Consider the following 220,083-nt stretch of genomic DNA (forward strand, 5'->3'; position numbering starts at 1 on the left):
TCACCACCCTTTGAGTGAAGAGGTTCCTCCTCAACTCCGTTCTAAACCACCCCCCCTTTATCTTGAGGCTGTGCCCTCTAGTCCTACTGTCCTTTCTGAGCGGGAAGAGCCTCTCCACCTCTATCCTATCCATCCTATTCATCATCTTATATGTCTCAATGAGATCCCCCCTCATTCTTCTAAACTCTAACGAGTATAAGCCTAGTTTATTCAGCCTCTCCTCATAGCTCAACCCCCTCAACTCCGGAATCAGCCTAGTAAACCTCCTCTGCACTCCCTCCAAGGCCAAAATATCCTTGCGTAAGTGTGGCGACCAAAACTGCACACAGTACTCCAGCTGCGGCCCCACCAGTGCCCTGTACAGTTGCAGTAAGACCTCCCTACTTTTATATTCAATCCCCCTTGCTATGAAGGCCAGCATCCCATTTGCCTTCCTGACCACCTGCTGCACCTGCAGGCTGGGTTTTTGCGACTCATGCACAAGGACCCCGAGGTCCCTCTGCACCGTTGCATCCTGCAGTATTTCGCCACGTAAGTAATAGTCCTTCCTACCATTATTCCTACCAAAGTGGACAACTTCACACTTGCTAACATTAAATTCCATTTGCCAGTTCCTGGCCCATTCGCCCAGCCTACCTAGATCCTTCTGCAGACTTTCCACACCCTCCGCACAATTTGCCGTTCCACCAATCTTGTGTCATCAGCAAATTTCGACACCATACACTCGGTTCCCTCCTCCAGATCATCTATATAAATGGTAAATAGCTGAGGCCCCAGCACCGATCATTAGTCACCAACCGCCAATCCGAATAGCACCCATTGACCCCCGCTCTCTGCCTCCTATTTGACAGCCAATCCCCTATCCACGCTAACACCCTACCCCCAACTCCATGCGTCCTGACCTTCTGTAATAACCTCTTGTGCGGCACCTTCTGAAAATCAAGAAACACCACATCCACCGGCTCTCTATCCACCACCCTAGACACATCCTCATAGAACTGCTCTATCAAACATTTCTCCTCAAGATGCCTCGCTATTTTCTCCTTGATCACGGATTCTAACATTTTACCTACAACAGACGTTAAACTAACCGGCCTATAATTCCCTGCCTTTTGCCTGCCACCCTTCTTAAACAACGGCGTAACATTAGCCGTTTTCCAATCTTCCGGCACTTCCCCGGAATCCAGCATATCAATCAATCAATCAATTCATAAAATCCCTACAGTGCAGAAAGAGGCTCTTCGGCCCATCAAGTCTGCACTGAGCACAATCCCACCCAGGCCCGAGCCCCATATCCCTCTAATCTACGCATCCCTAGACACTAAGGGGCAATTTCTTAGCATGGCCAATCAACCTAACCCACACATCTTTGGACTGTGGGAGGAAACAAGATTACCTACACAGACATGAGGGAAATGTGCAAACTCCACACAGACAGTGACCCAAGCCAGGATCCTGAAGCTGTGAAGCAGCAGTGCTAACCACTGTGCTACCATGCCGCCCCATTCATTTGCAATAAACGGACAGCAGAATTTTCAACTCCAGAGAGTGAAGAAAATAAGAGCCACTGCTTTCTGTCTTACATCCACACAGCATCTGAGAAAATGAAACTAAAACCTTGGACTTCTCTGTGGTAAGAACAAACTGTCTCCAGGCAGCTCCTGACCTGTCAATCATGCTCCACCCAGTAATTCCAGAAGGACCATAAAACCCCAGGACATTACATTAGGCCAGATTAAAAATCAACATGAGGTCCATTATATTGCCTCAGTAACAATTAGAGGAGACTGACTACAAACGTTGCAGCAACAATAAAATCTTGCAAAAGAACTGCTTGAAAAACCTGCAAAGAAATATGAGTAAAATATGTTTCTTAAAGGAAGAGTATCGTTACAAAAGGATGTGAATGGATTGAGGTGAGTGCAGGAGAGGTTTACAAGAATGGTTCCAAGGATGAGAAATGTCAGTTTTAAGGATAGATTGGAGAGGCTGGGACTGTTTTCCTTGGAGACAAGGAGGCTAAGAGGAGATTTGATAGAGATGTTCAAAATCATGAGGGGGCTGGACAGAGCAGATAGAGAGGAACTGTTCCTGCTCGGAAAAGGATCAGGAATGAGAGGGGCATGCATTTAAAGACGTAAATGTAGTTGTGGAGAACACTGGGTTACAGGGTTGTAAACTGGATAGTATTGCAGTAGATAAGGAGGATGTGCTAGATATTCTTGAGGGTTTGAAAATAGATAAGTCCCCTGGGCCGGACGGGATTTACCCTAGGATTCTCTGGGAGGCAAGAGAGGCGATTGCAGAGCCTCTGGCTCTGATCTTCAGGTCGTCGTTGGTCACAGGTATAGTGCCAGAAGACTGGAGGATAGCGAATGTTGTCCCATTGTTTAAGAAGGGGAATAGAGACTTCCCCGGGAATTATAGACCAGTGAGTCTTACTTCTGTTGTGGGCAAAGTATTAGAAAAAATTATTAGGGATAGGATTTATAGTTATTTAGAGAGTAATGAATTGATTGGAGATAGTCAGCACAGTTTTGTGAAGGGTAGGTCGTGCCTTACTAACCTTTGAGTTTTTTGAAAAAGTGACCAAAGAGGTGGATGGGGGTAAGGCAGTTGACGTGGTATATATGGACTTTAGTAAGGCGTTTGATAAGGTTCACCATGGAAGGCTCCTGCAGAAAATGCAGATGTATGGGATTGAGGGTGATTTAGTTAATTGGATCAGGAATTGGCTAGCTGATAGAAGACAGAGGGTGGTGGTTGATGGAAAGTATTCGTCATGGAGTTCGGTTACAAGTGGTGTGCCTCAGGGATCTGTTTTGGGGCCACTGCTGTTTGTAATTTTTATAAATGATCTGGATGAGGGTATAGAAGGATGGATTAGTAAATTTGCTGATGACACCAAAGTCGGAGGAGTGGTAGATAGTGAAGAGGGGTATCATCGTTTACAGAGAGACTTGGACAAGTTGCAGAGCTGGGCCGAGAGGTGGCAGATGGAGTTTAATGCGGAAAAGTGTGAGATAATTCACTTTGGCAGGAATAACAGATGTGTAGAGTATAGGGCTAACGGTAGGACTCTGAATAGTGTTGACGAACAGAGGGATCTAGGCGTATATGTGCATAGATCCCTGAAAGTTGGAAATCAAGTGGATAAGGTTGTTAGGAAGGCATACGGTGTCTTGGCGTTTATTGGTAGGGGGATAGAATTTAGGAGCCGCAACGTCATGTTACAACTGTACAAAACTCTGGTGCGGCTGCACTTGGAGTATTGTGTACAGTTCTGGTCCCCACATTATAGGAAGGATGTGGAGGCATTGGAGAGGGTGCAGAGGAGGTTTACCAGGATGTTGCCTGGTATGGAGGGAAGGTCCTATGAGGAGAGACTGAGGGATTTGAGGTTGTTTTCGTTGGAAAGAAGGCGGCTAAGAGGGGATCTTATTGAAACATACAAGATGATTAGAGGTTTAGATAGGGTGGACAGTGATAGCCTTTTTCCTCGGATGGAGAAAGCTAGCATGAGGGGACATAGCTTTAAATTAAGGGGTGGTAGTTATAGGACGGATGTCAGAGGTAGGTTCTTTACCCAGAGGGTGGTGGGGGAATGGAATGCCCTGCCTGCTGAGTTGTAAATGAGCCTAGTTTGGGGGCATTTAAGAGATCCGTGGATAGGTTTATGGATGGAAAGGGATTGGTTTAGGTTAGAGGGTCATTGCTTTTCTCTTAATTGGTCGGCGCAACATCGTGGGCCGAAGGGCCTGTTCTGCGCTGTAATGTTCTATGTTCTATGTAAAGTGATTTACAAAAGAAGCAAATGTGATATGAGAAAAAAGCATTTTCATACAGCAAATATGGAGGGTGGCACAGTGGTTAGCACTGCTGCCTCACAGTGCCAGGGACCCAGGTTCAATTCTGGCCTCGGGTCACTGTCTGTGTGGAGTTTGCACGTTCTCCCTGTGTCTGCGTGGGTTTCCTCCAGGTGCTCCGGTTTCCTCCCACACTCCAAAGATGTGCGGGTTAGGTTGATTGGCCATTGCTAGTGTCAAGGATTAGCAGGGTAAATAATGTTCACTAACGGGAATAGGGCCTGGGTGGGATTGCAGTCGGTGCAGACACGATGGATTGATGGCCTTTTTCTGCATTGTTGGGATTCTATAATAAGTGGTTGGGGTCTGCAATGTTCTGTCGGGAAGTATGGGAGACAGGTTCAATTGAGCTATTCAAGAGGGCAATAGATGTTTCTATTCAAATAATCAATGTGCAGTGAGTATGGGGAACAGCACTAAATCATCATGCTTGTGTGGAGAGATAGTGCAGCCAAGGTGGGCCAAATGGCCTCGTTCAGTGGGATTGTGTGTGTAATTCACACACGTCTGCAGAAGTTCGCCACACTCCTTGCTAACATCTGTTTATTGACCATGTGTTATTAAACTGACCTTGAAAGCCAGTCTTGCCTTAATCAAGCTTGTGTCTACACCATGTTAAATGATAAGTCATTAAGATATGCTTGTGTACTTGAGTAAACAAGATCAAACTTGGTGGTGTTGGATATAAATGTGAGGGGCTTGGATCCTGAGTGTGCGGATCTCTGAGAAATGGCTCGCTGGCAGATTCTGTGCTTTGTGCTCAGCTGTTGCATCCTCGGTGCTGCAGCTAGAGCTACGGTGAGACACCGCGCGCTGTCCGCTACCCGGTGATTTGGTCGGTAGGTCTGTTGGTATGTTGTCCATTCCCCAGCACGGTGGTTAGTACTGCTGCCTCACAGCACCAGGGACCCGAGTTCAATTCCGTCGCCAGGTGACTGTCTGTGTGGAGTTTGCATGTTCTCTTTGTAACTGCGTGGGATTTACAACCATAGAATAGAATCCCTACAGTGCAGAAGGAGGTCATTCAGCCCATCGCGTCTGTACCAATTTTGCAACAGATCATCCTACCCATGCCCTACCCCCGTAACCCCACGTATTTATGCAGCTAATCTCCCTGACATTAGTCATGGTCATAGAGGCTTACAGTATGGAAACAGACCCTTCAGTCCAACTTCTCTGTGCTGCCCCTTTTTTTTTAACCCCTAAGCTAGTCCCAATTGCCTGCTTTTGGCCAATATCCTCCTATACCCATCTTATCCATGTAACTGTCTAAATGCTTTTCAAAAGACAAAATTGTACCCACCTCTGCTACTATCTCTGGCAGCTTGTTCTAGACACTCACCACCCTCTGTGTGGAAAAAATTGCCCCTCTGGACACTTTTGTATCTCTCTCCTGTCACCTTAAAACTATGCCTTCTAGTTTTAGACTCCCCTACCTTTGGGAAAAGATATTGATATCTGGCTGATCTGTCCCTCATTATTTTATAGACCTCTATAAGATCACCCCTAAGCCTCCTAGGCTTCAGAGAAGATAGTCCTAGTCTATTCAGCCTCTCCTTATAACTCAAGCCATCAAGTCCTGGTAGCATCCTCGTAAATCTTTTATGCACTCTTTTTCTAATTTAATAATATTCTTTCTATAATAGGTTGACCAGAACTGTACACAGTATTCCAAATGTGGCCTTACCAATGTCTTGTACAACTTCAACAAGACGTCCCAACTCCTGTATTCAATGTTCTGGCCAATGAAACCAAGCATGCCAAATGCTGCCTTCACCACTGTCAATCTATGATTCCACTTTCAAGGAGCTATGAACCTGTACCCCTAGATCTCTTTGTTCTGTAACTCTCCCCAACGTCCTACCATTAACTGAGTAAGCCCTGCACTGGTTCAATCAACCAAAATGCATCACCTTGCATTTATCTAAATTAAACTCCATCTGCCATTCATCAGCCCACTGGCCCAATTGATCAAGATCCCATTGCAATCCGAGATAACCTTCTTCACTGTCTACTATGCCACCAATCTTGATGTCATCCGTAAACTTACTAACCATGCCTCCAAATTCTCATTCAAATCATTAATATAAATGACAAATAACAGTGGACCCAGCACTGATCCCTGAAGCACATCGTTGGTCACAGGCCTCCAGCTTGAGAAACAACCCTGTACAACCACCATCTGTCTCTGTCATCAAGCCAATTTTGTATTCATTTGGCTACCTCACCTTGGATCCCATGGGATTTAACCTTATGCAACAACCTATCATGCGGTATCTTGTCAAAGACCTTGCTAAAGTCCATGTAGATAACATCAACTGCACTGCCCTTATCTACCTTCTCGGTTACCCCTTCAATAAACTCAGTCAAATTTGTGAGACATGATTTTCCACTCACAAAGCCATGCTGACTGTCCCTTATCAGTCCTTGTGTCTCTAAATGCTTGTCTCTCAACATTCTTTCTAACAACTTTCCAACTACTGATATGAAGCTCACCGGCCTGTAGTTCCAGGCTTTTCCCTGCAGCCTTTCCTAAACTAAGATACAATATTTGCTACCCTCCACTCTTCAAAAGTCAATTTAGCATGGCCACTCAGTCTATCCCGCACATCTTTGGACTATGGGAGAAAACCAGAATACCCGGAGGAAAGCCACATAGACACAAGGAGAACGTGCAGACACCACAGTCACCCAAGGTCAGGACAGAACCCAAGTGCCTGGTGCTGAGAGGCAACAGAACTAACCGTTATGTCACTATGCCACTCCAATCTTGAAGAAAGGATAGTTTTCTTCCAGGTGCTCTGGTTTCCTCCAACAGTCCAAAGTTGTGCAGGTTGGGAGGATTAACAGGGAAGATACATAGGGTTAAGGGGATTGGGCGTGGGTGGGATGATCTGTTGAAGATCAGTGAGCTGGATGGCCTCCTTATGCACTGAAGGGGTTCTATGATTAGTTTCAACTCACAGATGTGTAAAAGTCCTGTAGTAGCTGGAAATGTTTTGTGTAACAGGATTGGGGTAGTGCAGACCGATTATGGATCTAGACATGTTATACACACCTAAAACAACCTGTCACTCAGCACAATGTAGCCTCCGAAAAAGCACAGGAACGGCTGGGAAATCTCGATACCTTATAGCAACCGTTGGAAATCTCCGATATTGTGTTAAGACACATCCGTCAGAGCTGGCTTCACCCTGTATCATGAGAATTCTTCCAGGGATGAGAAAGTTCAATTAGGTAGATTGGAGAAATTAGGGATGTTTTCCTTGGATAAGAGAAAGTTGAGGGGGGAATTGATAGAGGTATTCAAAATCAGGAAAGGTTCTAGACAGAATGGACAGGGAAAAACTGTGGAAGGATCTAGAATCAGAGGGCACAGCTTTAAGTTAATTAGTAAAAGAAGCAATGCTAACATGAGGAAAGACCTTTTTACATAGTGAATGGCTGGGGGCTGGAATACACGGCCTGAGAATGTGCTGGAGGTAGATTCAATCAAAAGGGAATTATTTCATTATTGAAAAAGAAAAAATGTGCAGGGTTACAGAAACAAGTCAGGGGAATGGTATTAGGTGAATTGCTTGTGCAAAGGTGCTGCACTAACACAACAGGCCTGAAAACCTCCATCTGTACTCTAACCTTTCTATTATTCTATTGCCATGCTGTACCTGTCCTGGGAGTGTTTGATGGGGGACAGTGTAGAGGGAGCTTTACTCCGTATCTAACCCCGTGCTGTACCTGTCCTGGGAGTGTTTGATGGGGGACAGTGTAGAGGGAGCTTTACTCCGTATCTAACCCCGTGCTGTACCTGTCCTGGGAGTGTTTGATGGGGACAGTGTAGAGGGAGCTTTACTCTGTATCTAACCCTGTGCTGTACCTGTCCTGGGAGTGTCTGATGGGGGACAGTGTAGACGGAGCTTTACTCTGTATCTAACCCCGTGCTGTACCTGTCCTGGGAGTGTTTGATGGGGGACAGTGTAGAGGGAGCTTTACTCTGTATCTAACCCTGTGCTGTACCTGTCCTGGGAGTGTCTGATGGGGGACGGTGTAGAGGGAGCTTTACTCTGTATCTAACCCCCTGCTGTACCTGTCCTGGGAGTGTTTGATGGGGGCAGTGTAGAGGGAGCTTTACTCTGTATCTAACCCTGTGCTGTACCTGTCCTGGGAGTGTTTGATGGGGGACAGTGTAGAGGGAGCTTTACTCTGTATCTAACCCTGTGCTGTACCTGTCCTGGGAGTGTTTGATGGGGACAGTGTAGAGGGAGCTTTACTCTGTATCTAACCCCATGCTGTACCTGTCCTGGGAGTGTTTGATGGGGACAGTGTAGAGGGAGCTTTACTCTGTATCTAACCCCATGCTGTACCTGTCCTGTTTCTGTCTTTGTTTTTTCAGTTTCGTTGATTTTCCTGCTGCTGAATTTCTCTTTCTTGCTCTGAATCTCTCTCTTCACTGATGATCTGTCTCCTTTTCTGATTCACTCTCTCTCTCCATTTCTCATTCTCTGCCTCTTCCTCCCTGTAGCTTGGTGTGGTGCAAACTGAAGGTGGTCTTGTGGAAGGAACTAATAAACGCGAAGGGCTTCTCGCCTCAGTGGATATTTTCAAAGGAATTCCTTTTGCCGCAACTCCAAGACGATTTGAGAAGGCTGACCCCCATCCTGGATGGTCTGGTAACTCATTTCTTTTTCCCTTTTTGCCTCTGTCTTCATTTAAAAATGGATAAAAATCACTACACCCTGTCCTCTGAAGTAGCTGTTTACAGCAGTGCAGAGAGGCACTGAGTAGAGGCCAAGGAAATTAGAAAATCAGAGTTATCCTGAATACTCCTAAACTCAATGTATTTCTCTTTATTCATTTATGGGACATGAGCGTCGTGTCTGGCCAGCACTTATTGCCCATCCCTAGCTGCCCTTGAACTGAATGGCTCAGAGGACAGTTGAGAGTCAACCACATTGCTGTGGCTCTGGAGTCACATGTAGGCCAAGCCAGGCAAGGAAGGTAGATTTCCTACGTTAAAGGACACTAGTGAACCAGATGGGTTTTTCCAACATTCGACAATGGTTTTATGGTCATCATTAGATTCTTAATTCCAAATATTTTTTACTGAATTTAAATTCCACCATCTGGCATGGTGGGATTCGAACCCAGAACATTAGCTGAGTTTCTGGACTAATAGTCTAGTGATAATACCACCAGGCCATCGCCTCCCCACTCAACTGGTTGGACTTTCACCTCTGAGTCGGACAATTGTCAGTTCAATTCTCACTCCAGAGACTCGAACATAAAATCCACCAAAGTCCACACTCTAGATCTCAGAGAACACAATCTCGGCTGATTGTCTTGGTACAGAATTGAGAGACTGCTACATTGTCAAAGGTGCCGTGAGTAAGTTTACATTCACACTGCAATGAAGTTACTGTGAAAATTCCCTAGTCGCCACACTCTGGCGCTTGTTCGGGTACACTGAGAGAGAATTCAGCACAGCCAATGCACCCCTAACCAGCACATCTTTCAGACTGTGGGAGGAAAGCAGGGCACCCAGAGGAAACCCACGCGGACACGGGGAGAATGTGCAGACTCCACACACACAGCAACCAAGCTGGGAATGGAACCTGTGTGCTATGAGACAGCAGTGCTAACCACTGTGCTGCCCACATTATTACTGCCCACCCCAAGTACCTTTCACCCACTTGTTAATCAAGAATCTATCTCGCTCTGTCTTAGAAATATTCGAAGACTCAGCTCCCACTGCCTCTTGGGGGAGAGGGTTCCAGAGACTCACCAATCCTCTGGGAAAAGAAATTTCCTCATTTCTGTTTTAAAAGGGCGACACCTTATTTTTAAACAGTGACGCCTTGTTCTAGATTCTTCCACAAGAGGAAATATCCTCTCCACATCCACCCTGTCACGACACCCTCAGGATCTTAAAGGTTTTGATCAAGTCACTTCTAATGATGATCATGGTTGTTGTAAAAACCCACCTGGTTCACTAATGTCCTTTCAGGAAGGAAATCTGCTGTCCTTACCCGGTCTGGCCTACATGTGACCCTAGGTCCACAGCAATGTGGCTGACTCTTAAATGCCCTCAGGGATGAGCAGTAAATGCTGCCCAGCCAGTGATGCCCATGTCCCTTGCACACTTAAGCTTTGGAAATCCCTCCCTAAACCTCTTGAAGTCCCCTTCTTCCTGCGTCACTGTGGCTCAGTTTCTAATGTTGTTTCATAATCGTTCCAGTGAAGCACTTGGTTTATTATGTCAGAAGTGCCATATAAATGTAAGTTGTTGTTGTAGTTGACCACATTCTGGTTAAAATATATTATGGATTCTGCTTCCACCATTGTTTCCTTGCTGGTTAGGGGGCATTGGCCATGCTATATTCTCTCTCTGTGTACCCGAACAGGCGCCAGAGTGTGATGACTAAGGGACTTTCACAGTAACTTCATTGCAGTGTTAATGTAAGCCTACCTGTGACACTAATAAATAAACTTTAACTTTAAAAATGTCATAACAACCCTCTGTCAATAAATCCGAGATATTTTCTAACCCTGTCCGGATAACAGATCGGTGAGCAACAGAATCGATGTCCAACTATTTGTATTTCTACTGCATCTTTCTTGCAGTTAAATGAACTAAAGTGCTTCACAGGAGTGTAAATGAGGTGAGCTTTCACTGTTTATATTTAAATAAGAAACATATTCTTACCAATGTCTGAAACCCCATCCCCACCCTCACTCAATCAGCCCTGCTCCAATCAAAGGCAATTTTCTGCAGTTGCAGGAAATCTGAAATAGAAACAGACATTGCTGGAGATACTCAGCAGGTCAGGCAGCATCTACGAAGAGAGGAACAACATTAATATTTCTGGTTAATGATCTTTTTGCTCAGATCACACTTGCTGTTGTGTGTACTCTATGGAGGGCATGGTGGCTCAGTGGTTAGCACTGCAGCCTCATAGCGCCAGGGATCTGGGTTTGATTACGGCCTGTGTGTGGAGTTTGCACGTTCTCCCCGTAACATAGAAACTCGAAGCAGGAATTGGCCCTTTGAACCTGCTCCGCCATTCATTTTGATCACGGCTGATCATCGAATTCAATATCCTGATCCCCCGCTTCTTCCCATTTCCCAAGAGCGATATCTAACTTCTTCTTGAAATCAGACAACGTTTTGGCCTCAACTGCATTCTGTGGTAGTGAATTCACCACCAGATCAGTGTGGGTTTCCTCCCACAGTCCAAAGATGTGCAACTTAAGTGGATTGGCCGTGCTAAGTTATTCTTTTGTGCCCAAGATGTGTAGGTTAGGGGGATTAGCAGGTTAAATGCATGGGTTTATGGGGTTAGGGTGGTGGGTGGGGCTTGGGAAAATACTCTATTATGAAGTCAGTACACTTGATGGGCCAAATGGCCTCCTTCTGCACTGTAGGGATTCTATGATTCCTGTGCTTGTTCTGGACTGGGTCTAACTAATGCTGTTTACTGTTACTCATTCCTATATTATAACAGTGACAAGACTTCAAAAGTACGTCATTGGCTGTAAACTGCTTTATCAATGGTGCTACGTAAATACAAGTTTTTTTCCTTCTACTAAGTCCTGGTGCTTGTGTTTATTTCCAGGTACTCTGAAAGCCAAAGAATTCAAACCCAGATGTTTGCAGACCACCTTGAAACAGGATAATGTCCTTGGGAGCGAAGATTGTCTCTACCTGAACATCTGGGTCCCTCACGGGACAAGAGGTACAAAACAGAAGCAGCAAAAAATAAAACCTCTTAAAACTGTAGCCAGTTGAGTGACATCTCTGGCGGTGGTGTGATACAGTTCACTCAGAGTCACAGTTACTGTGGCAAAATGCACTTTGACAAGCGCATTGCAATCCGGAGCTGTAGATAGTGATGGTAGAGGCTCCAACATTCCTTCCATTGCAGGGCCGACTGGGAACTACTCCCACCCTCACCACCTGCTACAATGTGTTTTGGAAAGATTTGCGTCCTGCTCAGCCACATTTTGAATGTACCTTCCTAGGCCCTGGGTGGGATTTGAAACCAGAGCTTCTGACTCGGAGTTAGGGATGCTACCCACTGCACAAGACCTCCTCAGTAATGTCCAACAATTTATAATCAAGAATCCCTACAGTGCAGAAAGAGGCCTTTTGGCCCATCGAGTCTGCACCGACAACAATCCCACCCTGGTCCTATCCCCGTAATCCAACAGTTACCCTACTAATCCTCCTGATATCCTCCTAACACTAAGGGGCAATACAGCATGGCCAATCAACCTAACCGGCACATCTTTCAGACTGTGGGAGGAAACCAGAGCACCCAGAGGAAACCCATGCAGACGCAGGGGAAAATGTGCAGACGCCACACAGGTAGTGACCCAAGGCGGGAATCGAACCCAGGTCCCTGGTGCTATGAGGCAGCAGTGCTAACCACTGTGCCACCATGACGCCCCAAACAGCTTCATCCTTCTTTAAGAAATACTTTGTTAAGTTTTTGTATTTGACAATACGAGGGATGTCAGTGTTGGGTTGTGTTTTTTAGCCTTCCTGCTGTTCGGGATGACACTGAGTTTTTCCTGAACCAGTACAGGACAGAATTGGCACAGCGTTGAGCATTTCCGACACTATTACAGTAATATGTCTTTCACCCAGTTGTAATTGTTCCACCTTGCACATCAGTCATTCTTCTCCCCGTTTGAAAAGAAGGCATGAGTTCATCACCTGAATTCCAATATACGCCACTGCTATAACCCAAATTCAAAAACCATATTGTGTTACAAGTCCTGTAGAACTTAAAGTTATGTCTAATCCAGTTTATAGCTGTACCTCCTGGGAGTGTTTGATGGGGAAAGTATAGAGGGAGCTTCACTCTGTATCTAACCCTGTGCTGTACCTGTCCTGGGAGTGTTTGATGGGGAGACAGTGTAGAAGGAGCTTTACTCTGTATCTAACCCCGTGCTGTACCTGTCCTGGGAGTGTTTGATGGGGGTCAGTGTAGAGGGAGCTTCACTCTGTATCTAACCCCGTGCTGTACCTGTCCTGGGAGTGTTTGATGGGGGACAGTGTAGAGGGAGCTTCACTCTGTATCTAACCCTGTGCTGTACCTGTCCTGGGAGTGTTTGATGGGGGGACAGTGTAGAGGGAGTTTTACTCTGTATCTAACCCTGTGCTGTACCTGCCCTGTGAGTGTTTGATGGGGGGACAGTTTTGAGGGAGCTTTACTCTGTATCTAACCCCATGCTGTACCTGTCCTGGGAGTGTTTGATGGGGGACAGTGTAGAGGGAGCTTTACTCTGTATCTAACCCCATGCTGTACCTGTCCTGGGAGTGTTTGATGGGGGACAGTGTAGAGGGAGCTTTACTCTGTATCTAACCCTGTGCTGTACCTGTCCTGGGAGTGTTTGATGGGGGACAGTGTAGAGGGAGCTTTACTCTGTATCTAACCCCGTGCTGTATCTGTACTGTATGTAACAATTAACATTTCTCTGAGAAGAAAACTCAGTGTAACCAAAATCAAACAGCTCAATTACAATCAGAGTGCAACTGAAGAGAGGCTAAAGGGAACCTTTGAGCTTATTTGTAAACATCAGTAGTTCCAATCATCAGTGGTCACACTGGTTTAACCTAATTGTTAAAAGGCAGTGAATAAACTAAAAGAACAGTAAAAGCTGGAGAGACTCAGCAGGTCTGGCAGCTTCTCTGGAGACAGATGCAGAGTTTGTTTCAAATTAGAATCCTACGGTGGAGAAGGAGGCCATTCGGCTCATTGAGTCTGCACCGACCATAATCCCACCCAAGCCCTATCCCCATAACCTCATGCATTTACCCTAGCTAGCCCCCCTAATATTAAGGGACAATTTCGCGTGGCCAATCCATCTAACCAGCACTTCTTTGGACCGATGACTTCTTTGAACAAAGAAAATTACAGCACAGGAACAGGCCCTTTGGCCCTCCAAGCCTGCACCGACCATGCTGCCTGTCTGAACTAAAGCCCCCTACCCTTCCAGGAACCATATCCCTCCATTTCCATGCTATGCATGTGTTTGTCGAGAGTCACCATTGTATCTGCTTCCACCCCCTCCCCTGGCAGCGAGTTCCAGGCGCTCACCACCCTCTTGGTGACCAGGTATCACCGACCTGGCCCATTTCTCTGCTTCTCTCTCTGCTGATGCTGCCTGACCTGCTGAGCTTCTTCAGTATTTCTGGCCTTGATTTCAGTTTTCCAGCGTGCTGTACTTTGCCTTTGTAACAATTACCTTTGCCTTTGTAAACTGCTTCTCCTGCTTCCTAGTGTCCGTTAACCTGCCCGTCATGGTCTGGATCTTTGGAGGAGGTTTCCTAGCAGGAGCGGGACACGGAGCCAATTTCCTGAATAACTATCTGTATGACGGCAGAGAAATCGCCACTCGCGGCAAGGTGATTGTTGTCACCTTCAACTATCGGGTCGGTCCATTGGGCTTCCTGAGCACCGGAGATGCCAATATACCAGGTTAGTATAAAATCCCTGAACTTAACTGAGCTCTTGGGGCAAAACAAGAAGGCAACAGACAATAATATCATTGCAACAAGTTCACAGGATTGACCCAGTAGATAAGTGAACAAAAATACTGAACACCAGGCAATGGGAGGCAAGCTGCTTTCAATCCTTGCTTTTGGGAGTTGCCCAGACATAGATAATATCTTCTCCATTCCACTCCTCCTCCTGTGCCAAGATCGCCAACGCCCCGGCAGAGTCACCAGACTTTCAAAAATCAACACTGGGACACATTGAAAATGCTGTGGAGACACCAGCATTGGACTGAGGTAAACACACCAAGAAGCCTCACAACACCAGTTTAGTGCCACTTAAAACCACTGCAACTGGAGCTGTGTCTGTGTGGAGCAAACATACAGATCCCCGAATGGGAAGGCTGCGAACCTGAAACAAAAACGAGAAGGTTGGAAGCGGGTTGGCCATCCTGTGAACTGGTTAATATTCCAGGAATTCCAGAATTCCCAGCTGCCAATCAGTAATCCATTGTCCTCACTGCTGAGAATGGAGAAGATGAGGAAAAAGCGAAATTCTTTCCAGCCAAATGCTGACGTGTTAACAGCGCATCCCAAAGTTAACGTGCAAGTTGGCCAGCAAGTTCAGGGGATTAAGAACAGAGCATGAATTCTGAATCTTCAGAAATTGCTGGTCGATTTACGCCATTCCACCGTGCGCTTTACACAGAGGCATCTGTGTAACACCATACCTTGCGCTATCCCGTGCTGTGCGCTATCCCGTGCTGTGCGCTATCCCAGGTTTCCTATGTTCTCTGTGTCATGCTATGTTATCTATCATTCTGTGTTCCCTGTCATGCTGTGCTCTCTCTGTCACTACGTAGTTTTTGTGTGTTGTATTGTTTATCAATTGCTTGTTGTGATAAACAGGGAACCAAGGTCTGTGGGACCAGCACATGGCCATCAGTTGGGTGAAGAGAAATATTGCTGCGTTTGGTGGGGACCCGAATAAAATCACCCTCTTCGGAGAATCAGCAGGAGGTGCCAGTGTCTCCCTCCAGGTAACTCCTTGTTAATGGTGAAATGGCAAATTGGGCAGGCCTGAGATTCAGTGGCGATCTCTGCTGTGGTGGAGCTGGAGGAATGTGGTTACATTTAAATTCAGTGACACTGGGTAAAGACAGGAATGAAATTAGTCAGGGTTATAATTACTCAGCAGTTTCCTTATTGGAATTGGATGACAGGATCAGGCTTGCCTGTAATGGTTTGGATATTCCAACAGCTGACACTCACTGCTAAGGATCAAAGCGAGTGACAAAGGAGCATGTTTTTTGTGGTGTTGACCGAGAGATACATATTGACCAAGATGCTAGGGAGGACTCCCCTGCTCTTTAATGTAGTGCCTTGGGAGTTTCTGGGTCTGTCTGAGAGGGCAGCTGAGGGCCTCTGTCCAACATTTCATCTGAAAGGTGGTCCCTCCTACAGTGCAGCATTCCTTACAGAACTGCCCAGGAGTGTCAGCCTTATGCTCACGTCCTGGTTTGGAACTTGAATGCGCCACCCTCTGGCTGAGATGTAAGGATGCTGCCAACTGAACCACCATAAAACTGGAGATTCCACACTCATGCTGTAGCACTTTCCAAGGCTGACAGACCTGAGGTGTACACGTTAATTAAACCATTATACTATCTCACAATTTAAACTCAAGCTTAAGTTATAAATTATAAACTTAAGCTTAATGTTGGTCTGACGTACACGTCACACAGACAAATGCCAAACTCTCCTACATTACAATAAAGTCTCAAAATAAAGTTAAAGTTTATTTATAAGTAGGCTTACATTGACAGTGAAATGAAGTTACTGTGAAAATCCCCTAGTCGCCACTTTCCAGTGCCTGTTCGGGTCAATGCACCCTAACCAACATGTCTTTCAGCCTCTGGGAAGAAACCGGAGCACCCGGAGGAAACCCACGCAGACACGGGGGGAACATGCAAACTCCACACAGACAGTGACCCAAGTCGGGATTCAAACCCAGGTCCCTGGCGCCAAGAGGCAGCAGTGCTAATCACTGTGCCACCCCAAGTCCTTTAATGAATGTATCAGTCAAGTTGAATCAATTTCTATTTTTCTGATGATGTTTCTCCTTTCTTTCGCAGACTTTATCACCATACAGTAAAGGATTAATAAAACGAGCAATTTCACAGAGTGGGGTCGCACCATGTGCCTGGGCAATTCAGAGAAACCCCATGCACTGGGCACAGGAGGTCAGTACAGCTACACAAGCAGCTACAGAACAGAGATTACACAAAATAAACACTCCATTCTTAACTTTGAAAGGAGAAGTGATAAATTGATGTGGACTGAATTGGAATTGGATGGAGCAGTGTTCAGAGTGGAAATATTGGGTTTATTATGTATGCTGAAGAACATTATTGTCCCAAAACATTGAGACAGAACATGGCCTCATGTCCATGAATTGCCAAGGATGATTGTTGATTTAGGCTGGATTTGGGGAAGAGAGACTGGGTTTGGGGATTCATGATGAGAGAGTGAGGATCCTGATAGAGTGACCCCAGGACTGTTCTTGCAAATTTGAGTATTCAGGTCTACAAAAAGAGATGCCAAACTGGCCAGGTAGATTTGAGTTGTGCTGTAAACTGGAAAGGTTTCCTGTTCATTGCTCAAACACAGGAACATAGGTGGAGAATTTGTCCAACTGGCCTTTTGAACCTGGTCCACAGTCCAATTATGTCATATAATCCCTACAGTGCAGAAGGAGGCCATTCAGCCCGACCAGAATCCCACCCAGATCCTATCTTCATAACCTCATGCATTTACCCCTAGCTCGTCCCCCTGACATTAAGGGGCAATTTAGCATGGCCAATGAACCTAACCCGCACATCTTCAGAATATGGGAGGAAACACATGCAGACATGGGGAGAATGTGCAGACTCCACACAGATATCGAACCAAGCTGGGAATTGAACCCAGGTTCCTGGCTGACATCATGCTGACCTTGTACCTCAGTGCTATCTTCCCTGCACTCTCCCATATTTTTAACAACTAGAAATTTGTCAATCTCAGTCTTAAATACAGAATAAAATCCCACCGTTTGTGGGGATTACACTCCTGCGAAACATCGCAAATGGCAAAATCACAAATAATAAACATATTATTCAATGGGACACAAAATTATCTTTTCCCCAAGAGATTACAACATCAGCGATTGGAGGAGTTTGTGCTTTTGTTAGTTACTTTTGTACATTAAGGTAAGTGTAACTGTTTATTTTTACCATTTGAAGTTGATGACAGTTCTATTAATATATAAATGATTAAACATTTTCTGTAACTCCTTATGAAATATTCAATATGTATTAAATGTGTTTAATTTTACTCATGGGTTAATGAACAAGCCTGATTTCAGTCTTCCTGCCCATGTGGGCTGCTCATGTGGCTCACTCACAAGGCTGGATTGCCCATCATCATCTCAATCTCTCCTCATCAGACAATCCTGCTAACACAGGGATTAGAACCCTCGCTGCACTCCAGTATATCCTTCCTTAGGTAAGGAGATTAAAAGCATACACAATAGTTCAGATGTGGTCTCACCATACAATTGCAGCAAGATATCTTTACTTCTGTACTCAAACCCTCAGTAACAGAGACCTACATAGCAATTGTCTCCCTAATTGCCTGTTTCACCCGCCTGCCAGCTTTCCCAGACCTGCACCTGGGTCTGGCTCTCGGACCTGGATTCAAACTCAGTCCAGATACTGGGGCCCAGACACCAGTTTCTCCTTGGCCATGAGGGGTGTTGTTGGCACAGAAGTGCTCTTTATCATGGAAATGTCCAGAATGTGACACAACCTCCAGGGTGGTTGATGCTAGAAAGGTAAGCCATTCGCAGTAGCCCAGAGTTTAGTTCCCAGATACATTCTCAGGCTGGAGAGTGTTTGATCTGGGTCTGTTTGGTCAAGGAGAGATTTGGCAAAAGATGAGGAACCACCGATGGGAATGATACTGATTGTATGTCTTTCCCTGATCTGGTATCTTTCAGCTTGCTCAGAAAGTCGGCTGTCCAATAGACGACCCTGCTGCCATGGTGGCCTGTCTGAAGATCACAGATCCCAAAGCTGTCACCCTGGCCATCCCCCTGAAGCTCTTTAACTTGAAACGTAAGATACACGAAGGATGATGTGAATGTTCCTGTTTGAGAACATTGTTTCTTGATTTTCAGAAGGTGTTTGACAAGATGCCTCACAAGAGGTTATTACAGAAGGTCAGGGGACATGGAGTTGGGGGTAGGGTGTTAGCGTGGATAGAGGATTGGCTGTCAAATAGGAGGCAGAGAGTGGGGGTCAATGGGTGCTATTCGGATTGGCGGTTGGTGACTAGTGGAGTGCCCCAGGGGTCGGTGCTGGGGCCTCAGCTATTTACCATTTATATAGATGATCTGGAGGAGGGAACCAAGTGTATGGTGTCGAAATTTGCTGATGACACCAAGATTGGTGGAATGGCAAATTGTGCACAGGGTGTGGAGAGTCTGCAGAAGGATCTAGATAGGCTGGGCGAATGGGCCAGGAACTGGCAAATGGAATTTAATGTTGGCAAGTGTGAGGTGGTCCACTTTGGTAGGAATAATGGTAGGAAGGACTATTCCTTACGTGGCGGAAAACTGCAGCAGGCGACGGTGCAGAGGGACCTCGGGGTCCTTGTGCATGAGTCGCAAAAACCCAGCCTACAGGTGCAGCAGGTGGTCAGGAAGGCAAATGGGATGCTGGCCTTCATAGCGAGGGGGATTGAATATAAAAGTAGGGAGGTCTTGCTGCAGCCGTATAGGGCACTGGTGAGGCTGTAGCTGGAGTACTGTGTGCAGTTTTGGTCGCCGCACTTACGCAAGGATATTTTGGCCTTGGAGGGAGTGCAGAGGAGGTTTACTAGGCTGATACCAGAGTTGAGGGGATTGAGCTATGAGGAGAGGCTGAATAAACTAGGCTTGTACTCGTTAGAGTTTAGAAGAATGAGGGGCGATCTCATTGAGACATATAAGACGATGAATGGGATGGATAGAATAGAGGTGGAGAGGCTCTTCCCGCTCAGATAGGACAGTAGGACTAGGGGGCACAGCCTCAAGATAAAGGGGGGGTGGTTTAGAACGGAGTTGAGGAGGAACTTCTTCACTCAAAGGGTGGTGAATCTCTGGAATTCTCTGCCCATTGAAGTGGTGGAGGCTGCCTTGCTAAATATTTTTAAGACGCGGGTTGATGGGTTTTTGATAGGCAATGGAATTAAGGGTTATGGGGAGAGGGCGGGAATGTGGAACTGAGGCACGACAGATCAGCCATGATCCTATTGAATGGCGGGACAGGCTCGAGGGGCTAGATGGCCTACTCCTGCTCCTATTTCTTATGTTCTTAAACATATTTTCATGGAAAAGATTTGGAAACCTGCTGCATTTTAAACCTTTGGGTCTTCCAATCAAAATGTATTCACTGAGTTCATAAAGAAAAGTATTTAAAATGAGAGGTGATTAAATGGGAAATGGTTGGGGATTGAAGTTGTTTCTCCCCAAGATTGAAAACTACAAGCGATTCATTAGCCTGTCTCAATAATTGATAAGTATTTGATGTCCATTGAGTGGGCATTGACCCTGGGCACTGGTTGGCTGGCGTAGGATCCCTTCATTAGGGAGATAGAAACCATCACAGTCACTTTCAGGCAGTGTTTTTTATAAACAAATGGTTGCCTGGGGGCCAATGGGGGAAAAGGAGGGAGTTTGAGGGGGTTGGGGGGGGTGAGGGGGAGCATTCACCAGACACAAGATTAGAATTCAGAACTTACTAGACCATCTCAAAGGGTGGTTGAGAGTCAGCCACTTTGCTGTTGGTTTGGATTCTCATGTAGACCAGACCAGGTAAGGATGGCAGATTTCCTTCCCAAAGGGTTAGGTTGATTGGCCATGCTAAATTGACCCTAGTGGCAAGGGATTAGGAGGGTGGGAGGGTGGGTGTGTGGGGTTGCGGAAATGGGGCCTGGGTGGGATTGTGCTCAGTGCAGACTCGATGGGCTGAGTAGCCTCCTTCTGCACTGTAGGAATTCTATGAAACACAAATGGAAGTTACTTTGTTTGAGTCTCGCAGGATAACCTTCAGACACTTCAGACTGTCCCAATCGGGGGCTGCAGGGCCTGTTACACAGATAGCCAGCTTGAGACAATAAAATGGACAATGAGGTTGACTAAATCTGCAAGTTTCTTGATGTGCGTGAAATAAACTGTGAACATGCTGACCTTAACTCTGCATGGAGCCCAGAGGAAATGGTCGTTCTTGTGAGACAATGAGAGTTTCTGATGGTCTAAATGGAGGGCTGCAAAAAAGCATTGTGGTTGGTCACTCAATTAGATCATCCCTTGACCAAACACAATCTACCTTTATATACTTGTCACAGCCGAGCAAAAAAAAACCCCTCAGAGTTTGTTAAAGAGAATGTGTTGCAATGGAAACCTTGCCTCTCCCCTCTGGAAATTTCTGTATGCTCCCCACTTCCACACTTTTCTCTGGGATACGCTCTACATCTCCCCCTGTCAGAATAACCTTTCTCATGCATGTATCTAGCTTGTTCTTAAATATGTTTTTGCTGCTAATCTCACTATGTGGTAGCAAGTTGTATATTTTCACAATCCTTTGGGTAAGGAAGTGCTTTGACCACCCCCCCACTCCACAATCCCTTTTATTCTGTCTAGCCATGTTTGCCAGTTGTTTCTAGTGTTCTATAAAATGCTTTGAGGTCACAAGACCAAAAGACTTAGGAACCGAATTAGGCCACTCAGCCCATCGAGTCTGCTCCATCATTCAATCATGGCTGATATATTTTCTCATCCCCGTTTTCCTGCCTTTTCCCCATCACCCCATATCCTCTTATTAATCAAGAACCTTCTGTGGAGGCCAGGTCATTGGGTGTTTTTAAGACAGAGATAGATAGGTTCTTGATCAATGTCAAGTCCTGTGTGGGAGAAGTCATGGAAAGGGCAAGATATTGCTGAGTTTCTCTAGCAACCATTGCCTCTTGGGGCAAATTATAAAGACAGGACTAATCTCCGGGAGGAGCCTTTCAGGCTGGGATTGAGTTCACTTCATTATTTTGCTGACTGATTCCTTTTCTTTTTATTTTGCAGAACCACTGGTTTTCTATCTGATATGGTCTCCAGTCATCGATGGAGATTTTATTCCACTCGAACCAAAGAAGCTCTACAACAACACAGCTAATATCGATTATATTGCCGGGGTTAACAACATGGATGGACATATTTTCGCTGGCTTGGATGTTCATTCAATCAATGCGCTAAGAAAGACCTACCCGTATGGACACAGCTTATTTAATTGAGTGTGTTACATTCTAATTATGTTCTAAAGGCATTTCTTTCCCCCCCCTGAGTATAGAGAATAGAATCCCGACAATGCAGAAGGAGGCCATTTGGCCCATCAAGTCTGTACCAACCACAATCCCACCCAGGCTCTATTCCCGTAACCCCACAAATTTACCCTGTTAATCGCCTGACACTAAGGTCAATTTATCATGGCCAATCAACCTGACCTTCACATTTTTGGTGTGTGGGAGGAAACTGGAGCAGCCAGAGGAAACCCACGTAGACACAGGGAGAATGTGCAAACTCCATACAGTCACCTGATGCCGGAATTGATCTCGGGTCCCTGGTGCTGTGAGGCAGCAGTGCTAACCACTGTTCCACCCCAAAGTATCTGCACCATAAACAATTCTTTCCTTGACTAGATGGTTGGTGAGCTGCAAGAATTTTCTAGAGGTGAGTCTACTGTCCTCCTTTCAAACTTCTTTGTGAGGAAGCAACTTGCTGGGTTTTTTTGCTATGGTTCCATGGTTGTCAATACAGACCTGTTAGCAAGCTAATTCAGTCTAAGGTGTGGGGAACTGCATGGACACCCTCCCACTCTGAGTGGTTTTCAGTAAGGAGACAAAATTGACACCTAATCTCCCAATGTGTCTTGGATGTCATTGTCTCTGGCTAAAATAGTTCACCAAGACAAAGGCAGGGGATAAAATATCAAATTGGTGAAAGTTAAAAATAAGTAAACACCATTCTGAGTGACGTCCCTAGAAAAATTATCTACTGCAACACTTTTGCTGGACACATCCATTACACAATGGAACCAAAGAGAGTAGTTGGACAGGAGGTTGTAGAAGATAGTGCCATTGATAACATACTCAATATTTTGACTTATTCTTGAGTAAAAACCTACCCTGATTGCAAATCCAATTCTTTATTGATTCATCTGTACACGGGAGGGGGGAGTGGGGAGTGCCATCATAACAACCTTGTGAACTTTGATCTTTGCTATCCACAGAAGCGACCTATATAACTTGATTCGAGAGCTGACCATACACAGAGGCGAGAAAGGTGCCAACGTGACTTATGCGCATTACACCAGCGACTGGCCTGCCAATCCAAGTCAGGAGACCATTAAAAAGACAGTGGTGAAGCTGGAGACAGATATCCTATTCTTGGTCCCCACACAACTGGCTCTAGATCTTCATTTTCAACATGCCCAGTAAGTTTCCTGACAAACATTTCCAGCTACTGTCACCTCCTGTGTGTCTGAATGGTGAGACATTGCTTAGACGTGGATATTATCAGACTGTGGATTCCGGGGAAGTGCCGGAGGATTGGAAAACGGCTAATGTTACGCCGTTGTTTAAGAAGGGTGCCAGGCAAAAGGCGGGGAATTACAGGCCGGTTAGTTTAACGTCTGTGGTAGGTAAAATGTTAGAATCAGTCATTAAGGAGGAAATTGCGAGGCATCTTGAAGGGAATTGCTTGATAGGGCAGACGCAACACGGTTTCATTAAAGGGAAGTCGTGTCTGACAAATTTACTGGAGTTCTATGAGGATGTGTCTAGGGCGGTGGATAGAGGAGAGCCGGTGGATGTGGTCTTTCTGGATTTTCAGAAGGCGTTTGATAAGGTACCTCACAAGAGGTTACTGCAGAAGGTCAGAGGACATGGAGTTGGGGGTAGGGTGTTAGCGTGGATAGAGGATTGGTTGTCAAAAAGGAGGCAGAGAGTGGGGGTCAATGGGTGCTATTCGGATTGGCGGTTGGTGACTAGTGGGGTGCCCCAGGGGTCGGTGCTGGGGCCTCAGCTATTTACAATTTATATAGATGATCTGGAGGAGGGAACCGAGTGTAGGGTGTCGAAATTTGCTGATGACACCAAGATTGGGGGAAAGGCAAATTGTGCGGAGGGTGTGGAGAGTCTGCAGAAGGATCTAGATAGGCTGGGCGAATGGGCCAGGAAATGGCAAATGGAATTTAATGTTGGCAAGTGTGAGGTGGTCCACTTTGGTAGGAAGAATGGTAGGAAGGACTATTACTTACGTGGCGAAAAACTGCAGCAGGCGACGGTGCAGAGGGACCTCGGGGTCCTTGTGCATGAGTCGCAAAAACCCAGCCTGCAGGTGCAGCAGGTGGTCAGGAAGGCGAATGGGATGCTGGCCTTCATAGCGAGGGGGATTGAATATAAAAGTAGGGAGGTCTTGCTGCAGCTGTATAGGGCATTGGTGAGGCCGCAGCTGGAGTACTGTGTGCAGTTTTGGGCGCCGCACCTGCGCAAGGATATTTTGGCCTTGGAGGGAGTGCAGAGGAGGTTTACTAGGCTGATACCGGAGTTGAGGGGGTTGAGCTATGAGGAGAGGCTGAATAAACTAGGCTTGTACTCGTTAGAGTTTAGAAGAATGAGGGGAGATCTCATTGAGACGTATAAGATGATGAATGGGATGGATAGGATAGAGGTGGAAAGACTCTTCCCGCTCAAAAAAGACAGTAGGACTAGGGGGCACAGCCTCAAGATAAAGGGGGGGCGGTTCAGAACGGAGTTGAGGAGGAACTTCTTCACTCAAAGGGTGGTGAATCTCTGGAATTCTCTGCCCGTTGAAGTGGTGGAGGCTGCCTCGCTAAATATTTTTAAGAAGCGGGTTGATGGGTTTTTGATAAGAGAAGGGATTAAGGGTTATGGGGAGAGGGCGGGAAAGTGGAACTGAGCCACGACAGATCAGCCATGATCTTATTGAATGGCGGGGCAGGCTCGAAGGGCCAGATGGCCTACTTCTGCTCCTATTTCTTATGTTCTTATGTTCTTACCACTATGTGAGACTAAGGAGAACTTACCATTAGGCATGACATCTACCCAGCACTGGTCTAGAATACTCTTGGGTCTATAACAACTTCCATGGGAAGACTGTGTTTCATGTGAAAGCCATTCTTCAGGTTCCTTTTGTTGTAGGTAAAAGACACCTGAGACTGTTAGTGAGTCAAAATACAGCAGGTTTTATTTCAAAAGCTTTTGGGAGAAACCTGGCTCTAACAATGGTTACCAGGCTTCTCGCTGAACACAAATAAATACATCATGATTCTCAGCACCAGTCACGACACAAACACCGGTAGCAGTTAGGACTCGCAACGATTCTGCTTCCAGCCAGGATGCAGCCCCTGACTTCAACCAGCATTTGCAGCCTGTCTGGCAGCTTCTATCACAATGCAGACATCGGTACCGTCACGATTCACAGCCTGTCCGGTGGCTTCAGCAGCTTCTCCATTGAAGTAAATTGTGCAGTTGTGGCTGTCCCCAGCAGGACTTCTCCTGTCAAAAAGCTGGTATCGCAATTTACCATCTGCAGCTGTTTAACGATGTTCGGTTAGCACAAACAGGTAAGGTTTGCAGTGTCTGCAAAACTACATTCACATTAGACTATGTGTCTTTATGGAAATGAAAGTTAAAGAATGAGAGACATGAACAAGTAAGGAAAACATGAATAAATAATCTATATTGATACCAGGAACAGTATAAGCTTGAGGAGATCAGCCACGAGGAAGGGTTATGTTTGTGATATATACTAGGTACAAAATGCATTAAATCCATTAACCCTTTCCCTTCTTCACTTTTAAGAAGGTTATTTTCTAATCTGGGTCTCTCAGTTGAATAGGTAAGTAGGGATGGACAATAACTGGGTCCCACCAATGAATAAAAAAGTGTCTTTTCTCCAATGAAAGTAAAAATACTACAGATATTGGAAATCTGAAATAAAAAGAGAATGCTGGTAAAACTCAGTAGGTCTAGCAGCATCTGTGGAGAGAGAAATGTTTTGAGTCTAATACTGCTCTTCCTTGGAACTGTTTTTATTCCTTTTCTTCTAATTCCTCAGCAGGACCACTCTGCCGTATGTACAGATGCAGCCAGGGACTGACCCTCTCTTTGATCTTTGCCCTCAGCGTGTGGCCATCACTGGTTGCCTCCCCTTAACTGGGATCAAGAAATAGAGGATGGGATTGGTTAGAACTTGTAAACTGTTCATCCAGCTTGGTGAAGTTTGATAAGGAATTGAAGGATGGGTTGAGATGAAATAAGGTCAGAGGAGACTCATGTAGAACATAGAAACCAGCACAGAGCAAACTGTTCCTGTGTAAATCACATGCAATACTGTTTTACAACCCAATGCTTAACAAGGTTTTATCTGAGAATTCCCTTCTGTTTTTGAAGTGTGTTTACATTTTTCTCACCTTATCATTTCTTCTTCCTTTCCACACTCCTTTCCTCGCAGGGGAGCCAAGACCTACAGCTACTTGTTTTCTTACCCCTCTCGGGCTCCCATATATCCCAAATGGATGGGAGCTGATCACGCTGATGACCTCCAGTATGTCTTTGGAAAACCGTTTGCCACTCCACTTGGATACCGGCCAAGGGATAGAGATGTCTCAAAATATTTTATCGCATACTGGACCAATTTTGCTCAAACTGGGTAAGGAAGCAGAATACCAAAAGATCTGTATTTCTACAGCACTTTTCCTAGCTTCATGAAACCCAAAAACTCTTTAGTCATAGAAATACCTTTGTAGTTATATTCGATGCTTTTTTTTAAGCTGAGCATAGTTAAGAACAAAAACAGCCCGGGAAACAGGCCCTTTGGCCCAATGAGCCCACGCCACCATTTTAACATTACCAGTCCCCCCTCCACCCATGACCCTTATCTATGCTTATGGCATTCCACATTGGAGGTAATAAATTGTCCCTAAATTAGTTTCCCTCAGTCAGCCTAATAGCACATCTTTGGGGTGAATCAAGGTTCAACACGAGTCAGTATGTGAAGCAAAAGCTGTTCTTCTGCTGAAGGCATAATATGTAAAACTGCTGCCCCTATGCCATAAGGTGAAACATTGCCTCATATAAATACAAGTAGCTTGGAGCGAATGTAACCAGCAATGACTAAGTCTTTTCTGTCTTTCAGTGATCCTAATAGGGGTGAATCTAGAGTACCCACCCCATGGGTCCCTTACACAGCAACGTACACCCAGTATCTGGAAATCAATAATAACATCAACATGAACTCTGTGAAGCAAAGGCTTGGATATGACTCTATCACCTTCTGGAATCAGACATATACTGCTATAGAGGTGGCATCTTAATCCTCCAGATAAATTCAACTAATGTGCAACTTTGAAATAAACCTTTAATTTTAAAAATAGCTGTTCACATTGATTTTTTTTTCATTCATTCATGGGACATGGGTGCTGCCAACTAGCCCAGTATGTATTGTCCATTCCTAATGGCCCTCAAGATAGTGGTGAACTGTCTTCCAGAACTGGTGAAGTCTAGATGGTGTAGGTTTACTTACAGTGCTATTAGGAAGGGAGTTCCTAACAGCACAAAACAGGGAAGGAACAATGATGTATTTCCAAGTCAGGATGGTAAGTGACTTGGTGGGGAACCTCCAGGTGGTGGTGTTCCTACATGCCACTTTTTGCCATTCTAGATGTTAGTGGGTTTGGAAATTGTTGTCAACATGAATGTTGGTGAATCTTGTAGATGGGACATAGGGCTGCTATTGTGCATCAATGTTGGAGGGAGTGGAATTTTTGTGGATGAGGTATCAATCAAGTTGTTTGCTTTTTTGAGTGTTGTTGGAGCTGCACATATCTATACCTTAGCCTTTTTGACAGGGATGAGCTGATCGCATTCACAATGGAATTGGTCTTGTAATTATGTGGAATTAGAGATTTCCTTCTTATCTCAACAACTCCAACCTCAAAAGGAGGACTAATACTCCAATGAATGTGCTACATGGGAAGAGTTTAACAATGTTTTTAAGTAGTTACTTACAGAGAGATGGGTATACCTGTTTCACATTGCAGATTGTGTCTACACTTGTACACCATTCCTGCTAGGTGGGGCAGGCAGGCAGCCAGCCTACTCTTGCTGCGTCCATTCCCCACACATCAGGCACGCTGTATGTAAAGCAGCTTTGCATTATGGCTCTAAAGACCAACAAGATTCACCCATTGTCTGAAGTTTCTGCACACTCTGAATTTACCTTGAATGGAGACAAGATTAGCCAAAGTGCTTTGGATTCAAGATTGGGATTTAGATCAATAGACCAGTTACTCTGAAAAGATCAATTTCAGAAAATTTGAGCCTAGCCCAGAAATGCTTGCTACCTCTATTAAATACAGAATTATAGCTTGCTACAGAACAGCCAATAGCCCACATCTGAACTGTGACAGTTCTCAAAAAGGTAAAATAATTGCAATTGAAAATACGATGAAACAAACGTTATAAAAAAATACTTTACTCAACATATAAATGGTGTGATTCAAACAATATTACATCAGAACAGTCTGTGCAGACTACAGGAATTTTGCACTGTTGTGTAGTGATCCCAAGAAAAATACCAAGAAATGATCTTGGCCAAATATGCAGAGATACAAACAGCAAAAATGTTTGCTGTGTTAGCCCATTCATTCCAGGACTGATAGAAAACCTTGTGTCAGATTAATTCCAGCAATATATTCAATCATCAATTGAGATCGAAGTAGTGGACTGTTTAAGGATGAAACACATCATGATTAAATACTTGGTACAGCTTTACTGACAGAAGGCATGCATTACAAATCATTTCCCAAACCTTCCTTAAAACAGGGAAAGTAAGAAGTCTCAAAACACCAGGTTAAAGTCCAACAGGTTTATCTGGAATCACGAGCTTTCAGAGCACTGCTCCATCATCACGTGAGACCATAAACCTGAAGGAGCAGTGCTCTGGAAGCTTGTGATTCCAGATAAACTTGTTGTACTTTAACCTGATGCTGTAAGACTTCTTACCGCGCCCACTCCAGTCCAATGCTGGAAACTCCATATCAAATCCGGGAAACGCATTACAGCATCTCAACAAACATCCTTTTCCATCATCACAAGCCGAGATTGGATCTCGCCCATCGAGTGATTGGGCTCCAGTGTCAATAAGGAGTGTAAGTAATGAGTAGCAAGCGTTGGTCCTCCACCTTGTGAACAGGTTTCAGAGCTGACACTCCACAAAACATTTACACTTTTCAACTTGAAGCAGGTTTTCTGACTGCTGTGTCAATCTTTGGTCGTAATATGGATAGGGTTATGAAAATAGCTTCCTAGAAGAGGACAAAAACACCAATCAATGTAAAATTCAACCTCCAAAATTAACACATATTTATAAATGTATTTTTCCATGCGATGTAGGCATCACTGGCGAGGCCAGTCTTGGTTGCCAAGCCCTAATTGCCTTTGAACAGAGTCTCTTGCTAAGCCAGAATCAACCACATCGTTGTGGGTCTCGAGTCACATGTCAGTCACACAGGTAGACAACAGATTTCCTTTCCTAAAGGACGGTAGTGAACCAGATGCATTTTTACAACACTTGATAGTTTTATTGGTCACAATTACTGAGACTAGTTTTTAATTCCAGATTTAAAAAATATTTTGAATTTAGATTCCACCAAGTGCTGTAATGGGATTTGAACCCAGATACCCAAAGCATTAGACTAGACCTCTGGATTATTTAGTCCAGTGGCATTAGCATCATCTGCCGTGACCAAGGGAGAATACTGGTCTGAGTGGAGGGGGTGAGTGGTATCCCAACTCCCAATTTAAGGGCAGTTGCTCGCTGCAAAAAGTAGGAGATTTTTCCAATTGAAAATTTATGGGAGAAATCGAATCATCAGTATTCAGAAAGTTTCCATTATCTGAAAATTAACAGAGGTTGAATGTCTTGGGTTACAGGAAGATATAGACGAGGTGGTCAAATGGACAGAATAGTGGCAGATGGAATTTAACCCTGAAAAGCGAGAGGTGATGCGCTTTGGAAGGTGTAATTTGATAAGGAGGTATACTATGAAAAGTCTTACACTGGGAAGTTCCAAAGAATAAAGGGACCGTGGTGTGTTTGTCCAAAGATCTCTAAAGGCTGAAAGTCAGGTAAATAGGGTGTTGAAAAATGCACACGGCACACCCACCTTTTGCAATCTATATCCCGACTGATAAAGCAGAGAAGTCATGATGGAGTTGTACTTGGTGAGGTCACAGCTGGAGCACTGTGCCCCGTTCTGGTCACCACATTATAGAAAGGATGTGAACGCACTGGAGGGGGTGCAGAGGAGATTCACCAGGATGCTGCCTGGGATGGAACATTTAAGTTGTAAAGAGGTTGGAGAGGCTTGGGAGCAGAAAAGACTGAGGGGCGACCTGATCGAGGTATTCAAGATCGAGAGGCATGGACAGGGTGGATAGGAAGCAGCTGTTCCCCTGAGTTGAAGGGTCAGTAACGATGGGACACAAGTTAAAAGTGAAGGGTGGGAGGTTTGGGGGGGGGGATCTGAGAAAAAAAACTTTTACTCAGCAAGTGGTGATGGTCTGGATCATGCTGCCTGGGGAGGGGGGTTGGTGGAGATGGGATGCCTAACATTCTTTAAAAAATACCGGAATGAGTACTTGGCACATCATAACATTCAGGGTTATGGGCCAAGTGTTGGCAAGTGGGATTAGGTGGGTGCCTTTCATGTGTCAGTGCAGACTCAATGGGCCGAAGGGCCTCTTCTGCACTGTAGGATTCAGTGATTTACAAACAGTAAATGTTCTATTTCACAGAAACAAAAAGTGACATTTTTTCACATGGTTTAAAGTTATGACATATTAAAACCACAATTTTGCCTCAGTGATTGAATTTACTAATGCCCCAACCTGGCAGACTCAAGGGGGAAATACCAGAGTTTGTACCAGAGGTGTGCATGTGCTGTTCATTAATCACAACTGAAGGGGTGTAAGGAGATTTGCGGGGATTCTGGCTGTAGCAGCCGCACCACAGCAAATTGACCGAGGAGACACCAGCCCAAGAAATCTACACACCAGTTTCTGCAACGTGTTACTGCAGGAGACAAGAGCCAAATTGTACTTGCTAATACACAGTGCTGTCTTTTGCTGAAATGTTCTCTCCTTCCCTTCCGTAGAGAGAAAAGCACGTCATACACTGATTTATGCACCAATTGATCAAATTTGGGAGAAAACAATGTGTGACATACCTCAGTGCGGATGGTACGGCTGCCCTGACCAGGACAGGTGTTGAGATAATGGTGAAAGAGGACGCTAGGATCTGTAATATTGAGTCTTTGGTCAGAGTCCACACTGGCCTCAAGCCCCTGAAGACCACCAAACACAACCAACAAATGCCTAATGGAGACAGAGGAAAAAAAGTTAGTGTTTGTCTTCACTACACATGTAGAGGAATGAGTGTGAAAGGCAGCAATAGTCCAGCATTATTCAAACACTAATGGCAAAGTGCAAAACCCTTCAAAAACCCCATCTGCTGTTTTAAACAGTAATTATAATGCAACAGAAAACATTAAGTTTATTTATTAGTGTCACAAGTAAGGTTTACATTAACACTGCAAAGAAGTTACTGTGACAATCCCCTAGTCGCCACACTCCAGCGCCTATGTGGGTACACTGAGGGAGAATTTAGCATGGCCAATGCACCTAACCAGCACATTCAGACTGTGGGAGGAAATCCATGCAGACATGGGGAGAACGTGTAAACTCCACACAGACAGTGACCCAAGCCGGGAATCAAACCTAGCACTGTGAGACAGTAGTGCTAACCACTGTGCCACCCCAGTGCCAGCAGTGTTGGCTTTGAATTCACTTCATCACTGCTTGTAAATATGTGCAAGACTGGAAGGGGAGGAGACAAGCCAGACCAGATAAGGACAGCAGATTTCCTTCCCTAAAGGACATTAGCAAACCACACGGGTTTTTACAACTGCCAAATTAGTTTTTTTTTTAAATTCTAGATTTTTATTGAATTCAAATTTCACCATCTGCCATGGTGGGATTTGAACCCATGCCCCCAAAGCATTACCATAAGTTTCTGGATTACTAGTCCAGTGACAATACCACTACACCACTGCAATACTGTCTGTATGTAAGGAGTCACAGAAACCACTGCAGAGTTTCAGAAACAGAACAGAAACCTTCCTGATGATTATTTGGTTTTATAAATGGTGAACAGACCTCCTGTGGTATTGCTTAGTGAAGATGCAGCTTTATATTACAGATAAAAGCATTAAATCAACCGTAACATTTTAAATTGATTAGAAGCTTTTTACTGTGAATGTTTCTCTGCAGATTGGGAATGAGAAAGTTAAAATGAGAAAGGTAACCAAAGTCCGAGACAGAGGCTGAGAGACAAAAGTTTAATTTATCAATTCAGGAAATCTTGCTGATTGGAAAGGGTTAAGTCAGTTTTAGGGGTCAGTCGCTGGCTTCTCTCCAAACAACGTGTGGTACCTGGAGTGTGATGCGTTTGAAAGTGTGAGTCACTGTGAGCGTGATGTCAACATTCACTGTGTTTTTAATCACACATTTGAAACATGACAAAGCATCTGGGAGAGTGTGGTGTAGAGAAAGATTTCCATCATTCTTTGTAGGATGTTTTGGGAAGGGGGTGGGGTTTCCCTCCGGGTGCTCTGGTTTCCTCCCCAGTCTGAAAGATGTGCTAGTTGGGTGCATTGACCCGAACAGGTGCCAGAGTGTGGTGACTAGGGGAATTTCACAGTAACTTTGTTGTAGTGTTAATGTAAGCCTTACTTGTGACTAACAAATAAATAAAGAACTTTAAACTTTAGCTTAAACTATAATGAAAATATGGTCACAGAAGCATTTTTTTTCCAGTAACTGGTAATCAGTATGTCCATGGCTACTGACTGGAGAATGCACTTAAAGTCAAAATTTCTTGCTGAACCTTTGTGAACCTCAGAACTAACAGATTATAAAGCAACTGCTCCAAGAAAAGGAACGCAGAAAAACAAGTCTTACTCGAATGAGGGAAGTGTAGCACTGTCGACATTTGACCCTCGCTCAGATGTCCCAATTGAGAGGTCGTAGCCATCTTTGAACGGGCACTCTGTAAACACTGCACCTATGAAACACACAGTAAAGTTTATTTTTGTACAGATTCCACCTGGCACCCTTTTAAACTTTTACCGTAATCGTTCAATTTAACGAACGATACTATACAAAGAGAAAGGTTCAAAACTCACTGAGGCTTGAAGCAAGTCGCACTGTGTAACCCCAGTACAGACCAGCCTCCGTCCGAGGAACGTGAGGCGCAACAACTGTACCCGTCAAAATTTTGCTCTCTGGAAGTATAAAACGAAGTTGCATCAGGATTAAGAGTTGCATTAATGGCACTTCTCTTGCAGGGGCAAACAAAAACTGAACCTCTCTTTCTGCTGCCTCCACTTTATCCTCTAGAAAGGATTTCTGTAGCCTTTTGGCTCCAATCAAATGGCCAAAATACTGACACTTATTCTGCATGTTGTTTTTTTAAAAAATTCTTTTTTCTCTTGCAATTCCAAGCACCTTTTTGTGTCATGGTCTGAGATGGAACTTTAAGCCAATGTCTTAACATTCAGGTTTATGAGGCAGGCAGGAAAATGAAGAGAATGTAGCACTGGACTACATTTTAGTGATCTGGGGAACACGGAGTGATTTACAAAGTTACTGTCCTCTGTCATTACACATCCTACACAGGACAAACACCACAAAAATCAGACTTTTCCCAGCAATTTTAAAATCTATTTTTCATTTTGACTGATTGATTTGATTTATTATTGTCATATGTACTAGTATATAGTGAAAAAATATTGTTTCTGGCATGCTATACAGATAAAGCATACCGTTCATAGAGAAGGAAAAGAGAGAATGCAGAACGTAGTGTCAGAGTTCCGATACCAAAAGAGAAAATGCTGGAAAATCTCAGCAAATCTGGTAGTATCTGCAAGGAGAGAAAAGAGCTAATGTTTCAAGTCCAGATGACCCTTTGTCAAGGCATAGAAAGTGGGAGATATTTATACTGCAGGGAGAGGGAATGAAAGGTGAGTCATAGCCACAAAAACAAGGGAAAAGGCTGCTAATGGCAGCCCATAGAGAGAACAGAAGGTGTGAAAGGCCAAATGGCAGTGAAACTGAAATCAGAAGGTAAACTGTGACAGATGAAGATGTGGAGGGGAGGAAGGGGTAAAATTGAGAAAAACAGGGAGAACAGGTAAGGAAAGGAAGGGGATAAAATTGGGGGAAAGAAAAATAAAGACAATAAAGAAATAAAGAGGTAGAGAACGCTTAAGAGTTGGAACACAGAGCAGTTGGTTGCAGAATTCCAGCATCCACAGTAATTTGCTTTTATTTAGAGTTCTGATCATTTCTTACCTGAGTTTTCATTCTTGTGCATCCGAACTGTAACCCGCAAACCAGCCTGAAGTTTTCTGTCAATCTGTACTTCCTAATTTAAATTAACAAAACTGAAGTGAGTAGAGAAATGGAAATGGAAGATTCCTGTTCAGTATCATTTGTAGAGGGAAAGATTTGTGGACAGGAGAACGGAGGAAATGGATAGTTCTTTCGAACAGCACAATGAGCTAAATGACTCGGTATCGTACCATTCTATTTTAGCACGAGGTTTTCAGCACCGACTGATCCACATTTGGTTCAATTCTCTTGCCAATCACATCCTAACAGCACTATCAATGTGTGCTGTCTACAAGTACTGAAAGACGAGCTACAAAGCTCTGACTGGATGTTTGCAACAAATCAAGGTTTAAAACGGTATATGCGATGGACTTAGGATTTTGCGCACTAACCTTCCTTGTGCCACAGTCCACGAACGATCCTCTGTTGGGTTTAGACGGACGTTCGACAACCACTCCCTCGCGGTACTCAGACACCTCATCCATCCGCATGTGATGCGGGCTGTCGAGCGGATTCAGGACGCCTGGAACATAACACAGAATTTAAGGTCGTTCGGCCCAACAGGTTTATGCTACAACAAGCCAGAAGGGGGCGCAAGTTCAAGGTAAGGGGAGGAAGGTTCAGTAGAGATGTGCTGGGGAAGTTTTTTTTTTTACAGAGGGTGGTGGGGGCCTGGAACGCACTGCCAAGTGAGGTGGCTGAGGCAGATACATTAGTTAAATTTAAGTCTTATCTGGTTAGACATATGAACAGATGGGGAATAGAGGGGATACAGGCAATTGATCTGGGTAGGACGTGATCTGCATAGGCTTAGAGGGCTGAAAAGCCTGTTCCCGTGGTGCATTGTTCTCACCCCATCAGTAGATCCATTTATTCCTTTCTCCCTCGTGTCTTATCTAGGTTCCCTCAGGTTCTAATCTATATTCATTGCCTCAACTGTTCCCTGTGGTAACCAGATTTACATTCTAACAATTCTCAGGATAAAGAAGATTCTCCTGAACGCCCTAATGGATAAATTAACAATTTATAAAGCACACTTTGCATTCTGAGCATATCCCGAAGTGCTTGTGTTTTTATGGGGGCAATGTGGCAGCCACAAGGAGATCAGTTAATCTGGTTTCGGTAGCATTGAGTTGACAAATATGGATCAGGTGAGGGGTAGAATTCTCTTTCCTCTTGCAATAGTGCCATGGAACCTTATCCTTTCAGCCAAGAGCACGTTGCATCCACAAGGCAGCACTTGGGACAGTGCACACTTCCTCAGACCAACACAACAGAGTGCCCTGGATCATATGCTCAAACTCTAGTGTTGGGCTTGAAACCACAAACTTCTGATCCAGAGGGGAGAGTGCTAACAGCATGAAAAGTCTGACACCTTCAATCTGGGCTCAGACAACAAGGGTACATACGTCACATTCCATTCTGCCAGATACATTTTTAACTTGTTCCACCCCCACATCAGGTAGAGGAAAGCATCCAAGTTCTGACAGGGGTACTTGCTGAGAAGCAAGATCCATCTGCACCTCTTGGTTCCTCCAGTTGCGTTGTCCAGCCACTGCTACTAATCTAACAATAATCCTCAAAGTCAAACTGAGATCCAGCTGCGGCACGCACCATTTCAGTGTCATAGAGGTTTACAGCATGAAAACAGGCCCTGTGGTCCAACTTGTCCACGCCACCCAGTTTACCACTGACCTAGTCCCAATTGCTGGCTATTGGCTCATATCCCTCTATACATATCTTACCCATGTAACTGTCTAAATGCTTCTTAAAGAGACAACTGTACCCACTTATACCACTGCCCCTGGCAGTTTATTCCAGACGCTCACAACCCCGTGCGAAAAAAATTGCCCCTCTGGACCCTTTTGTATCTCTCCCCTCAAACCTATGCCCTCTAGTTTTAGACTCACCTACCTTTGGGAAAAGATGTTAACTATCTAGCTGATCTACGCCCTTCATTATTTTTTATAAACCTCTATAGCATCACCCCTCAGCCTCCTACACTCCAGGGAAAAGAATCCCAGTCCCAGCTGTATTAAGCAAGATAATGAGCAGCTCTTTAGAATTTGAACTAAAGAGCAGAGAAAGAGGCTATTTGGTTCACCATGTGTGCTGTGTCTTTGGAAGAGCTATCATCCAATCCCTTGCTGTTTTCCACAGCCCGACAAATCTCTTTCCTTCCAATATTTATCTCATTTCCTTTGGAAAGTTACCAGTGAATCTGCTTCCACTGCCCTGTATCCCATGTGGCTGTATGGCAGTTTATCCTCTTGTCAATCGATTTAAACATTAGCCAGCCCCATGATGCTTTGAAATGGACCTTTGAGTTTTGAAGTGTGAGGTTTTTCCAGACAAGCTTACCTGCAAACTGCAGATCCTGATGTTTTGGAAAGAAGGATTTTCTCAGGTACCTGATTACACACAAATGATATAATCATCACCTTGAGAGTCTAAATTACAGAGATTATGTCAACAATTATCATCTGCATTAGAAATGAATTCTCCCTCCCCCACCCCTCCCAATCAACCCAATGCTTCTCAGACTCCCTACAGTGCAGGAGGAGGCCATTCAGCTCATTGAGTTTACACCAACCACAATCCCACCCAGCTCCTATCCCTATGACCCCACATATCTATCCTGCTAATCCCCCTGACACTAAGGCCAATTTATCATGGCCAATCAACCTAACCCACACATTTTTGGGGTGTGGGAAGAAATGGGAGCACCCGGAGGAAACCCACGCAGACACGGGGAGAACACACAAAACTCCAAGCAGACAGTGACCCAAGCCGGGAATTGAACCTGGGTCCCTGGCACTGTGAGGCAGCAGTGCAAACTAATGTGCCACAGTAACATCAACACCAAGCATGGGGCAGATGATATGGTGAATTCTCCAAATATACAACCTTGGTGCGGAGACTCAATTAATGAAAGCCTGTCAAACGGGCACAAAGCTGCCAGATTCTACTTTTTAGCAAAGTGCTGTGGTAGAGAGATCCAATGAGAAAACTAGCCCTGACACCATTAAATATAAACAGCAGGATTTAACCAATCAACTACTTCCATGAGGTGAAAGTCTCCATCGCTGACTATAATAACCTTTTAGTTAATTTAATTCTGGACACTTTCCAACCAACTCCAAGCAGCTGCCCAGGCCCCAATATCCTGCAAATCCCTTCCTAAATGTCTCGGTCTCACTAATCCTTTAAAATGCTCTTAAAATCTCAACTAAGCTTTTAGTCTTCCCTCATCAACCCCCCCCCCCCCCCCCCCCCAAATTCCATTTCTGTGGAGTGTCTCTGGGAAGTGTCAAAGATGCTACATAAATGTACTTTTCAATTGTTGCAATGCCCAGTTTTGAAAAGGACTGATGGTTCCTTTCTGCTCCTTTTCCCAGAAATCGGGGAGTCTAAAACTAGACGGCATAGATTTAAGGTGAGAGAGGAGATAAAAAATTGCCCTTCTGTACATTTTTGTCACAGAGGGTGGTGATTGTCTGGAACAAGCTGCCAGAGGCTGTAGTAGAGGCGGGTACAATTTTATATTTTAAAAAGCATTTACATGAGTACGATGGGTATAGAGGGATATGGCCCAAATGCGGGCAATTAGGACTAGTTTAGGGATTTTAAAAGAAAGGCGACATGGACAAGTTGGGCTGAAGGGCCTGTTTCCATGCTGTAAACCTTTCTGACTCTATAGTGACTTACTGTGGACACTCGAGGTACTGCAGGATCCGGGCAAGCTGCACACTGGCTTGTCCTTTCTTCCCAATTCCTCGGAATTCACCTTCTACACTCCTGTAATCACAGACACAAGACACGTTTCAATCTGACAGGCTAACAAACCACCCCCGTCCGCCAAATTTCCACATTCCACATGCCTTTCCAGTGACTAATGCCCAGTAAAGGCACTATATAAATGCGAGTTGTTATTGCTGGCTCTCATTGGTGGCAGTGTGAGAAATCCCTCTCTTCTTAGATCTCAACGCACAGAAATTATTGTGTCTTGGGGAACATTTAGGATACAACTGATTACTGACAAAGTCCCTCTCATTTTATTCTTTTAATGTAAAGTTTCCCCACATTCTACACAACCTCTGATGCAGATTTCTCTAATCATGAAATTCTACAGTGCACAAGGCGGCCATTTGGCCCATCAAGTCTGCATCGACCACAATCCCAGCCTGGCCCTATGCCCATGCATTTACCGTAGTTACTTTCCCTGATAATAAGGAGCAATTTACCATGGCCAATCCAACTAACCTGCACATCTTTGGATTGTGGAAGGAAACCGGAGCACCTGGAGGAAACCCACACAGACACGGGGAGAATGTGCAAACTCCACACAGTGACCCAAGCTGGGAATCGAACCCGAATCCCTGGCACTGTGAGGCAGCAGTGCTAACCACTTTCAAAATCCTGTGTGGATGCCCCTTTCACCCAATCTCCCCTTCCACGTGCTAGCAAACTCTCAGGGTGCCAGTCAAGTGAGGGAGATCTGATCAAGTTGTTCAAAATATTAAAAGGACTGTGGATACAGAAAAACCAAGCCACCTGATGTGGGAGCCCAAAACAAGAACTAGGGTTAGCCTAAACACTGCAGGAGGGAAATCAGGAAGCACGCTATCATGAAAATCTAGAACTGTGAAATTCTCCCCTGCAAAAGGCTATGTCTGCTTGGAGAATCGGAGCTTTCAGGACCGAGATTAATAGGTTTATGTTGGATAAGAGGTATCAATTGGGGAGAAATAGAGCGAGGATGGATGAGTAAAAATGATGTTCAGATCTAACAGACTGGCAGAACAGGCTCAAGGGACTGAATGCCCTCTTTCTGCTCCTTTTTAACACAGACCAGAGGAGGGTTGGAATGACCAAGCGCTCAAGAAACAGAAGTGGAGCAGTCTTACCCACCAGGCCTCTGGGATAGTGCAGGTTAAGCTGGAATTACTTTAGAACAGTTGATGCTCCGAGAAACTTTTTTTAATATTATTTCATGGGCTGGCAAGACTAGGATTTATTGCCCCGTGAACTGAGAGGCTTGCGAGCCCATTTCAGAGGGCAGTTAAGTTGTTTTGGATCTGGAGTCACATGTAGGCTAGGACAGGTAAGGATGGCAGATTCCCTTGCAGAAAGAACAATAGTGAAACCAGTGGGTTTTTATCACAATGATAGCTTCATGATCATTACTGAGATTAACTGTATATTCCAGATTTATTAATGGTGCGATCTGAACCCATTACCCCAGCCCATTAGCCTGGGTCTCTGCACCATCAGTCCAAAGTAAATGCCAGGTTAGCTTGTAACTAATGAATGATCTTACTTTACATCTTCTCCCTGCTCATCAAAGACTACAATTTCATCCACAGAGAATACAGTGCAGGCACGTGCTATCTGTCCAGCCAAGTACGTCCTGAGTGCTGGAGATTGGGCATTATCCAGTACTGACCCTGGTAATGCCACACTAACAGTGTACAGACGACCTAGAAAATAGAAACATATGATCAATACATATCAAAGATGGAATAATGTATAGGACCTTTTAACAATTAGTGGCAGAGTGTCAGCATCAGACTCGATCCTCTGTGGTACTGTTGAGAGCAAACCTCAAGTTACCAGTCTTTGTTTTAAATACAAAAACTCCAATCATCATTCACAGAATCCCTACAGTACAGAAGGAGGCCATTCAGCCCATCAAGTCTGCACCGACTACAATCCCACCCAGGCCCTATTCTTGTAACCCCACATATTTACCCTGCTAATCCCCTGACATAGGGTCAACTCAGCAGGCCAATCAACCTAACCCACACATCTTTGGACTGTAGGGGGAAACCGAAGCACCTGGAGGAAACCCACACAGACATGGGGAGAATGTACAAACTCCATGTGAGCAGTCACCTGAGACCAGAGTTGAACCCAGATCCCTGGCACTGTGGGGCAGCAGCACTAACCACTGCCATTATTATTGAACTGGTGTAAAGTTTTATATTTTGTTCCTTTCGGTGCACCTTAATCCAGTTCTTCTGCTTGCCATTAATAGGGAGATGATCTGACTGTAGCTCTGCCTCTACCACATACTGCCCAGGAAATAGGTCAAAGCTGCTGCAAGCCACCAAAGGTTAAAAGAGCTCATCATTGTTACTCTAATGGCTTGGCTAACATCTCCATTCATACGGAACTTACTGTCTTTTCCAAAATCCCAAAGCATTTTGCATACAAATAATTGGTTCTAAAAAGTTGACTTATGTAGTGTAGAAATACACAGCTATACAAAGTAGGATCTTACAAGCAACAATGCAGAAAGTGGTGCTGCATTTTGGTGGCTTTGAGAAAGGAATATTGACCAGGATAGTGGGGGAATTCCTTGCTCCTCTTTGAATGTTGCCAAGAATCTTTAGCATCTATTTGAATTACTAGGACAGAGAATCAAGGTCTGAGTTTAATGCTGTATTCTGCAGGTTACTCAAGGTTTGTTGAGCTGTACCAAGCTTTCTTACAAAACATCAAGCATCATCAGTTGATGGTCCTTTGGACAGACAAGTTTAAAAATGAATGCAGTTTTTAAAATAGATACATTTTTGTGGCCTTTAATCAGGGCATCATTTGTATAAACGTTGCACAATGAGATAACCGTCTAAGCAGATTGCCCTACAAGGTGAACTCCTGGAGAGAAAGAAGTTGGTCCCCAGTCGGGGAATCTCTGTGTAGCTACACACAGAACATGGAGTAGTTAGTGTGACGCACAGGAAATCCAAACTGGGGAGGGGAGAATATTAGAAACATGGCAGATTTGAGGTATTTCAGAACTATCATCTCGATATTTACAATGTTTGAAACAACCTTTTGGTTCTATTTTTTCCTCCAGGTCTTCTAGTGCTTTCTCTTCCGCTGCCCTTTGTTTCTCAAGCTTCTTCAAGAATGTAACTTCTTTCTGTCGTTTTTTTTCCTGTTTCCCTGGCGATGAGAAGGAAAGGTATAATTAATGGATCTCTCTACCATAAACTACACTGTCCAAAACATCAAATAACTTGAGAGACTACAGTTCATCTGTTAGGCTATTTTTGCATTTAAATTCTACTTTAGCACCCTTCAGTTTGCAGAAAAATTGCCCGTTTCTCCCACAAGCAGGCCAGCAATCTATCACAAAACAAGTTTGATGATTTAAAAGCAGGAAATGTTGGGAATACAGGTGGTTTCTGAGCTGTTGAGTATTTCCATCATTTTTGATTTTTGTTTCAGATTTTTGGCATTATCTTTTAATCCTCTATCCCTCTATGCCCTTTTTACAAATTATCATTTGAGGAAGAAGCTACCTATTGCATACAACTTACAAATTAGGAGCAGGATCAGGCCATTCTGTCCATCAAGCCTACTCTGCCATTCAATAAGATCATGGCTGATCTGACCGTAACCTTAACCCCACATTTCTGCCTACCTTTGATAACCTTTCACCCCTTATTTATCCAAGAATCTATCTAGCTCGGCCTTAAAAATATCTTTATCCTGAGAAGAGATATGATCAGCACCTCCGCCATGGCTGGGGTTAGGGGAAGCTCCTTCTGGTGCGCACACAAGCGTGGTGCGGAAATAGTGCACCCCCACCCATCCTTCAACATATCCTTCTGTTACTCGTATGGTGGGAGTCGCCGGATACAATGAATAATGCAAACCAATTGTGGTGTTTTTTTTTTCTCTCTCCCACCTCATGCTTGTTTGAAAATGATGCTGTAGATCTGTATTCTTTTGCAGGGAGGTTAGCATTGCTCCCTCACAGTGTCTGGGACCTGGGTTCAATTCTGGCCTTAGGTCACTGTGTGGAGTTTGCACATTCTCCCCATGTCTGCGTGAGTTTCCTCCGCGTGCTCCGGTTTCCTCCCACACTCTGTGGGTTAGGTGGATTGGCCATGCTAAATTGGCCCTAGTGTCAGGTGGACTAGCAGGGTAAATGTGTGGGGTTACAGGAATAGGATCAGGGTGGGATTGTGGTCAGTAAAGACTCGATGGGCTGAATGGCCTCCTCTGTGCTGTAGGGATTCTAGGAGACTGGATCAATCTTTGAGAGTTTGTTGTGTTTATTATACAAAATGAAAAAGTTTTCAATGAAAATGATACTGTGGGTGGGTGGGAGGCAAAAACAGTGGAAGAACCAATCCGATTCTCTCAGCTACAGGGAGGATGCCGGGTGATAAGCAAATCAAATGCAAGATCAGTCAAACTGGAATGACAACAGGGACCAGAAATACAAAATGCAACAAAAATCAAACACTCACTGGCTGCTTTCAATTTCTTCCTGTCAGCTGTGCTCATTGCTTCCTGAAAAGAAAAGCAAGTCACTATATATTATACAAATACGTACGATGCTCATTGAGCACTGGAGCTCTCACAGGAGTTTGAGAATGGAATTTACTGACACGCACACCGTTGCGGTTTCCAATTTCTTTAAGCACAAGATCACCTTTCTTATCAAAATGCAGCACGAGAGCTAGTCTTAAAAGTTCAACTTTACTAAACTACCCCAAATATACATATGCAAAACACTCACCTATTCTCAGAGTGACACCTGTGCTTGCACACTGAGTACTGTGAAGTTTGGGCCATAGTTTGAGATAGTCCATTGGATGGGCATCTATGAGATGAGTGTGATACTTGGACTTAATTTTCATTTGGGAAAAAGAACATAAGAACATAAGAAATAGGAGCAGGAGTAGGCCATCTAGCCCTTCGAGCCTGCCCCGCCATTCAATAAGATCATGGTTGATCTGAAGTGGCTCAGTTCCACTTTCCCGCTTTCTCCCCATAACCCTTAATTCCCTTGCCTACCAAAAGCCTATCCACCTTTCAGGAATGTGTAGAATCAAAGGAGCCTTTACCCCGAGTGCTCACAATGTTAGGAGAGAGTATTTCTTTTTGTTTAAATCCCCGAGTCTTTGTCCCTTGACCTAGCTTTCAGCTCTGTCATTTTGCAAACTAATTATTTCCATGTCAAGTCCACTGCTTTGTTCAAATGCCTGCAGAAATCTTGCTGTCAGTTCTCCAATGTCCACTTAAAGAAAGGGATTTGAAATAAACATAATTAAGTGTTTCATCTCCTGAAATCGTCTGTTGAATTATTTTTCCAACATAGAATTATAAAATCCCTACAGAGCAGAAGGCCATTCGGTCCATCAAGCCTGCACCCACAACAATCCCTATCAGGCCCTAACCCCATGTATTTATCCTACCAACACATGGCCAATCCACCTAACCCACTTTTCTTCGGACTGTGGGAGGAAACCGGAGCACCCGGAGGAAATCCACACACAGAGAGAATGTCAAACTCCACACAGACAGCGATCTGAGTCTGGAATCGAACCCAGGTCCCTGGCGCTATGAGCTAGCAGTGCTAACCACTGTGCCACCGTCAGCACAGCCTTGTTGTCATGGCGTCCCCGGCTCACAGGATGTGAAAGGTGCCACAGAAATGCAGGAATTGAATTCTTCCTGTTGTGAAAACGGGGATCTTTCTGCCGCTGTCTCTGGGAGCGGGGCTACCGCGGAGGAAGCTTCCAGCGCCGGCAAATTCAGTTACTGTGGGCTCCAGGCTGCTGGAGGAGCCGCGGGAGCCCAGCTCCTCCCCGGGGTCCCGGCAGAGATTGTCTCTCTCACTCCCGGACCCACCTGCTGCTCCTTGCGGCGTTTCTCCCACGGTTGCCCCACAGCCGCCATCTTCACCGCCAGCAATCGGCCACTGATTGGCCATTACACCCAGTAAGCTGCACTCTGATTGGCCGCTGCGCCCAGCATTCTCCGCTCTGATTGGTCAATGCTCCCAGCAAGCCCCTTTTCGATTGGTCGCAGCGCCCAGCAACCTCCTTTCTGATTGGTCAGTGTTTGCCCAGCACGCTCCGCTCTGATTGGTTCTCCGGCTGCACCAGCTGGTTGCCGTGACGTCACTACGCAGTGGCGTGGGCGGAGCCAAAGAAATCACGGAGTCTCAGGGAGGCCCTTCAGCCCATCATGCCTGTGCTGGCCACCAAGCACCTTTATCCTGATCCAGAGCCTTGTTCGTTATGGGGCTGTAACTGCGCATCCAAATACTGATTAAATGTTATGAGGATTCCCGCCTCCACCGCCCTCTGGGTGAAAAGGTCTTTTCTCAAATCTCCTGCCCCTTAAATCTGTGAGGCCCTGGTTATGACCCCTTTACTAAGGGGAAAAGTTTCTTCCTATCCACTCTATCTATGTCCCTCATAATTCTGTACACCTCAATCAGATTCCCCCTTAGCCTTCTCTGCTCCAAGGAAAACAACTCCAACCTCTCTATGTGGCTAAAACACTCCAGCCCAGGCGACAGACAACCTGGTGAATCTCCTCTGCAGCCTCTCTAGTGCAATCACATCCTGCCTACAATATAGTAAACAGTCTGACAACACCAGGTTTTAGTCCAACCTATTTATTTGATAATATACTCACTAGCTTTCGGGGTTACCCCCTTCGTCAGGTGAATGGAGAGTTCCGGCCTCAGACAGAGCATATAAAGCACAGACAGTTTAGAGAGTAAACAGTACTCTAGATCTGTCCTAATGAGAACCATCCACCCTGCTCTTATATTCAGTGCCTCAGCTAATAACAGCAAGTATCCTACATGTCCTCTTAGCCACCTTATCTATTGTCCTGCTGTCTTCACGGATCTATGGACATGGACCCACGATCCCTCTGATCCTCAGCATCCTACTGTCCTTCCCTTGTTAGTCCTTCCAAAGTGCATCACCTCACACCTTTCAGGTTTAAATTCCATTTGTTTCCATTGTTTTATTTATTATTAGTTTTATCAATAATAGGTTTTGATTTTATTATTGTCACATGTATTAGTATACAGTGAATAGTGTTGTTTCTTGTACACTGTACCAATAATACATAGCATTCATAGATAAGGAGGCTGCAGAATGTCATGTTACAGTCATAGCTAGGGTGTAGAGAAGGACAGTGGGATTGTGGTTAGCACTGCTGCCTCACAGCACCAGGGACTCGAACTTGATTCACGGCTTGGGCAGGATGTGCGGAGTTTGCACATTCTCCCCATGTCTGCAGAGGTTTCCTCCCACAGTCTGAAAGACATGCTGGTTAGATGCACTGGCTACGCTGAATTCTCCCTCAGGCACCGTTGTGAGGCGACTAGGGGATTTTCACTGTAATTTCATTGCAGTGTTAATGTAAGTGTGACAAATAAAATATTTACTTTTAGAAAAAAATTGAAGTTTGAGGCAATTTCTGACTAAAAATTTATGAGCTGCACATTTATAATCGCTACAGAATTGCAGATTATGCTTGGAATAAAGCATATTCTGTGATATCTTTCATTTACCTACATTTGGTTTTTATAGAGTTCAAACTGGGATTTACTAGTGACTCAGTGAAAAATAGACGAACAACACCTTCGTGATCAAGAATGTAATTTAGTATCAAAGAGAAATAAATAAACTGTTGATGCTGGGGTTTACAAATTACAGAACAAGTGGTACTGAATGTTAAAAATCATCTCCTCTTTCACCAGATTTACCCTCAGTGCGACCAATAGAAGATATATTAACTCAGTGACCAACCGATTACAAATCTCCTTTGCCTGGCTGGCTCTGCAACTTTTCGTAAAAACACTTCTGAAAAATAATTGTTCTGATGGAGGGTCATTGAACTGAAACATTCTTCAGTTTCTCTCTTCACAGATGCTATCAGCCCTGCTAGACTTTTCCCACCATTTTCTGTACTGTGTACAGTTTGGTCTCCTTACTTGAGAAAGGATATACTGGCACTGGAGGGGGTGCAGAGGAGATTCACTCGGTTGACTCCAGAGTTGAGAGGGTTGGCTTACGAGGAGAGACTGAGTAAACTGGGGCTGAACTGATTGGAATTCAGAAGAATGAGGGGGAGATCCTATAGAAACACATAAGATTATGAAGGGAATAAGACAAGATACAAGCAGGGAGGTTGAAATTAGGACTAGGGGGCATAGCCTCAAAGGGGGAGCAGGTTAAGGACTGAGTTGAACATAAGAACATAAGAAATAGGAGCAGGAGTAGACCATCTAGCCCTTCGAGCCTGCCCCGCCATTCAATAAGATCATGGCTGATCTGTCGTGTCTCAGTTCCACTTTCCCGCCCTCTCCCCATAACCCTTAATCCCCTCTCTTATCAAAAACCCATCAACCCGCTTCTTAAAAATATTTAGCGAGGCAGCCTCCACCACTTCAACGGGCAGAGAATTCCAGAGATTCACCACCCTTTGAGTGAAGAAGTTCCTCCTCAACTCCGTTCTACACCGCCCCCCCTTTATCTTGAGGCTGTGCCCCCTAGTCCTACTGTCTTTTTTGAGCGGTAAGAGTCTCTCCACCTCTATCCTATCCATCCCATTCATCATCTTATACGTCTCAATGAGATCTCCCCTCATTCTTCTAAACTCTAACGAGTACAAACCAAACCTCTTCACACAAAGGATTGTGAATCTGTGGAATTCCCTGCCCAGTTGAGGCTACCTCATTGAATGATTTTAAGGCAAGAATAAATAGATTTTTGAACAGTAAAGGAATTAAGAGTTACGGTGAGCGGGCGGGTAAATGAAGTTGAATCCATGAAAAGATCAGCCATGATCTTATTGAATGGCAGAGCAGGCTTGAGGGGGCAGATGGCCTACTCCTGCTCCTAGTTCTTATGTTCTTTAACACGTCAGTAAGTTTCCAAAACAGCCAATGCATTATTTAAATATGCATTTGAAAAGTTTTATTTTCTCCACACAAAATAAAATTAAAGGTTTATTAAAAATATCACAGTAGAAAAGTTAAACCTGGATTAATTATTGAAATAAAGGACATACAATTTTTCGAACATTAACACCCCTCGGAGAAACGCATCACCTGCTGACAGTTCACACAAACCTTTCAAGGCAGCACCTCCCAAACTAGTAACCCTCGCCGACTCACAGAAGGGCAGCAGGCACACGGGAACCTGGGCATTGCCAAATCTTTACAATACATCATTGTACCTTTATGGTACATCATTGTTGCTGTGTCAAAATCCTGGAACTCCTTTGGAAGCACTGTGGAATCACCTACCTCACTCAGGCTTCACCAATACCTTGTGAGGTGCAACTAGGAATGAGAAGCAGGGCCAGTCTTGGCACTGACACTCATCCCATGAATCATAGAATCCAACAGTGCAGGAAGAGGCCATTCTGCCCATCAAGTCTTCACCAACCACAAGCGTAGTCAAGCCCTATTCCCATGACCCCACGTATTTACTCTGCTATTTCCTGGCACTAGAGTCAATTTAGCGTGGCCAATCCACTAACCCGCACACCTTTGGACTGTGGGAGGAAACTGGAGTGCCCAGAGGAAACCCAAGCAGACATGGGGAGAACATGCAGACGCCACACAAACAGTGACCCGAGGCTGGAATTGAACCCAGGTCCCTGGTGCTGTGAGGCAGCAGTGTTAACCACTGTGCCACCCATAACGAATTTTAAAGTGACCTGAGCCTTCTGACCTTTGGAAGCTCCAGCAAGATACATTGAAATAACCTTTTCTACATGAGAAATTATAAAACACTCAGACAATAATCCACTTCCAGTAATTCAACAGTAATTTCTCTGCACGTCAAAGTTATGTTATTCAGTAATGATGAGGATGTAGTGTAACTAACGTATCAACAGGGATATTTGATGCTTCAGAACATTCAAAATGATCAAATAATTTGAATATAGTGACTTGGGAATTGGCAATAAACTTTACTATTTCAAACAATTAAGCAGCAATGTTTGCTCCTGGGACATCCCGAAGTTGGCCGTGAGCTGACGTGCTGTTATTTGCTGCCAGCGGTTATGGCCTTTAGATTATTGGTTCTTTTTAGAATATTGCTGACAAACAGCAGGCCAGAAGCCCGCTCGATGCTTTCGATTGGCACGAGGAAGCGTTCAAGGGGGGTATCCTCTGGCACCGGCTGATTGGGCATTACGTATGACCGCAGTTCGATATCCCCGCTGTGCTTCTCCAAGATGACCACTTTGAAGATGTGCGTCGGCACTGCCACATTATTCTTCCCGATGACCTGATATTTCACATAAAGCTTCCCATCTGGCTCCATCCTGTTTTAAATAAAAAAAGTACAAAGCAATTTTACAAACGAACTTTTCATTTCTATAGCACCTTTCATGTCCTCAGGACACAAGGTGTAAAGATCAGGAGCAGGCCATTCAGCCCATCAAGCTTGCTCCTGTTATTCAATATGACCATGATTGATCTTCAGGTTCAACTCCATTTCTCAGCTGCTCCCAAGATTCCTGAAAAGTGATCAGAAATCTGCCTATCTCAGCCTCAAATATATAGAATTAGGGAGCAGTTCCCTCCTCCTCCTCCCTTTCCACACAGTGTTAGCTTGGCTGCAATTACACTGCATGCTGTACTGTTCGAGGACACTCAGCAACAAAACAGAACATGATAAAGGACAAAATAAAGTATTAATTTCCCTTCAAACTAAAGTGGGACTTACCAATAAAGTTGCCATGATTGTTCCAGAGACCGTGGGCAATTACAGATCAATCTCTTGGGCATTGTTGCAGGTAACCAAGGAAACTGTGTACTATTTTAATTTTCATAGAATCCCTATAGTGCAGAAGGAGATCATTTGGCCCATCGAGCCTGCACTGACAACAATCCCATCCTGGCCCTATCCCCGTAACCCTGGGGCAGGAAGTTCCACTCGAGTGAAGGAATTTCTCCTCATCTCAGTCCTAAACGATCAATCCCTTATCCTGAGACTGCACCCTGGTGTATTAGATTCCCCAGCCAGCGGAAACAATACCTCACCATCAAGGCTGTTCAGAATCATTGATTTGATTTCATAGATTCCTTACAGTGCAGAAGGAGGCCATTCGGCCCATCGTGTCTGCACCAACAACAATCCCACCCAGGCCCTATCCCCATTACCCCACATATTTACCCTGCTAATGCCCCTGACATTAAGGGTCGATTTAGCATGGTCAATCAACCTAACCAGCTCATCTTTGGACTGTGAGGGGAAACCGGAGCATCCTGAGGAAACCCACGCAGACACAAGGAGAACATGCAAAGTCCGCACAGTGACCCAAGCCAGGAATTGAACTCAGGTCCCTGGCACTGAGAGGCAGCAGTGCTAACCACTGTGCTGCCCGGCAAGAAACTGAACACCTTAGGGATCATTGCTGAGAGCAAGTTGATCAGGAATAACAGGAATTTTCTTGGCCTGTGCTGGACAGAGAAATCCTTTCACATCTAAGCAGTATGAAGTGTTGTTTTGAACTGCCTGCCTTACACTGGGTCCTATCCTATATAACCTGATAGACAGGCAGGGTCATACCTTGGCAGATAGAGGGGTCCAGTGCAGACATACACATTCTTGTTATCCTTGGTCAGGCTCCGACAATACTTCTCCAGCTTGTTCCAGACATTTTGATTTAAGTTAGGATTCTAGAGGGAAGAAGTGAAAATAAAGCAGAGCAAGTACAAACAAATCCAAAAACAAACAAGGTTTGTACACACATTGGTTTATAATATTTAACATGAAGCCAGTGAATCCTTATAAAATCAGAGAAAATATACAGCACAGGAGGCCATTCAGGCCATCATACTATGTTGGTCAATGAAAAGTTACCCAGTTTCCCTCATTCAGGTCTTTAGTCCCGTAGGTCACAGTTTTTTCCAAGTAAAGATTCAAGTACTTTCTAAAATGCAGAGTTTCTGCCTATATCACTCTTACGGGCAGTGAGTTCCAGGTCCCTAACATCATCTGGGTGAATAAGTGTTTTCTCATCTCCCCTCTAACCCTTCTACAATTACTTTAAATCCACATCTTTCCTTAAATAAGGAGACCAATATTGTACACAATTCTCCAGATGTGGTCTCACCAATGCCCTGTACAAGTTAAACACAACCTCCCTACTTTTGTATTTAACTCTCTTCAGAATAAATGATAACATTCTATTAGCTTTCCCAATTATTTGCTGTACTGGTGTAGGGTCCGTTCATTCCTCTGAATAGACGGGGCCGGCACTGATATGAAGTTGAATCTCTTTTATTGAACAGGTCTTAAACTTAACACATTACAGAAAGTGAAAACAAACTGGGAGAGAGAGAGATAGCGATACCGGCAAAAGCCAGCATTATACTGATTAATCATGATGTGGAGATGCTGGTGTTGGACTGGGGTGGGTACAATAAGAAGTCTCACAACACCAGGTTAAAGTCCAACAGGTTTATTTGGAATCACGAGCTTTTGGAACACTACTGCTTCATCAGGTGAGTCACTCATCTGAGGAAGGAGGAGCAGTCTGAAAGCTTATGATTCAAAATAAATCTATTGGACTTTAACCTGACGTTGTGAGACTTCTTACTGTACTGATTAACGCAGCACTCAAAACAGACTTTGGACTGAACTAATGAAACAGAGAATTGTGACTACAATATATGTAAACTCTCAGCTTTGTTATTGAAACTGCCCGGCACATGTTGTCTCTAACTGCAAAAACAACTTGCAGATGTTGTTTATGAGAAAGCCTGTTTTGCTTGTTTTGTATTTTCAAAGAACGCAGTCAATTTTTCTAGCTAATCCCAGCATGCCTGTTAAGTTTAGAAATGTGATTTAGTAATAAAAGCTTAGTATTTAAATTTAATCACACTGACATTCAGTAAACTCACAAGCTTTCAGGGTTTGCCCTTCGTCAGGGCTTGTGAGTTTACTATAAAATAAATTGGTTGGACTTAAACCTGGTGTTGTCAGACTTCTTACTGTGTTTACCCCAGTCCAATGCTGGCATCTCCACATCATGACCTGGGGAAGACCCAGAGGTCAGAGGGCTGAATGGCCTTCTTTGCTTACCTGCAGAGGTACAGGCAAAGGTCCAATGGGCTGAATGGCCTTCTGTGCTCACCTGGCAAAGAGTCAGCAGAGGTCAATGGGCTAAATGGCCTTCTCTGCTCAGTAAGAAGTCTCACAACACCAAGTTAAAGTCTAACAGTTTTTTTTGGCAGTGCAAGCTTTCAGAGGCTCAGGCTTCTTTGTCAGGTGAGTGAGGAGTTGTGTTCACAAATAGGGCATATACAGACACAAACTCAATTTACAAGAACATAAGAAATAGGAGCAGGAGTAGGCCATCTAGCCCTTCGAGCCTGCCCCGCCATTCAATAAGATCATGGCTGATCTGTCGTGTCTCAGTTCCACATTCCCGCCCTCTCCCCATAACCCTTAATCCCCTCTCTTATCAAAAACCCATCAACCCGCGTCTTAAAAATATTTAGCGAGGTAGCCTCCACCACTTCAACTGGCAGAGAATTCCAGAGATTCACCACCCTTTGAGTGAAGAAGTTCCTCCTCAACTCCATTCTAAACCGCCCCCCCTTCATCTTGAGGCTGTGCCCCCTAGTCCTACTATCCTTTCTGAGCGGGAAGAGTCTCTCCACCTCTATCCTATCCATCCCATTCATCATCTTATACATCTCAATGAGATCTCCCCTCATTCTTCTAAACTCTAACGAGTACAAGCCTAGTTTATTCAGCCTCTCCTCATAGCTCAACCCCCTCAACTCCGGTATCAGCCTAGTAAACCTCCTCTGCACTCCCTCCAAGGCCAAAATATCCTTGCGTAAGTACGGCGCCCAAAACTGCACACAGTACTCCAGCTGCGGCCTCACCAATGCCCTATACAGCTGCAGCAAGACCTCCCTACTTTTATATTCAATCCCCCTCGCTATGAAGGCCAGCATCCCATTCGCCTTCCTGACCACCTGCTGCACCTGCAAGCTGGGTTTTTGCGACTCATGCACAAGGACCCCGAGGTCCCTCTGCACCGTCGCCTGCTGCAGTTTTTCGCCACTTAAGTAATAGTCCTTCCTACCATTCTTCCTACCAAAGTGGACCACCTCACACTTGCCAACATTAAATTCCATTTGCCATTTCCTGGCCCATTCGCCCAGCCTATCTAGATCCTTCTGCAGACTCTCCACACCCTCCGCACAATTTGCCTTTCCCCCAATCTTGGTGTCATCAGCAAATTTCGACACGCTGCACTCGGTTCCCTCCTCCAGATCATCTATATAAATGGTAAATAGGGCCAAGCACAGGTTAAAGAGATGTATATTGTCTCCAGCCAGTGAGGTTTTGCAAGCCCAGACAAGTCATGGGGATTACAGATAGTGTGACATGAACCCAAGATCCTAGTTGAGGCCGTCCTCATGTGTGCGGAACTTGGCTATCGGTTTCTGCTCAGTGATTCTCTGTTGCGGTGTGTCATAAAGGCAGGCTACGTCGAGGGCATCCTGAAATCCATCATACAAAGAACCCCCAGTTTCTGTCGTAACACTACTGACTTCCCACAGAAACTCAGCACCCATGGAGCAGTTGAACCAGCAGCACTCCTCGTCACAATGGATGTCTCGGCGCTCTACACCAGCATCCCCCACGATGATGGCATTGCTGCAACTGCCTCAGTACTCAACACCGACAACTGCCAATCTCCAGATGCAATTCTACAACTCATTTGCTTCATCCTGGACCACAATGTCTTCAACTTCAACAACCAGTTCTTCATCCAAGCACACAGAACAGCCATAGGGACCAAACTCGCACCTCAATATGCCAACATCTTTATGCACAGGTTTGAAAAAGACCTCTTCACTGTACAGGACCTTCAACTGACGCTATACACTAGATACATCGATGACATTTGCTCCCTTTGGATTCATGGCAAACAATCGTCGATACAACTATATGATGACATCAACAAGTCCCATCCCACCATCAGACTCACCATGGGCTACTCTCCGGAATCGGTTGCATTCTTGGACACACGCATCTCCATCAGAGATGGTCACCTCAGCACCTCACTGTACCACAAGCCCACGGATAACCCACAATGCTCCATTTCTCCAGCTTTCACCCTAAACATGTTAAAGAAGCCATCCTTCATGGACAAGCCCTCCGTATACACAGGATCTGCTCAGATGAGGAGGATCGCAACAGACACCTACAGACTCTGAAAGACGCTGTCATAAGAACAGGATACGGCGCTCGACTCATCGATCGACAGTTCCAACGTGAAAAACCGCACTGACCTCCGTGGAAGACAAACTCGGGGCACGGCAGACAGAGTACCCTTCATCGTCCAGCACTTCCCCAGAGCGGAGAAGCTACGAAATGTTCGCCAGAGCCTTCGAAATGTCATCGATGAAGACGAACATCTCGCCAAGGTCATCCCCACACCCCCACTTCATGCCTTCAAACAACTGCACAATCTCAAACAAACCATTGTCCGCAGCAAACTACCCAGCCTTCAGGAGAACAGTGACCACGACACCACAAGCCCTGCCACAGCAACCTTTGCAAGACGTGCCAGATCATCGACACGGATGCCATCATCTCACGTGAGAACACCATCCACCAGGTACACGGTACATACTCTTGAGACTTGGCCAATGTCCCGAGGCATGGTACATCGGGGAGACCATCCCGACACTATGATAAAGGATGAATGAACACCACTTGACAATCACCAGGCAGGAGCGTTCCTTTCCTGTCGGGGAACACTCCAGCAGTCACAGGCATTCAGCCTCTAATATTTGGATAAGTGTTCTCCACGGCGGCCTTTACAACACATGACAACTCAGAATCATCAAGCAGAAACTGATATACAAGTTCTCCACACGTGAGAATGGCCTCAACTGGGATCTTGGGTTCATGTCACACTATCTGTAACCCCCACAACTTGCTGGGCTTGTAAAATCTCACTAACTGGCCTGGCTGGAGACAATACACATCTCTTTAACCTGTGCTTGGCCCTCTCCCCACTCACACTGTCTGTACATTTAAGACTCGATAACTATTGTCTTGTAAATTGAGTGTGTGTCCATATATGTCCTGTTAGTGAACACAACTCCCATTCACCTGAAGAAGGAAGGGAAGAGCCAGTAAAGGTCAATGGGCAGAATGGCCTTCTCTGCTCCTCCAGGGAAGAGCCAGTAGAGGTCAATGGGCGGAATGGCCTTCTCTGCTCCTCCAGGGAAGAGCCAGTAGAGGTTAATGGGTGGAATGGCCTTCTCTGCTCATCCGGGAATGAGCCAGTGGAGGTCAATGGCAGAATGGCCTTCCCTACTCATCCAAGGAAGAGCTAGTAGAGGTCAATGGGCAGAATGGCCTCCCCTACTCATCCAAGGAAGAGCTAGTAGAGGTCAATGGGCAGAATGGCCTTCCCTGCTTACCTGGGGCACCACATTGCTGAGGTAGAAGGTGTCCTCCATGCTCCTCTGGCTGTGCCGGTGGTTGGCGGCGGCGGCCAGGTGACCCCGGTCGAAGCCGCTGCCTTTGAAGTCGCTGTTCCGGGCGCGGTGATACTCGTGAACCGACTCGTCCTCCCGGAACTCGCAGCGGCCCCGGTCCGAGCAGGAGCGGCTCAGCCGGGCGGCCTCCAGCTGCTCCAGCACCCAGGCCGCGTTCCGGGTCCGCGGCTCGTACCACAGCGCGTACGAGTCGCGGCTCCGGAGCTGGGAGGTGGCCGGGAGGCCGAACCGCAGCGCCGGTACCGGGGCCTCCCCCTCGGCGGCCACCGCCGGCACCGGGATGAGCGGGAAGCGGGACAGGGGCCGGAGATCCTCCCGGGGGATCCGCAGGCCCAGGCCCAGGCCCAGGCCCAGGCCGGCTCCGGCCGCCAGCGAGGCTCCGGCCAGCAGCCAGCGGGAACTCAGCAGCCGCCGCATGTCCGGAAAATGTCCTCGTTGTGAATGGAAACTGATACAGTGTATCCAAATAGACAGCTGGCGCGGGAAAGTGATACTGAAACCCTCCTTAAAGGGGCAATGCCTCCCCCAAAACCACAGCCTGCAATCAACAGCAGGAAGCCATTCGGCCCATCCTGTCTATCCTCTCCTACCTGAACTCGGTGTATAATGAGTCCAGCCCAACACCGTTCGGATAGCACTGACCTTTATTCTGCTATGAACACATTCTGCTATTATGCTTTCACAGTAAGAAGTCTCACAACACCGGGTTAAAATCCAACACGTTTATTTGATAGTAAACCCACAAGCTTTCGGAAACGTTGTTCCTTCATCAGGTGCATGAACTGAACTTTCTACACACCTGACGAAGGAACAGCGTTTCCGAAAGCTTGTGGGTTTACTATCAAATAAACGTGTTGGATTTTAACCTGGTGTTGTGAGACTTCTTACTGTGTTTACCCCAGTCCAATGCCAGCATCTCAACACTATGCTTTCACACAGTGTTGATCTTTACTCTGCTATTAACACATTCAACCATTTTGTTTTTAGACAGCACTAATTTACTCTGCTAACACATTCTGCTATTTTGTTTTCAGATAGTGCTGATCATTACTCTGCTAACACATTCTGCTATTTTGTTTTCAGATAGTGCTGATCTTTACTCTGCTATTAACACCTACTCTGGACCAATGCTTTGTCCCTGTACTACCACCATTTAGCTCAGTTGGCTGGTTCGTGATGCTGACAGCACAGGTTCAGTTCCTATGCTGGCTGAGGTCATTCATGAAGCCCCCCGTCTTCCCAATCTTGTCTCTTGCCTGAAGTGTGGTGATCCTCAGATTAAATCACCAGCAGTCAGCTCCCCTCCTCAAAGGGGAGAGCACCTATAGTCATCTGGGACTATGGTGACTTTCTACTTACCTTTCTACTACCATTTATTGTCATAGCATAATTAGATTCAGAGCCTTGTGTGGTTGAATATTATGTATTTTTTAGTATGTACTTAACTACGTGCATCTGATAAAATCCCTACAGACCAGAGGAGGCCATTCAGCCCATCGAGTTTGTACTGAGCCTCCAACAAAGCACCTTGCTCAGGTTCTCCCAATGTCTGTGTGGGTTTCCTCCCACAGTCCAAAGCTGTGCAGGTAAGGTGGATTGGCTGTGCTAAATTGCTGCTTAGATATGGGCAGCATAGTGGTAAGCATTACTGCTTCACCATGCCAAGGACACAGGTTCGATTCCAACCTCGGACAACTGTCTGGAGTTTGCATGTTCTCTGTCTGTGTGGGTTTCCTTCCACATGCAAAGATGTGCTATGCTAAATTGTTCTTTGGTGTCAGGGGGATTAGCAGGGGATAAGGCCTGGGTGGGATTGTAGTCAGTGCAGGCTTGATGGGCCAAATGGCCTCCTTCTGCACTGTAGGGATTCTATGATTCCCCATGATAAAGTGTCCCAAGATGTGTAGATTAGATGGATTTGCCATGGTAAATGTGGGGTTTATGGGAATAGGGTGGGGAGGGGGCCTGGTTTAAGATACCCTGTCAGAGTCAGTGCAGACTCAATGGGCTGAATAGCCTCCTCCTGTACTGTAGGGAATCTATGAAAATCTGTCTCATTATCAATTATGTATTCCTATCCCTCCAGTTGCAGAATGCCTCAAACCATTATCAGGTTATACACAACATCAAACATTAACTTGCTGCTGGAAAGCTGTTAGCTCAGAAAAAGACACTCTGACCCAAATGCTCTTCCATGACCAAGGCTTGCATGTTCCAGGGTTCAGTATCATATGCCCGGGGACAACCAATGCCAAGGCTTAATTGGGGAGGGGGGGGGGCACAGTTCAGCACTCTCCTACCTTGGCTGCTGGAGCACAAATTAAAGCCTTAGGCTATATGTATGAGGAAATGTTTAATGTATTGTAAACAGGTGTAATCTACATTGTAAATAAAGTAAGGTTCCCTGAGGTGCACTGCAATGATTTTCATTACACTGGGAACAGCTACATTTCAATAGTATTAGAATAAACCTTTATATATTTTAGATAAACTCTAATTGTTGTCACTTCTGAGTTCAAATTATTTTTAAAAGAGAATTTCAGGTGATGGCCCAAAACTCAGATTGCCTGTCACAGCCACAATTCAAAAGAGATTAGGAAGTTAAACCACAAAGCAAGCTTTAATTGTCTGGAGAAAGAAACAGGAGCAAGTCATTCGGCCCTGGCATGAATTATTCCAGTAAATCTGTAGTGGCACTTGCAAGACCAATATATTCTTCCTGTATCAAAATCAAATGCGACCCTCCAGATGGGGTCTGACCAAGGTTGTGGACAATGAAGCTTCATTTCTGTATTCCAATGCTCTCGAAGTGAATGCCGCTAACCCTTTTTGATGATTTCTTTTTGTAACTGAAGGGAGGGAGGAGGTAGAGAGATGAGGAGCTGTGCAAGCTTTAAGTCCTCAAAAAGAAGGAATTGGAGCAAGAGATTAAGTGGTTTCCATACTCAGAATGTGGGGAAGAGGAAATGAGGGGAGTAACAACTAGTGAAAAAGACAGAATATCTTACGCCAAGCTACAGGTGAGACAGTGGTTAACATTGCTGCCTCACAGCACCAGGGACCCAGGTTTGCACATTCTCACCTTGTCTGCATGGACCTCTAGGTGCTCCGGTTTCCTCCCACATTTGGAAAGACGTGCATTGATATGTGGGAGATACATGCCAGGGACCAGGCTTGGGTCACTGTGTGAAGTCTGCACGTTCTTCCTGTTTCTGCATGGGTTTCCTCCAGTTTCCTTCCAGTCTGAAAGATGTGGTTAGGAGCAGTGGCCATGCTAAATTCACCTCGTGTGTACCCAAACAGACAGCGGAGTGTGGCAACTAGGGGATTTTCATAGTAACTTCATTGCAGTGTTAATGTAAGCCTACTTGTGACAGTAATAAATAAACTTGACATCAAGTTGGTAGCAAAAGGCCTACGAAATGGAACTAGAGCAAACAGCGACAAACAGCAAGATTAATAGAATTCTTAGATTTTTATTTTGAAACAACAATTAACAATATGCGCTTTGAACAGAATATGCTATCAAATTTTTTTTTCAATTCTAAAATTCAGGTGTCAACTTTGAGCGCGATTTGTAAAATTATTTTAAATACAAGTGCACATTTTTTTTGGGGGAAAACAGTACTAACAGTCATTGAAATGTCACACACTAAGTAAACCTTCATTGAAACATTCACACAAATCAGGAGCTTATTCAGAAAGAAACCCCAAAGAACTGGCCCCCAAAACTTTCACAAGGAGCGAGAGACTTGTGGTTTGCAGAAGACGCAGAGGTTTCAGTTAAAGTTTGGAGGGGGGGTGGAATTTGACTAACGCACCCCGCTTCTGATTATAGTAATTAAATGCCATTGGTCAGGCGATTCCAGGGAGCGGGGTCGTTGGTGGTGGGGGGGGGGTCGGAGGAGAAGGGTACAGGAAGATACTAATCCAACATCATAATCAATAGCAAGAAAAATTAACGTTAAATAATTTACTTTTTATTTCTGGGCAGCAAAAATAAAGTTTGAGCTGTAGCAGATAAATAGTTATTTTCTTGTTTTGCTGCATTGCGTTGATGGAATTTGAACTTTTAAAAATACAAACTATAAACTTGCCGTTGATTAAATGACCATTCTTGGTCATGAATTAAGAGCCTACACCGTGAGCAATGCAAAAATATGTCCCCGGCTCTTTCATGCAATATATTCCAGTTGCTCTACATCATGCGTAACAATTGCCATTCACCCACTCCTGCACTGTCATTTAGTGTTGCAATCTGTTTTGTTGCTGCCTTAATCACCTTTCCATGAATAATTTAATGAAGACACATAATCGGGTCTACAGAACCACAACGGGTAATCGCTCCCTCACAGTCCTGCTGTCAGATGGCACATGGTTTACATAGCGTAACAGTCATAAACATAATAGCTTTATTGTATCTAGGATCCTATGGCAGTCTTGGTAACATGTCAAGTGTTTAAGAGCAGGGCATCACTAGTGTTGGTCATTCCTCTGGTTTTTATGATTAATAAAGTTTCAGTTCCCACTTCAGCCACCAATATTTGTGGCTGTTTTGTTGCTTATTATAAATGATGACCAGTGAATGCAGCAGTCGTCATTCAACTGTATGGTTGGGTACTCAGATCAGATATTCCAACGTGGAGGAGGAGGAGGATGATAAACAATTTGTTTCTGTCTCATTCCTTTTCCTTGTCCACACATACAGATCTGCAATGAAACATCAGGGACAAGGTGTGCAGAAAGTGCCATGGCCTCGATCTGCTCTTGTGTACAGAACCATGTTAGCTTTCCCCTATTCTGGACAATCCTATATCTGAGACAGGTACATGTAGTACCCTGCAGCTAGTTTACTGGCCCACCAACCTAGGACTATTCCCCCTCCCAGTCCCACCATTAAGGGCTGAAATACTCCTCTACCTGGATCCTGCAAGCAGAGGAGGTTTACCAAGACTTTACTTTTCACTGGCTGGGAGTACCTGGCCAAAAACTGTCTCCGTCCAGAGGAGAACTGAGTGCAAGCTGTCTTAGGCAAGGAATAAGCTTTCCAATTGAAGAATCTAATACCCACATCACACCCCTAGTATCCCACAGGCATGGTAACAAGTGAACTAACTTCAGAAACTGGCCTGCACAACCTCCACACTCCAATCCTAATATTGAATAGGAAATCTATTATTACCAACTCCAAGTTAGGAAAATCAATCAAGATTTACCAGGAGGCAAAATATATTACACAAAAATAATCATCGTGAGAAACACCTTGATGGAGAGACTTGCCATAGCATCAACATGGCTCAGGGTTCTGTGATGTCAACAAAACACAATCAAGACACTGGTCAGTTCACATTAGTTATAAATGAACATAATTCTGACCATTTTCAACTTCAATCCAACTCTAAAATAATACTGCATATCGTCAGAAACAGCACCTTCCACTGCATGTTCATTTTAATGCTTTGTTCCACTCTGTCACCCTTCTCTCGACAGGTATAGCAAGGCAGTGTTATTGGAGAGAAAGAGAGTGACAAAGGAGCGGAAGCACAGACCAAGATCGGGTGAGAGAGACTCGGTCCATTTATTACAGCTCATGATAGACAGGGGAAGGGAGACAGCAAGAATAATAATTTTGAGAGCAGTGTGTCAGAGAAAGACAAAGACACAGACAGAATGTGTGTGTCAATGAGTGAGATACCAAAAGATAATGTACAAGACAGAGTCAACTTATGTCTCGAGAAAGGTGCACACAATGCAAGCTTGCACGAGAGAGAGAGAGAAGATGCAGGGGAACAGACACACAGGTCCGAGAGACAGTATGGATGGATAGAAGCAGGGAATGTTCTGAAACTGAAATCATTACTGTAATCTTAGGGTAATGTCAGTTTGCTTTGCAAACATAAATGCAAATCTATCCTCATTGCTTTGATCAGAGTTGGAAGCATTTAGTGCTTCCACCAGAAATTTGTAAGACAGTTATATAAAATTAACAACCTTTCAAAACTAATATCTGAAAACCACATTGAAATTATACCACGTTCTGGTCAAAGCAAAAATATCTTTCCGTTCATTGGCTCCTAGCCAATTATAGTATCCAAATCCGTTTATCCATTGAGATATCCATGATGCCATTTAAATGCTTATCCAAAAAACATTTCCACACACAAGGAATAAGTAACACACTGAATCAACACCAGTCCAACAAATAAATGTGACTCCACAAACAATTTGAAAATTAAATCCTACAAAAAAATTGTCACACAGATGATAATCTGGAAGGCTTTCACCTTTTGACATGATCTGGCCTCACTGACACACTCGTGAGCACAAATCAGGAGGGTGGGAGAACAGAACCTGTGCCATGGTAATGGCGAATGACCTTTTCCCTCAGGCACCACCAGTGAATTGAGCCAAAAGAAGAAACGTTGATCTAAAAACCATCCAACCACAGCACTGGCCCGTTAAGCCATTACCCAACTAAATAACGTGTGAACTTTCAGACTCTTGGGCACTCATGGTCAGGGTCAATGGGGGCGCGGGAGAGAGGGTGGACAGGGTGGGAGTGAGATTAAGGCTGGGGTAGACAAAAGCCGAGCTAACGTGATGTCAGAGACACAAAGCTAAGATGGGCTTTCCCAGGTACAGGAACTCTTGTGACTTGAAATGAGACAAATAGCCAGGAATAAATTGGGATATTCCCTTGACATGGGGAGTGGGAGAATGAGATTCTGATGGCTTAGTCCTGGGCACCATCCCACAAAGCACAGGTGTACAAACATCAACCCCCATGGGCAGCCTGAGACCATAGCAATCCATCTCCCAGAACCCAGACAAGGGGCATGACCTTAAGATTACAGCTACTAATGGAGGGGCAATGTCACAAAAAAATTCTTTACAAGGGGTTTTGGAAATTCCCCCCAAAAAGCCATAGAGGCTGAAGATCCATTGTATCTTTCAGAACAGACAGGGGGATCAATTTTTAGTAGGAGAAATATTAATTACAGAACCAAAGCAGGTTGATGGAGTTGAAATACAAGTCAACCATGATCTAACTGAGTGAGAAAACAGGTTAGAGGGGCTGAATGATCTCCTATTACACCTTTGACTTATTAGGACTGGAAAGGGCAATTTTGCTTTTAAGTGCTGTTACTTGACTGAGCGGATAAATCCGGATTCTGAATCCAGAATCTGTTAGTAACAATAGCTCTGAATATATAGGGATTAATTAGAAAGAGATTTAAACTCTGTCCTTAGCCTACCCCCAAGATTCCTGTACAGGCCTTGAAGGCAAACATTTGAACCCTCTCTGGTGAAATTACTTGGTGTTGTGTGAACTGACCGAGTGCCAATAATAAAGGCTTCTTACTTTACTTTTGTTTGGGCATGCTCAACAAACCAGAAGAGTTCCCGTTTTCCCGTGAAAAGACAAGCGGGACCTTCCTTAGCTCGGAAGAGGGGCTGGAAAGTCAGGAAAAAGGTGCAATGGGGACCAGAAGCAGAAAACAGGACAGTATCAAAACCCAGAATGCTCCAAATCTTGAACATCAACACAACACAAAAAGTGTAACCTGAAGAGATAACCAAAGATAAGTTATCCACCAAGACAAAACATTACTGGTCAGGTATGGAAGAAAAACACAATGGGGTTCACTGCAGGAGGCTCTCCCCCATCGCAGCACTTTAATTCTGGTGAGTGCTCTGCTTTTAAAGCCACTATGCTCTACTCCTCTAGCCCCCCTAACACTGGAAGAAAGCTCCCGAGTGATCTTACAGCTCTTTACTCTCCCTTCAGACTCTCGTTAACAGCGCAAGCGAAGCAGAGTACTGGCTGATTGCAGATGAACTGGTTCAGTAATCAGCTGGAAATACCCTTCAGTGTTAGAAAGGGTGGAGAGAAAAACATCCACACCTTAAAAAACACAGCTGACAACGCCGGTGTGCGGAAGGCGGGAGTGGGCACATAACCAGGAATGTTGTGTTATCAGACGTAACCTTGCAGGACTTTGCACCTTACAAATCACTCGCCCTAATCAAAAGAAAAGCCTCCAAATTACACACACCAGATACTGATTTAACCCTCCGCTGATTGGAATTTCATGCAAACATTTATAGAAACAAGTGACAATTTTTGGACAAGTACATGTATCACAAACAGCTAATCATCAACTACCTATTGCATTAAGATTGTATGATAAACCCTCACTTGATCAAGGAATGTGACTATTGAGGTTGCACTTTCAATTAGCATGAACACCAAGAATGCTGAAGGTTTGGTCCTGCCCAATTGTAACATTCTTTTTATAAAAAAACAGGAAATGACCAGTGTCAGAACAACTCAAATCCCAAAATCAGAAGTGATGCTGCTAGGAGACCTCAGCCTAGAAATCACTGCTGGCAACAGCAATGGATAAATGCTGCAGTTGATATTTAGCTCATTAACCCATTTAAAACTAAGACGCTAATAATAGGGATGGAATTAGGCAAGGGAGGAACCTTTCCCAGATGTTTTGGATATCACCATCACATCTGTTAGAAAGGACATTTGTCTTGGAATATAAAAAGTCTAAATAGGTTTAGTATTGGGGGGTAGATTAAATAACACTAAACATCCAGGGATCCAGGTGGTTTAAGACAGCAGGAGTTACATTTAGTTAACATGTCTGACTGGCCATGTCAATATTAATCACCAAACCTGTCACTAGCAGTTAGGGTACAGTTGTTCAAAGATCAAATGTGATCACTTCACACATTTCTCTGAGTGTATAAACCCCTCTTGTATAGCTTTGAATTTGTGCGTCAGACGTGGCGAGATTCCTTCACAGTTCGTAAACATTTTCCCCACAGGTGTCTAAGCAGAATTGGGATTTTCTCAGACAACCCTGGTGTTAAACCAACGTGGAATGAGGATTGTTAGGGGGAAGTTTGAGAGAATTGGGATTGTTATGACAGATTTCACACAACCCATTTGGACCCACAAGCCCCTTGGGTTTAAACACTTCGACTGCACTCCATTTTTTAAAAAAAGTTACAAAGGGTTTCATATGGGAGGCTGAAGTGCAGTAGAAAGCTTAAATACATGTTGAACTGTAGTGATATGAATTCATGCTCAATGAGCGTTAGCAAGTTTCAAAGTTTTTCATTCAGACTGAAGCAACTGAGCTCTGAACCACTGATTTCCAAGGTTAAATTGTACTAGGCCAACATTAGACATCTCCATCATAGCACTACGGAACCTAAACCTTCAGTCATAACTGATTGGCATAAGAATTTTCCTTCTTTTATCTCTGTGATGAGGGTTTAATTGATCTATTTCATTACCATACTCATTCATTGGACAAAAAGGTCATTATCTTCATTTGGAGTGCAATAACTAATACTTAGCACCAATAGTGCGTATCCATTAATATTGGAGAGAGGGAGGGAGACAGATTGGGGGAGTCACAGGATTGCACAGCACAGAGTTAAAGATCACCTTTAGCCACACACTTCCCTGCGGGTGTGGAGAAGTTTTCCCGGAAGGCACTGCAGAGGCAGGTTTGGTCGCTTTCCCACCGCGTGTGTGTGTGTGTGTGTGTGTATGTACATACATAGCTGCATTGTGCATGTACACATCTGCATTGTGTATGTACACGTTTGCATTGTGTATGTACATATACATGTCTGAATTGTGTGTATGTATGTGTATATGTATGCATGTATATATGCATGTGTGTGTCAGAGAACATGTATGCGCCAGAGTGTGTGGGGCATTTCCTTGAATACAGAGTAGATTGGAACTGTCATTATGCAGAATCCTGGAGCTCTTTTGCTTTCTTTAGAATCAGGTCGACATCTGAAATCGGATAGTCCTGTCCATGGGTAAAATGGAGAAAAGAGAAAAACAGTCAAAAAAACCATATCGTTCAGGCAACATCTATATCTTTCGGACCTGTATTTACATATCATCTTTCAGGGCATGTACAAAAATTGCTTTTACAATGAAATACTTCTTTTGAAGTGTAGTCAATGTTGTAATGTAGGAAACACAACAGCCAATTTGCACACAGCAAACTCCCACAAAACAATAATGTGATAATAACCCAATAATCTGTCTTTTTTATGATGTTGCTTGCACAGTAAATATTAACTAGGATTCTGGGGAGAACTTTTTTTTTTAAAAACATAGTGGCCATGGGGATTTTGTACATCCAGCTGGAAGGGCAGATGAGGTCTGTTTAACTGAGAAGACACCGCACCGCTGATGGTGCAGAACTCCCCCACCTTGGCATTGCACTGGGAGTGAGTGTCGGCCTGTATTACAGGTTCAAACAGTGGAAGAAATGGTAATGTCACTGGACTAGCAATCCAGAGGTCCAGATTAATGCTCTGGGGGACACGGGTTCAAATCCCATCTCACTGTGGATGGAATTTAAATACAATTAATAAAATCTATATAGCTAGTCTCAGTAATGGTGACCACGAAACCATCATTGATTTTCATAAGAAGCTCTCTAGCTCACTAATGCCTTTTAAGGGAGCGAATCTGCCGTCCTTGCCTACATGATTCCACAGCCACAGCAACGTGCTTGACTCTTAACTGCCCTTCTGAAATGGTGTGGTAATTCAGTCAGCTCAAGGACAATTAGGGATGGAAACAAGTGCTAGCCTTGCCAGCAACACTCAATCCCATGAAAGAACAAAAAGAGTCTTTGGCCAATGACTGAAACGTATACAGAGTACTACCCACACACCCGTGAAACTGGCTCTAAACATGCAATTCACAAACACCAAATCATTGCCAGTGTATCATTCTGGGTCAAATAGGCATCGACTGGACCAATGGCATTCCATTTTGGTCCAGTTCAATTTTCTGCTACAATGCTGAAATAACCTTACCCTTTGTTTCTGGTGCTGACTGTAACCAGGTCTCCTTTGCCTGTTTAATGCTGTCATGAGGTGGAGATGCTGATGTTGGGCTGGGGTTGGCACAGTAAGAAGTCTCACAACACTAGGTTAAAGTCCAACAGGTTTATCTGGAATCATGAGCTTTTGGAGCACTGCTCCTTCATCGGATGAGTGCCCACCCTCCATTTTCAATCACTTGATGAAGGAACAGCACTCTGAAAGCTTGTGATTCTAAATAAAGCTGTTGTACTTTAAACTGGTGTTGCGAGACTTCTTACTGTTTGATGCTGTGGTTAGTGGTGAATTGCTATCACTACCACAAATGCTCAGTACAATCCCAACTGCAGCTGTTGGAACTTTGCTTTCCGACCAGGAGTTAGTCTGAATGAATCATAGAATCATCCAGCACAGGAAGTGGCCACTCAGCCCATCATGCCTGTGTCGACTCTTTGAAAAACCTATCTAATTGGTCCCACACCCCTTTCTCTATCCCATAGCCCTATATATTATTTTTCCTTTTCAAATATTTATCCAATTCCCCTTCTGAAAGTTACTATTGAATCTATTTTCACATCTTTTGAGAGTGCATTTCAGATCAAAACAACTCGCCACATCAATGAAAAACTTCCCTTGTCTGATCCCACTCCCCCCCCAGGCATGGTCTCACTTGTGGAATAAATTCTCCATCCCATGGATAAGCTCACAATGGGATATCACACAGTGGCATTCGCCATCTACACCCCTGAGCTTTCAATTAAGACAAAGATCCTAAGAGGGGCTTTTCTTTCAATGTTTTGACAGACAACATTCTCGTTTCTATTAACCATAGATGTTCTATCTTAATACAATTCCCCCGGGACAATTCATTACTGCCAATAGAAACAGAGACAAAAAGATTAAAGCCTGAAAACGGGTTTTTAAAATAGTGGAAGGAGGGGGTTTGATAGGACAGATATTAGGAAGGTGTTTCCTTTTGGGGAGGAAGGGGTGCACACTCAAATACTAGTGTCATAAATAGAAAAACTTCACCCAGAGTGGTGAGAATATGAAACTTGCTACCAAGCCCAGTGGTTGAGATGAAAAGTTTGGATGCATTGAAGAGGAAGCTCAATAAGCTCAAGGAAGAAATGTGCAGAAGGTTATATTGATGGTCTGAGCTCCAGTGGACTAAGAGGAGGCTCACACAGAGAGGAAACACTGGCACGGAGCAGTTTCTGTACTCTTGGCTCTGGGATTCTACATAGGATGTTTAGGAACAGTGGCAGAATCCTTTTTCAATATTGCAGCTCACATCAAACTAAGAAAACATTAAAAATATAGCTCAATGAAATCAGATATGGAAATATTACAAAGATATGGAAATGTAATGGGCTTTGGAGAAAAACTCAGACCGAACAGAATTATCCCTCAGTGCAGCTTGAGGCTAATTTAAACAGGGGACCTCAGGACATTGGATCCTGTGCCTGGGGTTTGTTGACTGTCTTCATATCCTGGAAAATAAATTGCTGAATGTTCTGGCATTCTCGCCTCTATTTAATGACGTACAAATATTCTTATGGTTACAGACCAATTAATAAAAAAAGTTTCAGCAATGAGGGCATTGTTTATAGTGGACACTGTCTCACTGCGCGGCATGCTGGCACAGTGGTTAGTACTGCTGCTTCACAACGTCAGGGACCCAGGTTCGATTCCCACCTTGGGTCACTGTCTGTGCGGAGTTTGCACATTCTCCCCCGGGTGCTCCAGTTTCCTCCTACAGTCTGAAAGACGCACTGTTAGGTGCATTGGGCGTGCTAAATTCTCCCTCAGTGTACCCAAACAGGTGCCGATTGTGGCGACTCGGGGGTTTTCACAGTAACTTCATTGCAGTGTTAATGTAAGGCTACTTGTGACACAAATAAATGAATGAAGTTGAGACCAAGGGCCCTTTGGAGTGCATCAATATGTGGGGGAATAGGACAGCATACATAACAAAGAAAAACCCAAATTATACAGTGAATTAAAAAAAATGTTCATGGAATGTGAGTGTCACTGACTATGCCAACATTCATTGCCCATCCCTTGAGATGTGGCAGTGAGCTGTCGTCTTTAACCGCTGCAGTCCACGTGGTGTAGGATTTCATTAGCCCAGGACATTACTACCAACAAAAATAGAAAGGCAGCAGCTGTGAAAAGCGAGGGGGACAAGAACTGGGCTTTCAATCTTGAACTGTGGTTCAGCCTTTCACCAGCATTTCTTTAAAATACTTGCATTTGGCTGAATTTTACTGTGAAATATAAAACTGCCCCAGGGGTCAAATCAAACTGTAAAATGCTCGAGATCTCTGATTATCGAGATTTCTGATACTCACCAAATACTGGTGCTTTTGGACAGTGAAATCCCCCACCTGATCTTTGGAGATGGGACACAAAGACACTTCCCAGCGCGCTGCTTTTCGAAAGGAACCCACTGTCTAATGAGAGGAAGTCACTTTATCAAGCTCAGTGAAAATAGGAGTATTTTGTTAATGAGAAGAGAAGTTTAATGAGGTGACAAGCTGGAAATTTAGAAACAGGAGAATGCAGATACTGGATGGCCAAAGGCAGGGACGGATGGACAGAGATAGACACGCACAGAGCGAGACAGAGAGAAAGAGGGAGACACACACACACACTGAGACAGAGAGAAAGACACATACATGCACAGACCGAGAAAGAGATGCACACACCAAGACAGCGATGTGTGTACACACACACACACACACACACACACACACACACACAGGCAAAGATCAACACAGAGACATGCATATGCACCGCAGAGATTGACAGCCAAAGGAGAGACAAATGCAGGAAAAGGCACACAGGCAACAATTCAGATGGACACACAAGCACAGATAAAGGCAGGCGACACACGCAGACTTCAGTACAAAATATGTCCACTTTGGATGGGGGAAGTTACAGGCTGAAGGTTTTGGGAAAAAATCCAGTATGACATTATCAAGTTACGGAGAAACAAGTCAGTGATTTTGGTATATTATATTAAACAGGCTGAGCACAGCAGAACGTTAAATGTCTGATTAAATACCTTTAGAACCGTTGAGGTGACAGGTAAAGGTGTATGACAGACTGTCAATCTAAAACAAATCACCACCCCAGGGCAGCATATATCAGGAAACAAAGTAAATCTGAATTTTTTGAAGGGAGGAGGACTGGAGAGGAATCATTTGGAAAAAGAGAAGAAAGAGGGAGAAAATTGATCCTAACGTTTCCAATTGTTAGCAGGCAGACTTCTCATGGTGGGGAATGGATTTGCTACTTGATGACAAATAATGTGGCTATTTTCTATTGTGGAAAGGGATTTTAGGTCAGCTAGGTGGATCCACAGAGAGATCTTTAGTCTGTAGGGACAGCAGCTAGAAGGGATTAAATGATTCTCCCTAACAAGATAATGTTGACAGTTTGTTCATATGTGAACACAATAACAGTATTGAAATGAAATGAAATATAATTTTAAAGTATTTTTGGAATATTAAATGTATTTTTAATATAAATGTTTTGTTCATCTGTCAAAAATGCAAATATTACAGAAATATGATGATATCAGGATTCAATAGTTAGAAGTTCATTAGTCAGTAGAATGAGCATTAGTAGTTTTGATTCCTAAGACAGTTCCTGAAACGTAATGTATTATAGAGACACCCATTGCCCAGGCATCTTCCTAACGGGCCCAGAAAGATGCTTATCTCACTGACTTGGCATTGCGCCTATGGGAAAGATATAGCAGAAGAGATGTCCTCGACAACATAGCAGCCAGGAAGTGAGCTCAGCCAGTGAGATGATGTCCGGTATTAAATGGACAAATGAAATATGATAGCAAGTGGCATGTTATGATTGACTGAGGTAATGCCTTGTACTGGACTGACATGTTAACACTGAATGAAACTGAATCTACGCTAATGAGAAGATGTATCCTAGATAACGAACAGGATAATTGTCCACTAATTTGGCTAAGTGCCTCCAATCATTGGAGGGGCCTCATAGCACTGAATCAGACCTATCTGACCATCTGAAGACCTCCCACAGCCATAGGTCAAAGTATTGTCTGTCTTGTATGACTTTTAGTGTTTTAAAATAAATCTTGGTTACGTCTTTTGAACAGAGACTTTGCCTTTTGAGGGTTTTTTAAAGTAGAGTCTAAGATTTTCAAAATTGGCCACCATTGTAAAAGAAAGTCCCCATTACACTGTGATGGCAAGTTGTAAAGCTAAATATTTGAATAGTTGCCAAAACTTTAAACCAGTTCTGCCACCTCCTGCCCCCTCTCCTTGTCAACCTCCAATGAAATTAAAACCATTAAATCGCCTCCCACATCCTGACAGTAAGTCTTTTCTAGGCTGTAAACAAGGACTGCATTGGAGCTGCTGTTGACTCTGGTGAACATGGTGGACAACTGGGGAAACATTAACCGTGAAACTAGTCTAGTTACTCAATCTGTTTGGGGATGCTGTAATATTCTCCATAGGTTTAAGGATTCCCCATACTGTCTGTAAAAAGTTACCGTTACTTTAACTAGAACAACTCAGAAATGTCCAAATGTGAAGTCCACAACTCAGCCAAGCCCAAAATAATTTTAAGTGCAAGTCACTTCCATTTACTCTTGTGCAATTCTACATAGTGAAATACCAGAACATAATGGGAACATGAGGCCATTCAGCTGCTCAATCCTGCTCCCCCCATTCAGTATGATCAGAGCTGATCTTCAACCTCAACTCCAAATTCCAGCCTAAAAATCCAATCGAGGGAGTCCTAAAGTTATTATGGCACAGGTGACCAGTCAGCCCATCGAATCCATGCTGGTTCTCTGGAAAGCAATCCTGTCAGTCTCAGTTTTATTTCCCTCAACAGCCCATCCAATTTCCATCTGAAATGATTCATTGTCTCCACTCCCACCACCGGGGTAGGCAGAAAGTTCCAGATCATTACTGCTCACTGCATAAAAAACTTATTCCTCACATCCTCATTGTGTCTCTTGCCCAGAACCGGAAACGTGTCCCCTAATCCTTGTGCCATCAGCTCATAGGAACCAACTTTTGTCTACATATAAACCAGTCAGAATCTTGTCCACCTCTATCAAATCTCCCTCAATCTCCTTCGCTCCAACGTGACAACCCCAGATTCCTCAGCCTAACCCTGTAGCTAAAATCTCTCATCCTTGAAAGCGTTCTGGTAAATCTCTGCCCCCTCAAAGACTCTCCCATCCTCCCTAAAGTGGAGGCAGTAAGAAATCTCATAACACCAGGTTAAAGTGGAGGTTTATTTGGAATAACGAGCTTTCGGAGCACTGCTCCTTCATCAGGTGAGTCACATGATTCCAAATAAACCTGTTGGATTGTAACCTGGCATTGAGAGACTTCTTACTGTGCCCAACCCAGTCCAACACCAGCATCTCCACATCACGGCCTTCCTAAAGTGGTTACGATGGCCGGATGCAATCCTCATTAGGCCACAATTTTATAAAAGGTTCAGCATATTTCTCCTGCTTTTGTTCATTCCATCTCTCGTTAAGCAGCCCAAGATCCCACAAGTTTGCCAACTACAGTATGCATGTCCTGGCACCCTCAAATATTGGTGCACCAGTACCCCTAGGTCCCTCTGCCCCTGCACACTCTTCAGAACTGTGCCATTAGCTACACATTGCCAAGTTTGGTTTCATTTATCAATTTTAAAAAATTATATTCCAATATCCAATTTACAAATATCAAAAGAGCAGTGGTCCTAGCACTGACCCTTCAGGAATATGACCATCTACAATCCTCCACTCTCAAAAATGATAACTCCATAGCTCGTAGATTTTTGTCCACAAGCCTCTTTTTCATCCAAGATGAGCTATTTATGTGCCCCAGTTTTGCAACCCAGCCTTTTATGCTGTACTTTGTCAAATGCTTTCTTAAAATCCATTGACAACACCCCCTTCACATCAACTTTGACACTTTTTCAAAAAAATTCTCATAGCCAAACTGGATTTGCTTTCTGCAAATCGTTGTTAGCTCTTCTCTTAGTTAATCCAAACCTCTCCAAGTGTCTGTTAGTTCTGAAACTTTGCCCAAAACTGACAAACTAACTGACGTGCAGTTACAAAGATGTCCTCACATCTTCTCTTGAAGAAGGTCCTGCTCTGACATTCCAAACTGGACCAGCAGGTGGCGTGCAAAGACCCCACTACAGCACAGACTGAGTAACAGCATAAGGCTGGCACCTGATGTGAACCCAATGGTTCTTGTGGGTATTTCAGAATGATACGCTGTTACCCCTGGGTCTCTATTGTTCTGAAATCAGTGTTAGACACCAGACAGGCCTGACTCCAACAAACGCAGAGAATGCTGGAGAAACTCAGCAAGTCTGATAGCTTCCGTGGAGAGAGAACAGAGCTAATGTTGAGTCAGATCTCATCCAGACATTGCTTTCAGTCCTGCTGAGTTTCTCCAGCGTTCTGTTTTTGTTTTAGATTCCAGCCTCTGCAGTAATTTGCCTCGCTTTTATCATAAGTTTGACTCCATCCAGGATAAAACAGCTTGCCTGGTCAGGATTCCCTCCATCACAAATGCACAGTAGCAGTGTGTACCATATACAAGAAATATATCACCATTTCTTCATTATTGCTGGGTCAAAATCCTGGAACTCACTCCCTAATAGCACAGTGGTGTAACTGCGCCATGTGGACTGCAACGGTTCAAGAAGATAGCTCACCACCACTTTCTCAAGGCAATTAAGGGTGAGCAACAGTTGCTGGCAATGCTCCCATCCAAAGGGAAAATAATCTTCTCACACTAACCCACTCTGAAACCTCCTTTCTAGCCAGTGTTCAAGGTAGCGTGCCTTCCAGCTATCCTTTGCCTCAGAGACTGCTTACTTGCAAATAACCTACCCATCAATGTTTGGCAAGTTTAGCAGACTGGTTGTTTCGGTAACTCCAACTGGAACCCCTCAGAGCCCCAATTCTTTCTGGTTGTATCACAGCTTGGTATGGCTCCAAGGAACTACAAAGAGCTGTGAATGAAGACCAGTCCTTCACTCAAACCAGCCTCCCATCCATTGACTGCCCACACTTCCCACTGCCTCAGAAAAGCAGCCAGCATAATTAAGGACCCCATGTACCCCAGACATTCTCTCTTCCAACTTCCTTTGTCAGGATAAAGGTACGAAAGTCCGAGGTCACATACGAACCGACTCGAACAGCTTTTTCCCTGCTGCTGTCAGACTTTTGAACAGACCTACCTCACATTAAGTTGATCTTTCTCTACACCCTAGCGATGACTGTAACACTACATTCTGCGCTCTCTCCTTTCCTTCTCCATGTACGGCATACTTTATATAGTGTGCAAGAAACAATACTTTTCACTGCATACTAATACATGTGACAATAATAAATCAAATCAAATGATTACGGTGCTGCTCATTTTTGAACCAAGCAGTGTTACTCCTGAAAGTGCTCACACTGGGGGCTGCACAATGATTTCACAGGCTCCTAGACATCTCCAGTATAGGACGGAAATCCAATCATTGTTCACATCCTGTGGCAGCATTCACAAACATCAATGCCACAAGAGACTGAATCATTTACAAGTTTCCCCAAATGGAACCAAATGCTCAGGCAGGACAAATCCAGCCTTCAACTGCACCTACCAGACAGCAACACGACTGGCATTGATAATTTTGTTTTTCTAGAGGGTTACATGGGTTTAGAAACGTAGAATTTCTACAAAATGAATTGTGGTTGGAACAAGAATGAGAGGAGATCTCATTGAGACGTATAAGATGATGAATGGGATGGATAGGATAGAGGTGGAAAGACTCTTCCCGCTCAAAAAAGACAATAGGACTAGGGGGCACAGCCTCAAGATAAAAGGGGGGCGGTTTAGAACGGAGTTGAGGAGGAACTTCTTCACTCAAAGGGTGGTGAATCTCTGGAATTCTCTGCCCGTTGAAGTGGTGGAGGCTGCCTCGCTAAATATTTTTAAGACGCGGGTTGATGGGTTTTTGATAGGAGAGGGGATTAAGGGTTATGGGGAGAGGGCGGGAAAGTGGAACTGAGCAGCGACAGATCAGCCATGATCTTATTGAATGGCGGGGCAGGCTCGAAGGGCTGGATGGCCTACTCCTGCTCCTATTTCTTATGTTCTTATGTTCTAACAACAACAAGGAGGGACACAAGTTGAGGAGACACTTGGCTATTCTTTATGCAGCGAGTTACAATGCAGAGCCTGAAAAGGGCAGTGGAAGAGATTCAATAGTAACTTTCAAAAAGGAAAGTAGATAAATACTTGAAAAAAGAAACTTTTGCAGGGCCATGGGGCCAAATGAAGAATTTTTACAAAGAGCCAGAACAAATAAGATGGGCCAAGTAGCCTCACTTTGGGTTGGATGATTCCAGCTCTGTAACCTTACACTTCTTTTTTGCCACACTTGGAATACTGTGTACAGTTCGAGTCACCCTATTATAGAAAGGTATTATTAAACTAGAAAGACTGCAGAAAAGATTTTCTAGGATGCTATTGGGACTTGATGGTTTGAGCTGGAAGGAGAGGCTGGATAGACTGGGACAATTTTCCCTGGAGTGTAGGAGGTTGAGGGATGATCTTAGAGGTTTACAAAATAATGAGGGGCATAGATAAGGTAGTCAATATCTTTTCCCAAACGTAGGGACAATTTTTTCACAGAGGGTGGTGAGTGTCTGGAATGAGCTGCCAGAGGTAGTAGTAGAGGCAGGTACAATTTTATCTTTTAAAAGCATTTAGGCAGTTACATGTGTAAGATGGGTATGGAAGAATATGGGCCAAATGCAGGCAACTGGGACTAGCTTAGTGGTAAAAACTGGACGGTATGGACAAATTGGGCTGAAGAGCCTGTTTCCATGCTGTAAACCTCTACGACACCCGCTTCTTGTTAAAAAGTGACTCATGGATTTGACAGGTTTATAGCTGTCATACGTGGGTTGGAGGGAAGGACAGCACATCCGAAAAAACTTACGTGTAAAATTCTCATTGCAATTCACCCTAAACCCTGCCTATCCTGGCGAGGTGAGCTTTACAAAGTACCCCAGTCACTGCTAACAGCAGTGTCCTTTCTGTGGGGAACCGGTGGCACTACAGGGTCAATGTAACACAGAGGTGGATATATCTGCCAACACGGGTACTGTACTAGCTGCAGGCAAGAGGAAGTCTGCGTGGTAGTGAAAGTTACAGCAGGAAACAGATGACTCATTGATAGAGCTCAAGTGAATGTGCCGGCTCTTTTGTAGAGCTTTCCAATTAGTCCCAGTAATCTGCTCTTTCACCACAGCCCACAGAGATTTTCTTTTCATGTACGGGTCCAATTCCCATTGGAATCTGCTTCAGTCTCCCTTCCAGTGCTGTGAAAACATTGATTTGCAGCATTCCTGCTGCTGCCATATCCCCACAGTTTGGCACAGTGAGTAGTCTCACAACACCAGGTTAAAGTCCAACAGGTTAATTTGGTAGCATGAGCTTTTGGAGCGCTGCCCCTTGAAGGGCTATCCCAGTCCAACGCCGGCAACTCCACATCACGCCCACAGTTTGGGGAACGGTATACAGAGGGTAGTGAGGATATCTCTTGTGGTACTCCAGCCTGAGGTTTCTTCCATCTGTAGGAACTCCCTCTGCAAATTAGACTCCAGGCCTCTGCAAAGGGCAGTTAGCTCTGCCACCAAGCTCACTGCAGCAGTGCATTCAACTCAACAAAAAAAAAAGTAGCAAGTACTTGCACTGGTATAAGGCACACCTTCCATAGCAAGGTAACAAAATAAGCTTTTAGCTCTGTGATAGCCCTCTCACTGTAGGGAGAGAAGACTCAGGAATTCAATCCTAACCCCAGACAGTCCCAGTGAGAACACAGAACATAACAGCGCAGTACAGGCCCTTCAGCCCTCGATGTTGCGCTGACCAGCAGAACCAATCTAATGACCAGTGAGTGGAGTCAAAATCCTACCGTCCATGTAAGACCTAATCTCCTCCTCCCAAATTGACAGGTATAAATAAACAGATAACGCCACGAATTGAGTGTTTAGATCACGGCTCTTAATTTGCTGCCAATTAGCCACCTATTCTTCACACTGTTCTCTTAGGGAGCAGTGTGAAAATACAACAACTAAGCTAGCAGAATACACTCTGGCTGCAAACATTTACTTTGATGCAACACAGAAAATCTAGAGAACCACAAAGAATTTTAGAATGTGATTGTACTTTTTAATAGGCGGAAACTGCCTCACCTGTAGTAACCTCATGTTTGTAGTGAAGTCTCCAGCAAGCAGCTGATCCCGAATCAAACTATAAGACAAACAGATAACCGCCATTAGTGTGAGATAATCCCAAGGAAAAACTTAAAGTAAAAGTTAATTTATTAGTCACAAGCAAGGCTTCCATTAACACCGCAATGAAGTTACTGTGAAATTCCCCAACTCGCCAAGTCCGGCACCTGTTTGGGTCAATACACCTAACCCCTTTTCCGAATGTGGAGGAACCTGGAGCACCTGGAGGAAAACCCAAGCAGACACAGGGAGAACGTGCAGACTCCACACAAACAACAACCCAAGCTGGGAATCGAACCTGGGTCCCTGGCGTTGTGAGGCAATAATGCTAACCACTGTGCTATCGTGCTCCTGCCAATTTAATGACAGGCAGAATGTTTCTTTTTATTCTTTCATGGGGTGTGGATGTCGCTGGCAATGCCAGCATTTATTGCCCATCCCTATTTGCCCTTGAACTGAACTATCCACTGCAACAAGCTAGTAAAGGGTCCTGCTCCTGCTCTGCCCAAGACTACAAGAAACTACAAAGAGTCGTGAACAAAACCCAGTCCATCACTCAAACCAGCCTCCCATCCATTGACACTGTCTTGGAAAAGCACCCAGCATAATTAGGGACCCCATGCATCTCGGACATTCTCTCTTCACCCCCTTCTGTCGGGAAAAAGATACAAAAGTCTGAGATCACGTACTAACCGACTCAGAACAGCTTCTTCCCTGCTGCTGTCAGTTTTGAATAGACCTATCTTGCATTAAGCTGATCTTTCTCTGCACCCTAGCTATGAATGTAACACTACATTCTGCACTCTCTCCTTTCCTTCTTTATGTACAGTATGCTTTGTCAAATAGCATGCAAGAAACAATACTTTTAATTGTAATATATGTAACAATAATAAATCATATCAACCACATTGCTGTGGGTCTGAAGTTAGATGTAGACTAGACCAGGTAGAGATGGAAGATTTCCTTCCCTAAAGGATATTACTGAGCAAGACGGGTTTTTAAGATGATCAGAAATGGCCATGGTCACTAGCACTGACACTTGGCTTTTTTTCAATTCCAGAGTTTATTAATTGTATTAAAATTCCAGCAGCTGCCATAGTGGGATTTGAACCCAATCACCTAGAACTTGGGTCTCCGGATTACTAGTCCAGTGACATTACCACTATGCCACCATCAATTATAATATCTAAAATAATTTCGGACACAGTATGTGGCACAATGACACAGTTGCTAGCATTGCTGCCTCACAGCACCAGGGACCTGGATTCAATACTGGCCTCGGGTCACTGTCTGTTTGCATATTCTCCTCATGTCTGTGTGGGTTTTCTCCGGGTGCTCCAGTTTCCTCCCACAGTCCAAAGATGTATGGGTTAGGTGCACTGGCCATGCTAAATTGCCCCTTAGAGTCAAGGGACTAGCAGGGTAAATACATGGGGTTATGGTGATAGGGCCTGAACCGGATTGTTGGCAGTGCAGGCTTGATGGGCTGAATGGCCTCCTTCTGCACTGTAGTGATTCTATATGAACACAAATTTATTTACCACTGGTTTAACTGATTGAATCCCAGCCCCTACTTTCTCCAAAAAAAATTGAAATATTGAACAGTTGCAAGCAAATTGTAAACATAGGGAACCTTAATTTATGATCATTTACACTTGCTACCTCCACATTCTGCATACATTTCTTATAGAAAAATTACTGTGTAAAGATTGCACAAAGCTCTGTCTCTCTGAGAACGCATCAGCTTTAACTCTTCCACTTGAATGTACAGCTTTAAAACAATATTTCACCCTTTATAGCTGTGTTGAAACACGTATGATAAGGAGAAGGTTCAGTTTTGTTAACACAACAATAGTTGATTTAGTGAACTTCAGTGCAAAAATCAGGAAGTCTGACAAGTTGATTGGATCAATTGTGGTTTGAAGGTAGGAAGTTGCCAAAAAGTCGGTGAGAAAAACCCAGGTCTTCAGCAGGGCTGGCGTAGAGAACTCATTACTTTTGAAGTTTATTTCTCAGTGTCACAAGTAGGCTTACGTTATTCCTGCAATGAAGTTACTGTGAAAAGCCCCTAAACGCCACACTCTGGTGCCTGTTCGGGTACACTGAGGGAGAATTTAGCACGGCCAATGCACCTAACAGCATGTCTTTTGGACTGTGGGAGGAAACCGGAGCACCCAGAGGAAACCCATGCAGACATAGTGAGAAGGTGCAGGCTCCACAAAGATACTGCTTCAAGCCAGGAATCAAACCTGGGTCCCTGGCTGCATGAGGTCACAGTGCTAACCACTGTGCCACCCGGTACAATGGCAAGGCTGTGATGTACAGCTTTTAGTGCAACCCCTGAAGTGCTTGGTGTAACAACTGAAGAGTATCTGAATCTGGAGGATGCGTGACTGCACTCAATTCCATTCTGCCTGTGTACCGTGTTTTCAAAATTGGCCAGATTTAATAAAGACAAAAAATAAACCCAAAATTCTGGTGTTTAAGATCTGCGTTTAATTCAGAAATATTCCCCACCCTCACAGGTCACATTATATCTTCTCACCAAGGAGAATCCCTCAGACATAAAATACTTTAAGAATCAGACATGCAGGTTAGAATAGCAATTTAAAATGGTGAATTCAAAGAATCCATTCACCAACTCTCTAACAAAGCACCCCACCCAGACCCTATATCCATAACTCCACATATTTACTAATCCCCCTAACCTATCAGGGCCCCAGCGTATACGAACTAAAGAGATCCAGTTTTTATAGGCATAGTTTCACATTCATTTTTAACTAAAGTGTGCACACATTAGTAATTCTATCTTTTATTAAAAAACTTTTGCAGCAATAGACTGAAATGAACTGCCTTTTTCCTTTTCAAGTAAGGAGATTTTGTCGCTGAACTTTTTTTAAAAAAATTAAATTATGGTCCTATAGGGTAAAATCTATGCACTCACACACAATACATTGTTCACTGGTGACTCTGGGAAAACACCTTGGCAGTGCCCATGCCACAGTACTGATGAATTTGATTGGCAGACAGGCCTGGCACCACGTCCTGCTTGTTCTCTGATTAGGAAAGGACTGCTCCTTTAGAGGAACACGAGATCTTTCAACAACCAAAAAGCCACGAGTTTTACTACTTACATCAGCATGGCGCAGCAGACCAGGATGAGGAAGTCGAATCGGCCGATGTCAGAAAAGAGGGAATCCCATATTCGGATAACGTCGGGAAGGAGGAATTCCTGGGACAATAATAACGTGAGCCAGCGGAAGGCAAAAAACTGTGGCTTGATGTTCTGCTCTTGCTGAAGCATAAGATGTACAGATATGGTGTTAATTGCAAGAGACAGCCTGAATTATCCAATGCATTACTACTAGTTAAATGTGAGGTGGAGATGCTGGTGTTGGACTGAGATAGGCACAGTAAGAAGTCTCACAATACCAGGTTAACATCCAACAGGTTTATTTGGAATCATGAGCTTTCAGAGCACTACTCCTTCGTCAGGTCAGTGTGATGGTCACTCACCTGATGGAAAGGTCAGCGCTCCAAAAGCTTGTGATCCAAATAAACCTGCTGGACTTTAACCTGATGTTGTGGGACTTCTTACTTATTAAACGGAATAGCAACAGGCCATTTAGCCCAGTTGGTCCATGCTAGTGTTTGTGCTCCATGCAAGTCTGTCCCCACCCTACTTAATCTAACACCATTGAGATGTCCTTCTATCGCCTTCAGCAACTCAAGGCGAAATAAACAAATGAACTGCCTCAACCACTCCATGTGGCAATGGGCAACCACACTTTGATCAAAGAAATTACCCCCCCCCCACCCCAAATTGTGTAGCTTTGGACTCCTCCAGAAGTGGAGGCGGCTTCTCAATGTTCTCCCCAACCGAATCCCTCAATAAAACCATTCCAGTCAGCTTTTGAAGATCATTGCCCAATTTGTTCAATTGGCTACTGCACATAAAATTTAAAAATGTCTACCTCCACCTCCTTAATATCACCCATCTCTCCCCTTCTTCAGCCCATCTCTTGTTTAAACCCTCAGGTCACCCATCAATCTTGTTGTTCCAGTGAGAACAAACTGAGTTTATCCAACCTCTCCTCACAGCTAATACAGAATAAGAAAAAGCAGATTCTCTCACAATGTTTGCTGTGTGCAAAGCTACAGCATGGTTCTACGTTATAATACTTCACAGGTACTGCATTTGGACAGTGAGATCGTAAGGAGATACTATGTAAATATATAAAAGAAAGGAAAAGAAAAACACTAGCATTTTATTTAGTGCCATTCACGATTAATGGGCATCCCAAAGCACTTTATAGCCAATTAAGTATTTTTCTGTAGGGAACTAGGATGCCTCAAATCATCCACTTCCTTGAACATTTATTAATTCTCCCCAAGAAATATGTTTCACATGCTAACCATCCTCCTGATAAGTTAGCTAATTCTAAACAGTCAGCACACCTACACTTTTCTAAGTTTCAGCCAGTGTCCAATTTGTGGTAATCATCAACAGATTAATGGAGGTTATGTATCTTTTCTCCATTCACACAGCACTATTAACATGGTAAAAGGCATCCCAAGATGTCTCAGGGGACTGGATAGCAAGTAAAATTTGATACTTGAGCCAAGTAAAGAGATCAACACTTGGTCAATGAGGCTTTAAGGAGCATCTTAAGAAGCAGGGATGGGTTTAGGGAGGGAATTCCAGACCTTTGCGCCAAGGCAGTTGTCAATGACAGAGCATCGAAGCATAGAAACCCTACAGTGCAGGAGACCACCATTCGGCCCATCATGTCTGCACCGACAACAGCCCCACCCAGGCCTTATCCCTGTAACCCCACATATTTATCCCATTAATCCATCTAGCCTACGCATCCCAGGACACTAAGGGCCAATGCACCTAACCCACACATCTTTGCACGGTATTAAGTTTGGGGATGTGTAAGACGTTAAAATTGGAGAACAGGAGCTGAGAATTGTGGGGCTGGAGGAAATTAGGGAGTGGGAAGGAGGGAGTCAGGCCAGAAGGATTTGAAAAAAAAGAATGAGAATTTCAAAGGTACAGGGACAAATGGGAGCCAGTGTGGATCAGAGAGTTCAGGGGGTGAATGGGAGTTGCAGCACTCCCCAGTGTTCGACCATTTCCTTCTCTGATCTGCGGTTCCTTACCAGTTTAAGATAAAGATCCATGTCTTTGTCCTTCAGTGTTGAGTAAACCTTTTCCATTTTATAACTGATTCCGCACTGAGAGTCATCCAGGCTCTTTATGAAATTGTCCCGGATTTCAGACATCAGGTTGGTGAAACAGAAAAACGTGTCCGCCTCCGCATGCTCTGGATAATTCAGAGACAGAAACAAACTCATTACGTTGCTAACAGAGGTAAAATATTCTGGATAAATATCAAGGACTGTTTAAATCAGTAAGGGAATAGGAAACCCTTCATATTTACTATGAAGATCTAGAAGATTGGAGTAGTTATCTATACATGGACTGCTCCGAATAGGTGGGGTGCTACAATTGGCCTTAATTCCCCAAATTTGGGGATGGTATGGGGTGGGAAATGGGGGTAAAACATCAGGGGTTCTCATGCCTGATGGTTACTCAGGAAACCATGTTGTGGATGGCCATCACAGTGGAAGGGAGGGCAGTGGGTGGAGGAGGAAGAGGGGGCAAGAGTTGGGGAGAAGAGGAGAAAGTGGCAGGGGGAGGGGGAAAGAAGAAAGGTAGAGTGGGGAGAGACTAAGAATTGTACATCACCCACTGAGCTAGTGGGGCATTGAGTTTGGAGGGCTTCATCGCATGACAGAATCTCTAAAACTCACCTTTCCACTCAGTGTTAGGGTCTGTCGCAAAGGTGTAGTAAACCGGCCCCACAATCTCATTCATACCCTGAACATAAGCAATTCCTGGATTGAGCTTGGCATAGATGAATAGGATTCTCTCCACCACTTCCCAGTGAGCCTCGCAGCCATTGGGAAGCACTTCATATTCATTGGCTGAGGTAGTTTTGCGAGGAGAAGAAACCTGCCACGAAGAGGAGAGGAAATGAAGCAGCCAGCCGAAGGATAAAGCCTTAAACAGAATATATTTCTCAGAAACACTGCATAACAGGTGGATTGTCTGCAAACTCTGACATTAGCAATGGAGGTCCCATCCAAAAGGAGTATTTTTAGTCAGATAAATGTGCTTGGCGTGACACATTTTACATCGTTTTATTACAAACGAAGACAGTACAGTATTACAATCCCAGATGACGTTACCACTGGACAGTCAGGTCCCAGGGTGGATTGCAGCTCAGTACATTATAGCTTTTGCTTAGAGACACGGATGCCCGGTTTGGGTCACTGTCTGTGTGGAGTTTGCACGTTCTTGCCAAGTCTGCATGGGTTTCCTCCGGGTGCTCTGGTTTCCTCCCACATCCTGAAAGACGTGCTGGTTAGATGGATTGACCCAAACATGTGCCAGACTATGGCAACTGGGGGACTATGGCAACAGTAACTTCATTGCCATATTAACATAAGCCTTACTTGCGATTGATAAATAACAACTTTAACTTTTAACCAGCTATACTATTGCGAAGTTGCATAGAGAAATGGTAGATTTGTATTTGTAATATGCTTGGGGGGAGCACTGCATGGTGCCTTTAGAAGGTGGTGCTTTTTCTGTGCTGAGTGTTAAAAAATGCAAGCACACAGAGTCCCAACTGAAACATTAGTATCGAAAGACCAAACAGCAGTTTTTAAACAAAACAAGCTTTTGAATTTCGCAAATCAATTTGAATTAGGCACTTAGGTACCAAGAACCTATTAAAGTTAAATCTGATGGTTTTGATAACCAAGGACCAATCGTATTATGGAAATTATTGACATGCCACCACAGGTACATAAGAAATAAGAAATAGGAGCAGGAGTAGGCCATCTAGCCCTTCGAGCCTGCCCCGCCATTCAATAAGATCATGGCTGATCTGCCGTGGCTCAGTTCCACTTTCCCGCCCTCTCCCCATAACCCTTAATCCCCTCTCATCAAGAACCCATCAACCCGCTTCTTAAAAATATTTAGCGAGGCAGCCTCCACCACTTCAACGGGCAGAGAATTCCAGAGATTCACCACCCTTTGAGTGAAGAAGTTCCTCCTCAACTCCGTTCTAAACCACCTCCCCCTTATCTTGAGGCTGTGCCCCCTAGTCCTACTGTCTTTTTTGAGCGGGAAGAGTCTCTCCACCTCTATCCTATCCATCCCATTCATCATCTTATACGTCTCAATGAGATCTCCCCTCATTCTTCTAAACTCTAACGAGTACAAGCCTAGTTTATTCAGCCTCTCCTCATAGCTCAATCCCCTCAACTCCGGTATCAGCCTAGTAAACCTCCTCTGCACTCCCTCCAGGGCCAAAATATCCTTGCATAAGAGAATAGGGCAGTAGGCAAAAAAAGAGAGAGCAACTACCATCTGCCACAGCTCAAAGCATCATCTAAATATAAAAGTACGAAAGAAGAAAGAAGTTCCAGACAGAGGAATCAACAGAGAAGGCCCGGAATATTCCAGAAAACACAAAACCTGGTTGTAACTTAGACAAAGACTAAAATTCTATTTTTGTTAGAGTGGAAATTGTATTTATTGGAACAGCAATCCATTAGAATCTTGTTTTTTTTTGGGAATAGTTAATTTGCTCACTGTTAGATAAATAAATTGATTTTAGAGAGTGTGATAGGGATATATTTTGTATTTAACCACTAAAACTTGAAGAATAGGTCACACCACTTCACACACACTTTTTACAGATGAAGTGAGGTACTCCTCTTTGGGATAGAACATAGAACATAACAGCGCAGAACAGGCCCTTCGGCCCATGATGTTGCGCCGACCAGTTAAAAAACAATGACCCACTAACCTAAAACAATGACCCACTAACCTAAACCAATCCCTTTTCGTCCATAAACCTATCCACGGATCTCTTAAACGCCCCCAAACTAGGCGCATTTACAACCGCAGCAGGCAGGGCATTCCAATCCCTCACCACCCTCTGGGTAAAGAACCTACCCCTGACATCCGTCCTATAACTACCCCCCCTTAATTTAAAGCTATGCCCCTTCGTGCTAGCTTTCTCCATCCGAGGAAAAAGGCTATCACTGTCCACCCTATCTAAACCTCTAATCACCTTATATGTTTCAATAAGATCCCTTCTTAGCTGCCTTCTTTCCAGCGAAAACAACCCCAAATCCCTCAGTCTCTCCTCATAGGACCTCCCCTCCATACCAGGCAACATCCTGGTAAACCTCCTCTGCACCCTCTCCAATGCCTCCACATCCTTCCTGTAATGTGGGGGCCAGAACTGCACACAGTACTCCAAGTGCGGCCGCACCAGAGTTGTGTACAGTTGCAACATGACGCTGCGACTTCTAAATTCAATCCCCCTACCAATAAACGCCAAGACACCGTATGCCTTCTTAACAACCTTATCTACTTGATTCCCAATGTTGGACAAAGGGAAAAAACTGACCTGTATAGAAAAGGCTGGAGGGATAGATTAAGCGAGTTAGGTCACCTATCAGTGACCACACTGTAGGACAGGCATACAGGAAGAAATAGTGAGTTAGGTAGGAAAACGGCTGATGACACCACAATAGACAAACCACCAAAAGGGATCTTGGGTTCATGTCGCACTATCTGTAACCCCCGTGACTTGCCTGGGTTTGCAAAACCTCACTTACTGTACTGTCTGGAGACGATACACATCTCTTTAAACTGTGATCAGTGCTCCTTCCACTCACATTATCAGCCACTTCAGGTCTTGAACAGCAGGTTAGGTGTAAGGATTCGCATTCTAATCAGTAATCTCTAAACTGTCTGTGCTTTATATGCTCTGTCTGAGGCCAGAACTCTCCATTCACCTGATAAAGGGACTATCCCCGAAAGCTTGTGAATATATTATCAAATAAATAGGTTGGACTAAAACCTGGTGTTGTCAGACTTTTTACTGTGTTGACACCACAATAGACAGGAACGCAAGTTGTCAGGGGGAGTTATAAAGAGTCTACAAAGGGATGCAGACACATTCCTGAGGTCCAGAGCTTCCTTAATTGCTCAGATTTTCCCGTCAACAGATGACAAGTCTTGCGCAGGGATGCTGTGGCCTAGATACCCCTGGCTTGGTGTCTGGAAAATGCACTAGCTCCTTTTCAGGTGCAATCCTCCCTCTGAAAATATTTTAAAACATTGATCCAGGTTGCTGAGATACTTCTCCTCAGTAATTAAGTAGGCAGCAGCCTGAGAAATGCCTAGCAACAGGTTGTCCATCGTCCATCGTTCTGGTGATGTTTGGCTTGTGTCCAATGTTTAAAACTTCTTACCTCATACAGATGTTGAAATCAAATCTTCCACCCTGAGTAAGCATCTAACTTGGAAACCTGGTTAATGCTCAGCTTGCAGTCACATCTTTTTAAATAGTAACTCAGCAGAACATAACAGTAACTATGAAAACAGGAGCACTAGTAAAACAGGTTTTGCTTCTAAGTCACCCTCTTGTAGATTGAAAAGCCACTAAAGTCCGCACATGCTCAGACCAGTAAAACAATTATATAGAATAGGCTTGTAGAGCACATTGTACTCAAAAAGGCACTCTAACATACAGCGTATCCAGTTTTTCAGGCTTGGGAGTCGGTCAAAGGCTCCAACCACAGGTCTTACATTGAACACTGAGGACAAAACATCAAGAACAGTTGGATGTGGCTGGACACATTGGGTCCTTACCACCCACTGAGCCTTAACTGTTCTTTGTCAGTTCAACATTAATCCGGAATTTTGTTCCCTTGAGATTTAAATCTTGATTTTGGAATATTGTCTTGTATCCTAACATGGGTGTATGATATATGAGCATAGACGCATTTGTCACCCGTTATCCTATGAAAGTTGGGATTGTTTGTTCTTTTATCGAGGGTGTTCATCCACTGGTGTGCTCCGATGATGGAATCAGGGAGTTTTATAACCCAGGTCAGAAATCCCAAGTGTTTTACGAAGTCAACGAATGCCATAAGTTTTGCATTTTGAATTTGGCTCAGGCATGAGATGATTCAGGTATGATTCAAATGACCAAATAGGGAGATTTTATCAAAGTTTAAGAGTATCGTTAACACAAAGAAAATTAGCATAACTTTTATCAATTACAACCAAGACAAAAAAAAAACAACCTTGATATTGTGTACACCTCAATAACTAAAAGCACTGTTCCAATACAACAAACCTCCTTACAAACAGGCCTAGGTTTAGCCCAGGAAATAAGAATGTTCACATGATGCTGGATTTTCTAGTACCGAGTTAGTCCTTTGGATAGAGAATTGAAACTCTGACTTCCCAGCTCTGCAGTAACAAGCCCACCTCGAGGCAGAGATAGAGCCACTGCTTGCCTTTAGCAAAAGCAAGGCACCAACATCAGAATTTTCACACCAGGAAGGTAGGAAAGGCTGCTTCCAACACAGCAGAATTCCTAACAACAGGGAAAGAGACTAACACACTGCCTTCATCCAGGAGTCCATATGCCTTCTAATAGCAGTCAGCAGCCAAAACTGAAGGTAAAAGAACTTGTCACCAGTCCTGTCAATCATTCTTCCCCCAACAAATTCCAAAGGGTTGTAAACTCAAAACTCCAGGACATCACATTAGGTTCAGATTAAAAACAAAACCCCATTTAAACCATTTAAGCAGCAGTGAAAGGATTTCTAATCAGGCAGCCAGTGTCACGATGAAAAAATAACAAAGCTGCTTATAACTGCAGAGAACATAATTTAAAAAATACATTTCTTAAAGGCACAGTAGTGTCACAGGAGGCTGGGGTTTAACCGTTTGTGCCCAATCCTCCTTTCAATTGGGAAGCAGACTGAGTTGGTTGTGGGCCATGAAGGTTGCATGGTATTGACTTATCTGGTTCGCCTTTTTAAAAATGTGCAATATCCTGTTCATGGTAAGGTCCTGTTGCTGTGGTCCCGGTATCCTTCTGGTGAAAACATACTCTAAAAGACAATGGACAGGATTTTCTGGTTTCCCAGCCACTTGTTTTCCACTGGTGGGAGGTGACAGCAATGGGATTCCCACTGACGTCACTCCATGTTAGCAGGAAACCTGTGGGGCGGGAGTACACTGCCAGCAGGACCACAGAATCCCACTGCAATGAACAGCTGGAGAATTCTTGCCAAAATCTGGCATTTATTGAACAATCCTGATGTGCCTCACAATTTGGGGCTTCCTGTCTTCATGGGGTGTTGATATAGACTCTTATTTATTATAGTCGAGGGTTTCCCTTATCTTCTCAGGAGGGTGGTGGTTGTATCTCTCCCTGGGATGTCCTGTGGATGGGTGTCTTGATACTGCTCCTTGTCAATAGGGTTTCCCTTGGAGGAAAATGGTTTAAATTTTCCAGTGATTGGGAGTCTGATTGATGCCCCTGACGTGATGAGAGGAGGGAGGTTTGTAGTGCTGTGAGCTGGGTCAGGTGCAAGAATCCTTGGCTACTGGTTCCTATACATGAGAGTGCAGACTGCTATGCTATAGCCTGTACCAATTACAGTGTCCTGATGTTCCCACTTTCATGAGTTATCCTTCCATTGCCTGGAGGTTCTCGGTTGCTGAATTAGACTCTTGTTTATAACCTAGGAATAGATCCTGTACATTTTGTAGCCCTGTAGTGCTATCCTGTGGAATAGAGTGTGCACCCTAGGGCCATGTGGTCAGAGTATTATTCCGAGATCCCTCACTATCTGGTATCTTTTCTTTGAGAGAAAAGATAGGATTGTTTGTTCTTTTATTGATGATATTCATCCACTGGAAATGCCACTACAATGATTGTGATGATGGATAATTGGAATCATTTGTATAAATATTCTGTCTTTTCTCTATGTTTGTGTAGAATAACGATTACTCTTACGGTACTGGGTTTTGGGGATGTGCCGTGATTTATGGCAAATCAGAAATGAACACTTTCAATAAAAATATTCTTAAAAAAAGTACCACAGACCTAAGATAAATGCAAAATACTGTGGATGCTGGAATCTGAAACAAAAACAGAAAATGCTGGATAATCTCAGCAGTTCTGACAGCATCTGCGGGGAGAGAATAGATCCAATGTTTCGAGTCAGGATGACCAGTATAATGAAGGGTCACCTAGACTCGAAACTATTCTACTCTCTCTCCACGGATGCTGTCAGGTCTGCTGAGATTTACCAGCATTTTTCTGCTTTGGACCAACATAGACCTCTTGGGCTGAGTGACCTGTTCCTGTGCTGCACACATAACTGAAGCAGGCAATACTGGCTTAAACTGTGACTGGCAGCTCTTAGCTTTTACTTGCGATCGTTGACATAACATCAGAGAAGGATGAAACTTTATGAAGCGAACAGGAGATTAATAAAGATTGAAGACCCTAAAGTTTTTACATCTGTTCAATAATCCAAGCACCAGAAAATGCCCAGCAAGGTTAAACTCAGCAGGAATTGGATAAGGTAAGTGTAGTTAAACATCAGGCAGACAGGTCGCTACCATTCAGTTATTAAAAATATCAGGATTACCCCATACTGAAGACCTTACGTTTGTAACGCCGCTCCGATTGTGCGCAACAGTCTGAGACTTCAAGGTGGTCTGTTCCACCCGCCTGCGAAGTGTTTCAAATTCGTTCTGGGGGTCCATGATCAGAAGGCATGGGTAGTCAGTGGGCCGCTGGAAAAATGCCATGTCTGGGTATAGCCGTCTAGAAGAGAGAAACAAGCTGGAATTGGATGTAGTGGCAGAGGCAGTTTCATGGAACGCACATTTTCAATTCTATCTCCTTTCTTTTTGCTCGTTTTCCTCCATCCCCTGCGCACACTTCACATGGGATTCCCAGATAAAGGGGGGGGATCTGATGGACTCACTGGAGTTTCAGCATAACCAAGCTGTTTATTTCCACAGCTGCAATCCTCAACTGGGATTTCTATAAAGTGCTAGAGCAAGCAGGTGAAACTTTCAAACTTACTCCACTCCGTATGTACCTTCCACAGTGCAGAAGAGATTTCAACCACCCAAAACTGGAGAGGTAACACTGGGATAAATTATAATGTCTATAGATCTAGTACCAGCAGCATGATTTAAGCAATTGGAAATGAAGAATTAAGTTTATCACACAAGAAATGCAGCATAGTAAGCATTCTTTCTGATTGTATCACAGCTTGTTAGGGCTCCTGCACTGTCCAAGACCGCAAGAAACTACAAAGGAGTCGTGAACAAAGCCCAATCCAATCACGCAAACCAAGCCTCCCATCCACTGACTCTGTCTACACTTCCCGCTGCTTCGGAAAAGCAACCTGTATAATTAAGAACCCCACGCACCCCGGACATTCTCTCTTCGACCTTATTCTGCTGGGAAAAAGATACAAAAGTCTGAGGTCACATACCAATCGATTCAAGAACAACTTCTCAGCTGCCATCAGAGTTTTGAATGGACCTACCTTATATTAAATTGATCTTTCTCTACACCCTAGGTACAAGTCTAACACTACATTTTGCAATCTCTCATTTCCTTCTCTATGAACAGTATGCATTGTCTGTATAGTGCACAAGAAATACTTAACACTGTATACTATTACATGTGACAGTAATAAATCAAATCATTTTATAGGAAAGGTTTATGCGGCTATGGAGGAAGTGCAGGAGAGATTAATTAGACAGCTCATACAGCAGATACAATGAGCCCAAAGAAGGTCCTGTCACTTTCTCAGGGCAATTAGGGATGTGCAGTAAATGTCAGCCTAGCCATTACACCCACACCCAGAGAATGAGTAGGTTAAAACAAGCGCAAATTCTGCAAGCAACCAACTCAACATTTAAGGAAAGAGCTGGAAAATTGCTAAGTGAGCACCAGGGATAGAGTGTTGCAGGAATCAATTAGTTTCTCTGCCTCCTCCAAGCCAGCTCTCAGGAGGTAGCAGCTTTGCTGTAGTTGAGGGAGACAAAGTGCACATACACTGCCTGCAATCTTCCTGACGTGGAAATGCCGGCATTGGACAGGAGTGGACACAGTAAGAAGTCTCAGAACACCAGGTTAAAGTCTAACAGGTTTATTTAGAATCACGAACTTTCGGAGCACTGCTCCTACAACAGGCGAGTCCACACTATTGGACTCATCTAATGAAGGAGCAGCATTCCAAAAGTTTGTGATTTCAAGTAAACCTGTTGGACTTTAACCTGATGTTCTGAGACTTCCTGTGCGTGAATGTGGAGGGAGGGGGGTGGTGGGGGTGATTTGCAAGGAAATGTGCTGCTTAACCTTCATGGCTCAGTGGCAGCTTTCTTGCATTGAAGGCTACGAATGGAAATCCCAACACCAAGAGCCCTCAGCCAATCATTTAGGGAGTGCAAGAGATTGTCAGAGGTGCGTGCCTTTTGAATGAGACATTAAACCAAGGCTAAATCTGCTTCGAGTGGACAGAAAATTACCATGATTCTGCTATAAAGAGTGGGTGCCTGGCATCACCAGAGTGGAATCACTAGTAGGAAATGCTGTACTGATTCACTGGAAGGGTTAAATTATAAGAACAGGTTGCACAAGTTTAGCCTGTATTCTCTGGAGGTTAAAAGTTTATGTAGGGAGTGGGGTTGTGATTTAATCAAGATGTTTAAAATATTAAGAGGATTCAATAGGGTTGACATGGAGGAGCTATTGCTGTGGTTGGGAAGGAGGAGTGGGGGGTGGGAACTCAATAATGAGGGAGATTTGGTCTTAAAATTAGAGCTTGATCATTGAGCAGGAAAATCAGGTGTGACTTTCTTCTGCATTAATTAAAATGTAAAACATTCTCCTGCAGAAAGTAATGAATGTTGGGGGTTAATTGAAGCCACTGACGATGAGGCTGATAGATTTTTCTTGATAAGGGGTCCGGAGCTAAGATAGGTAAATGGAACAGAGAACAGCCAGGATCTAAATGAATGGCGGGAGCGGCCTTGAGGGGCTGAATGGTCTCCTTCTGCTCTCACGTTCCCAACAGATTGCTGTTTGAGGGATCTTACTCTGCACAAACTGGCTGCCAGGTTTTACTGACAAAAAAAACAACAACAGCTCTTCAGAGTTAACTCATCGGCTCAAAGTGTTCCGGGTGCTGCTCGGAGGAACTGAAAGATGCTCCATCGCTTCCCCCTCCCCCGGCTTACCGGACATCTTTGTCCACTTGCAGGAGAACCTCGTTGTCCTTAAAGTACGTGTTCCATCGACTGTCAGGGTTTGGATTCAAGGGCTATTTGAGAAAAAAGGAAAAAAATTAATGGGAAGGAAATATGCAATGGGAATTGCACAAGGAAGACTTCCTCAGGAGACGTTTATGCGACAGCCCAGGCCCGATGGACAGCACCGGCTGCACCAACCCACACAGGCCTGCAAGGCCCGATGGACAGCGCTATTTCCTGCGATGTGGGGCTCATTATGAAAAGGGAGAAATGGGCAGGAATAAAGTTATGAAACGTGGGGAAGATATGCAAAGGGAATTTTAATTAATCCAGCAATCAGTCTGAAACAAACAAAGGCCGAGTATTTGTAATCGGTGAACCAGTCACCAATAAAATCTCTTGCGACAGAAAACAAAGGAGACTCACATGATCTTCGAGAGTGACATCTTCTCGGATGAAGCCCAGATTTGCCTTGGCGATTCCAGGCTGAATTATCATCTCCTTCAGGAACTGTGCATAAATCTCCCTACAATCAAATAAACCACTCGAGATCAGGCGAAGCTCAGAGAGGCACAGTTTCAACAGCTCTGACAGAACACCACACTTACAGACTCCTGAAACCAAAACTACCCAAAACAGCCACTCAGCCTCTCACTGCAGAGAGGGTGCTAGATGAAGCACATTAATACCATGGGCACTCTGTACTGTAATGGGTAGTGCCCTAATCTAAGTCCAAGTCCCACTCCAGGACCTGATGACCAAAGGTGCATTTACAATGTGTGTAAACAGATGATCAGCTTGCAAATCCTTCCCACGTGCCTGACAGCAAGTGGCAAGAGGAGAGTTTCCTGCTCGACTAAACTGCAGAAAGCAAGTGAACCATTCAGTTCTTTGCCAAGTATAACCATGGACTAATCCAATGGAAGTCTATGGCTGTCAAAGCAGTTTTAGGGCATGGGATCTGAAAGAGAAGGAATAACCAACGTACTTTTGGCTGAAGGTGTCTTCATAGATCAGTACGGTACAGAAAGGGACTGTATAGTCTCTTTGAGTCAGTTTGTTCAAAAACAGCACTCAGTTAGTCAAAGATCCACTGTATATCTAAACAACGGTTAGCACTGCTGCCTCACAACACCAGAGGCCCAGGTTCAATTCCTGGCTTGGTTCACTGTCTGTGTGGAGTCTGCATGGGTTTCCTCCAGGTGCTCTGGTTTCTTCCCATTGTCCAAAAGATGTGCTGGTTAGGGTGCATTGGCCATGCTAAATTCTCCCTCAGTGTACCTGAACAGGCGACTAGAGGATTTTCACAATAAATTCATTGCAGTTGTTAATGTCAGCCTTACTTGTGACAAATAAACTTTAAATAAAATGGCAGACAACACACAAATTTTACTAAATGGTGAATATTAAGAAACAATACTTTCATATCCTTACAGCACATCAGTGCAGCAAGGCAGGCTCCACAAATAATCAATTTTCTATTACAGTGTTGTTTATATCAAGGACTGTGCAGAACGAGTCCACAACTCACTGGAAATCAATTGCAAACCACTAATGATGATGGGTGAGGGCACTGGGTATAGGGCTGAGTCTGGCTTTTGAAGTTTGGCTAATACATAGAATCTCTACAGGACAGAAGGCGGCATTCAGCCCATCGAGTCTGCAGCAACCACAATCTCGACCACCTATTCCCATAACACCATACATTTATGTCTGCAACTCCCTGACACTAGGGTCAATTTAGCATGGCCAATCAACGTAGCCCACGGTGAAGGTTTTAAGACTTCCTTTCACCTCACCCCCCAAAGCAAAAAGGACAAAGTCTCCAAGTGGCTTCACTTCAAGACACTCAACTCCCATTTAACAAACCCCCCCACCCACACAAATACCCAACCCTTCTCCAAACCACCAGGTTGGCCTGGATTGTTCCAGGAGGTGGCATCACCCACATGCAATGTAAAAGTGTCATCTCACCTTTGTTTCTTCAGGAAGGAGTCCCACTGGGCTTGCTCGGTTGGAAGATAATTGAGGAGGATCTAGAAGCAGACAGGAGATGGTTATAAGGCCTCTAGGCTGTCTGAACCTCTGCGTTCAAGGACTTGATGCCAAAGAGGGGGTGGTGCGATGCAAAGTAAACTAGCATACGATAAATATATTGGATAAAGACTTGGGGAAAAATAGGGCCTGGCATATATAGGAAATATATGTGGAAGTGAGTACAATATATGACCTCCATCTAGGAGCGAGCATGCTGTTGGACAGATCCTAGGTTGTATATTTTGTGCATATTTGTAAATAGTCCAATGGTTTAAGATGTACAGTTAACCTGCTAAAGACTAAAGATTTAATCAAACTCACCAAGACATACCCGATACCATGCAATGTGGTGGAAACTTCTTAAAAAAACCTTATAGCAAAAGCAAAGAAAAGCTAAAATGCTTCAAGACTGAGAAAACACTCAAGGTCTGATCTGAAAAGAAGCTCCAGGAGCGCAGACCCAGAAGAAAAGAAAAACCTTCTAGAAAATGCTCAAAAGATGGTTAGATTCTTGATAAGCAAGAGAGAGAGATTGCTAGGGTAGGTAGGAAAGTGAAGTTAAGGTTACAACCTTAATCGAATGGCAAAGCTGGCTCAAGGGGCCAAGTGGTCTACTTCTGTTCAAAGAAAGGCTTGGAAGCTGAAGACAGGAAGGGGAAGGGATTTAAAACTTTGTTGCAGCAGAAGAATCCATTGCAGCTCCTTCGGAAAAACGGTTTCAGATCCCAGATGCAGAGTTAGCAGGATGAGACAAACCTTTTATAATTCCAACAATTCAGAATCAAGAGCACAGATTGAAAAAAAAACCTGATTCCAAGTCAACATGCCATCTGAGTTCATTCCAAAGCACAATAAATAATCAGTTAAATTACAACTTCTAAAAGTAGCTGAGAGGAAAGTAAAGGCTGGGATTCAACCAATTTGTAGATTTAAAGTAAAATGCTGACCAAGAGACTGTGCAGCAGCCGTGCCAGGCAGCCAATGATTTTTTTTTTTACACTGAGTGTGATTACCATTGTTGCAGAACCTGTCAAAGGCAGGAAATCCTGCGGTCACCAACTGAACAGCAACACAATCTTGAAATTCAGACAGCTCTTACAGCAGAACATCCTTGAACCCAGATCAGAATAGCATACTTGCAAGTACAGCAGCATGGTAGCACAGTGGTTAGCACTGCTGCTTCACAGCTCCTGGGACCAGGGTTCGATTCCCGGCTCGAGTCACTGTCTGTGTGGAGTTTGCACATTCTCCTCGTGTCTGTGTGGGTTTTCTCCGGGTACTCTGGTTTTCTCCCACAGTCCAAAGATGTGTGGGTTAGGTTGATTGGCCATGCTAAAATTGCTGTTAGTGTCCCGAGATGCGTAGGTTAGAGGGATTAGTGGGTAAATATATGTGGGGGTAGGGCCTGGGTGGGATTGTGGTCAGTGCAGACTCAATGGGCCGCATGGCCTCTTTCTGTGCTGTCAGGTTTCTAAGTTTCTATGCAAGTCAATTCGGACTAATCAAAGGCCCAGTTCAATTACAAAACTGGGGACTCAAAGATTAAGATGCAGCTTCACTTCAGGTATACATAAAAAGTCAACATGCTGCTTTACTCAGTAGGACCAATTGCAGGCAACATTATGCAATGCAGAGTATTAGTTAAAAGTTTATTTATTAGTGGCACAATTTGAAGAGGTACAAAAACCATTCTATTTTTGTTTTAATCTGAGGAATAATAAAATACATGAAAGAGCCAAATTCAATGAGGGCCCAACTGCCAGAGAAGTCTATTGATACATTCATTAGTGATCTGTACAGGATGGCAAAAGGTTGCAAGTACAAAGATTTAAAATTGGAACTCATTAGAGACAGAACAGCGGTAGGAGTAACAGAAGATGCACTGTCTGAATCTCCCGCAGGCAAAGGAAGATCTAACCCCGGAAAAGGCAATCCAGAACTCCATAAAGAGCACAGGACCATTTTAAAAGAGAGAATAATTGTGGTGCAGAGGTCAACCTACAGTCCAGCTGGTTAAGCAAAGCAAAGATGAAGACTCCAGGCCAGGGAAAGCAATATCCGAGCCGGCCAGCAGGGCAACCATTCCAATGCTGTGGAGCCCCCACAGGAGAGATCAGTGGTTAGCACTGCACCTCACAGTGCCAGGGACCCACCTTCAATTCCTAGCTTGGGTCATTGTCTGTGCAGAGTTTGCATATTTACCCCATCTGTATGGATTTCCTCTGGGTGCTTTTGTTTCCTCCCACAGTCGGAAAGATGTGCTGGTTAGGGTGCAATGGCCGGGCTTAAATTCTCCCTCAGTGTACCCGAACAGGTGCTGGAATGTGGCAACCAGGGGAATTTCACAGTAACTTCATTGTAATGTTAACATAGGCCTACTTGTGATACTAGGATTGGTCAAACAATACAAGGCAGAATCTCTTGAGATAGCATAAAGATTATTCACGTGGTCAGAACTGCATGGCTGGAGAAAAACACAGCCTTTTCGATGAGGTCATAGATTTTGGCTTTCTGTTTTGAAATGCAGATAATTCAGTCAATGGCCATGTAACAAATTATAGATCAGACACAGGAGCCAGAGTTAACAACCCTGTTGGACAAAGAACTGTGGTTAAAAGGCCTCTTCAACGTACAGCCACACCACTCCATGGGTCCAGAGGAATCCAGTTTCTCGTCATCGGCATGATTTTGGAATCACTAGGGTACTGCTGAAAAACAAACTTTCAGCTGCAGTATGTCATCCATTAGCAGCTTTCTCTCAAACAGAGATGCCAGTGTAGCCCTGGCAAAAAGGCAAAAGATATTTATTGGTGTCACAAATAGGCTTATGTTAACACTGCAATGAAGTTACTGTAACAATCCCTTAGTCGCCACATTCCGGTACCTGTTTGGGTACACTGAAGGAGAATTTAGCATGGTCAATGCACCTAACCAGCATACCTTTCAGAATGTGGGAGAAAACCAGAGCACCCATTGGAAACCCACACAGACATGGGGAGAAGGTGCAGACTCTGCACAGACAGTGACCCAAGCCAGGAATTGAACCCAGGTCCTTGGTGCTGTGAGACAGCAGTGATAACCACTGTGATATTAAGACAGCCACAGTTGTTAATTATACAGAACTGCAAGTTCCAGAGTGGTCAAACAAAGAAACATTTCCTGACTGGGGCTTCAACTGTGAACCTGTCTTCTCTCATTACGGAGAAAGTTTGTCCATTCTTGTTACGGGGCCAAAAAAACCGACAACGATCAAACCGGCCAACCACCCAGGAGGTAACAGCAAGCTCTGCAGCACAGGCTGTAAAAGGGCGATCAGCAGTCTGACGAACCTCAGCTTCCCGCTCTGACGACGGTACAGCAGGTCAGCACTGCCACCACTGAACATGCACGGCACTTCCGGCAAAACCCACAGGAAGGACCAGCAATAACTGAGTGTACCACTCCTCCGTCACTCGTCTGAACAAGGTATGGAAGGGAGAGAAGGCATTTAGGCCGAAATGAACCTTTGAATTCAATATCCTGATAATGTAGTGATATTGAGTATATTATAATAACAATGCGAGACATTAGATAAATAAGCATACATTAAATACATTGGATAAGGCTTCAAGTTCTTAGGTGTCCAGATCACCAACAGCCTGTCCTGGTCCCCCCATGCCGACACTATAGTTAAGAAAGCCTACCAATGTCTCTACTTTCCTGCAACACTAAGGAAATTTGGCATGTCAGATACGACTTTCACGAACTCCATTAGGGAGGAAATGGCTGAGTGAGAGAACCATGGTTCACAAAGGAGATTGAATGTCTTGTCAGGAGGAAAAAGGAAGTGCATGTAAGGATGAAAAAAACAAGGTTCAGTTGGGTCACTTGAGGGTTACAAGGTAGCTAGGAATGAGTTTAAAAAGAACGTAGGAGAGCTAGGAGGGGGCATGAGAAATCCTTGGCTGGTCAGATAAAAGAAAACCCCAAGGCTTTTCACTCTTATCTGAGAAATAAAATGACCAGGGTGAGGTTAGGGCCAGTCAAGGATAGTAGTGGGAACTTGTGCATGGAGTCAGAAGAGATAGGTGAGGTGTTGAATGAATACTTTTCTTCAGTGTTCACTAAGGAGAGGGGCCATGTTTTTGAGAATGAGAATGCGATACAGACTAATAGGATTGAGGAGGTAGGTGTTGAGGGAAGATGTTTTAGCAATTTTGAAAAACGTGAGGGTCAATAAGTCCCCTGGGCCAGATGGGATACATCCTAGAATACTTTAGGAGGCAAGGGATGAGATTGTGGAGCCTTTAGCTTTGATCTTTGGGTCCTCACTGACCACAGGGATTGTGCCAGAGAACTGGAGAATGGCAAATTGGAAATAGGAATGACCCTGGTAATTATAGGCCAGTTAGTCTTACTTCAGTGGTCGATAAGTTAATAGAAAGAATCCTGAGGGATAGGATTCATGACCGTTTGCAAAGATGCAGCTTAATCTGGGATTGTCAGCATGGTTTCATGAGAGGTAAGTCCTGCCTCATAAATTTGATTGAATTCTTTGAGGAGGTAACTAAGTGTGTAGACAAAGGTAGAACAGTTGATGTTGTATACATGGATTTTAGTAAGGCATTTGATAAGGTTCCCCATGGTAGATTCATGAAGTAAGGAGGTGTGGGATAGAAGGAAATTTGGCCGATTGGATAAGTAACTGGCTGTATCATAGAAAAAGTCTGACAACACCAGGTTTTAGTCCAACCTATTTATTTGATAATATACTCGCAAGCTTATATTATCAAATAAATAGGTTGGACTAAAACCTGGTGTTGTCAGACTTTTTACTGTGTTTACGCCAGTCCAACGCCGGCATACCCACATCATGTATCATAGAAGACAGAGGGTGGTGGTGGAGGGAAAAATTTTCAGACTGGAGGCCAATTACCAGCAGTGTTCCTCAGGGGCCCGTGGTGGGTCCTCTACTATTTGTGATTTTTATCAATGACTTGGAAGAGAGGGCTGAAGGGTGGGTTAGTAAATTTGCTGATGACACCAAGATTGGTGGAGTAGTGGATGAGGTGGAGGGCTCTTGTAGGCTGCAGAGAGACATTGATAGGATGAGAGCTGGGCAGAGAAGTGGCAAATGGAGTTTAACCCTAATAAGTGCGAGGTGATTCATTTTATAGGACAAACTTGAATGTGGATTAGAGGGCCAACGGCAGGGTTCTGAGGAATGTGGAGGAACAGAGATCTTGGTGTTCATATCCACAGATCTCTGAAGTTGCCACTCAGGTGGGTACAGCAGTGAAGAAGCCTTATAGTGTGTTAGCGTTTATTAACAGGGGTTTGAGTTTAAGAGCCGTGGGGTTATGCTGCAACTATACAGGACTTTGGTGAGACCATATTTGGAATACTGTGTTCAGTTCTGCTCACTTCACTATAAGAAGGATGTGGAAGCATTGGAGAGTGTGCAGAGGAGATTTACCAGGATGCTGTCTGGTTTAGAGGGTAGGTCTTTTGAGGAAAGGTTGAGGGAGCTGGAGCTTTTCTCTTTGGAGCGGAGGAGAATGAGAGGAGATTTAATAGAGGTTTATAAGATGATGAGTGGGATTGATAGAGTGGATGCGCAGAGAGTATTTCCTCGGGTGGATGTAGCTGTTACTAGGGGGCATAACTATAAGGTTCATGGTGGGAGATATAGGAGGGATGTCTGAGGTAGATTCTTTACTCAGTGTTTGGGGTGTGGAATAGACTGCCTGCTGTGATAGTAGAATCGGACACTTTAGGAACTTTCAAGCGGTTACTGGATAGGCACATGGAGCACACCAGAATGATAGGGAGTGGGTTAGCTTGATCTTGGGTTCGGATATAGCTCGGCACAACATCAAGGGCCTGTACTGTGCTGTACTGTTCTATATTAACTTTACAGATGCACCATAGAAAGCATCCTTTCTGGTTGTATCACAGCTTGGTATGGGCTCCTGCTCTGCCCAAAACTGCAAATGGTCATGAATGAAACCCAGTTTATCACGCAAACCAGCTTCCATCCATGCCTCTATCTACAGTTCCCACTGCCTTGGAAAAGTAGCCAGCACAACAAGGGCACCACGCACCCCGGACATTCTCTGTTCTATCTTCTTCCGTTGGGAAAACGAAACAAAAGTCTAAGATCACGTACCAACCAATTCAAGAGCAGCTTCTTCCATGCTGCCATCAGACTTTTGAATGGACCTACCTCCTATGAAATTGATCTTTCTCTACTCCTTAGCTATAACTGTAACACTACATTCCGCACTCTCTCCTTTCCTTCTCTATGAATGGTATACTTTGTATAGCATGCAAGAAACAATACCTTTACTGTATACTAATACATGTAACAATAATAAATCAAGTCAAGGACTACAGGCAGGTATAGTACAAGGATCTGGGCAGTACCACCCACATAGTGCTCAGAGAGAATACATGATCTGCACCTCATGAGCAGTGTGGTGTGGGATGGAGCCATGCGGACACTCAAGCCTGGAGACAGATCCCAGCTTGTACCTTTACTGTATATTTGTAAATAGTTCTATTCGTCAATAAAAACTGACAGTTAATCAGGTAAAGAGCAAAGATTTCATCAAACCTACCAAGATGTAATCAGCACCCCAGCACAGTTATTATTTCTACCCTTTCCAACTATGAATTTTGTATCATATATAACAGCATAAAAAAAACTCTCATTTTTCCTCTGGTTATTTTGTCAATTAGCATAACCCAGTTTAAAGTTGTGTCTTTTTTCTTTTTAAAAAGTGTCATCGTAAGTTGGCCTCCCGGTTTCCAGAGGCTCTTGCTCAGGCAAGTTGGCAGACTCTCTCGACCTTTAACTGCTCCAACACAGAGTCAGATTCAAATGTCACTGAGTACAATCCTGTGAAACAGGTTTCATACAGCCCAATTCCTATGATTACTGTGTACAAACGTCCCCTGTGCGCACCCAGTGCACGATAACAGTGTTAGAGCAAGAAACTCAATTAGGTCTCAGGTTGCCAACCCTGCAGGATTGTCCCGGGGGCTTCTGGACTGAATAATTAATTTCTTGGAAATGCTGAGAGCAACACCTGGAGGAGAAATCACTGGGGTGTTGAAAGGAAATTGTAGATTTCATCCACTTTCTCTGAACCCTTGTTTATTAAATATAAAAGTATCAGGAGATAAGATGGGTGCTTTGACCCAGCAAGGCTACAGGAAGTCTAAGATCACATGAAGAAGCTTTCAGGATACATCCAGCCAGAGTTGGCAACCCTAATTTCACCGCAAATGAAAACCCACCTTCCAACAAAGCGAGCGCAGCCCCCCCTCAAATGGAATCCCTGTGGGGAGAAACTCAGACTCAGAGCACTGTCAAACACAGAGAAAGTCATCCCAATTAATCAGAATAGAATCAGAGCACAGTGCAGAAGGGGCCATTTGGTCCATCGAGTCTGCACTGCCTCTGACAGGAGTATCTTACCCAGGCCACATCCCCCACTCTATCCTCATAACACCACACATTTACCCTGGCTAATCCATCTAACCGAAACATAAAGTTTTAAAATTTGTTTATTAGTGTCACAAGTAGGCTTACATTAACACTGCAATGAAGTTACTGTGAAAATCTTTGTACGCTAAGGGGCAATCTAGCATGGTCAATCCACCTAAACTGCCCATCTTTGGACTATGGGAGGAAACATGAGCACCCAGAAAAGACCCACAGACATGGGGAGAATGTGCAGACTCCAAACAGACAGTGACCCGAGTCTGGAATTGAACTGGGTGCCTGAGGCTGTGAGGCAGCAGTGTTAACCCACTGTGCCATCATGCCCGACCTGGGGAAATGCAGAAGCAGCAATATTGGGTGCCCATGATAAAGGGACAACAATAATTATGGGTGATTTTAATCTGAATATAAACTGGAAAAAAATCAAATTGGCAGTAATAGTCTGCATGAGAAGTTTATAGAATGTTTTCAAGAGGTTGTCTTGGAACAGCACGTTCTGGAACAAGCCAGAGAGCAGTTTTTTAAAAATTCTTATTCATTCATGGGATGTGGACATCGCTGGCTGGCCAGTATTTATTGCACATCCCTAGTTGCCCCAGGGCGGTTGAAAGTCAACTGCATTGCTGTGGCTCTGGAGTCACACGTAGACCAGACCAGGTAAGGAAGGCAGATTTCCTTCCCTAAAGGACATTAGCGAACCAGATAGGTTTTTCCGACAATCAACAATGGTTTCATGGTCATCAGATTAATTCCAGATTTTTTTTAATCATTGAATTCAAATGCCACCATCTGCTGTGACAGGATTTGAACCTGGGTCTCCAGAACATCAACTGAGTTTCTGGATTAATAGCCTAGCAATAATACCACTAGGGCATCACCTCCCCATTTTATTAGACTTGGTATTTTGCAACGTGAGAGGATTAATTAATGATCTCAAGAGTGAAGGCAGCCATCAGTTGCAGCGACCACAACATAACTGAATTTTGCAAACAGTTTGAAATGGAGAGTGTGTCCAAGACTAGAATATTAAATTTAAATAAGGGCAATGAGGGCAACAATGTAGGCATGAAAGCTGGGTTACCAGCAATGAACTTGCACACTAGAATAGGGGATACATCAATAGAGAAGTAGTGGGTGACATTTGATGGGATATTTAAAGAGAGCGGCCAGTTAATAACATAATAAGGAAATGACAGACAACATGATCAAATATTTCGCTCCTGTTGTCACAATGCAAAAAATTCATGTAAAAACTACAAATCAAGAGGTGGAAGGGAGAGAGGAATTTGGTGAACTTACAACGATTACAGGAGCTGTACTGAGCTAAGTGAGAGCTGCAAGCTGACAATTCCCCAGGGGGTTGACGGACTGCAGCCCAGGGTCTTGGAAGAGGTGGCAAACGAGATACCACCTCTCGTGGTACAGGTGGAGTTAACGTTCCAAAATTCGCTAAATTCTGGAAAGGTTTGTCAGGATCGAAAATAGTAAATGGAGGCCCTCTATTGAAGAGGGAAGGAAGGCAAAAAACCCGTTAGCTTGATGTTGTTATGGGCAAGGTGCTAGAATCGATTATTAAGGAGATTAAAGGTGAGCACTTAGAGAAACTCAAGGTAACTGGGAAGAGTCAGCACGGTTTTGTCAAAGGGAAATAATGTTTAACCAATTTATTGAAGTTCTTTGAAGGAGTGACATGTGCTGTGGATAAAGTGAGTCTGTAGAAGAGGGAAGATTGGTCCTCTCAGGGACAGAGGAGGGGAACTATGCTTGGAGCCTGGGGGAATGGGGGAGATCCTGAATGAATACTTTGCGTCGGTATTCACGCAGGAGAGGGGCCTGATGTCTGGTGCTGTGCTTGAGGAGTTTGAGGATCCGTTGAGGGAAATAGTCATCACGAGGGAAGAGGTGTTGGGACTTTTAGACAGTATAAAGATGGATAAATCTCCGGGGCCTGATGGCATCTATCCCAGGCTGCTAAGGGAGGTGAGGGATGAAATTGCTGGGCCTCTGACGCAAATCTTTGTCTCTTCTTTGGACACAGGTGAGGTCCCAGAGGATTGGCGGATTGCAAATGTAGTACCGTTGTTTAAAAAGGGTCAGAGGGATAACCCAGGGAATTATAGGCCGGTGAGCTTGACTTCAGTTATAGGCAAGCTAATGGAGAGGATCATCAAGGATAGGATGTATGAACATCTGGAGCGCTACAATCTGATCAGGGATACGCAGCATGGCTTCGTTACAGGGAGGTCGTGCCTTACGAATCTAGTGGAATTTTTTGAAGAGGTGACAAAAATGGTTGACGAAGGACAAGCCGTTGATGTCGTCTATATGGATTTCAGTAAGGCGTTTGACAAGGTCCCTCATGGTAGGCTGATAGAAAAGGTGAAGGCTCATGGGATACAAGGCCAGGTATGTAGATGGGTGGAGAACTGGCTTGGGAGGAGGAGACAGCGGGTAGTAGTGGAAGGCTCCTTTTCCAATTGGAGGTCTGTCACCAGTGGTGTGCCGCAGGGCTCGGTACTAGGACCTCTTCTATTTGTGGTATATATTAATGACTTGGAAGAGGGGGTAGGTGGTGTGATCAGCAAATTTGCTGATGACACTAAGACGGTTGGATTGGCGGGTACTGAGGAGCAGTGCCTGGCAATGCAACAGGATATAGACAGGCTGGTAGATTGGGCAGATAGATGGCAAATGGAATTTAATCCGGAGAAATGCGAGGTGATGCACTTTGGCCGGAATAACGTGGAGGGGAGTTATACGATAAAAGGTAGAACTATCCGGAGTATAGATACGCAGAGAGACCTGGGGGTGCAAGTGCACAAGTCCCTGAAGGTGTCGGTGCAGGTGCAGAATGTGATGAGGAAAGCGTATGGTATGTTAGCCTTCATAGGAAGGGGTATAGAATATAAGAGTAGGAGTCTGATGTTGCAGTTGTATAGAACGTTGGTTAGGCCTCACTTGGAGTACTGCGTCCAGTTCTGGTCGCTGTACTACCAGAAGGATGTAGAGATCCTGGAGAGAGTGCAGAGGAGATTTACCAGGATGCTGCCTGGTATGGAAGGGCTGTCTTACGAGGAAAGATTGAACGAACTTGGGCTGTTTTCCCTTGAGAGACGTCGGCTGAGGGGGGATCTAATAGAGGTTTATAAGATTATGAAGGGGATAGATAGAGTAAATGGTGGTAAGCTTTTTCCGCTATTAGAAATGGATACAACGAGGGGTCACGCGCTTAGGGTGAGGGGGGCTAGGTATAAGACAAATATTAGAGGGCAGTTTTTCACGCAAAGGGTAGTGGGGGTGTGGAATGCACTGCCGAGTAAGGTGGTGGAAGCAGGCACGCTAGGGTTGTTTAAGAGTCACTTAGACAGCCACATGAGCGGTCTACATATAGGGGGATATAGCAGGCCTTACTAAACATTGTAGGCTTGGGATTACGTTTTTGCCTCAGGGATGTTACAGTCTTTGCCTGTTTAATAATGAAATTTTTTGTCTCCACAGGCATTTAAGTCCACCTTGTTGACCAGCAAGGGGCATGCATGCGGCAGGTTGTAGTGGGCTGCTCTTGGACGTTGCTTTGGGAGTTGCCTATTGCTTCATGTCGTTAGTGTGCTTAAACTGGACCATCTCGAGGGCAACATGACAGCTCAGAGACTATCTCTGTTGCTGTGCGGACACATGGATTTGGGCCTGTGTCTGTGGGAGTTTGCACGTTCTCCCCGTGGTTGCGTGGGTTTCCTCCGGGTGCTCCAGTTTCCTCCCACATTCCAAAGATGTGCTTTTAGGCTGATTGATTGGGTAACAAATTGTCCCTATATTGGACCTCCCTGATCCTCGCACATTAGGCGTAGACTAAAATCATGAATAGGTCACTGAGACAATGGGACGGCGGCGCGGGCTCGTTGGGCCGAAGGGCCTGTTTCCCGTGCTGTGTTGTTCTTTGAATACACTGAACTTGGACTTGCAGAAGGCATTTGATAAGGTGCCATATCAAAAGGTTATTTCAGAAAATAAAAGTTCATGGATAGATGGCTATGTATTAAACAGAATACAGATTTGTCACGAGTATTAGTATACAGTGAAAAGTATTGTCCCTTGCGTGCTAAACAGACAAAGCATACGTTCATACAGAAGGAGAGGGTGCAGAATGTAGTGTTACAGTCGAAGCCAAAGCATAGAGAAAGATCAACTTAGTAAAAAGATTCGATTAATGCACTGTAAGAGAGTTTAAAGGAGTTTATAGAATAGAGTTTTAGAATCGTAGAATAAGAGTAAAGGGTAGAAATAAGGGTATGCTGGGCACAGCTTGAAAGAAGTCACCACGCTCTGGCACCATCTTGGCTTTACTGGCAGGCTATGGTGAGTAGAACCCCGCAGGGGTCTGTGTGGGGCCTCAAAGTTTTACAATGATTTAGATGAGAAAAGTGAAGACATGGTAACTATATTCACAGATGTTACAAAGATACGTAGGACTATGCTGTGAAGAGGGCATGAGGTTGCAGGTGGAGTTGGATAGATTGTCTCACATTTTTGCCCACTCTCAATGTGAAGTTGCTCACTTTAGCATGAAAAACACAGAGTATTAATTAAACAGAGAACAGCTGCAGAATTCTGAGGTGCAGAGGGATCTGGGTGTTCTAGTCCACATTGCAAAAAGTTAGAATGAATGGGCAGCACAGTGGCACTGCTGCCTCAGTGCCAGGGACCCAGGTTCAATTCCAGCCTTGGGATGACACTGTGACATTTGCATTTCCTCCCCGTATATGCATGGGCTTCCTCCGGGTGCTCTGGTTTCCTCCCACAGTCTGAAAGATGTGCTAGTTAGGTGCATTAGCTATGCTAAATTCTCCCTCAGTGTACCCAAACAGGCGCCAGAGTGTGGGCACTAAGGAGTCTGTCTGCTCAGGTTTCTTCCTGGTGCTCTTGTTTCCTCCCTCAGTCCAAAAGACATGTTGGTTAGGTGCATTGACCCGAACAGGTGTGAGAATGTGGTGACTAGGGAAATTTCACAGTAACTTCATTGCAGCTTTACTTGTGACACAAAGAAATAAACTTTATTTTCACAGTAATTTCACTGCAGCATTAACATAAGTCTACTTGTGACTAATAAATAAACTCTAACTTTAACTATCGGGGTTCTATGATTCCATGTACAGCAAGTAATTAAGGCAGCTAATTGAATTTTTTTTATTGCGAGAGGAATTGAACATAAAAATAAGAATGTTATGCTTTAGTTAAACAGGGCATTGGGGTTGCCCTTATAGGACAGAAATGAGGAGTTTTTTTTCTGAGGGCTGTGCAACTCTGGAGCTCTCTGCCTCAGAAAAGGGGGGATTGAATGTGTTACATTTCAAACAAAATACTAAAAGTTGTGCAAGAGTCAATGAGAAATTAAAGCATCAGATTAAATTCTAAATTCTTGTAGTTGACCCATTATGCACTTTGGTTTAGATGGTGCATATTGCAGCAAAAGTTGCACTTTATGATTTTTAAAATTCACACTGTACGTGATTTAAACATTATATTCAGAACTCAGTGTGCACAGAGAAATGGCTTTCAGAACTCAGTATCAAACAGCACCAAAACTATCCCAAGTTGAAGGTGAAAACAGATCCTTTTAAAACTCAACACCAATTACTGTTGATTCTATACCTTCAGCAGAAACATGCTACAAATTTATAGAGGCATCCTGTCACCAGCTCTGCAGAATCCAACACAGAAACGATAGACCATTCTCCTTACCACTGAAACAAAGTTCCTGTAGTTTGCTGAGGCTGATCTTTGGTTCATTCAGGGCAACTCTGAACTCTGCAATCCTAGCAATGGAAAATATGATTCTATTAGAAAAGGTCCTTTCAAACAGAGGCTCTCAACGCCAGTGTTGTCTACAATATAATTGGGTTTAACACCAAAGATATCTGGCCAATCAAAATACCACCCCCCCCATGGACACCCAGCAGTCTCAATAACATGCATTCAAATATGCTTACTGAGAGCTGGAGTCCAATATTTAAACAACCACTATATACTCAGAAGAGTTATCTTCCCAACTAACTTCTCTTTCCTCCAAAACCCAGTTCTACCAGCTACACCTTCACCCCTTCCCCACTCCACATCCTCTCCTCACAAACCACTATCCCTCCCTTCATTCCCTTCTCTCCTCAAACCGTCCACTCTCTTGTTCCCCTTACTCCACACTCTTACTTCCCCTCATCCCCAAACCACTCCCAAATCAGCACAGTGGTTAGCACTACTACTTCACAGTACTGGAGACCCGGTTTCAATTCCCAGCCTCAGTTCACTATCTATGCACGTTCTTCCTGTGTCTGCAGGGTTTCCTCCCACAGTCTGAAAGACATGCTGGTTAGGGTACATTGACCGTACTAAATTCTCCCTCAGGGTACCCGTACAGGTGCCGGAGTGTGGCAGCTAAGGGATTTTCTCTAGTAACTTCGTTGCAATGTTAATGTGAACCTACTTACGATGCCAACATATAAACTTAAAGACACCCCAAGCCAACCCCACACACACACTCTCTCTCCCTCCTGCTCCCCCTCACTGTCCTCTCTTTTTGCCTCCTCACTCCCCTCCTTCTCGAACCCCCTCCCCAAGCCTCCTCCTCCTTCTCTCCCTCGGATCCAGTCCCCTTCACCCTGGAGCTGTCTCCACATTCCGCTCAGACAGTGAGAGTTGGCCGGAGGAGGTGGCTCTCCGGGCGCGGCCTGTCATTGCCAGGGGAGCGGGGCTGGCGGCCGCAGCTACCGGTTTTCTCTCTCCTCACCTGTTCTTGTACAGAGTCGACATGTTGACTTCCTAATTCCCGTCGGGCCCCGCGCTACCGGAAGCTGGTGCTACTGGAAATAGATCCGACCGGGGATCAAATTATTGTCCGTGCTCGGTGAGAGTCACAGGGTCAAAAAAAAACCTGATGAAAACTCTTGGCGCTCACATTGTGCATTTAATATCTTTCCTTTTGAGCTCCCAAACCGATTAATTCGAACAAACCCGTAAATTTAAAATGTAATCCTCGTTAAAAAAGGCAATCACTAATAACATAACAAGTGGTCGAATAAATCACAATGTTTATTAATTACAGACTTTAATCATTAACCAAAGCTATGCCGTCCGTGGTGATTAGTTTATATTTTCAGTGGGTTTTGGTTTCAACCCGGAGCTTCCTGCGGGGCGGACCGGATTCCCCCGGAAGTGATTGCTGATTGACAGGCCGGCTGTGGTGACCCGGAAGTGGAGCCCCCGGTTTGTTGACAGCCGCCGAGAGATTCCATTTGGGGAAAATTTTAAAAAGAATCGCAGCGTCGGCGGGAGCGGCTGGAGCAGGTGGGCGGCCGACATGTCCCAGCCCCGGGGGAGCGGAGCCACAGGCTGCCTCCAACCCGAGATCGGAGATCGGAGAGGGGGGAGGGGGAGTGAGTGTCAATGGCTATTCAACTGTAGGGGCTATCATCTGATGTCTGATCCGAGCAACAGCCCTCCACCCCCCACCCTCCCCTCATTCTGCCCCCGGCCTCCATCTCCTCAGTCCCCTCTTCTTCACCCCACTTTCCCCGATCGGCCCCACACTCCGTCCTCCCCCCCTCCTCCAGCCAATCTCCCCCAATATTATTCTGTCGTCCCCATCCTCCTCATCTTCCCCCACCCTCCCTCATCTTCCCCCCCACCCCCTCCCTCATCTTCCCCCCCACCCCCTCCCTCATCTTCCCCCCACCCCCTCCTTCATCTTGCCCCCCCCACCCTCTCCCTCATCTCCCCCCCCCACCCTCTCCCTCATCTCCCCCCACCCCGTCCCTCATCTCCCCCCCACCCTCTCCCTCATCTCCCGCCCAACCCTCTCCCTCATCTCCTGCCCCGCCCCCTCCCTCATCTCCCGCCCCGCCCCCTCCCTCATCTCCCCCCCACCCCCTCCCTCATCTCCTCCCACTTCATTTCCCCCCCACCCCTCCCCCAGCTTCCTCTGATCTTCCAATCTCCCCACCCCATCTCTTCTCCTCATCTCACCCCTCTTCGCCGAGATCTCTCCCCCCTCAATCTCTTCCCCGCCCCATCTCTCTTGTCCTCTTTCTCCATCCTATCTTTTGTTTAAGTGTAACTCACTTTGTTTTTAAAAAGAAAGACTTTCCTCATCCATCCCTGTGGTCCTTTTGTCAATTATTTTAAATGTGTCCTCTGGCAACTAACAGTGGAATGTGTCTCCTTAATTCACCATCATAATTTTGACCTTCTATTAATTCACCCCTAACCTTCTGTAAACTATGTCAATAATCCCAGCATATTTGGCACTATTGATCAGAATATAATTCCAGTTGTAAAAGGTGCTGTTGAAAAGTGTCCAGTATTACAGTGCAGTACAGTATGTCCAGAACCCTGAAGTTTCTGCTTATTCACTTTGTCCAAAGCTCAGTGAGTGATTTGGAGTTGTTCCAGTTGTAAATACTAAAAGCCAATTAGACTGAACTATCTAAATTAATGCAGCATAAATGAATACGTAAATTAAATAAATAAGATGCTGCAACACATTTCACTCAGTGTGTTCCAAATTGATTGAATTAGCTAGACAGGGAATTCAGAGAGACAGGAGGCAACAACTGTTCAAGGGAGCTGAGATGCAGGAGTGGACTTCAGGAAAAGGTCAAGGGGCAATGGTGGGTAATTGGAGTCAAGAAGAAATGTTTGGTTGGCAGAGTTTGGAGGCAGTAATGGGGAAGGAGTGCAATGATTAGCATTTATGTCGAAAAGGCTACAATACAAGAGCAGGGATGTACTTCTGAGGCTGTATAAGGCTCTGGTCAGACCCCATTTGGAGTATTGTGAGCAGGTTTTGGCCCCATATCTAAGGAAGGATGTGCTGGCCTTGGAAAGGGTCCAGAGGAGGTTCATAAGAATGATCCCTGGAATGAAGAGCTTGTCATATGAAGAATGGTTGAGGACTCTGGGTCTGTATCATGGGGAGTTTAGAAGGATGAGGGGAGATCTTATTGAAACTTAAAGGATACTGCGAGGCCTGGATAGAGAGGACGTGGTGAGGATGTTTCTACTAATAGGAAAAACTAGAGGCCACAGTCTCAGGCTAAAGGGATGATACTTAAAAACGCAGATGAGGAGGAATTTCTTCAGCCAGAGAGTGGTGAATCTGTGGAGTTCTTGCTGCAGAAGGCTGTGAAGCCTCACAGCAAGGTCATTGACTGTCTTTAAGACAGTGATAGATAGGTTCTTGATTAATAAGGGGATCAGGGGTTTTAGGGAAAAGGCAAGAGAATGGGGATGAGAAAAATATCAGCCATGGTTGAATAACGGAGCAGACGCGATGGGCCAAGTGGCCTAATTCTGCTCCTATGTCTTTATGTACTTATGGTGATTGATTAGAAGAGTCGAAAGGCAGTGAATAGTGTGGGGAGTCAGGAAGCAGTGTTGGGTGGGCAGGTCAGGGGCAGTGTCAGGAGATTTGGGAGGCAGTGATTGGTTGGGAGATGAAAGGAAACAAAAATGCTGTTGGAAATGCTAAGCGGGTCTGGCGGAGTTTGTGGATAGAGAACCAGCATTAAAGGCCGATGAGCTTTCTTTCAAAAGTTTCACCAATTTTGATGTGAGGTCACCAACCTGAAACATTGGTCTCTCTCTCCAGAGATGCTACTCGACCAGCTGAGCACTTCCAGCATTTTCTGTTTTTACTTCAGACTTCCAGCACCTGCAGTATTTAGCTTTTGGATTAGTTGAGAGAGTCATGCTGGTAGTGATTTGTTAGGAATGTCCTCTAGGCAGTGATTGGAGGGGAGAATGAGCCTGGAGAGAAACTTGTGACAATACCCAGGTCCCATTTGCAGATTTCCTTTATCATAGAACCATAGGAAAGGTACAGCACAGAAGAAGGCCATTTGGCCCATCTTGCCCATGCCATCCTGAGAACACCCAGATGCTCTTTCTAATCCCTTCCTGCACCTGGCCCATAACTTGTAGCTTACAGCACTTAAGGTGCAGATCCTTTTTAAAAGGGTTTAGAGTCTCTGCCTCCACCATCAACTCAGGCTGCAAATTCCTGACACCCACTACCCTCTGCGTAAAAAAAATCTTCCACAGGTCCCTTCTACACCTACTGCCACTTATCTTGAATCTGTGTCCCCTGGTTCTAGAGTTCTCTGACAAGGAAAACAATTTTAGCCTCTTCACTCTATCTCTTTTCTTCATAATTTTATACAACTCAATCAAGTCACTTCTGAGCCTTCTTTGTTCCAAAGCAAATAACCCTAACCTATTCAATCTCTCATAGCTACACTTTTCTAGTTATGGCAACATTCTTGTAAACCTTCTCTGCACTCTCTCCAGAGCAATTACGTCCTTCCTGTAATGTGGTGACCAGAACTGCACACAACACTCCAGTTATGAACTCACCAGTGTTTTATTCAATTCCAACATTATATTTTACTTTTATATTCTGTATCTCTGCCAATGAAAGAGTGCATTCCAAATGCCTTCTTTACAATCTTGTCTATGTGAACTGCTGCCTTTAGGGACCTGTGTACTTGTGCGCCAAGATCTCTCACTTCATCTACTCTTAGGATATTCCCATTTATTGTGTTCTCCCAGTAACTACTTGACTTCTCTAAATGCACAACCTCTCACTTCTCTTTTAAAATTCACCTTCCACTTTACCACCTACTCCACCAACGTTGCTCAACCATTACCCTTTGTTTCCGTTACTAAGCCAACTTTTATCCAGTTTGCCACATTACCCTGTATCCCATGAGGTTTTACTTTATTGACCTATCTGCCACATGGGACCTTGTCAAATGTCGTTCTATAATCCATATACACAACATCCACCGCACTTCATCAAATAATTCAACCAAATAATTCAATCAGACGCTCCTCGTGTCTGTGTGGGTTTCCTCCGGGTCCTCCGATTTCCTCCCACAGTCCAAAGATGTGCAGGTTAGATTGATTGGCCATGCTAAAATTGACCGTAGATGCATAGGTTAGAGGATTGGTGGGTAAAATATGTACAGATATGTGGGTAAGGCCTGGGTGGGATTATGGTTGGTGTAGCCTCGATAGGCCAAATAGCCTCCTTCTGTACTGTAGGGTTTCTATGATTTCTAAATTTGTGAGGCAAGACCTTCCTTTAACAAATTGATGTTGATCACCCCTGACAAGTCCATGCCTTTCCACGTGACACTTAATCCACCTCTCAGGATGGATTCTACTAATTTGCCCAGTGCCGATGTAAAACTAACTGGCCTATAAATGTTTGACATTTCATTCAATACCTTATTAACAATAGAATTATGTTTGCATTCAGCCCTCCGAAACCTCCCGTATATCTAATGAGGATTGAAAAATCACCCCCAGAGCATCAGCTCTCTCCTCCCTGAGCTCCTTTAGTAGCCTTGGAAACAATCCATCCAGCCCTGGCAACTTAGCAACTTTCAGGGATTCCATCACTTCAAGTACTTCTTCTCTCTTCACGATTAAACCAGTTTAATTCCACTGATTGAGCTGAAGAGCAGGGAGGAGGGATGAGCCTCAGTGGGATGAATAGTGTTGTCTCTTCTCCAGTCATGTTCTGAAGTCCTGGATCTTTGCTGATTTTAGAATCCCTACAGTGCAGCCAGAGGCCATTTGGCCCATCGAGTCTGCACCAACCACAATCCCACCTAAGCCCTATCCCTGTAATGCCACATATTTGCCCTGTTAATTCCCTGACATTAGGGTCAATTTAGCATGACCAATCAACCTAACCCACGTATCTTTGGACTGTGGGAAGGGAACCCACGGAGACATGGGGAGAATGTGCAAACTTCACACAGACAGTGACCCGAGACCGGAATTTAACCCAGGTCCCTGGCGCCGTGAGGCAGAAGTGGTAATCACTGTGCCACCGTGCTGCCCCTGTTATGCACTTGGTACCGTATATACATACAATGGACTTGGTTCCTTGGGCAGCAGCCGCTTATTGTAGCCCCTCACCCCAGCAGCCAAGATTGATGCAGAGATTTGATAGCAGGTTGTTGGACTATGGAGAGTATTAAGATCACCCTCACCCAATGGGTGAGCACCCAAAAGCCACTGGATTGTGTTTGGTGCAGGAATTCTGACTTTCTTCTTGCGAGTCTCAGGATTAATTTTAACAGCTCTTCCAAGCTGCCCAACGAACCCAGAAGTCAAACCTGAGATTTACTTACAGGCTCAGAACTGTACCAAGTGCCATACAATATAAATTAGATGCTACCATTTCAAAGAGAGTAGAAGCAGATGGGATCCTTGACCTTATAAATGGAGACGCAGAATACAGCGTTATGCTAATCCCTGACAAATGAGTGGTCAGAGCTCCGCTGGAGCCTATTCTTCCCAAGTTTGGGCACCACACTTTGTCAAAGCCTTAGAGAGGATACAGTGGAGGTTTACTGGATTGGTGGCAGGAATGAAGGACTTTATTTAATGTGGAGAAACCAGAGAAGCTGCGATTGTTCTTCTTAGAGCAGAGAAGGTTAACGGGAGTTCTGATAAGAATATCAAAGATGATGAAGATGTTTAGTAAGAGTAAATGAGGAGAAATGGTTTCCAGCGGCAGGAGAGCCAGTTAGCAGATGACCCAGAAATGGGATAATTATCAGAAGAACCAGGGAGGGGGAGATGAGGAGATATATTTTACACAACAAATTAGTGTAATCTGGAATGTGTTGCCTGAATGGGCAGTGGAAGAAAGTTGAATAGTAATGTTCCTTTGATTTAAAATTGATAAATCAACAGTACTTTCTGGTAATTGCCTGGTTTCCCTCATTTCCCCAGCTCTCTCCCAATGTCCATGTAGCTCCGGGCGGCATCTCACCGCTCAGCCAGCTGTGAAGAAAGTAAAGGGGACTCCTAGACATGGCGTCGTACAGCCCCGAATCACTGATGACTCTATGTACCAAGTACTGCCTGCATAACCTGGAGGGAACCCTGTGCTATCTGCAAGACAATGAGACACTGAGACTCCATCCTGATGTCTTCCTTCCCAGTGAGATCTGCGACTGTCTCGTCAACATGTAAGTGCCAAGCGCAGTACGGAGGTGGGGGTAAGAGAGGGAGGCAGAGTGACAGAAATACTTTTCAGGGGCTGACGTCCAACAGCATTCCTTCCTGAAAAAGGATGGTGGAAACTGTTGCTCTTTGTGGGAGCTTGCAGCGTGAAGTTGGCTGCTGTTCTTATACCACGCAGCACGCTAGCACAGTGGTTAGCACTGCTGCCTCACAGCTCCAGCAACCTGGGTTCGAATCCTGGCTTGAGTCACTGTCTGTGTGGAGTTTACACATTCTCCCGTTGTCTGCGTGGGTTTCCTCTGGGTCATCCGGTTTCCTCCCACACTCCAAAGACGTGTGGGTTGGGTGGATTGGCCATGCTAAATTAACGCTTAGTGTCTAGGGTTGCTTATGTTAGAGGGATTAGCGGGATTAATATGTGGGGTTATGGGAATAGGGCCTGAGTGGGATTGTTGTCGGTGCAGACTTAAGAACATAAGAAATAGGAGCAGGAGTAGGCCATCTAGCCCTTCGAGCCTGCCCCACCATTCAATAAGTTCATGGCTAATCTGTCGTGGCTCAGTTCCACTTTCCCGCCTTCTCCCCATAACCCTTAATCCCCTTGCCTATCAAAAACCTATCTACCCGTGTCTTAAATATATTTAGCGAGGCAGCCTCCATCACTTCAACGGGCAGAGAATTCCAGAGATTCACCACCCTTTGAGTGAAGAAGTTCCTCCTCAACTCTGTTCTAAACTGCCCCCCCTTTATCTTGAGGCTGTGCCCTCTAGTCCTACTGTCCTTTCTGAGCGGGAAGAGCCTCTCCACCTCTATCCTATCCATCCCATTCATCATCTTATACGTCTCAATGAGATCTCCCCTCATTCTTCTAAACTCTAATGAGTACAAGCCTAGTTTATTCAGCCTCTCCTCATAGCTCAACCCCCTCAACTCCGGAATCAGCCTAGTAAACCTCCTCTGCACTCCCTCCAAGGCCAAAATATCCTTGCGTAAGTGCGGCGACCAAAACTGCACACGGTACTCCAGCTGCGGCCTCACCAGTGCCCTGTACAGTTGCAGCAAGACCTTCCTACTTTTATATTCAATCCCCCTCGCTATGAAGGCCAGCATCCCATTTGCCTTCCTGACCACCTGCTGCACCTGCAGGCTGGGTTTTTGCGACTCATGCACAAGGACCCCGAGGTCCCTCTGCACCGTTGCATGCTGCAGTTTTTCGCCATGTAAGTAATAGTCCTTCCTACCATTATTCCTACCAAAGTGGACAACTTCACACTTGCCAACATTAAATTCCATTTGCCAGCTCCTGGCCCATTCACCCAGCCTATCTAGATCCTTCTGCAGACTTTCCACACCCTCCGCACAATTTGCCGTTCCACCAATCTTGGTGTCATCAGCAAATTTCAACACCATACACTCGGTTCCCTCCTCCAGATCATCTATATAAATGGTAAATAGCTGAGGCCCCAGCACCGATCCCTGGGGCACTCCACTAGTCACCAACCGCCAATCCGAATAGCATCCATTGACCCCCACTCTCTGCCTCCTATTTGACAGCCAATCCCCTATCCACGCTAACACCCTACCCCCAACTCCAGGCCCCCTAACCTTCTGTAATAACCTCTTGTGCGGCACCTTATCAAACGCCTTCTGAAAATCAAGAAACACCACATCTACCGGCTCTCCTCTATCCATCGCCCTAGACACATCCTCATAGAACTCCAATAAATTCATCAGACATGACTTCCCCTTAACGAAACCGTGCTGCGTCTGCTCTATCAAACAATTCTCCTCAAGATGCCTTGCTATTTTCTCCTTGATCATGGATTCTAACATTTCACCTACAATAGACGTTAACCTAACCAGCCTATAATTCCCTGCCTTTTGCCTGCAACCCTTCTTAAACAACGGCGTAACATTAGCCGTTTTACAATCTTCTGGCACTTCCCCGGAATCCAGCGAGGTTTGGAAAATAATCATCAAGGCTGAATGGCCTTCTTCTGCACTGTAGGGTTTCTATGATTTCATCTTCTATGATTACAACAATAATGGCACTTCAAAACTGTTTGATTTGCTGTAAATTTCTTTGTTATAGAAAATCAGGCCTTTCTTTTCCTCTCCATCAAAAAGCTGTTGAAACTAGTGGTCAAATGTTAATTGCAAAACTGAGATTGATAGGTTTTGATTAGGCTAAAACAGTGGTTCCAAACATTTTTCTTTACACAGACCACTGGGTTGTTATCAAAAACTTTTGTGGACCACAACGTACACAAACCGTTATAAACATTTTTATTACGCAGACAATTGCCAACTTCTCTATCAGTGGATATTAAAACACAGCTCATTCTAATAGTTTATAATGTACACTCACAAATACATTGCAGCTGTTGCAGCACATTTACAGTAGGCCTACTAGTGAGAAAAGGTAATGCTTATCTAATGAGAAGGCTGATGTTTTTGTACACAAACCATCTGTGGTACCCTCGTGATACCACAGATTCGCATTCTAATCAGTAATCTGTAAACTGTGTGTGCTGTTATATGCTCTGTCTGAGGCCAGAACTCTCCATTCACCTGACGAAGAGGGAGTCCCCTCGAAAGCTTGTGAGTTTACTATCAAATAAATCGGTTGGACTAAAACCTGGTGTTGTCAGACTTCTTACTGTGTTCACTGGGAAAACCAGCATTAATTGCCAACCCTAATTGCACTGAACATTTCAGAGGGTGGTCAAGAATCATTGCTGTGGGTCTGGAGTAAGAAGTCTGACAACACCAGGTTTAAGTCCAACCGATTTATTTGATAGTAAACTCTCAAGCTTTCAGGGTTTGCCCCTTCGTCAGGTGAATGGAGAGTTCTGGCCTCAGACAGAGCATATAACAGCGCACACAGTTTACAGATTACTGATTAGAATGCGAATCTTTACAACTAACCTGCTATTCAAGTCTTAAAGAGGCCAACAATGTGAGTGGAAGGAGCATTAAGCACAGGTTAAAGAGATGTGTATTGTCTCCAGACAGTACACTAAGTGAGGTTTTGCAAATGCAGGCAAGTCATGGGGGTTACAGATAGTGCGACATGAACCCAAGATCCCTGTTGAGACCGTCCTCATGTGTGCAAAACTTGGCTATCAGTCTCTGCTCAGCCATGTGTCATGAAGGCCGCCTTGGAGAATGCTTTCCCGAAGGTCAGAGGCCGAATGCCCGTGACTGCTGAAGTGTTCCCCAACAAGTGTTCCCTTCCTTAGAGAACCGGATGGGATTTTACGCAAAATCAATGGGCGGCGCAGTGGTTAGTGCTGCTGCCTCACAGCACCAGGGACCCAGGTCAGACTCCAGCCTTGGTCACTGTCTGTGTGGATTTGCACCTTCCCCCCATGTCTGCGTGGGTTTCCTCCCACAGTCCAAAGATGTGCGGGTTAGGTTGATAGGCTATGCTAAAAATTGACCCTAGTGTCAAGGGATTAGCAGGATAAATATGTGGGGCTAGGGCATAGGGCCTGGGTGGGATTGTGGTCGGTGTGGACTTGATGGACCGAACTGCCTTCTTCTGCACTGTGAGGACTCTATGATTAGCTTTCAATTCCAGATTTATTAATTGAATTTACATTCCACCAGTTGCTGTGGTGGGATTTGAACCCATGTCCCCAGAGTATTAGCCTGGGTCCCTGGATTACTAGTTCAGTAATGTTAACATAAGAACATAAGAAATAGGAGCAGGAGTAGGCCAACTAGCCCTTCGAGCCTGCCCCGCCATTCAATAAGATCATGGCTGATCTGTCGTGGCTCAGTTCCACATTCCCGCCCTCTCCCCATAACCCTTAATCCCCTCTCTCATCAAAAACCCATCAACCCGCGTCTTAAAAATATTTAGCGAGGCAGCCTCCACCACCTCAACGGGCAGAGAATTCCAGAGATTCACCACCCTTTGAGTGAAGAAGTTCCTCCTCAACTCTGTTCTAAACCGCCCCCCCTTTATCTTGAGGCTGTGCCCCCTAGTCCTACTATCCTTTCTGAGCGGGAAGAGTCTCTCCACCTCTATCCTATCCATCCCATTCATCATCTTATACGTCTCAATGAGATGTTACCACTGTGCCACCATCTTTCCCATTCATTTCTGGGATGAGGGGCCTAGCTTCTGAAGAAAGATGGAATAGGTTGAGCCTTTACCCATTTTGAAACATACAAGATCCTGAGGGATCCTAGGAGGATGTTTTTCTTGTGGTAGAGAATAAAGGGTGTCTTAAGATGAAAATGCGGAGAAGTTATTTCTCACAGAAGTCACCACTTGGTGGAATTTTCTTCCCCTGAAAGCAGTGGGGACTGGGTCATTGAATTTATTCAAGGCTGCATTACAGATTTTTGATCAACAAGGTAGTTGAGGATTAGGCCAGTTAGGATGGTGGAGTTGGAACCACCATCAGGTATTACATTGCAGAGCAGGCCTAAAGGGCTGAATGGCTGACTCCTGCTCCGAAGTCGTAACAATCACAAAACGCTTACTCACACAGAGGGTATTGGAAACCTGGAATACCTTCTTTTCTTGCTTTTCTGTCACGCCATTCCCCCTTGCAATTCATCCTTTTCATGCTCTTTAACCCGTTTCAGTTTAAAAAGACTCATCTCTGCAAGTGTGCATGTTCTAGGTACATGGACTTGGTGAACACAGACAACAGCTTCCAACCACACGAGAGTTTCTTCAGCTTGTTCTCAGACCATCGGAGCACCAGACTGACTCACATACACCTGAGGGGGATTCAGGAAGACATCGTGCAGGATCAGGACTTGGTGGCCTTTTCGAAGCAGGTACATGAGTGCCATTAAATTTCTAAATACCATTCCTGTATTTATTTTTGTCATCCTCATTCCCCAGACTTTCATCTCCCAGTTCAAGTTAGTTTGTTCAGTTGAGGCCTGTCACTGGAACATGCCTGTCTTCTGAGAGAATAACTGTGAGCTGAGAGACCATTAGATGGAATGCTTCCAGCTTCAGAGCAGGATAAACTGGACATGTTTTGTTTCATCAGTCATAGCGTTTCTTCCTCTTAAAGTTACTAATCCCTCGTTGAGGCACAATTTGACAGGACCTCAATCATCCTGCTGATTGAGTGCTTATTCAGGTGTGAAGACTGAACAGTGAGTGCTGACAAGATATTCAGTGATGGGAGAAGGAATTCACAACCGAACCGTATGCAGTTCACATGCACACCTTTTCCTATAGCAGTCAGCGCTGCATCCAATTCTCCTCTCCCTAAATAGGAGTCAACACAGAGCAGAGATTGATCCTGGGAGCTTCCTGTTTTGTAATTCTCTACATCGTACAGGGAAGGAAATGTGAGATTGCCACAGTGGTTCACTCTATTGCCTCACAGCGCCAGGGACCTGGGTTCGATTCTGTCCTTGAGTGACTGTCTATGTGGAGTTTGCACATTTTCCCTGTTTCTATGTTGGTTTCCTTTGGGTGCTCTAGTTTTCTCCCTTTGTCCAAAGATGTGTGAGTTAGATGGATTGGCCATGTTAAATTGCCCCTTAGTGTCCCAAGATGTGTGGATTAGGGGGATTAACAAGGTAAATGTGTGGAGTTACAGGGATTGGGCAAGGAGTGGGCTTGGGTAAGATGCTCTGTTGGAGAGTTGGTGCAAATTTGATGGGCCGAATGACCTTCTTCTACACTGTAGGGATTCAATGAGTAGTAAGATGAGCATAGGCTAAAGGATGGGGAGAATCTTCAGAAAAACTTCAGTATATGTCACTAAAATAATACCACTTTGGTTACAGCTGTAATTACATGGAAAGCATAAAATATTCTGACAACATTAAATATGAGAGGGCTCCCGATTGCTTTTAGTCGAGTTTTGTGACCAGCCCATGGATATTTTTAAGTTATTTTCAGGGTGTGGATCTTGTTGCCATTTATTACCCATCCCAAGTGATCTAAGTGGGGTGTGAGGCCATTTCTGAGGGCAGTTAACTGTCAGCTATGTTGCTGTGGGACTGGAGTCACATTTAGGCCCAGCCTGGATAAAGACAACAGGTTCCCTTCCCTAAAGGACGTTAGTGACTAGCTGGGTTTTTAATGACAATCCGACAATTTCATCATCATTTTTACAGATTCCAGCTTTTTATTCCAAAATTTTAAACTTTTAAGCTGAATTCAGATTCTCAAACTGCCCCTGAATTTGAACTTGTGCCCTCTGGGTTGTTAATCCAAGTCTTATAAAATAAGTCATAAAATCCCTACAGTACAGAAGGAGACCATTCGGCCCATCGAGTCTGCACCAACCACAATTCCACCCAGGCCCTCTCCCCATAACCCCATGCATCCACCCTAGCCAGTCCCCCTGATACTATGGGGTAATTTACCATGGGCAGTCAACCTAACCAGCACAACTTTGGAGTGTGGGAGGAAACCGGAGCAAGCAGAGGAAACCCATGCAGACAGGGAAAGAACATACAAACTCCACAGTCACCAGAGGCCAGAATTGAACCTGGGTCCCTGGCACTGTGAGGTAGCAGTGCTAATACTGTGCCATTGTGCCATCCTTGGAGCAGGAGTAGGCCATTCAGTCCATGAAGCCTACTCCGCAATTCAATATGATCATGGCTAACCATCCACTTCAATCCCTTTCTCCCACACTATTCCCATATCCCTTTATGTGATTGGTATTTAGAATTATTCTGGATTACTAGTCCAGTAACATTTGCTGTGTATAAATTGTAAGGTCAGAGATCATAACATGTCTTGTTGCTTGGTAACCCACTGCCTGTTGACTCTGTTTCTATGATGACTACCAATTCTGCTTATGTTCTTCAGGATCTGGTTGAACTTCGCCTGGTTAACTGTGAGAAGCTCTCAGCCAAGAGCCTGCAGACTTTAAGTAACTTCCGGAGCACATTGGTTTCCCTCAGCCTGTTTGGCTGCAAGAACATTTTTTATGAGGAAGAGAACCCTGGTGGCTGCGAGTGGGACAATGAAAGCTTGGTGAACCCCACACGGCAGGTCCTAGTCAGAGACTTTACATTCACCGGCTTCCACCGGCTCTGCTTCCTCAATCTGGGTCACCTGACCGATGGAGTGAACGTGGAGCGACTCCTGCGGCCGCTGACCTCCCTCACCTCGCTCGACCTATCTGGGATCCAGATCAATGACATCCAGTTCCTGCTGCAGTGGCAGAAGCGGCTTGGGTCGCTAGTGCTGTACAACATGGACCTCTCTGAAGAGCACATCTGGGTCCTCCTGCAGCTCACTCACCTCAGGTAAGCGTACCGTGCTTCTAAGTCAACGGCATGTGGGCAACTTAAGGTTCAGAATCTGCCCCATACTCATTCACTCCCCCATCACCACATCTCAGTAGCAACAACTTGCACCTTTAACATAGTTAAATGCCCCAAGCTGCATTTTGAGACCACTGGGCCACACATAGAAATACTAGGACAGGTGACCAAATGCTTTGTCAATGGGGTAGATTTTATGGAGCATTTAGAGGATGAGAGAGAGTTGGAGCAACTTAGGGAAGGAATTCCAGAGCTTAGAGCCCAGTCAGCTGGTGGCATGGCTACTAATAATGAAACGCTTAAAATCAGGGATATGGAAGAGATCAGTATGAGGGTTAGGCATGCATTTCAGAGGATCATAGAGCTGGAAGATATTACAGAGGTAAGGAGGGGTAAGGCTGTGGAGGAATTTGAAAACAAGAGTAAGGGTTATAAAATTGAAGTGTTGCCAGGTTGTGAGTTAATGTAGGTGAGTAGGCCCAGGGGTGAGGGATGGAAGGAACTGAGTGCAAGATTTCCCCTGATAAAAATGTCACAGTAATGCCACGGAGCTTGTGCTGATCTCCAGCTATAATTGCCTGAGATTCTGAACAGGATTTTCCAGTCCGGTCGAAGGCAACCCCCGCAGCCAGATGGGCAAGCCACGCAATATGCTGTAGTCATCAATGGGACTGGAAGACCCTGCAGGAGGCTGATGCGAGTAGCCACCACCACTGGAAAACATGCCACACGGGGAGGCTGGAAAATCCCACCCTCAGCCCTCCCTCCTGCCTTGGGTGGGTGCCCTCACATTGCCTTGTAAGAGACTGTGAAGAGATTGGGTGTAATTTATTCCTCAGCATAACAAGATTTACAACATAGATGTCAGATGTTCAGATTTGTTAAACAGACGTCTTTGAAAGAAGTAAAGAATTTGACTTCTGTCAACTCATGCCTTTCACAATCTCATAGCTTCCTAAATTTATTCAATTGTGACAGTGAGATAAATATTTGATAATGGAGGAAAACTTGGCAGCCAGTTTGTCCACAGCAAGTTCCAGTGACAATCCTGTGATAATGACCAGTTAGTTTTGGTGCTGTTGGCTGAAGGATAAACTGGAAAGAACTCTGTGAGGTGGACCAAAGTTTGACTCAGAATGGATAGGGGTGAATGAACCAAATCTCTGCGAGAACACAAGAATTCCCTGAAAAGGTTCCAGTGGATTGGAAAAATACTAATGTAACACCCTTAATCAAGATGTGCAGATGCCAGCATTGGACTGGGGTGGGCACAGTAAGAAGTCTCACAACATAAGGTTAAAGTCCAACAGGTTTATTTGGTAGCACAAGCTTTCGGAGCGCTGCTGTTTCATCAGGTGAGTGCAGGATTTGGTTCACAAACAGGGCGTATATATATAGACACAATCTCAGTTACAAGATAATGATTGGAATGCATATTTTAATAGGTGATCAAATCTTTACAGGTGCAGACAATGTGAGTGGAGAGAGGGTTAAGCACAGGTTAAAGAGGTGTGAATTGTCTGAAGCCAGGACAGTTAGTGAGATTTTACAAGCCCAGGCAAGTCGTGGGGGTTACAGATAGTGTGACATGAACCCAAGATCTCAGTGGAGGCTGTCCTCATGTGTGCGGAACTTGGCTATCAGTTTCTGTTCAGCAATTCTGCGCTGTTGTGTGTCTTGAAGTCTGCCTTGAAGAATGCTTACCTGAAGATTGGAGGCTGAATGCCTGTGACTGCTGGAATGTTCTCTGACAGGAAGGGAATATTCCTGCCTGGTGATCGTTGAGCAGTGTTCATCCGTTGTAGCGTCTGCACGGTCTTGCCAATGTACCATGCCTCAGGTAAGCATTCTCCAAGGTGGCCTTCAGAACACATGAAATGCAGAATCACTGAGCAGAAACTGATAGCCAAGTTCCGTACACATGAGGATGGCCTCAACTGGGATCTTCATGTCGCACTATCTGTAACTCCCACGACTTGCCTGGGCTTGCAAAATCTCACTAACTGTCCCAGCTTGAGACAATTCACACCTTTTTAACCTGTGCTTGACCCTCTCTCCACTCACATTGTCTGCACTGTGAAGGCTTCATTACCTGTTAAGACTCGCATTTCAACCATTACCTTGTAATTGAGTTTGTGTTGATATACATGCCCTGTTTGTGAACCCAACTCTCCGTTCACCTGATGAAGAAGCAGCGTTCCAAAAGCTTGCGCTACCAAATAAATCTGTTGGACTTTAACCTTATTCAAAAAGGGAGGGAGGCAGAAAGTAAGGAACTATAGATCCATTAGTTTAATATCTATTATTGGAAAACTGTTTAAATCAAAGAATCCTACAGTGCAGAAGGGAGCCATTCAGCCCATCAAACCTGCACCGATCACAATCCCACCCAGATCCTAGCCCCATAACCCCATGCATTTACCCTACCCAGTTCCCCTGACACTAAGGGGCAATTTAGCATGGCCAATCTACCTAACCCACACATCTTTGGACTGTGGGAGGAAACTGGAGCACACCCACGCAGACACGGGGAGAATGTGCAAACTCCATGGAGACAGTGACCCAAGCTGGGAATCGAACCCAGGTCCCTGGTGCTGTGAAGCAGCAGTGCCAACCACAGTGCCACCATGCACATTGAATCAATTATTAAGGAAGTAATAACAGGACATTTGGAAAGTCGAAACACGATCCACCAGAATCGGCATGGTTTTATGAAGGGCAAATTGTGTTTGACTAACTGGCATCGAAGTTGGAACAAGCGAAGTGGATAATGGGGATCCTGTAGATGTAATGTATCTGGACTTCCAGAGGGCATTTGATAAGGTTAATACACAGTTTAAGATCATATGGGGCTAGGAATAATTTATTAGCTTGAATAGAAGATTGGCTAACTAATAAGAAACAGAGTTGGGATAAATTGGTCTTTTTCTGGTTGGCAACTAGTGAGGTGCCAAAGGGTTCGGTCCTCAGGCCCCAACTATTTACAATCTAGATTAATAACGTGGCTACAGGGATAGAAGGTACTATCGGCAGATTTGCAGATGACACTAAAATAGGTGGGATAGTGAAATAAGCAAGTTACAATCTTACAACCTGGATTCCCAGAAGAACAGGCAGGGAAGTGGAGTTGTGGCCAAAGCAAGATTGGCTCTTATCATATTGAATAACAGAGTAGGCATGAGGTGCTGAATTGCTGACTCGTGCTTCTAACTGTTCTGTCCTAACTAGGAGCAGGTGTAGACAATGTGGCCCATTGAGCAAGCTTCTCTATTCAGTAGGTTTGTGGCTGGTCTTGGGCTTCATCTCCATGTTTCCGCCCACTCCCCAACTCACTTAATTCCCCAAGAGACCAAAAATGTGTCTATCCCAGTTTTAAATGTATTCAGCAATGGCACATTCACAACTTTCTAGGGTAGAGAGCTCCAAAGGTTCACTACCCTTTCAGCGCAGTAATTTCCCTTTATTTCAGTCCTGAACGATTGGCGCCTTATCCTGAGATTGTTCTGCTGGTTGGAGAATCAGATCCCAATCTCTCAGCGTCCACCCCATCAAGCCCTTTGTAAGGTCTATTTTCTTCTTCAGAATAAACTTGAGCACGACTGGTTCGAAGTGGAAACTTCTTTATTCAGCATCTTTTATAATTAGCATTTTACAGAAAGTGAAATAAAGGTTACTTAAGAGGTAGAGATAGAGAAAGCAGCAAAAGCCAGCCAGCATTGTACTGGTCAAAAACTCAAAACATAGTCTGGATTGCACTAACTAAACATTGTTCTGTGTCTACAATATAACTGAATACTTATCTTGTGTTATTAAAGAGCAGTCTCCAACTACACAAACGCATTTAGCAGCTGTGGCCATGAAAGTTTCTGTTTCGCTTCCATTGTACTGTCAAAGAATGTAGCCAAGTTTCTAGGCTGGATCTAGAGTTATAAGCTGAGTTTTAAAATGTGGCCAAGCTAGCTTAAGTTAACTTAAAGCATAGCACAATTAATTATATTAGGAAGATATACCTCAAAATTAAACCTTTTAACTGGGCAAACTATAATTGAATCCCACATCCTTTCAGAGTTTTATAGTTTTCAATTAGATTAACTACCGTCATTTTTATTGTAACCTGAATATATCCAGCTTCAAGTCTTGCTGTGCTGTTACGTTTCTATATTATTGGTTATCTTCCACAGACACTTGGACATTTCCCGCGACAGAACTTCCAGTTTTTACAAATTCAAGCTAACCCGGAAAGTCCTCACTGCTTTTGTGCAGAACCTTAAAAACCTCGTCTCACTGGACATCTCAGGGCACCTGATGCTGGATAATTCTGCAATCTCAAGCCATGATGAAGCACTGGGGCCTGCAAGGTGAGGCCTGAGGCCTAGCCAGATATCTAAATATAAGTAGTCATGTTTTCCACTGCTGCTTTTGATTGAATACCAGGTTCGCTTTCATTTTTTTTTGCATCTTCCCAAGTTTTCAGAATGTTTCCCAGCCAGTGAACCATTTTGAAATGCAGTCATTGTGGTTATGTTGTCAAGCCCAGTGGCCTCTATGCACAGTCAGGTCCCACAAACTGCAATGAGATCAATGGCCCAGTTGCTTTCTGTTTAACAAGGAATCGGACCCAGGATGCGCTCCCTACCCCTCTTTGAATAAGACTCCCACCTCTGAATCAGAAGGTTGTGAGTTCAATGTCACTCCAGGACTTGAATGCATAATCTTACCTGACACTCTATTGTGGCACTGAGACATTATTCTGCTGTCATTTAGATACGAGGTTAAAATAAGGCCCAAAGGAGCCAAAGAAGGAGATATTAGGAGAGGTGACCAAAACCTTGATCAAAGAGGTAGACCTGAAGGAGTGTCTTCCAAAAGGAAAGAGAGGTAAAGAGGCAAACAGCTTTAATAAGGGAATTGCAGAGTTTAAGACTTGGGCAGCTGACGGCATTGCTACAGGTGACAGGGTACAAAATATATCATTGTGTGGGAAGTGCCTGGCTGTTTCGGAGAGATGTGATGGGACTGCATTTCTACACTAATTTGTCTCGTGTTTTTTGTGTTCAGCACTGAGCCACAGAAGAGCAGCATTGAGCCATTCCGTGCGCTGAAGAGATCCTTTCAGTTCCTGGGACTGTTTGACACCACACTGTGTAATCTCACTCATATTCCTGCCTATAAGGTACATGAGGCTGGCCATTCCTCGGAGTTAGTCTCTATAAGATTGTTTAGAATGCATGTGTGCGTCTGTGCATGTGTGTATGTTTTTCCAAGTGTGTGTGCATGTGTATGAGTGCAACTGTCCATTCATGTATCTTTGTGCATGTGTGTCCCCATGGTTCCCATGCACATATGTGTGTCCCATGGTTCCTATATGTGTGTGTGTTTGTGATCTGCTATAATCGATTGGAGCTAGAAGAGAATCTTTCTAAGAATGTTAGCGTTTGTGTGCAGGGTTTGTGTTTTTATCTGGCTGATCTGCAGACTGAGCTACAGATTGTGCTTCTGATGCTAGATAACTGGTGAAGCAAATGAGGATCAAATCCTGAATGCCATAGAAGCTTACACTGAATATCGACCAGAGATTGCATCACGCGCAATAAACCACCTCTTTGACATCGCACGGATCGAACAGTGTGACCAACCATTGCGTGCTCTACAGGTGAGGTTCAGTGGTTAAGTTCAGTGACTGGGATGTGACAAGTTTTAGATGGTATTGAAGCATGCTTTAATGATGTCAATAAAGAGATCACTGCTTCTTCCAGGTGAGGTACTAAACTTTGTTAACTGGTCTACTTTGTGACATTTCCCTTTTTAGCACCAAGATCACCTCCCACCTAATCCCACTTACCATAAGACTTAGGAGCAGAATTAGGCCACTCGGCCCATTGAGTCTGCTGTGCCATTCAATCATGGCTGATATTTTTCTCATCCCCGTTCTTTTGCCTTTTCCCCATAAGCCCTGATCCCCTCATTAATCGAGAATCTATGTATTTCTGTCTTAAAGACACTCAAGGGCCTGGCCTCCACAGCCTTCTGCGGCAAAGAGTTCCACAGATTCACCATCCTCTGAACACTCTACCAGCACTTGGCCATAGACTTGAATGTTATGCTATGCCTTTAACTTAGTAAAATCTCTCACGGTACTCCACAGGAGTGCAATCACACAAAAACTGACACCAAGCTGAAGAAGGGGATATTAGGAGATACAGACAGTTTTGGGGAAGGAATTCCAGAGTTTTCTTCCCTTCACACAGTGCATTCAGAGGAGAATGACATTGCCCTACACAGAATTCCAACTGTTTGTGCAAGTAGTGAGAACTTTGGCTTCGAAAGATAATAATTTTATTACTTATTTGTTAGTTACTACCTTGCATGGTGGTACAGTGGTTAGCACTGCTGCCTCACAGTGCCAGGGACCCAGGTTCAATTCTCGGCTTGGGTCACTGCCTGTGTGGAGTTTGCACATTCTCTCCGTGTCTGCGTGGATTTCCTTCGGATGTTCTGGTTTCCTCCCACAGTCTGAAAGATGAGCTGATTAGGTGCATTGGCCATGCTAAATTCTCCCTCAGTGTACCCAAACAGGAGTCAGAATATGGCAGCTGGGGGAATTTTCACAATAACTTCATTGTAGTGTTAATGTAAACCTACTTGTGACACTAATAAATAAATTAAAATGAAACAAATGGGTCAATATTCCTTCTGCAGTGTTTATAATAAAAACACAAGCTTGTTGCAAGGAGAAGGTTGGTCGGATGAAACAATGATAAACTAAAGAGCTGAAAAATATGTTTCCTCCCCTCCCTATCCAAAAAGTCATTATGAGAAAAAAGTTAGGAAACAGCCGGATGTTGTAAGGGAATGACGATTTAATGAGTGTTCTGGAAGGATGTGAACAAACACTTCACCCAAACCAAGCTGGTAACAGTGCCACACGTGAAAGGAGGAAGGAAGAGAGAGTGTGGTGAATGGCGAAAGAGTGATTCAGTGCCACCCAGCAAAGCTTTTAACATAAGCAATTTGATACAAATGGAGAAATGGTTTCCAAATGATTGTTGGCCTGGAGATAATAGGCTTATTTCAGAAAGGATGAAGCAAATAAAACAAAACAATTAAACTTAAATCAATTAAAGCGTGTTCTGGAATTCCCTCCCTAAATCTTTCCACTCCCCTCTCCAACTTTAAGACAGAATACTACAGTGCAGAAGAGGCCCTTCAGCCCATCGAGTTTGCACGGATGCATGAAATGCCCTGACCTGCCCACCTAATCCCACTTGCCAGCACTTGGCCCATAGTCTTGAATGTTATGCTGTGCCAAGCACTCATCCAGGTACTTTTTAAAGGATGTGAGGCATCCCGCCTCCACCACTCTCCTGGCTCCATCACCCTCCCGCTTCCACCATCCTCCTGCTCCACCACCCTCCCACCTCCACCACCCTCCTACGCAATGCAGTCCAGACCATCACCACCCTCTGGGTAAAAAAAAATTTTCCCCAAATTCCCTAAACTTCCCACCCCTCACTTTTAACTTGTGTTCCCTCATCGTTTGAGCCTCTCGGTTGCAGTTCGGGAGAGGAGACACACATTCAGTTTCTCCATAAACTACCTTTATTTCTTTGATCCAACTGCACATACAATCCTCACCAACAACCCAGTGCCACATGTAGTTCCTTTATATATCAGTAACTTCTGTTGAATAATTGACATCAAATTAGGGCTTAACCCATTCCTAACACTCGTAACTGACACTTCAAGGGGAACAGCTGCTCCCTATCCACCCTGTCCATGCCCCTCATAGTCTTGAACATCTCAATCAAGGCACTGCTAAAAACAAGCTTTGGCCACCTTCTATTATATGTCCTATTTTATTTGGTAACATGCCTGTAAAGCACCTTGGAAATTTAAAGATGTTACAAGAATTGGCCAAGATTTTGTTGGAGGATACAGGAGAGAGGGAGGAAGGTGCTAGAAAAACAGTGTCAGAGAAACAAGCTTGAACCAATTTAGGAAAAAAAATATTCACAGGTTTCCCCACAACCCTGAAAGGGGCTCAGACTGTGGGAAATTTTTTTGATTTGATTTATTATTGTCACGTGTATTAGTATATAGTGAAAAGTTTTTTTTTGCACTATACAGATGAGGCATACCGTTCATAGAGAAAGAAAGGAGAGAGTGCAGAATAGAGTGTTACAGTCATAGCTAGGGTGTAGAGAATGATCAACTTAATGCAAGGTAGGTCCATTCAAAAGTCTGATGACAACAGAGAAGAAGGCGTTCTTGAGTCAGTCGGTACGTGACCTCAGACTCAGACCTCAGACTGTCCGGGGTGCATGGGGTCCTTAATTATGCTGGCTGCTTTGCCAAGGCAGCAGGAAGTGTAGACAGAGTCAATGGATTGGAGGCTGGTTTGCGTGATGGATTGGGCGACATTCACGACTTGCAATAATAATTACTGCAATTGATTGCAGTAATAATGTGATCCAAATGGATCTCATACATATTGGCATAGAGGGAAATGCAGTGATGTAGAGATGATGAAGATCGTGTAGAGGCGAAGCGAAGGGATGGTTATCCGCAGAGAGCAGTGTTTTGAGATTTGCTACCCATGTTGATATTGATTAAATAGAGAGAAAGAGACAGCATTTGTTTCTCAATCTTTCCTGTTTCCTTGCTGCAGCTGGTGATCTCTGCGCTGAAGTATCACAAATTTGATAAAAGTGTTCAGGTGACAGGCAGTGCGGCTCTCTTTTACCTGACTGGCTCAGATTATCGGCATGAACAGAGCATCAAACTCCGCCGGCAGGTCATTCAGGTGGTGCTGAATGGTATGGAGTCCTACCAAGAGGTGACGGTATGTATATATCTGGTCAATCCATAAACACCTACCTTTAAACTAAATGGTTTGCATTTTAAAGGCTTTATATCACTGTTCTGTTTACCTTAAATACATGTACATGTTTCGTTTCATTTACCAATCACTGAAGATTTATGCAAGATGCAGATTGATGACTGCTGTGATATACTCTGAGTGATGCGTCTGCCTTAACCCCGATTCAAGTTGCACTCAGAACCCTCACTCACATCCCACCGTCATTGTTTCAACATCAACACCCTCTTTTTGCATATCTACATGGGTGACTTCCTGCTTCACACTGCCTTCCTCACTCTCCCCACAACATTTTGTCCCTGCAGTCTCCCCATGGCCCTCTCTCCAAGCCCCCCTCCCCCCCCTTGCACTCTTCCCCCCACTCTGTCTCCTCTCCCCACTCCCACTCCTCCTCCAACTGACCACCTCCTCACCATTTGATTTTGATTCTGTACTCAGTAGTACATTTTGTCCTGAATCTTACTCTTGCTTCCTTCCTGGTGACACAGGTACAGCGGAACTGTTGCTTGACGCTCTGTAACTTCAGCATTCCCGAGGAGCTGGAGTTCCAGTACCGGCGGGTCAATGAGCTGCTTCTCAGCATTCTCAACCAGACACGGCAGGATGAGTCAATCCAGCGCATCGCAGTTCATCTTTGCAATGCCCTGGTCTGTCAAGTTGACAATGATCACAAGGAAGCAGTGGGGAAAATGGGATTTGTGACGGTGAGTAAGGTGATGCTTAGAACTGGGCGGAACACCCTGCTATTGTATCATTGTCATGGTTGTTGCAGCATGTGCCTCGCAACATGTTCCTCTTGAACATAGTGTGGGAAAATAGATCCAGGTAGCACATTCCAAAGTGGCCTCTGTATTCATTCACCTTCATAAACCCAACATAATCGCACGAAGACTTACAAGTGTCTCAGGTCTTCCCAAAGCGCTTTACAAAGGGTTTTAGTATCAGAAAAGCTGCAGCTAATTTGCACACAGCTGGGATTTTCCTGCCCTTCCCGTCAGCGGGATCTTCCAGTCCTGCTGCAGCTCATTCCCACCATGGGATTCCCGGCAATGTGGGATGGATTCAATGGGAAACCCCAAAGACGGGGCAGGGTGGGGAGCAGAAGGTCTTACCGCTGACCAATCATGGGTTGCTGAGAAACACACCGCGGGAGGGCAAGAGAGTCCCAACCAGCAAGATGATTTTGTCTTGATAATCTGTTTTGACAATATTGGTTGAAGGTTAAACTCTGGCTAGTGTAACAGATAATTCCACTGTTCATCTTCCAAAACTGCTGCTGGATCTTTTACATCCACCTGAGAGGGCAGTTTGACGTTTTATCTGAAAGATGCTATCTCTGACAGCACATAATCCTTTCAGTATCTACACTGGGAATATCAGCCTGGATTTAGTGTTCAGGACCCTATAGTGAAACAATTCACAGCCTTTACCTGGAGGAGAAAGGTGATGTGGTAAATCTTAGCTCATTCGTCCTGAAAGACTACACATCATCCAACTGCCCTAATCAGAGTCTGTTCTTATGTTGATCACTTTATGTGGCAAACCTCTTGACATCAGTCCTACATCTCATAGAATCCCTACAGTGCAGAAGGAGGCCATTTGGCCCATCACGTCCACACCAACCACAATCCCATTCAGACCCTATTCCCGTAACTCCACATATCTACATAGCTAGTCCCCCTGACACTAAGGGACAATTTAGCATGGCCAATCAACCTAACCTGCACATCTTTGGACACCATGCAGACATGGGGAGAACAGGCAGACTCCACACAGACAGTCACCCAAGGCCAGAATTGAATCTGGGTTTCTGGCACTGTGATGTAGCATGCCACTCTGTTGCCTGTCTTTGAGAACTTTGAATCTGTCCCCGTTTCCTTTAGTCACAATGTGGAGATGCTGGCATTTGACTGGGGTGGACACAGTAAGAAGTGTCACAACACCAGGTTAAAGTCCAACAGTTTTATTTGGAATCACAAGCGCTGCTCCTTCTCACGTGATGAAGGACCAATGCTCCGAAAACTCATGATTCCAAGTAAACCTGTTGGACTTTAACCTGGTGTTGTGAGATTTCTTACTGTCCTTTAGTTACAGTATAGTTGAAGTAATATGTTGGGTCTACTTTCTCCACATGCTTTACTACCTTATATACTTCCGTCAGGTCATATCTCACTTGCCCTTCTTTTGGACGTGCCTAATATTGATAATAGTTGGTGCTTGAGGTCTCAAGGCCTAATGGGAAGGTCAGCGTGATTGTCTCGCTGGTTTTTCTTGGCTTTCTTTTTGTACATTTATTTGGTGAAATAGCCAAAAGCTTCTAAAGACGTTTCCCATAACCCACTAGAGATCAACATCCTGTGAAACAGCTTTTTATCAGTTTCTGCAGCCTATAATTCAGCAGCAAATTGAGCAGTGATTGTACTGGACACTCCTTGTGGTCAGGTCTGCTGGAAGGTTGGGATTGGGGACACACGAGGTGTGTTTGACTGTAGAACATTTTCAACAATGTGTTTCTGAGCCCAAATGAGATGCATGTGTGTGGATGTTCTTTACAGAGACCATGCTGTTTTAATCTTTGTTTTCTTCCAGACAATGTTGAAGCTGATTCAGAAGAAATTGACAGACAAAGTGGTAAGTTTAAAGAGAAAAAGAACCTTCGTTTACAATGCCTTTCATGACCTCTGGATGTCTTAAACCACTTCATAATAATGACGGACTTATGAAATGTAATCACTGTTGTAATTTAAAAAATACTGACCCCAATCTGTGCACAGCAAGATCCCTCAAACATATTATTACCAGACAGTCTGTTTTATTGATGTCAGTTGAAGGGTAGCTAACCTGGGATTCTGCAGGCAGTGCCAGTATCTCACCCCACCCCACACAAAAAATAGCTTTTCTTCAGTTTAAAGTTTATTTGTTTGTGCCACAAGTAGGCTTACATCAACACTGCAATGAAGTTACTGTGAAAATCCCCTAGACGCTATGCTTCAACATCTATTCGGGTACACTGAGGGAGAATTTAACATGGCCAATGCACATAACCAGCACCCGGAGGAAACCCACATAGATACAGGGAGAACGTGCAGACACAGACGGAAATCCAAGCCAGGAATCAAACCCAGGTTCCTAGTGCTGTGCGGCAGCAATACTAATCACTGTGCCACTGTGCTGACCCGTGAGTTCAGAAATTATGTGTGGATGGGTTACCCAGTGATGCTTGTGTGTGTAAATGCACCATTGAACTCAGCTATAAGCCAGGCAGATCAGAAGGTCACAAGTTAATTCCTCAGATTGCATGGCACTAGCTGACCTGAGCCAGGTTCAGTAGTTCAAATAACACAGTTGACTTCCTAAAGCTGGTGGGAGCCAGTTGGAAAGTTTTCCAGTGTCACATTTGTAGGCAAAAATTGGATGATGACAAGTTAGGGTTCAGCTATTGGAATACTGTGCACAGTTCTGGTCATTCTATTACAGAAAGGATATTATTAAATTGAAAAGAGTGTAGAAAAGATTTACTAGGATGCTACCAGGACTCGATGGTTTGAGTTATAAGGAGAGGCTGGATAGACTAGAACTTTTTTCCCTGGAGCATTGGAGACTTAGGGATGATCTTATAAAGGTCTATAAAATAATGAGGGGCATAGATAAGGTAGATAGTCAACATCTTTTCCCAAAGTAGAGGAGTCTAAAACTAGAAGGCATAGGTTTAAGGTGAGAGAGGAGATACAAAAAGGTCCAAAGGGGCAATTTTTTCACACAGAAGGAGGTGAGCATCTGGTAGTAGTAGAGGTAGGTACAATTTTGTCTTTTAAAAAGCATTTAGATAGTTACAGGGGTAAGATGGGAATAGAGGGATATGGGCCAAATGCAGGCAATTGGGATTGGCTCAATGGTTAAAAAAAGGGCGACATGGACAGGTTGTATCAAAGAACCTGTTTCCATATTGTAAACCTCTATGACTCTGACACTATTACTTGCCCCACACAGTTGACACTGTCAAGGATCACATAGCAGTCACAGATGTGGGAGATGTTTGGAGACAAAATTATTGTCTGCACTAATTTATTCTGTGAATTTATTTTGTGTTTACTGAGCCAGGTACTCAAATCATAAGCAATTTGTTTGATTCTGTTCTGTCCAGCAGGTCTATTAGCATCTGTAAAGAGAGAAAGAGAGTTAAGATTTCATCTGTCGTTTTGATGAAAGGTCATCAGCCTGAAATGTTAACTTTTACTTCTCTCTCTGTAACTGCTGCCTGACTTGCAAACTGTTCCTAACATTCCCTGTTTATTGAAAATTCCACAGTATGTTGCTTTCATTACTGTCCAATGTTGGTCCATCTAACACATTGTTCAGAGTACCTGTGAGCTAGAGCTTGAGTGAGAAACCTTTCTCCCATAATCCCATGTCCCTTTCTTTTTCTGGACAGTGTGACCAGGTTATGGAGTTTTCATGGAGTGCGCTATGGAATATTACAGATGAAACTCCCGATAACTGTGAAATGTTCCTCAATTGCAATGGGATGAAGCTGTTCCTTGAGTGTTTGAATGTAAGTTTCTCCTTGGAGCATGTCATATAATCCCGTACAGAAGGATGCCATTCAGTCCATTGAGTCTGCACTGACTCAACAGCAGATCATCTTACACAGGCCCTATTCCCATAACCCAACCTATTTACCCTGTTAATTCCCCTAACCTACACATCTTTGGACTCTGGGAAGAAACCAGGGCACCCGGAGGGAGCCCATGCAGACACAGGGAGAATGTGTAAACTCTACACAATCACCTAAGGCTGGAATTAAACCCAGGTCCCTGGCGCTGTGAGGCAATAGTCCTTGCTACTGTGCTACCTCTACATTTACACATACAGCACACATGCATTCCCGCCATGGTAGCATCTCCCAGTGCTGACTTCCAGCAGCGTCTGTGCCAGAAATCAGTGGGGAGGCAGGGTAAGTATTCAAATCCATATTTTAATGTAATTTAAATGCTATTAGCTGGCCAAGGACTGAGGCCTTTGTGTCCACTAGCATCTCCCATTCGCCAGAGTGGTTCACTCCAGCAGGGATTACACTAGCCCTCCACTTCTGGAGAACTAATGGTTCAACCCCGCTGGAGTGAAGGGGGGACAGTTCAGGCCCCCCCAGAGGGTCAGACGTGCCACTGCCCAGGGTGCATTTTGGCACTACCCATCAGGTATGAGGTGGGGTCCTGGAGATCAGGGCAGGCCAGGAGGGGAGGTTCGGGGCTGGGCCTGGGAATGGTTGGGGGGCCAGGGAGCAGACAGCTGTCATTGTAGGGGTCACGGGGCTGGCCAGTGCGGGACAACTGCGCGTACACAATGATCTTGGCAGTGACAGATTGGTGCATGCACAATGGCCTGCTCAGCGCACTGATTTCAGCCTCTCCAGCGGGGATAGGCCCCACCACCTGAAATCTAATAATATTCACACTGGAGCCCTCTGTACAAAGTGTGGATGATTCTAGTCTGAACTCCCACTAAAAAAAACAGCACGCATTACTCCAGTTTTCACACCAATTTGACACTTAGAATTTTTGGGGGAGAATTCCACCCACACTATGCATTTACTGGAAAAAAAGATTTAATTGTTTCTCTGTGTTGTCTTGGCTGGTATCATAGTTTGTTGGATAGTCAGAGATGGTTTCTTCTATAATTCTCATTTACCCACAGGCTGTGAGAGTCTAGCTGTGAATAGTGGAGATTGTGACTGGCCCTGGGGCCCTATTGTGATTGGTGCAGGATGTGGGAGTAAGTTAGCATTTAGAACATAACATAAGAACATAAGAAATAGGAGCAGGAGTAGGCCATCCAGCCCTTCGAGCCTGCCCCGCCATTCAATAAGATCATGGCTGATCTGTTGTGTCTCAGTTCCACATTCCCACCCTCTCCCCATGACCCTTAATCCCCTCGCTTATCAAAAACCCATCAACCCGCGTCTTAAAAATATTTAGCGAGGCAGCCGCCACCACCTCAATGGGCAGAGAATTCCAGAGATTCACCACCCTTTGAGTGAAGAAGTTCCTCCTCAACTCCGTTCTAAACCGCCCCCTCTTTATCTTGAGGCTGTGCCCTCTAGTCCTACTGTCCTTTCTGAGCGGGAAGAGCCTCTCCACCTCTATCCTATCCACCCCATTCATCATCTTATATGTCTCAATGAGATCTCCCCTCATTCTTCTAAACTCTAACGAGTACAAGCCTAGTTTATTCAGCCTCTCCTCATAGCTCAACCCCCTCAACTCCGGTATCAGCCTAGTAAACCTCCTCTGCACTCCCTCCAAGGCCAGAATATCCTTGCGTAAGTACGGTGCCCAAAACTGCACACAGTACTCCAGCTGCGGCCTCACCAATGCCCTATACAGCTGCAGCAAGACCTCCCTACTTTTATATTCAATCCCCCTCGCTATGAAGGCCAGCATCCCATTAGCCTTCCTGACCACCTGCTGCACCTGCAGGCTGGGTTTTTGCGACTCATGCACAAGGACCCCAAGGTCCCTCTGCACCGTTGCCTGCTGCAGTTCTTCGCCCCGTAAGTAATAGTCCTTCCTACCATTATTCCTACCAAAGTGGACCACCTCACACTTGCCAACATTAAATTCCATTTGCCATTTCCTGGCCCATTCGCCCAGCCTATCTACATCCTTCTGCAGACTCTCCACACTCTCCGCGCAATTTGCCGTTCCACCAATCTTGGTGTCATCAGCAAATTTCGACACCATACGCTCGGTTCCCTCCTCCCTCTATATAAATGGTAAATAGCTGAGGCCCCAGCACCGACCCCTGGGGCACTCCACTAGTCACCAACCGCCAATCCGAATGGCACCCATTAACCCCCACTCTCTGTCTCCTATTTGACAACCAATCCTCTATCCACTCTAACACCCTACCCCCAACTCCATGCCCCTTTACCTTCTGCAATAACCTCTTGTGAGGTACCTTGTCAAACGCCTTCTGAAAATCAGGAAAGACCACATCCACCAGCTCTCCTCTATCCACCGCCCTAGACACATCCTCATAGAACTCCAATAAATTCGTCGGACACGACTTCCCCTTAACGAAACCGTGCTGCGTCTGCTCTATCAAGCAATTCCCCTCAAGATGCCTCACTATTTCCTCCTTGATGATGGATTCTAACATTTTACCTACAACAGACGTTAAACTAACCGGCCTATAATTCCCTGCCTTTTGCCTGGCACCCTTCTTAAACAATGGCGTAACATTAGCCGCTTTCCAATCTTCCGGCACTTCCCCGGAATCCAGCGATGTCTGGAAAATAACCACCAAGGCATCCACTATCACCTCAGCCATTTCTTTCAGAACCCTCAGATGCATTCCATCCGGTCCTGGGGACTTGTCCACAATCAGTCCTCCAGTCTGTCGATCCATACACTGTATCCTGTTTTTCTTCTCGCTCCTATCATTTCTTTATCCTCCCTTAATCCTAGGAGTTCCAAGGAAAGCAGGAATTACACAGGAACATGTTGGGACTGCTGGGAAATGTCGCTGAGGTTAAATATTTACGGCCACACCTGATGACCACACAATTCATCAGCGTCTTCAGGTCAGTGGTTTTATATCTGGACAACAGATTCTCTGTACGTGATATAAAAGTTTTTAAAATAATTTCCCCTTTCACCCCAAGCAGCCCCACATTCATAGAATCCCTACATTACAGAAAGAGGCCATTCAGCCCATCAAGTCTGCACTGACAACAATCCCATCCAAGCCCTATCCCCATTTCCCCACGTCATCCCCTGACACAAAGGGGAATCCCACCCAGACTTTTCCCCTTAACCCCAAGTTTTTATCCCACTAATAGCCCTAAGCTACACATCTTGGGACACTAAGGGGCAATTTAGCATGGCCAATCCACCTAACCTGCACACCTTTGGAGTGTAGGAGGAAACTGGAGCACGCGGAGGAAACCCATGCAGACACGGGGAGAACGTACAAACTCCACACAGACAGTGATCTGAGGCTGGAATTGAACTTGGGTCCCTGGCATTGTGAGGCAGCAGTGCTAACCGCTGTCCCACCGTGCTGCCATAGTTCCAATCACTGTTGATATGAGCCAAATTATCACCAAACTATTTCTTTTATTATATTTCATCCAATTATTCTCGCTGTGATCTCATTTTTCAGAGTGTTGTGGACTGATGAGTGTGGAAATCAGTTTCTTGTTTTCTAACCTGCCCTATCTGACTCCCGTTGCTGATTCCAGCAATTAATCCCACCAGTTGCCAGACGGGTTAGGTTTTCACTTGTTCTGCAACATTTTACTACATTACAAAATATACTGAAACTGCTGACCCTGCGTCTACAAAATCCAAAGCCTTATGGTCATGTCTTCCAGTCATAAGTGTCCACATTTACAATGGGAAGTCACCACCCTTGTTCTGACCACCAGCAATTAATTGCATGTTTCTCTTACAGCCGTCTCTTAGAAAGCAATGCAGATGGGATTGAGGTGTCATACAATGCCTGTGGAGTTCTGTCTCACATCATTTTCGATGGGGATGAGGCCTGGGCTATCGCAGAACCACGGCGGGCAGAAGTGATGGATCGAATGTGGCGAGCAATTTCCAGCTGGGATGAAAATTCCAGAAGAAACATTAATTACAGGTGAGGATGGAATTACTCTCATATGCAGAGTTTACCGGGTGTGGCAGGTTTGTTTTGGCCAGTAGCAGGAAGGTTTGGCCAGTGATGGGGCTTCCCAGCCAGCACCGGGGTGTATCACGGCCAGTGTCAGGTGTGTGTCTAGTGGCCAGAGAGAAGGTGAGCTGAGCAATGAGGACTGTTTGAGCTGAGGATTCCTTACTTTTTGCAGATCTTTTGAGCCAATCCTGCGTCTTCTCCCTCAGCGAGTGGCTCCAGTCAGCCAGCATTGGGCAACATGGGCACTGTTTAACCTGACATCTGTCTATCGTAAGTACTGAATAACAATGTACTTCTAAATCTGTAACATAGAGTGCACATTGTGCTTAGTAGAGGAAAGCTTCAGCAAGGAACATACAGGCCTGTCACAAGCCTTTGACTGTCTGAGTCCTATGGATAAGGAAGATCCCAGATACATTTCCTCTGTCTGGACTGAGTCTACTGTCTTTAGGCTTGGTTGTGATAAGGGGTGTATAATTGGCCTCAGTGCCTTTAGGCTTTGTAAGGGTGGAAAATAATTAGTTTTGATCCCCACCCTGACCCTGGTGGAACATTTTATTTCCAGATTTTCTTTCATGAAATGCAGATTCTCAAACTCTCTCATGGTGGGATTCAAACTTGCGTTTTCCACAATTCTATTCCATTGCTAGTGCAGGAATACAACTTCGAAGAACATTCCCCTCACCACCTTAACTCTCTCAAGCTCTGCAACCCTCTGAGATCTCTGAAAACCTCCACTCTTGCATCCCCAATTTCCATCCCTCCACCATTCCTGGCCAAGTCTTTAGCTGCCAGGGCCATAAGCTCTGGAATTCATTTCCTAACTATTCCTCTCTGTCTCCGCCTCCTCAGTTAATGCACTCCTGAGATTTAACCTGAAAAAGTGTGAGGTGATGTATTTTGGAAGGACTAACAAGGCAAGGGAACACACAATGAACAGTAGGAAGTACAGAGGACCAGAGGGACTTGGGGCTGGATGTCCATAAATCCCTGAAAGCAGCAGGACAGGTAGATAAGGTGGTTAAGAGCGTATATAGGATACTTGCCTTTATTGAACTCTTTCACACAGAGAGTGGGGAATGCCTGGAACGTGCTGCCGGAGGAGGTGGTGGAAGCAGATTCTGTAACAGTGTTCAGGAGGCATCTGGATAGATACATGAATAGGCAGCAAATAGAGGGATACGGACCACATAGAGGCAAGAAAATATTAGATTAGAGAGGCATCTATGTTGGCACAGACTTGGTTCTGTTCCTATGCTGCACTATTCTTTGTTCTTATTAGCTGAGGCATAGAATATAAGAGCAGGGAGGTTATGATAAAGTTGCATATAACACTTGTTAGGCCACAGCTAGAGTACAGTGTGCAGTTCTGATTGCCATGCTATGGGAAGGATGTGTTTGCACTTGAGGGAGTGCAGAGGAGATTCACCAGGATGGTGCCTGGGCTGGAGTGTTTCAGCTATGTAGAGAGGCTGGTTAGGCTGGGGTTGCTTTTCTTGGAGTAGAGGTTGAGGGGGTACCTGATTGAGGTGTACAGAATTATGAAGGACAGAGATAGGGAGTTGGAATATATATTTCCCCTTAGTAGAGGGGTCAGTAATCAGGGGGGTTTAGATTTAAGGTAAGGGGCAGCAGATTTGATGGAAATCATTTTTTCCCAGGGGTTGCTGGGAATCTGGAACTCGCTGCCTGAAAGGGTGGTAGAGGCAAGAACCCTCAAACATTGAAGAAGCATTCAGATGAGCACTTGAAATGCCTTAGCTTACAAGACTATGGATCAAGTACTGGAAAATGAGGTTAGAATAGATAGGTGCTTTGTGGTCAGTAAGGCACGATGGGCCAAAGAGCCTCTTTCAGTGCTGTAAACTCTGAGGCTATTGACAAAGTTTTTGCTCAGCTATCCAATATCTCTTTACAGGGCAATGTGTGAAATTTTGTCTGATTTATGCTCCTCTGAAGCAAGTTGGGATGTTTTACTATGTTAGAAGCACAAGATAAATGCAATTTGTTGATTAAGAATTAACCACGTAGTCAGTAGTCACATAAACCAGATCGGGTGGGGGTGGCAGAGATCCTACCCTGAGAGAGTAGAATGATGCAGCACAGAAGGAGGATAATCAGTCCCTGTGCTGGGATTAGTGACCTTGTTGGGTTTTCCTGATAATACTATGGCAGGATTTGAACTTGCAACCTTTGAATCACCAGCTCAGTACTATAACCACCAACACTAGAATACCCTACGCTGGGAAAATTCAGTCTACACTATGTCCAATCCTGACATAGACACGATGGACCAAATGACCACCTTTTGTGCCGTAAATTTTCTGTGTTCCTGTGTTATGTTCCTGTGAGAAAGGGGGCAAAAGATTAAATTTTTTTATTCATTCATGGGACATGGGCTTCACTGGCTGTCCAACACTTATTGCCCATCCCTAGAGAGTCAATCAGATTGCTGTGGCTCTGGAGTCACATGTAGGCCAGACCAGGTAAGGGCAGCAGATTTCCTTCCTGAAAGGACATTAGTGAACTAGATGGGTTTTTCTAACAATTGGCAATGATTTCATGGTCATCAGTAGGTTCTTAATTCCAGATACTTCTTATTGAATTCAAATTCCACCATCTGCCATGGTGGGATTAGAACCTGGGTCCCCCGAACATTAGCTGGGTTTCTGGATTAATAGTCTAGTGATGATACCACTAGACCATCGCTTCCCCTGTATTTCACCGTACAACACTCCCCGGTTTGCAGAAATGATTTGAAATTGCGATTGAGTGTAAAGTGTTGCATTGTAAAATTCAGCATTTTTTTAATTGTTGCCGCTGAGCTGAAGCACTTTGTGAACCTGCTGTTTAATGATTTAAATCCTTAGCTGAGAAATACTGCCCATTGCTGATAAAAGAGAATGGAATTGAACTGCTGAAGGGAGTGATCGAGAGTGACGCAGCTAGACCGGAGACCAAAGCAATGGCAAGGTACCTGAAGTACTCAAACTCCTGGTTGAGTATACATGTCCCATTCAGGAAGCTTTAAGCCAGAAGTCACAGGGCAGACATGGTACAGTCCAACCCTTTAACCACAGATTTCTAGGTTTCAATCAAAACCAGATTCATGATACAAATCTCTCCCTGAGATCCAATCTCAAATGAATTTTGAATCACAGTCAAATTCATTGTGAGGCGAACCTCCTAAAATTGCCCTGAAATCACCAGTTTAATCTACACTAAAATCTAGTTGAAGTTGCATCTATGGGGCTGGAGCAGCCTCCCAATCCCTGGAAATCCCCTCCTTGAAACCCAAAAAACTCAGTGTTAAGTTGTGATGAATATTTCTTCCTTACCATAGAATCCCTACAGTGCAGAAGGGGGCCATTCAGACCGTCAACTCTGCACTGACCATAATCCCACCCAGGCCCTATTCTCTTGGTCTCACAAATTTAACCTGCCAATCCCCCTAACACTAGAGTCAATTTAGCATGGCCAGTCAACTTAACTTGCACATCTTTGGACTGTGGGAGGAAAGGAGCACCTGGAGGAAACATGGGGAGAATGTGCAGACTCCGCACAGATAGTGAACCGAGGCTGGAATTGAACCCAGGTCCCTGGCATTGTGAGACAGCAGTGCTAAACCACTGTGCTGCCACCAGGCTTATCCTGTTGAATTTCCTGAGCATGCAAGTTTGGAAAAGGGATGTTCCTATTTCTGATTTCCCATCAGCGGATGGAAAATTCCAAACCAGAAACTGCGATCTGTGGATATCATTAGCTTGCGATATTTGCAGGTTAATTGGGGGAGAGGGGGGGAATAGCCATTCAGCCCTGATAATAAAAGTGGGATATGCCTGGATTAGATAACTGGTAAGAGAAATGTAAATGTTGCCCATCCACTGGGGAGAGCATTTCTGAGCTTGAGTCAGCATGAATACATTGCAACCCTTTTGTTGTGTTGACCTGGGATTTGCAGTCTCTGTTTACAATAAGTGAAGGGCGACTAAAACTCTTTTTTGATGAGCAGCAACTTTCAAATGTGTTTGCCAAGTATTATTCAGACTATTATAGAAACTACAGAACAAAAGAGGTGCTCATGTACAATTGAGGCTGTTCACTAAACTGTTTGAAGCCACTCATTATTCTTCTGTTTCTCCATTTGACAGCCAGGTCATCAGTTTCTGCGAGGTCTTTAGAGAGGAACGGATGGACACCTCCACATAAAGGCTGAGGATGAGCTGTCACCTACCCTCACTACTTCCTGACATGTGTGGCATCTGTGTAAATAATGAGGAACCCTCTGTCCTGCTACACAACAATGCATTAGATGCATCGTATGGAGGAGCCTCTGTGCGTGACACACTGTTTCAAGATGACACACAGGGGAAACATTTGGTGTTGCACAAGAAAATGTTAATTCACGTCATTTTTACTGAATGAGGCATTAGCGTTTTCTCTCTCTTGTTCTTTTCTCCTCTCCCTCCTCACTTTCTTTACCCTCCGTCATATTTCCCTTATCTCCATACTTTCTCAATCTCTTTCTTTCTCACTTTTCCCCTTCATGTTTTATTCATCACTCTCTGTGGTATTCTTGCCACCTCTGTTTCTCTCTTTCCATTCTATCTCCCTTTCATTTGCCCTTTATTTTCATTACTATCCCTCTGTAAATTGTGCTTCCATGGTTTGTCTTGAATTTTTTTGATTGTGAAACCCCTTGGGCTGTGCCAGTTACTCAAATGTCAATGGTATAAACTTTTAGGAGAAAGACAAACAGAATAATTAATAAATGATTTGTTGTTGAGGCACTTGTTACTGTACACATGTTAAGAGTGGGAATGGGGTAGATTATTCAGTTCCAGCTATGGTAATAGGCCCAGCATGTGCAGAACAATTGAATAGAGAGTTTTTATCCAATTCTCTGGAAAAGGTTTGTGATGCACGATGTTAATTACGCACCAACATCTCATTGAGAGCACTCCAGCTATAAATCAATCTGTAAAATTAATTCAATATATTTGATTTCAGAAATAATACATTGGCATGGCCCCAAAACAGCTGAGTAATTCCACAGAGAAATTGCAGTGCCATCCAGACACTGTTAAGCTGACTGCTGTGCATGAGCATTCAGTGTGCTGGGGTTGTTACAGCAGTGTACAAGTAACTATCAATGACTTGGTTTAGACTGATGCTTTACTGACGATTGCCACATTCTGCCAAGATTAGTTCATTGATCCCTCCTTGGGAGATGTTTATTTCTACCTTTGTGTTTTTTGTCTGTCCCCAACCATCCATCCTCCCTTTCCCCTCCCCCTTTCCCACTCCACAGGTTCTCTAACCACTGCCATCCCTCAATCTTTTCACTATCTTCTTGATCTTATTTGATCAGTCAGTGAGGTCCACTCTCAGTATTGCTTGTGTCTCCTTCCTTTGCCAGAACAGGTCCCACAGGTATGTTTCTGTGGCTTCGCAACTCACAGCACCAGAGATCCGGGTTCAATTCCATCCTTGGATGACTGTCTGTGTGGAGTGTTTGTATGGGTTTCCTCCGGGTGCTACGGTTTCCTCCCACAGTGCAAAGATATGTAGGTTAGGTTGATTGGCCATGCTAAATTGCCCCTTAGTGTCAGGACGATTGGCAAGGTAAAGGTGTGAGGTTACGGGGATAGGATGTAGGTGGGATTGTTGTTGGTGCAGGCTCGATAGGCTGAATTTTTGATTTAATTTGATTATTGTCACATGTATTTGTGTGAAAAATATTGTTTCTTGCGCACTGTACAGACAAAGAATACCGCTCATAGAGAAAGGAGAGAGTGCAGAATGTAGTGTTGAAGTCATAGCTAGGGTGACATGGCTCTTTCTGCACTGTGGGGATTCACGGAACTACAGCTTCTGGGTTTTGCTGAGTTTCTGTACAGCAGAGACACAGAGCCAGTGCTCTTCCTGTTAATCCATGTCCATACCAAGCAGACACCAGCCTTAAAACAAGTTTGCTAATACCACTCATTCAGCATCTAATCACTGGACCAACTCTATCTTTGTGTCACTCAGTGACCTGCTAATTATCTAAGGCTTGCTCTATTTCTGCACAACACACTGAGAAGGCTAGTGTCAACATGGAACAAATGAACTGCTATAGTGTGAGGATCCTTTTGTAACTAGGCCGTAAACTACTTGCAGCCTTCAGAGTAAGCGGGGGAAAGTGTCCCAGTGTTGGAAGCCTGAATCCATAAGTCACATTCCACTCTGGAGGCTGTTGGCAGCATTGCGCCATACGTTAATAGAGAGTCCCCAGACACCTTTATTTAAAGCTGGCGGCACGGTAGCACAGTGGTTAGCACTGCTGCTTCACAGCTCCAGGGACCTGGGTTCAATTCCCGGCTTGGGTCACTGTCTGTGTGAAGTTTGCACATTCTCCTTGTGTCTGCGTGGGTTTCCTCTGGGTGCTCCGGTTTCCTCCCACAGTCCAAAGATGTGCGGGTTAGGTTGATTGGCCATACTAAATTGACCATAGATGCATAGGTTGGAGGATTAGTGGGTAACGTGTGTACGGATATGGGGGTAGGGCCTGGGGGGAATTGCGGTTGATGGGCCAAATGGCCTCTTTCTGTACTGTAGGGTTTCTATGACTCTAAAGCCAGAGTCTCACTGGCCAGGGTGGAGATGGGGAAGTCCTACTCAATTTCCAGCTGCCAAAATAACTCATCCAATACGCTCTGATAATATGGCCCTGTGTCTCAGTAAAATTGTTGACACGGTGCAACAGGGTATCTGACCAGTAGAAAGCCCTGTAAAAGCTACCCACCCTTGTGGGACTTCCTTTGTTGTTGCAATACAAGTTCCTCCTTTCTTAAAAGGCGAGGAAAGGACATGAGTATAAAATGGAGCAGAATGCCTCAATATTGAAGTCAGTGGGGAATTGTGCTGTAGAGCAAGCAGTGTATAGTGTGAGCAGTGAGAGCACAAGAATGGAGGTGTCAGATGCCACAGTTCAGAGGTGCTGCATCTCTCTTTTTATTCATTAATGGGATGTGGGCATCGCTGGCCAGGCGTGCATTTATCACCCATGCCTAATTGACTTTGAGCAGGTAGTGGTGAGCTGCTTTCTTGAGCCACTGCAGTCCATATGTTGTCCGTACACCCACAGTGCTGTTAGGGAGGAAGTTCCAGGATTTTGGCCCAGCGACAGTGAAGAAACAGTGATATGTTTCCAAGTCAGCATGAGTGGCTTGCAGGGGAGCTTCCAGATGGTGGTGTTCCCATGTATCTGCTATCCTTGTAGTGGTTGTGGGTTTGGAAGATGCTGTCTAAGGAGTGTTCGTGAATTTCTGCAGTGTAATCTTGTAGCTGATTCACACTGCTGCAGCTGTGCATGGGTGGGGGAGGGAGTAAATACTTGTGGAAGGGGGACCAGTCAAGATGACTGCTTTGTCCTGGATGGTGCCAAACTTGTTGAGTGTTGTTGAAGCTGCACTGTTCTGCAGGTTCTGACTCTTGCTGGACAGACACACAGGAACCTCAGCCCCAGAGTACTGAACCTACCCAGCGCCCAATCCTTAACCTAGGCACCTGGTGTGTGTAGGATATTGAAAGCCACACAGCTCAATTGACCTCATCCAGTTCACATGCTAAAGCTTTTTAATGATTTATACGCAGGGACCATGGCTCGATTCCCACTTTGCTGCCATTGCTCACACCCTTTTGCTCCTCCTCTCCTTGCCCCCTCTTTCCACCTCCTCTCCTTTGCCCCTTCTCCTCTGTCTCCTCTGTGTTCTTTCCTGTCCTCTCTTTGCCCAAACACACTTAAATGAATTGCAGACCCTAGCTGAAACCATCAAACCAGGGAATGAGCTGTGGATACTCTTGGCGATGTAGCTGAACACATGTCGAAGAAATTCCACAGATCAACTTAACAACTGCAGGAAGTGCTCTAACCAAGGCATTTCTGAGCTGCTGGAGGAGATATTACCTAAAGAATAGGTTACATTCTAAGGATGCAAGTATGTTAACACTTTATGTAATTTTTTATGCATCTAGCCAAAGAGCAAAGGATGTGAGACAACATATCATGCAAGAATCCCAACCTTGTGTCTTTATAAATATCAAATGGATGTAGAGACAGAAGGACGGTGTCCAAAGGTTTGAGTTGTGGAGTAAATACAAAATGTTTTACATTTCTTTGTCCTGAAGTTAGGTGTGATATGCAGTTGTGAATCATGGGGATGTTTGACACAAGATACATTTGAGCCCTCAGACTCTAAAGCTCTGCTCCCTCCTCCAGTACAAACAGGGGCCACAAAGAAATCTTCAAAGTTATGTGTTATACCGCCCAGTGCAGCCTCTCCAGCACTGGGGTTTTCTCCTAAACTTACTTCACAAATGGGCAACAACATTAATCAGGCTTCAACAAAAAAATCTTAGAGCCTTAAAAATCAAAAAGAAGCTTTTAGAATCATAGAAGCCCTCCAATGCTGAAGGAGGCCATTTGGCCCATTGAACCTGCACCAATAACAATCCTACCTAGGACCTTTCCCTTTAACCGCATGTATTTACCTTGCTAATCCCCCTAACCTACACATCTTGGGACACTAAGGAGCAATTTAGTATTGCCAATCAACCTAACCTGCACATCGTTGGACTGTGGGAGGAAACCCACACAGACACAGGGAGAATGTGCAAACTCCATACAGACAGTGACCAGAGGCCAGAATTGAACCCGGGTCCCCTGGTGTTGTGAGGCAGCAGTGCTAACCATTGTGCCGCCCAGTATTGATTAAATAAAAGCCAAACATTTGACAAGGATTTTTGGAATGATAAAATTGAGGGAGTGTTGGAATCTCTGTGACAGCGCTCAGCATCAGAGTTTATCAGAAAATAGAAACCTCCCCCCTTCCTCTATCGGCTAAATGAGAGGTGAGGCGAGTAAGTAGGCCACATGAGTGACCCTCCTCCTCGATTGGCCACAACTTTGAAATCGGGCTTGTTCACCATGACCCTATGAATAAGATTAAATATGTTTAATCCATGCCAAATATTTCATAACTTTTAGAAAATGCTTAATCATTCATTTTTAATAGACCTGTCATCAACTTCATGGTAAAAACAAAAGAAATATTTTTGTCTGATTGGACATATGGCTTTCAAAGTCAATCTTGTGTGCAGTCAGCAAGTACCTCATTTCACTACCCATACTTTCGGTGCAAATCATTTCAATTGTATCAGTAGGAAAAGCAGCTACACGGATGGAAATCAGCAGAATGTGGTTACTCTACACTTGGGCAACAGTCAACAAAATGTCTCATGGGCCTCATTCAGAACCCAGATTGCCCACTTCTAAGCTAAATCAACACAGGATTGAGATTGAAGCCTGGGTCACATTCCCGTGTGTATCCATCTCTTCACCTTATGTGTGTGTGTGTGTGTGTTTCTTGGAATGCAGACAACACAGTAAGAAGTCTCACAACACCAGGTTAGAGTCCAGCCAGTTTATTTGATGGTAATCTCACAAGCTTTTGGAAACGGTGTTCCTTTGTCAGGTGCGTGGAAGGTTTCCGAAAGCTTGTGAGATTACTATCAAATAAAGTGGACTCTAATCTGGTGTTGTGAGACTTCTTACTGTGTTTACCCCAGTCCAGCGCCGGCATCTCCACATCATGCAGGCATCAGCCAGAATACACAGGCGCTTGTGAGTCTTAATGGTTAAGTGGAAATAAGAGCTGTTCCAGTTCCTGTACATCGTGGGGGGCCTCCTCATTTCATCTCATACTGCATGCTGGTGGGGGTGGAGGGGGCAGGAGTCACTGGCAGACTGTGTGGGTTTCAGATAACAAAACCACAGGTAATTATGCAGTGTGTGGGTTGCAACACATCCAATGCCACACAGGAATCAGTTACAAATCTAAAAGCAGAAACAGCTGGAAATATTCAGCAAATCCAGCATTTTCTGTATATTTCAGATTTCCAGCATGTGTAGTGTTTTGGATCTTATTCAGAATTTAACTTCTATTCCTTCCCCCCTTCCCAAACACACACATAATTTATTTTCTCCCCCCAACAGGTTACTCTCTGACCCATTTGGTCACCTGTATCCAAGCACCTCCATTCCCTCCACCCACTTCACAACAGTCCTCTGCTCTTTCATCATCACCTGATGCCCATCACTGGGAAGCATTTAGTCTGGACTGTTCCTTCATCTGCACAGAATAAAACCCACTACAGAAATCTAGTGGTACTCGAAGCAAAACAGTGGCCATTGACCTCAGCCTTGCAGTTCAGTCTGTGTGTCAACCTGTCTGTCCTCTTCATTCGAGTGCCCTGATGAGATAATTATCGCAGATCGCACAGTCAGCAAGACAGTTGCAGTTGGCCTTGACCAGAAAAGCAAGACTGCATCTGGTCTTTCAAATTACAGAACTTGAGGGATGAAGAGTGAGATTTGGGATGGTTTCAAAATAGAATGCTGGAAATCCAAAATGAAATCACAGATGCTTGCAGATCCTTATAGAGAAGAGGCAGGTTTTCAAGGAACCTATTTGGAACAGGATTCAACAACCCTGAACTATTAAGTCCCCTTTTACTCTTCAGACGCTGAATCTGTGTTTCCAGTTTGAGGAGAGGGGTCTCTAACTTGAGTGTACACTGAGCATATGCTGTTGGTAAATGAGTCATAGATGTTGGCTGGTGTATTCTGCAGTATCAATTCCGTTTACGATGTATCTTCAGGCTACCTATTGCGTTACCTCCTTCTTGATTTTTTTGTTTGAGTTGATTGTATTTAATCTGTGTCTTTTTGGAAAGTGTGTGTGAAACTTGAATGAAGGACAGGGTGATGGTTTTTACTATACCAAACATTAGCTCAATTGAATTCTGAGCTCAAATAGTCTCTACTCTCACTCCATGTAAATTACCTTTCCACACACAGATACATCCATATAGCAGATGGACACAACTGAAAAAAAAACATGAGACGAGGCAGAATTAAACTTTGGTTGTTTTGAAAGCTCTTGACTTGCTGGCATTTGTTGTGTGAAGGAAAAAGAAAATCTTGGTAGTTTTACATCATTCAAAAGGATGTTGGAACTTCACCCTGTGTCGGTGTTGAGTTTCCTCTGGGTCAGCTATTTGACTGAGTAGAGGCATCAAGTGAGGGCTCAAGTGGGAAGCAGCCTTTCACCTCCAGAGTCAGAAGTCATGGGTTCAAACCACGATTCCAGAGATTTGAGCACATAATCCAGGCTGACACTTCCAGTGCATTATTGCTGCAGGGGTACCAACTTTCAGATGAGACATGGAACTGAGTCCCTGTCTGCTCCCTCAGGTGCACATAAAAATTCCCCATGGTACAATTTCTAAATAGATTTGATTTGATTTATTATTGTCACATGTATTAACATACAGTGAAAAGTATTGTTTCTTGCACACTGTATAGACAAAGCATACTGTTCATAGGGAAGGAAACGAGAGAGTGCAGAATGTAGTATTACAGTTATAGCTAGGGTATAGAGAAAGATCAACTTAACATAAGGTAGGTCCATTCAAAAATCTGATGGCAGCAGGTTCTTGAGTCGGTTGGTATGTAACCTCAGATTTTTGTATCTTTTTCCCGATGAAAGAAGGTGGAAGAAAGAATGTCCGGGGTGCTTGGAACCCTTGATGATGCTGGCTGCTTTTCTAAGGCAGCGGGAAGTGTAGATAGAGTCAATGGATGGGAGGATGGTTTGAATGATGGACTGGGCTTCTTTCACAACCCTTTGTAGTTCCTTGCAGTCTTGGGCAGAGCAGGAGCCCATACCAAGCTGTGATACAACCAGAAAGAATGTTTTCTATGGTGCATCTGTAAAAGTTGGTAAGAGCCGTAGCGGACATGCCAAATTTCCTTAGTCTTCTGAGAAAGTAGAGGCGTTGGTGGGCTTTCTTAACTGTAGTGTCGACATGGTTGTTGGTGATCTGGACACCTAAAAACTTGAAGCTCTCGAAAATTTCTACTTTTTCCCCATTGATGTAGACAGGGGTGTGCTCTTCATTATGCTTCTTGAGTCTGCACTGACAACAATCCCACCCAGGCTCTATCCCTGTAATCCCACATATTTACCCTGTTAGTCCCCCTAAACACTAAGAGACAACTTAACATGGCCAATCAACCTAACCTGCACATCTTTGGAGTGTGGGAGGAAACTAGAGCACCCAGAGGAAACCCACGCAGACATGGGGAGAATGTGCAAACCACACAGTCACCTGAAGCCGGAATTGAAACTGGATCCCTGGCATTGAGAGGCAGCAGTACTAACCACTGTGCCACCATGCCGCCCACTGGCATCTTTCCATGCTGCTTTCTCCTAGACTCTCTGATCACATGAATATATGTCACTTGCTGCTATGTCATCAAACTATTACAGTCAACCTTTTCTGAGATTTAACCAAAAAGCCTGATTGTTGGATGTGAAAAGTCACAAGCTGAATGGCTACAACACTGGCATTTACCCAGCAAAGTGGAGAATTACCCAGGTACGTCCTGTACACAAGAAACAGGACAAATCCAATCCGGCCAATTACTGCCCCATCAGTCTACTCTTGATCAGCAGTAAAGTGATGGAAAGTGTCACCAACAGCGCTATCAAGCAGCACTTACTCAGCAATAACCTGCTCACTGACGCTCAGTTTGGGTCACTCAGCTCTTGATCTCATTACAGCCTTGGTTCAAACATGGACAAAAGGGCTAAACTCCAGAGGTGAGGTGAGAATGACAGCCCTTGACATCAAGGCAAGTGTTTGATTGAGATGTAGCATCAAGGAGCCCCCGCAAAACTAGAGTCAGTGGGAATCGGGGGAAAAGCTCTTCGCTGGTTGGAGTCATACTTGGCACAAAGGGAGGTGGTTGTGGGGTTAGAGGTCAATCATCTCAGCTCCAGGGCATCCCTATAGGAACTCCTCAGGGTAGTGTCCTGGGCCCAACCATCTTTTGATGCTTCGCCAATGACCATCCTTCCATCATAAGGTCAGAAGTGGGGATGTTTGCAGACCACTGCATAATATTCAGCACCACTACTGGATCAGTCCATGTCCAAATGCAGCAAGACTTGGAGAATATCCAGGCTTGGGCTGACAAGTTGCAAATAACATTCGTGCCACACAAGCAAACCACCACCTGGAGGTTCTCTTTCAAGTCACTCACCATCCTGACTTGGAAATATATCTCCGTTCCTTCACTGTCACCTAGTTTTGATAGGGTTGACATGGAGATGATGTTTCCGTTTTGGACTAGGTCCAAAACTGGGGGTCATAAATGTAAGATGATCACTAGTAAATCCAATGAGGAATTCAGAAGAAATCTCTTTACCTGATGAGTAATTAGAATGTAGAACTCATTCCCACAGGGAGTAGTTAAGGTGAGCAGCATAAGTATATTTAAGCCGAACCTTAAGTAAATATATGAGAAAGGAATATAAAGATATGCTGATAGGTTAAGATGATGAGGGGTAAAGTTTATTTATTAGTGTTGCAAGTAGGCTTACATTAACAATGCAATGAAGTTACTGTGAAAATCCCCTAGTCGCCCCACTCCAGTGCCTGTTCGGATACACTGAGGGAGAATTTAGCATGGCCAATGCACCTAACCAGCAAATCTTTTGGGCTGTGGGAGTAAACCAGAGTATCCAGAGGAAATCCACGCAGACATGGGGAGAACATGCAGACACTGCACAGTGACCCAAGCCAGGAATCGAACCCGGGTCCCGTGAGGCAGCAATGTTAACCACTGTGTTTGTGCTGCCCACTGGCATGGGCAAATTGGATGAAGTGGCCTGTTTCTGTGCTGTAAACTCTGTAAGGGAATTAAGGGATATTTGGCAAAGGCGGAGTTAAGATACAGGTCAGCTATAATCTAATAGAATAGTGTAACAGGCTAGAAGGGCTGAATGGTCTCTTCTTTTTCCTATGATACCCTCAATAACCTGCTCACTATCCAGACTTGCAAAGGGAATTGTGGAAAAAAATAATATAAGTAACATAAGAAATAGGAGCAGGAGTAGGCCATCTGGCCCTTCGAGCCTGCCCTGCCATTCAATAAGATCATGGCTGATCTGTCGTGGCTCAGTTCCACTTTCCCGCCCTCTCCCCATAACCTTTAATCCCCTCGCTTATCAAAAACCCATCAACCCGCGTCTTAAAAATATTTAGCGAGGCAGCCTCCACCACTTCAACAGGCAGAGAATTCCAGAGATTCACCACCCTTTGAGTGAAGAAGTTCCTCCTCAACTCCGTTCTAAACCGCCCCCCCTTTATCTTGAGGCTGTGCCCCCTAGTCCTACTGTCCTTTCTGAGCGGGAAGAGTCTCTCCACCTCTATCCTATCCATCCCATTCATCATCTTATATGTCTCAATGAGATCTCCCCTCATTCTTCTAAACTCTAACGAGTACAAGCCTAGTTTATTCAGCCTCTCCTCATAGCTCAACCCCCTCAACTCCGGCATCAGCCTAGTAAACCTCCTCTGCACTCCCTCCAAGGCCAAAATGTCCTTGTGTAAGTACGGTGCCCAAAACTGCACACAGTACTCCAGCTGCGGCCTCACCAATGCCCTATACAGCTGCAGCAAGACCTCCCTACTTTTATATTCAATCCCCCTCGCTATGAAGGCCAGCATCCCATTTGCCTTCCTGACCACCTGCTGCACCTGCAAGCTGGGTTTTTGTGACTCATGCACAAGGACCCCGAGGTCCCTCTGCACCGTCGCCTGCTGCAATTTTTCGCCACGTAAGTAATAATCCTTCCTACCATTATTCCTACCAAAGTGGACCACCTCACACTTGCCAACATTAAATTCCATTTGCCACTTCCTGGCCCATTCGCCCAGCCTTTCTAGATCCATCTGCAGACTCTCCACACCCTCCGCGCAATTTGCTGTTCCACCAATCTTGGTGTCATCAGCAAATTTCGACACCCTGCACTCGGTTCCCTCCTCCAGATCATCTATATAAATGGTAAATAGCTGAGGCCCCAGCACCGACCCCTGGGGCACTCCACTAGTCACCAACCACCAATCCGAATAGCACCCATTAACCCCCACTCTCTGCCTCCTATTTGACAACCAATCCTCTATCCACGCTAACACCCTACCCCCAACTCCATGTCCCCTGACTTTCTGCAATAACCTCTTGTGAGGTACCTTGTCAAACGCCTTCTGAAAATCAAGAAAGACCACATCCACCGGCTCTCCTCTATCCACTGCCCTAGACACATCCTCATAGAACTCCAGTAAATTTGTCAGACACGACTTCCCTTTAATGAATAGAAAAGAATGTAAGAATGTGAAGAGAGCAACCCTTCCTGAGAAGGTGTGATTGGTTAAACTACTCTTCCAGCGTAGAAACAAGCCATTCCGCCAAACTGGTTCACGCTGCAGGTTATTCTCCACATGGTCTTCCACACACATTATTTCATCTGACCCTGTCACCATTCATTTCTGTTCCTTTCTCCCTCGTGGGCTTATCTTGTTTCTGGTAAACGTTTCTCTTCACTTCAATCAATGCAAGTGGTAAATGAAGTCATCGAATCCCTACAGTGCACAAGGAGGCCATTCAGCCCATCAAGCCTGCACTGACAATCCCTGTATTCCCATATATTTACCCTGTTAATCCCCCTGACACTAATGGACAATTTATCATGGCCAATCCAGCTAACCCACACATCTTCGGATTATCTGGTTGGAGTTTTATCGGCACGCCCACCCCAATAATTCCGGGGTCAGGTGAGGCTCAGAGAGTAGCATCTTCCGTTGGCCTTGGGTGGGATCGTACGAACCTCGAGCAGATGTGCCGTCTATCTTTGGTCATCTATACCCATCCTACCTATTAGCTGTGAATCTGTGTTTTGCCGCTGAGCTCAGTCCCTTGATAAAGTGTCGATTAACAAAATTCTTATAGCCTGGGTTCTCAGTTAAGTTTTTATTATCAATCCAAATTGCAACAAAAACATTTCAATCCAGTTTAGTTGAATCCAGTCCTGCTTTTCTCCGGCACCAAATTGAGGATGAATTCTTCACATTCCCCAGAAGACTCAACTTGTAAAGACTCAGCAGCTTAGAGAGAAACAAAGGGACATCTTTAACCCATCACCAGAACCTCCCTCCATCAGAGCAAATAAATCCCCCACCAGGTGAGTGTGGTCAGGTTAACAGGTTACCTGCTGCTGTTGAGGTTTTCTGAGTGAGAAACAAATGGGAAAAATTGGAACATTTGTTGGGTTAACGGAACTTTCTTTGCTTGAATACCTGGGAATCAAATCGCCAGAAAATCGACTCCAGTTTCACCACGGAGCGCAGAGCTCAATGAATCCCTGTCCACCCACCCCAAACAGGACCCAGTGAATCCCTGTCCACCCACCCCAAACAGGACACAGTGAATCCCTGTCCACCCACCCCAAACAGGACCCAGTGAATCCCTGTCCACCCACCCCAAACAGGACCCAGTGAATCCCTGTCCACCCACCCCAAACAGGACCCAGTGAATCTCTGTCCACCCACCCCAAACAGGACACAGTGAATCTCTGTCCACCCACCCCAAACAGGACACAGTGAATCCCTGTCCACCCACCCCAAACAGGACCCAGTGAATCCCTGTCCACCCACCCCAAACAGGACCCAGTGAATCCCTGTCCACCCACCCCAAACAGGACCCAGTGAATCCCTGTCCACCCACCCCAAACAGGACCCAGTGAATGTCTAAGATTAAGGCAAAATACTCTGGATGCTGGAATCTGAAACAGAAACATAATGTTGGAAAATTTCTAACAACATCTGTGGAGAAAGATTAGAGCTCACATTTCAAGTCTAGATGATCCTTTGTTAAGAATCTCAGCCCACCCACGACTTAGTAAATTTCCCCCCATACCCAATTGTCTTGTTGAATCCTCTCCCCACCCCACCTCAAAACACTATTACTGTGCCACAATTTCAGGCACAGTGGTTAGCACTGCTGCCTCACAGCCCCAGGAACCTGGATCCAATTCCAGCCTTGGGTGACCGTCTGTGCGGAATCTGCATGTCCTCCCCCCATCTTTGTGGGTTTCCTCCAGGTGCTCCAGTTTCTTCTCACAGTCCAAAGATGTGCAGTTTAGGTGGATTGGCCATGCTAAATTGCCCCTTAGTGTCACGGGGATTCACAGGGTAAATACTTGGGGTTACAAGGATTGGGCGTGGGTGGGATTGTTGTCGGTGCAGGCTTGATGGGCCGAATGGCCACTTACTGCATTGTAGGGATTCTGTGATACTGAAGGACTGTGAAAGTATCATTTATCTCTGATTATAGCTCAGAATATCAGAAATGCACTGATTGAAACAGATTCAACAGTAACTTTCAAAATGGAATTGGACAAATACTTGAAAAATGAAGGAATTACGGGGTAATAGGGAGGAAAGCAGAGTAAGTAGGACTAATTGGATAACTCTTTCAAAGACTCTACAATTTGAAGCCTTGGGGAGGACCTTAAGCTCACAATCTGATGACGTAACTGTAGCACTGCTGCCTCACAGGGACCCAGGTTCGATTCCCAGTTCAGGTCATTGTTTGTGCGGAGTCTGCACATTCTCCCCGTATCTGCGTGGGTTTCCTCCCACGGCCTGAAAGACGTGCTGGTTAGATGCATTGACCTGAACAGGCGCCGGAGTGTGGCGACCAGGGGAATTTCACAGTAATTTCATTGTAAGCCTTACTTGTGACTAATAAATAGACTTTCAATTTCTTAGGTAAACCAAGAGCCGTCAATTGTCAGCCTCTGGGGCAGATCGAATAAAATTCGCTTCCGCTTTGTCCCCTGTCGATTCCCTGTTGTGAGTCTTGTGGGTTGTCGCGATGTCGCTGAGAGAAAGCCCAAAGACAGATGAAACATTGGCTCTGATGAAAGATCTGGAGGATCGCCTGAGAGCTCAAATCGACAAGTTGGAGCACCTGAGACTTAACATCGCTGAGGTAACATTCATTTTCATTTTAACCATTTAATACGCCGTTACTATAATCCGATTTGGAGATGTATGGGAGGTGCCCTAGTGTGTGGGAAGAGAGGGTTAATTTAACTAAAATAAAGATTTTGCCAGTCTGATTCTCCTAGATCTGGGGAAAGATTGTAGCTTGGTTGTAATTTAGAATCATTCGTGGCTCAGACAGAGATATCTTCCCCCTGAACCACAAGATCGTGGTCCCACCATCAAGATATGAGCAGACAATCTAAACTGTCACCACCAGTGCAGTGCTGAGGGAATGCTGCTCTGCCAGCTGGCCTCTATACTTGCCTGTTATTTTGGTATGGTTGAAAGAGCTGTGCTGTGTGTCTCTGGGATCCAGGCCCTCTCAGCCACCAGCGAGGTTGGGTTCGATTTTATCCAGGACGCCAATGATGACCTGAAGCTGGCGATTGCGGATCACGGGGATTGGCTGACAAGAATGAACGAGCGAATGGAGACGCTTCAGATGAACACGGCAGTGTTTGTGCAGGTGAGTGTGAGTCGCTGTACACGTTAAAAAATAGATTCCTCCCCACCCACCACTCTGGATTAGCTGCTGCATTTCCCACAATAGTACAAAGAACAACACAGCACGGGAAACAGGCCCTTCGGCCCAACGAGCCCACGCCGCCATTTTAACATTATGAGTCCCCTCCTCTACCCATGACCTTTGTCAAAGGTCTCTGGAGTGACTCCAGTTCAAAAATATTTAATTGGCTGTAAAGAGCTTTGAGTTATTCATTGTTTATGAAGGGTACCAATGTAAATTGAAATCTTTTAACGCCTTCAGCACTTTGTGTCAGCTTCAACAATCAGAATGTCCAGCTGTGGCAGGTTAACTAGTAAAATGTATGTATGATGTGGCTGTGTATCACTCACCAGAACATAAGAACTAGGAGCAGGAGTCGGCCGTCTGGCCCCTCGAGCCTGCCCCGCCATTCAATAAGATCATGGCTGATCTTTTTGTGGACTCAGCTCCACTTACCCACCCGCTCACCATAACCCTTACTTCCTTCACTGTTCAAAAATGTATCTATCCTTGCCTTAAAAACATTCAATGAGGGAGCCTCAACTGCTTCACTGGGCAGGGAATCCCACAGATTCACAACCCTTTGTGTGAAGAAATTCCTCCTCAACTCAGTCCTATATCTGCTTCCCCTTATTTTGAGGCTATGCCCCCTTGTTCTAGTTCCACCCGTCAGTGGAAACAACTTTCCTGCTTCTATCTTATCTATTCCCTTTGTAATTTTATATGTTTCAATAAGATCCCCTCCCATTCTTCTAAACTCCAACGAGTATAGCCGCAGTCTACTCAGTCTCTCCTCATAAGCCAACCCTCTCAACTCCAGAATCAACGTAGTGAATCTCCTCTGCACCCCCTCCAGTGCCAGTATGTCCTTTCTCAAGAGGTCAAAACTGTACACAGTACTCCAGGTGTGGCCTCACTAGTACCTTATACAGTTGCAACATAACCTTGCTGTTTTTAAACTCCATCCCTCTAGCAATGAAGGACAAAATTACATTTGCTTTTTAATTACCTGCTGCACCTGCAAACCAACTCCTTGTGATTCTTGCACAAGAACACCCAGGAGTGCAGAAAATAATAGTTCATTTTGCTGTTATTCCTACCAAAATGGATGACCTCACATTTACCAAAATTGTACTCCATCTGCCAGACCCTCACCCACTCACTTAGACTATCTATATCCCTTTGCTGATACTCCAGGTGTGGCCTCACCAGCACCTTATACAACTGCAACATAACTTCCCTTTTTAAATTCCCTCTAGCAATGAAGGACAAAATTCCATTTGTCTTCTTAATTATCTGCTGCATCTGCAAACCAACTTTTTGTGATTCATGCACAAGGACACCCAGGTCCCTCTGCACATGCTGTAATTTTTTACCATTTAAATAGTAGTGCATTTTGTTGTTATTCCTACCAGATTGGATGACCTCACATTTACCAACATTATAATCCATCTGCCAGACCCTCATCCACTCACTTAGACTATCTATATCCCTTTGCAGATGTTCAGTTCCTCTGCACACTTTGCTCTACTACTCATCTTAGTGTCATCTGCGAACTTTGACACACTACACTTGGTCCCCAGCTCCAAATCATCTATGCAATTTTAAACAATTGCGGTCCCAACACTGATCCCTGAGGCACATCACTAGTCACTGATTGTCAACCAGAAAAACACCCATTTATCACCACTCTTTGCTTTCTGTTAGTTAACCAATCCTCTATCCATGCTAATACATTACCTGTGCACCTTTACCTTATGTAGCAGCCTTTTGTGCAGCATCTTGTTGAATGTCTTCTGGAAATCCAGATACACCACATCTACTGGTTCCCCATTGTCCACCACACTCTTAATGTCCTCAAAGAATTGCAGTAAATTAGTTAAATTTTCTCATCCCTATGCCAATTCACTCGTGGCTCGGGTAGTAATCCAGAGATTATAATCCTTAAGGATCTGTTCTTTAATTTAGCTCCTAATGCCTGATAATGTCCAGTGGGGTGAACATCTGTATAATGTACATACTTTAATGTATGTGCATTATGTGCATGTTTAAGTAGTATGTAGAATGTAGTGGTGTATATATGTATGATTCGCTCTGACAAAGGGTCATCTAGACTCGAAACGTTGGCTCTATTCTTCCCACAAATGCTGTCAGACCTGCTGAGATTTTCTAGCATTTTATGTTTTTGTTTCAGATTCCAGCATGTGCAGTATTTTCACACTATCTATGTATGAAGATCTTTTGTAGGCAGCAGAGACTTTTGCTTTCAAGTGCGTGTAGGAATTGGGTGTCTGGTATTTTCTGGTAAAAACTCTTGTATTTCAGATGAACACAAAGCCCCGAATCTGGAATAACAAACAATCCGGCAAGCGCTACAGCCGCTGGCCCAAGTCCACGTACGCCGATGACACAAGGTCAGAGGTGGGATGGTCTCCGGTGCGAACCCGTCGAAACAGTGATGCTGCATCTGAGATGTCGTGTGCCTGGTAACAGTAACCCGAAAGCCTTGAATCCAGATGTGCAGGAAGGGGCGGGGGAAGGGGTGGATTCAAGGCGAATAACGATACATTCTTGCTTGTGCTCCCCAACATTCAGCATTCCTACTTTCCCAGATTCATGGTTCTAAACACAATTGTCTCCAATTTTGCCAGACTCCATGGCTCCTACACCCATTCTCATTCTGGGTGTAACATGTGCTGATGAGGACTTGCTCCAACTCATTACATTAAAGTCATTTATTGATATTGGCTGATGAAGATACCAGTCATGATTCTTGCCCGAGTCAGAAGTTGATAGGTTCAAATCCCACTTCCAAGACTTGAGCGCATAATTCAGGCTGACACACCGGGGGAGTGCTGCACTGTTAGAGGTGCCACTTTTCAGATGAGATGTTAAAAGATTCCATGGCCGCTATTTTGAAGAACAGGGGAGTTCCTCTCAGTGTCCTAATCACAAGACTACAAGAAATAGGAGCAGGAATAGGCCACTCTGCCCATCAAGCCTGTTCCACCATTCAATGAGATTGTGGAAGATCTGATAGTGGCCTCAATGCCACATTCTGCCTGTCCCCCATAACTCTTGACTTTCTTCCTGTGGTTACTCCTGTTTATTCCTGTTACCACTAATCAGAGAATCAGTAAACAGAAAACAAAAATTGAAAGTCATAGAATCTGTACAGTGCAGAAGGCCATTTGGCCCATTGAGTCTGCACCAACCCAATCCCATGCGGGCCCTATTCCCGTAACTCCACATATTTACCCTGCTAATCCCCTTAATTTAGCACAGTGAATCAACCTAACCTGCACATCTTTGAAATCTGGGAGGAAACTGGAGCGCCCGGAAGAAACCCACACAGACATGGGGAGAATGTGCAAACGTCACACAGACAGTGACCCGAGGCCGGAATTGAACTCGGATCCCTGGCGCTGTGAGGCAGCAGTGCTAACCACTGTGCCGCTCCATATTTAGCAAAAGATCCAAGGCGGAGAAATAATTTGTTGTGATCTGGAATGCACTGTCTGAAACATTGATGGAAGCACATTCAGTAGTAACTTTCAAAAGGGAATCAGATAATTAATTAATTTGCAAAATTGTGGTGCAAAGTGTGTTGGGGAATGCAGTGGGGGAGGGACGGAGGAACTAAGTGGAAACCTCTTTCAAAAAGCCAGCACAATGGAGCAAAGGACCTCTTTCTGTGTTGCAAGATTCTGTGTTGACTCCTGAACACAAAACTGCCTATAATTCAAAGTATACAATTAACATTTTTCACTTGCTGACTTTTGCCACAATCGCAGCAGGTTAACATCAGGTTGTTTGAGTTGAAGTGTTCTTCAATGGGTTTGATTGGCCACACATTTTGATGTTCAACAGCTTTATGCATCTTCTGACAGGAAAAAAAGACATTTTTACCAAAAACAATACTGTGACCAAGTATTTAACTGCTGTGTTATTTTTACATACGTAAGCCCTTGTGCCTTGAATATGTTTACCACATGGTAATGGCACATTGCATGTAAATTGCTTCCAATTGAAAATATGAAATGGATGACAGACTAATATTTACAATTGTTAAAATAAAAAGTTTATACCACATCATTGCATTGTCTTTAAAAATGCAACGTGTACATCTGTGTATATAATGCCCTGACATTCCAAACAGTTTCCACCAAACTGCTATCCTAGTTCCCAGGCAATTTCCATAGAGTCCCACCGGAGTTACAGCAGGAATCTGAAGGGTTGGAGAATGATCCATGCTTCAGTGGATGTCTTTGTTCACGGAGTGAATACAGGGGGTCAGGGGCTGAACTCAGAGTCAAGGAGCGCAGCTGAGTTGTGGCCACCTGGTTCAGGCGAAAGCCTGGAGGGGTTTATATATGTCCCTCATTGTGAGCAACTAACTCTAACCTGGCTCTGGATGTTACTACTGATAACAATTGTACATTGAGACTTTGAAGGGAGATGGCCACATGAACACAGTTGTTCCTCGATAGCAGAGTAGGGTTAGGGTCTATTTGGTGGGAACAGGAGACAGAAACTAAAAGCAGGAGTAGAGCATTCAGCCCTTCGACCCTGCCCCGCCATTCATCTTGATCATGGCTGATTATCAAATTCAATCCGTCCTCCCATTTCCCTTGATCCCTTTAGTCCCAAGAGCTAAATCTAATTTCTTCTTGAAATCAGACGAACCCCTGATGGAGGTTTATAAAATGTTGAGAGGGATAGGGTGGATTCTCGGAGGCTATTTCCCAGGGCTGAAATGGTTGCTATGAGAGGACACAGGTTTAAGGTGCTGGGGAGCAGGTACAGAGGAGTTGTCAGGGGTAAGTTTTTCACTCAGGGGGTGGTGAGTGAGTGGAATCAGCTGCCGTCGGTGGTGGTGGAGGCGAACTCGCTGGGGTCTTTTAAAAGACTTCTGGATGAGTATATGGGATCTAATGGGATTGGGAGTTACAGATAGTTCTATTGCTTGGTCGGTATAGATGTGATGGCGCAACTTGTGGGCCGAAGGGCCTGTTTGTGCTGTAGTGTTCTATGTTTTTGGCCTCAACTACTTTCTGTGGGAGTGAATTCCAACATTCACCACCCTCTGGGGGAAGAAATTTCTCCTCACCTCAGTTCTAAAAGGTTTACCTTTTTTATCCTCAAACTATGGCCCCTAGCTCTGGACTCCCCCACTATTCGGAACATTCTTTCAACCCTGTCTAATCCTGTTAGAATTTTATAAGTTTCTCTGAGATCCCCTCTCGCTCTTCTAAATTTAAGTGAATATAATCCTAACTGACTTTCCTCAGACCTGCCATCTCAGGAAACAGCCTGGTAAACCTTGGCTGCACTCCCTCTACTGCATGGACATCCTTCCTCAAATAAGGACACCAAAACTGCGCACAATACTCCAGGTGTGGCCTCCCCAGTGCCCTATACAGTTGCAGCAAAATATCCCTATCCCAAACTCTGCAGTGAATTAATGTCATGTGCTCCCTCTGACATTCTTTTCCATCATTTTAATGGACACATCAATGGTTGACCTATAAGGCCCTGGTGAGTAAAGATACAGGGATTATCAGTGACAGACTGTGAGTCTCCAGTTCTGCTGCTGTGAATAGAGATTTGGGTGAGCACCAAATTCTCTGTTCCTCTTGGCAGCAGTGGTGACATTGGAGAATTCCAGTCAGATTATCACTCTCAGACCCATTGCGGTCTGTATTGGGATCTCTTTAATTTTATATTGCACATTTCATTCAAATAATATTTTGGACTACTGTTTGAATAATTTGAAACATGATTGATGTGTGGTGAGTGCAGCGTGGCCTGGGAGGATTAAGTGACTTTGAACCTACTGTTCACAAAACTCTCCCTCATTGTGGGGGGCAGGGGTTCCTGATTACAGGTCTGGTTCTTTTGTAGACTCACTGGTAGAGACTGATCACTGTGATTAGTTGACAACTCAATTTTAATATGCTGCCTGACACATGAGGAGTTCTGGTGTTTTCTGTTTTAATTTTTAAGAAATGCTGACAGGATCCCTTACAGTTCAGCTTTAATAAAAGCAAATTACTGCAAATGCTGGAATCAGAAAATGCTGGGAAATCCCAACAGGTCCAACAGCATCCATGGAGAAAGAATAGAGCAACATTGAGCCTGGATGACTTGAGTGAGCAGCATAGTTAGCTTCCTTACAGCACCAGGGTCCCAGGTTTGATTCCAGCCTTGGATGACTACCCATGTAGATGTGCAATCCATGCACATTCTTTCTGTGTCTGCATGGGTTTCCTCTGGATGCTCCGGTTTCCTCCCAGTCTGAAAGATGTGCTGGTTAGGTGAATTGGCTGTACTAGATTACCCCCGAGTGTCCAAAGATAAGAACATAAGAAATAGGAGCAGGAGTAGGCCATCTAGCCCTTCGAGCCTGCCCCACCATTCAAAAAGATCATGGCTGATCTGAAGTGGATCAGTTCCACTTTCCCGCTTTCTCCCCATAACCCTTAATTCCCTTGTCTATCAGAAACCTATCTACCCGTGACTTAAATATATTTAGCGAGGCAGCCTCCACCACTTTAACGGGCAGAGAATTCCAGAGATTCACCACTCTTTGAGTGAAGAGGTTCCTCCTCAACTCTGATCTAAACTGCCCCCCCCCCCCCCCTTTTCTTGAGGCTGTGCCCTCTAGTCCTGCTATCCTTTCTAAGCGGGAAGAATGTCTCTACCTCTACCCTATCCATCCCCTTCATTATCTTATACGACTCTATAAGATTCCCCCTCAGCCTTCTAAACTCCAACGAGTACAGACCCAGTCTATTTAGTCTCTCTTCATAGGCCAACCCCCTCATCTCCAGTATCAGCCTAGTGAACCTCCTCTGCACTCCCTCCAAGGCCAATATATCCTTGTGCAAGTGTGGCGACCAAAACTGCACACAGTACTCCAGCTGTGGCCTCACCAGTACCCTGCACAATTGCAGCAAGACCTCCCTGCTTTTATATTCTATCCCCCTCGCTATAAAGGCCAGCATCCCATTCGCCTTCCTGATCACCTGCTGCAGTTGCAGACTGGGTTTTTGCGACTCATGCACAAGGACCCCCAGGTCCCTCTGCACCGTAGTATGCTGCAGCTTTTCGCCCTTTAAATAGTAATCCCTCCTACTATTATTTCTGCCAAAGTGGATAACCTCACACTTGCTAACATTGTACTCCATCTGCCAGGTCCTCGCCCACTCACTCAGCCTATCCAGATCCCTCTGCAGACTTTCCACACCGTCCACACAATTTGCTTTTCCACTCATCTTCGTGTCATCAGCAAATTTCATCACCCTACACTCAGCCCCCTCCTCCAAATCATCTATATAAATGGTAAACAGTTGAGGCCCAGCACCGATCCCTGCGGCACTCCACTAGTCACCAACTGCCAACCAGAATAGCACCCATTGATACCAACTCTTTGCTTCCTATTAGACAGCCAATTGTCTATCCATGCTAACACCTTATCCCCAACTCTGTGCACCCTAACCTTCTGTAGCAACCTTTTGTGAGGCACCTTATCAAACGCCTTTTGGAAATCTAAAAACACCACATCCACCGGTTCCCCTCTATCTACCGCACTAGTCACATCCTCATAGAAATCCAATAAATTCGTCAAACACAACTTCCCCTTAATCCGTGTTGTGTCTGCTCGGTCAAACCATTCTTTTCTAGGTACCTATTTCTTCTTTGATGATGGATTCTAGCATTTTTCCAATTACAGACGTTAAACTAACCGGCCTATAATTCCCTGCCTTTTGTCTGCTACCTTTATTAAACAGCGGCGTAACATTAGCCGTTTTTCAATCTTCCGGCACTTCCCCGGAGTCCAGCGAATTTTGATAAATAATTACTAAGGCAACCACTATCACCTCTGCCATTTCTTTCAGAACCCTGGGATGCATTTCATCCGGTCCTGGGGACTTGTCCACCTTCAGTCCCATTAGTCTATCAAGCACTACCTCTCTAGTGATAGTAATCACATTTAGGCCCTCATCTCCTACCATCCTTCTCTCTTTAATATCCGGCAAACAATTTGTGTCCTCCTCTGTGAAGACCGAGGCAAAAAACTTATTTAAAGCCTCAGCCATTTCTTCATCGCCCACTGCTAAATCCCCGCTCTCATCCTCCAAGGGTCCAACATTCACTCTAGCCAGTCTCTTCTTCTTTATATATTTGTAAAAACTTTTACTGTCATTTTTTATATTTAGAGCTAGATTAGCTTCATACTCTATCTTTCCTTTCTTGATGTGTAGGTTAGGGCAATTAATGGGGTAAATGTTTGGGGTTAAAGGAATAGGGCCTGGATAAGATGCTCTGTTGGAGTAATGGTGCAGACTCAACAAGCCAAATGGCCTCCCCAGCATCTATCCTGTCCAGCCCCCTCAGAAACTTATATCTTTCAATAAGTTGACGAAGCACAGTGGTTAACACTGCTGCCTCACAGTTCAGGGACCTGGGTTTGATTCCCGGCTTGGGTCACTATCTATGTGGAGTCTGCACATTCTCCCTGTGTCTGCGTGGGTTTCCTCTGGTTTGCTCCCACAATATGAAACATGTGTGGATTAGGTGGATTGGCTGTGCTAAAGTGCTCTTTAACGTCAGGGGGACTAGTTAGGATAAATGGCTGGGGTAGTGGGGATAGGGCCTGGGTGGGATTGTGTTGGTGTAGATTTGATGGGCTGAATGGCCTCCTTCTGCATTGTAGGATTCTAAGATAATGTCAAGCCTGCAGCAATTTTTTTTTAATCCTAGTACTAGCATTTGATTTCTTTCTGTGATAAAACACTTGTTTTTTTGGGTTGGATATAAATAGTCATTGATCCAAGTTTCCCAATTATTTCTCAAGCTCCAGATCCCACATCCAGTCCTGGGTTTGAGTCCAGCCAGCTCCGAGTTGCTGGCCAATCAGAGCGCGGTTTGCTGCTGTCAGCTCCTAGCTGCTGTCCAATCAGAGGGCGGTTTGCTGTTGCCCCGGGCGATGGGCGGCTGCTGGCGCCGGGCCGGGGCTTCGCTCCCGAGTTTCCGATTCTTTCTCCCTCCGCCGGAGCGGGGAGGGGGAGCGGCGGCGGCGGCGAGCGAGGCGGTAAAGAAGGCAGAGGCCGCGGGGTGGTGCTGGTGGCAGCGGCGGCCGCTGCAGCGGCGAGGACCGCGGCTTCGGGAATGTTCCGGAATGTTCTGTCGGCCGGCTTCCTGATCCGGGTCTCTCACTCGGTGTTGACGTGGGCGGTGACGTTGGTTCTCTTCCTGTTTGAAACGGGTGAGGTCATGTCTGGACTGAACCATCTTCCCGTGAGGGAGGGGAGTCAGGCCAGAGACACAGAATGGGGATCACAGAGCACAGCCAGAGTCGGGGAACATCAGTATTGAGAAATATAATATTTATACAATTATTAGCGCACAAATTAGCGTAATTAGTATTTTTATGGGCAGTTCTATTTTTCTGAGGATTTATGTTCTTCCCTTTGATAAAATGGTAGATCCTGTGAAGTAACTTGGATTTTTTTTCACAAACATTCCAAAAACCTGAAATCAAACAAAAGGAATTTCACAGTAACTTCATTGCAGTGTTAATGTGAGCCTATTTGTGACACTAATAAATAAACTTTAAACAATGAAGTTACTGTCAAAATCCCCTAGTCGCCACACTCGGGTGCCTGTTTGGGTACACTGAGTGAGAATTTAGCACGGCCAATGCACCCTAACCAGCACGTCTTTCAGACGGTGGGAGGAAGCCAGAGGAAACTCACACAGACACGGGGAGAAAGTGCAAACTCCACACAGACAGTGACCCAAGCTGGGAATCAAACCCGGGTCCCTGGCGCTGTGAGGCAGCAGCGCTAACCACTGTGCTGCCGCGCCACCCCATTCCATTTCTCTCTCCAAAGATGCTCCTTTCCTACGCCAACTGGAAAGCAAAAATACTCATTAACCGGTTGGGTGTTATTTACCTGTCAGCCAAAAATTTCCCATGTTAACATTTTTATGCAAAAAGAAATGTTCAAAGAAAATGACTGTGTGCTTAGTAGGGTAAATAAGTAGGATTATGGGGATTGTGGCTGGTTCAGACTTGATGGGCTGAATGGTCTCCTTCTGCACTGTAGGGATTCTATGAAGCACAGCGAGAGGTTATTCAGCTCAGCTGGACCATGCTTATGTTTATGCTACACACAATCCTCCTCCCATTCTTACAGTCCCACTTCACCTCGCCTTGTCAGCAGAAGCGTCTATTCCTTTCACCCACATCCAGCTTCCCCTTAAATATTAACCTTTCCATGTGATTGTAGATTTCAAATCCTGATCACTCTCGGGTTAAAGAATTTTCACCTGAGTTCCTTTACGGGATTTAATAGTCTCCATCTTAGCTTTATTGTCTCTATATTTGGCCTCCCTTGTAAGTGGATATATTTTCCATTAGCCAAAAGTATTTTCTGTCACTTGACAGAGAAGGATGCGGAACAGTTGCAGCGGTAAAATTCTGAATGTTTACAAAGCACAGGATTTAAAGCAACATGGCACATCTTTCTAAAGTAAAAAAGTTAATTTATATAGTGCCTTTCATTATCTCAATTGAAGATAAAAGATCTCATGGCAAAACTTTAAAGAATTGCTGGGGTGTTCTGGACAGGACTTAAGTCTTCAACTCATGTCACTAAAACAGCTGAACTGATCATTATCACTGCTGCTGTTTGTGGCTGTTTGCCTGCTGTGTTTCCTACAAAACAACGGTGACTAGGAGTAGTTCAGTTGTTGTAAAACACTTAATCTCCTGTATTGGTTGCAAGGTGTAGTGTAAGTGCATCTCTTTATTTGATTTGATTTATTATTGTCACATATTGGTATATCGTGAAAAGTATTGTTTCTTGCACGCTATATAGACAAAGCATACTATTCATAGAGAATGAAAGGAGAAAGTGCAGAATGTAGTGTTTTAGTCATAGCTAGGGTGTAGAGAAAGATCAACTTAGTGCAAAGTGGGCCCATTCAAAAATCTGATGGCAACAGGAAAGAAGCTGTTCTTGAGTCAATCAGTACATGACCTCAGACTTTTGTATCTTTTTCACGAAAGAAGGTGGAAGAGACAATGTCCAGGGTGTGTGGGGTCCTTAATTACGCTAGCTTCTTTTCTGAGGCAGTGGGAAGTGTAGTTGGAGTCAATGGATGGAGGCTGGTTTGAGTGATGACTGTTATTGTTACTGTTTGTTGCAGATTTGAGGCAGAGTGTGAAGGATGGTGAATTCCTCCAGCCAGTCATCTTTGTGCTGCTAGTTTTCTGTTCGATGCTGCTGTACTTTGTCACCTCCCTCATGGACCCAGGATATGTCACATTTGACGATGAACTAAAGGTAAAACAACCTCTGTCCAACATCAATTGTCAGTGATAGGCAAGGCTGCATTATTCCTCAGAAAAAATACTGGTACAGATTAGTGGAAATTACAACACAGAAACAGCTATACAACCCAACTGATCCACACGGGCATTCTCCCATCCTTCTTCAACTCATCCTATCAGCATATGCTTCTATTCATCTCTTTTTTTTCCATGGGTGGCACAATGGCACAGTGCTTTGCACTGCAGTCTCACAGTGCCAGGGACCCAGATTCAATTCTGGCTTGGGACACTGTCTGTATGGAGTCGGCGCATTCTCCCAATGCCTGCATGGGTTTCCTCCGGCTGCTGTTTTAAAACTTTGACTAAACTTTAAACTTCACATACTTAACAAGTTTTCCTTTAACTACGTGAGGCTGTTTGCCTCAATTAGCCCCTGAGGTAGAGAATCCAGTGATGCTTGTTTAAGGTGAAAATATATTTAAAAAATGAAGCAAAATGCTCAGAATGTTATTTTGACTTTTCCATTTCCTGTCCTTTTTGCTGGTTGTTCCCAGGGCCGGGGTGCTCGGTCGAGTTGGGATGTCGGGGACGAGAAAGAGCAGATGCTGCCCGTGGTGAAGAAAGCACACAGACTGAGACGCTGTGGATTCTGCATGGTCCAGGTGGGGCTCCTTTCTTTTATTTCCAGAAAGGAAAGATGTGCATTTCTATAGTCTTGGTCATCTGGACTCGAAACATCAGCTCTTTCCTCACAGATGCTGCTGGACCTGCAGAGATTTTCCAGCATTTTCTCTCTTGGTTTCAGTGACCCAGATGTGTTTTTCTGACAATCGGCAATGTTGTACTGTGTTTAGTATGGATAGATAGGTATGGGTATAACATGGTCCTAATTTAACACTGATGAATCATTAGTTTGTATCTTCCTCCCAGACACTGAGTAACCAGCTGAGAATCTCCAGCAATTCCTGTTTACGTTTCAAATTTACAGTATCCCCATTTCGTGGTAAATTTGATTAATTTCTAGTTGCCAACATGAGATTTAACCTTTCGACCTCAGGTTTACCAGAACCAGACAGAAACATTTGAGTAATGGAAACACTACATTGGAGGCCGATTGTTGCAGAACGGTTGATTGGAGCAGGATTGCATTTATATAGCGCCTTTAATGTAGTGAAACATCCCAAGATGCCTCTCAGGATTGCAAAGCTGTTTAAAAAAGCAATGAGTTAACAAAGTGAGCATTAGTCCTAAAGAGAGTGAGTCTGGGGAATTGCACAGTAAGTAGTCTCAACACCAGGTTAAAGTCCAACAGATTTATTTGGTAGCACGAGCTTTCGGAGCACTGCTCTTTCATCAGGTGAGTGGCCGGATGAAGGAGCAGTGCTCCGAAAGCTCGTGCTACCAAATAAACCTGTTGGATTGTATTCTGGTGTTGTGAGACTACTTACTGTGTGCCCATCTCAGTCCAACACCGGCAACTCCACATCTGGGGAATTGATAGTGGAAAATAAGGAGATGGCAGATTTTGCATCAATCTTCGATATAGAGGATACAAGTCACATCCCAGATATAGTTATAAATCAGAAAATGCAAGGGAGGGAGGAACTCAGGAAAATTACAGTCACCAGAGAAGTGATACTGAGCAAGTCCACAGGTCCTAATGGATTTCATCCTGGGATCTTAGAGGAAGTGGCTAGTGAGATAGTGATGCAGTGATTTTCATTTTCCAAAATTGCCTGGATTTGGGGAAGATCCCATTAGATTGTGAAAGAACGAATGTATCTCCTTTACTCAAAAAGGGAGATAGAAAATAGGAAACTATGGGCCAATTAGCTTAACATCTGTCATAGGGGAAATCTTAGGAGTTATTATTGAACATATTGTTATCGCAGCGCAAGATGTCACCGGTTTCTTTTGTTCCAGCAGCAGCCCATGCGTTCTAAGCACTGCCAATCCTGTCAGCATTGTGTACGTCGATATGACCACCATTGTCCTTGGATTGAGAACTGCGTGGGAGAGAGGAATCATCGGTTCTTTGTGCTCTACCTGACAATGCAGCTCGCTGTCCTGCTCTGGGCTTTCCACATTGCATGGTAAGGGCCTTTAGCAGAACCACATGGAACAAGCTCATAAAGTGGGTGGGTTTTGTTGCATTAGAGAGAGGGGCAGCCTGAGATATCACTTACAATTCTTCCCTTTGATAAGGACATGGCAGATTATAAACGGCAAGTTATTCCAAATCCCAGAAAGGAAAATGACTTCAACTGTATTTTTAGCAATTGAGTGAAATGTGAGGAAAGGTTTGAAATCCAGAGAATGGTGTCCCAGATGTTTTGTAATGATTTTGAAGAAAATGTTTCCAAACAATAAAATAAACAACAAGAAAGTAAATTTGAACTGCATTTAACTAAGACAATGGTTATACACACACATCATTAATTTGACATAGTTCCAATCTTTACTTCTCTTCCTTTAGAGCTAATTCTCCCAGAATGTTCCAAAACACCTTAGTTTAAAGTTTATTTATGAGTCACAAGTAGGCTTACATTTACACTGCAATGAAGTTACTGTGAAAATTCCCTAGTCACCACACTCCAGTGCCTATTCGGTCACACTAAGGCCAGTGCACTTAACCAGCATGTCTTTCAGACTATGGGAGGAAACTGGAGCACTGGAGGAAACCCACACAGACATGGGGAGAATGTGCAGACTCTGCACAGACAATGACCCAAGCCAGGAATCGAACCCAGGTCCCTGCTGTTGTGAGGCAGCGGTGCTAACCGTGTGCCACTGTGCTGTTTATAAAAACTATAAAAATCCAGTAACAGTTATTTTTCTTTGGGATTGCTTCTGAGATAGACCAAACAATTTGCTTTTCAAGACAGACAGGCTTTGTCCAGAGACGCTGCTTACTGGAAGTTAAGCCACAAGTCTTGCAGTTGGCTGAGTATAATACAGTAAGAAGTCTCACAACACCAGGTTAAAGTCCAACAGGTTTATTTGATAGCAAAAGCCACTAGCTTTTGGAGCGCTCCTTTGTCAGGTAACTGGGAGTTCTGTTCACAAACAGGGCATATAAAGACACAAACTCAATTTACAAAATAATGTTTGGAATGCGGGTCTTTACAGGTAATCAAGTTTTAAAGGTACAGACAATGTGAGTGGAGAGAGGGTTCAACACAGGTTAAAGAGATGTGTATTGTCTCTAGCCAGGACAGTTAGTGAGATTTTGCAAGCCCAGGCAAGTCGTGGGGGGTTACAGATAGTGTGGCATGAACCCAAGATCCCAGTTGAGGCCATCCTCGCGGGTACGGAACTTGGCTCTCAGTCGCTGCTCAGTGACTGTGCGCTGTCGTGTGTTGTGAAGGCCACTTTGCAGAACACTTACTTGAAGATCACGAGGCTGAATGCCCGTGACTGCTGAAGTGTTCTCCAACAGGAAGAGAGCACCCTTGCCTGGTGATTGTCGAACGGTGTTCATTCATCCATTGTAGTAGCGTCTGCATGGTCTCCCCAATGTACCATGCCTTGGGACATCCTTTCCTGCAGAGCATCAGGTAGACAATGTTGGCCGAGTTGCAAAAGTATGTACCTGCTGGATGGTGTAATCATGTGAGATGATGGCATCCGTGTCGATGATCCGGCATGTCTTGCAGAGGTTGCAGTGACAGGGTTGTGTGATGTCGTGGTCACTGTTCTCCTGAAGGCTGGGTAGTTTGCTGCGGACAATGGTCTGTTTGGGGTTGTGCAGTTGTTTGAAGGCAAGAAGTGAGGGTGTGGGGATGGCCTTGGTGAGATGTTCATCTTCATCAATGACATGTTGAAGGCTGCGGAGGAGATGTCGTAGCTTCTCTGCTGCGGGGAAGTACTGGACAATGAAGGGTACTCTGTCCGTGTCCGTGTTTGTCTTCTGAGGAGGTTGATGTGGTTTTTTGCTGTGGCGCTTCGGGAACTGTTGATCGATGAGCTGAACGCCATGTCCTGTTCTTGTGAGGGCATCTTTCGGTGTCTAGAAGTATCTGATGCGAGCCTCCTCATCAGAGCAGATCCTGTGTATGCAGGGCTTGTCCGTAGGGGATGGTTTCTTTAACGTGTTTAGGGTGGAAGCTGGAGAAGTGGAGCATCGAGAGGTTATCTGTGGGCTTTCAGTACAGTGAGGTGCTGAGGTGACCGTCCTTAATGGAGTTGCCTGTGTCCAAGAATGCAACCGATTTGGAGAGTAGTCCGTGGTGCGTCTGATGGTGGGATGAACATAAGAACATAAGAACATAAGAAATAGGAGCAGGAGTAGGCCATCTAGCCCTTCGAGCCTGCCCCGCCATTCAATAAGATCATGGCTGATCTGTCGTGGCTCAGTTCCACTTTCCCGCCCTCTCCCCATAACCCTTAATCCCCTCTCTTATCAAGAACCCATCAACCCGCTTCTTAAAAATATTTAGCGAGGCAGCCTCCACCACTTCAACGGGCAGAGAATTCCAGAGATTCACCACCCTTTGAGTGAAGAAGTTCCTCCTCAACTCCGTTCTAAACCGCCTCCCCTTTATCTTGAGGCTGTGCCCCCTAGTCCTACTGTCTTTTTTGAGCGGGAAGAGTCTCTCCACCTCTATCCTATCCATCCCATTCATCATCTTATACGTCTCAATGAGATCTCCCCTCATTCTTCTAAACTCTAACGAGTACAAGCCTAGTTTATTCAGCCTCTCCTCATAGCTCAATCCCCTCAACTCCGGTATCAGCCTAGTAAACCTCCTCTGCACTCCCTCCAGGGCCAAAATATCCTTGCGCAGGTGCGGCGCCCAAAACTGCACACAGTACTCCAGCTGCGGCCTCACCAATGCCCTATACAGCTGCAGCAAGACCTCCCTACTTTTATATTCAATCCCCCTCGCTATGAAGGCCAGCATCCCATTCGCCTTCCTGACCACCTGCTGCACCTGCAAGCTGGGTTTTTGCGACTCATGCACAAGGACCCCGAGGTCCCTCTGCACCGTCGCCTGCTGCAGTTTTTCGCCACATAAGTAATAGTCCTTCCTACCATTCTTTCTACCAAAGTGGACCACCTCACACTTGCCAACATTAAATTCCATTTGCCATTTCCTGGCCCATTCGCCCAGCCTATCTAGATCCTTCTGCAGACTCTCCACACCCTCCGCACAATTTGCCTTTCCCCCAATCTTGGTGTCATCAGCAAATTTCGACACCCTGCACTCGGTTCCCTCCTCCAGATCATCTATATAAATGGAACTTGATGTCTTCATATAATTGTTTCAGTGATTCCAACCATTATTTTCACCATGAGTCCAAAAGAAGAAAATGTCATTGATGTATCTAGTGTATAGCATTGATTGAAGGTCCTGTGTGGTGAAGAGGTCTTGTTCGATCCTGTGCATGAAGATATTGGCATATTGAGGTGCGAATTTGGTCCCCATGGCTGTTCTGTGTGTCTGGATGAAGAACTGATAGTTGAAGACATTGTGGTCCAGGATGAAGCGATGAGTTGTAAAATTGCATCTGGAGATTGGCAGTTGTCGGCGTTGAGTGCTGAGACAGTTGCAGCAATGCTATCGTCGTGAGGGATGCTGATGTAGAGTGCCGAGACAGCCATTGTGATGAGGAGTGTTCTTGGTTCAACTGCTCCATGTGCACCTTCATGACACACGGCAGCGCAGAGACTGATAGCCAAGTTCTGCACACGTGAGGACGGCCTCAACCAGGATCTTGGGTTCATGTCACACTATCTGTAACCCCCACGATTCGCCTGGGCTCGCAAAATCTCACTAACTGTCCTGGCTGGAGACAATACATATTTCTTTAACCTATACTTAACCCTCTCTCCACTCACATTGTCTGTACCTTTAAGACTTGATGATCTGTAATGACTCGCGTTCCAACCATTATTTTGTAAATTGAGTTTATGTCTTTATATGCCCTGTTTGTGAACAGAACTCCCACTCACCTCATGAGGAGCAGTACTCTGAAAGCTAGTGGCTTTTGCTATCAAATAAAACTGTTGGACTTCTTACTGAGTATAATAAACACACACCTGCATACATTTAATCATCTCTGTGTACAGTTTTCCTTTTTGATCTTCCCTTGTTTCATCTAACCTCTTCAGAAGTCAGACTTCATTACCTTAATTTTGTAATTCTAACCTAGAGTGTAGAAAGTACACTCACTCTATGTATCTTTCTTCAGGTCTTGTCTCTTCCTTTGAACCTTTCATTCAAATCTCTTCATGTCCTGTTTCAACTTGCCTTAAGTAAACATCTATTTGCAGCACTAGTTCTATTTAGATTGCCACAAACAACTTACATTTTCCCACTGTTTTTGAAACATAACCAGCAGAAAATATTCCAATTTCCTAGATTTTCTTGATGCTTTCATGTCACTGCTATTTTCCTGACACCTTTCAATATTAAACATCCACCTCACTGGCTGAGATTTCTCTGTTGGACAAAGAAAACAAAGGAACCTAGTGATATATAAGCAGGAGGAGGCTATTCAGCCCATTGAGTCTGTTCTGCTGCCAGGCAGTTAAGGAATGACTGATTATACCTTAACTCCAGCTATCCCCTTCCCTCCTTGATTCTGTAATCCTTAACACGCTCACATGAAAAATCTATCGCTCAGTTTTAACAACTTCACTTGACCTCCAACCTTAAGAGTTTCAGATTTCCATTTTTTTTGTAGATGGAGATGGACTCAGTGGGCCAAATAGCAATAATGACTTGAGTATAGATCATAATCATTGCAATATTAAACCCACTAAACCGATGTCCATGTATCTCTGTTAACAAGTTTAATTTCATTTGTGTGAATTTGGCCATTCTCTCTCTTTATTCTGTCTGTGGACAGCTATTAGCTGGTTTCTGTGGCTATCTTTCATTCTCTCCCCCTGCAGTATAAATATCTCCCACTTTCTATGCCTTTTAGCTTTGACAAAGGGTCATCTGGACCCAGTGTCAGCTGTTTTCTCTCCTTACAGATGCTGCCAGACCTACTGAGATTTTCCAGCATTCTCTCTTTTGGTTTTAGACTTTCACATACCTTTTTTCACATAGCTAATTCCTCATTTATATAAGTTATGCACTCTGCTTCAATAACAGTTTGCATCAGAAAATTTCAAAAACATTCCATCATGTCATGAAAAGCTGTTTCGAATAACCTTCCCTTTAATTTGTTTGAAATTTATATGTGTTCTCTCCTTACAATCCCACTAACCAATGGAAACACAACTAGCACTTAATCAGAGCCCACAATGATATTTAAGGTTTTGTCTTACGAAGCATCTTAAGCTTCTCTGCCAGAGTGAGAGGGCAACTACCCCTAAGTGTAGTTCATAAGCTTTCAACCCCAAAACCATCCTAATCAATTTACCCAGCGACTTTCCCATTGCTTTTTCACTTTTCCTGTAAAGAGACCTCAAAACAATGTACAATTGTCCACGGAATAACCTAACTAAAAGTCTTGCACAGTTCAATGTTAGCCTTCTTGCTTTTGTATTCTAAACCTCTAGGAACTGTTTGCCTTTGTTTTCAGTCTTATTGGTTCACTTATAGGTTTATGAATACACTTTAGGGAAGGAAATCTGCCATGTGACTCCAGATCCACAGCAATGTGGTCTGCACATTCTCCCCATGTCAGTGTTGGTTTCCTCCCACAGTCCAAAGATGTGCGGGTTAGGTTGATTGGATATGCTAAATTGACCCTAGTATCAGGTGGATTAGCAGGGTAAATATGTGGGGTTACAGGAATAGGGCCTGGGTGGGATTGTAGTTAGTAGACTTGATGGGACAAATGGCTCTTTCTGCACTGTAGGGATTCTATGATACTGATTCTATTCTATGAGAATAAGAAATATTTGGATGTGTAAAAAGGCAGCCTTACTGAGTCACTATTATAACTTTGCTCCAAGTAAAAATGAAGGCTGTAATTTGTACAGGGTCATTACTGACAATCAAAAACATTTTTCAGTTGTTGTGGAGGAATCTAAAACTAGAGGCCTCCGATACAAGATAGTCACTAATAAATCTAATAGGGAACCACTGAACCATGGCTTACAGCTGTGTTAATCTTCAATGTTGTTACTCTCAGGTCAGGGTTCCGTACTGAGGCAGCGTGGAAAGACTGGCTCCGGGTTAACACGTTCCTGTTGGTGGCGTTTATAATCATCATCATTTTCACTGTGGTGGTGATGCTGCTGCTTGTCTCACATTTGTACCTGGTGTCCAACAACACCACAACGTGGGAGTTCATGTCTCGCCATCGGATCTCTTACCTGAAACACTGCGGCTCAGAAGAGAACCCGTTTGACCAGGGTATCCTTGGGAATCTTTGGACATTTTTTTGTGTGTATAAGTTAGTGGCATGGGAAAGGATTTATTTTCAAGATGAGGATGAGCTGGTTTAGTAATGGCATGTTTATAACACAGTGACTCTACTCTGCAGTTCTCATCTTGTTTGTGCCTCACCAGGACTGGATTATTTATCAAGGGTGATCTCATAACATCTACATTTTCTCCACGATTCTAAAATGCCAGGCTCAGGAGGTAGTGGAAGATGGTTCCTTTGTCAAGGGCTGAGGGATGGGTGATTGGATATGCTTCACAACCATATAGACAGATGTCCTTCAGAATAAAGGGAAGAGGATTATAAATAGTCCCCCTCTGCTCTTCCCCCTCTTTTGAATCTAAGTTCAGTGAGACCAACTTCTTTCCTAAGGGCAGCAGTGGGGAATATAAAAAGAAGAAAAAGTTATTACCCAGGATCACTGATTTCCAATTTAAGTAAATGCAAAGTAAGAGAAGGGAGTGAGAAAGAGCAGGGAAAAAGTGATCAAGGAATTGTGACCCTGGGGTTATGAAAGAAAGCATCATTATGAAATCATCCTTTGATAATGCTATCAGAGTCTTCAAAGATTAAATATGCACTGATTGCTTATTTACCTAACAAAGTGCACTTTTAATGCAGTAATTTTGATACTTAAATAAAAATAAGAGTAACTTTCTAGATGTTCTGAAACATAAGTCAGCTAATGATTCAATGCACCAAAAAGACAGCAAAATAGTTCACATTATCCTGTTGTGGGAACATCTTTGTGGACAGCTTAACATTTTAAAAATAACAGCAACCACCAAACTTTTTGTAAATTATTTCAATGAAACCTAATGTCTTAATTTATATATTTTTACCCAAATGTACCAAGATCTTTCAGTCTGGCAAATTTATATGCTATGTTCATTTGTGATATTTGAAATGGTGTGGAAGTCAAATTTTGGGTCTTCTGTCAGCTATGGTTTAAGAGGGGAGCTCATGCTTCTCTGAAGGATGCTATTCAGCCCATCATATCTTTTGAAAAGGGTTATCTAATTAGTGCCTACAAAATTTTTCCTTTTTACTATATCTGCTTGCTCCACCGTGTCAGGTAGTGGACTTCAGATTATCATAACACACTCAGCATAAAAAAAAATTCTCATTTTACCTTTTTTTGTCAATTACCTTAAATTGGTGTTCTAGGTTATTGACCTCTGGAAATGCTTTCCCCATCTATAATTTCTGAAAACGCTTCCAAATGTGCATTTCTGTAAAGGCCCTTTACTATTTGAAGGTGCTGTAGAAATGCAGGTTGTTGTTAACATATAGAATACCATGGATCTTTTTGCAACATACTAACTTTGCCTTTCAGAACTGGATTTGTTCCTGTTAGTCATCCACTCCTCTAATGTTAAGAAATGTTGCACTCTTCCCTCAATCTTCTGTGCAAGTAAATGAGTTCACGTAGTTGAGAAAATCTGCATTGAAATCCAGACTAGTGTATTAGGGTCCATCTTTTTAGTGCAGACGCATAAGATCAGAGAAAACTGGTTAGTGCACTTTGCCCAGGAATGAGAAATTGGCATGGCACCAGCAAATGTTTCTCTTTACCTTGGTCATCCCTCAGTTTTAATCCTATTGATTAAATTAGCTTTTGGCATGTTGTAATCAAGCTTGAACACATCCAGTAGGAAATTGGTAAAGTGTGATTATGTGTCTCAAAACGTGTCCCTACACACATGAGTCAAAATAACATTGAGACCTTTGCATCAGCGATATGCATGGTAATAAGTCAGGACCACATTGTTCATAGTAATTTCAAACACTAGGGTGATGGTCACTACCGTTCCACAAGCAGCTGGGTTTAAATATTACTTTAGTCTTGTATTTAAATGACATTGATTCACAAACTAGATTTCCTTTGCCATTATGCACAAGATAGTCTGGGATACAGTTCTATGAGGCTGATACTTAATTGGGACAAGTTCTATGGTACTAGTACCTGATGGCACCAGGTAGCACCATCATCCAGCTCATTTATCTTAAACTTGTCAAATTTAAAGCAAACAGGAAGAAGGGATGACTATAGGGAATATAAATGAAATCATTGCTGATAACACAACAGTACACAGGTTTTTTTTTCATGAATGATACTTCAAGACTTGAGTATGATTTTAAAAACTACTTAAATAGTTTGGTTGAATTCTTACTCAAATATTGGACTTATATTTTTGGACTGGAATCTTGACTAACTTTGCATGATCTCAAATAATGTTCTGGGAAAACATTGATTAAAAAATTCAAATCTTTACTGCAGTTTTGAAAAGTCACTTTTTTTTATATATACTCTATTCACAAATACAGCATTTTGTGGTGAGTAACTAGCAAAATTCACATGGTTCTAACATTAGATGAGGAAATTTTGAACAAATTTATGTAGAAGTCTAGATAATGTCTGCAAGCAATAGCATGTGGACAGAGGAAGAAAAAGTTAAGGATGGACCTTTGGGATGCATTGAAAAAGCATACATGAGAAGCCTTGGCAGCACTCTTGGCTGTGATTCGGGCACAAGTGAACTAGGGGTGTGCAAAAGTTCTAGGTGGAGAGATAAGAACATAGAGAGGTCAGTGGTGACAGCTGATATGTCAAGGATGATGATAAGGAAGAGGCCACAGTGTAAACATTATGCTTCACATCTTGATTATCCTTCCTGCCACTGGCAGTTGGTAGTAGCTATCAGTAGATTTATAAAGTAGAGCTGGAGTGCAGCCAATTGAGATTATTTCAGTTGAAGACAGAAAAGTTTAAACTATTCAAAAATATGAAGAAATAAGATGTTGGGTGGTTCTTTTCCCAAAAGCAGTGAATCTCAAACATGTTCCTGGCTAACATGGTTGGTATTAACTATCTGCCTTCAATATGGCACTGGACTGGTTCTCAAATGGTGTAGAAACCACATCAAAATTATTTTTATAGCTAACACCTGGTCTGGTTTCAATTGCTTGAGGGGTCAAATATTTTCCAGAGTGATTTTTCCTCTTACTGCCCTTGACTTTTATGTATGGTGTCGAAATTTGTTGATGACACCAAGATTGGTGGAACAGCAAATTGCGCGGAGGGTGTGGAAAGTCTGCAGAAGGATCTAGATAGGCTGGGCGAATGGGCCAGGAACTGGCAAATGGAATTTAATGTTGGCAAGTGCGAGGTGGTCCACTTTGGTAGGAATAATGGTAGGAAGGATTATTACTTACGTGGCGAAAAACTGCAGCAGGTGACGGTGCAGAGGGACCTCGGGGTCCTTGTGCATGAGTCGCAAAAACCCAGCCTGCAGGTGCAGCAGGTGGTCAGGAAGGCAAATGGGATGCTGGCCTTCATAGGGAGGGGGATTGAATATAAAAGTAGGGAGGTCTTGCTGCGGCTGTATAGGGCATTGGTGAGGCCACAGCTGGAGTACTGTGTGCAGTTTTGGGTGCCGTACTTACGCAAGGATATTTTGGCCTTGGAGGGAGCGCAGAGGAGGTTTACTAGGCTGATGCCGGAGTTGAGGGGGTTGAGCTATGAGGAGAGGCTGAATAAACTAGGCTTGTACTCGTTAGAGTTTAGAAGAATGAGGGGAGATCTCATTGAGACATATAAGATGATGAATGGGATGGATAGGATAGAGGTGGAAAGACTCTTCCTGCTCAGAAAGGACAGTAGGACTAGGGGGCACAGCCTCAAGATAAAGGGGGGGGGTGCGGTTTAGAACAGAGTTGAGGAAGAACTTCTTCACTCAAAGGGTGGTGAATGTCTGGAATTCTCTGCCCATTGAAGTGGTGGAGGCTATCTCGTTAAACATTTTTAAGACGCGGGTTGATGAGTTTTTGATGAGGGGGGATTAAGGGTTATGGGGAGAGGGCGGGAATGTGGAACTGAGCCACGACAGATCAGCCATGATCTTATTGAATGGCGGGGCAGGCTCGAAGGACTAGATGGCCTACTCCTGCTCCTATTTCTTATGTTCTTTTCTGTGAAGAACCAATGCAGCTGCAGGCAATTGCTATTTGCAAATCTATGGATTAAACGGTAACTCAGAATGCCTGGTTAATTCTCTTTAATTTTACAGTAGTGAAGTTAACACAAAATACAAGTCATAAATTACAATATAAACAATGCTGTGCTTTTGACATGAACCAAGTTCCTGACAATCGCCTTAGTATTTTTCTAATAAAATTTTTCTTTAATATATTTATAAAGTACTTGTTCAAACACCTAGCTAGATATTTTCCTTCATAATAAAGCAATTCTGGTTTTCAGAATGACATGTTCTTAAATTCTTTGGCAGAGTCAAGTAGTTCCACTCTTTCACCATCCCTTGGACTGCATGTCACCTATGGCTAGGTGAGGCTAACTGCCTCCCAAGCCTTTGGCAATGGGACCGTTTAACAGCAACCCAAAGCGAATCGGATCCAGTTTTCTTTGCTTCCCCAGAAAGTACTGAGCCTTCCACTTGCAGTTGATCAAGATCAGAAAATGCAAATATAGGGGAAGCTTGAGATCACATCCTTCATTGTCACACCTTCATCTTGTCACTTAATATCAGTACTTCTAACCTTTGTCAACTTTTTAAATGCATTTATGAACTAAATAAAAGCAAGATAATGACAAAGATAAGTGCAATAGATTTAAAAAAGGACTTGTAACCCCCACAAATCTGAGATATATGAACATATTCAGCAGGAACTTGAATTGGTGTTTGACATTTGAATGGATGCAATTCCTGGAATTAATAGTGCTGCTGTGGAGATGAGCCAGGCAAATTCCACACAGGTGGAATACAAAAGGGAAAGGTTAGAGCACATGTAAGCCACATGTACACACTGAATTGTCCTTACAGCATCCACAGAAATCTGGGTGCAGCTCCCTAACCTGTCTTCTCCACTCAGGAAGATGACATGCAAAAAAGACAAACAAAACAAAATTGTCATCCCAAAGCAAGTTAAAAGGCAACGGAATACATCCAGAGTGAAAATAATAAAAAAAAAGGCAGAATGTACTTTGCTGGTGGGGATGGGAGGAATGAACTATTTAACCTCCAAATTCGACAAAAAAAAAAGTGAATGTGAAATTTTACTGTGGTAATAAGACGATCAGTTTGTCCCAATTCACATCCAAATTTGCTTGCAATCAGTCCTCATAGCATGACACTACATGGAGGGGAGAAAATTGATGGGGCCAGCCTCCTCCAAAGGATAATCATCTCCTCTATCCCTAATCACAGAATAGCGATGCTGGCAGCTTTAGGAAATGAATGGTTGGATGAGGTAGTGGTGAGGGGTGGGGGTGGGGGTGGGAGGGGGGGGGGGAAGGAGTGGGGGCAGGGGGAGAGAGAAGAGGAGGGGCGGGGAAAGAGAAGAGGAGGAGGGGGGGTATTACCATAATCACTTTCCAAACAAAGATAAAAACGGTGGAAAAGTGCTCAAAAAGGAGAAACTTCCCACTCAAAATGGGAATTCCTATACAGCAGGAGGCCAGTGATGGATTTGCTTTTTCAAACACTAACAGTGTACATCTGAATAAAAAACCCTGACCAGCAACTCCGGTCTTGAATTTAACATTATGATTTTAGTTCCTTCATCCCAATACAAGTGCACTTGTTGCCATGGGAGCTCACCTTCTTAATGCTATAGTGTATAGTTCATTACCAAACTGATGACTAATTGCATCAATTCTCTGTAATGATTAAGATTTACACATTGATCTAGAAAAGAAATTAAAACGCATTCACAGAATGAAACTCAGGGGTCTAGTGTCCTGGTCACCTTGGAAATTAAACATCAACACTCAAGTTACCATAGAAGGAGTGAACAGCAAATGTTCCAAACATTGCAGCCAAAAGCCCTTCACATTTGCCCTCTAGCAGCATTTGGCATTCTCACAAGTTGTGACATGACACCATATTCAAGCCCAAATGTCAGTCACCTTGTTAAGGATCAGCCGCATAGTCAAACCCTTCAAACATTGCTTGTTCCTGTGCAGTTAGTGGCCGGAAGTCACAAAATGGTGAAAGGATTGGTCTCTGAGATGTGAACTCTTCATCAAAGTTCTGGACGTCAGATGGGCTGTTTAATTTTGGGACAAGTGGTGGTTTTGCTCTTCGAGCTAACAGGGCTTCCCAGTCCACTTCCTGTGGAATAAAGTTACAGATCAGGTTATCGAGGTGTAAGTTGAAAATATTTAAATATAAAATGAAAACTACACAAATTGCACTCAGTGTGCAATGTTACTTGTATTTATCACTCACTTGGAAAAACATCTCCTCTTTCACCTCTTCTGCATCCTGGTCACCAGCTCCCAGCCGACATTCTGGATTCTTTCTCAGAAGCTGAACAATGAGGGAGATAAAAATGTGACATGAACTCCTTGTTTACTTACGCTCCTATTAACCACCTCTTTCAATAGGCGGTATACAGATAGACAGTTGTAATGCTGGCAGACTGACCTTTCTCATGACTGAAATAGTCTGTATTGAAAGGAATCGTGGGTAGCAGACTTCTTCATTGACAATACTATCAAATATCTCATCATCATCATCTCCTGGAAAGGGACACTACAAGTAACCAAAAACACAATCCACAAGTGAATGGACAAGGCCCACTGAATGGACAAGGCCCAGTTGTGTAAACTAATTCATGCAACAGAGAAGAAGAAATTTTTTTTAATGCTTCCTTTTTTTTTACTGTATGTTTAAGTTTTGCTAATTGCTGAAATGTGTCATTCATACATGGGCCAAAAGGAAGCAGGAGTGGCAGAGTGGTTAGCACTGCTGCCTCACAGCACCAGGGACCCGGGTTCAATTCCCAGCTTGGGTCACTATCTGTGTGGAGTCTGTACGTTCTCCCGGTGTCTGCGTGAGTTTCCTCCAGGTGCTCCAGTTTCTACCAACAGTTCAAAGATGTGCGGGTTAGGTTGATTAGCCATGCTAAATTGTCCCTTAATGTCAGGGGAACTAGCCAGGGTAAATGTGTGGCGTTATGGGGATAGGGCCTGGGTGGGATTGATGTCGGTGCAGACTCAATGGACCAAATGGCCACCTCCTGCACAGTAGCAATTCTATGATTTTAAAATAAATTATTTTAGAATCATAAGAGCAAGTCAGCCTTATTATAGGTGGCTCAAAAAACTTTGTAATGGAGAGCTGGAGCAGATCATCTATCGTCATTCACAATGTTAATGTTTTTATAAAGCTTAAAAGGATTGATGGGATATATGAAGAGATACTGGCCTTACGGTAATGTCGCTGGACTAATAATTCAGAAACCCAGAATAATGCTCTGGGGACATGGCTTCAAATTTCACTATGGTAACTGAGGGAATTGGAAATCAATTAATAAATCTGGAATTGAAAGCTAGTCTCAGTAATAATGACCATGAAGCTATTATTGATTGTTGTAAAAACCATCTGGTTCATTAATGTCCTTTAGGGAATGAAACTGGACATCTGGCCTACATGCAACTCCAGACCCATGGCAATGTCATTGACTTAACTGCCATCTGAAATGATCTAGCAAGGGCAATTAGGGATGGCAACAAATACCCTTGAAGAAAGTCACTGGCAAGGTCAGACTTTACTGTTCACCCCAAATTGTGCTCGAGGTGGTGATGGTGAGCCATCTCCTTGAAACACTACAGTCCAAAGTGGAATAGTTTGCTAGGCTATTTCAGAGGGCAGTTAGGAGCTGGACCATGCAAGTGAAGCAGGTCTTCTTCCATAATGGATATTTGTAAACCAGAGGGATTGTTATGACAATTCAGAAGTCTCAGTTCTGATACAAACATTTTAATTCCAAATTTATTTCATCAAATTTAAGTTCCTCAGCTGCTGAGGTGGAATTTGAGCTTCCATCTCTGGATTACTAGTTCAGGACTCTAGACGTAGTCATTACACAAACATATCCAACAATAATATATTGACTGGAATTAATTCACATTCTAGGGGAACAGAGGAAATTTTCTCCCATTCCTTTGTGAACAATCCGTAGATGTGAGACAGGCACCAGCTAACACTCCTGCCACTTTCCCTAGTGTTTACTCAGCACTGCACATAGTTGATCAAAAACACGCCATGGGGAAAGGGACCTTCATAACTTGCGCAAGACACTGCTCTAGGAAACAAAAATCTCACCTCTCCCACCAACATTTCATAAATAAGAATGCCCAGACCCCACCAGTCAACTGCTCGTGTGTATGAGGTTTCAGTCAGCACCTCTGGAGCCAAGAACTCAGGGGTTCCACAAAAAGTGTCTGTGTGATCGCCAGAACCCATTCCTGCAAAAAGGCACATTGCAATTAAATGCATTAGAGAAAACTTGTAAGTCACATGTGTACGAGACAACAATCTAAAAGGGTCACTCAATCTCAGTATTAGGCAGAGTGTTCAATTCCTTCAACAGTATATATAAAATTCAGAATCACTCCAATGTTACAAAACTTCAATATGGACTGCCAACAGATCATTATGGTGATTGACACACAAATTTTTTTACGCAATGGAGTAGTTAGGATTTGGAATGAGGGATGTCCCAGGAAGAGCAAAACAAAACTTCCAAGGAAAAAAACAAAATTCTGACTTTTGAAGGCAAATCAAGCAAGCTTAAAAAGAGACCTTAATGAGCAGGATATCCAATTCTCATCAGCTGCCAAAGGAAAAGCATACAGTAGGCAGTATTATTATTAAAGGACAGCAGTTTTTGGTGAAACCACTCCACGCTTTGGTCCTGCCAAAGTGAACAAGACAACATGAACCATGGTTGCTTCCTTCTGAGCATCTGGCACAGACACAGTAAAAAGTCTGACAACACCAGGTTTTAGTCCGACCGATTTATTTGATAATAGACTCACAAGCTTTCGAGGTTTCCCTCTTTGTCAGGTGAATGGAGAGTTCTAGAACATAACAGCGCAGAACAGGCCCTTCGGCCCACGATGTTGCGCCGACCAGTTAAAAAACAATGACCCTCTAACCTAAACCAAACCCTTACCATCCATAAACCTATCCACGGATCTCTTAAACGCCCCCAAACTAGGCGCATTTACAACTGCAGCAGGCAGGGCATTCCAATCCCTCACCACCCTCTGGGTAAAGAACCTACCCCTGACATCCGTCCTATAACTACCACCCCTTAATTTAAAGCTATGCCCCCTCGTGCTAGCTTTCTCCATCCGAGGAAAAAGGCCATCACTGTCCACCCTATCTAAACCTCTAATCATCTTATATGTTTCAAATAAGATCCCCTCTTAGCCGCCTTCTTTGAAAACAACCTCAAATCCCTCAGTCTCTCCTCATAGGACCTCCCCTCCATACCAGGCAACATCCTGGTAAACCTCCTCTGCACCCACTCCAAAGCCTCCACATCCTTCCTAATAATGTGGGGACCAGAACTGTACACAATACTCCAAGTGCGGCCGCACCAGAGTTTTGTACAGTTGCAACATGACGCTGTGGCTCCTAAATTCAATCCCCCTACCAATAAACGCCAAGACACCGTATGCCTTCCTAACAACCCTATCTACTTGATTCCCAACTTTCAGGGATCTATGTACACATACACCTAGATCTCTCTGTTCATCCACACTATTCAGAGTCCTACCGTTAGCCCTATACTCTACACATCCGTTATTCCTGCCAAAGTGAATTACCTCACTTTTCCACATTAAACTCCATCCTCCACCTCTTGGCCCAGCTCTGTAACTTGTCCAAGTCTCCCTGTAGACTAAGACACCCTTCCTCACTATCTACCACACCTCCGACTTTGGTGTCATCAGCAAATTTACTAATCCACCCAACTATACCCTCATCCAGATCATTTATAAAAATTACAAACAGCAGTGGCCCCAAAACAGATCCCTGAGGCACACCACTCGTAACTGAACTCCATGTCGAATACTTACCATCAACCACCACCCTCTGTCTCCTATCTGCCAGCCAATTCCTAATCCAATTTCCTAGATCACCCTCAATCCCATACATCTGCAATTTCTGCAGAAGCCTTCCATGGTGAACTTTATCAAACGCCTTACTAAAGTCCATATATACCACGTCAACTGCCTTACCCCCATCCACCTCTTTGGTCACTTTCTCAAAAAACTCAAAAGGTTAGTAAGGCATGACCTACCCTCCACAAAACCATGCTGACTATCTCTAATCAATTCATTACTCTCCAAATAACTATAAATCCTATCCCTAATAATTTTTTCTAAAACCTTGCCCACAACAGAAGTAAGACTCACCGGTCTATAATTCCCGGGGAAGTCTCTGTTCCCCTTCTTAAACAATGGGACAACATTCGCTAACCTCCAATCTTCTGGCACTATACCGGTGACAAACTGATTAGAACTAATCAGTAATTATGATTATGATTAGAACTAATCAGTAATCTCTAAACTGTCTGTGCTTTATATGCTCTGTCTGAGGCCAGAACTCTCCTTTCACCTGACGAAGAGGGAAACCTCGAAAGCTTGAGAGTCTATTATCAAATAAATCGGTTGGACTAAAACCTGGTGTTGTCAGACTTTTTACTGTGTTTACGGCAGTCCAACACCGGCATACCCACATCACATCTGGCACAGACCATACCTTTCCACTTCAGAGAACCCTGGTAAAGAGCTCCATCTTGTGGCCTGACTGAAAAAGGGAAAGCATTCAAAACCAGCCTTGGGTCAGACTCCAAATCAACTTCGTGTTTTTCTATTCTTATCATTTTAACTTTCTTGATTCCTCCTGTAACTTTTACATCTTAACCATATACATTTTTAAAAAAGATTAACCAATGCATGTTGCCTTCCTCAAAATATCCTTCAAATTTCTTTCTTTCTCTTAAAAGTTTCAGACTGTGGCTGGGGGATATGATCTTGCGATGCTCTGGTACCTCACTCTCACACATGCTTCATTTTAGAGACTGGACAGCTGAGTGGTGCATGGCTATTCAAAAATGGGGGCATCTCAGTTAAGCTCAATTCTCTTCTCATCTAATGTTGACATATGGATGCCGGCCCAGAGTGAGTCACTAGCCAGAAATGGGACCATTGTGTGATTTTGCACCCACCCCCACCCATTCAGATGCTGGCAGTATTTATGCCCCACTACCAACATGGTAGCATCAATTAACAGAATCAAACTGGGAATATTTTCAGTTAGTATTGGGTAGTTTAGTTCCACTGTCCGTTAGGCAACTGAGGACCATTATTTAAAATTAAAAAGGAGAAACAGAAAATGGTAGAAATGCACAACAGGCATGTATCTGTGAAGAGAAAATAATGCTTTGGGTATGTACCCTTCATTGGAATTCTAATTTAAACAACACATTGTTTAAAGTACAGGAGGCCACCATTTGGCCCCCTAAGCCATCTCTGGCTCTCTGAAAGAACATTATACCCAGTCCTGCTCCCCTGCTTTATTCCTGTAAACTTGCATATTCTGTCTTTTCAGATAGTAATCAGATTCTCCTTTCGGACACCTTCATTGAAACTGCTTCCACTACCCACAGGAAGTTTGTTCCAGAATCCAATCACCCTATGGGTGAAAACCTTTTTCCTCACATCACCTCTACTCCTTTTGTCCATTCATTTGAATCTGTGCCCTCTCGTTCTTGATTGTCTCCTGAGGGGGAATAGTTTCCCACTATTTATCCTGTCCATGCCCCTCTGGATCTGGAACCCCTCTATCTAGTCTTTGCTCAGCCTTCTTTTCTCCAAGGAAAACAGTCCCAACCTTTCCAATCTATCCTCATAGCTGCAGTTGTTTATCCTTAGAATTATTGTTTTGAATCTCCTCTGTACTCTCAACACCACCTTCACATCCTTCAAGCATGGCATCCAGATGATGTTGAAACAGTGACTTATACAAGTTCAATATGTCATCCTTATTCTTGTACTGAATATCGCTATTAATAAAAGCGAGGATATCATATGTTTGATTAACTGCTCTCTCAACTTCTCCTGCCACCTTCAATGACTTTGTAAATACAAACCTACGATACAATGGTCACTATTCCCTGAATGATCTCCCACTGTTATCTAATCTATTTGGGCCATTGCATTCCCCAGAATGTCAGCCCTCTCTGAACCTGAAACATACTGCTACAGAAAAGTGGTCTTGAACACTATCTAAAAACTCTCGCCCTTCCTGACTCTTTGCACAATTCCTATCCCAGCCTATATTTGAATAATTGAAATCTCCCATTATAATTGCCCCTCTCTAATTTCTTTGCAAATCTACTTCTCTACATTCTTTCCACTAATTGGGGATCTATAAACTATACCGATCAATATTACTGCATCTTTTCCATTCCTTACGTCTAACCAGGGATTCCGTCCTTTTCCCTCCATCCCCCGAAACATCTTTCAGTACTGTAATGTCACTTTTAAATCAATACTCCATACCCCTTTTCTTCCTTTCCTTTCGCTCCGATAAACCTTGTACCTCGGACCATACAAGGCCCGGTGTGGCCCTTCTTTGAGCCAGCATTCCATTATAGCAAAAATGTCACAGTTCCATTTGGAAACCTGTACCAGTCATTCACCAATCTTATTAACCACACTCCATGCATTCACATACATGTTAATCCTCATTTTGGGCTTTTCTTTTCCCCTTTCTCTGCTCCCATCTAATGCCTTACTATTGCTGACTGAGGTTCCAAACTCAAAGTATCCTATTTACCTTGGTACTACTCTCAGATATATCCTCATCAGTTACTATTTTCTACTTTCCATTCTTGCTGATATTCCCCTTAGGCTCCCGTTCCTTTGTCAATCTAGTTTAAACCGTCCCCAAACATCCCTGCTGAGATGTAAACCATCCTTCTTTGTACAGATCCCACCTGCCCCAGAACTGGTCCCAATGCCTCAGAAATCTAAAGCCTTACTTCATTTCTCTGGCCACATGCTGAACTATTCAATCTTCCTATTCCTATGCTCACTAGCACATGGCACTGGGAGTGACGCTGAGATTACTGCTTGAGGACCCTCTTTTCAATTCCCTTCCTGACTCCCTAAAATCTGCTTTCAGAACTTCGTCCCTTTTCCTAACTTCGTTATCGATCAAAGTGACCTCTGACTGTTCGTCCTCCCCAAAAGAATGTTTGCTTGCTTCAAGGGAAACAAAGACATTTACCTTCTTTGCAGAGCCCAAAGTCACCAATTTTAATATAACCTTCAGCATCCATCAATAAGTTGTCCAATTTCAGATCCCTGTGAGAGATGGAGACAAAAATCAGTTACAGATCTAGTCACGTTTATTGCAGGAGTTATATAAATTACAACATTTTTGGCAAGGCTTCAATCGCTTCCTTGGGGAATGTTTCCAGTTGTTTGGTGCAATCGTTGAAAATGGCAATGAAAGTTTTTTGTAACACTGACGACACTGTCAAAGTATAAGCACAGCAAACCACAACAGGCAATAAAAGCAGGATGCAGAATCAAATCTGCAGTTCCTCCAATTGCTCTCTTTTCACCGAAAGGTTTCCTTCCAATCTTTCAACTTCAGCCAGTAAAATACGAGTTGTTTGATGGGTATTCCCACTTCCAAGATCATTAAATCTTGTGAAACTGACTCATGTAACTGGTAGTCCAATCCCTTTTCCTACTCAAGACATGAGTTCCAGCTCAGCAAAGAGATCTCCATCTAGTGGCTGGATGGGAATAACGACGTGGAGATGCTGGTGTTGGACTGGGGAAACACGAAGAAGTCTCACAACACCACGTTAAAAGTCCAACAGGTTTATTTCGTAATAAACACCACTAGCTTTCGTAACCCTGTTCCTTCGTCAGGTGAGTGGGGAGTTCTGATCATAAACAGGGCATATGAAGGCACACAGTTTACAGAATACTGATTAGAAGCGCGTTTTTACAGTTAACCAATTCTTTAAAAAGGTGCAGACAATGTGAGTGGAGATAGCATTAAGCATAGGTTAAAGAGATGTGTATTGTCTCCAGACAAGACAGCAAGTGAGTTGTTGCAAGTTCAGGCAAGTCGTGGTGGGGGGAGTGGTTTACAGATAGGTGAGACCCAAGATCCCGGTTAAGGCCGTCCTCGTGTGCAGAACTTGCCTATCAGTTTCTGCTCAGTGACTCTGCACTGTTGTGTGTCGCGAAGGCCGCCTTGGAGAACATTTACCCGAAGATCAGAGGCCAAATGCCCGTGACTGCTGAAGTGTTCGCCAACAGGAAGGGAACAATCTTGCCTGGTGATTGTCGAGCAGTGTTCATTCATCCATTGTTGTAGCATCTACATGGTCTCCCCAGTGTACCATGCCTCGGCTCACCCTTTCTGGCAGCGTATCAGGTAGACAACGTTGACCAAGTTGCAAGAATGAGCCATATACCTGCTGGATGGTGTTCTCATGTGAGATGATGGCATCTGTGTCAATGATCCAGCATGTCTTGCAGAGGTTGCTGTGGCAGGGTTGTGTGGTGTTGTGGTCACTGTTCTCCTGAAGGGTGTGAGGATGGCCCTAGCGAGATGTTCGTCTTCAATGATACGTTGAAGACTCCGGAGAAGATGTCGCAGCTTCTCTACTCTGGGGAAGTACTGGATGAAGGGTACTCTGTCCACCATGTCCTGTGTTTGTCTTCTGAGGAGGTTGGTGCGGTTTTTCGCTGTGGCGCATCGGAACGGTCGATCGATTGATGAGTCAAGCGCCATATCCTGTTCTTATGAGTGCATCTTTCAGCGTCTGGAGGTGTCTGTTGCGTTCCTCTTCATCTGAGGAAATCCTGTGTACATGGAGGGCTTGTCCGTAGGGGATGGCTTCTTTAACATGTTTAGGGTGGAAGCTGGAGAAGTGGAGCATTGTGAAGTTATCTGTGGGCTTGCAGTACAGTGAGGTGCTGAGGTGACCGTCCTTAAGAGATGCATGTGTCCAAGAATGCAACCGATTCCGGAGAATAGTCCATGGTGAGTCTGATGGTGGGATGGAACTTGAGTCATCGTATAGTCGTTTCAGTGATTGCTCACCCTGAGTCCAAAAGAAGAAAATGTCATTGATGTATCTAGATTATAGCATTGATTGAAGGTCCTGTGCGGTGAAGAAGTCTTGTTCGAGCCTGTGCACAAAGATGTTGGCATATTGAGGTGCAAATTTGATCCCCATGGCTGTTCCATGTGTCTGGATGAAGAACTGGTTGTTGAAGGTGAAGACATTGTGGTCCAGGATGAAGCGGATAAGTTGTAAGATTGCATCTGGAAACTGGCAGTTGATGGCATTGAGTATTTGGCAGTTGCAGCAATGCCATCACTGTGGGGGATGCTGGTGTAGAGTGCCAAGACATCCATTGTGACGAGGAGTGCCCTTGATTCAACTGCTCCGTGTGTGCTGAGTTTATGTAGGAAGTCCGTAGTGTCGTGACAAAAGCTGGGGGTTCTTTGTACGATGGGTTTCAGATGCCCTTGAAGTAGCCGGAGAGATTCTTGCACAGGGTCCCATTGCCTGATACGATGGAACGGCCAGGTGTGTTTGCCTTGTGTATCTTTGGGATGCAGTAGAGATCTCCAACGTGGGATGAGATGTTCCCCTTCTAGCCTTTTAAACTAACTGCTGTTGGCAGAGCTGCCTTTTCATTCTACCTTTCTTGAACTGCTCTAGCTTTCGGTTTTAAAAAACAAAGGAAAGGTACTTTTATCCTAAAGGCTCCAGTTGCTAAGCAACCATGACTGCTTTATTTACATTCCATACCACAGCTCTCTCCAAGCACAACAGAATCACAGTTGGAACTTAACCAACCCCCAAACATACAAATATCTTTGTCCAGCATGAATCTAACTATAGATCCTTCCAGGCATAGAAACATCAAACCCACTCAAAACCATACCTTATTTCAAGATCTACCAATACAAATATAAAACCCTTAAAGCTACCTTTATTTTCCTAATAACTAAAACAGTTCAAAAATAACTGAGTTGGTAAGCAATAACAAGACCAATGTATCGATTACCTGTAAACTATATTTTTCTCATGTAGAAATTGCAATCCAAGGATAACACAGGCTGCATAAAACCTGGAGATATACAACAAAATATCAGTCATTAACTTAAAGACAATTTGATTATAATAATAAACGCACAGATTCTTATTAAACTCAGCACCCTACTCAAACAAGACAGTGACTTTCCCGTGCATGGCCTTGAGCAAAGTTGATTTATAAATTCCATTTGCCACTTGTGTCCTAGCAGCTTTTTATCTCAATGATCTCAGTTCTCCATCCTTTTCCATATCTGTGAATATCCCTTTGAGATGACAGATGTAAATTTTTACGTTTTTATGTAGTTAAAGAAAACAGTGTGACAGAGTCAAAGTTAAACAAACAGTGGGAAGGTTTCTAGAGACAGATTGTATCTGAGTTCTGAGAGATGAAAGGTGTTAGCTTTGTGCATTTGTAATGAGATGTTCTGGTGGGTTTGGGTCACAAGTAGGTTAGATCTGAACTTTGCATTGTGAGATAAGTGGAGAAATTTTTTCAACTGTTGAATTTCAAAAACGGAGTTCAAAAGTGACAAAGAAATTCGCATCTTAGGAGGTTCCATGAGTAAAGAACAAAGAACAAAAAATTACAGCAGAAGAACAGGCTCTTTGGCCCTCCAAGCCTGCACCATGTTGTCTGACACAACTAAAACCCCCTACCCTTCTGGGACCATACCCCTCTACTCCCAGCCTATTCATGTATTTGTCAAGATGCCCCATACAAGTCATTACCGTATCTGCTTCCACTACCTCCCCCGGCAACAAGTTCAAGCACCCATCACCCTTTAAGAAATCTGCGAATATTCCTTTGAGATGACAGATGTAAATTTTTATGTTTTTGTGTAGTTAAAGAAAACGGTGTGAGAGTCCAGAGTAAAACAAACAGTGGGATGGTTACAGAGAAGGAAAGGTATATTAAATTTTATTGGCCTGAAAGTAGAGGCAAAATGGAAAACATGAAAGATTTTTGTTTGGAGAAGTTGAGGTCGAAGAGGTGTTTAAGGACAATGGAATCAGACATGAAAGGGAAAAAGATATTTTAAGGAAAAGGATGTTTAACGGAGTGTGTGTACAAAGCTGAGATACCATGAAAGTTCTGAATTAGAGGCAGTCACCCAGTGTTAAGCAAGGAGTGTCTTTGTTTTAGGAAACAGCTGTTTCTGAACCTCCTTTTAGAATTTCTCAGAGTAGAAGTGTCTGGGCAGTTATAAAGTGTACCTTTATTAAAGCGACAACAATCCCCCGACTTGGGTAATGTTTACTGGATTTTTATGGTTAAAATCTATAAGGGTTTGTTGTCAGAAAAGGTAGTTAAATTGTGTACTTTTGACTGAGCATTTTTAATCTTGTCTGCTTAAGATTTTAAAAATAAATATCTTTTAATTTTTAGAACGCTAAAGCTATTTCTGGAGTTCCATGCTTTTGAGATCATTTGGTCTTCCTTCTTACTTTCACAAAAAAAATGTTTGCGATCAGCACAACAAACTTCACTCAAGGATGACCTGTTCAGTAATATCACTTAGCTGTGGTCATAAACCTTGATTCAAGTGATTATCTATCACTCTTTTGAGCATCTCAATCTAGTCTACATCCAATAACTTGAGATATGCGAATTCCAAACTTCCAAAAGTTTCACCTGAATGTTTTCTTTTTAAAGCTTTAATTTAACATTCCCTTGTTCTGGATTTCTCCATTAGAGCAATCATTCACTAACTTGTAATCTCTCAATTACTCCAAACACAAATCTGAACACCTCTCTGAATTTGTTTTCTTTAATTAAAAATTGTTCTTTGCCTCACTGGCAAAGCCAGCATTTTATTGTACACCCCCAAGTGCCCTCGAGAAAGGTGGTGAGCTACCATCTTGAACCACCACAGTTCATGTGGTGTAAATACACCTAACAGTGCTTAGGGAGGGAACGTAACATGAGTGGAGACATATCCCAAGTGTACTTAGTCGCTTAGTAACTAAATAATTTCATCCCAGCGTTTGTACGAAGCTAACTCTGGCGACCACTGAAACTTATCTGTTTACTAACCATTAGGTCAGGAGGTTTTAAAAATTATTGTAGATTTATTATTTATTAGTGTCACATTAACACTGCAATGAAGTTGTGTGAGAATCCCATAGTCACCACAATTTGGCACCTGTTTGGGTATACTGGAGGGAGAATTTAGCATGGCAAATGCACCTAACCAGCTCATCTTTTGGACTGTGGAACGAAACCAGAGAACCCAGAGGAAACCCAAAAAGACATGGGGAGAATGTGCAGACTGTGCACAGTGACCCAAGTCAGGAATCAAACCCGAGTCCTGGTGCTATGAGGCAGCACTGTGCCAGTGTGCCATCCATTAGAGATAAAATAAATCAAGATGGCTGTGATAGAATTGGAAGACATGCTTAAAAATACCTAGACAAGAGTTAGAAACCAGAAAATACTTTTTCCATCTGAAAGCTGTCATTCTTTAGAACTACTGGCAGTTATGACAAGTATGATTGATTGCGCAATAGTCCAATAAAAAATGACTTGGCACATTCTCGACTCAAGCAGGTACTGCTATGCATTTGATAGAGTCACAGCTAACTTCTGTAGCTTACTAATCTAACTCAATATTTGTTCATAAAATTTTACTCTAGAGTTAGAATTACCAGGTGATTGGGAAGGGAGGTGCTCAAGATTACACTTTAACATTAGTGAATGAGGCCAATTGCTTTCTCATTTATCCTTTTGTATCTGCATAAATAGCTTGTTTTATGCTTCCTTGGAGATAATATTTTTAAATGACCATTCACCAGGATGTGATGTGGTTTATATTTATGGCCCATCCCTCCATGCTGAGTGGTTTGCTTGGCCACTTCAGCAGGCAGCTTGCCACTGGAATAGGACTCAAGTTACATAGACCAGAACAGGTAAAGAGGCAGGTTTTCTTCCTTGAAAGGGGCATTACTGAACTAGTGGGATCTGGGCAACAATTCTGCTTCTAAAAAAAAAAGAATTCAAATTCAAATTCAAACTGCCTGCTTGAATTCATGTTCTTTAGGTTAGTTTAGACCTCTGGTTTACAAGTCCAGTAACAGAACCCTTGTTCAATTGCACCTTTTTTCCATCCCCGAATGAATGGCTTACCTCCTAATATCCACATCACAAAGCAATACGTGGGATCAGGTCCAAATTCTCATGGACCACTTACCGAGTTTGAGGTTCAGAGAAGACGTTGGAACGAATGTGCATCATTAGGTCTCCTCCAGGTGCATATTCCATCACAAAGCAAACATGGTTTGTGGTTTGAAAGCACGCAAAGAGGTTCACGAGGAAGGGATGCTGTGCCGAGCTTGCTGTCTCAAAGATTCGCTTCTCACACATTAGACTAAAATCGAAGAGTGTAACAGGCATAAAAATACAGGAGGATTGAGATGTGTTCAATAATGTAGATCCTATGGATCTTATGTAGATCTGTATTTCAGCAAAGTAGCAATGTAATGTAACAGCTCATCACATAACAAAAGGATAATGCTGTCTTGAAAAGGTCACTTCATGAACTTCCAGAGCATGTTTACATAATATACTAGAACTTTCCATCTTTAAAGCACTTCTCCCCTTTCCACACAGTTCACAATCAATTTTCATTTCACGTGATTCTTACTTCCCCCTCTGTAGTTATGCCAATAACTTCATCTAAAATCAGGTATGTACTGTCAACAAAAAGCAGGACAAATGCAATCCAGCCATCTATTGTCACAGTCTACTCCCAATCAGAAAAGTGATGGAGGGTATCATTGACAGTGATGTCAAGCGACATGCACTCAGCAAGTCCTGCTCAATGATACTCAATTTGCGTTATGTCAGGGCCACTCAGCTCCAGGCCTTACGCAAGCATACATTCAGTACACTGGGTACTTAGATTTCCAGAAGTCATCTGACAAAATGCCACAAAATAAGAGATTATGGTGAAGAGCTAACACATTAGCATGGATAGGGTTTTGGTTAGCTATAACAGGAAACATTGAGTGCATATATATCAGTCATTTCTGGCTTGTCAAGATGTACCAAGTGGCATGCCATAGGGATCAGAGCTGGGGCCTCAAGTATTTACAATCTACATTAATGACTGGATGAAAGGACAATACATAGCTGCTAAATTTGCTGACAGGTAGGACAGTAAGTTGTAAAGAGAACACATGAGCGGGATCAAGTCCCCTGTCTCTATGCAAGGGAAGAAGTCTGACAATACCAGGTTTAAGTCCAACCGATTTATTTGATAGTAAATTCACTAGCTAGTGAATTTACTATCAAATAAATCGGTTGGACTTAAACCTGGTGTTGTCAGACTTCTTACTGTGTTTACCCCAGTCCAATGCCAGCATATCCACATCTATGCACGGGAAGGGACTGACTGCAATCTGACCGCAGGGTGGGGAAGCCTCCAAGACCTCTGTGTGGGATTTGGGAGAGGGGGTTATATTTTGCCCTGATGGCATAAAACACATCCACCTTTTTTTTTTGACTAAGTGTCTGGAGATTTGGAGGGAAAACTGACCTGCTACTCTGAAGGGAAATACACCAGATTTCAGTCAGACCTTGACTCATCATCAAATTCTGGTAAGATTGCCCCATGGGGTCTGCAAAGGGATATGCTTAGGTTAAGCAAGTGGGCAAAACATTTGGCAGATTATCCATAAAATGTGAATGGGAAATATGAATTTGCTCACTTTGGCAGGAGGAATAAAAATGTAGCATGGAGAAATATTGCAGAACTTTGAGTTATAAAGGGATCTGTCCTAGTACCTGAATCTCAAAAGATTAGTATCACAAAGTGATTAGGAAGGCAAATGGAATGTTGTTTGTTGCAAGGGAGTGGGTTATAAAAGTAGGGATGTTTTGCAACAAATGTTCAGGGCACTGGGGAGACCACAACTAGGAATACTCTGTACAGTTTTGGACTTTAAGAGCGGACATAATGGGGTTAGAAGCAATTCAGAAAAGGCTCACTCAACTGATTCCTGGGAAAGGATGAAAGGTTGGGCCTGTATCCATAAAGAATGAAATGGTGATCTTATTGAATGTACAAGATTTTGAGGGGGCTTGACTGACAGGATGCTTCCCCTTGTGGGAGGGACCAGAACTAGGGGCGCAGTTTAAAAAATAGAGTTTCTAATTTAAGACCGAGATGGAGGAATCTTCTCCTAGATGATTCAGAGTCTGTGGAACTCTCTTCCGCAAAGTGGTGGAGGCTAGGTCATTGAATATTTTTAACGAAAGGTAGATAGATTCCTTAAGGTAATAAAATGGAGTTGAGATACAATCAGATGAAACACGATCTTGTGCAATGGCAGACAGGCTCAAGTGACAAAATGGCCTACTCCTTCTCCTAATTCATATGTTTGTGTAACTCAAGACTTCTTCAACAGCACCTCCTAAATCACAAACTGTCACCAAAAACAAGGACAGCAAATGCACGGGAGCACCACTACCTGCATGTTCCTCTCCAAGTCAGACTTGGAAAAATAATTGCCATTCCTTCACTGTCACTGGGTTGTAAGTTGTCGTGAATCAGTAACATCCATAAATCAAGTCATTTCGTGGGTTATGTAAAAATTACAAAAACTTTCCCTATTGACCAATCACCCTCCACCCAAGCAGATGAGTCAGTTTATCCAGAGCATATAAATGAAGGTGGCTCAGATGCCACTCCCAGTCCACATTGACTTAACTGATCACTCAGATTCAGGAAGAACAGCAGTCAGGAATTTTCTTACCTGCTGTTGAAAAGCATGCAGTAGTGCCAGCTTTAATTATGAAAAATCGAGCCTGATTCCAGTAGTTGTGTATGTTAACTTTCCAACAGGTATCATAAACTAGAGTCAAGGTGTGAGAATGTCAGCCAATACTTGCATATGAATAATGGACAATTGAGGGCACCTAATGTCTTTGGTACCATATCCCAGACAGAAAATTCTCTTTTTATAGGTCAATACCCTCAGTAAAGATGGAGGAAGTGGATGAAAGTGTCCCTGTTGCACAAGTAGCACCTACCTGTCTACTTCATTACGAGAAATTACACTTCCTTTCTTCAAGGCTTTAACAGCAAACATTTTCTTAGTCAATTTATGTTCTGCTAGCAGCACCTAGGATAGAACAAGTTAGTTAGAACTGAAATATTGCATCCAACAGGTTCCTAAAAGTGATGCCCCAAAATATCTCACTCACACACACACACACACACTAGGATATCAACAATCATGTTTCAGTCCCTCTCAAAGTTTTACACAGTCGTCACATATTCCTTCACTTTTAGTGTGGATATACAAATTTGGAATAAATTTGCCCCTTCTAAATCTATGGACAGGAGGCTGGCTGTAGTGCTTCTAAATAACCACACTCCCTTCCCTAAGTCAATATAAAACAAGCAATGAAAATGGATCCTCCTGGTCCATCTGCTCACCACAGTCTTATATAACCAACATAATCCTGGGTTCAACCAGAGAGGTTCAGAGACTTTGTTACTTTAGTGCTCAATGATTTTACACTTTTTTTCTTTACTCTTTCAAGAGGCAAGTGTCAATGGGTCAGCATTCATTGCCCACCTCTAATTGGCCTTGAACTGAGTAGCTTACTAGGCCAGACCAGGTGAGGATGGCAAATCTCCTTCCCTAAAGGACATAAGTGAACTAGATGGGCTTTTACAACAAATTGATGATAGTTTCATGGTCAATTCCAGATTTATTAATGGAATTTAAATCCATGCAACAGATTAGGATAAAAGCCAAAATACTGAGAATGCTGGAGTCCAATACAAAAAAAAAAGGGCTGGAAAATCTCAGGTCTGACAGTATTACCAGAAAATGCTGGAAAATCTCAACAAGTCTGACAGCATCAGTGCTCTGACGAAGGGTCATCCAGACTTGAAGCGTCAACTCTATTCTCTTCCCACAGATGCTGTCAGGCTAGCTGAGATTTTCCAGCATTGTGTGTTTTGTTCACCCAGATCATTAGTCTGGCCCTCTAGATTACTAATCCAGTGATGTTATCGCTACCTCATTGTCTCCCATGCCAAATTCTCTGCTTTAGAGTAGCTTTTCATCCTAGGTATTTTATTTGGATTCAGCGTTACATGACCACTACAATGCAAGTGTCTTAACTTGTCTAATGTATTAACTCCACGGGTTGAATAGAAAATATTTATTGGTGTAGAACATAGAAATATATAAATCCATGCAACAGATTAGGGTAAAAAGCCAAAATACTGAGAATGCTGGAATCTGAAACAAAAACAAAAAATGCTGGAAAATCTCAGCAGGTCTGACAGCATCAGTGCAGTGCATGTCTGGATGACCCTTTGTCAGAGCTGAAGATAGAAAATAGGATGAGATTTATACAGGAGTTGTGGCAGGAAGAGGGGTTGGGACCTGGTAGAGGGCCAACAGTAGGTGGAGACAGAAGAGATTGACAAAGATGTCATAGGCAAAAAGACAAAAAAGGAACGTAAATGGTGATCATGGCTAAGAAGGGTGTTGAAAGTGGCCATTAAGGGATCAGAATGTGTAAATGGCAGAAGGTAAGCGGAGTGTCAAAGGACAACCCAACAGTGTACAGGAGTTTGTCTCAATCAAACAAGAAAACTCTCCTTTAAAGGGAATTGCATGGCAAATCCAATGTTATTTTAGAGATTGGTTGTATATTTTCAAGTAAGTGACTCATTGTAACCATATACAATGTACTGAATAATAAAACATTTTGCTTCAAGACCAAGCCTCGTCATACTTGGTGTTGATCCACATTTGAAATGATTTAAGGAATGCATGGGCAAATATACAAATATGCTGCCCATATCATATGGGCTTTCAGTGTTGCAACTGCAAGTTTTACAATTAGAGGGCTTTATAAAATTATATTTAAAATCACTGTACGTGTAAACAAAATGCATTGTACAGTATGGTTATATGGCAAAGGTAAGATGCCCAGTCCACTTATGGATGGACTAATATTGTTGAATCCAAGGAGATATCTATACCAGATAGAAACTTAAAACACTCATGGAATCTCTGGTTGGTCTTGTTACTGCCTATCCCAGAAGGACAGCACGAGATAATACTCTAATATATTCCAGAATTACAAGAAAAATCAATGCTATTTGTCCAACTCAGAGTAACCAGACAGACACTTAAAAAAAATTACAGCATGAAAGACTAAAGACATTTGTTGGTGAGGGAAATATCCATTAAATCTCAAAGCTTGGTGAACTTGTCCAGACAATTATAAAAAGGTACGTTATTGACATAATAGCGCTAAGGATTCTGCAGTTAGACATCAGCACATTAAACCATTTTTTTGTTCCATGAAAGAAAACTATAGATGCCAAGAACATAAATGCGAGCAATTAAATCCCATCCACATGGCATGCCTTTCAAAAGTTCTTTTGCATACCAGAAGATGCTACTTATTATCATCTTCCACTTACAGAAGCAAAGCAATAGACAGAGGTGCCAAGAATCTTAATCTGACATTGCATTTTTAATGACTAACAGATGACCAGTTATAACAACAATGTTTATAGAATATACAATCATTAAATGTATCAAACAATATAGATTGAGAAATGTGGCAAAAACTCTCAATTTATCACAAATCCTCCCCCCGTACCTTTCCAAAGTGACCTCGTCCCAGCAAGGCAATGAAGTAGAAATCTTCAATATGCAAGCTCTGCTTTCTGCAAAGAGATATTCGAATATTTATTTTATGGACTACAACTGCAACAATAGATACTAACAATTTTTACAAACAAGATTACTATTAAACTTCCAAAATTCTTTAGATTGGAAAATAGCAAATGTAATTCCTCCTCCAACTCAAAGAAAGGAAGCAGACAAAAAGTAAGAAATCATAGGCTAATTAGCCTATCATCTAAGACTATAATAAGACGCAAGAGCAGAAATAGACCATTCAACCCATTCAGTCTACTCCACCATTCAATGAGATCATGACTGATCTGATACGATAATCCTCAACTCCACTTTTCCTCCTTACCAAGATAACCCTTGAATGCCTTACTAATTAAAAAAAATGTCTATCTCAGCCTTGAACATACTTGGGTGACCCTCTCGATAGCTCTCTGCAGTAAAGAATTCCACAGATTCACTACCCTCAAGAAAGGAATTCTTCCTCTTTTCAGTTTTAAATGGACAAGCCATTTAAATGCAAGGAGCATCAGGAATAAGGTAGGTGAACTTGGAGCATGGATTAGTACTTGGGACTATGATATTGTGGCCATTACAGAGACATGGTTAGAACAGGGACAGGAATGGTTGCTGGCAGTTCCAGGATTTAGATGTTTCAGTAAGAGTAGGGAAGGTGGTAAAAGAGGTGGAGGAGTAGCACTGTTAAAATCAAGGATAGTTTAACGGCTGCTGAAAGGCACTTTGAGGGCGATATGCCTTCGGAGGTAATATGGGCTTAAGTTAGAATTACAAAAGGATCAGTCATGTTGTTAGAAGTTTTCTATAGGCCCCCAAATAGTAATAGAGATGTGAGGAAGAAATGGCAAAGCAGATTATGGATAGCTGTGGATGTCACAGGGTAGTTATCATGGAGGACTTTAACTTTCCAAATATTGATTGGAACCTTTACAGGTCAAATAGTTCAGATGGGACACTTTTTGTACAGTGTGTGAAGGAGGGTTTCCTGACATAATATGTGGATAAGCCAACAAGAGGTGGGGCCACACTGGTCTTGGTACTGGGTAACGAACCAAGCCAAGTGTTAGATTTGTTTGTGGGAGAGCACTTTGGAGGTAGTGACCACAATTTGGTGTCCTTCATTATTGCAATGGAGAGAGATAGGGTCACACGGCAGGTCAAAGTTTATAATTGGGATAATTATGATGCGATTAGTCAAGAATTAGGGAGCATAAGATGGGAACAGAAACTGTCAGGTATGGGCACAAACGAAAAAAGTGAAGCTTTTTCAAGGAACAAATACTGCATGTCCTTGATAGGTATGTCCCTGGCAGGCAGGGAGGAAATGGCCGAGTGAGGGAACCATGGTTCACCAAGGAGATTGAATGCCTTAAAGAGTAAAAGGAAACGTATGTAAAATGAAAAAAACAAGGTTCAGTTCGGTCGTTTGAGGGTTACAAGGTAGCTAGGAACAAGTTAAAGAAAAGGTTTAGGAGAGCTAGGAGGGGGCATGAGAAGTCCTTGATGGGTCAGATAGAGGAAAACCCCAAGGCTTTTTATTCTTACGTGAGAAATAAAAGAATGACCAGGATGAGGTTAGGGCCAGTCAAGGATAGTAGCGGGAACTTGAGCGTGGAGCCAGAAAGTTAGTTGAATGAATACTTTTCTTCAGTGTTCGCTAAGGAGATGGGCCATGTTTTTGAGGATGAGTGCGTGATACAGGCTGATAGGATGGAGGAGGTAGATGTTCTGAGGGAAGATGTTTTAGCAATTTTGAAAAACCTGAGGGTCGATAAGTCCTCTGGGCCAGATGGGATACATCCTAGGATACTTTGGGAGGCAAGGGATGAGACTGCAGAGCCTTTAGCTTTGATCTTTGGGTCCTCACTGTCCATGGGGATTGTGCCAGAGGACTGGAGAGTGGCAAATGTTGTTCCTCTCTTCAAGAAAGGAAATAGGAATGACCCTGGTAATTATAGGCCAGTTAGTCTTACTTCGGTGGTCGGTAAGTTAATGGAAAAGATCCTGAGAGATAGGATTTATGACCATTTGGAAAGATGCAGTTTAATCAGGGATAGACAGCACGGTTTTGTGAGAGGCAAGTCCTGCCTCACAAATTTGATTGAATTCACTGAGGAGGTAACTAAGTGTGTAGACGAAGGTAGAGCAATTGATGTTGTATACATTTTAGTAAGGTGTTTGATAAGGTTCCCTAGGGGAGGCTCATGAAGAAGGCAAGGAGGTGTGGGATAGAAGGAAATTTGGCCAAATGGATAAGTAACTGGCTGTCTCAGAGACAGAGGGTGATGGTGGAAGGAAAATTTTCAGACTGGAGGCCAGTTATCAGTGGTGAATCACAGGGATCAATGCTGGGTCCTCTGCTTTTGTAATTTTTATTAATGACTTGGGAGAGGGGGCTAAGGGTGGGTTAGTAAATTTGCTGATGACACCAAGATTGGTGGAGTAGTGGATGAGTTGGAGGGCTCTTGCAAGCTGTAAAGAGACATTGATAGGATGCAAAGCTGGGCCAAAAAGTGGCAGATGGAGTTTAATCCTGATAAGCGTGAGGTGATTCATTTTGGTAGGACAAACTTGAATGCGGATTACAGGGTCAACAGCAGGGTTTTGCGAAATGTGGAGGAACAGAGATCTTGGGGTTCATATCCAGAGATCTCTGAAGGTTGCCACTCAAATGGATATAGCCATGAAGAAAGCCTATAGTGTGTTAGCTTTTATTAACAGGGGGTTTGAGTTTAAGAGGTTATGCTGCAACTATACCAGACCTTGGTGAGACCACATTTGGAATATTGTGTTCAGTTCTGGTCACCTCACTATAAGGATATGGAAGCATTGGAGAGAGAGAGAGACTGCAGAGGAGATTTACCTGGATGCTGCCTGGTTTAGAGGGTAGGTTTTATGAGGAAAGGTTGAGGGAGCTGGGGCTCTTCTCTTTAGATCGAAAGAGGATGAGAGGCGACTTAAAGGTATAAGATGATGAGGGGGATAGATAGAGTGGATTTTCAGAGATTATTTCCTCGGGTGGATGTAGCTATTACTAGAGGGCATAACTATAAAAGGTTCATGGTGGGAGATATAGGAGGGATGTCCCAGGTAGATTCTTTACTCAGTGGTTGGGGTGTGGAATACACTGCTTGCTACAATAGTGGAGTCAAACACTTTAGGAACTTTTAAGCGGTTATTGGATAGGCACACCAGAATGATAGGGAGCGGGATAACTTGATCTTGGGTTTGGACATAGCTCGGCAAACACTGAGGGCCGAAGGGCCTGTACTGTGTTGTACTGTTCTATGTTTCTTTGTAAGCCCCTACCCTGAGATTATGCCCACTGGTCCTAGACTCTCCTACCAAAGGAAAGAACATTCCAGCGTCTACCTTCTCAAGTGCCCTGACAGTCCTATATATTTCAATAAGGTCACTTCTCATTCCTCAAAACTCCAATGAGTACAGGCCCAGCCTACTCACACTCCTCAAAAAAAAACAAATCCCTCCATACCCAGGATCAACCAAGTGAACCTTCTCTGGATTGCCTCCAAAACCAGTACATCTTTCCTTAGATAAGGGGACAAAAACTGTTCACAGTATTCCAGCTGTGGTTTAACCAGTGTCTTGTATAGTTTTAGCAAGACAACCCTATTTTTATACTCCATGTCCTTTGAAATAAAGGCCAATATTCCATTTGCCTTCCCTATTACCTGCTAAACTTGCATACAAGCTAGTGATTTATGCACAAGGATCCCTTGTGCAGTCTTTCTCCATTTAAATAACATTCTTCCTACCAAAGTAACTTCACATTTTTCTACATTATATTCCATCTGCCTAAGATTTTGCCCACTCACTTAAGCTGCTGAGATCCCTCTGTAGGCTCTGTCATTCTTACCACCTGCCTTCCCACCTATTTTTGTATCATCTGCAAACTTGTCTATGATACATTCAATTCCCTCATCCAAGTCATTACAATTTATTGCAAATAATAGTGGTCCCATCACTGATCCCTGCAGTACTTCACAATTGCAGGTTGCCAGTTAACTTTAGCCAATCCTCTATCCATACTGATATACTACCACCCCAAAACCATAGCCTCTTATGTTAATAAGCAGCCCTTTGTACAAAATCTTATTGAATGCTTTTTGGAAATCCCAAGAAGTATATTTCATCTACTGGCTCCCACTCTATCTATCCTGTTCCCTACCAGCTCAAAGAATTCTGATAAATTTGTCAAGCTTGATTTCTCCTTCACAGAGCCATGCTGACTCTGCTTGATTATGTTATGTATTTCTAAATGCTCTGCTGTTACATCCTTTAGAATGGACTGTACCATTTTCTCAATAACAGACGTTAAGCTAACTGGACTATAGTCACCTGTTTTTTGTCTTCCTTCCTTTTTAAGTAAGGGTGTTATATTGCAGGCAGTTTTCCAATCTCCTTTTCCAGAATTTAAGGATTCTTGAAAGAAGAACATAAGAAATAGGAGCAGGAGTAGGCCATCTAGCCCCTTGAGCCTGCCCTGCCATTCAATAAGATCATGGCTGATCTGAAGTGGCTCAGTTCCACTTTCCTGCTTTCTCCCCATAACCCTTAATTCCCTTGTCTGTCAAAAACCTATCTACCCGTGACTTAAATATATTCAGCGAGGTAGCCTCCACCACTTCAATGGGCGGAGAATTCCAGAGATTCACCACCCTTTGAGTGAAGAAGTTCCTCCTCAACTCCATTCTAAACTACTCTCCCCTTATCTTGAGGCTGTGCCCTCTAGTCCTGCTGTCCTTTCTAAGCAGGAAGAATCTCTCCACCTCTACCCTATCCATCCCTTTCATTATCTTATACGTCTCTATAAGATCCCCCCCTCAGCCTTCTAAACTCCAACGAGTACAGACCAAGTCTATTTAATCTCTCTTCATAGTCTAACCCCCTCATCTCCAGTATCAGCCTAGTGAACCTCCTCTGTACTCCCTCCAAGGCCAATATATCCTTGCGCAAGTGCAGCGACCAAAACTGCACACAATACTCCAGCTGCGGCCTCTTCAGTGCCCTATACAGTTGCAGCAAGACCTCCCTGCTTTTATGTTCTATCCCCCTTGCTATAAAGGCCAGCATCCCATTCGCCTTCCTGATCACCTGCTGCAGTTGCAGACTGGGTTTTTGTGACTCGTGCACAAGGACCCCCAGGTCCCTCTGCACCGTAGCATGCTGCAGCTTTTTGCCCTTTAAATAGTAAGCCCTCCTACTATTATTTCTGCCAAAGTGGATAACCTCACACTTGCTAACATTATACTCCATCTGCCAGGTCCTCGCCCACTCGCTCAGCCTATCCAGATCCCTCTGCAGACTTTCCACACCCTCCTCACAATTTGCTTTTCCACTCATTTTTGTGTCATCAGCAAATTTTGTTACCCTACACTCAGCCCCCTCCTCCAGATCATCTATATAAATGGTAAATAGCTGAGGCCCAGCACCGATCCCTGCAGCACTCCACTAGTCACCAACTGCTGATCAGAATAGCACCCATTGATACCAACACTCTGTCTCCTATTAGGCAACCAATCCTCTATCCACACTAACACCTTACCCCCAGCTCCACGCCCCCTAACCTTCTGAAGCAACCTTTTGTGCAGCACCTTTCAAACGCCTTTTGAAAAATCGAGAAGCACCACATCCATCGGTTCCCCTGTCTACCGCACTAGTCACATCCTCAGAAATCCAATAAATTTGTCAGACGTGACTCCCCCTTAATGAATCCGTGCTGCATCTGCTCTATCAAACCATTCTTTTCTAGGTGCCTCGCTATTTCTTCTTTGATGATGGATTCAAGCATTTTTCCAACCACAGACGTTAAACTAACCGGCCTATAATTCCCTGCCTTTTGCCTGCTACCTTTTTTGAACAGCGGCGTAACATTAGCCGTTTTCCAATCTTCCGTTACTTACCACACAAGAGTTCACGGTGATGGGGCTAACATATTAACAGGGATGAAGGATTAGCTAGCTAACAGGACAGTAAGGATAAAAGGAGTAATTTTCTGTTCAGCAAGCTAGATCTCAGAGTAATAGGACCCAATTATTTACAATCTATACCAAAGACTTGGATGAAGGGGCTGAATGCTAAATTTGTCAATTATACCAAGATAAACAGAAGTAAATTGTCAAGAAGTAGTAAAGAATTTGCAAAGTTATGTGAGCAGGCAAAAATTTAGCAGATGGAGTATAATGTGGGAAAATGCAGTTGAAGAACAGGAAAGAGGTATAGTATTTAAAAAAAAAGAGATATTGTGGAACTGTGAACTAGAGGGATCTGGGTATCCTGGTACAGCAAAACACTTAGTATGTAGGTACTGTAAGTGATTACAAAGGCAAATGGAATATTAGCATTTACTGCAAGGGAATGAGATATAAAAGTTTTACTGCTGTATAGTGCCTTGGTGAGATCACATCTGAAGTACCATGTACAGTTTTGGTTCTCCTTATTTGAAGAGGAGGACCAAATTGCATTAGAATCTCATTCTAAGTCATATCTAATCATTTTAGAAGCAGTTCAGAGAAGGTTCATCACTTGACTCATTCTTGAGATGAAGAGCTTATCATCTTATGAAGAAAGTTTGAAGAGGTTGGCCCATATCAATGGAGTTTAGAAGAGTGAGAAGTGGATAACGAAGGATGTGAAGGAAAGTGTTAAATTAAAAGCAGAGGCGTTTAGAGTAGCGGGCGAGAAGAGGATTGGGAGAGGTTTAAATGTCAACAAAGGTTGACAAAGAAGTTGATAAAGAAGGGTAGGAGAAACTATGAAGCTGGGCTAGTGCTTAATATAAAAAAGGATAGCAAGAGTTTTTATAAATATATAAAAAGGAAGAGGCTGGCTAGGGTGAACGTTGGACCCTTAGAGGATGAGAGGGGGGACTTAGTGGTAGGGGATGGGGAAATGGCTGAGGTCTTGAATAATTTCTTTGTTTCAGTCTTCACGGAGGAAGACGTGAATAATTTGCCGGGTGTTAGCGATGGAAAGGTGGTAGGACTGGAGGGTCTCAATGACATTATTGTTACTAGAGAGGCGGTGCTCGACAAACTGGAGGGACTGATTGTGGACAAGTCCCCAGGACCGGATGGAATGCATCTGAGGGTTCTGAAAGAAATGGCAGAGGTGATAGTGGATGCCTTGGTGGTTATTTTCCAAACGTCGCTGGATTCCGGGGAAGTGCCGGAAGATTGGAAAACGGCTAATGTTACGCCGTTGTTTAAGAAGGGTGCCAGGCAAAAGGCAGGGAATTATAGGCCGGTTAGTTTAACGTCTGTTGTAGGTAAAATGTTAGAATCCGTCATCAAGGAGGAAATAGCAAGGCATCTTGAGGGGAATTGCTTGATAGAGCAGACGCAGCACGGTTTCGTTAAGGGGAAGTCGTGTCTGACAAATTTATTGGAGTTCTATGAGGATGTGTCTAGGGCGGTGGATAGAGGAGAGCCGGTGGATGTGGTCTTTCTTGATTTTCAGAAGGCGTTTGACAAGGTACCTCACAAGATGTTATTGCAGAAGGTAAGGGGACATGGAGTTGGGGGTAGGGTGTTAGCGTGGATAGAGGATTGGTTGTCAAATAGGAGGCAGAGAGTGGGGGTCAATGGGTGCTATTCGGATTGGCGGTTGGTGACTAGTGGAGTGCCCCAGGGGTCGGTGCTGGGGCCTCAGCTATTTACCATTTATATAGATGATCTGGAGGAGGGAACCGAGTGTATGGTGTCGAAATTTGCTGATGACACCAAGATTGGTGGAATGGCAAATTGCGCGGAGGGTGTGGAGAGTCTGCAGAAGGATCTAGATAGGCTGGGCAAATGGGCCAGGAAATGGCAAATGGAATTTAATGTTGGCAAGTGCGAGGTGGTCCACTTTGGTAGGAAGGACTATTACTTACGGGGCGAAAAACTGCAGCAGGCGATGGTGCAGAGGGATCTCGGGGTCCTTGTGCATGAGTCGCAAAAACCCAGCCTGCAGGTGCAGCAGGTGGTCAGGAAGGCGAATGGGATGCTGGCCTTCATAGTGAAGGGGATTGAATATAAAAGTAGGGAGGTCTTGCTGCGGCTGTATAGGGCATTGGTGAGGCCGCAGCTGGAGTACTGTGTGCAGTTTTGGTCGCTGTACTTACGCAAGGATATTTTGGCCTTGGAGGGAGTGCAGAGGAGGTTTACTAGGCTGATACCGGAGTTGAGGGGGTTGAGCTATGAGGAGAGGCTGAATAAACTAGGCTTGTACTCGTTAGAGTTTAGAAGAATGAGGGGAAATCTCATTGAGACGTATATGATGATGAATGGGATGGATAGGATAGAGGTGGAGAGGCTCTTCCTGCTCAGAAAGGACAGTAGGACTAGGGGGCACGGTTTAGAATGGAGTTGAGGAGGAACTTCTTCACTCAAAGGGTGGTGAATCTCTGGAATTCTCTGCCCGTTGAAGTGGTGGGGGCTGCCTCGCTAAATATTTTTAAGACGCGGGTTGATGGGTTTTTGATAAGCGAGGGGATTAAGGGTTATGGGGAGAGGGCGGGAACGTGGAACTGAGCCACGACAGATCAGCCATGATCTTATTGAATGGCGGGGCAGGCTCGAAGGGCTGGATGGCCTACTCCTGCTCCTATTTCTTATGTTCTTATGTTCTTATATCATTGATCCTAAGGGAACTTCTCAGGGTAAATACTGGGATTTTTAAAAATTATTATGTGGGGAAGGTTAGAGCTAAGGGACAGCTTTAAACTAATACTTTTTAAAAGAAAATCCTCATATTTTGAGGGTCATAGAAATCATAGAAAGCCTACAGTACAGAAAGAGGCCATTCGGCCCATCTAGTTTGCACCGACCACAATCCCACCCAGGCCCTACCCCCTCCCCCATATCCCTACATATTTTACCCACAAATTCCTCTAACCTACGCATCTCAGGACACTAAGGGGCAATTTTAGCATGGCCAATTAACCCAACCCACACATCTTTGGACTGTGGGAGGAAACTGGAGCACCCAGAGAAAACCCACACAGACATGAGGAGAATGTACAAACTCCACACAGTGACCTAAGCCAGGAATCGAACCCAGGTCCTTGGAGCTGTGAAGCAGTAGTGCTAACCACTGTGCTACCATGCCGTCCACATTATTATCGTTAGTCTTTGGAATTTTCTACCTCAAAAGTAGAGGAGTCTAGGTCATTGAATTTATTCAAGATTGAATTAGATAGATTTTTGGTAGACAAGGGAGTCAAGGGTTATGGAAAGACGGATAGCAAAATGGATTCTGAGAAGATCAGCTATGACCTTATTGAATGGTGGTGAAGGGCCAAATGGCCTACTCTTGCTCCTAAGTCCTATATAGTGTAGGCTCAAACATTAACAATGGTCACGTGGATGAGGTTGAGCAGAATTGCTAAAATTAATGGAATCACATCGCAATACAAACTAGAGCTCTCATGGAAAAAAAGATTCAATATTAACAAAAAAAATGTTGGGAGTTCAGTCCAGAGGTAATAAAGCATAGAGGGGTAATTCTGTAATCCAAGAAAATTTGCCATTTAACATTGACCAATTAAGGTTCACCTTAGGAAGAAATAAGACCTTTTTCTCAGAATTGAAATGTCTAATACTACAGGGCATGCACTTAAGGTGAGAGGGGCAAGATTTTTTCCTTTTTACACAGAGTGGTAGGTGTCTGAAAGATTGCTGCCGGAGTAGTGGAGGAGGCAGATACGATAAGGGTCAATAAGAGGCTTTTAGGTTAGCATGCAATTATGCAAGGAAGAGGGATATGGACCAATAGCAGGAAGGGAATAGCTTAATTTGATGTCACGTTCCACTGTACATCCTGGTGGAAGGGCCTGTTCCTGTGCTGTACGGTACTGTTCTACGTTCTAATGAAATCCCTAACTTGACCTACAAAAACTGCTTACCTCTTCAGGTATACAGAACATTGATGATAGTCAATCCTTACCTGGTTGTAACACAAGCTGGATTTTTTATCTCTGGGGCTTGCTTAGTCTGTTGTGTGGTCATCTCTGTATCACTTCCAATTGCACTCTAAAAAAATAGAATAACTAATCTGAAGAACAAGCAAAACTTGGAACAGGGAGGTAAGTGAACAAGATATGGCTGGAATATATATTCCGGTGATAAAGAAGGAATGTAAGAAAAGGGATAATGAAGGAAATAAAGGAGAGTATTAAATTAGAAACTGATGCATACAGAGTGGCCAAAACTAGTGGGGAATTAGAAGATTGTTTTTTTTTAAACCTTTCCCAAAGAACGATTAAGAAAGTGACAAAGAAAATATAGATAATGAAACTAAACTAGCGCAAAATATAAAAAAACTGCTAGTAAAAGTTTTTACAAATATATAAAAAGGAAAAGAGTGGCTAAACTAAATGTTGGACCCTTAGAAGACGAGAAGAGGATTTAATAATGGGAAACACGGAAATGGCCGAGGCCTTAAACAAGTTTTTTGTGTTGGTCTTCGCGGTTGAGGACACAAATAATTTACCGAACGTTAACAGTCATGGGACTGTAGGGGGTGAGGTCCTTAAAATGATTACTATTACTAAAGAGGTAGTGCTTGGTAGACTAATGGGACTAAAAGGTAGACAAGTCCCCGGGCCCGGATGGAATGCATCCCAGGTTACTGAAAGAAATGGCAGAAGTAATAGCAGATGCATTAGTAGTAGTTTATCAAAATTCGCTGGACTCTGGGGAAGTGCCGGCTGATTGGAAAATAGCTAATGTTATGCCATTGTTTAAAAAAGGAATTAGACAAAAGGCGGGTAACTATAGGCTGGTTAGCTTAACATCTGTAGTTGGGAAAATGCTGGAATCCATCATTAAAGAAGAAATAGCAGAACACCTGGAAAAGAATCGTTTGATCAAGCAGACACAGCATGGATTCATGAAGGGAAAGTTGTGTTTGACTAATTTACTGGATTTTTAAGAAGATGTAATGAGTGTGGTTGACAGAGGGGAACCGGTGGATGTGGTGTTTTTAGATTTCCAGAAGGCGATCAATAAGGTGCCTCACAAAAGGTTGCTGCAGAAGGTTAAGGTACATGGAGTTGGGGGTAAAGTGTTAGCGTGGATTGAGGATTGGCTATCTAACAGGAAGCAGAGAGTTGGAATAAATAGGTGCTTTTCTGGGTGGCAGTTGGTGACTAATGGCGTGCTGCAGGGATCAGTGCTGGGGCCTCAACCGTTTACCATATACATAGACAATATGGAGGGGACCGAGTGTAGGGTAACGAAGTTTGCTGATGACACAAAGGTGAATGGGAAAGCAAACTGCGTGGAGGACGCGGAAAGTCTGCAAAGAGATTTGGATAGGCTGAGTGAATGGGCAAGGATCTGGCAGATGGAGTACAACGTTGGCAAGTGTGAGATTATCCACTTTGGAAGGAATAATAGTAAAATGGACTATTATTTAAATAGTGAAAAATTTCAACATGCTACTGTGCAGAGGGACCTGGGGGTCCTTGTGCATGAATCGCAAAAACTCAGTCTGCAGGTGATCAAGAAAGCAAATGGGATGTTAGCCTTTATCGTGAGGGGGATGGAATATAGAAGCAGGAGGTCTTGCTGCAATTGTACAAGGTATTGGTGAGGCTGCAACTAGAGTACTGTGTGCAATTTTGGTCCCTTTACTTGCCAAAGGATATATTGGCCTTAGAGTATAGGGAAGGTTCACCAGGCTGATACAGGAGATGAGGGGGTTAGCTTATGAGAGATGGAATAGATTGGGCCTGTACTCAGTTTAGAAAGCTGAGGGGTGACCTTGTAGAGACATAAGATAATGAGGGGGCTAGATAAGGTAGAGGCAGAGAGATTCTTTCCACTTAGAAAGGAAACAAGAACTAGAGGACAGCCTCAAAATAAAAGGGGGAGTCAGTTTAGAACAGAGTTGAGGAGGAACTTCTCTCAGAGGGTGGTGAATCTCTGGAATTCTCTGCCCATTGAAGTGGTGGAGGCTACCTCATTGAATTTGTTTAAGTCACAGGTAGATAGATTTCTGATCAATAAGGGAATTAAGGGTTATGGGGAGCAGGCACGTAAGTGGAACTGAGCCACTTTCAGATCAGCCGTGATCTTATTGAATGGCGGGGTAGGCTTGAGGGGCTGGATGGCCTACTCCTGCTCCTACTCCTATTTCTTATGCTCTTGCGCAAAATTATGGATTTTGCATTCACCATCATACAGTACTGAACATTGAGGTTTGGAAGTGCTTAACATTTAATACCCTGGTACTACTTTAGTATCTTACATACCAGCAATAGGGACAGCACGGTGGCAGAGTGGTTAGCACTGCTGCCTCTCAGCACCAGGGATCTGGGTTCTATTCTGGCCTCAGGTCACTGGCTGTGTGGAGTTTGTACATTCTCTTGGTGTCTGCGTAGATTTCCTCCGAGTGCTCCGGTTTCCTCCCATAGTCCAAAAAATGTGCAGGTTAGGTTGATTAGCCATGTTAAATTGACCCTAGTGTCAGGATAAACATGTGGAGTTATGGGGATACTGCCTGGATGGGATTGTAGTCAGTGCACTCAATAGACCAAATGGCCTCTTTCTGCACTGTAGGAATCTATGAACATCCCAAATTATTTTATAAATAATGAAAGTACTTTACAATGGAGTCACTTATATAGGCCAGTTCAGTAACCAGTTTATATTCAGCAATAAGATGAAGTGATTGGGAGATGTGTTTAAGTAGTGCTAGTTGATTGAGAAACATTGAGCAAAGGTTTCCTGATATCCTGGCCAATGTCCACCTGAATCCTCGCAAGCGAATATGCAGCTGTATTCAAAATTTCCATTTAAACCCCCAAACTTCTCAAAATGCACACATCACAAAAGTTCCCAGAATTTTAAATAGACAAAATTTATAAGTCAATTTTTTATTTTACAAACCAGTTACTTCGTTATTACTTTGTTCCCCCACTGTGTCTCTTCTCCAATAACTAGCATTACTTACCTGACTGTTCATAAGTGGAAGGATCCTTTCCTCTGAGGCGCAATTTATAAAAAGTCGAGGTGGCTTGGGAGGCGGTTCTGGACTGAAGTTTAGGTTGATCGGTGTAAAGTCCCTATACATACATATACACAATTAAAGAATGAAAACAAAACACCCAGGCAAACAATATCTTATACTTGGAAAAAACACACATTTACTATTACTTAGAAGATTTGAGTCTAGCAGGTATATTTTAGAAACTGCAAATATAATTTATTACTTCTGGTTAATTTTTTTCAGCAGATGCTCATCCCACCTACAGTTACATTTCCTTGTAACCATAGGTTTTAATTTATCTGAATGGCAATAAATTCTGATATTTCTTTCCTGCAATAGTCTGGATAACAGTTAACTTCTTATTAATTCGCTCATGGGAGATGGGCGTCATTGGCAAAGCCAGCATTGTCCACCCCAATAATCCTTGAGAAGATGTGATGAGCTGCCTTTTTGAATACAACTGGATGGCTTGTTAGTGAAGAGTCAGCCACATTGCTGGGGGGTTTGGAGCCATACAGACCAAACTAAAGATGACAACAAAACAGAAAAATGCTGAAAAACCTCATGCAGGTCTGACAGCATTTGTGGAGAGACAGAATAGAGCCAACGTTCCAAGTCTGAATCACCCTTTAAGATCATCCAGACTGCTGAGATTTTCCAGCTTCTGTCTTTGTTTCAGATTCCAGCATCTGCAATAATTTGTTTTTATCTATAGATCCAAATGGACTTGTTAGCTCACTTATTTTGTAATCATGGTACATTAGTATTTGTGTGTATAGAGACAGTAGGTCACAAATTCAGTACAACGGCAGCTAGCCACTTAACTTTTCTCAACAGAAGCAACAGTGTGTGTCAGTTCACAGTCGCTATTAGATTAAAAACTGGCATGGAACTACTGCATTGCATCTCAGACGAGCAACCAAAAGTATACATTTCCTATCCTCACCTGGCTGGAACCTATTTCCTGACCAATAATCCCAGGGTTGAGAACAGTTAGAGTCGAGTAAAGTTAGCAGCATACACCCTCCTGTTCATTAAAAAAATCAGAGTTGTTGAGTGACGACCAGCAGGAACAGAACTTCTTACCTCCCTCAGGTTTTCCCTTCCTGCTACCCAAGTTTAGAGGCACTAATCATTACTTCTTTAATCGATCCCATTTTCTCTTCTCCTTTCAGCTGTGGCAATGTCTTTGTAGTTGGGTGAAGTGATGAAACCAAAGTTTTCTCAAACTTAAACAAAGGGGGAATTTCTGGTATATTGATTTTTTTCTTTCCCTAGTTCTCCCAATCAAATTATAAATTAGGTTTGAACGGTGACCCTTTGGTCAATTTGATACAATCCTGCAGCTTTCTCACTCTCCAAATGCTCAGACTCAAAGTCAAAACAAGTAGGCATTAAACCATCTGATAGGGAATCCGAGCAACTCATCTGAACTAATGGGTCACAAGAAACTTGCCATTTGTAAATACGAAAAAGGAACAGGAAAGATTTAGATAGATCAACTTGCCTTGGTTCTGGTGACAAGGTGCTAAAAGTGCATGGTGCTGCAGGTGAGGATGTGAAACTGGAATCAGGTGGGGGCAATGATGGACTTGTTGTTGTCATGCTGCTACAAGGCGGCAACATATTCATCATTAGACGCCCCCAGGTGGCAATATTAATATTCATTTGTGATGCTCTCAAAAAGTTTCTCCCTGCAGAAGATAAGGTGCTTCCATTAGAAAATTTTCAGTGACCATCCCTCATGTTCGGCAAAAGCTGACTACTTAAGGCAAAGTAAAGATGCACACATATTTGGAATTTAACAAAAAAACTGTTACTGTTCTATATGTTTTTGAAAAAGATCTCGAGTTCTAATATTTTGCCATCAAATGAGGCAGCTTGAAAGAACCCACCTTTCTCTTTGGGGAAAATTCGATTCTGTCGTCGTAGCTTAGGGTAACGGTCAATAGCAGGATTACAGAAGATCACCTGCAATGATTACCATAATTGTAGAGTCTTCAGCTTTTCACTTACACAGAAAGTATTTAGAAGATGAATTAATAACATCACAAACATTGCTGAAAAAAGAAAGACATGCCATCGGAGCTTTTTGTCTGCGCTTCTCAGGGCAGACGAAAGAATGCCAAATTTCAAAGGAAGCAATAATTAAAATCTGCATGAGAAAAGGTTGTTGATTACTGAGAAATTGACTGACTGGTCATGGCAATGCCATGGAGAACGTCCAATGGAACTCGTGTCTTTCATACTTTTGCTTATTTCAAAAAAAGTGCAATGTCTGGACATGTTCCTTTTGCTGACAGAGGACAGGTCTCTGGGCATAGATACATGCAGCTTCCAGCAAAGCGTAATGAACAACCTTGCAAGCTTGACTGATGCAATTCTTAGCACACTCAGGGTTGTTCAGTAAGGGCTATCTGATTGCAGAATCAGATCTAATATACATCCCAACAACTGGTGGATTTATCATTTGCTCTTCTGTTAGGTTGTTCACAATAGATAAGAGTAGTGAAAATACTCATCTAAAACTTAGTACATAATATCTAACACTACATGTGATTTAATGACGTGACAACACTAATGTGCAAAGAATTACATTGACAATCAAAACAAGACTTTTGAGCTGGTAATATGTTTATTTACACTTGCTAGAAGCTAAATGCATTCATTTGCAGGTACTTGCCATCTACAGGCAAAAAAGAACACACCCAGGCATTGCTGATTTGCCATGGCAACACCTGAACCAGAGTCAACTTGACAACCAATTAGCACCTTCTTCTCATGCAATACGAGATTGGAAATTTGGAATTCTTGCATGTCCTGATGAGTGCAAAACAAGGGCTGGAATTTTCCAACCGTTCATGCCAGCAGGATTTTCCCATCCCGCTGCAGTGAAGGCAGAATTTGGCAACAAGCCAAATCTCCATTCACTGTAGTGGGAGCATGACGTGAACAGGTGGCAAGGTTGTGCCCCAGAAGATTCAACAGCATGTTTCCCTTTAAGTTTTTTTTTAATGTCACAAGTAGGCTTACATTAGTACTGCAATGCAGTATTACTGTGAAAATCCCCTAGTTGCCACACTCCGACACCTGTTCGGGAGAATTTAGCATGGCCAATGCACCTAACCAGCATGTCTTTTGGACTGTGGGAGAAAACTGGAGCACTTGAAGAAAACCCATGCAGGCATGGGGAGAATGTGCAGACTCCACACAAACAGTGACCCAAGCCAGGAATAGAACCTGGTTTCTAGCACTGTGCAGCAACAGTGCTAACCACTGTACCAGCCACTGTTTGTTTATTTTTTAAATAATATTTCAAATTTTCTACTACCCAGCAACATCCCCTATACTTTCCCAAATAGATTCATGCAAAAAGTTGTATTAAAAAAGATTATGGCTCCTGCATTGGCAGAGCAGATTCAATTTCAACTACAGTATTCTGTAGAATATTGGAATTGTAGTTGAAGTCATTAAAGCTCACCTGTGTCATTTTGGACTCAAGCAAAGCACAGGACAAATACTCACTTATAGAAAAGGAGGAAATTCATTGATCTCCCAACATGCTCTCAAACATTTCCCAGAGGAAAGCCACGTGGTAGCATATAAATAGTCTTTGAGAATGGGATAGCTGCCTTCCCCCATAGGGCAGGGGTTATCACTTGGTGTGCTGTACAAGCACAAAGAGGAATAACAGACTTACCTCTGCAGAAAGCACCCCTTGTGGCTCCAAGCACAGATTCATCATGTGGCGTTGGTTGTCCAGGAATTCCTCAAGTCGCAGAAACTTTACTGCACATAACTCTCGCCAGTCCCGCCAGTAAACAGCAATTTCCAACTCACGAGACTACAAAAGAGAAAGAAAATCAAATCTTGAAGAACAAGTCTGAATGCGAAATATAAACTGTGATTAATAATTTAGCAGGGACACACATTGCTGATCAGGTAAATGGAATTAAATTACACAATCATTCATCTATAACATCACTAAACTTTCTTGCAATTCTCTTATGCCTCAGCCCTCACATGTGGCTGGGATTCTCCAGTCCCGCAGCAGAGAATGGGTTTTGGCTGGGTGACAAATTCTCGATTCTCGCTGGTCACGGGGTGAACAAGATCAAAGAATCCCACCCAGTGACCAAAAATCTTTAATGGACTCAGCAATTGAACATCCACAACACTCTAGAATACAGAATTTCGAGTTTCGCTTTACAACCCTTTAAATTAAGAAAATTCTCATATCATTCCTAAATGGTTGACCCTTTATGCAGAGACAGTGGATCCAAGTTTCAGAATTTACAACCAGGAGAAATATCTTCCCAGCGATCCTGTCCAGCCCTCAAGAATTTTATGTTTTAATGAGATCACCAGTTATTCTTACATCAACTATTTTGAGCCATAAATCTAATTAATAATTGGTAAGTTGGTTACGTTGGAGCATCTGAAGTAGTCTTTATGAATTGCCAGTTTCCCAAAGACTACTCACTGATTAAGCCAAGTGCAGAAAAATGCCATACGTCGTGGAGTGTTTGTACTGAAGTCAACACTACCTGAGGATTGTTGTAATGGTGTTAATACAGGAAACTCAAAACATGTGCTTATAGTTCACTGAATTGTACAGCAGAGAAGTAGGTCACAGTGCCCATCAACCTGCACTGGTTCTCCAAATAAATATTATGCCTTAGTGCCCCTGCCTTGTCCCCATACCCTTGCATTGTTTCCAATCAAATAATCATCAAATGCCCCGTTAAAAGCCTCAGTTGAACTTATCCCAACCACACTTCCACAAGGCAGGGCACTAAGGCATATTGTTTATTTGGAGAACTAATGCAGGTTGATGGGCTAAATGGCTGCCTTCTCTGCTGTACCAATTCAGTGATTTATAGAACCAGTAGTAAACTGTATCCACATACACGTTTCCTGTGTCTATAACATCACAACAATCCTCAGGTAGTGCTGACTTCAGCACTAACACTCCACAACAAATGACATTTTTCTGCACTTGGCTTAAATCAGCAAGTGCACTCGAACTACTTGCTCTGTAAAAAAAAAAGTGTTCCCTTGCATCACATTTACTTCTCTTGTCCCCTTTGTTTTGAGTTCCTTCATAATTTTGAGCATCTCTAATGAATCTCCTTCTACCCTTTTCTCTCCAAGGAAAACAGTCCCAACCTTTCCAACTTATCCTCATAACTGGTTCCAGGGATAAGAAACTTCATTCTTGTTAACCTGTTCTGTACTCTCCCCAATGCATTCATATGTTTCCCAAGGTGTGGCCAAGTAATCTACACATTGCTTCAGCTAATGTCTAACTAGAGTTTTGCACAAGTTCAGCATAATCTCCTTGCTCTTGTACTGAATGCTGCTATTAAAAAAAATCCATGCTTTATTAACTGCTCTCACATCGTCCTTCTGCTCCTCTATTTAATTGGCACAGGTAGAAAATACAGGGACTACAGTAAATATCAGTTTTGTGGGTATGATAACAATGATGAGATCAATGGGGGGGAAAAAAAAAGTCACTGATTGATCTCCCAATGGGGCTCATTAAGCAAGTTTCACTGGTAACAGACAGTGGCCTGCCCAGCTGGAGTTCATTACCCTGAGCCTTTTATAAGGAAGGCATGCTTGAACTGTAGTCCCATGCAGGAACTAGTGTGTGTATACCACAGTAGTGGTTTAACTTTGCATTCTGTAATAAATTATGTTTATTTCCAATGGGTTTCCTGCGTCATTATGGTGGAATAACAAAGAATTTACAAGCTAAGATTTTTACTGAAGAGATTCAGTGGATGCTGGCTAAACAGTCTCCGTCCCAATAGCTCTTTCAAAAGTAGTAATGGCAGGAGGGCCAGCAAATAACAAGATCTCAAGAACACTGCTACAGGTCCCAAATTCACCTCTACTAAAAGTCAATATCTTCTTGCTAAACAGGAGTTATTCTTTATTACGTGCATGGATCGATTGCAAGTTCATATTGCACATTTGTCTTCAGGCCAAAGCATTTAAGTGTTGCGGACAATCTTGACCTAGTAGCCATCCGTGAATTATTTTTAAATGTACAATGTAGTCAAACAACAGCTATGATTAAACTCAGCAAGACCATGGCAGATGGTGGTTTGGCTGCACTGTTATTCAAAGAGTGAATTGATGGCCTCAAGTGTGATTTTGAATCAAGTACTTCTGAACTT

The 220,083-nt window shown here is 44.0% G+C and overlaps 8 protein-coding genes across 11 annotated transcripts in view; 4 read left to right on the top strand and 4 right to left on the bottom strand.

The window, feature by feature from the left end:
• The first annotated feature begins 4,595 nt into the window (after positions 1-4,595).
• On the top strand, positions 4,596-26,862 carry cel.2 (carboxyl ester lipase, tandem duplicate 2). The gene is made up of 11 exons (XM_080211772.1): positions 4,596-4,664; positions 8,386-8,533; positions 11,477-11,596; positions 14,150-14,347; positions 15,274-15,404; positions 16,500-16,607; positions 18,401-18,518; positions 21,518-21,701; positions 22,722-22,925; positions 25,970-26,167; positions 26,654-26,862. Exons 1-11 carry the CDS (start codon positions 4,596-4,598, stop codon positions 26,829-26,831), a joined length of 1,656 nt encoding a protein of 551 aa, XP_080067898.1. The 3' UTR covers positions 26,832-26,862.
• A 1,640-nt stretch (positions 26,863-28,502) lies between these two features.
• spout1 (SPOUT domain containing methyltransferase 1) lies at positions 28,503-43,719 on the bottom strand. Its single transcript, XM_080212294.1, has 12 exons — positions 43,624-43,719; positions 42,237-42,279; positions 40,807-40,920; positions 39,290-39,449; positions 37,678-37,767; positions 36,331-36,380; positions 34,362-34,492; positions 33,931-34,003; positions 32,763-32,861; positions 32,539-32,641; positions 30,747-30,894; positions 28,503-28,823 (listed from the first exon to the last, which is right to left on the bottom strand). Exons 1-12 carry the CDS (start codon positions 43,669-43,671, stop codon positions 28,749-28,751), a joined length of 1,134 nt encoding a protein of 377 aa, XP_080068420.1. The 5' UTR covers positions 43,672-43,719; the 3' UTR covers positions 28,503-28,748.
• A 3,987-nt stretch (positions 43,720-47,706) lies between these two features.
• endog (endonuclease G) lies at positions 47,707-54,762 on the bottom strand. Its single transcript, XM_080211985.1, has 3 exons — positions 54,221-54,762; positions 49,329-49,438; positions 47,707-48,078 (listed from the first exon to the last, which is right to left on the bottom strand). Exons 1-3 carry the CDS (start codon positions 54,713-54,715, stop codon positions 47,796-47,798), a joined length of 888 nt encoding a protein of 295 aa, XP_080068111.1. The 5' UTR covers positions 54,716-54,762; the 3' UTR covers positions 47,707-47,795.
• Positions 54,763-57,754: 2,992 nt separating this feature from the next.
• tbc1d13 (TBC1 domain family, member 13) lies at positions 57,755-107,022 on the bottom strand. Of its 4 annotated transcripts, XM_080211975.1 has the most exons (13): positions 106,971-107,022; positions 105,932-106,005; positions 99,985-100,025; positions 92,641-92,702; positions 91,093-91,192; positions 90,655-90,737; positions 88,060-88,219; positions 81,306-81,507; positions 80,652-80,815; positions 78,620-78,780; positions 75,447-75,504; positions 67,531-67,632; positions 57,755-64,143 (listed from the first exon to the last, which is right to left on the bottom strand). In XM_080211975.1, the coding sequence occupies exons 1-13, from the start codon at positions 106,991-106,993 to the stop codon at positions 64,078-64,080; spliced, it is 1,296 nt and encodes a 431-aa protein (XP_080068101.1). In that variant the 5' UTR covers positions 106,994-107,022; the 3' UTR covers positions 57,755-64,077. The 4 variants fall into 4 exon arrangements, with proteins under 4 accessions (XP_080068101.1, XP_080068102.1, XP_080068103.1 ...); XM_080211976.1 differs by lacking the exon at positions 99,985-100,025; XM_080211977.1 differs by lacking the exon at positions 67,531-67,632.
• A 402-nt stretch (positions 107,023-107,424) lies between these two features.
• On the top strand, positions 107,425-146,210 carry zer1 (zyg-11 related, cell cycle regulator). Its single transcript, XM_080212068.1, has 16 exons — positions 107,425-107,527; positions 112,991-113,229; positions 117,865-118,024; positions 120,033-120,475; positions 124,675-124,851; positions 125,552-125,666; positions 126,000-126,146; positions 129,162-129,335; positions 129,860-130,075; positions 131,961-132,002; positions 133,804-133,923; positions 136,838-136,953; positions 137,826-138,014; positions 138,223-138,320; positions 140,921-141,023; positions 142,202-146,210. The coding sequence occupies exons 2-16, from the start codon at positions 113,072-113,074 to the stop codon at positions 142,257-142,259; spliced, it is 2,316 nt and encodes a 771-aa protein (XP_080068194.1). The 5' UTR covers positions 107,425-107,527; positions 112,991-113,071; the 3' UTR covers positions 142,260-146,210.
• A 7,813-nt stretch (positions 146,211-154,023) lies between these two features.
• On the top strand, positions 154,024-160,647 carry LOC145358355 (uncharacterized). The gene is made up of 4 exons (XM_080212312.1): positions 154,024-154,183; positions 155,772-155,994; positions 156,367-156,516; positions 158,881-160,647. Exons 2-4 carry the CDS (start codon positions 155,878-155,880, stop codon positions 159,043-159,045), a joined length of 432 nt encoding a protein of 143 aa, XP_080068438.1. The 5' UTR covers positions 154,024-154,183; positions 155,772-155,877; the 3' UTR covers positions 159,046-160,647.
• A 4,882-nt stretch (positions 160,648-165,529) lies between these two features.
• Positions 165,530-178,528, top strand: LOC145358434 (palmitoyltransferase ZDHHC12-B-like). Its single transcript, XM_080212512.1, has 5 exons — positions 165,530-165,826; positions 167,776-167,912; positions 168,454-168,561; positions 169,826-169,992; positions 175,994-178,528. The coding sequence occupies exons 1-5, from the start codon at positions 165,730-165,732 to the stop codon at positions 176,307-176,309; spliced, it is 825 nt and encodes a 274-aa protein (XP_080068638.1). The 5' UTR covers positions 165,530-165,729; the 3' UTR covers positions 176,310-178,528.
• A 3,226-nt stretch (positions 178,529-181,754) lies between these two features.
• Positions 181,755-220,083, bottom strand: part of LOC145358433 (serine/threonine-protein kinase N2-like) — a 67,793-nt gene continuing 29,464 nt past the window's right edge. The window contains exons 9-22 of the mRNA XM_080212511.1: positions 217,596-217,739; positions 215,791-215,866; positions 215,403-215,589; positions 213,860-213,971; positions 210,848-210,933; positions 200,847-200,913; positions 198,240-198,331; positions 195,397-195,573; positions 192,180-192,242; positions 189,361-189,437; positions 184,378-184,520; positions 182,695-182,802; positions 182,497-182,577; positions 181,755-182,379 (exon numbers count right to left, since the gene is read on the bottom strand). Coding sequence (XP_080068637.1) covers positions 182,179-182,379; positions 182,497-182,577; positions 182,695-182,802; positions 184,378-184,520; positions 189,361-189,437; positions 192,180-192,242; positions 195,397-195,573; positions 198,240-198,331; positions 200,847-200,913; positions 210,848-210,933; positions 213,860-213,971; positions 215,403-215,589; positions 215,791-215,866; positions 217,596-217,739 — 1,614 coding nt within the window. The 3' untranslated portion in view covers positions 181,755-182,178. The remainder of the gene's footprint in view (positions 182,380-182,496; positions 182,578-182,694; positions 182,803-184,377; positions 184,521-189,360; positions 189,438-192,179; positions 192,243-195,396; positions 195,574-198,239; positions 198,332-200,846; positions 200,914-210,847; positions 210,934-213,859; positions 213,972-215,402; positions 215,590-215,790; positions 215,867-217,595; positions 217,740-220,083) is intronic.

Source organism: Carcharhinus amblyrhynchos, chromosome 25, assembly GCF_965287045.1.
Source record: "Carcharhinus amblyrhynchos chromosome 25, sCarAmb.v2.hapA, whole genome shotgun sequence".
Lineage (NCBI taxonomy): Eukaryota > Metazoa > Chordata > Chondrichthyes > Carcharhiniformes > Carcharhinidae > Carcharhinus > Carcharhinus amblyrhynchos.

Bases quoted from the DNA above. Each gene is read 5' to 3' on its own strand.
- tbc1d13 (XM_080211975.1), bottom strand. From the start codon at position 106,993: ATGTCGACTCTGTACAAGAACAG. The intron at 88,220-90,654 runs GTAAGCCGGGGG...TCTCTCTTCTAG, and splicing joins CAAGTGGACAAAGATGTCCG to ACGGCTATACCCAGACATGG. The intron at 80,816-81,305 runs GTGAGTTTTAGA...TGAATTATCCAG, and splicing joins CCCTAACACTGAGTGGAAAG to AGCATGCGGAGGCGGACACG.
- endog (XM_080211985.1), bottom strand. From the start codon at position 54,715: ATGCGGCGGCTGCTGAGTTCCCGCTGGCTGCTGGCCGGAGCCTCGCTG. The intron at 49,439-54,220 runs GTAAGCAGGGAA...TCTTCCCTCTAG, and splicing joins TCAGCAATGTGGTGCCCCAG to AATCCTAACTTAAATCAAAA. The intron at 48,079-49,328 runs GTATGACCCTGC...TATTTAAAACAG, and splicing joins GGACCCCTCTATCTGCCAAG to GATGGAGCCAGATGGGAAGC.
- cel.2 (XM_080211772.1), top strand. From the start codon at position 4,596: ATGGCTCGCTGGCAGATTCTGTGCTTTGTGCTCAGCTGTTGCATCCTC. The intron at 11,597-14,149 runs GTACAAAACAGA...CCTGCTTCCTAG, and splicing joins GGTCCCTCACGGGACAAGAG to TGTCCGTTAACCTGCCCGTC. The intron at 16,608-18,400 runs GTCAGTACAGCT...GGTATCTTTCAG, and splicing joins CCATGCACTGGGCACAGGAG to CTTGCTCAGAAAGTCGGCTG.
- LOC145358434 (XM_080212512.1), top strand. From the start codon at position 165,730: ATGTTCCGGAATGTTCTGTCGGCCGGCTTCCTGATCCGGGTCTCTCAC. The intron at 168,562-169,825 runs GTGGGGCTCCTT...TTGTTCCAGCAG, and splicing joins GTGGATTCTGCATGGTCCAG to CAGCCCATGCGTTCTAAGCA. The intron at 169,993-175,993 runs GTAAGGGCCTTT...TGTTACTCTCAG, and splicing joins TGGGCTTTCCACATTGCATG to GTCAGGGTTCCGTACTGAGG.
- spout1 (XM_080212294.1), bottom strand. From the start codon at position 43,671: ATGGCGGCTGTGGGGCAACCGTGGGAGAAACGCCGCAAGGAGCAGCAG. The intron at 37,768-39,289 runs GTAAGATCATTC...CTGTGATTACAG, and splicing joins GAGCAGGGAGAAGATGTAAA to GAGTGTAGAAGGTGAATTCC. The intron at 34,493-36,330 runs GTAAGCTTGTCT...GTTATGTTCCAG, and splicing joins TCAGGATCTGCAGTTTGCAG to GCGTCCTGAATCCGCTCGAC.
- LOC145358355 (XM_080212312.1), top strand. From the start codon at position 155,878: ATGTCGCTGAGAGAAAGCCCAAAGACAGATGAAACATTGGCTCTGATG. The intron at 155,995-156,366 runs GTAACATTCATT...TCTGGGATCCAG, and splicing joins TGAGACTTAACATCGCTGAG to GCCCTCTCAGCCACCAGCGA. The intron at 156,517-158,880 runs GTGAGTGTGAGT...CTTGTATTTCAG, and splicing joins ACACGGCAGTGTTTGTGCAG to ATGAACACAAAGCCCCGAAT.
- zer1 (XM_080212068.1), top strand. From the start codon at position 113,072: ATGGCGTCGTACAGCCCCGAATCACTGATGACTCTATGTACCAAGTAC. The intron at 133,924-136,837 runs GTAAGTTTCTCC...CCTTAATCCTAG, and splicing joins TGTTCCTTGAGTGTTTGAAT to GAGTTCCAAGGAAAGCAGGA. The intron at 141,024-142,201 runs GTACCTGAAGTA...TCCATTTGACAG, and splicing joins GAGACCAAAGCAATGGCAAG to CCAGGTCATCAGTTTCTGCG.